The sequence below is a fragment of the Neoarius graeffei genome, chromosome 17, assembly GCF_027579695.1.
Source record: "Neoarius graeffei isolate fNeoGra1 chromosome 17, fNeoGra1.pri, whole genome shotgun sequence".
NCBI classification, from domain to species: domain Eukaryota; kingdom Metazoa; phylum Chordata; class Actinopteri; order Siluriformes; family Ariidae; genus Neoarius; species Neoarius graeffei.
This window is the reverse complement of record NC_083585.1, coordinates 31,737,134-31,985,962: the sequence shown is the minus strand read 5'-3', so window position 1 is coordinate 31,985,962 and position 248,829 is coordinate 31,737,134. Positions and strand designations below refer to the sequence as shown.

Sequence of the window (248,829 nt, the reverse complement as noted above, 5' to 3'; positions counted from 1 at the left end):
AGTACAATAAAAATGCAATATACCAGATTGATACAATATAATTGGAAACATGAGAAAGTATTACAAAACAAAGTCAAAGTGAAGTGACAGTAGATGTGGAATGGATATAGGTGTAGCAGGTGGAATTACCTCTTACTCCGCAGTTTCCTTGAGGTCTGGCTGCATTGGGAGGGGCCGGTCCAATTAATCAATGGCGTGCGTCACGAGCCTATTTATGGTAGAGTGATTTTGAGCTCTGGAGGCGTGACGACCCCCTTGCTGTTTCCTGTCACACCCTTTCCCGTTTACCTGTGGCCGGTAAGCACGCTTGTTTGGAACTCTGTTACTCTGGCTAACTTTCGTTTGGTTTATTTGTGACCGGCTCTGGTTGCTTTTCAGTGTATCCACTGTTTGGCTTTCCCCCGGTCTTGTCCAGCTGTGCATTTTGTGTGTAGGGACTTCCGAATGTTCTCTTGGCATCTGTATTAAGTGCAGATGACCCATGGAATTCTGCACTGTAAAAAATGATTTGTTTTAACTTAGTTAGTGCAAGGGTTGCCTTAAGGGCTGCCTTAAAATTGAGTTCACTGAAATTAATATAGTAAGTTCACAACAATTTAACTTACTATGTGAATTCCAGTGAACTCAAAATTTTAAGTCAGCCCTTGCACTAACTTTTTTAAGTTAAAACAACATATATATATATATATATATATATATATATATATATATATATATATATATATATATATATAATATTTATTTATTTTTTTTTTTTACAGTGTGTGAGCCTCGCTGGGATTAGGCGAGAAGTTTTGGATCGTGTGGTATGTGCCCCTCCCCCTTGAATTCCTACTACTCCGAGTTTATTAAGCGTGGCGTTAATTGAGTATTTTGCGTGTGTTTTTTAGGTGTTGCCGGTTTTGGTCCGGGTTTGCTGCTGTTCTTGCCAGCGCGTTTCTACTAAGTGCTGTTTTCTCTGATTGGTGCAGCTGCCTGCATGAGGAGGGCTGCGAAACCACCACAGCCCTTTAACACTAGTTTTAACTTTTGTAGGGTGTGTGTGAGACTGTGTGCCTGATCATCATTCATTTATAATCAGTGTGTGTGGTATGAGGGATATTTTCTTTTCTGTTAAATTGGGTTTATTTGTTTTAGTCCTGCTCAGGCTTCACCTGCTGGCAGGAGGCTCTTTTTCTATAGCTGTGGATAGCCAGTGGGCTATCTTATTGGGCCTGATTTGTTAATGCCTTTTTTATTTATTTTGTTTATTTGGGTTAATGCTCATGAGAGCTTATTTTGTGAATTTGTGTGTGGCTAGTAACCACGTCTGCCAACCTTTTTCTGCTGTGGCAAGCAGCCTTGGTTGCCAATTGTATGTCAGTACTGGTGGGAGGCTATTGCAAGCTGTGGATCATTAGTGGTCCACGTAGTTCCCCTCCATTAGTTTACATCGTGTGTGGTTGTGCATTTTAATTGGTTAGTTGATGATTTAGCTGTGTTATTTCTTTGTTTGATTTTCTCTCTTCATACCTTTTTTCTGTTTATTTACTTTTCAGGTACTGTGTGCCCAAGGCGGGGTGGCAGCTGATTCCTTAGGTGGTGGTGGTTCCTATTGTCCGTGTGTGTTCACGTGTGCCTGTGTGAAATTCTCCTTATGTCTTTGATTTTATTTGATTTATTTTGATTTGGTTTGTAGTGAGTGTGACACGTGGGCTTGCATGGTGTGCCTCTTTGCATCTCTTCTCCGTCTCCTGGTATCTTGCCCCCTGCTGGTAGGCCTCGGCCCTGTTAATATTGATTTTTCCCTTACCCTTGCCCCACATGCAGGTTAGTTAGTCCTTTTGGAGTGTGAATGAAAGTGATTGTGAAGGAAAGAATTATTTTGTAAATATTGTAACAAAATAAAATAGCCTTATTGTATTTTCATAACTTTGGTCTCTGGTGTCTTTAGTCAAACGAACCTTGCGTGTCAACATAGTGAAGTGTTTTCTGGTTAATATTCCTGGGGTGAAAGTCCCCTGGTGGCGTAGTCAGTAATTGCTCTTTGGCTCTGTTTAAGGTCCAATTTAGTCAACGCGTCGCTTTGCTGCCCAAGGCCACATAGGCTATACGGTATAATAGGCTATAATAATGCTTGGTTTATAACTGTTAGGACTGGGACTGTTTTGGCCTCTAGAGGCTGCTATTTCCTTTTCTGGTCATGTTTGTTTTGGCCTCTAGAGGTCATCACTGTTCTGTTTTTTGTTTCTTATTGCCTGTTTCCTGCCCCGCCCTGTCCTTAATTAGTTTGTGTATTTATACCCCTGAGTTCAGTCCTCTTGTCACGGAGTCTTTGTGCTGTTATGTTTAGCTCCAGTTTCCTCTGTACCATGTTCCTTGCCTTTGTCTTTTTGGTTTTGCACTTTGCTTTACTTTTTGGACCTAGTATTTACTGTTTTTGGATCTTCTGAGTTGGTATTTTTGCCTTTTCTTTTGTTTTTTTGCTTTTGTTTAGACTTGTACTTTGGATATTTCTTATTTTTCCCTTCATCTTCTGAGCATTTTGGATTATTTCTTTTGGACTGTATATATTGTAAATAAACCTTTTGATACTTTTTCTACTTACGCCTCTGCATTTGAGTGATCCCCCTGGTGGCCTAGTGGGGGTTTGCTGGATTATCACACCAGCGAACCAGGTTCGAATCCCAGCAAAACCCTAACAATAGCAAATCCTTATTTCAGGAATATAGATTCATAGACTGCTGACTGTAGTATTTTCCATTAAAGCTATAGGAGGTAATTTTAGAGAAACCAGCAAGAGTAAGCTAGATTTTGAAAGTATGCAACCAAAAATCTGATCCTCTCCCTTCAGCTGTCCCTCGAAAGCCACGTCTCCAAAACACATGAATGCGCACTGCCCGACTATTGCTGGAAGACAAGTTGACAACAAAGGGCATTGGGTGGAGGAGCGTCGTGCATTGTCATGTCCAACTACCTCATGTCTCGTTCATATGTATGAAGACATCTAACATTATCATAGTGAATGTAAACAACGATCATGGCTATTGTTAGTACTCACAGTTGTCGACTAGCTCGCTAGATTTAGCAATATGTCTGCCTAGCATTGTTGATGACGACACCATGAATGCACAGGCAGAGTGTGGCAAGCTACACTGTCAGAAACAGGGGTACAAGAGTTAATTTCTGTCCCCCAAGGTACAATCTACACTAATGTACAGAGGTGGACAAAGTACCCAACTTCATTACTTAAGTCAAAGTACAGATTCCACTGGTCAAATGTTACTCTGAAAATTGTACAGTCAATTTTTTTACTTAAGTTAAAGTACTTGCTTTTAAAAATACTCAAGTATTAAAAGTACACTTTCTGTCAACACATTGTTGTATTATTGCCACAATGCTTACAAAACCTAATGCCGTTACCAAAGACAAACATGAATTCACAATGAATACATGCTGTGCATCATGGTGGTTTAAGGTTAAGTTAGCTAGTCAGTGAAGCTCCACCTGACATGCTAGCAAACTCTTTTTAAACTCAAAATCATACTGGGTAGCTAATGTTACTAGAAAAGAGATTTCTACATTCTGTTTATTTGGCAAGATTATGCTAAAACATATTTCTGAAAGGACTTCAGATAAGTTATTCATCTTAGTGTAACTGTTTTTACATGCTGTGTCCACATTAACTAGCTGTGTGCTAACATTAGCCGTGGACAAGGCGATGGCAACTTGGTGGGCAAATCCATAGAAAGTCATTTGACTAACCAGACTGCATAGCTATTGCAACATTGCTAGCTCTAAAAGCACACACAACTTCACTGCAAGCTTTCTCTTGGAATAAAACGTTTATATCCCTCAATATGCTTCCGCAAGTTGGACGGTGAGTTTTCATTCAAGAAGGTCCGGGTTCGAGCCCCGTGGCCGGCGAGGGCCTTTCTGTGCGGAGTTTGCATGTTCTTCCTGTGTCCACGTGGGTTTCCTCTGGGTGCTCCGGTTTCCCCCACAGTCCAAAGACATGCAGGTTAGGTTAACTGGTGACTCTAAATTGACTGTAGGTGTGAGTGTGAATGGTTGTGTCAGCCCTGTGATGATCTGGTGACTTGTCCAGGGTGTACCCCGCCTTTCACCCGTAGTCAGCTGGGATAGGCTCCAGCTTGCCTGCGACCCTGTAGAACAGGATAAAGCGGCTACAGATGAGACCCTCTCTAGATGAGTGCCACCTAGTGTTGAAATTGTAAAATTAGTAAGTGATGAACGAGAACATGTAAAAATCCTAAATTTTGTCTTTTTGACATTTAGTACTAGTCTCAAATTAACTAGGGAACTTTGTAGCAGGCTAAAGGCAGACTGTAATGCATCTATCACCGTCTGTTATGATGATGCTGTGGTGTAGACAATTGTATCATCAGCATAGAGGTCTACCTTTGCTAGGTCTAAACCTACACCAAGGTTATTTATATACAGTAGATGGTGAATAAGACAGGCCCCAGGATTGATCCCTGTGGCACACCTGCCTTCGCTTCTAGTGGTGCAGAATCATAATTATCTACAGATACATATTGAGTTCTCCCAGATAAATCTTTTTAAAAACCAATTTAGTGTAGTATCACTAAAACCAATACACTGTAGACGTTGTAACAGAAGGCAATGGTCAACAGAAAAGCTTTATAAATCAATAAAGAGAACAGCGCAGGATTTCTTATTATCTAAAACAGTAATGATGTAATTTATGACAGATGTAACAGCCGTTATTGTACTGTGGCCTTGCCTAAATCCTGATTGTGTGGGAGTTAAAATCAGGGCTTTGAACCAGGATTTTTTTCCTATTGGTTCGTTCCGAACAGAAACGGAATTTTAACGTTTCCGGTTTTGGGTTCCACCATTAAATAGACGTTCCCGAACCGGTTAGAACAAAAATTTCGTTCCCGGAATGGTTAATTATGTTCCCTGTCAGCTGTTTAACAAATGGCTATAAAATTATGTCTCCGTCTCATCCAGCTTAAGCCAAATGTAGGCTAATTCTATTAAAACCTTCATTAAATAAGACAAGAAATAATTCAAAACAATTATTTCAAATGTTGGCGATTTGGATTCTCAGTATGTCTTCCCATCCACACAAACAGAAAAAGTGCCAAAAATGAAAGAGAATTCGTTTAGTGTGTTACCAAAGGCTAGTCAGGCCCTATGCATTGATGGGCTAACAGAGGTTAACGTCATTTAATGCTCGCGAGCCTCTCATTAACGTGGACAAATATATTGATATCGTGTTTGAAATTGACGTTTTTGAATAACGATAGACTGCAATATTTACCTCTTATTTAAGATGTGGAGATGTGATAGTAGTCCACCCTCCCGATCTCTCCATTCAGTCAGTGAACGTCACACAGGAAGTGAACCCCAGCGGGTCATAGAAACTTGCGCAGGAGAAGAATGACTTTTTTATTTGTAGGCTACGGAAACTTTGAGGAATGAAATAAAAACCGGTATTAACCGGTTACCATTATTTTTAATAAGCGTTTCTGTTCCGGAACATAAAAAATAAAGTTTCTGGTTTCGTTTCTGTTCCATGTAAAATAGAAAAAGTTCCCGGTTTTCGTTCCTTGAACCGGTTCAAAGCCCTGGTTAAAATATTATCTGATAAGTAATGTTTAATCTATTAATTTACTAGGGATTCAAATACTTTAGCCGTTACTGACAGTCTAGAAATGGGGAGATAATTGTCTGGAATAGAAGGATCGGCACCTTTCAGCAATGGGAGAACCATTGCTGACTTCCAGGAGCTAGGGATTTGCCCACTGGAGAGGCTAAGGTTAAAAATAGAAGCAATAGGGCCAGCAATCAAACTTGCTGCTGTCTTCAGAAAAAAGGGGTCAATCTGATCTGGACCAGTGGATTTTTTATGATCCAGTTCCAACAGGGCTTTATAAACTTGGGAAGGAGTAATAGTGGAGAAATTAAAGCAGTTTGAGCAACTTGATATTAGAGGTGTTATAGCACTATCAGAAACTGGAAGATGAGATGTAATCAAGCCTGCTGCCTTGATAAAATGATCAATAAATGCATTGGCTATATTGTCTTTCAATCTCACACTGATTTATTTTTAACAAGTCAGGGAGAGTTAATGTTATCATAGTCCCCTCTGTTGATTTCACTAACTTCCAAAATTTACTGGGGTCATTTAGATTTTGATTTATTAGATTAAGGTAATGGTCACTTTTAGCGGCTTTAACGAACTTGGTACATTTGTTTCGTAATGCCCTGTAATTACTCCAAGACCTAGGTACATTTTTTGTAATGCCCTGTAATTACTCCAAGACCTAGGATCATTGTTTCGCTTTGCCATGGACCATGCACTGTCCCTCTGTCTGATAAGAGTTGCAATGGTTTCATTAAACCACGGGTTGTCTTTACCACTGACTCTATATCTTCTCAGAGGGGCATGCTTATTAATAAAATGAATAAAAGTGGCTTTAAAAAAGTCCCAGGCTAGTTCAACATCCACCGTTTCACAGACAAGGTATAAATCACCAGAGGTGGACAAAGTACCCAACTTCATAACTTAAGTCAAAGTACAGATCCCACTGGTCAAATGTTACTCCGATACAAGTGAAAGTTGTCCAGTCAAATTTTTACGTAAGTTAAAGTACTGAAGTACTTGCTTTTAAAAATACTTAAGTATTAAAAGTACATTTTCTGTCAACGCATTGTTGTATTATTGCCACAACGCTTACAAAACCTAATGCCGTTACCAAAGACAGAATGCATGCTGTGCCATCATGGTGGTTTAACGTTAAGCTAGCTAGTCAGTGAAGCCCCAACTGACATGCTAGCAAACTCTTTTCAAACTTGAAATCATATTGAGTAGCTAACGCTACTAGAAAAACATTTCTACATTCTGTTTATTTGGCAAGACTATGCTAAAACACATCTCTGAAAGGACTTCAAATAAGTTAGCATTATTCATGTTAGCATAACTCTGTTTTTATATGCTAACTGTGTCCAAGTTAACTAGCTATGTGTAAACAAGGCGATGGCAACTTGGTGGGCAAATCCATAGAAAGTCATTTGACTAACCAGACTGCATAGCTATTGCAACATTATCGCTAGCTCTAAAAGCACAGACAACTTTGTTGCAAGCTTTTTCTTGGAATAAAATATTTATATACCTCAATATGCTTCTGCAGGTTGGACGGTGAGTTTTTGTAGGCTGTGATGTGGTTCATTTTGGGCAAACAAAGCAAACATTTAAAACAAAACGACTCTTTATTCCTTTCAGAAAACTGAAACATGGGTTCTAGGTATGGCCATGGGTGCGTGTGCATTTTCCAGAAGAACCGCCTCCTTCCATTCTGCCATCAACTGATCGTGTTAAATAATGCTGTGGAGAAATCAGTAAACTTGATTTTATACAGTTTATGGACGTGACGTGACCCTAGTGATTACTGATAGTCTGTCTCAGTGTCACCTGTGAAAAAACCAATCACGTTTTATGAAAGAAAAGAAAAAACATCCACTTTCAAAGTTGCTTCATAGTAATGAGCAATGAGGACCTTGATAGAAATGTAGTGGAGTGAAAAGTATGACATTTAGAAGAAGCCTTTGTCACATGCACACTCAAATTCATCCTCTGCATAACCCATCTGAAGCAATGAACAAACACGCACACACAAGTGAGCACACGCACATACCCAGAGCAGTGGGCAGCCATACTACAGCGCCTGGGGAGTAGCTAGGGGTTAGGTACCTTGCCCAAGGGCACTTCAGCCCAAGGCCGCTCCATGTTAACCTAATTGCATGTCTTTGAACTGTGGGGGAAACCGGAGCACCCGGAGGAAACCCACGCAGACATGGGGAGCTGGGCTTGAACCCAGAACCTTCTTGCTGTGAGACAACAATGCTAACCACTACACCACCATGCCACCCATATATTTGTCTTTCAAATTTAGTGAAGTTAAAGTCATAAGTTTCCAAAAAAAAAAGAAAGTACAGATACTCAGTGTACTTAAGTAAATGTACTTCGTTACTGTCCACCTCTGTAAATCACTGTAATAAATGTCAAGTCAAGTTTATTTGTATAGCGCTTTTAACAATAAACATTGTCGCAAAGCAGCTTTACAGAATTTGAATGACTTAAAATATGAGCTAATTTTATCCCTAATCTATCCCCAGTGAGCACGCCTGTAGCGACGGTGGCAAGGAAAAACTCCCTCAGAAAAACTCCCTCCATCAAGAGTCAATGACAAGCAGAAAGCACAATGGAAGCAATACCCAGCTGTTAAACTGCTAAAGAGAGAATGTAGGAAGACTGAAAGAAAATGGCGCAAATCTAAACTTCACATCCATTATCAAATCCATAAAGAGATGCTTTGTAAATATAATTATGAAATTGGTAAAGCAAGACAGTCTTTCTTCTCCAACATCAACAGGAATATGAACAATGCCCATGTGCTATTTTCAACAGTAGAGAAGCTAACTAATCCCCCACCACAATTAGCACCTGAACTTCTCTCAGTTAATAAATGCAATGAGTTTGCATCCTTCTTCAAAGGTAAAATTGATAAAATATGGTAGAATATTGCTCATAATATATCTCAGTTGCAAATAACTGAAAAGCTGCAATCACCAGTGACACAGACAGACAATTTCAACACAATGTCAGAATTTTGTTTGATTGATTATGAGACTCTTGAAAAAACTGTACAAAATCTCAGTTCCTCAACATCTGAATTGGACATTCTGCCCACCAACTTTTTTAAGTCTGTTCTTCACCTCATAATTACAGATGTGCTTTAGATCATAAATACATCCCTAGAGACTGGCATTTTTCCTGTGTCCCTGAAAAAAGCCGTTGTAAAGCCCCTACTTAAAAAGAATAATCTGGATGCTTCAGTATTGAACAACTAGAGGCTAATATCAAATCTACCATTCATCGGGAAAATCCTTGAAAAAATTGTCTTCAATCAATTAACTGCCTTCTTGATATCAAACAGCTGTTTTGATAACTTTCAATCAGGATTTCGTGCCAATCACAGCACTGAAACAGCGCTGATTAAAGTTATAAATGACATGCGTCTTAATACTGATGCAGGCAAAACATCGGTCCTGGTGTTACTGGACCTCAGTGCAGCTTTTGATACTGTTGATCACAACATGCTGCTATATCGACTTGAACACTGGGTTGGGTTGACTGGTAAAGTTATCAATTGGTTAAAATCATACTTAAAAGATAGAAGCTTCTTTGTTACCATGGGAAATTGTACCTCAACATCAATGTCCTTGACCTGTGGTGTCCCCCAGGGGTCAATCCTTGGACCATTACTATTCAACCTTTATATGCTCCCACTTGGAGAAATTATCAAGAACAACTCAATTTTGTATCACTGCTATGCAGATGACACCCAAATTTATTTTGCTCTATCACCTAATGATTATGCCCCCCTTGAATGTCTCTACCAGTGTATCGACCAAATCAACAACTGGATGTCACAAAATTTTCTTCAGCTGAACACAGATAAAACAGAAGTAATTCTATTTGGGGAAAAAAGATGAAAGACTCAGGATTACCACTATTCTTGACACAAAGGGGATTAAAACAAAAGATATGGTTAAAAATCTTGGTGTTTTCATTGACAGCGAGCTAAACTTTGACAGTCACATGAAAGCAATCACTAAATCGGCATTTTATCACCTAAAAACATTTCCAAACTAAGAGGACTTATGTCAAAAAATGATCTGGAAAAACTTATACATGCCTTCATCTCTAGTAGGGTTGACTACTGTAATGGCCTTTTCACAGGCCTGCCAAAAAAGACCATCAAACGACTTCAGGTGATTCAAAATGCAGCGGCTACGGTTCTCACACGAACCTCTCTGATATGTTGCAGTGGCCTAACCCAATCAGATCTACCGGATCGCAGCAGCAAAATTTACTGGTAAAACCTGTTGTTAAAACAAAGTGTGGTGAAGCAGCTTTTAGCTACTATGCAGTACAGCTATGGAACCAACTCCCAGAGGACATTAAAAATGCTCCTGCTGTTGGCAGCTTCAAATCTAGACTAAACACCAAGCTGTTCTCAGATGCTTTCTGCTAACTGATAAATATCATCATCTTTACGTTTTAAACTTCACTTAACTTTTACAGTCTTTGCATGTTTTAAACTTTACTTAACTTTTATTCCATTTTATTCTGCTGTTTTTTACTGAACTTTTACTTCATTTTATTATTTTATTTCTACTATTGTTTAATTCTTATATTATTTTTCTTTTTCTCTCTTCTTCCCCTTTTATTTTATGTAATTTTATTTTCTATTGTTTACTGTTTTGCCTTTACCTCTGTAAAGCACATTGAACTGCCACTGTGTATGAAATGCGCTACATAAATAAACTTGCCTTGCCTTGCCTCAGACGACATGAGGAAGAAACCTCGAGAGGAACCAGACTCAAAAGGGAACCCATCCTCATCTGGGCAACAACAGACAACATGACTATAACATTAACAGTCCTAACAAAGTCAGCTTCGTTGATGCTATAAACCCCCCACCGATGGAAACCTGAGCGCAAAACCGTTTACGACAACCGCAGTCCCAAAGTCAGCAAGTCAACTGCAGTCCCCAGCCACAAAAGCACCACTAGTCCAGAGCGTCCTCCAGGTGCGGCCTCCAACTGTCCACATGGGGCCGCCCTCCACAGGAGCGATGCGATGAGACTCCAACCAGACACAGGGCACCAGGATGGATCAGGCAGGTCCGAGGAACAGAAGAGGTCAGCATCTCGATCCCAGGACCGACATGTAACTCAAAGGGACAGATTTGGGAGAGAGAGAGAGAAAGCACAGGTTGTTAGGTATGCCCAGTATCACCTGAATAAGCAGGAGCAGTATACATATTGCACTGAATACAAGCAGGGACTCCGGCAACTAACTATGACAGCATAACTAAAAGGGGAGAGCCAGAAGGTAACACAGGCATGAGGGAGCCCCGGGACATAAAGCAACAGCCACTACACCGTCAACAAACTCGAGTGAGCAAGCGAGTGGGGACTGACAGCATCCATACATCCCAGTTTACCAAAGCACTCTGTCTGAAGACCCTCCAGATCTACACCTTTACCTCAAACACCATTAACAAAAGGCTTGACTAAACAGATATGTTCTCAGCCGAGACTTAAACACTGAGACTGTGTCTGGAAGGCTGCTCATTAACCTGCTTATAATTTCTTTTAAAAATAAATCGAGGCTTGCAGTTGAGGTCAGATAATGTAGGATATAGGGATATTTTTAGGTTTTTAAATGATATAGGAATTATTAGCAGAATTTAGCACAGCAATGTAATAAACGTTCTGGTTCCCACTCCAGGCCAGGAGGTGGCGGTAATGCACATAAAAGCTGTTTGCCAACCGCCATAAAACAATAAGAAGAAGAACTCTAGCTTTGTTTCCATAGCAGTTTATGTTATCTAGCTAAATAATTACTGCTCGTAGTGATCGTGTAATTTTTTTTAAACGAATTATCTATTTATTGTTTTAGTTTGCTGACGAGTCTTCGCTTGTTAGCTGGCAAGTTAGTTTTGGCAACTAAAAGTTGTAGGTTGGAATTATATTTCTGATTTCCGTGTCAATGAGCACAGTGTATCAGAGAGGATCCTCAGTGAGAGCAGCTGGTGAGATAAATAAGTGCCTGGAGAATGGAGTCTGGGTTAAAAAGGACAGTTTAGACCGGATTCCGAAACCTCAAACACAGGTAAAGCAGAAGTGAGCTCACATTGCTGTTTAAATACTGAGTCTGAAGAAAGTTATGCATTGGGACCAAACAAAATATGTGACAGGTGACATGGAGAGCCATGGAATTTGTCCTTCACCTCTGGATACATTTCAGAGTGTCTTGATTTAGGAAAATGAACTCTGTGTAAAACTTTGACTTGAATGAGTCCAAGACAAGCTCAAGAAGTGGTAGATCGTATCCCCAGAGTTCATCACCGTGGGTGGAATTGTCACCTTACAGCAAGAAGGTTATGGGTTCGAGCCCAGCGGTTGTTCTTCCTGTGGGTTTCCCCCACAGTTCAAAGACCTGCAGTTAGGTTAACATGGGATGGCCTGGGGCACTCATGCATGTAGTTCAAGTTTTATTTCCCATCTCATCTCATCATCTCTAGCCGCTTTATCCTGTTCTACAGGGTCGCAAGCAAGCTGGAGCCTATCCCAGCTGACTACGGGCGAAAGGCGGGGTACACCCTGGACAAGTCGCCAGGTCATCACAGGGCTGACACATAGACACAGACAACCATTCACACTCACATTCACACCTACGGTCAATTTAGAGTCACCGGTTAACCTAACCTGCATGTCTTTGGACTGTGGGGGAAACCGGAGCACCCGGAGGAAACCCACGCGGACACAGGGAGAACATGCAAACTCCACACAGAAAGGCCCTCGCCGGCCACGGGGCTCGAACCCGGACCTTCTTGCTGTGAGGCGACAGCGCTAACCACTACACCACCGTGCCGCCGTCATTGCGAGTATAAAAGTATGTAGAGAAGATAAATTAAAAACAATAGAAATAAAGGGGGGGATCTCATCTCATCATCTCTAGCCGCTTTATCCTGTTCTACAGGGTCGCAGGCAAGCTGGAGCCTATCCCAGCTGACTACGGGCGAAAGGCGGGGTACACCCTGGACAAGTCGCCAGGTCATCACAGGGCTGACACATAGACACAGACAACCATTCACACTCACATTCACACCTACGGTCAATTTAGAGTCACCAGTTAGCCTAACCTGCATGTCTTTGGACTGTGGGGGAAACCGGAGCACCCGGAGGAAACCCACGCGGACACGGGGAGAACATGCAAACTCCACACAGAAAGGCCCTCGCCGGCCACGGGGCTCGAACCCGGACCTTCTTGCTGTGAGGCAACAGCGCTAACCACTACACCACCGTGCCGCCCGGGGGGAAACTCGAGCTATATTAATGAGTGGAAGCATGGCAGAGATGTGATGATTGTGCAGTTACGAGTCCTTAAAGTCCAAAGTGCAGTAGTGCATAGTAGTGTACCTTGTTATCCTTATGAACAGTTCAACAGTCTGATGGCCTGAGGGAAGAAGCTCCTTCTCATTCTCTCAGTGTTGGCCTTCAGCTGTCGGTAACGTCGGGGCGGCACAGTGGTGTAGTGGTTAGCACGGTCGCCTCACAGCAAGAAGATTCTGGGTTTGAACCCAGCAGCCGGCGAGGGCCTTTCTGTGTGGAGTTTGCATGTTCTCCCCATGTTTGCGTGGGTTTCCTCTGGGTGCTCCAGTTTCCCCTACAGTTCAAAGACGTGGTTAGTGAGGCACCTAACTCCCAACTGCTCCCCGGGCGCTGTTAGCATGGCTGCCCACTGTTCTGGGTATGTGCTCGTGTGTGTTCACTGCTTCAGATGGGTTAAATGCAGAGAGGAAATTTCACAAGTGTGTGATGAATAAATTTGTGTTTTCTTCTTTCTTTCGTTCTTTCTTTCTGAATAGCAGCAGGGAGAACAATCTATTATTTGGGTGGCTGGGGTCGCTGGTGATCTTCCTGGCTCTGTCCCTGCAGCGGTTGGAATAAATGTCCTGTAGGTTAGGGAGGGTGGTCCTGATGGTTCTCTCAGCAGAGCGAACCACCCTCCTGAGAGCCAGCTGGTCTCTCCTGGTGGTGCTTCCCATCTAGTTAGTGATGCTCCCACTCAGGACACTCTCAATAGTGCAGGAGTAAAAGTTTCTTAGTACCTTGAGTGGGAGTTTGAAGTCCTTCAGTCTCCTTAAGAAGTAGAGGCGCTGGTGGCCTTTCTTAACCAGAGTGTTGGTATGACAAGACCAAGAGAGGTCCTGTGAGATGTGGACACCCAGGTATTTGAAATTGTCCACTCTCTCTACCTGGGCCCCGTTGATGCAGATGGGTTGGAGGTCCATCTGCTGCTTCCTGCTGAAGTCCACTATCAGCTCCTTCGTTTTGCTGGTGTTGAGTGTGAGGTTGTTCTCCTCACTCCAGTCCGCGAGATATTTAATCTCGGTCCGGTAGGCAGACTCGTCGTTATTGGAGATGAGGCCCACCACAACTGTATCATCAGCAAACTTAATGATGGTGTTGGAGTCTGAAGTGACCATACAGTCATGAGTTCCCCCCAAGGAGGGCTCAGAACGCATCCTTGGGGGGAACCAGTGTTGATGTACGCATGGGCTCTGCTCTCCATGAACTTTAGTTAATCATAGATCCTATGATGAACTAAATTTCGTCGTACATTTGTGTATTGACAATAAAGGCATTCTATTCTCAGTTCATTCTCCAATGCGTTCTTAATTTTGGAACGCAACTGGCATACCAAGGTGTTCCCAGTAGAATTTGGGTGTAGAGGGTTTGTTGCCAAGACTACAACTAGGCTCCTGAACAGAATAGGAGTGAAAGGACAGGCCTTCCAACAAGCAGTGAAATCACTCTCAGAGACTGGAGCGAAGCAGCAGCTGGCTGTGGATCAAGAAGAAGGACTCCAGCTGGGCTGTGAGGTGACCATTGAGGGGTAAAAACAGAGGGGGGCACACCTGGGACGCCAGGTGTCGCCGTTGAGCCCACTGGAGGTGTCGTGGGCCGAAATCAATGAAACATCAAGGAAGGAGGGTGCCCACCTGATGACCCCAATGAAGTTTTACTGCTTTCCCACTCAAGACAACAAGCAAGAAGCAGTGCTGATTTATTCAAGGGATTGCACCATCAAGTCCTACAAGCTCTACTTAATGGATTGCTCAGTGTCAAGAGTCATATATTTTCGAACCCATACCTCTCTGACTAGGAATATTTGAAAGCAAACATTCCCAAGGCTGTTCTGTGGGTACAGAAGGGAAGTTAGGGAAGAGCTTGGAAATAAAATTTCGAATTTGAAAATGGTGAAACAAATCCAGATACCAGGCCTTTCAATTCCATAATTTGGGCTACACCATGTATTTCTGAATTTGGGCTTTTTCCGTCGTGATACAGGATAATTTGTGCTTTTCTGCACGCGCAAAGTGCTGTTTGCTCAGTGCTCTGTGTGTAAACCTGCTGCTGCTGCTTTTTTAGCTACATGGTTATGAATAAATAAATAAATCCTATGAATGTTATTTTTACCTTTATTGCAAAATGTCTACAGCATTAATCCCTTTTGACGTACATAACAAAAATAATTAGAATACAGTTAGTATTTAAAAGATGTGTTGGGGCCTGAGGAGAGCCTGGAGGAAAGGAGCCTGTGAATAAAAAAGCAAGTTCTGCACTGTTGCCATCAAAGAGACAAACCTGTAGCAGACCTGCGACACAAAAGCTTTTTCAGTCACAAGAATTGGCAGCGCAATTCACAGTATGTAGTCGGGTAAAAGATCGTAGTTTAAATGAAAGGCCAGCGTCTAAAACTATCCTCAACAAGAGGACCAAGCTCCAAATCACTGATTCCACCTGCACTTACACAACTGTGTGGATTTAAGATGCAAGCTGACACACAGTTGTGTCCTGAATAGCTCTCGTTTATTCAGTCTTTTACCTGATTTACCTAATGTGGAAATCTCGCTCTGGTCATTGGTACGCGAGTCTCGCTCTTCCACGAGATCATGGCGTGCTGATTGCCGTTGATGGAGAATTCATGCTTTGCATGAGGCTTACGGCTAGTTCGACGAACCCGGAACAACATGGGGATGGTGCAGATTTCGTGTCAATTATAAGAAATACATGCCAATTTCGGTGTTTTTAAAGAAGAAAGTCAAGACATTGGGTTTTATGCAGCCAAGTTTATTTAATCAATGTTTTTTTAACTTTTGGTAGCATATTTTGGGTGCTTGGGCGCCTTTTTAATTTGGGCGCCTACGACATTATTCGTCGCAGGTTTCATGTAATTGAAGGGCTTGGATACAGGGAGGTCATAAGTGGAGGACAAATTAGCAAAACTCGCAAAGACACCATCTACATGTAAATTTTTGAATTGCTTAATGGCCTTATCCTGCCACAGTGAAAATGTAGAATCCAAAAGTGATGGAGGAAAGAAGTGATTTTTGCTTAAAGGACCCAAAGAAGATGCACCCACAAATTTGAAGTGCCGTCTAAATTGATACCAGATCTTAAGTGTATTAAGAACCACTTGATTATTGGTATACAAGGAGGGCTTTATAGGTAGCGAGGAATAAAGTAAAGCAGGTATTGAAGATTCCCTACAGGATGAAAGTTCCAATGTACACCAGGGAGAGCCAGAAGATTTCATCCAATAGCAAAGTTTATGAATGTGAGCAGCCCAGTAATAAAATTGAAAATTGGGCAATGCACGTCCTCCACTAAGTCTACATTTCTGCAATAAAGTCTTGCTTACTCTTGGAGACTTCCCACCCCAAATGAAGGAAGTAATCATTTTGTCCAGTGAATCAAAAATTGTTTTGGCAGAAAAAGAGGAACTGAGTGGAATAAGAAGAGAAATTTCGGCAATATATTCATTTTTACAATATTGATTTTTCCCAATTAATGAAAGGGGGAGGGTGCCTCAATTTTGAATATCAGATTTAACTTTTAAGATGAGAGGAGTGAAATTAGCTGATGCAAGCTGAGATAATTAACGAGTCACATTAATACTCGGGTATTTAAATCCTGATCGACCAAGTAGGAATGGTAGATCTGACTGTTGGAGATAACGCACAGCAGTATTAAGGGGGAAACATGCACTTTTTCTCAAGTTTAACTTGTAACCCGAAAAGGAACTAAAGGTCTCCAGAATACCTAAAACAGCAGGGATAGAAGCAGTAGGATCAGTTACATACAGTAACAAATCATCCGCATATATCAGTAATTTATATTCCACACCATTTCAGACAATTCCTCTAAATAGCGGGGAAGATCTCAGAATGACTGACGGAGGCTCGATAGCAATGGCAAAGAGCAAAGGTGATGAGGGGCAGCCTTGGCGACAACCACGCTCGAGCAAAATATTCAGAATGAACATCATTAGTACGGACACTGGCTCTAGGGGATGTGTAAAGGAGACGACTCCAAGAAATAAATTTATCACCAAATCTGAATTTATTAAAATCTGCAAACAAGTACCCCCACTCAACCCTATCAAACGCTTTTTCAGCATCTAATGAAATAACAATTTCAGGAAGTTCAGCCGAATGTTTAGAATAAATGATATTAAAAAGTGTACAGCTGTTAAAGAACAATTGACGTCTCTTAATAAAACCATTTTGCTTTTTTGATATGATATGAGGGAGTACACTTTCTAAGCGGGATGCATTTACCTTTGCCAATACCTTCACATCTGCATTAAGCTGAGATACCGGTCTGTAAGAACCACAGGAAGATGGATCCTTAGGCTCTTTAAAGCAGATATGCAGAACCTTTATTTTTAAATAAATTTCTGAGTGGATAGTATCTCCACCCTTGATTCTTGGATGCTGTATAAATGGGAATTAAAAATATTTTTTTGAGAGTTAAAATTGACCGCAAAGTTGGCATTGGAGCTGCCCCGCTGAGCCAGCCAGCCCTGAGTGCGTGACATCACAGCAGGAACCGGTTTTAAGGCTGAGGCCTTTTACAGCTATAGACCAAAGTCATATAAATAAACATTTATGGTGAAAGTAAGAAATACTGTTACCCACTTGCTCAACTAAGACTGATTTGACTTCATTGATTGTGGGTTGACTTTCATTAAAACAGGATAGGTGTTATAACTTATGCAGGATATGTATACATGCATGCATTTTCACTGATGGAACATAAAAGGCTAATTAAATAATCAGATGAATTGAGACAATCACATTCTGAAGCAAATTAAATAATTTTATACTGGTAACTTTTAAATACACAATACAAATTACATGTATTAATCTAAATGCAGGTAAACGTGTTGTTTTATATCCAAATGAGAGTCGGAGCTTACCTGTCTGTGTTCTCGCTTCTTGAAGGCCGATCTTGTGGCCGATTTGTTTTGAAACAATCTGATTTTCAGTTGTTCATTCAGTTCTCCGTTCATTTGCTTCTTCAACGTAAGGGCAAGATGGCAGCGATTATCCAGTTTAGAAATAAGACGGCTGGTCCACTCATTCTCCATTTTCTTCATACTGTGTATTCCGCCATTACTGCTCGGCTCAGGCAATTACTAAAACCTGGGACAGAACGGGACGTCACCGGTTTTAGCAACAACTGCGGGGAGGTCACTGCCCGAGCGATCTGTCCCGTCCCGTTCTGTCCTGGGTTTTACCAACAACCCTTGGCTCACACTCCGGGAGAACTGGTGCAACTGAACTTAATTTCCTTTTAAAAAATAAATAAATAAATAAATAAATGCTTTCCTTTTCTTGTAGCTTTATGTAATTGTTGGTACTGCACCCTCTTTCAATATGGGCTTATAGCCAACGCTCCTCAACAGATCGGCAGTCTCGTACGAGTCTTCAGTAAAATGTGCAGAGCAGAGGAGAGACCACTTCACAGGTGCCCAATGTGCCCGTGAACAACTCGCAAAACGCGTCCAAATCTTTGCAGTTTGAACATTCTTGGGCCATGAATGCAACATAAGTCCACCTTCTGTCATGTTGCTGGCACATCTTCGTGGCATGGCAATAAATTAGCTCAAAGTGGAGGATCGGAGTTGCAGTCAGCTGTGTTTTAGTATAGCGGAAATGGCGATGAGGCCGATAGACTGCGTACTGTGATGTTGCGGACGTCAAGGTCATTCACTCAGACCTCTACCTATGTATATAAATCACTTTAATCGTAAAAATTACTATATTAGATTTATTGCTGACGCTTAAAACTATTCCTGTGCCATTCTTGAGGTCTCAAGGCATTTATAAATGAAAGTGACGCCATGGTTCTGCCTATGCTTTAATAAGGAGTGCAGTAGTGGCCTGTGTCAGAGTGGGTGATAATGAACCACGTTCCAAGGACTCACTGAACATGGACAAAAGCAGTGGTGCCAATTTATCAATAAAGGTTTTAAAAAATTCCATCGGAAACTCATCTGGGCCAGGAGCTTTATCGGAATGCATAGCTTTAATAGAAATTCTTATTTCTTCAGGAGTGAGTGGGGAGTCCAACTGCTTGGCAGTGTCGGAATCAATGACAGGGTTACAAAGGCCTTCATTCATTTTAGTATTATCTGTAGGAAATTCAGATTTATACAATGAGTAAAATGATTTAAAGCTAGCATTAATTTTCATGGGATCTGTGGTGGTTATGTTCTGAATATTTTTAATACTAGGTATCAGACGGGGGCGGCACGGTGGTGTAGTGGTTAGCGCTGTCGCCTCACAGCAAGAAGGTCCTGGGTTCGAGCCCCGGGGCCGGCGAGGGCCTTTCTGTGTGGAGTTTGCATGTTCTCCCCGTGTCCGCGTGGGTTTCCTCCGGGTGCTCCGGTTTCCCCCACAGTCCAAAGACATGCAGGTTAGGTTAACTGGTGACTCTAAATTGACCGTAGGTGTGAATGTGAGTGTGAATGGTTGTCTGTGTCTATGTGTCAGCCCTGTGATGACCTGGCGACTTGTCCAGGGTGTACCCCGCCTTTCGCCCGTAGTCAGCTGGGATAGGCTCCAGCTTGCCTGCGACCCTGTAGAAGGATAAAGCGGCTAGAGATAATGAGATGAGGTATCAGACGGGAAGTTGCCTGTCGTCGTAGTTGGCATGCCAATAAACGACTAGGTTTATCACCATGTTCATAATATGAACCACGTGTACGTAGTAACAAGCGCTCTGCTTCTTTAGTTGACTTGAGATCAAATTCTGCTTGTACATCCAAACGCTGCTTAAGCAGTTCTGGAGACGGATTCGGTGTGAGTCTTTGGTCCAGGTTCTGAATTGAAGATGCGAGTTCATCGAGCCTGGCATTACGCCTTATTAGAAAGAGCGGAATAAGATATAATTTGCCCTCTGAGGTAAGATTTAAGTGCCTCCCATAACAATGAATAAGAAACAGAGTCAGTCTGATCAAAAGAAGGGAAGTCATCAAAAGAAGTTGAAATGAAGTTGCAAAAATTGTCAGCTAAAAGGCGAGAGTTAAATCTCCAAAGTGGTGGGCTACGTGTATAGGTAGACAAATGAATATCTAATCGTAGCGGTGCATGGTCAGATATTAAAATTCCCAAATAGTCAGAGAAAACAACGTAAGGATCAAAAGTACTGTCTCTATAAAAATGATCTATCCTTGAATAAGAGAAACTTTTAGAAGAAGGGTTATGAGATCTCCATAGGTCAACAAGCCCATTCTGGCTCATAAATTCCAAAAATCAACAAGTGTGTATTTAAGAAGGGGAGGTTGCTCAGTAATCTGTTAGCAAAATCAACATCGTTAAAATTAGGGGCATAAACATATTTACCAACAAAACTTTTTTTTTGCATTAGGGTACCAGCAACTGTAAGGTATCTTCCATTCACATCAGCAGTAACATGAGTGGATGAAAATGGAGCTCTGTTGCTAATTAAAATGGTAACACCCCTTGCTTTTGAATTAAAATTAGAGTGGAAGACCTGACTTACCCACGAGCAATGCAACCTATGATGATCTTTAATCCGAAGGTGAGTCTCCTGGAAAAATACTATGAGTTCAATCGTTTCAAGTGTATAAAAACCTTAGATCGCTTGACAGGATGCCTCTGATATACCAAGTAATAAATCTTAAAGGTGTGCCTATTCCATTTATATTACTGTTAACCATTTAGATAAAACAAGCAACAAAGAAACGAGTAGCCATTGAGCGCACCCCCCAGAAAAAAAAACCCCAAAACACGCAGAACATATGAAAACACACCCAAAGTCTCCATATAACCAGTGAACAAAGGAGACAGCAGTGTTTCCAACAGTAACCAAAAGTCGTCCACAGTAGTGTGAAAACAACTTGAAGAGTGAGCAACCCCCCCCCCCCCCCCCCAAAAAAAAAAAAGTATGAGAAAAGACTCCTACTGATTTCAAATCTGACTTAACAATATGCACGTAATGACAAATACAATGTTTGGGGAAAAAAAAGTCACATTGCACAGTACTCGGCACAGTGGTGTAGTGGTTAGCGCTGTCACCTCACAGCAAGAAGGTTCCGGGTTCGAACCCAGTGGCTGGCGAGGGCCTTTCTGTGTGGAGTTTGCATGTTCTCCCCGTGTCTGTGTGGGTCTCCTCCGGGTGCTCCGGTTTCCCCCACAGTCCAAAGACATGCGGTTAGGTTGAAAAAAAATTTGTGGGGCGGCCTTGGGCTGAGGTGCCCTTGAGCAAGGTACCTGACCCCTGACTGCTCCCCAGACACTCTGGTGTGGCTGCCCACTGCTCTGGCTGTGTGCGCGTGTGTTTTCCCTGTTTCAGATGGGTTAAAATTCATCCTCTGAAGATTTCACTGTGCTTGAAGTGTGCATGTGACAAAGGTTGGTTTCTTTCTTCTACTCTTTTGTCTGAAAGAGAACACTACAACAAAAACATTGGCAAAATATCCGAAAGGCAAATTGAATTATTAGGAAGAACAGAGAGATGAAATATAGGCACCATAACAGTATATCACATAAGCAGAATACACAACAAATGGCAGTATGCCTATCAAGGGTCAGTAAGATAGTACAAATGGAATATACAGTTAGGTCCACATCTGGTTAAAGGCTTCTAGTCCTTTGAAATACTTCAGATCCTCAGCAATGTGTGGACTTGGTGAAAAAAATCAAGTAGTTGACGACATCTGGGTATGTCACAGCCGGCAGCAATGCATTGTCTTCACTCAGTTCCTCTCCCATTTCGTATGGTTCCAGACCGTCAATTAACTGCAGTTTTTCCAGATAGCGGGCTCTTACACTGGGCTCTAGGCCTTCTACATACTTTCTAGCAGCTTCTGTCTTCTGATTGCAAGTTTCTATGGCCGATGTCATTACGAAAATTGTGAATTTATTATTATTTTTCTCCGTGTGAAATGTAAGCGTTATTTGTTTACGGAAATCAGTGCCTCCAATATGGTGCACATCCGGGACTTTCGTGTTTTGGTGACGTCGGTGAAAACACACTATAGGTGTGACTGAATGTGATGGTGTTCTGTAATGGACTGATGTCCCACCCAGAATGTACTCATTGACTCTGAATCCATGGAGACCTTGAGCTAAATAAACTGGTTTTTGAAAATGAATGAATGTCTCATCTAATTAGCGTACAATGTCTTAGATCTGTTGTCCTGAGTGATAAAAATATTTGTCTGGTATGCCTGAAACTGGTACAGGCGGTCCTGCACTGCTGCTTGTTCTTGAAACTGGTACAGGCGGTCCTGCACTGCTGCTTGTTTTGGTTAAGTTAAATCTTTGAGATTTATTTTCGCTTGCACATTCTGCTCTCTGCTTAATGAAGGTTATGTTGACCAGTAATGTCTTTCTTCTTTTCATAAAACTATGATCCTGACGGGTGCATAATGTCTCTCTTCTTTCCTACAGTAGTGTAGTCTAAGCCAGTGATGTAATGCTTCATCACCCATTTATGTTTTTATATATATATATATATATATATATATATATATATATAATATAACATTACTTAGCTTCGTCAATTAAATAATAATCATCATCCGATCACATAGCTACAACACACTCTTGAAAGTGAATATATATATATACTCATGTTTGTCCTATAGTCATGAAGTTTGAGATTTCATTTGAATGTACACTATATTGCCAAAAGTATTTGCTCACCTGCCTTGACTCACATATGAGCTTAAGTGACATCCCATTCCTAATCCATAGGGTTCAATATGACGTTGGTCCACCCTTTGCAGCTAGAACAGCTTCAACTCTTCTGGGAAGGCTGTCCACAAGGTTTAGGAGTGCGTTTATGGGAATTTTTGACCATTCTTCCAGAAGCACATTTGTGAGGTCATACGCTGATGTTGGACGAGAAGGCCTGGCTCTCAGTCTCCGCTCTAATTCATCCCAAAGGTGTTCTATCGGGTTGAGGTCAGGACTCTGTGCAGGCCAGTCAAGTTCATCCACACCAGACTCTGTCATCCATGTCTTTATGGACCTTGCTTTGTGCACTGGTGCACAGTCATGTTGGAAGAGGAAGGGGCCAGCTCCAAACTGTAAAAACAGTCTGCATGCCTAGGTGCTCGATTTTATACACCTGTGGCCATGGAAGTGATTGGAACACCTGATTCCGATAATTTGGATGGGTGAGCAAATACTTTTGGTAATATAGTGTATGTCAGCTATATGGCTGCATGTCAATAACTCACCCACTTGATTAGACACACAACTGATATGCAAATTGTGTTAATCCTCTTTAGAGGTATGAGTGGAGTATTCCCTCAGGACTTCTGTTGTCTGGATATTTTCAATGGGTGGATTGTCCTCAACAAAGAAGTGAGATGTTTTAAAGAAAAATGAAGCAACACTGCTACACATAACCGTACATACTATATCACGTCAGTGTCACTGATAATCCATCATCCAAAGATCATATCTGCTCAACAGTGGTCTTGGTGGAGTAGAGTAGGGAGGACGAACTATATACAGCAACAGATTGACTACATTCAGTAATTGTATGCATTGCAATATACACCTATATTGTAGGTGTACATGATACAAAATCATGGTGTGCATGTACCTAATAAAATCAGCACTGAGTAAAACTATACACATTGAGATGACTCAGTAATTTAATCAGGCCTTAATTTCCTTTGGGATGAATAAAATGTCTGTCTCTCTCGAAGTGAATCTCATTCCATTATTTTAAAAATGATTGCTCTTTAATAAGAGAAGCTCACACACTTTCTGCCCTTTTCCTCACAGCTTTTGTTTAATCTTGCCTTGCCAACCAATGTCCTGAACCGAGCAACTCGAGTAGGTCCTCCAGGTCCTATTGTGATCGAGAAGCTTGTAGCTCATCAGGACCGACAGGACGCTGGCGAGAGCTGTAGTAGCTCTTTACGCTTTTCCGTTCTCTCTGAGGATCGACTCCAGGCTGCAGTGAGACTTGCCAAAAAAGACTTGCGGAGAAAACGACAGGAATCCATAAATAGTCTATCACACAAGACAAGAGCGAGGTCTCCAAGTCCAGATAAGAATAAACCTGACAGTCAGCAGGTACCGGTCACTTGATAAATGTGAATTAATCTTTGAGGTCAGCACGTAACAATTATGTAATGACCACTAATCCACACTTGGTGTTTCTTGTCCAAATCTAGAATGCAATTTCTTCTAAAACTAGGCAGAAGGCAGGAAGTCCAAAGAGTCAGGCAAAGTCGTGCAGACAGGTGCTTGTATATACTCCTCAGAAAATCTTTCAGTCCTCCAAGGCTGAACAAGGGCAGTCTCCTCCAACCAGAGACCCTGAACTAAAAGCCGTCAGCAGTGAGCCACAGCTTAGCAGAGAGATCCAGAAACTACAGAAAGTGATGGAGACTTGCATCCAAAGAATAGAGCAGCTCGTGAATAAAGGTAAGGCAGGTCACATCTCTTAATATTTTGATTGTGCAGTGTCTGTATGGATAGAAGCAGGTGTCATGAGTGTGCTGTCCTCTGCAGGACAAGTAGTGGAGAGTGTGGAGCCGGAGGAGAAGCGCAGGATTGAGATCCGCCAGCAGGAGCAGGCGGCTCGCTCTGCTCGGATTATCTACGTTTTACAGCAGCAGGTCAGTACATGTAACAAATTTCATTGCTTAATGAATGTTCAGAGTGCCCTTTTGGAATGTTTGTAGGCTTTTTAAACATTTCCTGTTTGTGTGTTTGAGAACCACTGTAGCGCTTTCCCCTTTTTGCTTTCGCACTGTTACGATGCTGGAATGTATTCGAGGGAGATTTGCTGTAAGCGAGTTTTTGGGGTGCAGTGGGTGCATTTGCACCCTTACTGGGAGTCAAATAGATTTTTCAAAAACATTTTCCTCCTTGGTCTCATTTAAATATCAATCAGAACGGGCTAGTAAATCTCAGTTTGCTTAGTTATTTACTACGTACAGTGGAGTAACAGTAGAGTATACAGTATATTAACTTGTGACATTGTGATTTATTGTCGTTCTTTCTGTTTTAGTTGCATTCTTGACACTAAATCACATTAGGCTTTTATTATTTATTTTAGCCTCCATGTGCACATGGCTGTAGTAATGCATTCATTTAGTTAATAAGTCCTTAAATGCAAAAACATTGGTTGTTTGGTGAATGACGCATTTACCTCATTTCGTTGCTAATTTGCATCTTTTTGTTTTTGTCTCCAGCACTATTAGTGATGAAACTGTACAAAATATAAGAAACTTTGGGTCTCAAATTATTCTTCTGGCACTGTAGACTTCTATACAATAATGTGAATTATTCTGTCCACATTCACTGGATATGAACAATCGCATGCTCTGATTGATTGATTGGCTACTCTACTCCTAGGCTATCAGCTAGGAGAGAAAAACAATGTCGGACCGTGTTGTTGAACCAACCGAGGACGAAATAAAAACTCTACTCGGAAACAAAACCCCCCAAAAATTAAAAAATTAAAAAAGTAACAAAATAGGGAATGAAAGTATTTGATGGTAAGATAATTTTTTTTTCCCCCCCAAGAATTATCGCATTTTTCACAAATTGCTACTGGCGTTTTGCTGGTGTGTTTACATTCTAAGCGGAAATGATTTTGTCCAGTGTTTTGTATGAAGTTTTTATTTATCAAATTTGTGAGGGGGGAAAAAAGCGCTCTCTCAAAATCCAGTGAATGTGGATAGAATAAAATAGTTATTCCACTCAATCTCGTCATACATGGCTTATAGCCAACTCAGTGCTATGCGCCTCATCGGCTATCAGCTCATGTACGACTTGATTTCATGGAATAATTGTTAAATATATATATATATATATATATATATATATATATATATATATATATTACTATGCAAAAGTCTTAGGCACCGTATTTTTATCATACAAACTTTGTTATAGATTTCTATTTTATGACTTGTACATTATCGAGTCGGTACAAAAACATTTTAGAGTCCAAACGTTCGTTTTCCAGCACAAAATTAAATGTTACAGGAAAAAGAATGTTTATATCTGAGCAGCATATTGCATAAGAGAGCACTTTTCAGATTTAAAAAAAAACCCAAAAACATAATGAAGGGTACTGGGTTTTGGTACAAAATTAGGAAGCGAGTGTGACAAAGTGCCCAGAAGAACTGCGGCTGGTTCTGTAAGATGCTCAGTAAAACCTACAGCTCATTTTCTTATCAAACTGCACTCACTGTACCTCAGACTACTATTATTATTATTATTATTATTTTTTTTTTTTAAAGCAAAGGGTCGTCTCACACCAAATATTGATTTTGCTTAATTTATTTTGGTTTACTGCTGTGTTTTTTTGTTTTTTTTTTAAATGTTGAAACATTTCGTTTCATTATTTTTAAGCCATTGTTGGTCTACAGCATTTCTTTACATGTGCCTAAGACTTTTGTACAGTACTGTGTTTATATATATATATATATATATATATATATACACACACACACACAGACACACACACACACACGGGGCAAAAAAGTATTTAGTCAGTCACCAATTGTGCAAGTTCTCCCACTTAAAAAGATGAGAGGCCTGTAATTTTCATCATAGGTACACTTCAACTATGAGAGAGAAAATGAGAAAAAAAAATCCAGAAAATCACATTGTCTGATTTTTAAAGAATTTATTTGCAAATTATGGTGGAAAATAAGTATTTGGTCAATAACAAAAGTTCATCTCAGTACTTTGTTATATACCCTTTGTTGGCAATGACAGAGGTCAAACGTTTTCTGTAAGTCTTCACAAGGTTTTCACACACTGCTGGTATTTTGGCCCATTCCTCCATGCAGATCTCCTCTAGAGCAGTGATGTTTTGGGGCTGTCGCTGGGCAACACAGACTTTCAACTCCCTCCAAAGATTTTCTATGGGGTTGAGATCTGGAAACTGGCTAGGCCACTCCAGGACCTTGAAATGCTTCTTACGAAGCCACTCCTTCGTTGCCCGGGCGGTGTGTTTGGGATCATTGTCATGCTGAAAGACCCAGCCACGTTTCATCTTCAATGCCCTTGCTGATGGAAGGAGGTTTTCACTCAAATTCTCACGATACATGGCCCCATTCATTCTTTCCCTTACACGGATCAGTCGTCCTGGTCCCTTTGCAGAAAAACAGCCCCAAAGCATGATGTTTCCACCCCCATGCTTCACAGTAGGTATGGTGTTCTTTGGATGCAACTCAGCATTCTTTCTCCTCCAAACACAAGTTGAGTTTTTACCAAAAAGTTCTATTTTGGTTTCATCTGACCATATGACATTCTCCCAATCCTCTGCTGGATCATCCAAATGCTCTCTAGCAAACTTCAGACGGGCCTGGACATGTACTGACTTAAGCAGGGGGACACGTCTGGCACTGCAGGATTTGAGTCCCTGGCGGCGTAGTGTGTTACTGATGGTAGCCTTTGTTACTTTGGTCCCAGCTCTCTGCAGGTCATTCACTAGGTCCCCCTGTGTGGTTCTGGGATTTTTGCTCACCGTTCTTGTGATCATTTTGACCCCACGGGGTGAGATCTTGCGTGGAGCCCCAGATCGAGGGAGATTATCCGTGGTCTTGTATGTCTTCCATTTTCTAATAATTGCTCCCACAGTTGATTTCTTCACACCAAGCTGCTTACCTATTGCAGATTCAGTCTTCCCAGCCTGGTGCAGGTCTACAATTTTGTTTCTGGTGTCCTTTGACAGCTCTTTGGTCTTGGCCATAGTGGAGTTTGGAGTGTGACTGTTTGAGGTTGTGGACAGGTGTCTTTTATACTGATAACGAGTTCAAACAGGTGCCATTAATACAGGTAACGAGTGGAGGACAGAGGAGCCTCTTAAAGAAGTTGTTACAGGTCTGTGAGAGCCAGAAATCTTGCTTGTTTGTAGGTGACCAAATATTATTTTACTGAGGAATTTACCAATTAATTCATTAAAAATCCTACAATGTGATTTCCTGGATTCTTTCCCCCCATTCTGTCTCTCATAGTAGAGCCCTGCACTCCCACGGGACCCGACGCAAAGCAGTGCGGCGCGGGACAAATTTTGAAAGCTCATTGCGGGTGTGGGCGGGAGGGGGAGTGACAATGCGGGCGGGAGAGGTGATAAGCTGCAGTCCCGCTAACTAAAAACGTGTTTAAAATAAAATTTATAAATTATTAATTTATGTCTATCATATATAATTTGTGCTGGATATTTTATTTTGCATTAATAAAAACATTTTAAGATGCCTAAATTTGCGGATGTGGTCTAATCTCGCGTATGTTTCCGATTCCTTTCCGCACATGTTTTTTCAGAGGGGACAACACACACACACACACACACACACACACACACACACACACACACACACACACAATGCTAATGCACTACTGCCAATGTGCAATTTTAATATTTTTGCCTGTGTGTGCGTGTGCATAAGTGTGTGTGTGTGCGCGTGTGTGTAGTCTTACACTGACACTCTCATTCTCTCTCTTCTCTCTCTCTCTCTCTCACGCACTCATTTTATTTGTTCTTTCGTTTGTTGTTTTTTCTCTTCTTTCTTCAATGTCAGTCTCTCCCTTCCTCCCTCCCTCCCTCCCTCCCTCCCTTCATTCATTCATTCATTCATTCATTCATTTCCTGTGTGTGAGAGAGAGAGAGAATAGCCTCAGTGTAATATGACACTCTGGCCAAACGTTGTCAGGGTTTTGCCCCAAGACTAAGGCCAAGTTTACATTAGACCGTATCTGTCTCGTTTTCTTCGCGGATGCACTGTCCGTTTACATTAAACCGCCGGGAAACGGGAATCCGCCAGCGTCCACGTATTCAATCTAGATCGTGTCTGGTCCGGTGCTGTGTAAACATTGAGAATACGCGGATACACTGTGCTGAGCTCTAGCTGGCGTCGTCATTGGACAACGTCACTGTGACGTCCACCTTCCTGATTCGCTGGCGTTGGTCATGTGACGCGACTGCTGAAAAACGGCGCGGACTTCCGCCTTGTATCACCTTTCATTAAAGAGTATAAAAGTATGAAAATACTGCAAATACTGATGCAAATACTGCCCATTGTGTAGTTATGATTGTCTTTAGGCTTGCCATCCTTTCACTTGCAAGTGGTAAGTGATATGCACTGGGATCACACACACAGCGGTTCAGTCCCGAATCGTGGCTCGTGCACTTCACTCGCACGCTCTGTGAACTGCGCAGGGCCAGAGTGCGCACCCTCCAGAGGGCACCCTCCAGAGGGCACTCGCTGTTCAGGGCGGAGTGATTTGGAGCGCAGGATGCCTGCGGAGCCGAGCGTATCCGTGTATTGGTGTTGCTGTGTGCACGCGAATCGTGTATTGGTGTTGCTGTGTGCACACTAATCGTTTTAAAAACGTTAATCTGATGATCCGCTGATACGGTCTAATGTAAACCCCACCTAATTCTCACCTTTGGATTTGTTTCTCACACACACACAAAACAGGCAGGCAGGCAGGCAGACAGATGTACATGTAAAGCCTCAGCTGCGCATGCCGCGCACCCTTGCTACGTGCGCTAGGTGAAGGATCGGTCAGTGGAGAGCTCAGCTAAGCTCAGCATGTTTAATTCCCCAACCCAATGACAAGAACTTTCGTGAGAAATAACGCGAACGTCTGCATTATGCGGGATTTGCGGGCGGGAGCGGGACAAAATATGGCCGGCGCGGGCGGGAGCGGGACTGAAAATCATAATTCTTTGCGGGCGGGAGCGGGACTGAAAATTCTGTCCCGCGCAGACCTCTATCTGTGTACCTATGATGAAAATTACAGGCCTCTCTCATCTTTTTAAGTGGGAGAACTTGCACAATTGGTGGCTGACTAAATACTTTTTTGCCCCACTGTGTGTATATGTGTGTATGTATGTATATATGTGTGTGTGTGTGTGTGTGTGTGTGTGTATGTATATATATAATATAATATAAAATATTAGTGTGTGTGTGTGTGTATATATAATATAAATTATATATACTATAAATAATCATAATATATAATCTCTAGGTGAAAGAAATCCAGGAGGATTTAGACAGGCTGCATTCTCAGAGTATAAGACCCACCAATAAGGTAAGTGAGGTAATATTTGTGGCATCTGGATGTTTTATCGTGTAAGAATGATCTCTCCTGGGATTGACTTTTATTTATTATCTTTTTCAGTGCAGGGTGGTGAACAGGTTGGCAGCGGTTCATCGTGGGGCAGTCCGTGCCATGCAGGCATTTATTCAACAGCTGTCAGACCCAATAGAAAGAAGAGTACCTGTCCAGTATAAACAGCTGGCTCAGCTCATACGCCAGCTCTCGCTCTGCTCTGCCAAGGTGGAGGTGGGCCAGGGCTCAACTATACCAGAGACCGCACTGGACATCCTGCAGAAGTTAGAAGTAATGATCAACTTTGTGTTGCCATGTTTTTCCTGAATCCATCTTTGGGATGTTTGACTGATATGTCAAATGTGAATGCATGGAAAAGAGTGATGTTAAATTATATTTCTTACAATTCCCACTCAGACACTGGACATGGTGCTGAGTAAGCAAGATAGTCAGCCGGAACCATGTGTGCAGAGTCTCTCTCCTGTAAGAGAGAGGACTTCCAGGGTCAGTGGACGTGGCACGTCCCTTTCTTGGTTTTCCCAGGCCAAGAGTGCTAAAGCCACTCGACGACCAAAGAAATCATCAGCTTCAAAAAAGAGTAAGCTGTCATCTCTTTAAAGAAAATAATAATCATCATCATCTTGCATGTTACTCATGGAATATAACTCGGAGTATTTTCCATAATGTTAAATTGAGTAATGTAAATGTAATCATTTCCAAAACATGGAATAAGAAGTTAGTCAAATACATAATAGTAATATAATAAAATTATTAATTATAATAATGTAATATTTTAATACATTATAAAAGTATTTATAAAGTGAGTATAGTGATTAATGTATAATGGTGATCATGCCAAAGAACTGTTCAAAATACAACGTTAAAGTGAGGCGGCCTTTCAATTTCATAAAATCTGTGAAATTTACTTCCCTCTAAAATTTGGTCATTGTGATATGTTTATTTCTGCAATATCTCCCCAAAAAACCCCAGGCCATTCTGTGGCTGGGAAGTTATTTAATTTGAGGGGATTCCTGAGCAAATAATGTGCATGAAATCGCTCTCTTCGCGCAGTCAAGCAGACAGAGGAAGTCCGTGTGCGCATGCACAGTTTTACCTTCCTCTTCTTTTCCTTCTTCTTTTAGGTTTTATGGCAGCTGGCATCCAGTGTTGCATTACTGCCATCTACAGGTTTACCTTTGACCGTGCACTGATAGTTACATCATTCTGTCGCTAAACGAACAGCTGATCACAATGAGGTGCTCACTGACGACCGATATTTATTAGCTTGGTCCTGCTTTTCCTTTCCTTCGCAACATAACATCTTTTATTTTTTTCGTGGTCTGGTTTCCATCAAATCCTGTGCTCTGATTGGCTGGCGAGCGGGTCCGTATCCTACGGTACGGACCCTGGTTACGGACCTCTGGCGACTCGCTCGTTCACAACAACAAACAACATAGCAGCATTTTTTGTCAACGTTTATCTTTTTTTTTTTTTTTTTTTTTTTATAACATAAGATTATCAAAAATCTTATAAATATTTGCCAGCATTTCTCAGGAGAATAGCATTAATTTTACAGCATGGATAGCGATAACGACAGTGTTCACAGCGAAAGCGAGTTTTACTACCCTGAGGAAGAAGAAATAAAAGAAAACATTTCAGGAGAAAGCTAAAAACCTGTAACTGTTGCTAACGCCGAGCAAAAACATGGCTGAATCCTGAATGACTCAATTTTGTATAAATAGGGGACTACATAGGCGGCAAAATGTAGTTTTCTTCCTGCCATGGAAGTGCACTTGTATACCGAGGAGAAAGCAATTTGCATTACAGCCGTGAATGAGGATTCAAAATAGCATTAATTTTACAGCATGGGATAGCGATAACGACAGTGTTCCCAGCGAAAGCGAGTTTTACTGCCCTGAGGAAGACAAAAAAAAGAAGACATTTCAGGAGAAAGCTAAAAACTTCTAACTTGCTAATGCGAAGCAAAAACATGGCTGAATCCTGAAATGACTCAATTTTGTATAAATAGGGGACTACATAGGCGGCAAAATGTAGTTGTTTTTTTTGTTTGTTTGTTTTTCCTGCCATGGAAGTGCACTTGTATACAGAGGAGGAAGCAATTTGCATTACAGCTGTGAATGAGGATTGAAAATGGCGGCTCGCCTCGGCTTGGTTTTCCCTTTCGGGCGCTCTCGTTTTCTGTTAGAATTTGGTAAAGGAAAAAAATAAATATACACTACCGTTTAAAAGTTTGGGGTCACCCAGACAATTTTGTGTTTTCCATGAAAAGTCACACTTTTATTTACCACCATAAGTTGTGAAATGAATAGAAAATATAGTCAAGACATTTTTCTGGCCATTTTGAGCATTTAATCGACCCCACAAATGTGATGCTCCAGAAACTCAATCTGCTCAAAGGAAGGTCAGTTTTATAACTTCTCTAAAGAGCTAAACTGTTTTCAGCTGTGCTAACATGATTGTACAAGGGTTTTCTAATCATCCATTAGCCTTCTGAGGCAATGAGCAAACACATTGTACCATTAGAACACTGGAGTGACAGTTGCTGGAAATGGGCCTCTATACACCTATGGAGATATTGCACCAAAAACCAGACATTTGCAGCTAGAATAGTCATTTACCACATTAGCAATGTATAGAGTGGATTTCTGATTAGTTTAAAGTGATCTTCATTGAAAAGAACAGTGCTTTTCTTTCAAAAATAAGGACATTTCAAAGTGACCCCAAACTTTTGAACGGTAGTGTATTATTTACCAGCTTAAGGTCGGTCCGTATGATGAAATATCGTGACCTCGGCCTTGAATACTGACCTCGGCCCAGAGGGCCTCGCTCAGTATTTTCAAGACCTCGGTCACGGTATTTCACGATACGGACCTCCCAGCTGGTAAATAACACATTTCTTCTCACTTTCTGTTACTGGAGTTGGTCTTTCACGTTTCATTCACGTCTTCCATTTTTCTCTCCTGTTTCAAATTTGTATCCCCCAATGCCTTGTGTGAACAGGGAAAGCCCACCACGTGATGCATGACGTTGTATTTTGAATTGGGTCATGGTGAAGCAGGAAAAAATAGTGGAGAATTTAGGACTGTGTGGCCCTAAATTCATTAATTGTTCTATTTTAAAAAAATAAATAAAGAAAAACTAATAAAATTGGAAGTCTGTGATTCAAATTCAGTTGCTTTTGGTCCACTAAACAAAAATAATTGGGTGTTGGGGAAAATTCTTTTTATGACCTCCACTTGAAAAATCTGAAAGGCGGTCTACCTGTAATGCAAACTAAACTCATTTTGAGAAATCTTTTTTGAAAGGATAATTTCAGTAAACTTTCTTATTAATGCTGGTTAAAAATTTTTATAGCTGTTGAACCAGGCCTTCCTCAAATTTAATACATGCTGTTTGATTGTACTAATTTATGCATCCTGAAGTGATTCATAATTCTCAATGCTAAATTGCTTAGCACCCAATATTTTGCAACTTTTACGTACATCAAAAACCTCAAAATGGCATATTTGTTAAGGCATGATAAAGCATACTACATTGCTGATGTGAAAGACAAAACCCTGTCTTATCCCTGCTAGAAATTCAGTTTGATTTATCAGCTTTCATACATGCAAACCTTTAATAAATCAGGGCTTGAGTTTTGAGCTGTGCCTCAAAATTGTTTTCAGACGTTCAGCTGGACATGTCATGTTTTGGTAATTACAACCATTTTATCATGCTTCATTCTGTTAACACACTATTAAATAACAAATACGACATATACATCTGAAAAGAGCCTTAAGCAAGCTGCAGTGCCTCCTAAACTGAAAGTGTAGATACATTTAATTATTAAAACAATATATTTGTTGTACTTGATATGGCAAAAAAAAATAATGGAGAGCATAGAAATGGTAAAGGACTGTTCTTAGCACTGTAGCTTTTGTTCTGATTGTTCAGACAGAAGAGCGGCAGGCCGACCTTTAAAAGCAGGACAATTCTTGGATCAAGATCGTAAGGACATTCTGAAGGCTGGGATCCAGAACCTGATGCGCATGAGGGAACTGAGAGAGAGGAAGAGCTGGAGCAGGCCAGACATGGACATCCCTAAATCCCCTAGTGGTTCAACCCATCCAGACAAGAGCAAAGTGAGACTGGGGCTCACCATAACAAAACATGTTCCTGTGAATTTTCAAATCTTTGGTATCTCTGGTTTGCCAGGAAAAAAAAAAAATCCAAAACCCTGATTAGCAGGAAAAGCAGGGTTAATTTAGTAAAATAGAATAAAATGTATATATCAGGTAATAATAAAACAGTTGGTCGTATTTGGGATAATCATGAGCTCAATGTATTAGAATGAAATGATGGATTGACAACATGGAGCTTCATGCTTTAACTAGATGTGTTTTAAGACAAAGTCTGATCTCTTTAATTCCTACAGCTCAGCGTTCATGTTTGTGATGCTGGTTTCCAGCAACCCACTGTTTCATCCAAGCTCAGAGAAAATAATTTACAACAGAAAGAGGCATCCGTGCCCTGGATCCCAACATCTCCTCATTCTCCTGTGAAACAACGGTCAGTCACGAACACATCCCTGGAAAAAGCACACACACTTCACTTCTTATCCTCATGTGCTTTCTGCACGTCACTGCGTGTTGAACTTCAGTGTGTGTGTCTGATTGAATTGCTTAAATTAATTTACGCTTGTCAACGTAAACCTTGTAAAACATTGTTTTTGAGTTATTTTACATGAGCAAACCTTGAAGTGCAAGCCTTGTTGCCAAAATTTTGCCATATTTTTTTTGAGGAACATGGAAATCTGTGTTCGGGTTAAATATGTTATTGCGTCATATAAAATAAGAGTCTTTCATGGTCCAATCTACAAGTGCATCCAAGAAACGTGCAATATCTTATTTTTTCCAGTACAGTTCGGATCTTGTATGGCGGTGTAGATCTTTTATTGTTGGAAGTATAAAGCCACTTAAAAGTGTAGTCATCTTCCGTAGTATAATTTTTCTTTTTGTATTTCTCTTGAAATTTAACACAATATTGAAAATTTATTTTTTTTACAATAAATAGAAGTTATTAATTCTTTAAGTTAATTATCTCCATTTTAGGTTTCTATATTTTATTAATTTCAAATAGACTTACTATTACATTATCTCATATGTCAATTATTTTATTCGTCTTTATTGCAGTCAAGGTTTGTATAGGTTTTAATTAATTAATTTATTTTTTAAAATTTGCTATTCTTAACTTTTATTCAGCATATTTTTTTCTCAAAATGCATCAATAAAACATGTATCCGTTTTAGCAGAGCTGTGTCCAGCAGACCAGAGCCGAAATGTCTCTTCTCCCCAGTAAAGAACAACTCCTCCTCACAGCCCACGAGTGTGCAAGCCAAAAGCCAGAACCAGGGAAAGACCAGCACTGAAAATGTCAGAGATGCCCAAAATGAGGCCCTCAGGTCAGGCACAGTTTCAGTTTACAGTACCAGTCAAAAGTTTGGGGACACCTACTCATTGATAGGTTTTTCTGTATTTTGATTATTTTCTACATTGTAGAGCAATACTGAAGACATCAAAACTATGAAATAACATCTAGAGCATATGTATGTTATTTACCAGCTGGGAGGTCCGTATCGTGAAATGCCGTGACCGAGGTCTTGAAAGTACTGAGCGAGGCCCTCTGGGCCGAGGTCAGTATTCAAGGCCGAGGTCACGGTATTTCACCATACAGATCGACCTTAAGCTGGTAAATAATATATATATATATTTTTTCTTTACCAAATTCTAACAGAAAACGAGAGCGCCCAAAAGGGAAAACCGAGCCTAGACGCCATTTTGAATCCTCATTCATGGCTGTAATGCAAATTGCTTCCTCCTCGGTATACAAGTGCACTTCCATGGCAGGAAAAAACTACTTTTTGCCGCCCATGTAGTCCCCTATTTATACAAAATTGAGTCATTCAGGATTCAGCCATGTTTTTGCTTGGCGTTAGCAACAGTCAGAGGTTTTTAGCTTTCTCCTGAAATGTTTTATTTTATTTCTTCTTCCTCAGGGTAGTAAAACTCGCTTTCGCTGTGAAGACTGTCGTTATCGCTATCCATTCTGTAAAATTAATGTTGTTTTCCTGAGAAATGCTGGCAAAAATCTATAATATTTTTGATAATTTTATAAATAAATTTTATTGATAAAAAGATAAATGTTGACAAAAAATGCTACTATGTTATTATTGTGAACGAGCGAGTCGCCAGAGGTCTGTAACTGGGGTCAGTACCGTAGGATACGGACCCGCTCGCCAGCCAATCAGAGCGCAGGATTTGATGGAAACCGCACCGCGAAAAAAATAAATGAAATTATGTGGTAAATAAGAGTGTTCAATATGTTTCTCATGTTTTAGATTCTTCAAAGTCAAGTCTGTTTTTGTATAGCGCTTTTAACAAGAGACGTTGTTACGGAAAAATATTTTAAAGATTAAAAAGATTTTAAACATGAACTAATAAATATATCCCTAATGAGCAAGCCTGAGGTGACGGTGATGAGGAAGAACTCCTGAGATGACATGAGGAAGAAACCTTGAGAGGAACTAGACTCCATAGGGAACCCATCCTCATCTGGGTGACAACAGATAACAGGATTTTATAAATAACTAATTTCTATATGGTCAAAAAGTGCAACTGTACTGTATAACTGGGAAATTCATTATAATTTTGACATTTTATTGAAGATCTCAATTATTCATTGATGGAGACTTGAGTGTTAAACTGTTTGATGATTACAGTCCTAAAGTTATCATGGCAATTGCAGTCCAAAGCCATTACAGTAAAACTGTTTTGTATTAAGTCGTCATCTAAATCTGTCTTTAGACTGTCCATATATGGGGCCATCCTCCACAGGAGGGCAGCAATCAGAACCTCGGCCAGAAGTAGCCACTGTTTACAGCTTTGCACACACTTAGCATTATCTTAACCAGTTTCATGAGGTTCAAAATTCAAAAAATAAAAATTTCAAAGCTCAAAAAGTTTGTTATACTGTATATACAAAGTACAGTGCAATTCTTACTTAAATGCTTTTCCACAGACCAGGCAATTAGTGTTGGAGCAGTGCAACATTACAGTGAGCAAATACTAAGTACAAAATCCATAGAGGATATTACACGGTTGCCGTCGAGTGGTGAATATATTCACGAGTGAGTGGCGTGAATGAGTGAAAATATTTTCAACAAAAGAAGATAAACTTGGGGCGGCACGGTGGTGTAGTGGTTAGCGCTGTCGCCTCACAGCAAGAAGGTCCGGGTTCGAGCCCCGTGGCCGGCGAGGGCCTTTCTGTGTGGAGTTTGCATGTTCTCCCCGTGTCCGCGTGGGTTTCCTCCGGGTGCTCCGGTTTCCCCCACAGTCCAAAGACATGCAGGTTAGGTTAACTGGTGACTCTAAATTGAGCGTAGGTGTGAATGTGAGTGTGAATGGTTGTCTGTGTCTATGTGTCAGCCCTGTGATGACCTGGAGACTTGTCCAGGGTGTACCCCGCCTTTCGCCCGTAGTCAGCTGGGATAGGCTCCAGCTTGCCTGCGACCCTGTAGAACAGGATAAAGCGGCTACAGATAATGAGATGAGATGAGAAGATAAACTTCATATCTTCGTGCAACCGTGTGATGTTCTTTGTTATATGGACACAGCCACCAAAAAACCCCAAAACAAAAAAACTGCAAGTTAATCAAAAGAATTTTAATTTGGAACCGGTTCGCCATTTTTACAATGCGAGTCTAGTCAGTGGGAAAACACTGGAAGTGATGTCATCGGAGTGAGGATATTGGAAAATATGTCACTCAGATCTGTGATGTATTTTGTATGAAAAATTTAAGGTTTTTAATACGAAGATAAACCTCATATCTTCAAATTAATGTGTGATGCTCTTTTTATTATATAGGCACAGTCACAAACAAAAAGTACCCAAACTCATCACTGAGATCCTCATGAGTTACATAAATCTGTATATGTCATGGTTTTGGATCTCCGTGTCCTGGATGTAGCACATTTATGAAAAATACAAATGGTGTATTTCCCAGTAAAACACTCGCGTCCATATAATAAACTACTATGAGAGAGCTAACAATGTCTAACTACATATAACACAATGTTCAACATTTTAAAATTTAACATGACGTAGTAAAGTGTTGTGACAGAACAAAGTAGCATATAGAGTGTCACAGTGGGTAGTATATGGGGATTGCAATATAGAGAAGGTTGAAGCAATCTAACAGAATTAGTAATTAACAAATAAATTGACAGTGCAGTGATAAGCATGGAGAAATCAGTATAAATGATGACCTGCCAAATGACAGTGCAAAGTTTTGTATTGATATTACACGTTAGTGAGGGAAGCCATGGTCTAATGCTTAGAGAAGCAGCTTTGGGACCAAAAGATCACCAGTTCGATTCCCTGGACCAGCAGGAAGGGCTGAAGTGCCCTTGAGCAAGGCACCTAAACCCCAACTGCTCCCCAGGCTACTCTGGGTATGTTGTATGTCGCTCTGGATAAGTGCGTCTGTTAAATGCCATTAATATCTCATCTCATTATCTCTAGCCGCTTTATCCTGTTCTACAGGGTCGCAGGCAAGCTGGAGCCTATCCCAGCTGACTACGGGCGAAAGGCGGGGTACACCCTGGACAAGTCGCCAGGTCATCACAGGGCTGACACATAGACACAGACAACCATTCACACTCACATTCACACCTACGGTCAATTTAGAGTCACCAGTTAACCTAACCTGCATGTACTTGGACTGTGGGGGAAACCGGAGCACCCGGAGGAAACCCACGCGGACACGGGGAGAACATGCAAACTCCACACAGAAAGGCCCTCGCCGGCCACGGGGCTCGAACCCGGACCTTCTTGCTGTGAGGCGACAGCGCTAACCACTACACCACCGTGCCGCCACTGCCATTAATATAATGTCATGTAATGTAGCGCGTGCTGAACAGTCTTATAGCATTGGGGTAGACGCTCTCACAGGTTTGCCTCGTCAAAAGTTAAGTATTGGAGTTTCTTGCCTTCGTAATGTGTCTGAGATCATCAAATAGTAAAGAATAGAAATGCAATAAATAACCCAATTATACAACTGTAGTAATCTATATTATGTCAAAAATAAAGACAAACCATTAAATTAGGTGTGTCTAAACTTTTGACTGCTACTGTACATACATCACAGCTTTATATTTACAGGAACATGTACAGAAACTCTTGAGGCACAAGTGTGTAGACTATAATGAGCAGGTGGCAGTTTTATACGCACTGTATTAAGCTCTTGTTTTTACACTGTAAAGTTTGTGGTTTTGCATCAGAGACATTTCCTTCAATTTCTGGGCATTTTGAGGTTTCTGTGAACCCTTACACCTCTGTTTACCACTATTCCAAATCAAAGAGCTATAATTTTAAGAGATGTTGTTGCACGTTTGGCTTTGATGACGCCAACACCACCTATTCCTTTTCTACTGCAAAATTGACCTGTTGCTATTATTATCCTGCACTTGTGATGTCTTGGACTGTGCAGAGGACAAGAAAAATAAATTACCTTGACCATTCCTGTGGGAAGTACAGATTATATTAGTTTAGGTAATTAAAATGATTGATTAATTTCCTACTGTAGTTGAAAGCAACAAGCTAAGCTTTTGAGTCTAATTACACATGAGACCTTGACCTAAATTACTTGTAGATGTCTGCTGGAATTAATTTTAGTCTGGAGCAATTAAGTTTTTTTTTTTTTTCTCTCTAATGTAAATTTCCATTGACTGATAATTTCAGTGTAGTCCATAAGTAGTTCGGTAATGGCAGGTTGAGTAAATATAATTTTGATAAAGTCCCATGATCCATAACCATGCATGTATTATATTTTGATTTTATTAGTATCTGTGTATGCAATGCAGGCAAGCCTGGCTGAATACAATAACAGAACATAGACAGAAATTACTGAATCAACTCCATAAAGAGGAAATGGGGGATGATCACAGGCCACTTGTCTACGTGGTAACTTTTGTCTGTGTGTGAAGGAGAGCGTGTGCTTGGGTTTACCTGTACTTCATTGTATTTGTGTAATAGGGCTGAAGTGGGAGCAGAGCAAGTAACTCGAGAAAAACTCCAACCTCTGCTGGATTGTGTGCAGGTAACTGGTTGTTATTGAAAGAAATGATTGTAAAGTACTGTCATCACCATTTTCGAGCCTTTTTACAATATGAAATCACTGCCATAACAGACTGGGCCCAAAACTGCTTGTGTACAAGACTGTCCAATTGATATAAATTGGGACAAGTGCATAAAACCAAACCCAAAGCAAAGAACGCTTAAAGCAGTGGTCCCCAAATGGCGGCCCGCGGGCCAGATCCGGCCCGGGCACGGCAAATTTTTGGCCCGCCACATCACATCTGAACAAAGGTAAACAGCGCCATCTATGGCCATGCATGATTAGCGATCTCCCCACTTCAGTGGGAGATATCTCTGCTAGTCATCAAGAGTGAGTGAAATCTAAGCTTATGACAGTCGTGACAGCAGACCATGGCAAGTACAAAAAACGTAAAGTCGATAGCGAAAATCGTTAGTTTAAACCCGACTGGACGGATCAGTTTTGTTTTATTTTACCTGAGCATCCAAATGCTAAGCCAACATGCCTGATATGCATGCAGACTGTAGTCGTCTGCAAGGCTGACAGTATCAAGAGGCACTTCACTACTATGCATGCCGCTAGTTTTAATTCGAATTATCCTGAAAACTCAGATAACTGCAGACAAAAAATAGCCAACATGCATTCGTCATTCAGGCGCTCTGTTTTTACCATGGAGAAATCTACCACAGCACAACAAAGGGCTAGCACAGCCTCTTTATGTGTTTCCTGGAATCTTGGGAGAGCAAAGAAACCCTTCACTGATGCTGTATTGGTAAAACAGTGTGCAATTGATATGGTTGAAGAGGTTGTATATCACGACGAGAAAAACAAGCAAAATATCGTGGAGCTACTAAAGCAGGTGCCATTGTTGGCCAACACCACAACAAGAAGAGTGGAAGTTTTAGCCAAGGATTGTTCATCCAGACTAAACACTGATCTGATTAAAACAGAGGCCATGTCACTGGCAATAGATTCTTCTTGTGACCGAACTGATATGGAACAGCTATCTGTGTTCGTCAGATTTTTTTGATGGAAATACATTTCGGGAAGAGCTACTTTGTTTGCTACCTCTGCCTGGGCGCACAACTGGGGAGATCCTATTTAATGAGCTGACACATTTCTTTGCAAAGACTGGCTTGGATGTGAACAAAGTCGTCGCTGTCGTTACCGATGGAGCCCCATCTATGGTGGGACATCGCAAGGGCTTGGTGAGCAGGCTTTCCTCAATTAACCCAGGGCTTTTGACATTTCATTGTATTATTCACCAATCAGTGCTGTGCACTAAACTTGACAAGGAAATGAAAGAGATCATGGGTTCGGTGACAAGACTGGTACATTTTGTTCGGGAGAATTCAAGTCTGCAACACCGCGTTTTCAGAACATTGTTGGAGGAAATGTCAGCGGAACACACAGACCTTCTGCTACATAATGATGTTCGCTGGCTTAGCAAAGGCTGTGTGTTGGAGCGGGTGTGCGACCTGCACAGTGAGCTTGTGTCCTTTCGCTCCAGCCTGAAGAGCCAAAAAGCGCACGAATTCCAGGTGTTTTTAAGTGACAACAAGGCGATGGCATGTGTGGTTTTTTTGAGTGACATCATGTCTCATCTGAATCACCTTAACCTTCAATTACAAGGCAAGAATCACACTGTTGCAGACATATACGTGGCTATCGAAGCATTCCAGGCAAAGCTGAGCCTTTTGGAGAGAGACATTTGCAGGAGAAAGTTGCACTTTCCTCGTTTGCGGCAGCACTGTGAGAAGAACGATATGCAGGAGAATCCAGCAATGACGCATTTTGTGACCAATTTGGCAGAAAACTTCAAGAAACGATTTGAAAACTGCCATAAACTGTCACGTGACATCCTTCTCTTTCTGAGACAGCCGTTCTCTGTGTCATCTGATGGCCAGTGGACATCAGAGGCCAAAAAGCTGCTGCCTTCTGTAGATGAACCAACACTTCAGATGGAGGTCTTGGAAATGAAAACATCTGATGTGCTTAAAGCACAACACAAGGAAACAGGGTTGACTGCATTTTGGATCAATGTTGACCAAGATCGATTCAAAAACACCAGATCAGTTGCCATGCTCCTTCTAACAATATTCACCTCCACATATATATGTGAATCCTCTTTTTCTGCAATGAACTGTCTAAAAAACCAAGCAAGAAACAAACTTTCAGATGCACACCTTGGCCAGTGTTTGAAGATTGCTACAACTGGATACACACCTGACTTCAGGAAGACGGCCTTGTCCAGTCACTGTCATTTCTCACCCTGATTGGGGAGTGAAACAATTCACACATAGCTCACATAGAAATATTGATATCTTGTCTCATTATTTGACACCCCCCCCCCCCCCCCCCCCCTCTCTCTGTCTCTCTTCAGTGACTGATGTGGCTGATACTGTTGTGTGGAGAGCAGTTTGAACACATTTGTTTTCAGTTTTTTTGCACTCTATCTCTCTCGCTCTCTCTGGTTTAATTGTCCACAGTTTGCTTCTGCACAGTTTGCCTCTGCTAACACTTGGCACTTACATGTGTGGCAGCTGATAATGTTTAAAGTGGTAGGAAGTTGCATTATGCAAATTTGTACAATATTTTGCTATTAAGAGTAATAATAAATACTGTTATTTTTTGAACCCACTGTATACCTTTTTTTTTGGGGGGGGGGTCGTGGATTCGTTGGCCCTCAGCCTCACTTGCTTTACATAATTTGGCCCTTGGGGAAAAATAATTGGGGACCACTGGCTTAAAGCATTATGATTTGGGATTTTAGCTTGTTAGGATTTCTAGTTGTTAGAATCACAGCAGGTGTATGATGCATGCAGTTCTATGTTATGACGTATGATTTGATATTCTCTCTAGCAGATTGGTGAGGATTGGGGCAAAAACAGTTCTCCTACACAGCAGATGTTGGAGCAGGCTGCTAATAAGGTGTGGCTCTCCCTTCCTGTGTTACTCTCTCACTCTACAACACACACATTGTCCTTAAAACTGTCATTTAATGACTCATTTTTAAAGCAAGTTACCATATTTGTTTGTTTCTTTATTTTATTTTATTTTTTTACATTGCTCCAAATGTAATTCGCCACCAACATATAAAGTTAAATCACATACTTCGATATAAATAAAAAACACAGTTGTCATGGTGACCAGAAATGACCATGTTGACAAAGTGTTAGGAGATTTCCGGGTTGATTTAGGATAGAACATTGTGAGAACTGACTTTCACGTAATGTAGTGACGTAGCTTGTAAACTGAGGTTAATTGCAAAAATGAACAAGCGTGATCATTTCCCAAAGATGCTCTACAGTGTCTCCTATACCCTGCAATTTGGTGTTAACATCCAAATGAAAACCTGCTGAATAACGTTGTTACATAGCAAAGGTTTGAACAGTGACTTATTACAATAATAATGATAATAATATTGGGGTGGGGGAAGCCGTGGCCTAATGATTAGAGAAGCAACTTTGGGACCAAAAGGTTGCTAGTTCGATTCCCTGGACCAGCAGGACTAGCTGAAGTGCCCTTGAGCAAGGCACCTAACTCCCAATTGCTCCAGCAAGAGTGGTGGTGTACCTTGTGTCTAATTAGCCAAAGAAAAGCTGATGATGTGATCACCAGTTTGGGTGGTGCCTGACCGAAATGAATTATTACAATGCACCCACAGTTACTTTTGTTTTTGCCCTTAAGTAAAACAAGTTTCATATTTTTTGCTTTTTAGAATTGTTAAGCAAATTCATGTGTACACTACATGGGCAAAAGCTTGTGGACACCTGACAATTACACCCATATGTGGTTTTTCCCCAAACTATTGCTGCAAAGTTGGAAGCAGACAATTGTATAGATTGTCTGTCTTTTTTTGTATATTTTAATACTGCAATTTCCCTTCACTGGAACTAAGAGGCCCAGACCTGTTCCAGCATGACAGTATCCCCGTGCACAAAGTGAGGGTTATAAAGACATTGTTTGCCAAGGTCGGAGTGGAAGATCTCAAGTGGCCTGTACAGAGCCCTGACCTCAACCCCACTGAACACCTTTGGGATGATTTGGAGTGCTGACTGCACCCCAGACCTTCTCACTCAGCATGAGTGTCTGACCTCACTAATAAACATTCTTGTGGCTGAATGAAAAATTCTCACAGCCACGCTCCAAATTCTAGTGGAAAGCCTTCTCAGAAGAGTGGAGATTATATGACAACAAAGGGGGAGTAAATCTGAAATGGGATGTTCAACAAGCACACATGGGATTGGGAGTGATGGTAAGGTGTCCACAAACTTCTGGTCATATAGTGTAACTATGACGATCCAATGACTCTATGATGACATACCTGTGTATATTTCCTCTTATCTTGGATTGACATGTTTAACATGACACGTAATGAATATTAAACACGATTGTCATTGACGTTTCTTGACTCCGGCATAAGCCCGTTGTTAAAAAAAAAAAAGTTAAAAGTAGTGATTCATAGACAAGTGATGTCAGTTGGAATAAGCCTTCATGAATGAACAAAAATTGTGCAAGTTTATTTAATTTGCCATCAAAGGATCAAGGTGTTGTCATATACCCTTATGAAGACTGCCCTTAATTTTTTAGTGTCTATGCTATGTAATGACCTCATTATCAGGATGGATATACAGACAAATAGAGTTTTTCAGAGATATATTTAACAGTAATGTTTAGATTTAGAACACCATACCAAGGGGTCAGTTTCATCAATAGGCACCATGAAATGAGGGACAGAAAAGTTAATTAAACTAAACCAGTAGGGGTCTCTGAAGTTCCATTTGTGAGACAGCTAAACAATGACATCAGATACAAATGACTTGTATGTAGAAGTGACAAAAATACAGATTTTGATTGATAAAACTCAGGAGTAATTGATTGGAAAATATCAGGATGAGGAAATGAGCAAATGGACAGAAATGAGCCATTTATCCTTCCTTTCTTTTCTTTCTTGTGTAAGGATCTGAGTGACTTTGATAAGGGTCAAATTGTGATGGCTAGATGACTGGGTCTGAGCATCTCCAAAATGGCACATGTTGTGGGGCGTTCCCAGTATGCGGTGGTTAGTACCTACCGAATGTGGTCCAAAGAAAGACAACCAGTGAACTGATGACAGGGTCATGGGTGTCGAAGGCTTATTGATTCGCATGGGGCACGAAGGGCTACTGTAGCTCGAAACTGCTGAAAAAATTAATGCTGGCTGAAACAGAAAGGTGTCGGCCAGCTTTAACTTTTTCAGCAGTTTGTGCTACAGTAGCTCTTCTGTGGGATTGGACCATATGGGCTAGCCTTTGTGCCCTGTGCGAATCAATGACCCTTCGACACCCATGACCCTGTCGCCGGTTCCCTGGTTGTCCTTCCTTGGACCACTTTTGGTTGGTACTAACCACTGCATACTGGGAACACCTCACAAGATGTGCCATTTTGGAGATGCTCAGACCCAGTCATCTAGCCATCACAATTTCACTGTTGTCAAAGTCACTCAGGTCCTTACACTTGCCCATTTTTCCTGCTTCCAACACATCAACTTTGAGAACTGACTGTTTTCTTACTTACTAATATCCCACCCCTTTGACATGTGCCATTGTAATATGAGAATCAGCGTTCTTCACCTCTCAGTGGTCATAATGTTATGGCTGATCGGTGTGTGTACTACTCTTATGCTGTGCTTTTGCATTTTTGTGTAATCAGACTGCAGTGAGTACAGATGTGGAGGCCCCAGTTGGTGCTGTGCAGAGGGTGGACGGGGAGCATGACGCACTACTGCAGGACCCCATGCTGGACAATATGCTACTCCGTATGGAGGAGATAGAGGTCAGCACTCAGATCTTGCTCCTTGCGATTATATGAATACTTAATTTATAGCTTAATATTTGAATGTATTCACTGTACTGTTTAGAAGGAGTAGCTGCAAGCTGCTTTTTTTTATTTTTATTTATTTATTTTTTTAAACCAATTCTCATTTTTTCCTACATCATAAATTAAACTGTTAAAGTGTGTGGGTTAAGCAAGGTCTTTGCTTTGCAACGTAACTATTGACCTTATTATAACTGTCACACAGAGCTGAGAGCTTTGTATTAATTAAAGTGAAATCACTGTCTGAATGTACATTTTGCCTTTAGAAAGACGAAGAGGAAGTGCGGCGGCGTTTTGCTATGATCTCCTACTCTGACCCTCTTCTCTGGGACATAGACACAGGTAAAAAGGAAAGATGAACGATTCAGCGTTGTGTTTTAGAGATCTTCAGCTAGAAAAGCACAGACCTACAAATAGTAGTGTCTTTGTCTAATTGATGACTGGTGAGTTTCTCACATGGTCACGGTGTATTTTCCTACAGCAGGATGTACATTTTAGACTTTCATTAACACCTATTAGGTCTTCACTTTATGCACAATAAGGATTTATTTATTTTTTTTGCACATCCTCACAGGTTACTCGACTTTGTTTGCACACCTTGCATAACTCTTCATACTTGACAAAAATCATGCAGGCTTGTGAAATACAGGCTCCGTTATACTGATTTCATGAGGATTGCTTACACAATCTGCAAAATATATCAGCTTGAATACATGGATATACAGTATTTATGAAATCCGAGTATTGTTTAGATTGTTTACATTTGTTACTATTTTTGTAGCATGCTACATCCTGTCCCATTATACAAGCACCGCATATGAACAAAAGAAATTCCTTGTACAAGGAAGTGTACTTGGCCACCACCAATAATAATAATAATACGTTACATTTATATAGTGCTTTTCAAAATCCCAAGGTTGTTTTACATGGAGGGAAAAAAATGAAGCAGATTAAACAGGAAGGGAGGAAGAGAAAAGTCTTTAATTCAGATTTGAAGGTATAGTAAGAAGGGTAGTCACATAGAGATTGAGGAAGAGAACTCCAGAGTTTGGAGGCCATGATACTGAAGAACCTGTCTCCCAAAATGGAAAGTCTGGCGCATTTGACAGCGAGTAGATTATTGCTCGAAGACCTGAGAGAGCGAGAGGGAGAATAAGGGGTCAAGAGTTTACTACGGTAGAGAGGAACAAGGTTATGCAGGGCTTTGAAGGTGAGAAGCAAGATTTTGAACTTGATTTGGGAATGAGCTGGTAACCAGTGTAGCTGAGAGAGGATGGGGCTGATGTGAGCAGAATGCTTTGTATGGGTGAGCACCCTAGCTGCAGAGTTCTGAATATAATGTGGCTTTTGTAAAGATTTTGCAGTGAGTCCAATGAAGAGGGGATTGCAGTAGTCAATACGAGACACAAAGCATGAAATCATGCACCAAAGTTTGCACAGGATTACTCGTCAGAAACAGACGAAGATGAGCAGTGTTACAGAAGTGAAAGATTGCAATTTTGATGATACGTAGATCAAAATTAAGTGATCGGTCAAATAGTACAAGTTTTCTGACAACACGAGCAGGCTTAGCAAGCACAACATTCAAGATTCAAAGTGTGTGTCATATGCACAGTAAGGAACATGTCCTCCTGCACAATGGAATTCTTAGTTTGCCGTCCACCATGAATGCCAAATTACAACAATAAATAGGTGGAAGAAATAATACAAAGGAAAAGCAATATGGTGCAAAATAAAAGCAGTAGAATACAAAATAAAGGTAAAATAGGCAGTATAATACAAAAATAAGGCAATGATAGAACGTAGCAGCAAAAAAGGGCAGTAGTGTGCAAATGTAAACAGTCAAGGACAGTTTCCAAGGAGGTAGTCCATGGTTATAGACTCCTGTCAGCTGTTCAGGAGTCTAATGGCGGTGAGAAAGAAAGAGTTCTTTAATCTGGCAGTCCTTTATTTCACACTTCTATACCTCCGGCCTGAGGGTAGAAGTGTGAACAGTCCGTGCTGGGGGTGGGTGGGGTCCTTGAGCATGGATGCAGCTCTCCTGTGGACTCCGCGGTGGTAGATGCTCTGCAGAGAGGGCAGTGGCGTTCTGGTGATCCTCTCAGCAGTCTTCACCACCCTCTGCAGGCATTTATGGTCCATAGCCATAGTGCTACCGTACCACACAGTGACGCAGCTGGTCAGGATGCTCTCAATTGCGCAGCTGTAGAAGTTGTTGAGGATCTTGGGTGACATACCAAACTTCCTCAGCCTCCTCAGAAAGTACAGCCGCTGTTGAGCCTTCCTAACCAGCTGTGTGGTGTTAGGTGTCCACGTGAGGTCCTCACTGATGTGAACACCCAGATATTTGAAGCTGCTCACCCTCTCCACCTGAAGCTCCCAGATGAACAGTGGCCAATGAGGTCTCTTCTCCTTCCTCATGTCCACCATCATCTCCTTTGTCTTGTCCATTTCAATACTAACATAAAAAAGAGGATTTAGATAGTAAGTATTTGGGGCTGACCATTTAAAACTTCAGTTTTATCACTGTTTAGTTTGAGAAAGTTATCCTGCATATAAAGCCTTAAATCTGTGATATAATCTGTTTAGTGTATTGGGAGGGGAGTCTGTGAGGGAGTATGTACTGAGATATAACTGGATATCAAATAAATAGCAGTGAAAGTTAAGGCCGTGGCTAGGAATAATCTGACCAAGGAATAGGATTATTCATAACCATGGCATTAACTTTCACTGCTTTGTGAAAATACCAAAATAGATTGTATATTTTTGCAAGCAGTTTTATAAAGAGGCTTACTATTTCCAATTTATTTGATGATATTGTCCAGCAGGTGGCACCATTGTTGACGTAATTGTTGTTCTGATGTTTGTGACTTAGGAACCCGGAGAAAACCAAATAGCTCCAGGCCTGCATCTCCACAACCCATAATACTGACCAAACCAGTCCAGAGACTCGCCACTACAGGAGACATTGTCCTACAAAGGCCAGTGGAGACTGGGTAAGTAACCTGTGAACGTCTGAGACGCCGGACATGACACACCGAAGGACTCTGACTGCTCAAGTTGAAACACAGGCTTTCTCTCAGCATTTGATTATGAACAGTAGCTGTTATAGACATTTTAACTTTGAGAAATTTTTTAACATTTGGAAAGCATCTGTCTGGAGAAGATTTGAATGAAGGATAATGCATTCAAAGGAGAGATCAGTGATTTTAGATGATTATACGGTAGGTGTCCTCAAATTGAGTGTATGACACACAATGCACCATTAAACCCATCATACAAATAACATATTAGACCAACCTAATGTATTATAAAGCCAACAAGCAAAATCCCTTGAGTAATTTGCAGTAATCAGTAAGGCAAAGAAATAGTGTGTTAGCAGGTTCTGTTTATGCACTATAATGTTTGTTGAAGGGGAAAAACAGCAGCAAGAAAATTTATTCCCTAATATAACCAATGTATTTACCCAGCCAGCTTTCAGAATTTCAACAAAAAGTGAAAAAGCAGAAGACGGATTTGTGTCTCGGCCAGGGTTCTGGTTGCAGCTGGTGCTGCTTCACATATTTTGGACTCTTAAACAACATCGAATGAGCAAAAGGGAGAGTTAGACACACTGTGGGTTTAAGTGAGACTGGCATTTGAGCAAGATTTTAGTGGACAACATTTAACAGTATCATTAAAGTGCTCCTTTCCTTAGAACCCAAACCAGTCAAAGCTGTAAAGATAAACAATTTTATGCTAACTTTGTGACTCAGTACATGGTTTTATATAGCTCTCAGTAGTGTCTTATTTATTTATTTATTTATTTATTTACTTATTTACGCTTTAAAATTTTTAAGAAAGCGCTCTTTGCTGAGTGCAGCAGCATCTGTTTGCTTCACAAAAAACAGATGCTTTGTGCCAAGTTGCAGAAGGGCATTTAAACTCACACCCTGGTGTTTCTGAATGTTCCATTTTCCACTGCTATGACCCGCTGTAGTAAATATTGTCATGGTTGTTGAGCCCTTACTCCTGTACCCAGTGTTGGATGTGATGGTGCCTTTTGTGGTGTTCTCTGTATGAATGGATGCGTATCCTTTGTCTGTTGGGTCTGGATCAACAGCCTGTACACAGCCAATGGGCTTCTATGATTGGCTTTGCCCCCTCCGTTATACTTTTTCACTAAAATGACAAGGAACGTCAATATTCCAGTCATTCTGTTTTAGAAAACATTTGCAACAATGTCAGTGTGACGGGCAACTAACTGAGACGGACCTCCCCCCCCAATTTGCTTGTATTGAAGGAAATTTGAATAAGATGTACTGTATTTCAAGTGTCTATATAGTGTGGTTAAAATGTACTCGATGAAATAGTCAACCAACAACATCCATATACTTGATCAAAATCCAGACAGCTTGAATTCAAAATCTTTCCTGGTGGCTGTTGTACAAATATTGATGCTCAGTGGGAAGACCAGTGAGAGAGGATTATTTATTCCTTTATACTGTTGCCAGGCCAGGAAAAAAGCAGTGGCAGCTCTGATGGAATTGATTAGGATACCCGCAGAACAAACACCATTGCAATTGTGCACATAAATACTACATTCAGCCAGCAGATATACAGGAAATGATAGGACTAATCTGTGTTTTTTGTTCTGTACAAAATAGTAAGTAGAATAGGTAATGGAAATGGAAGAACAGACAAGTGACAAAATAAAAGTAAACCAGTAGCTCTGTGTGTGTGGGACATTTCGCTGGAATGATTTGGGTCCCCTTTCCCCTTATGAAGGAAGTCATTCCTAATCAGTACAGAGTAATTCTGACTGATCACATTGACTGAATGGGGAAACATATAGATCATGGTAGAAGTGATCTCTTCCAGGATGATCATCTCATCTCATTATCTGTAGCCGCTTTATCCTGTTCTACAGGGTTGCAGGCAAGCTGGAGCCTATCCCAGCTGACTACGGGCGAAAGGCGGGGTACACCCTGGACAAGTCGCCAGGTCATCACAGGGCTGACACATAGACACAGACAACCATTCACACTCACATTCACACCTACACTCAATTTAGAGTCACCAGTTAACCTAACCTGCATGTCTTTGGACTGTGGGGGAAACCGGAGCACCCGGAGGAAACCCACGCGGACACGGGGAGAACATGCAAACTCCACACAGAAAGGCCCTTGCCGGCCACGGGGCTCGAACCCGGACCTTCTTGCTGTGAGGCGACAGCGCTAACCACTACACCACCGTGCCGCCAGGATGATCATGTTTTTGGGATATGCAGAAAGGCTATCCAAAGTCAGTATGTGGAATAGATCGTGGTCCAAGCTGCTGTTTTGTGATCAGAAATCATTTAAAATGATGTGGCAGAATTACGCAAATATGCACAAATGTTTGTGGGCAACTCACCATCACAGACCTGTCCCATTCCAGATTTATTCCTCCCTTTGCTGTTATAATAACCTCCACACATCTAGGAAAGCTTTCCACCAGTTTTTGGAGCATGGCTGTGGGGATTTTTATTCATTCAGCCACAAGAGCGTTAATGAGATCAGATACTGATCTTGAGTGAGAAGTCCTGGGGTGCAGTCAGCTTTCCAATTCATCCCAAAGATATTGAGTGGGGTTAAGGTCAGAGCTCTATGCAGGCCACTTGAGATTTTCCATTTCAACCTTGGCAAACCATGTATTCATGGGTATCACTTTGTGCACAGGGGCATTGCCATGCTACAACAGCTTTGGGCCTCTTGATTCCAGTGAAAGGAAATTGTAATACTAAGCATACAAAGATATCCTATACAATGTTTTGCTTCCAACTTTATGGCAACAGTTTGGGGAAGATCCATACATGGGCGTGATGGTTAAGTGTCCATAAAGTTTTGGCTATGTAGTGTATAATGTAGCACAACAGATTACCATTATAGGCCAAGTTTACATTAGACCGTATCTTTCTCGTTTTCTTCGCGGATGCATTGTCCGTTCACATTGAAACGCCGGGAAACGGGAATCCACCAGGGCCCACGTATTCAACCCAGTTCGTGTCTGGTCCGGTGCTGTGTAAACATTGAGGATACGCGGATACGCTGTGCTGAGCTCTAGCTGATGTCGTCATTGGACAACGTCACTGTGACATCCACCTTCCTGATTCGCTGGCGTTGGTCATGTGACGCGACTGCTGAAAAATGGTGCGGACTTCCGCCTTGTATCACCTTTCATTAAAGAGTATAAAAGTATGAAAATACTGCAAATACTGATGCAAATACTGCCCATTGTGTAGTTATGATTGTCTTTAGGCTTGCCATCCTTCCGCTTGCAAGTGGTAAGTGACTTGCGCATGCCCGATATGCACTGGGATCACACACACAGCGGCTCAGTCCCGAATCACTGCTCGTGCGCTTCACTCGCGCGCTCTGTGAGCTACGCAGGGCCGGGGAGTGCACACCCTCCAGAGGGCACTCGCTGTTCAGGGCGGAGTGATTTGGAGCGCAGGATGCCTGCGGAGCGGAGCCGCTGAGGAGAAATTTACACATTACACATTTCAACTTAGGTGCCATCTAATTAGTCATGTGATTAGTGTATCCGTGTATTGGCGTTGCGGTGTGCACGCTAATCGTTTTTAAAAACGTTAATCTGATGATCCGCTGATACGGTCTAATGTAAACCCCACTATAGAGTGGTTTTTTTTTTTTTTTTTGCAGTCTGTTTAAGAGCATGGGAAACTTTGGCAGATATTACACTAGCCTCCTACTGAAGATTTTTGTGCCTGTAGAGAAACAATTCCAGACAAACACATTAATCAGAGCGATTCTGTGACGACTGTATTAGACCAATCAATAGTCTGCAATATTTTTAGTCCAGGCTCAGCTTGCATAGTACCTGGGTAAGAAGGGCAACCAAATCCAGCAGGGATACTTAAATTCAGCTCACGTGGAGATGGAAATAGCTGCAATGTAACGTGTGAATGGAGCTGCATGTCCAGTAGAAAAGCAGTTAGATGAGGTATTTTATTGGATGATGGACTGTTTTTTCCTTGCTAAGAAAAATAAGCCAGTGATCCTCTCGAAGCAAACTGTGTTGGGTTTCCCAAAAGCCTCTTAATGCTAAGAGCATCTTAACTAGGAGAGAGAGTGTTAATTGTGCTGCTTACTTTACCATTTAACGATGATCTTTGTGCTGCGATGCTTTTGGGAAACTCAGCAATGTACATCTTTAGACTGCTCTGAGTGAGTGGGGTGGCGCATGCTGAGAAGGAGAGTGGATTGATTCCGGAGAGAAACATGGTGACTGATTATTACTTTATTATAATATGTGCAAAGTAGCAGAAACTCACCTGAGCAGATCAGTGGAGAGCCTGCGGCACTGCTTTATAGTAGTGTGAGATTTTCAGGCACTGTTCTTTTCTCTGGTTTATTTTGAATATGATCCTCACAGACTGAGGTCCGTCTCCCATGCATGGTGCACTCCTGTGAAGTAGGTTATAATCTTGCTCCTGGCCATGACTCTGAAGATTTTTTTTTTTAAAGCATACCCTCTCTACACCATCTTCAAACCCAGTGGCTAGTGAAACCTGAAATGGTTTCTGGTGTGTCCTGTATTTTGAGTGTTCAGACTCCATTAGGAGGGTCTTTTTTTTTTGTTTGTTTTGTGCATTTTCTTGATCTCCATTCTTATAACCATGGCCCTCTGCTGCTCCTGTTTCCTACCTTGTAACTCAGTTCTTAGCTTTAAATGGTCATCTGCTGCACTGCCAAACTTCACATCTGTACCCCATTTCTTACAAGAAACCGCCCTATCTGTCTTATATAACACATAAAAGAATGCTAAGCCTGCTTAAGGCTCCAAAATGAATACATCTGCATGACCATTCAGAATGATTTTCAGCTTCTGACTGAATGAAACCATTAAAGGAGGGAATTGAATTTACTAATTTGTGTGAAATTTTCAGCTGCTTGATTCCGTAAGACTTCTCTTTCCTGCAAGTGTCTTTCCCACAGTGCTATAGCAAGCCCAGATGACTTCAGGTAGCTATTAATGCTGGCTATTATAATTGCCATTGCTGGTGAAGGTTCTAAATTTGGGTGGTGAAGGTTCTAAATTTGGATAGCGAAAGTGCTCCTGCTTCTATATGACTAATTTGGGCACAGTGAGAACTGTAATCCAGCCTTGCCTAGAAGGGCTCTAACATGCATCTACACTCCCTTCACGTGAACAGCGTGCCAGGCCACTGGCTGTGAGCCTTCCTAAAGTGCTCACGCATTTGTAGCTCAATTTGGAGCAATTATCATACGAAAATGATCTTATTCAATTTGTCTTCACTTTATCGATGTATGCATTTTGGTTCCATTTCTAAAAAGTTGAGTTAATTAATGGTCTTTGCTCTATTGTGGCAACAAACCTATGATCGTGGCTCAGGTGGATAAGGCGCCATACCATAAATCCGGGGACCCGGGTTCGATTCCGACCCAAGGTCATTTCCCGATCCCTTCCCGTCTCTCTCTCCCGCTCATTTCCTGTCTCTACACTGTCCTATCCAATAAAGGTGAAAAAGCCCAAAAAAAATCTTGAAAAAAAAAAAACCTATGATCAGTTTTATTTTAAACTATGAAATGTACAGAGTAACCAGTGTCTTGTGTTTGCATCTTTAGTGTTGGGTCAGAAAGCTCCATGCTGGATGAGGAACCACCTGATGCTGTTCCCGGCTGTCCGTCTACAGACCAAGCACAAAAGAAAGGAGCGATTCAGCTGAAGGTCCCCTGCAGCATTCAGAAGAACGTCCAGAGGTATAGGGAGGAGTATGATTCCTACCTGCGCCTGGTTTCTCATGCAGCAGTGGGCAGTTTTAACCCCTTGGCTATAGCTGAAAGGTAAGACCCTGACATATTAAAGCATCTGTTGAAATGTACAAGCATATATTCCAACAGCAGAAGGATTTTGTATGGCAAAAATATATTTAAGTTTCAGTCATATCTCTGAAAGTGTTTGTGGCCAGAGCGGAGCCACGGATTACACATTGCTTGTGCTGCTGTTCTCTAGTGCCACAACTAATAAAACTTTATTTACAGCCTGGACGCCTAAAAAGAACCTGAAACATTGTGCCGTTTTATTTATTAATACTAACTTCGCTGTATTCAGGCTGTTGGTGGTATATGATCTCTGTGCATAAATGTCTATAAAACTATTCTCTCAAGGACACCCACCACATCATTAGCATTTGTAAACAGAATTTTTCAGTTGGTGCAATGCTGCAAAGATTTGCAAAGCTCAGCAGAGAGCCCTCAATTTTAACACGCTCTCAATTTAACTCTCACTCCCAAGCTGCATTAATAAAATATACACAGATGTGCTTAGAGCATTCGCACTGCACTGTGGCTGACGCTATTAACTGTTACTAGTAATTTAAAAACGTAGTTTATTATTCATCTTTTCAATAGATAAATCAAAAACTAATTCAGAACATCACAATTTTTAATATACAGGACTGTGCAAAAGTCTTAGGCACATGCAAAGAAGTGCTGTCGACCAAAAATAGCTTAAAAAATAATGAAATGAAATGTTTCAACATAAAAAAATACTGTAAACAGCAGTAAGCCATAATAAATGAAACAAAGTCAATATTCAGTGTGAGAGGACCCTTTGCTTTAAAAAAAAAAAAAAGGTAATCTCAGGTACAATGAGTGCAGTTTTACAGTTGTGCTCATAAGTTTACATACCCTGGCAGAATCTATGATTCTTTGACCATTTTTCAGAGAATATGAATGATAACACAAAAACATCTTTTCCACTCATGCTTAGTGGTTGGGTGAAACCATTTATTGTCAAACGACTGTGTTTTCTCTTTTTAAATCATAATGACTACAGAAACTACCCAAATGACCCTGATCAAAAGTTCACATACCCTGGTGATTTTGGCCTGATAACATGCACAGAAGTTGACACAAATGGGTTTGAATGGCTACGAAAGGTAACATCCTCACCTGTGATCTGTTTGCTTGTAATCAGTGTGTGCGCATAAAAGCTGAATGAGTTTCTGGGATCCAGACAGACTTTTGCATCTTTCATCCAGCCACTGACGTTTCTGGATTCTGAGTCATGGGGAAAGCAAAAGAATTGTCAACGGATCTACGGGAAAAAGTAGTTGAACTGTATGAAACAGGAAAGGGATACAAAAAGATATCCAAGGAATTGATAATGCCAGTCAGCAGTGTTCAAACTGTGATTAACAAATGGAAAATCAGGGGCTCTGTTAAAACCAAGCAAATGCCACAAAGTATCTTGCCTACAATACGCCAAACAGCACGGAGACAAGCCTCAAAACTTCTGGAACAAGGTAATTTGGAGTGATGAGACCAAAACTGAACTTTTTGGCCACAACCATAAACGTTACATTTGGAGAGGTGTCAACAAGGCCTATGATGAAAGGAACACCATTCCTACTGTAAAGCACGGAGGTGGATCGCTGATGTTTTGGGGATGTGTGAGCTACAAAGGCACAGGAAACTTGGTCAAAGTTGAAGGAAAGATGAATGCAGCATGATATCAGCAAATACTGGAGGCAAATTTGCACTCATCAGCCCGGAAGCTGCACATGGGACGTACTTGGACGTTCCAACATGACAACGATCCAAAACACAAGGCCAAGTCGACCTGTCATTGGCTACAGCAGAACAAAGTGAAGGTTCTGGAGTGGCCATCTCAGTCTCCTGACCTCAATATCATTGAGCCACTCTGGGGAGATCTCAAGCGTGCAGTTCATGCAAGACAGCCCAGGAATTTACAGGAACTGGAGGCTTTTTGCCAAGAAGAATGGGCAGCTTTACCATCTGAGAAAATAAAGAGCCTCATCCACAACTACCACAAAAGACTTCAGGCTGTCATTGATGTTAGAGGGGGCAATACACGGTATTAAGAACTGGGGTATGTAAACTTTTTTGATCAGGGTCATTTGGATATTTTTTGTTGTCATTATGATTTAAAAATAGAAAACAGTTGTTTATCAATAAATGGCTTCACCCAACCACTAACCATGAGTGGGGAAAAAAGTTTGTGTTATCATTCATATTCTCTGAAAAAAGGCCAAGAAAGCAAAAATTCTGCCAGGGTATGTAAACTTATGAGCACAACTATATAAGGAAGTGCTCTCTTATTGAATATGCTTATTCTTATTGAAAAGTGCTCTCTTATTGAATATGCTGCTCAGATACAAACTTTTTGTTTTCTATAACATTTAATTTTGTGCTGGAAAACGAGCGTTTGGAACTCTAAAATATTTTTGTACTGACCCGATAATGTAGAAGTCATAAAATAGAAATCTATAAAAATTTGTATGAAAAAGAGTGCCTACGATTTTTGCACAGTACTGTATACACTTAGACACAGCCTAAAAGCATAGCTCCCGATGAGTGTAAAATGTGTTAGTAAGTAATCCCACGTTATTTTTTTTTTAAAGTAAATGCAAAATAAGCACTGGATTAAAAACCTATATATCTTATGTAAATAAAGATACAAAGTTCATTGTCTAGAGGTCAAGTGTTTGAGATGTTGCCTTGCACTTATGATCAGGCACTCTGTGGTGGTACATCGTCTGTTCGGTTGCAAAAGCCATCAAAAATCAGGTTGATGTATTACCATATTCTCTTAAGTATGGCATGTCACTCCGTGTACTTAGAGTAGTACAAATGCTATACGTTTTACTTGTACACAGGCTTAAATTTTCTAGCTTCAATGCTTTTTTTTTTTTTTTAAAAGCTATGTACACTCAAAAAAATGTCCACTATCCAAATTATGAGTAGCATATTTTACTATTTAAGGACATACCAATTCTTAAAATGCACTTTTGTGGATGCTCTGGTTGCTCAGCTGAAATAGTTGATTCTGGGACTGAAAATATGCAGTGCAGAAGCTGATCAACAGAGCCCTGCTTATACATTGCCTTCCTTCACTAGTGGATGCTGTGCCTACAGCAGCTTCTCGTAAGCTTTTCTTGTTATGTTCAGCGCTGAGCTCTGTGATATCTGAAACCTAGTCTGGATCAGCGTCTGGAAGGTGGTATGCACCATGGTTCAGCTTGAAAATAGCTGAGTGGGATTGGATAGTGATGTGTAGGGGATGGACAGAATACTCCATATCACAGAACAATAGTCATGATGGAATTCACTACGCCACAGTGCGAATGGGCAGGTTTGGGATTAAGAAAACAGTCCCACACTTGACCATAAAAGTGATATGTTCCATCCATTCATCCATCATCTGTAGCTGCCTATCCTGTGCAGGGTCACGGGCAAGCTGGAGTCTATCCCAGCTGACTATGGGCAAGGGTCGGGGTACAACCTGGACAAGTCACCAGGTCATCACAGGGCTGACACATAGAGACAAACAACAATGCGCACACTCTTTCACACCTACGGGCAATTTAGAGCCATCAGTTAGCTTAACCTGCATGTCTTTTGGACTGTGGGGGGAAACCAGAGCACCCGGAGGAAACCCACGCAGACACGGGGAGAACATGCAAACTCCACACAGAAAGGCCCCCGCCGGCCACTGGGCTCAAACCCAGAACCTTCTTGCTGTGAGGCGAGAGTGCTAACCACTACACCACTATGCCGCCATGATGTGTTCCATTAAAGCAAAATTTAAAAAGCCATTTCTCTGCACTGTCTTTGACAGTGTACAGTTTACTGTAGATTAAGCTTAACCCTAGTCTGTAATATTTTCACGCTATCAAAGTGCATTTAGCTGCTTTCTTTACCATCTGCCTCATTGTTTTGTCCACTACCGAACTTGCCTTCAGCTCCCCATAGTGGTGAATAATGAATGTATTAGTCAACTAGTCTATGTACAAAAGTCCTTCCCACGCCAAGTGGCGCATAGGGCGGCGCCGATCTCCGTTTCCGTAGCCCTTGGCCTCTCGCCTATTACATAGCTAGGGTTACAGTGGGGGGCGGGTCCTCTGGTAACCATGAGAGTTTGACTCCCCACTCACATCTGTATTGCAGTGTGCCTTGCCAGACGGCAGTAGGTACCATTTTTATGATGGTCTTTGGTATGACCCGACCGTGAGTCAAACTCGCGATCTCCCGATTGAGAGGTGGACACGCTAACCACTAGGCCACTCGCCGGTAATCTATGTACAGTATTAGTGATACTATGTATTAGTCTATCTCTCAAGGGAAGATGAGTCACCATTGACAGTACTGGAAATTTAGTTATAGAAGGTGGAAAAAAGTCTGTTTGTGAAGAAAATTTGGAGAAAAGGCATATAGAAAAAAGCATTTAAAAAAGCATATATATTGAGACAAAACGTAAGGTTTTTCTAAGATTTGAAATGATTCTTGGTTGTTTATAATATTGAATAGTGAACAAACAGTCCTCTGATGTGGAATAAAGTATCTGAGCAAACTGTAGCCTAATGTAAACAAAGAAGAGAGCTCATGTTTATTTTGTTCTGCCTGTTCTCTCTCAGTTTGGCTGAGGAGCTGATGATGGAGGCTTTGGGTGACGTGGCAGCAGAGTTCCAGGATGTTTGTGAAGAGTGTGCAGATGCTATCTTCACCTCAGAGTTTCTCCAGCCGATTCAGTCTCCTTCTCAATCTGTGTCGTAGCAGTGTGAACAATAAAACATATTGAACTTTTCATAATGGGTGCTTTTTTTCCCCTTAGTGCTTTAGATAGTGGATCTCAGGAACACACAGAGTTTCAGCATGGAGGTAATGAATGTGAATCATGCTCGTCTGTCCCACTTTTTATTGGATCATAAAGTTATCATAAATTTCCTCTTCCATATAGAACTCGAACTAGACCACTACATTTTTCGTACACAAATGAATCAGTGGCCAGGCTCAAGGATACTGGGGCTGTGTGGGTTTGATTTTTATATTATTATTTCCAATATTGATTTGCATACCCTGAACTTGAGGGGCCCTGGGTCCTCCCTGCCACCATTCCTGTTCCCATTGACTTGATGTTTTATTGTCGTGATTTTTATGGTATAATTAAGTTGTAAGTTGTTATACTGTGTTTAAATTCATTAATATGGGAGACAAGGTGGAAGAGGGAAGCAAGCTTGTCATACTGTAGGTGATAAGTACAGTAATTGAAAGAATTAGCCCTTATTATAGAATGTGTGTATAAATGTGTGCTATCTTGTCTATAAAATGTGAGAATGTTTCATTCAAAGGCTTCATTTCTGGTGCCATGCCATGCTCATTTTAAATGAGTTAGTGCTTTAATAAAAATGTATGAAGTAAATAAACTAATTCGTAGCCTAACTTAATGAATGAATGAATGAAAAAAAAGTTGATTTTTCTCACCTTCCAACACGACAGTGTTTCTTGGTAGCTGTTCTTACAGTACAAGAATCTCTATGGTGACTGCATTTCTTGGTGGACTTTCTGCCTGATACTAATCATCTCAATCTCTCAAGGAGTATGGTAATGTCGTGTGGTCTGTTGACAGAGATTGCAAGAGGACAGCTGGCCCTTTTGATTCTATCTGTATTCATTTAGAGGTACCTGTGTACAGAATAAATTTGATTGCTGATGTGGCCTTGTGTTTGATGAGCACAAGTTCTTTTTGGTGTTCAACTGATAACGCATGTAAATATTTGATGAAATATTTATTTTCATTTTTTTTAATGGACAGTCACAAATACAGATTTACAGATTTTATTGACTGTATAAAACATTGGTCATGAAATATTCATTAGAAGCACTACAGCCTCAAATTGATGTTAATAAGAAAATATCTCCCAAGTTATTTCTGCACAATAGCACTGATTTCATATTCATGGTTTTATTTAATAGACAGTACTTAAGTATTTCATTAAATAAGTGATTTATTTGATATGTTGATTACTCAAGGCCTATCCTATTGAATTATGATTTAGTATAAATACAGAGGTGATTGTAGGAAATCATGTGGTTGAGAGATTTGGATTATTTCTCGATAATCGCCTCGAGCAACTCGGCAAAATGGCGGCCAATCGCTTTGTCACCGTAAGTGAAGAATTACAAATTATGAAAGAAAATGCTGCTCCTGAAAGCATTACGATGCTACAAAGTTTTTGGTCTAAAACTATTCAAAGGCAAGGTCAAATTGTGATTTATTTTATCTATTACAAAACAAGTATTTTATGTGACTTGGCATAGATAAGTGACAAGTTTGCATGCCGCTTTTGAAGTCTGAAATATATATTTTTAAATACAGTTTTTATTTTTTTTAATAATCACTTGTGTATTTATATTTTATATAGAACTCAGTGGTCTGTGTGCTCCACATAAAATTCCACTTCCTAGTTTGAAACGGTTACTCCGCTAGTATTAGCATCATCATCAATGGACATGGCAAATTATACTTTACAGGAATATGACTTGTGACTTTTTGAAAACTCGTCAGATGAAGATGAAAAGGAAGAAGGGACACCAATTTTACTGGAAGCACCTTTAACGGGAATGTAACATCAGTGTAAACTAGCTAACCAGCTAGCCATCATGCTATAAATTAAGCGTAACTTCTTAGGGATTTGTTTCTGCTAGCAGAGCAAAAATAAACAGAACATTTGGCATATTATGTTCAAAATGTCACTTACTTGATATTAATTTATTGTACACAGAGCTGTTGTATGAAGGCAATATCACACTCAGAGTCCTGTTGTTGTACTGAATATCAACTCCGCTGTGATAAGTTACAGCACTTGACCTCCTATTTCTTATCTTAGCAATGTTTCTGAGATGAAAGAAAGCTATCCGGGTAATATCAATGTGAGTTTCAAATAAAAGACTGGGGTCAATAATCACTCTGAGGTCTTTTACTGCTGCACGTGAAGAAACAGAAAGGCCATCCAGAGTTACTGTGTAATCAGAAAACTTACTTCTAGCTGTATGTGGTCCTAGTACAAGTACTTCAGTCTTGTCAGAGTTAAGCAGAAGGAAATTAATAAGCATCCAGTGTCTAATGTTCTTTACACATTCCTCAATTCTATTAAGCTGGTGTCTCTCATCAGGTTTTGCAGAAACATACAACTGTGTGTCATCAGCATAACAGTGGAAACTAATACAATGTTTATGAATAATATCACCAAGAGGTAGCATCTCATTATCTCTAGCCGCTTTATCCTGTTCTACAGGGTCGCAGGCAAGCTGGAGCCTATCCCAGCTGACTACGGGCAAAAGGCAGGGTACACCCTGGACAAGTCGCCAGGTCATCACAGGGCTGACACATACACAACCATGTTAACCTAACCTGCATGGCTTTGGACTGTGGGGGAAACCAGAGCACCCGGAGGAAACCCACACAGACAGAACATGCAAACTCCGGACAGAAAGGCCCTCGCCGGCCACGGGGCTCAAACCCAGACCTTCTTGCTGTGAGGTGACAACGCTAACCACTACACCACCGTCCCGCTCAAGAGGTAACATATATAAAGAAAAAAGCAGTGGATCCAAGACAGAACCTTGTGGAACACCAAACTTTACCTCAGTACGTCTAGAAATATCACCATTTATATCAACATACTGATAGTGATCAGTTAAATACGACCTAAGCCAGGAGAGGGCCGTTCCCTTAACTCCCACAACATTTTCTAGTCTATCCACAAGAATGGAATGATCAATGGTATCAAATGCTGCACTAAGGTCAAGCAACACAAGCAGTGAGACACAGCCCTGATCAGATGCCAACAGTAGGTCATTTACTACTTTAACCAGAGCTGTCTCTGTGCTATGATGAGGTCTAAATCCTGACTGATACATTTCATGGATGTTATTCCTATGTAAATATAAGCATAACTGCTGTGCCACAGCTTTTTCAAGGATCTTGGAGATAAAGGGGAGGTTTGATATTGGCTGATAATTGGACAGCTGACAGGAATATCAGGGGTTTGATAACTGCTAGTTTAAAGGATTTGGGTACATAGCCAATTGTAAGAGAAGAATTTATTATTTTTAGAAGCGGTTCAGTTACTTCAGGTATTATCTGTTTGAATAGACGTGAAGGTAAGGGATCTAGTACGCAAGTTGAGGCTTTTGATGCCGAAATTAATGAAAGTAATTCAGTTTCTTTTAGGGGAGTAAAACATTCTAATTGATGATCTGATACAGTTATATTGTTAACTACAGGGTCACTTACATTGTCTGACCTTAAATTAGTAGTTTGAATTTTTTGTTGGATATTCTCAATTTTGTCATTAAAAAAAATTCATGAAATTGTTGCTACTACATACTACAGGTTTGCATGTGTCTATAGTGGACTTATTCCTGGTTAATTTTGCTACAGTATTAAATAGGAATCTAGGATTATTGGGTGGCACGGTGGTGTAGTGGTTAGCAACGTCGCCTCACAGCAAGAAGGTCCGGGTTCGAGCCCCGTGGCTGGCGAGGGCCTTTCTGTGCAGAGTTTGCATGTTGTCCATGTGGGTTTGCTCCGGTTTCCCCCACAGTCCAAAGACATGCAGGTTAGGTTAACTGGTGATTCTAAATTGAGTGTGAATGGTTGTCTATGTGTTGGCCCTGTGATAACCTGGCGACTTGTCCAGGGTGTACCCCGCCTTTTGCCTGTAGTCAGCTAGGATAGGCTCCAGCTTGCCTGCAACCCTGTAGAACAGGATAAAGCGGCTAGAGATAATGAGATGAGATTATTTTTGTTTTCTTCTATTAGGGAGGAGAGATATGTTGATCTCGCAGCACTAAGAGCTTTTCTATACTTCAGGAAGCTCTCCTTCCATGCTAATTTGAACGTTACCAATTTTGTTTGATGCCATTTACATTCCAATTTTCGAGTGGTCTGTTTTAAAGTGCGAGTGTCATCATTATACCAGGGTGCAAATTTTTTTGTCTTTGATCATTTTCCTTTTAAGAGGAGCTACATTATCTAAGGTATGGCGGAATGTTGACTCTAAGCATTCAGTTGCCTGATCAAGTTCTGCAGGGGCTGACAGTGACCCAGTCAAAGTTGATAACTCTGGGAGATCATTTATAAAGCTCTGTGTAGTAGTTGACGTGAATATACGTTTAATACAGTAGTGTGGTGAGGTGCATATATTATTACTCAGACTAGACCCCGAAGCCGTTTGTTTTCAGGATAATGGCTGGCTGACTCAGCCAAAACCTTAATGGCTGCTGCAGCCACCAAAATGTTTATGGCTACAAATGGCTGATACTGGACGTCACTGTGTGGCATATATCCGGGCGAACGGATCAAACAAATGGGGGGAATAAATAGCAAATTACCACAGGTCCCCTGGTCTCTTACTTCATTGTAAATATAAATCTAGCAAGATTGTAGTTCAATGCTAATAATAAGCTAATCTGGATTGTTCGAGGAAGGCATCTAGCTATCTACTCTCATTAGCAATGACCAGTGAAGGACTGGCAGCTATCTTACTATGATGAAAGTAGAGTGGTGGAGTACTTTTTTTTTTATCAATCTCGAAGTATGTGAAACAAACAAACAAACAAAAAAAAATACCTTTACACTTTCCCTCAGCAGCGGCAAAGAATGCAGCCATCTCGTCGATATCGGAGTCGATTGATGCTCTGGGTGGGTTCCCGGGTTCCCCAGTGTATCGTGGTAACGGTGTGAGGGGCGGGAAGCCAGACAGGTAGTCACAACGGCAAGCTTGTGGTGGCTCTCTGTGCTGTGATATCAGTTCTAAATCTCTACAGTGTATGCCTATACGTCTCTATTGTGTTACTACTAGTGTGTACAGTTGATCATGTTTGTGTCACTTTTCTTGTAGCTCATGATGTGGATAAACCCATTATTTGATGTACACAATTCTTAGTGGCTCAGCCAAATTTTATTAGATAGCGGCTCAAATTGGCTTACAAAATTATTGGCTGGCGGCGGCTCAAATTCTAAATGGCGGTTTTAGCGGCGCCTGGCGGCAGCTTCGGGGTCTAGCTCAGACATATTTTAAATGAGATGAAATAATGATCTGAGAACTTCAGACTGTGGAAGTATGACTATATTTTCTACATTTAACCCAAATGTTAGTATTAGATCGAGGGTGTGACCACAATTATGGGTCGGTCCTATGACATTCTGATTAATCCCTACTGAATCTAAAATGGACACAAACACCGTTTTCAAAGGGTCTTCTGGGTTATTGAAGTGAATATTAAAATCTCCGACAACTAAAGCTTTGTCTAAGGAAATAACCAGATCTGAGATAAAATCTGCAAATTCAGAAAGAAACTCAGAATATGGCCCCGGGGGCCTGTAAATAATAAGTAACAGAATTAACTGAGTAGACTTATTTTTCGAGGCTACATACATTATATGAGTATGAAGAACTTCAAATGTATTAAATTTATAACCAGGTTTTTGTGTTACACCTAGATAATCATTATAAATAACCGCGATGCCTCCTCCTCTGCCAGTTAGACGAGGCTGGTGTATATACGGTAACTGTATCCAGGAGGACTCGCTTCATTTAATGCTATATCTTCATTTAACTTAATCCATGTGTCAGTTAAACAAAGTACATTAAACTCCTGATCAATAATGAGTTCATTAACCATTAGTGCTTTAGATGTAAGAGATCTAATATTTAATAGCCCCACCTTTAGATCAAAGGTGCTGGCAGCAGCTGTACAGTCAATATGATCTAATTTTATATTGATTAGGTTACTGGAACAAACTCTCTGAATATTTCTACCTTTTTGTTTAGTGCGGGGAACAGACACAGTCTCGATGTCGTGGACCCTGAATGACGACTCTGTGCAGCTAGCAGACAGTTTAGCCTGTTCATCTGCTCCCTGGCCTTGGCTCTGGATTGTCAGAAATTAACTAGGCCTGTTCTGAGACTATGACCTATGCTGCAGGAAATGAGAGCAGCACCTTCCCGAGTGGGATGGATACCGTCCCGCCCTAACAGGCCAGCAGTGCCCTCAAAATTAGCCCAATTATCTATAAAGCCCACACTATTTTCAGAGCACCACCCGAACAACCAGCAGTTCAGCGACCATAACCTGCTGTAAGCTACATCGCCATGCCACATTGGGATGGGGCCAGAGCATACTACAGCATCAGACATCGCCTTCGCCACTGTGGGTGGTAAAAGAGAGCAACTGGACTTGATTGAAGATTCTTGAAGATGTTTCACCTCTAATCCGAAAGGCTTCTTCAGTTCTGTCTGACTAGTAGGGAGTATCAGGTATTTATCCTCTCATGGATGAAAAGCTCATCTAAGGTGTCGTTGAGTCATCCTGTTGGTGTGGGTCAATGGGGGCTGGATGTGAACAGCCTCGAGAGTCGTTAGGGTGATCAATGGAATGCTGATTCTCTCTGTCCTCTTGTGAGTCACTGAAAACAGCTGGGTTTTGGTGTGCATTCAGTTGTCTGGGAAGTGTGCCAAGGACTGCATTGTAGGTGGCTGATAAATGATGTCTTAGACCCCCACCTCTGTTCAGTGATGGCCGTTCCAGGTTGACAAAAATGGCTTCTTTAACTCCTCGCTCATACCAACGATCCTCTCTGGCTAAAATGCGTACGTTGCAATCCTGAAATGAGTATCCTTTGTTGTTAAAATGAAGGTAGACAGCAGAGTCCTGGCCTGAGGAACTGGCTCTCCTGTGTTGAGCCATACGCCTGTGAAGTGGTTGTTTTGTTTCCCCAATATATGAGTCCATGCATTCCTCACTGCACTGAATTGCATACACTACGTTGTCCTGTTTGTGTCTGGCTATTCTGTCCTTAGGGTGGACCAGTTTCTGCTTCAGGGTGTTACTGGGTCTGAAATGTACCAGAATGTTGTGTTTGTAGAAGATCCTCCTGAGTTTCTCAGATAGACCAGAAATGTAGGGAATGACAATGTTCTTGCGTTTGTTCCTGTTATCCTCCTTGTCCGTTATGTTCCTTTTTCTGGTCTTGAAGAAAGACCAGTTGGGATACCTGCAGTTCTGAAATGCTTTCTTGATGTGATTCTGCTCCTTCTCTTTTCCCTCTACCATTGTAGGGATGTTCTGAGCCCTGTGTTGCAAGGTCCTAATGACCCCCAATTTGTGTTCCAGTGGGTGGTGAGAGTCGAAGAGTAGGTACTGGTCTGTGTGTGTGGGTTTCCGGTAGACCTCGATGCTAAGGCTTCTGTCTTGTCTAATGTGTACATCACAATCCAAGAAGGTGAGATTATTCCCACTGATGTCCTCCCGAGTGAAATTGATGTTGATATCCACTGCATTGATGTGCTTAGAGAAGGCTTCCACTTCATGGGTTTTGATTTTAACCCAGGTGTTATCCACATATCTGAACCAGTGGCTGGGAGCAACTCCTGAAAAAGTGGTCAAAGCTTTATGTTCCACTTCCTCCATATAAAGATTGGCCACAATATGGGACACCGGTGAGCCCATGGCGCATCCATGCTTCTGTCTGTAGAAACTTTCATTAAACTGGAAATAAGTGGTAGTCAGGCAGAGGTCAAGCAGGGTGCAAATCTGGTCTGTGGTGAGGTTCGTTCTATCCAGTAAGGTGTTGTCTTGAAGGAGTTGTTTTCTAACAGATTCAACTGCTTCTGTGGTGGGAATGCAGGTGAAAAGAGAAGTGACATCATAAGAAACCATGGTTTCATCTAAGTCTAGTTTGAGGTCTGCAACTTTGGTAGCAAAATCTTGGGAGTTTTTGACGTGATGTAGCGTATTCCCAGCAAGAGGAGCCAGGATGGTGGCTAGGTGTTTGGCAATGTTATAGGTGACAGAGTTTATACTGCTGATGATAGGTCTGAGTGGAGCTCCTTCCTTGTGAATCTTGGGGAGTCCGTATATGAGAGGAACGGCTTCCCCAGGGTACAATCTGTAGTACAGAGATCGGTTGATGGCTTGGTCCTTTTCTAGTTGTTGCAGGCAGCTAACAACTTTCTTTTTGTAACAACTGGTGGGATCCCGCCTTAAGGTTTCATAGGTGGTTGTGTCGGTGAGGAGACTGGTCATCTTTGGGTGGTAGTCCGCTGTGTTTAGCACCACTGTGCATCTCCCTTTGTCAGCAGGAAGGATGGTGATGTCCCGGTCTCTTTGAAGCAATGTAAGAGCCCTCCTTTCTTGGCTGGTGAGGTTGGAGGGGGGTGCTTTTGCACTGGACAGAGCAGCTGATATCTTCAGTCTCTGCGAAATCAGAGATTTGGAATCAGTGATTTGGAATGTGGCATGATTGTTTGTATCAGACGGACTGGTTTGATTATCTCTATAACTGCTTATCTCCAGGGATTTTCATTTTCACAGTCTGTAGCATTAACTCAGAATAGTGTGGAAACAACTCTTAACCCCCCCCCAAATACTGTAAATAAATAAAAATCAAACATTGCTTTGTTTGAATCATATGGAAAACCACTTCATGCGAGCGTACAAACTTTTTTTGCAATACACACACACACAGTGGTGCTTGAAAGTTTGTGAACCCTTTAGAATTTTCTATATTTCTGCATAAATATGACCTAAAACATCATCAGATTTTCACACAAGTCCTAAAAGTAGATAAAGAGAACCCAGTTAAACAAATGAGACAAAAATATTATACTTGGTCATTTATTTATTAAGGAAAATGATCCACTATTACATACTGTATCTGTGAGTGGTAAAAGTATGTGAACCTCTGCTTTCAGTATCTGGTGTGACCCCCTTGTGCAGCAATAACTGCAACTAAACGTTTCTGGTAACTGTTGATCAGTCCTGCACACCGGCTTGGAGGAATTTTAGCCCATTCCTCCATACAGAACAGCTTCAACTCTGGGATGTTGGTGGGTTTCCTCACATGAACTGCTCACTTCAGGTCTTTCCACAACATTTCGATTGGATTAAGGTCAGGACTTTGACTTGGCCATTCCAAAACATTAACTTTATTTATCTTTAACCATTCTTTGGTAGAACGACTTGTGTACTTAGGGTCGTTGTCTTGCTGCATGACCCACCTTCTCTTGAGATTCAGTTCATGGACAGATGTCCTGACATTTTCCTTTAGAATTCGCTGGTATAATTCAGAATTCATTGTTCCATCAATGATGGCAAGCCGTCCTGGCCCAGATGCAGCAAAACAGGCCCAAACCATGATACTACCACCACCATGTTTCACAGATGGGATAAGGTTCTTGTGCTGGAATGCAGTGTTTTCCTTTCTTCAAACATAACACTTCTCATTTAAACCAAAAAGTTCTATTTTGGTCTTATCCATCCACAAAACATTTTTCCAATAGCCTTCTGGCTTGTCCACGTGATCTTTAGCAAACTGCAGACGAGCAGCAATGTTCTTTTTGGAGAGCAGTGGCTTTCTCCTTGCAACCCTGCCATGCACACCATTGTTGTTCAGTGTTCTCCTGATAGTGGACTCATGAACATTAACATTAGCCAATGTGAGAGAGGCCTTCAGTTGCTTAGAAGTTACCCTGGGGTGACCTCACTAACTATTACACGCCTTGCTCTTGGTGTGATCTTTGTTGGTCACCCACTCCTGGGGAGGATAATAATGGTCTTGAATTTCCTCCATTTGTACATAATCTGTCTGACTGTGGATTGGTGGAGTCCAAACTCTTTAGAGATGGTTTTGTAACTTTTTCCAGCCTGATGAGCATCAACAATACTTTTTCTGAGGTCCTCAGAAATCTCCTTTGTTTGTGCCTGTGAAGGAAATTTAGTGAATGAATATTCCTATTCTCTGTGTTTCTGTGTGTTGAGCTCAAGTGGCCTAGTGTACTGAGAAAAGTTGTTTTTTCCACATGCTGTAATCGCCTTTCTGTGCCCTTGGCTGGTGATAAGCAGGGTGTCTGAGTTCTCCCTAACCACGCATCTGCCTGCACATCCCAGAGCACGCCAGGTGCACGCTTTAACAAAGCTTCATAGAAAGCCTCGAGCCAATCGCGTACAGACACGAACAGTAGGCAAATGCCTTTAGAGTATAATAGATAACAGCTACTAAGACACAACTCAGAGTGCGCACTCCTGGCATCACTTGAAGTGGTGTCTTCTTCGTTTCCTGTTTTATATCTCTGTTTATGTAATCTACTATAATAAATAACTGAAAACACAACTGCTAAGCATTCTGAAGTGTTTATTAGAAGTTTCCATTACAGTGCCATGATACACTTCTACAAACATGTGTTGTGAAGATCAGACTTTGATAGATCCCTGTTCTTTAAATAAAACAGGGTGCCCACTCATACCTGATTGTCATCCCACTGATTAAAAACACCTGACTCTAATTTCACCTTCAAATTAACTGCTAATCTTAGAGGTTCACATACTTTTGCCACTCACAGATATGTAATATTGGATCAGTTTCCTCAATAAACAAATGACCAAGTATACTATTTTTGTCTCATTTGTTTAACTGGGTTCTCGTTATCTACTTTTAGGACTTGTGTGAAAATCTGATGTTTTAGGTCCTATTTATGCAGAAATATAGAAAATTCTAAAGGGTTCACAAACTCTCAAGCACCACTGTAGATAGTTATAATGCTCTGTTTTTTGGTCTTCCTAAATGTTTAGTCAACAAACTTCAGACTATCCAGAACGCTGCAGCCCAGGTTATTTACATGAAGGGCAAATATGATCATATAACGCCTGTCTTACAGGAGCTGCATTGGCTGCCAGTTGAACTTAGAATTTTGTTCAAGATTAATCTACTTACTTTTAAAGGTCTGAATGGTCTTGTGCCTACCTACAAGAGCTTTTGACAGTGTATAAACCTAGTAGAAACTTACGTTCCTCTACTTCTGCTATCCGGCTTGTCCCAGTCTCCTACAGACTGAACAGTTATGGTTTTAGGTCTTTTTCTTCACATGCTCCGTTTCTTTGGAATAAATTACCTGACCATGTGCACATTTCTGAGAACATTAATGTTTTCAAAGCCAGACTTAAGACACATTTTTTAGGCTTGCTTTTAATCTATAGGATTTTTTTTTTAGTTATTGAATTATTATTTACTAGTTTGTGATTGTAAAGCACTTAGAGCATATTTGTATAGGTGCTAAATAAATAGCATATTATTATTATTATTATTATTATTATTATTATTATTGCTACAGTTAACACTCTCATATACTCCATGTAGATTTGTTGAATTAGGACTCCAGACTTGACTTGGACTCTAATACCAGGATCAGCCTACACAAATTTATCCTAATTTTGACATGATTTTGTTGTAGCTGACAAATTTCCAGCGTTAGACCTGATTATGAACTTTAGGAATGACGAACGGACCTTGTAGTGTGACATAATTGAAGAACAGCGATGTGGCCATGACACTTTGATGAAAAGTCTAATCTTTCAGATTTTTTTGTATTTCCTCACCTAGTTTGACAACTCCTATGATGTGTTCTTTTATAGCCATGATCGACAATTTCTTGACTCCCCTTCCTGATGACACGCAAGGATATGAATGATGATTGGTCGGGGTCAAACTTGTGTTGCCAGACTCCCAACCAAAGTGTGGCAAGAATTTATAGCACTATTATTGCCTAATCTGACATGGTGACCATCGTGAAAGACAAAAATATTCAGTAGTCTGATAAGGTAAAGACACAAGACTTGACTTGGTATTTTATTACTTGTGAACATCTCTGGTAGTTCAGAGTGTCTTTCCCCCCACATGCCACAGCTGTGACCCAAAATAAAAAATAAAATTATTTTTGCTAACCTTTCCAAAACGTGATTTTTAAAGGGTTATAGTGTTGGAATCCAATGGATTACATTTAGATGAAATAATTCAAAACATTTCACTTTTGTAGACTCAACTTTCCTAAGTCTCGTTATCAGATTTCACCCTAAAAGCAGCCCATGTGGGCAAATTACATCAAAGTAATGTTACAGTGAGAAGACTGTATTTTTGATTTGACACAATATTAATTTTCAAGGTGTTACAAAGAATAGAAATGAATAACTCTGCTTCTTGTGTGCTGAAGCAGTTAAACATCACATGTTATCCACACCCTGGGAGGATCTGTGTGAAGTCTGAACATGTAGGCCTGTTGCAACCTGTGTGTGTGTGTGTGTGTGTGTGTGTGTGTGTGTAGTTCAACAGAAGCCATGGTTTAACCCTTCATGACTCTCGCTCCATACAGTCAGAAAAACACATTGGACATCCTGAAGCTGCCTCTCTGCTGCACTGAGACGTGCTAACGTCCAAACTATCTGACACTGACGGCGGTGAAAACACACACACACTTGCGGAATGGCTAATCACATGAATGGAAAAGGTGAGTGACAGTCTGGTCTGTTTTCAAGAAGAAAGGGTCAGTGTTGTTATTTCTGAAGGTTGAGAGAAAGAATGACTGACATTACTGGTAAGGCAAGGCAAGGCAAGTTTATTTATATAGCACATTTCATACACAATGGCAGTTCAATGTGCTTTACAGAAGTAAAAACAAAAACAGTAAACAATAGAGAAATAAAATTACATAAAATAATTTTATCTTTATTCTAAAATAATTAATTAAAAGAATTAAAAGAAAATAATAAGAATTAAACAATAGTAGAAATAAAATATTAAAATGTGAAATGTGCATGCAGTCAATACACTGAAATTAGAAAAATGTATTTTTAAGTCACATACTTCAGGGAATTAACTGCCTAATCTGACATAGTAACCATGGAGAAATATTAAAAGATATCATGTAGTCTGATCCAGGCATAAATAACATTTGTTTGCTGTGTAGCAAGCTTCAATTCAATATCATTAGCTAACGGTAGCTGAAACAAACTTGAGAAATACACATAATGACTAGGATGAATGGACGAACCTGTCAGTAACCTAGTTTTACCCGATGGTAAATAAATATGAACTTTTGAAAAAAAATTATAGGTAATTTAGGGAATGTCTGAAGAATTAAAGTGTGCAAATTAAAGTTGCGCAGATGTGTGTGCAGCCACAGCCTCGTTGGACAGTATTCTCGGTTTTGTTTTCTCTTCTCTTCCTATCGAGGAATTTCACCTGACATCACAGGGTCACGTGACGCCCCGGTGTCCGCCATTTTGAAGGTCAAGCTAGCTAATGTCAACAACATAGTAGTTAGTATGTTACTGTAGCAATGTTTACGTTCAGTCATTTGGATGACTATTAAAACCTTTCAGTCTCAAGTTTTTCCTTTACTGGATTTACTAGTTTACTGTAATTATGATCCGGCAGCTATTTACACCGGATCCAGTGTAAATAGCTGCCGGAGCGCGTTCCAGCTTGCTCCCCCTCAAATTAAGCAGCGCGCTCCGGCTTGCTCCCGGAGTGCTCCGGCCGAGGTTCCGGAGCATGCTCCGGCTTGCTCCCCCTCAAATTAAGCAGCGCGTTCCGGCTTGCTCCCGGAGTGCTCCGGCCGAGGTTCCGGAGCATGCTCCGGCTTGCTCCCCCTCAAATTAAGCAGCGCGCTGCGGCTTGCTCCCGGAGTGCTCCGGCCGAGGTTCCGGACCATGCTCCGGCTTGCTCCCCCTCAAATTAAGCAGCGCGCTCCGGCTTGCTCCCGGAGTGCTCCGGCCGAGGTTCCGGAGCGCGCTCCGGCAGCTATTTACACTGGATCCGGTGTAAATAGCTGCCGGATCATAATTATAGTAAACTAGTAAATACAGTAAAGGAAAAACTTGAGACTGAAAGGTTTTAACAGTCATCCAAATGACTGAACGTAAACATTGCTACAGTAACATACTAGCTACTATGTTGTTGACATTAGCTAGTGCTAACAGCTAGCTGCTAGTACACTGCTACAACACAGACACCGACCCTAATAATACAGTTCTTGGTCATTGCCTGGTAACAGCAAATTTATAACGGGCCATGTCTCAACAGACTAAGAGTTATTTCAATGACATTTAATAACATTTTGTTTATCCTGAGGACCGAAAGTAAATGAAAATGTGAACAAACCTTAGCTGTAATAAGATGGCAACCACCGGCTCCAGGGACGACCCGCTGATGTAGGCATGTTACCCAGCCTGACACAAAATATTTGTAGGCATCCAAACTCTTATACGCTTTCAGATCAATACCTGTGTATGGCGATGGGTTTTTAACGACATAGGTATACAGATCATGTGGGCCGAAGTCAGGTAAAGATGAGGGCTTCATGTACTTCCGTATGTCAGTGAACAATCCTGGTGGAAGCAGGTAAATGTCGTTTTCTAAGCCTGCTAAACTCAATTTTTGCAAATACCTCTCCCTTTGCTCGCCCTGTAAATGCCCTACGTCGCTGGATAGTGAAGGTGTTTTCTGTATCTCGCTCCTTTTTCTTTTATGTTTTTCGTTTGTCGCCTTCCTCGCATTCAAACTGATTCGAGTCGTGACGTCCAAAATGGCAGTCTAACGATGCATCACATGACTTGGTCACGTGGGTGAAAAACCTCAATTTATGACGGTGGAACTCTTGACTGGATATTTTCTAGAATTGCAGCAACAAATGGTAGTTGCCCACTGCTGCAAACTTATGTGGGCATGTGTTAATTAGATGGTGAGATGCACTATTTATCTGGCACTATTCTGAATTTGGAGCTACTGTGGTTTGGCTGTGTGTGGGGTGGGGTGGGAGGTTGATGTTTTGCATTATACTAGAGACAATGCGATTAAAGATACTTGGCACACTGCAGTCACAACAGAGCACTATGGAAATTTTATTCATAGTGATTTCATGTATTTAATGACTGCAGGTGTGAAGCCGTACCTTTTACAGTGGGTTGGTCATGATAGACCCAAAGACATTGTCGGGTTGGAAATCTTGAGTAGGCCAATATACTAATCAGCATCTGTAGAAAATTACGTAATGTGGCTATTCCTATCTACCTATGGTGTGAGTAGTCACTCACTTATTGCTTGGATTAGACTACACAAATTCAGCCTGATTTTGACACGATTTTGTTGTGGATGACAAATTTCCAGCATTGGGCCTGAATATAACTATCAGGAAGGACAAACAGCCCTTATAGTAATTGAAGAACAGCAGTGTGGCATCTGGGATGCCCCATGACACCTTGATGAAATGTCTAGTCTGTGAGAATTTTTTTGTACTTTCTCGCCTAATTGGACAACTCCTATGACATGTTCCTTGATATCCACTGAATTTCTTGACCCTCCTTCCCAATGACACACAAGGATGTGAACGATGATTGGTCAGAGTCAAACTTGTAGTGTTGCTGATCTCCTGACCAAGACACAGCAAGAATTTATGGCACTATGATGGCCTAATCTGACATGGTGATCATTGTGAAAGACATGTAGCCTGATCTGGGCATAAGTAGCATTTATTTGTTGTGTATCAATCTTCAATTCAATATCATTAGCTAACAGTAGTTGAAACAAACTTAAGAAATGCAATGTTATTCCTCTGAATAAGGAATATTGTTTGCACTCTTTGCTCACCTGTTAGTTTTTTTGTGGTTAGTGGGGCCAAAGAACAGTTTGCTTTTGTGCTAGCTTGCTAAACTTGCTTGTTCCTATACAGCACTGACACTCCTCACTGTTGGGCAGTAAAGCAAATTTTACAGAGTTTACAATTTCCCAGAGATGACATAGTTGGAGTTCTGTTATTCAAACTAGCCCTCATCATCCATAACCGCTTATCCTGTGCAGGGTCATGGGCAAGCTGGAGCCTATCCCAGCTGACTATGGGCGAGGTGGGGTACACCCTGGACAAGTCACCAGATCTTCGCAGGGCTTACACATAGAGACAAACAACCATTCATACCTAAAGTCAATTTAGAGCCACCAATTAGTAGTCTGGTTAACACCAGACCATATCACAAGTGAAATATGGTCTGGAATCCGCCTATTGAATTTCTCGTAGGGGAGGTGTGGTTTACGATTGTCAATGGCCGTTTATTGGACGTTGCGAATGTCTATCATTTGGCGTATACGTAGCCCATGGCCAATCATGGCAGTTGTACCCGGTGACGTAGTTAGAGCGACGAAGAAGACGAAGAGGCGAAGAAGAGAAGGAAAGAGAAAGAGAAGGCAAAACAAAAATAGGAAAACAATGGCACTGAACGATTACTGCCGTTTGTGCAAGACAAATATGAGAGAAGCTGGTTTGGTTAGTTTGGTTCGTATCGCTCGCCGCCATGTTAAATGTGATCCATAAACAGTCCCAAATAAACTACAAGCTTCCGTTTGTCGAGTAGTACGCGTCACCGTCTTTCCACCCCCCCCCACTCTCTGATTGGCTCCCTAACTCAGGCGAGCCTTTAGACCATAGTTTCTATGCTGTCTTTTCAGATCGGAACGATTGTGCAAAGCAGCATGGGATTTCCCAGGCTAACCAATTAGCCAAACCTGCATGGCTTTGGGATGTGGGGGAAACTGGAGCACCCGAAGGAAACTGGAGCACCTGGAGGAAACCCATGCAGACACGGGGAGAACATGCAAACTCTACACAGAAAGGCCCCCATCGGCCACTGGGCTTGAACCCAGAACTTTCTTGCTGTGAGGCGACAGTGCTAACCATTACATCACCGTGCTGCCTCAAACTAGCCTATCACAGTAGAATTTACCAAGTCATTCAGTAGCACATGATATTACACTGGTAACTGCATTGACTACTACTGCTATTACTAGCCATTCCATTTCATTATCAGTGCTTTCCTCATTTTACGCCCTATATTTCCCCTCACCAAAAGGGTAATGGAGCAAATGTGTCATTTAACAGGGCAATGTGGTATCTTTTAAATTATATCAGACCGGGCGAGTAGCCAATAGACGCTAGGTTTTTGTTTTTCATTCATGAGGGTAGTAAGATGATTCTCAATAACTGAATCAGAGCGGTTGTTACTCTGTCAGTCATGTTTTTGTCTTAATACACGGAGGTGTTAGCCTTGTATAAAAAAATGTGTTGCCTTGGACACATGGGTGAGTGTACATCAATATGGCTTAGAAATGATGTTTTCTAACTGAAATTGTGACTTGTGATTTTTACTTGGACTGTTCTCACAATTCACTGAGCTCATGTTGATCCTTTTGCTGTGTAAGCATCCAATCATAAGTCTGTGAAACTGTTGAACAGTAATATATACCACTCAGATTCTTAAAAAAAAAAAAAAAAGCACTGTAGGGGTCCAAAGACATGCAGGTTAAGCTAATTGGTGGCTCTAAATTGACTGAATGTGGGTATGAATGGTTGTTTGTGTCTGTGTCAGCCCTTGTGATGACCTGGTGACTTGTCCAGGGTGTACCCCGCTTCTCACCCATAGTCAGATGGGATAGGCTCCAGCTTGCCTGCGACCCTGCACAGGATAAGCCGCTACAGATAAACGGACTGCAATTCAAATCCAATTGCAGTCTTTGCCATTTGTTACAGGATCTAATATACTTTCACGGATATCCAAACCACCATTTCTTTGCTGTTATTGGCCGAATACTTATACTAGGTATTGAAATGGTGCCACTATGTATGTCATACTATTGCACTATAATACATTCACATTGCACATTTATACATACTGTAAATATCATATTATACCATTCCATACCCTGTAATTCCTGTACATTTATATATTACACTTATTATGGGTGGTGAGAAGGATCCAAGAGCAGAACACAGACCGGTAAATCCAATAATAAAGACTTAATTGGAGTAAAAAATAAACCAAAAATAATCCAGAAAAAGCTAGGGACAAAAAAACGAGGTAGGCAAGGACAAAAAACGCTAGCATAAAAAAAACCAGTCCAGACAAAACACTTGAGACAAAAACATAGCACAACAAACGTGAAAAAAGACAAAAACGTAGTGCAAAAACTGTGACAAGAAACAGGCAAAACAGAGAGCAAATCCAAGAAGCAATAATGGCGCAGACACAACATGAAAAACCAACGAGACGTTCTGGCAAAGTCCCTGTCTGAGAACGGCCTTTATATTGAGGTATTTCACCTGACGTCACAGGGTCACGTGACGCCCCGGTGTCCGCCATTTTGGACGGCAAGCTAGCTAATGTCAACAACAGTAGCTGGTATGTTACTGTAGCAATGTTTACGTTCAGTCATTTGGATGACTGTTAAAACCTTTCAGTCTCAAGTTTTTCCTTTACTGGATTTACTAGTTTACTGAGCCAGCCAGCCCCGGAGCGCTAGCCAGCTAGCGCCAGCCAGCCAGCCAGCCAGCCCCGGAGCGCTCGCTAGCCAGCCAGCCAGCCCCGGAGCGCTCGCTAGCCAGCCAGCCCCGGAGCGCTCGCTCGCCAGCCAGCCCTGGAGCGCTAGCCAGCCAGCCCTGGAGCGCTCGTTAGCCAGCCAGCCCCGGAGCGCTCGCTAGCCAGCCAGCCCCGGAGCACTCGCTAGCCAGCCAGCGCCAGCCAGCCCCGGAGCGCTCGCCAGCCAGCCAGCCCCGGAGCACTCGCCAGCCAGCCAGCCCCGGAGCGCTCGCCAGCCAGCCAGCCCCGGAGCGCTAGCTAGCCAGCCAGCCCCGGAGCGCTAGCTAGCCAGCCAGCCCCAGCTAGCCAGCCAGCCCCGGAGCGCTAGCTAGTCAGCCAGCCCCGGAGCGCTCGCTAGCCAGCCAGCCCCGGAGCGTTCGCCATCCAGCCAGCCCCGGAGCGCTCGCCAGCCAGCCAGCCCCGGAGCGCTAGCCAGCCAGCCAGCCCCGGAGTGCTAGCCAGCCAGCCAGCCCTGGAGCGCTAGCTAGCTAGCGCCAGCCAGCCAGCCCCGGAGCGCGCTCAGTAAACTAGTAAATACAGTAAAGGAAAAACTTATAATGGGCCATGTCTCAACAGACTAAGAAGTTATTTCAATGACATTTAATAACATTTTGTTTATCCTGAGGACCGAATGAAAATGTGAACAAACCTTAGCTGTCAGTGAACAATCCTGGTGGAAGCAGGTAAATGTCGTTCTCTAAGCCTGCTAAACTCAATTTTTGCAAATACCTCTCCCTCTGCTCACCCTGTAAATGCCCTACGTCGCTGGATAGTGAAGGTGTTTTCTGCATCTCGCTCCTTTTTCTTTTATGTTTTTCGTTTGTCGCCTTCCTCGCATTCAAACTGATTCGAGCCGTGCCGTCCAAAATGGCAGCGTCACATGACTTGGTCACGTGAGTGAAATACCTCAATACACAGCAGAGCAAACCAGGAAGTGAATGCCAGCAAGATGGAAGTCCCATCCCGGATCTGGAATAGTGCTGAACTGGGAGATAATAAATATCTGGAGTGGAAGTCCGGGGCGGAGCATGACACTTATGTTATTTACTGCTATGCACTTCTGGTTAGATTCAATTTGCATTTCGTTGCCTTGTACCTGTGACATGTGCAATAACAATAAAGTTGAATCTAATCTAATCTAATCTAATCTAATCTAATCTAATCTAATCTAATCTAATCTAATCTAAAGTACACAAATGCATTGTACATGAAATACACATGACATGATTTCATTTATCACTGGTGGGCAATCCCAGAACACTGTGCAGAGGATGTAATTACAGAAATAAATCTATACAAAATAATGGTATTACATTTGTATACACACATGCTGTGAGGAGAAATATTGTACTTCTGTCACAGTCCGGTCCAGTCCATCCATGCCTTAGATTGTGGGACTTCCATGCCGGCTCCAGGACAGGAATTCAGTTCTGCCTTGCTGAAGGCCATTTCCTGAAGCGGCACTCCCACACCTGCTACCATTCCTCTCCCATCAGCCAGGGCTTTTTAAGAACTGTTTGGAGCTACTCCATTTGCCAGACTGTCTCTTGTAGACTTTCCTCGCCTCGCTACAACTCATTGGTATTGTGTCCTCTTGATTCCCGCTGACTACCGCCTTTTGCCTGAGCCCTATCATACCTTTGCCTTTCTGCCATCTACTTCATTAAAGAAGTTTTCTCTTTACACTGCCTGTTTTCTGAGTCTGCTCTTGGGTCCTCACTTCACCTTAGCTCGCCACTTCTGACAGCACAGTCTGGCCAACATGGACCCAGCAGATTTCACCCAGCTAAGAACAGTGGTGCGGAAACAGGGAGCTCTCTTTGGGATCCACCAACAGGACATCCAACAGGTGAATCAAAACCTTGTCGCCATCTCTGACACACTCAATCTTCTTGCCACTCAGCTACAACAAGCTTCAAATAACGTCTGCTCCTACACAACCCCCTCTACCTACCACTCCTCCAGCTCCTGCTCCAACTCTCTTCAGAGAGCCGAGACTTCCCACCCCACAGCCATACAACGGAGAACCAGGTACCTGCAGATCATTTTTATTTCAATGCTCGCTAACCCTTGAGCTTCAACCACTGGCCTTCCCTACAGAGCATTCCCGAGTGGCCGACACCATCACTCTCCTCACTGGCAAAGCTAGGGAGTGGGGAACAGCTATGTGGGACGCCAATGCACCATGCTGTGCCAGCTTCAAGGATTTCACAGAGGAGATAAGGTGAACCTTTGATCGCTCTCTGTGTGGCAGAGAGGCAGCAAGAGAAATCATGGGGCTGCGGCAGGGTGCCCGGTCCACTTTTGACTATGCGATTGAGTTTCGCACTTTGGCAGCATCTTGTGGCTGGAAATGAGTGCCTTGTTTGATGCATTTTTGAATGGGCTGTCAGACTCCATCAAGGATGAACTAGTCTCACGAGAACTGCCACCTGATCTCCCCGGTCTTATGGACCTCGCCAGTTGTATTGACTCCCGGATCAGATAGTGGGTGAAAGAGAGAACTCGGACTAGTTTTGCTCCCCTTCAGCCTCTCATTCCTTCTGCTGAGCCAATGCAGGTAGACCGAGTCTGCATCTCACCTGAGGAACGATAGTGCCATCAGGATATGAGGGCATGTTTTTATTGCGGACAGCTGGGGCACTTCTGCCAATCTTGCCCTTTAAAAGGAAGAGCCCACCAGTGAGTTTAGGGGCCCTGGTGGGCAATGTCCAGAATCAGCCCCCTACAGATCAACTGCTACTCCCAGTGGTCATTATCCATGGCAATCAGCCCCACGACCTCCAGGCGCTCATTGATTCAGGGGCTGATAGAAACCTCATCTGCTCGACCACCGCCAAGTGCCTGGGGATTCCACTACTGGCTCTGAACCCGTCCCTCACTGTCCTGACCCTCAACGGTACTGGTCTGACCACCATCACTGATAGAACAGCCCCGGTCACCTTAAGAATTTCTGGCAACCACTCTGAATCCATCCAGTTTTTTGTCATGAGTAATCCCCATGTGCCTATAGTTCTTGGTCTGCCCTGGCTAACTCTACATAACCCCCATGTCAACTGGACTAACAACACCATATTAGGATGGAGTCAATTCTGTTTACTGTCATGCCTGAGATCTGCCCTCCCTCATGCCGAGCTGCTCCAGTCCACCATTGGTGAATATCCTGACCTCTCTAATGTGCCTCCTGAGTATAATGACTTAAAACCTGTGTTCAGCAAGTCTCAAGCTGTTTCCTTTCCTCCCCATAGGCCCTATGACTGTGGAATTGACCTTCTCTCTGGGACTGCACCACCTAAGGGGCGACTTTACTCTCTCTCTCTCTCTTCTTCTGAAAGGCAAGCCATGGATAAATACATCACCGAGTCCTTAGCAGCTGGAATTATTCATCCCTCCTCTTCTCCTGCAGGGGCAGGATTCTTTTTTTGTGGAGAAGGAGGACAAATCCTTGCACCCTTGCATTGATTACCGTGGGCTAAATGACATCACCATCAAAAACCGTTACACCCTACCTCTCATGTCTACGGCATTTGAGTTACTCCAGGGAGCCTAGATCTTCACCAAGCTAGACCTGCGTAATGCTTACCACCTCGTGAGGATCAGGGAAGGGGACAAATGGAAGACAGCATTTAACACCCCCACGGGCTACTACGAATATCTCGTGGTTCCGTTCGGCCTGACTAATGCTCCCGCAGTTTTCCAGGCCCTCGTTAATGCTGTCCTGAGGAACTACCTTGATGTTTTTTGTAGGTGCATTTGATAATTATTAAGTGATCGCATTAAATCAGTCTCATTAAATTTGAAGGTTAATAATTAAAATGAATCAATCTCATTTGAATCGTTTGAAGTGAATCACTCAAGTGAATTGAATCAGTGAATCATTCAAAGTGAATCATACCATTAATCCTGGTGCTTAATAATAAATTACCAAACAGCTAAATTATGGTATATTCCAAATTATTATTGATCACTTACCATATTACATAACTTATATGCACCTTTTTGAATTCTTTGAGAGATTGGGTGACTTCAAGGATATTTTTGCACAACAATAAAGACACAGTTTGTTTAATAAATGAATTTATTATAACAAAGATAAAAATTGGATAATCAATATATACAAGCAGTGAGGTGTGTAGGTGTGTGTGTGTGTGTGAGAGGAGGCCTAGCTTGGTTGCTAGCTGAGACAAAGGAATTTTATCTAAGTAGAACAAAGGATTAGCTCTGTTGCTAATGTGTGCTTGTGTGTGTGGTCTGTGTGTGTGGAAGGCCTTAGATTAGGCCCGTGTGGCTAAGCTAAGAAGGGTGTGTTTGTGAGTGGGGGAGGGACTGCCATGTGTGGAGACAAAAGGCTAGCTCTGTGTAGCTAACCAAGGTGTGTTTGAGCACGTGGTAGGCCTAGATTAGCTTTGTGGAACAAAAGGATTAGCTTTGGACGCTAATGAGCCAAAAGAAATTAACCATAGGCTAATTTCACTCACTTATAACAGTATTGAATCCACTGAAACCTTGATAAGGTCAAAATGTGTGATAAGGAAATTAAAGTATTAGTCAGAGAGGAGCATGCACAGCCTATCTATTAAACAATTGAGAGAACATAGAACCAAAATAAATCAACATGCTGCGTGTTTAACAGTGTAACAGATAAACCTGGGTTTAAATTCACACTATTTCAATAAAAGCTAAATTCCTAAGACTGATCTTTATTATGCCCAAATGCCAAAGTCTTACTTAATATTCTTTAGCAAGATATGAAGAGATATTCGCTGTTGTAGAGCACGTGAGTCGATTCCGTGAGTCGATTCCGTGGGCAGAGAACTTCTCTTGATCCGACGCGTCGTGGCTCGTGATGAGAAAAAAAGTCTCTGATTAAAATTAATGTGCACAGCGCTTCAATCAGGAGGAATTATGGTCGCTCCTAATTACAAATTAAAACTGTGTTTGGGCAGCAGTCATGACGTCACTTCTAATACGAATAAACCGGTTGTAACTCAGGTTGAGTTTAAAGATCGCGCGACTCTGGAGTTTACCTTGGGCAAGGGTAAGAAAGAAATTGCGCTAAATCGTGGATCTTGCAAGAAAGAAAAAGACATCTTTATCTGGTTTTCTGGTGGAGGGTCTCTCTTTTCTGCGTCCAGATGGCTTGGATCCAGACACCAGAGAGGAGGAGCTAGGAGTTCGCAGGTTGTTTTATGCTTTCATGGCGGACACTGTAGATGATTCCGCCCCGGCGTGACACAGGTCAACGTGGAAGTGGGCTGATGGGAAATGTAGTTTCTTAGTGGAATGTACCTACAGTCCCCCTTTTGGTCTCAGGGGTATGATGGAGTCGTAGCACTGAGAGCACAGTACCGTATAGTCCACATGTCTGTAGTCCTTGAGGTAGCCTTGCTCTGCACAGTCCATGGTGTCCTGAGAAAATTGTGTAAACTCATGAGTTCCAGTAAGACAGTTGGAGGCAGAGGCATTTTGGGCATGTACTCACTATAGGCATTTTGGGCATATAATCACTCTAGCTAACTAGGTCAAAATCATATCAAAAAAAAAATTAAACAGTAAACATGAAACATGTAGTGTTTAATTTCCTATGCATAAAAAAACAAGAAAAGAGAAGATATGTTTTTTGGAAGGAAAGAAGTATTAGTGTTTGGGGTTGGTGCAGAAGTGGGCTGATGGGAACTGTAGTTTCTTAATGATATTGATGATATTGATTTTTTTTTCCCCGCTCCCTTGATGAACACCGCATCCACATCAGGCAGGCCCTTCAGTGATTCCTGGAAAATAAACTTTGTTAAGGCAGAGAAATGTGAGTTCCATAGAAGTTCTGTCTCCTTCCTGGGTTTCATTATCTCCCCCACACAGATTCAGATGGACCCTCTGAAACTCAAGGCAGTTGCTGACTGGCCCACCCTGTTCTCTCGGCTACAACTCCAGCAGTTTCTTGTGTTTGAGAATTTCTACAGGCGATTCATTAGGAACTTTAGTACAGTGGCTGGGTCCCTCATGGCTCTAACTTCCACCAAGGTCCCTTTCAGCTGGGAGGAAGGGGCTGAGAAGGTGTTCGAGCTCAAATGAAGGTTCACGTCAGCACCTATACTCATCATTCCAGATCCGTCCCGGCAGTTTGTGGTGGAGGTTGATGCACAGCAAAATCCCCAGTGTTGAATTAACACTCAGAGTGTTTATATAGGTCCAATTGGACCCAAATTAACTCTGAAAGTGTTAATTCAACACTGAGGAATTTGCTATGTGCTTTGGAGTCAGGGGTGGGGGCCATATTGTTCCAAAGATCGGCTAGTGACAACAAGCTTCATCCTTGCTCCTTCTTCTCTCATGGGCTTTCCCCCTCTGAGAGAAACTATGACGTTGGCAATAGGGAACTGTTGGCCATTAAACTGGCCTTGGAAGAATGGAGACATTGGTTAGAGGGGTCAGACCTTCCCTTCATCGTATGGACAGATCACAAGAACCTTGAATGCCTCAGGACTGCCAAGCACCTCAATTCTTGTCAGGCTCAATGGTCTCTTCTTTTCTCGCTTCAAGTTCACACTTTCCTTCTGCCCAGGCTCTAAGAATGGTAAGCCCGATGCCTTGTCCAGAATGTTTTCTCCCCTCCAGGAGGAATTGACCTCCCCTGAGACCATTCTTCCTCCATGGTGCCTGGTGGGGGCTGCTCTGTTAGAGGTGGAAACCCTGGTCCAGAAGGCCCATGAGCAGGACCCAGGGCCCAGTAATGCACCTCCTAACCATCTTTTTGTTCCTGTTTCTGTGTGGACACAGGTGTTGCAGTAGGGTCATGGCTCCAGAATGGCATGCCACCCAGGAGCAGCCTGGACTCTGGCACTCATCCAACAACATTTTTGGTGGCCATCCATCAAGGAGGATGTCCAGAGGTTTGTGGCAGCTTGCAACATCTGCACCAGGAACAAGACTGGCAACAGACCCCCTGCCAGCCTGCTGAGACCCCTTCCTGTTCTCCACCAGCCCTGGTCACACATAGCCCTGGATTTTGTCACAGGACTCCCCAATTCAGGTGGCAATACTTGTATCCTCACTGTTGACCATTTTTCTAAAGCTGTTCATTTTATCCCTCTGCCCAAGCTTCCCACCGCCAAGGAGACTGCCAAATTGCTGATACTCCATGTTTTCTGTCTACACGGACTCCCCTCAGACATCATATCAGACCATAGACCCCAGTTCTCTGCCCAATTCTGGAAGGCTTTCTGTAAACTCATTGGTGCTTCTCACAGTCTGTCTTCAGGTTTTCACCCTCAGACCAATGGACAGATGGAACGGGCCAACCAGGAGCTGGAAGTGGCTTTCAGGTGCATGGTGTCCAAGGATGCTGCCTCCTGGAGCAAGACCCTTCCTTGGATAGAGTACGCTCACAACTCCTTACCCACCTCTGCTACAGGTCTTTCCCCCTTCCAGTGCTCTTTGGGTTACCAGCCACCACTCTTCCCCATCCAAGAAGAAGTCGCCATGCCCTCTGCCCAGATGTTTGTGCACTGCTGCAGGAGAATGTGGGCATTAACCAGGAAAAAGCTCCTACATTCTGTCAAGATGTTTAAAGAGTAAGCCGACAAACACCACTTGGCAGCTCCCACCTATTGGGTGGGGCAGCGGGTAATGCTCTCCACTCACCACTTGCCCCTCAAGATGGTCTCCCGCAAATTGGCTCCCAGGTTCATAGGACCTTTGCCCGTCTCCAAGGTAATTAATCATTGCTCTGTAAGACTGTCTCTGCCCATAACCATGCACTGTATTCACCCAACTTTCCATATCTCCCAAGTCAAATCCCTTGTCTCCAGTTCCCTGTCCCCACCCTCCAAACCCCCTCCTCCTCCCAGGTTCATAGATGGTGGTGAGGTCTTCACTGTCAGGAGGTTGCTGAAGGTATGACGCCGAGGCAGAGGACTCCAGTACCTGGTTGATTGGGAGGGGTATGGTCCTGAGCAGAGGAGATGGGTTCCTGCCAGGTTCATCATGGATCCCCGCCTCATCACAGACTTCCACCAACAACACCCTGAGGCACTTTCTAAGGCGCCTGGAGGCACCCATTGAAGGGCAGGGGGTACTGTCACAGTCTGGTCCAGTCCATCCATGCCTTAGATTGTGGGACTTCCATGCCGGATCCAGGCTGGATCCAGGACAGGAATTCAGTCCTGCCTTGCTGAAGGCCATTTCCTGAAGCGGCACTCCCACACCTGCTACCACTCATCTCCCATCAGCCAGGGCTTTTTAAGAACTGTTTGGAGCTACTCCATTTGCCAGACTGTCTCTTGTAGACTTTCCTCGCCTCGCTACAGCTCATTGGTATTGTCTTCTTGATTCCCCCTGACTACCGCCTTTTGCCTGAGCCCTACTGTACCTTTGCCTTTCTGCCATCTACTTCATTAAAAAAGTTTTCTCTTTACATTTGTCTGTTTTCTGAGTCTGCTCTTGGGTCCTCACTTCACCTCAGCTCGCCACTTCTGACAACTTCAGGAACCAACGTGCAACATACAACCCTGAACTACATGTGGTGCAAAGAATCGTGACAAGATACAATAAAATCTACAGCTCCAGCAAAAACACTGAGTACACCACAATATAATAAATACTTGATACATTTCAGTAAATGACAAAGAATGCAGTATCTACACAGCACATTGGGAGAATCATGAGGCAGTATTAAAGATCCAATCATCTAGAGAATGGAGAAGAATGCTTTAACAGTGAGATGTTAAAAAAAAAAAACAAAGCTTAAAATGTAAGTGAAGAAATGAAAAAAGAACACAACTTGCATCTCAAATTAACTGCATGAATCAGAGGGACATGTTGTGCAGTAGGTTGTTGTTACATGGGAGAGCATCCTGGTTACAATAGTGTCAAAATATTTGATCCTCCTCAAAATAATTCAACAGCTCATTCCTTCCATTTGTGATCCAATAAGACATTATAGTTCCATGAGGTATTATGACATTTATGGAAATCATATAAAATGTTGATTTTTATCAAAGATGATTCGTTTGTTGATACCAGACATTAACATTCCACCCACCTTGAGGTGAGCTATATTTTGGACAAATCATATTGTTGAACTTGCTAAAGTGTTAATAATTTAGATATGTGCTCTGCCCTAGCACATTTTCTGCCTTTGTTATATATATTATTTTTCTAATATGCAGAAAAGACAACTATAATAGGGGGTGAAATTGTCTGTCATATTAGTTACCTCTGTTTCCAAGTGTAAATTGTAGTTCGTGACCAAGCATCATGTATTTTTAAATAAGTAATTTGTATTTTGATGTGTTTCTCATGCTTCATTTGTTTTGAATTGGGTAAATATTCTATAAATGATTTTTAAAAGACATTTACATTTAACATGATTGCGATTTTCGCTGAATAAATTTAATTACAGATTTAATTAATTAATTTACAGATTTAAGTATGCTAGAGCATCAGGGGCATTTGGTGTATGTATATAATGGTCAGAGTTTGAACCACTATACTGAAGCTCTGTCAGTACTTGAGGAACATACAGTGAAATTAGTATGTACCTAATGGCAACTTTAATCTACATTATCATTATTATGCCATATCTGATTACTTAATCATACAGTGTTTATTAATTTAACTGACACTTTTTCTCTGTCTCTTTGTCATCTCTCTCTGCAGTGTCTTTCCTCAAGCACAATGCTTCAGACTTCCAGACAGAACATATCTCCCAAGAATGCATGGACAGCTCCGATGATGAGTTTTTTGATGCCCAAGGTTAGTGTCACTTTTATTCCACTGGTGTCCAGAATTAATTTCTCAAACATGTCTCTCTCTGTATGTGCATTTCCAGCTCTCACATACATGGGCATCAATTGCTGGCTCTATTTTAATGAGAACATTATTTGAAAGATAGTCAGGCTTAGTCAGACCAAATTGCCATGCTCAGTATAGTCAAAGGAGTACTGCAGATAATGCAGTTAATAAAGCTTTTGAAACACATCCTGTCTGTTCACTTTGTGTCCTGGTAGATGTTCGATACCTTGTATATAAAAACTGTCATACTCCACTTGTGTTGTATTACGTCGCTGTCTAATCTGAATCAGCATCTGTGTTTCAGGGTTGTTATTGATAACTGAGATGAATGTATGGCTTAGCAGAACAGAGATACTGGCAATACTATATTTTAGGTGATATGAAATGCTGCAAACACTAATGCAAGAATGTATTCTGTCCTCAAAAGATCCCCAGTCTGGATTATATAACTATTGGTAGGAAACATTTATGAGATTCAGGAACCTCACCTGAATCTCATAAATGAGCTGAGGCTGGATGTCTGCTGGTATAGAGACAGTAAATAGAAGTTAGTACTGTATGTGGCCAGTAAAAGCAGACTTGCTGAAGCTGTAATATCCATTTAAGTCATTCATCTTCAGTAAATGTTTCTGGTCAAAGTCTTGGTGGATTTGGAGCCTATCTTGGGAAAAGTATATGAAGTGGCAATACACCCTGGATGAGATGTTAGAGCAGTGGCAGGACACAATTTATATACACATTTACACACTCTTTCACAACTAGGGGCAGTTTAGAGTCACAATCCACCTAGGCATGCCTGTAGGAGGTGGGAGGAAAGTAGAGAAACCCACATGGACATGGGGAGCACATGCCATAACTCACACAGATAGTAACATATTCTCAGGATTGAATTGGGAACCCCGGAGCTTTGAAGCGGTGCTACTTGCTGCAGATCCACCTGTTGATCCAGAAGCAGATACGTGTAAACTCAGTACTGACCACATTAGAGACTTATTTCTATTGCTGTGTGGAAGTCTCAGACAAAATACCTGTCTATGGCTTACTGCAGTAAAAAGATTGATACTCCATTAGTCATGCAGTAAGTGCCTACAGCAGTTTCTGAGGTTGCTATGGAACTCGTACAAGTTGCACACTTTGGTAAATGCAAGGGCATGATTTTAAGTATGAAATTTAGAAAAGAATTAGTGTAAAACTGTATTAGTGCTTTATATATACAGTGAATTCATTGGATTCGTTCACTTTGAACATTTTCATGTTTTATACCATTGCAATCTGAAAATGAAATGGACATCTTTGGAATTTTCTACCATTTAATTTATATAATACAGGGTGTTTCAAAAATTTTTTATATTATTTGAGATGTAAATATCCCAGAAACTACATACTCTAGGCAAACGAAACTGAACAGGCTTAATGTTGAGCAATATAATATTTATTCCTCAAAATTTGAATGAGAAATTCAAAGGTATGTGGAGTCCATGAACGATTTCACAAATTTTCAATATGCATGCCACCTGAGACACGGCACACGTCAAGTCGGTAGTCCAGCTCCTGCGAAACACACTGCAGCATGTCTTTAGTAACAGTGCATTTTTAGAGAATTCTCTCATAAATGCACACTGCACAGTCTTGTTCGACTGTGTTCGAGCGTACTCTAACAGACAAAACGCCTTTTCTTTTCCAGTGAATGGCATTTCTATATCTAAAAAGAAAAAAAAAACATTAAACATAAAATTTTGATGGGGTGGCGTAGTGGTTAGCACTGTCGCCTCACAGTAAAAAGGTCCTGGGTTTGACCCCAGCAGCTGGCGAGGGCCTTTCTGTGTGGAGTTTGCATGTTCTCCCCATGTCTGCGTGGGTTTCCTCCGGGTGCTCCGGTTTCCCCCACAGACATGCAGGTTAGGTTAACTGGAGGATCTAAATTGACCGTAGGTGTGAATGGATGTTTGTCTCTGTGTATCACCCCTGCGATGACCTGGCAACTTGTCCAGGGTGTACCCCGCCTCTCGCTGGATAGGCTCCAGCTTGTCTGCGACCCTGTAGAACAGGATAAATGGCTACGGATAATGGATGGATAAAATTTTGACCTGTTTCCATACATGCTGTTAAAATTTGGGGTCAACTGAACAAGAATTGGCAAAGTTATTAGATTGTGAAATGATATCAAATTTTTTGAAACACCCTGTATATTGAACATTTAAAGGTACAATATACATTTTTTTTTAAATTGTGACAAATGTTAAACAAAAAAGCAGACATTTTGATTGCACAAGTATTCACATGCCTGGGTCAGTACATAGCAGAAGCCATGTTTGTCTGCAATTATAGCTGCAGGTATTCTCAGATATGTCTCTATCCTGATATTTTTACTTATATGTCTGGGCAAATTTGCTTAAGCTCTGTCAAAACTACAAAATGTGGACAAGTTCAAGAGGGGTCAATATTTATGCATAGTACTATAATATTATTTGAGTGTATAAATATTCCATTATTGTCCAATTTGTTGTGTGACCAATCCAGACTGCCCTTACCTGCCTCACTATTAAATTTTGCCGTGTGTGCGTGTGTGTGCGTGAGAGACTCTACACTTTATTCATTGCCTCAGCGATGCTGCATGGAGTTAAATGTGAGGTCAGTTATGTAATATAGTAATAATTAGTGAGGAAGTTATAGACTGTCTTTCTTTTTCCAGGAACGATATAGAGCTACACAAATTCCTGGACACTTCCAGCTTACACTACTGATTCGATAGCAATATTTGTGTCCATGCGTTGCTTTGTCATACACTTTTTAATTTTGGTTTTCATGACTAGAGTTGGGCGGCACGGTGGTGTAGTGGTTAGCACTGTCGCCTCACAGCAAGAAGGTCCTGGGTTCGAGCCCCGGGGCTGGTGAGGGCCTTTCTGTGTGGAGTTTGCATGTTCTCCCCGTGTCCGCATGGGTTTCCTCCGGGTGCTCCGGTTTCCCCCACAGTCCAAAGACATGCAGGTTAGGTTAACTGGTGACTCTAAATTGACCGTAGGTGTGAATGTGAGTGTGAATGGTTGTCTGTGTCTATGTGTCAGCCCTGTGATGACCTGGTGACTTGTCCAGGGTGTACCCCGCCTTTCGCCCGTAGTCAGCTGGGATAGGCTCCAGCTTGCCTGCGACCCTGTAGAAGGATAAAGCGGCTAGAGATAATGAGATGAGATGACTAGAGTTTATTCTGTGCTTGTTTATCATGAAAACTTTACTATTTCCATTGTCTGTAATGACATCTTGACAAATGTTAATGGTAGATTTATTTTATTGATACACACTCATAAGTAATGAAAGAAGTTTTGATGGAGTTTGCCTAACCGTGTTTGCAATTAATTATCAGCTCAGGCACGTGATTTAAATCCATTATGAATTGCTCCTTCAGGCAGGTTGCTTCCTTCATTTTACGTTGCTACTGCAGCCATTTGTCATGCTGTCATAATTAATTCATACAACACAATATCATGCTACATAGCACCATTCGAATTTATCAACACGGTTTTTCATATTGATTATGTGGCAGCTGCTGTAGCTCAGAGGCTGACTGAGTGTTAGGTCTTTTATATCACTATAAACCACCATTAATTAGACTCACCAAAATCTACTTGGAAAGGTCTTTTGTGATTTCTGTAGGAATAAAGGGCACTGTCAAATGTCTTCACCATTCATTTATAATGCTAGTGTCCTGGCCTTTGTGTGGGAAAATAGGGCAGTTTGTCATATTGTGTATGTTGTTTGGTTTGGATTATCAAATGTAAGGTTGTGATATGCAGATTACAGTCAATCTCCTCATACATAGCAGATGCTGTGAGTAAGCAGACGGTCTAATCACGATCTCTGAATGTGTTCACAGAACAGAGTGTGAACAGTAACATTGTGTTTGGTTGAATGGTTGTCACAGAAATCATTGTAGATCAGTCAGCTGACATGATGTTTTTTTCCCCCCCAAATTTGACCAGGTAGGTTGGTCAGCAGGCACATGAGCCTGGATGGATGGATGGATGCATCCATCCATCCATTATCTGCAGCCGCTTATCCTGCGCAGGGTCACAGGCAAGCTGGAGCCTATTTCAGCTGACTATGGGCGAGAGGCAGGGTACACCCTGGACAAGTCGCCAGGTCATCACAGGGCTGACACATAGAGACAAACAACCATTCACACTCACACCTATGGTCATTTTAGAACCACCAATTAGCCTAACCTGCACGTATTTGGACTGTGGGGGAAACCGGAGCACCCGGAGGAAACCCACGCAGACATGGGGAGAACATGCAAACTCCACACAGAAAGGCCCTTGTCGGCTAATGGGCTTGAACCCAGGACCTTCTTGCTGTGAGGCAACAGTGCTAACCACTACACCACCATGCTGGCACATGAGTATATTGAATCTTAATAAGACAATGTTAAATGTTGTGTGGACTGAATATAGTGATACCATTGTGCAGTTGAATGTTCTGGTGGTCAGAAGGGTGTTGGGAAGGTATCGGGAAGTGCTGAGAAGGTTTCAGAATGTGTTTATATTAAATTTACTTGTTTTAGTATGTTATTGTTTCTATAGAAACATGTATGGTGGATGCTCCAAATAATGGTTGTTGTGGTGTTGATATGGTGAAGCTTTCTGTTACCCCCTTTCCACCAACTCGGACTAGTTACTAGTTCAGGGCCAGTGCTAATACTGTTTTGGAGTTACTTCAACTTGCAAACCTTCTAATAACCAGTTTGCTTTTCCACGAGCTAGAGAGCCACCACAGAACCACATCATTACTTTAGTGATTACGTCTTTTTATGTCTTCGCTTTCTCAGCAACGCTATCACCAAGTACAACAACAATAGCAATGGACTACTGGTTACTCAGACTAGATGCTACACTAGCTCTATTTTTTTAATGGTGATTATAAAGTTTTAGTTGGCCTTGTTGGCCCCAGCCCTTAACATAAGCAATTCTTCGTTTTAAACCAGCAAAGTGTAGATGCCACTCTCGAACCAGTTTTCCTGGCCGAGAGCCGGTTCTTTGGCTATTGAAACTGGTTTGAAATTTGGCACCAGCACCGAACCAGCCCTTGAACTGCCTTGGTAGAAAAGAGGTGCGTGAGGAGACGTGTCAGTGTTTGTAACATTAAGTCTGACATGGAAAGTATTCAGGACAGAGTAACATGACTTCAGCAAAGAGAAAATAATTAAAGCTGGTGAGGGAATGGTTGTTTATGGCTATTATAAATGTATATGATAACAGGAAATAACTTGCATCATATTCCATAACATTAAACATAACTATGAAATGAAAAAAGGATGGCGTATTGTTCTTTAATTAATAAATATATTTGCATGTTGGCAAATTGTTATGGTGTAAGAGGAGTAATTTTGGATTTTGTATGTGCTGTTATTAGCAAATAATTCAAGATTCAAATATTTTTATTGTCAATTCACTATATATCCAGGACATAGGGGAGAATCAAAATGCCGTTTCTCCCTCACCTTACTTGTAAAATCAGATACAAATATTTATATTAAAAAAGAAAAATATATATATATAAAATATAGATAATATAGGTAAAAATACACTCTAAAATCAAACATTACAAAATAGCAGTAGTGCAAATACAGTACAATAACCATAACGGAGAAGATGCTTAGAAGAGTAGTTTATGAGGTGTACACGAACAGTAATGCAAATGACCAATAGCAGCAGATACAACAGTAATGAAAATGATTGTGGTGTGATGTGCAAATGGATGAGAGAGTTCTTGTGTAAATGAATGTGTTACAGTCCAGGGGCAGGGGGGCGGTAGGTAGTGGACAGAGTTCAGCATCCTGACAGCCTGGAGTCCAGGGGCAGGGGGTAATCAACTTTTGGGTGGTAATACTAACTCTGCTTTGCATCAAATCACCCTGTAATTTATTATTTTCCCATAACAGCATGCCCTGTTGTGTTTTATTCCTTACATATTGTATAACCACTTGATTGGTCACTGTACCCCCCAATGATTATTGAGACTTTTATTAGTTTATTACACTGAATATCATCTTACCTGTGAATTCAGAAGTCACTATCTCCTTGCACTAGCATTTAGGTGTCTTGGCCTGTGTTCTGATGGTGAGGTTTTGGAGGGAACATTAAAAGAAGGGACTGTATTATAGCTTTAAGAGATCCTTAAGTTGTTTATGTGGCTGTCCTGATGTATCTTATTGCTGTTTTGTGTCATTTTCCTTTCACAATTCTACTTTAGAAATGTTATATTTAGGAAACTAAAAGAGGTATACACTACTGCATGCTGACAGACTATGTTATGAAGCATTAATTATTCATGTATTCATGGCGATTTGTGTGTATCATCTATTGAAATCCAAAATTACAGCCAGAAACACTGCAGGGGGAAAAATGACACATCTAGCAGCTTATTGTAATTTTCTAGTCTCAGTTAGATCATTCTTTTGCACCACAAGTCGTTTTAATTTTGTGCTATTAATTTTTCATTTTCTTAGTATACTCTCAATTTTTGTCTAGTTAAATATTGTGTTCCTTTTCCAGAGATAACAGCCCTGTATTTATATAATTTCAGAATTTAGTTGGTGGAACTCAGGCACTTGGAGTCTGCAAACAAATTCTTTACTACTGTAAACATACGAATAAGGGATGCTGATCATTACTTCTAGATTCTATCATCCATACATGCAGACAGGAGGCTTTTAGCTAACTGCATATCGATGATATCTTTTGCAGTGCTTTCTGTTCATAGGCATGAGTAGGCCTTTGCACCCTGCCTCATATTAAAACAGAAAACCCATCTTCCTTCCTTTTTTAGTTTGTTTGCTTTTACAGAAGGCCTTGCTTTTATCCTTTTGGTAGGACAATAGAAATCTCTTACTCTGGCGAATTTTTTTGTGGGTTTTATTTATTCACCCCCCCCCCCCCCCCCCCCCCTTCCTTTCGGAATATGGTCAGCTAAATTTTCACATTTCACACCACATAAAATCTCTCTCTCTCTCTCTCTCTCTCTCTCTCTCTCTCTCGCCATGATTTCACTGTCCCATTATCTTCCCCTATGTAATATTGATCCATTTTTTTTCTCGATGGCTTAAGTTTTCAGCATTCAGTTAGCTCTTTTCTTTTAGCACCCAGACATAGCAACCCTGTAGAGGTTTCAGTGTTTCTGTCCATCCTTGTCTGTTCATCTGTCAAAAGCAAAGGACAAGATGGAGGATGAGTCAGATTGACAAAATGGCTTCAAAGTTCCTTGACATACTTTTTATTTAATTCATTAAAATTTATTGAACAATATTTATGGAATAAAACTCAATGCTGCATGGAAATAATCAGTGAAGGGGTGGTGTAATATAACAATGCAAAACTGTGTTATCGTTACCACCCCAAAGGTGATTATTTTCCTATAACAGCATTAATGTACGACACATTATGCATTTAACTGCTTGTAGTTACACATACGTTAGAGCACAGTGAAATTCTTTCTCTGCATTTAATCCATCTGAAGCAGTGAACACACAGACCCAGAGGGGAACAGTTGGGGGTTAAGTGCACTTCAGCTATAGATATAGGAAGAGAGGGAAAGTACTGTTCATTCACTCCCGCTCGCTCCTGCTGGTCCAACAAATCGAACCGGTGACCTTTTGGTCCCAAAGCTGCTTCTCTAACCTTTAGGCCATGGCTGCTTCCACAGTCTCATGATATTCATTCATTTTCTACACCACTTATCCACTGTGGGTAGCAGGTGAGCTGGAGACATTCCGAGCTGACACTGGGAGAGAGGCAGGGTGCATCATCAGTCTACTAGTGCATCTCAAACAATTAGAATATAGTGGAAAAGTTCAATATTTTCCATCAGTTATGTATGAAAGTGAAAATTTAATATATTCTAGACTCATTACATGTAAAGTAAAATGTTTCAAGTATTTTCTATTTTAATTTTGATAATTATGGCCTATAGTGGGCGGCACAGTGGTGTAGTGGTTAGCGCTGTCGCCTCACAGTAAGAAGGTCCTGGGTTCGAGCCCCGGGGCCGGCGAGGGCCTTTCTGTGTGGAGTTTGCATGTTGTCCGCGTGGGTTTCCTCCGGGTGCTCCGGTTTCCCCCACAGTCCAAAGACATGCAAGTTAGGTTAACTGGTGACTCTAAATTGACCGTAGGTGTGAGTGTGAATGGTTGTCTGTGTCTATGTGTCAACCCTGTGATGACCTGGTGACTTGTCCAGGGTGTACCCCGCCTTTCGCCCGTAGTCAGCTGGGATAGGCTCCAGCTTGCCTGCGACCCTGTAGAAGGATAAAGCGGCTAGAGATAATGAGATGAGATGGCCTATAGCACAAAAACAAAACATTTCTTAAAATATTAGAGCATTTCATTTCGAGTTTAAGTAAAACAGTATAAATACTGTGTATCTCTTGGTCTAGTTCAGTACACGCAACCACAATTATTGGGAAGACTGCTGACTTGACAGTCCAGAATATATATATGACGTAGTTCTGTGGTGGGTCTATCCATCGATCCACCCACCCATCATCCATAATTGCTTATCTTGTGCAGGGTTGTGGGCAAGCTGGAGCCTATCCCAGCTGACTGTGGGTGAGAGGTAGGGTACACCCTGGCACCCTGGACAAGTTGCCAGGTCATCACAGGGCTGACACAAAGAGACACATAACTATTCACACTCACATTCACACCTATGGTCAGTTTAGAGCCACTAATTAGCCTAACCTGCATGTCTTTGGGGGAAACCGGAGCACCCGGAGGAAACCCACACAGACACAGGGAGAACATGCAAACTCCACACAGAAAGGCCCCTGTTGGCCACTGGGCTCGAACCCAGAACCTTCTTGCTGTGAGGTGACAGTGCTAACCACTATACCACAGTGTCGCCCCTGGTTCTAGTCAGCAAACTGGTTCTTAGAAGGTTTGCAATTTGATCCAACATGTTTGTGGGAAGGGGGAGACCTGATTTACAGTACATTAACATGTCAAAAACTTTATAACTTACCAAACTGCCAAAATGCTGAGGCTGTGATCTTCTGTGGTACAGAATACTAGGTAAAATGCTAGTTTAATCCCATATATTCTCATTAAGGTTATAATAATAATAATAATAATAATAATAATAATAATAATAATAATAATAATAATAATATTGACTTGATGCCCATTAATACTCCATACTAAAACACTGACTATAATAGAAAATGTGCAGTAAAAGGGCTTCCATGCATATATTTTATTTGTTATTATCTCTTATTTATTATAAATATCTTTTCTAATATTCTAATTCTTATTTAAGCAATAGAATAGTTATTCCTACCACATGATTCAATACTGTAATTCATTTCAACAGAAGACATTAGCTATTGCAAAATAAAGGCATGCCATGCACAAGGGAATCAGTGTTGGAGTGGGTGTTTGGATTTGGTGATCATAATCTTAACAAGAATCAGTTTCTTCATGTTCCATTTCATTATGTTAGGTAATATAACATGTAAAGACTAGCTGAAGGTATGAGTCTCAAATGCTTTTCCCACCAAGAGTAAAATGTAAGAGACATTTTCCTGAAAACATAAACAACTAAATGAGAAGAGAAGTACATTAAGAAAAAAAAAACATGTAGAAATATATGACTACATGCTTGTTCCATAAATAGCTTTTCAGTTCATGCTGCTGGCTAATCATTTAAATTAAGCAGGTACATTAGGTTTAGCATGAGCAATGATGTATGCCTCTATAACACTGCGTGATTAATAATCAACTGTCAGGATTGCTTATGTGAACAAAATTAAAGCTTCCAGGGGAGTTAAACTGAGTGTACTGTACAAAATGGAGCTTGTTTTGTAAATGTATTTTTTTGGTCCTCATTTTACTTGGATCAGGTGCCCACTTGTGTGTTGTGTTTGCTGATTGCTGTTAGCACTTTGGCAGTGTAAAGAATGAGATGTCCATAATGCTAACCAGGACAAACCCATTCTTTCTCTTCTCAGTAATCCCTATTCAAGTGACAAAATTATGGAGATTTTCCTTCAAAAATGTTCTAGTTGTGCGACTGGAAATACAGAATAATTTGATCAGAAAAGCAAACTAATATTTTAGTGCTTTCTTCTATTTAAGCTGATGTGCAACTTGAACTAAATTTAGATGACATTTTCCTATTAAATACACAATATCTCATCTCATCTCATTATCTCTAGCCGCTTTATCCTTCTACAGGGTCGCAGGCAAGCTGGAGCCTATCCCAGCTGACTACGGGTGAAAGGCGGGGTACACCCTGGACAAGTCGCCAGGTCATCACAGGGCTGACACATAGACACAGACAACCATTCACACTCACATTCACACCTACGGTCAATTTAGAGTCACCAGTTAACCTAACCTGCATGTCTTTGGACTGTGGGGGAAACCGGAGCACCTGGAGGAAACCCACGCGGACACGGGGAGAACATGCAAACTCCACACAGAAAGGCCCTCGCCGGCCCCGGGGCTCGAACCCAGGACCTTCTTGCTGTGAGGCGACAGCGCTAACCACTACACCACCGTGCCGCCCTAAATACACAATATTAGAAAACTAATTATTCCAGAAGGCTTTTTAGAAAAGAATAGGCTCTTCCTCTGTTTCCAGGCATTACCACAGATTTTATCTGCTCTGGCTATAATCTGTGTTCTGGCTGCAACTGACTGACTTTTGGCTCTGTTGGTCTCTCTCTCACGCAAATCTATCTTTGTGTGGACACGCAAAATGCATTCCCTAGCTCCTTACCTAAACCTAATTCCAACCTGATCCCTAAAACTTAGTCTTAATCCTCAAACAGCCCTCTGGAGAAGTGAGGACCAGCCAAAATATCCTCACTTCTCGAAAATTGCCTCACACATATGTAAAAAACATATTCCAGTCCTCAATACATAGCATGTACACACACACACACACACACACACACACACACACACACACACACACACACACACACACACACACACACACCTCATTTGTATTCTCCCCTACACCATCTCCCACCAAGTCTCTTTTCTCATAAACAGCAGACGTGATCTCCTTGACGTGCTAATTCTCATTTAATTGCATTTTCCTCATTTCTTTTGCCTCTTTCACCATGATAATGCATCATGTCTCCAAAGGAAACAAGACAAAAATAGGATGACTGACGGCAAGAGGGTTTTAAAAATAAACAAAAAAAACCCTCTTTATCTTATTGTATTTGGTTGTGTATATATTTGTGCTAAAGGAAGCTTTTATGCAGTATTGGGCCATTTTTTCCACTCCTGAGTGCATGGTGATGTAATGGAAAGCAAACAGATATAGAACTTAAACAAAATTCTTTTTGTGTCTGAATGAAGGAAAAATCATAAGCCTTATTTGGTGATGTGGATATAGTAAGTAGAAATAAGTGTATTTGTACAGTTTTCTGTTGTGTGGAACAGTGAAAGCAGTCGTGTGTGTCTATATAATGAGAGCGTGAAGGTGGTGTTCACACAAACAAAAGCTCTGCCAGTGACGCACTGCTGGAAAGCAGATGATCCCAGGCCTGAAGTCATCAACCCTACAGCGAGACTGTCAAAGCATGTCTGCTCACAGCACACAAACCCAAGGATTTGCATCAATCACTCATCTGCCCCTTTTCTCTCTGGCTCTCCCTTTCTTACGCTCTCTCTTTCTCTCTGTAGTGTACATAATGTTCAAGCATCTGGCATATTTTGGAGATGTGTCTGTACCTGTATCTGTGTGCTTCTTTTTGCAGAAAAAAAACCCACGATATTTTTAAATTCCACCTTAACACTGCATAGATACATTATGTTTCAACAAACCAAAGCTTCATGGTCATGATCAAAAACAATTTGACAGTCCTTTAATTAAGAAATAATATATGCGCAAGAGTGCAGTTATACAGAATATTGGCGTAGCTGTGATTCAACTTGGCTAATCATAGCCTCACCGATATTCAGTAACCGCATGATTGTGAGTGCAGTCTTGATATTATACAGTGATATTGCTATTATCTTGTTCTATAAACGACAAATTAATATCAAGTAACTGACATTTCAGAAACGATACGGTCAAATGTTCTGTATATTTTTGCACTGCTTCGGAAATAGATCCTAAAGAAGCTACACTCACTTTATGTTTAGCTAACCCAGGTTTATTTGTACAGTTCTGTTAAAGGTGCTTCCTGTGAAACTGGCTTCCCTTCTTCTTTTTCACGTGCATCTGACGAGCTTTTAAGCCAGAAGTTATATTCACGAAAAATGTATTGTTTGCCATGTCTACTGATGATTTTCCTAACACTACTGTAGAAACTCTTTTGAACTAGGAAGTGTCAAGTGGAGTGATACACATGGTGAAACATCCCAGTGCAGTTATATTAAATAGGAGCACTCTTGTAATGGTGCTCAACTAATCAGATTGCTGGATCAAAACTAACTGTTGTATAATTAACAGTTATTTCATGAAATCAAGTCGTACATGAGCTGATGAGGCGTGTAGCACCGAGTTGGCTATAAGCCATGTATGATGAGATTGAGTGGAATAACTGTTTTATTCTATCCACATTCACTGGATTTTGAGAAACGGAGCATTTTTATTTTTGGCAAATTTGATAAATAAAAACTTTATACAAAATGTCTGACAAAATCATTTCCACCTTGAATGTAAACAAACGGTGAAATGACAGTAACAATTTGTGAAAAATGCTATAATGATAATTTTTGAAAAATAAAAAAAAGTCTTACCATCAAATACTTCTATTCCATATTTTGTTGCTTTTTTGTGTATTTTTGGGGTTTTGTTTTTGAGTAGAGTTTTTATTTCATCCTCGGTTGGTTCAGCAATACACTCCGCCATTTTGTTTTTTTCTACACACGGTATATGAGCTGATAGCCTGGTAGTAGAGTAGCCAATCAGAGTGTGTGATTGCTCATATCCAGTGAATGTGGATAGAATAATTTCATTTCTACCTCAGTGCTGTTGAGCGCTTGCTTCTGATTGACACCTTCTGACCAATTAGCAGTTCCGACTGAAAGGCAAATCTCTCATCTCATCTCATCTCATTATCTGTAGCCACTTTATCCTGTTCTACAGGGTCGCAGGCAAGCTGGAGCCTATCCCAGCTGACTTTGGGCGAAAGGCGGGGTACACCCTGGATAAGTCGCCAGGTCATCACAGGGCTGACACATACGGTAGACACAGACAACCATTCACACTCACATTCACACCTACGGTCAATTTAGAGTCACCAGTTAACCTAACCTGCATGTCTTTGGACTGTGGGGGAAACCGGAGCACCCGGAGGAAACCCACGTGGACACGGGGAGAACATGCAAACTCCCCACAGAAAGGCCCTCGCCAGCCCCGGGGCTCGAACCCGGACCTTGTTGCTGTGAGGCGACAGCGCTAACCACTGCACCACCGTGCCGGAAAGGCAAATCACATCTTTATATTATTTTGCTTGTTCTAATACATTATGCTTTCTAGTAGCATCTCATTTACAGGAACACATAATCTAAGACTAATAAACAGATTTTTAAAAAGTGTGCTGTTTTTTAACAGAGAAATATGTGGCAATGCTTTCTGTAAGGAGACATCTGTTTAACATTTATGGAAGGAATTTCAGGTGTCAGTGATTTTTAAAGGTCATTAAGTTTTCTGACACATGAGACTTATTTTGTTGTAATAACTTCAAGAATGACTGAGTGACTGTTTTATAACATCAAACTTTGGAAATGTGAGCATATCGACATTATCAATGCTAATTGGCACTAATGATGAAAATACTGAGTTGACGAGACCACCTGGCAAAAGCATTGCCATCAACCTGAGTTTTATCATTTGCATCTTAAAGTTAATTTTTTTTTCTCCACTCATCCTCCAACGATGAGTCAAAGACAAGCTTGGATACTGTATATTAAAACAAAATGTTAAAACAGCCTGAAGCTGTTTCAGATTCAGACACACACATGTTAACATTATTATTATATCAAGTAATATCCAAGTAATATACAGCTGCAGCCAAACCAAAACTTAATCTCAGCCATATAAGCCATCATAGGCACTTTCACTGCACATTTAGCATTTTCCAAGTCCACTGAGCTCATCATACGGTACCTCTACAGTGGATTGGTGATGGATTTGCAGTTAGAATAAAGTGCTGCTAAAACAGCATGCATCATTTATTTTTTTTATGCATCAAGTAATTATACTGCTGGGTAGTTAGATGCCTTTTACCTAAAACACAAGCAAGACAGGAATATGTTTCAAAACTGGCCTCAAAGTTAAACAAAAGAAAAACAAGAATGTATAGATGATGATTAATAGAAATGCATTTTAGTGTGTAATTTAAAAGTCAGTGGTGCAGTAACCATCAGATGGTACAGAGATGCTATCTGTGAAATTGTTTCTAACTGTGACATATCAAGACAAACCATGCAGTTGTGCACAGATGTTGTGTGCTTGCGGCCTGAGTGTGCTAATGGTGAGAGTCTAACCTGGACAGGTGGCAGTCAAATCGGAATTAGTATCAGTCACTTTTTTTTTTTTTTTGCATGAATCACTGTGACTTCCTGCAACTTACTTACAGTCCCATGCACCAGACTATCCACCTTGGGAGGCAGGTCCTTCAGTGCCATGGCCCCCAAGCTCTGAAATTGTCTCCCTCAATCTCTCCATGACTGCTGTTCTTTCTCAACCTTCAAATCTGATTGAAAGACTTTTCTTTCCATGGATACTTCTCTTTCTCCTCCTTTGTTTAGTCTAGCAATTTTTCCCCTATAAAGCAACCTTGGGTCTGTGAAAGGCACTATATAAGTTAAACTTATTATTTTATTATTACCTGCTGAGGGTCATTCCACTCAACTGAACAACAGAATTGAATCGGACTCAGATCATTTATAATGGTTAGAATTAAGACTGAGGTCTCCAGCTCCAATATAATACAATACAGTTTAATATGTAGCTCATTAGCTTAGAAATCAATTAAAAGTTAACTAAAATATGAAGTTAATTTCTCCAATTGACTCAATATTTCAAATCAGTAAATGCTGTAATCATATGGAGATTATTATTATTATTTCAGTTGATTGTGGTAAGAAGTCTGGATGGGTGTGCCAGGCATTTTTCTGGATGATGGTAATTATCTGTCACACTTGATTTTTTTGCTTAACAGTGGTAAGAAAAATCATATTTTATTGACTTGAATTGAATCTGTGTGTGGTTTAATCTCATCTCACAAATGAGAAAACCAACTTGCTTGGTCATTTCGTCTGTATCTCATCATCTTTAATTGTTGACCATCTGCATAAAACTGATAAATGATTTGTGATTGTTTCATTGTTAATTCAGTATAATTGGCATACACATAAATTCCTCTCTCTCTCTTTTTCTCTCCCCATCTTGCATGTTTAGTGTGAAGGACATAAATAGCTGGTAGCATTAGACCCACATGTCACAAGACACATCACGCCTCTTTCTCACCTCATTGCTAATTACTTTTGAGTGTCATTATTAAGCTTGCATGTGTGAGACCGTTATGAACCCTGGAGAATTTTACCATGTCCATGTATGCCTTATTCAGTGCATACCCATATACCCCAAGTAAACCTGCATCTCTTTCCCTTTATTTCTCTTGCTTTCTCGTTTGTGTTCCTTTCTTTATTCACTCTGCTTGCTGGTTTGTGGGAGATGAAAATGGAAAGTGGGATTTGAGACACTGATTGCTTGTGATGTACAGAAAATGGGATACACATCAAAAGGCTTTCACTTTTTAACACAGATTAGTTGAAGTTACATTCTAGTGGGATGATATATTAAAACTGGGACAATGGACAGCAAAGCTTTCAACAGGGGATCAGAAGATGTAGAAGAACTTAGATTTAAAATTGACTTCAGGCATATAAAGTACACATACATATAGATTAGGGATAAAATTAGCTCATGTTTTAAGTCGTTCAAATTCTGTAAAGCTGCTTTGCGACAATGTTTATTGTTAAAAGGGCTGTACAAATAAACTTGACTTGACTTGAAACTTGACATACATATAGAACGTTAAGGAAGGAGAAGCAGCCTGACATCTGGCATTTGACAGTTTTAAGTGCTTCTATGTTGGGCTGACTGACATTTGCTTATTGTATGGAGTGTTAAGAGCTAAACAGCTCTAATCCTAGGGTCATGAATGGAAGTGTGCAGCTGGGCCGCTTGCAACCGAAACCCTCGAAAGCAGGCAAAGCTGATTTTTTTGAACTTGAGGCTTTCATTCAGCACAATCATTCCCCAGAGAGCTGTCGATTTAGAAAAGCATGTCTTATTTAAAGGCCAGCCACAATCTCTGTCTGGCTTTCATATAATCAGTCAGCCTTGGACTGTCATAACATCCACAGTATAACACTTGCAACCTGGCAGTGCAATGCTTTGTTTAACTGACAGCACAGATGAATTAATATCTATTTTCTGTTTGTTTGCACAAGAGATTATGTTCTGTTTCTAAACAAGGTGCGGTATATAATTACAATTTGAATCATTGCTGCAGGTGTATGGATTGCAGAATGACTCATAATGAATGCTCATTCGCATGAATATGCATTTACTGGAATTTTTAGCATTCCACCACAGCAGTCTGCTCTGATTGCTAGTCTGCAGGAGAAGCTCATGTTTTGCGTGTGCAGCACTTACTAGCTGACTTTCACAGGCATGAATGAAGGTTATTTTTTAAAACTTTTTATTTTGTAGCTCTGCATATGGGCTGCATTCTGTGACTTAACTTGCTAATTAACCTTAAACCTTTCTATTCACTCCCTCTTGCATACCGATGCTTTCTTTTCAAGACATATATTTAGGTATGAGGATGGTGTCCAGGCTTGGTGTTGTACAGGAATCACTGTAGCAGTCAGAAGGTGAATAAGACGTGTTACAAGAGCTATGTTAACACCTTAAATGAGAACCAGCTTGAGAAACAGCCATGGAAACTGAGAAATCAACAGTGTCAGAATGAGTGAAACTACAGTTGAACAGATACAGTAGGAGAAGGTGGGGTGTATTTACTTTGATTGGCAGCACTTGAAAGCAAAATAGATGGAGAAATAGATTATATCCTGAGTCTCGTTTTTCACCTGGGTTTTTGTAATGTTGAGTTTTTACTTAGTGCAAAATAGCTGATGGGGCGGCACGGTGGTGTAGTGGTTAGCGCTGTCGCCTCACAGCAAGAAGGTCCTGGGTTCGAGCCCCGTGGCCGGCGAGGGCCTTTCTGTGCGGAGTTTGCATGTTCTCCCCGTGTCCGCGTGGGTTTCCTCCGGGTGCTCCGTTTTCCCCCACAGTCCAAAGACATGCAGGTTAGGTTAACTGGTGACTCTAAATTGACCGTAGGTGTGAATGGTTGTCTGTGTCTATGTGTCAGCCCTGTGATGACCTGGCGACTTGTCCAGGGTGTACCCCGCCTTTCGCCCGTAGTCAGCTGGGATAGGCTCCAGCTTGCCTGCGACCCTGTAGAACAGGATAAAGCGGCTAGAGATAATGAGATGAGAAAATAGCTGATGGGAGAACTTGAGAGTTTGATAAGTGATAGTTATAGTATGTCTTTTGCATTGACTTTTTTTTTTAAATGCATAATGTAATATAGTTATTTAACTGAGCAGCACCACTTGGTTAGCCATTTTTATAATGATGGAAAAAAAAGAAACAAAAAATTATTATTTTTTCTGTTTTAGAGGTACTGAAGAAAACAGATCATTATCAGTTACACCCTGATCCTACAGCACTCCTGAGAAAATATCAGCTATATCAGATATTACGACTATTTCTCACCTTATTAACAGTAACCTTGTCTCTGATATTGTGGCAGCAGATCTAAAAATAGCTGCTGTCACCACAATTCTATAATTCTAGCAATATGCCAAGCACATTCAGTCTCTAACAATTTACACAAGCCATTCTAATCTGGATTCTTATTGTTCCATAACACAGACACTGCCCTCATGGGAGTTGTTGGTGACCACCTCCTGTCTGCAGATTCGAGGACCCTTAATGTTCTTCTGCCTTTTGATCTGAATGCTACATTTACCACACAACATTGTTCACCTCTCAGCTGTTGGCATCACAGGTTTCGCCCTCTCCTGCTTTACCTCATTTAACAGTCGGCATCATTTTATTACCATCAACAAACATGAATCCTCTTCTGTTTCTGTTAACTGAAGTGTTGCTCAGGACTGTGTACTTCATCCACTACTTTTCATAGTCCACATTCTTCCCTTTGGCCATATTAATCACAGTCACTGCCCTAGTTTTCACTGTTGTGTGGATGACGTGCAGCTCTGTAACAACACCATATCTAGCAGAGTCTTTGCACGACTGTTTTATTAGCCTGCATATATGATCTCAAGCATCGGATGCAAACTAATTAGCTTAAACTCTTCTAATTGGTGCCAAAGCTTTAATATCTAAGCATTTATGCCTGTGCTTTGATATTGATGTTATTATTCGACTGTCTGAAATTGCTTGGAACCATGGCCTAATGTTTGATTCATCATTTATCTTTGAATCCCATGTTAGGTCTCTCAAGACTGCATTCTTTCACCTCCACAATATTGCACGACTACAATCTATCCTGTTCCTGCCAGACTACTTGCCGGATTTTAATATATCCAAAATTCAGCTGCGAGTGTGCTCAGATACACCAATGTTTATGCCCACATCGCACTCACCCTTTTAAATTACACTCTATTTAGGTTACCCATCTCTGACCATATTCCTGGTTCTCACATCCTCTAGTTCCAGTTCACTTGTAATCCCCAGATTTAGACTTTCATGGGTGGGAAGTGTTTCAGTATTGTCACACCCAAGCATTAGCATTCACTTCCACCAAGCCTCCTTGAAGTCTCCTCTCTCATTTTATTTTAAGCACAGCTCAAAATCGGTCTCTTTTCTCACTGTTAGACGTCTTTTGTCAGTAACTCATCAGTAACTAAGCAGTTTCTCTTCTTCTATACAGTACTTCTTTCTGTTTTCTGACTTTGCAGCATACCTTATTGCGACTGCTCTTGTCTTCATTATGTGTTGTTGCATGAGATGTTTGTATGTGATGACTAAATATTTGTCATGTGTTACTTGGACTTTGTAAAGTGACTGAGTTTGAGAAAGATGCTACATAAACCCTAAGTAATAATCATTCCTCCATCCAGCCATCCATCCATCTATCAACTATACTGCTTATCCATCAGGGTTGGAGGGGAAGCTAGAGCCAATTCCATACAATAGCTAGAAGGGCACTTGTTAGAGTGCATACATCTTCCAAGCCACATATTTGGATTTACATCAAAATCTAACCAATTATTCCTTGCCCGATGGCCCACCTTTCCTCAAAATTTCATCAAAATCTGTTCACTACTTTTTGAATTACAATGGGAACAGACAAACAAACAAACGGAGGCAAAAATATAAGAAAGAAGAAACCTTTATTTGTCACATGCACACTTCAAGTACAGTGAAATTCATCCTCTGCATTTAACCCATCTGAAGTAGTGAACACATGCACACACATACCCAGAGCAGTGGGTAGCCACACTAGAGCACCCAGGGAGTAGTCAGGGGTTAGGTACCTTGCTCAAGAGCACCTCAGCCCAAGGCTGCCCCACGTTAACCTAACTGCATGTCTTTGGACTGTGGGGGAAAACCAGAGCACCTGGAGGAAACCCACACAGAAAGGCCCTCACCGGCCACTGGGTTCGAACCTAGAACCTTCTTGCTGTGAGGCAACCATGCTAATCACTACACCACCATGCCACCCCACAACAAAACTGGCGGAGTTAATAATAATAATAATAATAATCTTCTTCCTTCTTCTTATTTATTTACAGTATTTATTGTCTGTATTGTCTGTGTGAAGAGCCCTGTCTAATTTCTCTTGCTCGCTCTTATTTTCTGTCTGTTTTTCTCTCTGTCATGCCATTCAGAGAGCCTGTATCATAATAGTAAGCCCAGCTGTATCCCTCAGAGTGGCACTGAAGGCCGAGAGGATAGTAGGGTAAGGTCTTTCAGTTTAACCTGAGAATTTACTCCCATGAAGCTTTGTCTTTATCAATAGTCTTAAATGCCTTTACACTTTAGTTGAATTATATTTTCTGCTCTCTCCTCAAACACCATTTCATTCTGTATTATGGTTTCTTCTTACATTTGTTAATATAAGCTTACTTGTTTTTCCCCTTTTCTTCCAGACAAAGTGTAAGACCCAGGTGCTAATATTGGTGGTGCACGGAGGGAACATTCTGGATCTAGCCAGTGGTGACCTGGGGGCAAAGGCGGCAGATGTGGCCACTCTGTCCTCGGTGCTGGAGAAAGTGGCACAGGCGCACTTTGAGGCTGTCACACACCACATACTAATCAAGTTGGTACCCTGTCCTGCTGTGTGTGCAGAGGCCTTTTCCCTGGTTTCCAAGTGAGTCACTGAGATTGATGTGGTGTTATAAAGTCAGCTTTCATGTTTGAGAAGTTGAGTTAAGTGGGTACATTTACAAATCACTTTATTGTGAGCAGGTCTTACGCAGTTGTATATTTAGAGTTGGGTTCCTTATAGAGATTTTGGCTAAGACACTTTAGTCTGAGACACAATTTGATATAATGTTTTATATCAATAAAGACAAAAAATTTCATACACAAAGGCATGAACCTTTCTTTTATATACTGCGACCACTTTATTGTAATAAAATCCCTGATTCTAGCAGTAAAGGTGCTCTATCTTCCAATGTTAAAACATTTTTAAATATTTCTAAAGTGTATATGAAATGCAGTTTAAAATGACCATATATATTTTTTTAAATAAATTGTTGTAGCGATGGGAGCAGGACAGTGGTATAGTGGTAAGAATTGTCGCCTTACAGTAAGAAGGTTCTGGGTTCAAGCCTAGTGGCCGATGGGGGCCTATCTGTGTGGAGTTTGCATGTTCTCCCCGTGTCCACGTGGGTTTCCTCCGGGTGCTCCGGTTTCCCCCACAGTCCAAAGACATGCAGGTTAGGTTAACTGGTGACTCTAAATTGACCGTAGGTGTGAATGTGAGTGTGAATGGTTGTCTATGTGTCAGCCCTGTGATAACCTGGCGACTTGTCCAGGGTGTACCCTGCCTTTCGCCCGTAGTCAGCTGGGATAGGCTCCAGCTTGCCTGCGACCCTGTAGAACAGGATAAAGCAGCTAGAGATAATGAGATGAGATGAGATGAATTGCTGTAGCGATGGGAGCAGCACAGTGGTGTAGTGGTTAGCATTGTCGCCTCACAGTAAGAAGGTTCTGGGTTCAAGCCTAGTGGCTGATGGGGGCCTTTCTGTGTGGAGTTTGCATGTTCTCCCCATGGCTGTGTGGGTTTCCTCTGGGTGCTCCTGTTTCCCCCACAGTCCAAAGACATGCAGGTTAGGTTAATTGGCGGCTCTAAATTGACCATGAGTGTGAATGGTTGTTTGTCTGTATGTGTCAGTCCCGTGATGATCTGGTGACTTGTCCAGGGTGTACCCCACCTCTCGCCCATAGTCAGCTGGGATAGGCTCCAGCTTACCTGCAACCCTGCACAGGATAACCAGTAATGGATGGATGGATGCTATAGAGACCATTCATCTGCTTCTTGCTCAGTTTTCCCTGACACTAATCACTAATAAAGCAGGCTCTCAATATAATATTCTAAGCAAATGTCTTTGAAATCAATCATTTTTATCCCCGTGTCTGGTTTAGCAAGAAATATACTGATTCATTATTTAGTGTCATGAAGGCAAATTTACATTTACTCACTTGGCATATGTTTTTATCCAAAGCAACTTGCAGTTAAATGGAACAGTTGAGGATTAAGGGACTTGCTCAAGGCCCCAACAGTGGTAGCTTGATGATGCCAGGATTCAAACTCATAACCTTCTGATCAGTAATATAGAGCACTACTCAAATGAGCCACCACTTCCATAGGGTTACTCTTTGGAGTTAAACTCACTTGTGTTTACAATATCCTAAGAAATGTAGCATTAGAAGAGCAGTTTAATTAGCTGCATATGAAGATTATTGAGAGATTCAAGAGAATTGCGTTTGAGAACCACAAAGAGATTTACAGTATGTGCACCTCTGCAGCAGGATTAGGAGAGGTACTGTTCTAAGCTCTTTCAGTCATCAGTTTGAGTCTTGCATGCACTAACTAGAGAGAGATGTATATTAGTGGAGCCCCATAGGCATAGAGTGTGGATACATAAAGAAACCCATCAAGTTGTTTTGTGATGGTTTAGGTCCTGTGCGTGCGTGCCTGCCACCACAGGAAACCCAACAGCTAGTGAAGTGTGAAGTAGAGTAGTAGTCGGGACAGTATAGTCGTGAGTAACTTGTCATTGTTGTCGTCCGACGTTTTGTACAACATATAGAAACAGTATAGTAACTATAACAGTAAAGAAATAAAACAAAAGAGGCTGGCTATGATATAAGAAAATACTACAACCCAGAAACAGATAGGAGCTCCGCTTTTAGGCAGTGCCTAAATCTATATGTTATTGCATCGTAACATTAAAGAGTATGTTAATGTAGTGCTTTTGGATGCTTGCGGAAAAGAGTATTTGATCCACATGACCTCACTATATTGACCAAAGTCAAAGTCTACAATCAATGTTTGATGCCACTGTTGCTGTATGGAAATGAAACATGGACCTTATACCAGCATGAAGTCAGACAACTACAGTACGTACCATCCAACAACGTCACCATCTTATTATGAATATCAAATGGGACCAGTACGTGAGCAATGAGGAAGTCCTAACACGTGCAGGTGCTGAAGACATAGAACTGAAGTTGATTAGAAATCGCCTTTGCTGGTTCAGCCATGTTTGCAGGATGCATGATGACAGACCTGTAAAAGCACTTCTATATGGCGAACTCTCTCAGGGAACTCAGCACCTCGGCCGACCAAAATTGAGGTTTAAAGACACTTGCAAAAATGCCTTGAAGGGTGCTCATGTATTAAATCAATCAATGGAAAGCTGCTGTAGAGAACAGACAAAGATGGAGAGAGCTGGTGTGAGTCATGTGTGACAGTCACAATAACGAGAGGATAGAACTTTATGAGAAAAGGAGAAAGAAAAGAGAGGAGAACAGGCTGTGCTATAACCATTTGCGGTTCAAAAGGCGCTTATTTGTTTATTAGTGTGCTGCCACTTTATATAGACATAGAATGATGTGCTGTTTGGAACCCTTTTCTCCCATGCTGTGTGCAGAATGTCAATCAGAGACACTGAGGAGATATGGTGTGACACACTCAGCAAGCTCATTATAAAGACTGTTATAATCTGTCTGGACTGCTGTTGTTTTATAAGGTCTATAATACTGTAAGTAAGCAGTGGAGGAAACGGCTCAAAGTAGCCAAGTAATGATAATACTCATTAAGAAGAGATGCTCCAGTAATAAATTCTCTCAAAGCCCTGAAAATGGATTTGTCAGTGTGGGAACTGAGAAGGTAACTACTGAGATACAAAATCCATTCCTTACCTGACTAATAGTGAAAACCCTGTGCAGTGCAGAGGCAAGTGAAATCAAAGGGGCTACTATGATCATATGACCACTGTCACATGTTTTCTTGTGTCACTGCGTTTGTGTTTGACTTCAGTTGCTCTTGAAACAGACAGAGGGAGAAGAATAAATGTGCAGTGATGAGGTTCATGGGTTCAGAAGATTGATTTCTGCTTGCCTGCATCCATCCAGCATCCAGGCATCAAATATTCTCAGAATAACAAAATAACATTCATTCTTGAAATGAGTTGTCATATCCTTCATTTATACAACACCTACATGTCTACTTTAATGAAATTCATTGTGCTGCACACTAATCAAGGCATGGATAGGTGGATCTTTTTGTGCACAGTCAATCCGCAGGCCATTTTAAACCAAAATGACTCTGGTGAGACAGCTGGATTGTGAGAGACCAATTTAATATCCTTATGAAATCTCACAGTCTGCTGGTGGGAAGGGCACAAATGGATTTTGCCATGCCTGCATAATAGATTTTGTCATGTCTGCATAGGATGAAAACGCATAAATAAATGCACAGATAAATAGAAAAGTTAAAGGCATCTGAATGCAAGCTTTTGAACTTTTACCCTCTTTTGTAGGAAAATGTTATTCTAAAACCTTTTGTAGCATTAGTTGCAAGTGCCAATTCAATAAACGTTCAGAGACCATTCAAAGCTGCGTCCCAAACTGTATAATGCATGCTTGATAGTATGCCTGAATTGTAATGAAACCAGTGGTGTAGTAACATACTATCTAGTCTCGTACTATTAAGCTTGGGATGCTGCTGAATATTTACAACTATACTTGCATTTCTAGACAACTGACATTTCAAAGCAAAGTAACTTACATTGATATTTGCTACAACTGAGCATCTGCAAGTGGCAGCTGGGATTTGAGCTCACAACATTCCAAGCAGAAGTCCAATGTCTTATCCACTGAGCTACCACTGCCCCGTGTAATTAGTGCATTTAGTAAAACTTATGCAGTGTACATCTGGAGTATGCAACATAGATCTAAATATAAAGATAGTTCAGATGGTTTATCCATCCATTATCCATAACCGCTTACCCTGTGCAGGGTCGCAGGCAAGCTGGAGCCTATCCCAGCTGACTATGGGCAAGAGGTGGGGTACATCCTGGACAAGTCACCAGGTCATCGCAGGGCTGACACATAGAGACAAACAACCATTCACCACTCATGGTCAATTTAGAGCCACCGATTAGCCTAACTTGCATATGTTTGGACTGTGGGGGAAACCCATGCAGACACAGGGAGAACATGCAAACTCCACACAGAAAGGCCCCCATCGGCCACTGGGCTCAAATCCAGAACCTTCTTGCTGTGAGGTAACAGTGCTAACCACTACGCTGCACGGATGTTTTATATCGTATTTAGTTAGGGATGGGGGTGGAGGAGAAACCAGTAAATGTTACATAATATACTTTAATTTCTCGTGCATAGTAGTTTCTCCTCAGAGTATCTACCTCACATTTTTCCATCATAGGAAGTATTCTGGATACTGCAGTGTTTTAAACTGTATTTTGTGAAGTTATCTTGGTGGAAGGACTGGACGTAGTGGGAGGGCAATGGACTGGGTAATATGGATGGTTGGGGGAAAGTTAAGGAATGACTATAATTCAAAAAGTTACTTTGTATTTAGCCCTCAAAACACATATATAACCTCAATCAGCATCAAATACACTTTACCCAGTACATTAGATTTTTGTCTTTTCTTCTTGCTATTTGTTTTGAGTTACTACTGCTCTGCTTTTTTGCCCCAGCCCTTGTATCAGGCTCAGATGCGTCATCCATGGCTCACAGAGGCTCACAGTAATGTTTTGTACACTTTTCTGGCCACTAGCTTCAAGATCTTGAAAACAGAGACAGTTCTGTGTGCTGATTTTCAGCTGTAAAACAAACTTTTGAATAACACAAGTTTTCTAGAGCAAGATATGGCCTCATCTTGTATGTTAATCAGATCCCATCTTTCAGTGAAAGCAGGCATTTCCTGGCCATGTTTATTGACAAAATGTACCACACTGCTGTGCTTAAATCTGGCTTGTAAGACTACAAGAGCTCTGACTTGAACTTGTGAAATGGGTCAAAAACTAAACCTATGTGTAGAAAAAAAGTGTACTGGTGTTTTATTAATGTGCACTAATTATTCTTTCTCGATTATTTTTTAAATCATCTTCAGTGCTGTACATCATTCTGTACACATCACATCAAAAACATCTACAATTATTTATTGTTTTGATTTTATACTTTTGAAGTCCAGTGTAATGTGGATCATTTGGATAAGAATGGTACTTAACTGGAACCTACCGTAGCATTCATTATTTCACACTGAGTCAATGGATGGAGGCGCTAAGATATTGATTATTTTTCAAAGCTACATTTTGTTTAGCTGGAAAGCTGAGTAGGATATAATTACGGTATTATCAGGTTTATCTTTAATCAATCTACTGGCTGCCCTAACAGTGGGATGAAGTCTTATTCACAGTAGATAGCGAAATCCATCCATCCAACACAGCGTAACACCCAAGTAGGTTCTGAAAAGAAGTGAGGACACAAGAGGCAGATTTTGGAGAGTGGATTGATCATTTCAATTATTATTTGTTTTAACTGGAGCCCTTTTTAACACTTTGCTCATCAACTCCAAAAGTAAAACAAATACACTTTTGTGCTTGGGTGTCATTCAGCTCGATTCAGCTCTGCTTGGCCTCAACTGAAACGCTCTTTATCTGGCAGCTCGCTCCTTAAAGTCGGTCTTTTCAGTGGGTTTTTAATCATGAAAAGGTGTAACTGATTGAACATCTATGCACTTGAGTATTTTGAGACCTGGCCGACTGCATTTCTATAGTCAAACTTAGAATTTTTTTATCTTTAAAAGCAAAGGATGCATTACATCCACATGCCCAGGTATGAGTCATACGAAGCTGTGCATGAGAGTGAGAGAGATGGACAGAGAAAGTAAATGAAACCCAATAGCATGGCTACCTTGTTAAGGCATGTGCTCACTGTCATGGTTCTGTCATTCCTTTCCACTCATGCTGCTTTTCATGGGTTATAAAGCTATAGCCTTAATATAATGATGTCCTTCAGGAAAAAGAAAAAAAAATGAAGGACATTCTTTATTGCACCATATAACTGATATAACCTTGTGAGTTTTGTCTTTTGTATTGAACTCTAGAATGATTAATTACACAATGAGTTCTACACATTTTCTACTTTGTGAAATTCAGCTCCACTGCTAACTCTCCCAGCCAATTATCATCATCTCATCTTTTCCAGCAAAGTAAAACAGTGCCAGGGTGCCACAGTAACAGCATCACCAGCTGCTTGCATAATACATTAATTACTGATACAATTCTACAAATAAATGAATCCTAGAAAGACTAAGAGACTTAGAGATGCTATATGCAACTTGCTGCTTAAGTAGATGGAGTAATATAAATATAATTAGGAGTATAATTTATTTGTTTCCTGGCCTTGTTATGGTAATGGCTATGGTCGTGCCAGGAAACCTCATGTAAACATGACAGGAGCAATTGTGGGCACAGAGTCACACAGCACAGGTCATGCTCTCTGCAGGGTGAGCTGCACACTGGGAGCATAGACAAGGACTCAAAGCACCATCTGTGTTTGGAAGAGAAGGAAAAGCAAATGAAGGATATAGAGAATGAGGGAGAGAGTGATTAAACAAGCCACAAGAACATTACATTCCAAAAGCAAAGAGCTAAACACACACACACACACACAGAGTAATACATCAAGGGAGAAAATATATTGATTTTACAGAACCAGCCCAAGTTTAATATTTATACTTCACAAAAAAAAAAATTGATACACCAAGTGTGACATTTTTAATGATTCTAGTCTTTTCAAACATTTATAAGCTGTAATGCTTCTGTGCAAATATTAGATTTTTTTTGGTCAGAGATTAGATTAACCAGGAACAGATGTAAATAAGATAAAAATACAAAAGGATGAATGAAAAGGAAAATGGTGGTCACTTGTGGAGTAGGTTTCTGTTAAAAAAAAGTCCAATGCCATCACATGACAGACTGCAAAGTTGCAATGAGTTTTGAAGCATGAGACACCAATTTCTTGACATTTCCAGATATTCCAGAGAGAGAGGCGAAGAGAGTATATAATGAGTTTGCTGTCTTTTCTAACGAGTTCAGTGTTCATCCTGAAAAGGAAAGAATCCTACATCAGTGGCTGTAAATTATACAGCATACAGATGATTATAGAGTATACAGGGTGATTTGATTAACCTTTGTGGTCTCAACTAATTTTAAAAATGACCCTGCACTGAAATATACAGCAACATACTGGCAGGTTCAATTCATTGCAACAGAGTTTTTCTGTTGTAATATTTTTTTTCTCTAGGAATTATAAGGATACATTTTTGCCAATCATGAAAATATATATAAAAAAAGCAACCCCTCTGAAATATCACAGTATGTATGTGTATTCTTTATATATTCTCCTTAATGTAGGTATATCAGGTGAAAATTCAAATTCAATCCAAATTGCTTGAAACTACTCTCACTGAATTCAGAATTGAATGCAGAACATACTTTTTACACAATTAAAATGTTTATCCGTTCTTGAGATATTACAAATCAAAGATTGAAAAAACTGCTTAATTCTTAGAAAACTGCTCTAATATTATGTATGAGGATAACATGGTCCAAAATGGGCCTCATTAATGAAAGAGATCAAATGTTTTTTCTTAATCACTTTATTTTTCAAGATATTTATATGGAAATTGGCATAGATTAGATTAGATAGAACTTTATTGATCCCTTTGGTTGTATACTAACTACAAAGTTTGAAAAATTAGTAAAAACAAATGTTGCAAATTAGTATTTAATTAGTATTAATTATGCTAATTAGGTAAAAAATTAATCGGCACACTCTCTTCTTCAAAGTTTCACCAAATGGCTTTATTAAGCTGATCTTAACTCTCATTTACACATCACAAAGAAGGAGAAGTCAGTGTTAATTATAAAATATGCATAAATAAGCACTGAATGTCATTCACATCTACCATTCTCAATCAAAATAAAAAGTAATAAAAGATTACTTCTAATACCCTCTTTGTGCTCTGTAGGCCTTTGTATTTCTAAGTAGGGCCTACTAGTGTTTACATGAAAGAATATAAATGATTATTTTGATTAATATTCACAGCTTTCAAGGCTAACCTCGAAAAACTGTGTGAACCACATCCAATAAACAATTCCAATTAATTGAACTGAAATTGACACTTGCATTTCCGACTTCGGTTTTTTTTAATTCCAGCCACTAAGATCTCAATCTTTTTCATCAAAACTACAGTTACATTCAAAAACAGTTATTTATTTACATGAATCAGTTTGATCTGAAAAAATAAGTAGGTAAAGCTATGAAAACTCACTTCAAAGTCTCCTGTGAAGCATAACATCAAAATTAGCTGATGGGAAAATTTTGCTGAATACTTCATCAGAAACAGTGAGAGTGAGAGAACATCCTTATAAAAGTGATCTGATTAATATTCACAAGTAATCCAGTCAGAAACTGATCAGAAGAGAGAGAGCCTGATCGCTTTCCTGTGACTCAAAAAGCAACGGCAGTTTCCCGACGTCACATGAGCAGAGTTTTTACTCTGTTATATCAAATTCAACCTGTTGTTACTCCCAAAGTACTGAACAGATCTTAAGGACATACATTTCTTTGGAAAGCAGAAATTATAAGCTTTTTAAATGATAGTATTCATGATATAAAATATTCAAGAGTTAAACAGTGACAGATTTGGAAATACAGACGAGCATCTGCATGCAAAATTTTCACAGCACGACCAGCGAGCATCTGATATGCCTAGTTAATGTAGATGAGAGTATAAACAGCATTTTATTTAAAATGTAAAAATGTATTAAAATGAGAAACTGTAGTACCTGCACCTATAAATCTTTATAGCTCAGCCCGGTCATACATGGAAGAATGGCATATTACCATCTTAGCATTACTGTGTTGTGGTAAATGATAAAGACACGAGGAGAAAAACATGAAGGATGAAGAGAAAAACAGAGGAAATAAAGAACATGCTTTAGGCAGTCCCTGATAGACATGTCTTTACAGACCAAAAAGAATCTGCGTTTAAAGTAACACACACGTCTTCTGTGTGACCAGTGCCCTGATCCTGACACTGCAGCTAAATCAGGGCCAGAGAAACATCGTGCCCCTAATCTCTTAGCCTGAATTATAGGTATAAGGTTGGTACAGGAGTAAGACAATCCTTTAATTTTCTTGCAATTGATTTATGCATTCATTACCTTTCTTGCATTTAGACACATAATTGCAAGGTCATTAATCTGAACCTGCTTTGTAAATCTCTTACATTTTCCTTATCTATTGGTCTTATGTCAAGCTAAGAAACCATAACTATTTAGCTGTTACACACACTCATGGGAAAAAGAAAATACACCCTCTTTCAGGCATTACTAATGAAATGCAGAAGATGAGTTAATCATCAAGAAGTGTGACTACTTCTATAAAAGCAGAACTTTTGGCAGTTTGGAGTTTTGGAGTCAGGTGTGTGTCTACATCATGCTGAGAAGAAAAGATACTGTATCACCCATGACCTTAGAGAAGCAATTGTTGCTGCTCATCAATCTGGGCAGGGTTACAAGGCCATCGCCAAACAATTTGAACTTCCCCATTCTGCAATGAGAAGGATTGTTTACAAATGGAGAAGTGTCAAGTCTGACAATCTTTCCAAGGAGTGCATGTCCTAGCAAATTCAATCCATGTTCAGACCACTTAATGTCTCATCTCATCCCATTATCTCTAGCCGCTTTATCCTTCTACAGGGTCGCAGGCAAGCTGGAGCCTATCCCAGCTGACTATGGGCGAAAGGCGGGGCACACCCTGGACAAGTCGCCAGGTCATCACAGGGCTGACACATAGACACAGACAACCATTCACACTCACATTCACACCTACGGCCAATTTAGAGTCACCAGTTAACCTAACCTGCATGTCTTTGGACTGTGGGGGAAACCGGAGCACCCGGAGGAAACCCACGCGGACACGGGGAGAACATGCAAACTCCGCACAGAAAGGCCCTCGCCGGCCCCAGGGCTCGAACCCAGGACCTTCTTGCCATGTGAGGCGACAGCGCTAACCACTACACCACCGTACCGCCCACCACTTAATGTACAGAGATATAATAATAACCTCATCCGTCAATTCGATGAAGACCACTTAATGTCATCCATCATTTGGTTGTGTGGGTTGAGTCCGCTCATGTGTCCTCAGGTGGCTGTACAGTCCTATTCTTGCACGGAACTGCCGGTTACAGTGTGGGCAGGGAAGTTGAGCAGTGTTCAATGGAGGGTTTGCTGCACGTTCCTTCCTAGCATGCCTTTTCTGCTGGGCGACAGTTTTGCGTGACTCCTCATAGGCAACTGCACCTTCTCGGACTGTGTGTTGCCACTGTGGTCGGTCACTAGCAATTTGCTCCCATGAGTCAGTCTGTATGTCAAACGCTTTCAGAGATGCTTTCAAGGAGTCCTTGTATTGCTTTTTCTGGCCACCGCACAATCATGTACCTTCTCGGACTGTGCGTTGCCACTGTGGTCGGTCACTAGCAATTTGCTCCCATGAGTCAGTCTGCATGTCAAACGCTTTCAGAGATGCTTTCAAGGAGTCCTTGTATCGCTTTTTCTGGCCACCGCACAATCGTGTACCTTCTTCAAGCTCACCATAGAATAGCCTCTTGGGCAGTCGATGGTCTGGCATATGGACTAAATGTCCTGACCATCTGAGCTGGGACTGCATTAGAATGGTGTAGATACTTGGCATACCAGCATGGATCAGTACCTCTGTGTCAGGTATTCTGTCTTGCCATTTGATGTTGAGAAGCTTCCTGAGATGGACTGTGTGGAAATGATTGAGTCTCTTGGCATGGCGTCGGTAGACTGTCCATGTTTCACATGCATACAGGAGTGTAGGAAGTACAATGGCTTTGTACACCTTTAGTTTTGTCTCCAGACAAATGCCTCTTCTGTTCCAGACACTGTCATGAAGTCTGCCAAATGTAGCACTCACTTTTGCAATCCTGGCATTAACTTCATCATCAATGTTAGCATTCTGGTTAAGGGTGCTACCAAGGTAGGTGAATCTGCTAACAACATTGAGATTTTTATTGTTTACAGTGATGATGGGCTCCACATAGGGTTTTTCTGGAGCTGGTAGGTAGAGCACTTCTGTTTTCTTTGTGCTGATTGTCAAGCCAAAGTTTCTGCATCCGTTCAAGAACTTGTCAACACTGCACTGCATGTCAGATTTGGAGCTGGCGTTTAGTGCACAGTCGTCTGCAAACAAAAAGTCTCTGACAATATCTGTTTGCACTTTTGTTTTGGCTTGTAGCCTTCTTAAGTTGAATACTTTTCCCTCCATTCTGTATCTGATGCCAATTCCAACATCCCCTTCACTGAAGGCGTCTGTTAGCATCACAGTAAACATGATGCTGAACAATGGTGTGCCCTGCTTCACACCATTTGTGACAGGGACTGGATCAGACAATGCATCATTGCACATGGGCCTGCATGCCATCATGGAATTGTTGTACCAGAGTGATGAACTTCTGGGGGCATCCATATTTTGCCATAATCTTCCAGAGACCTTCCCTGCACACGGAATCAAATGCTTTGGTCAGGTCAACATATGTAGAGAAAAAGTCAGAGTTCTGCTCCTGACATTTGTCTTGCAGCTGTCTGGCAGCAAAGATCATGTCAATACTTCCTCTGTCTTTCCTGAAGCCACATTGGCTCTCTGGAAGTAATTCTTGTTCAAGATGTACCAGTAGGCGATTAAGGAGAATCCTAGCAAGTATTTTACCTGCTACAGCGAGGAGAGATATGCCTCTATAGTTGTCACAGACTTGCCGGTTGCCTTTGCGCTTGTACAGGTGAATGATTGTTGCATCTTTAAAGTCCTGAGGGATTGACTCTTGTTCCCATATGATGGTAAACAGTTGCTGAAGCTTGTCAATCACAGCTGTACCACCTTCCTTGTAGATTTCAGCAGAGATGGAATCTCGGCCTGGTGCTTTCCCACACGAGAGCTGACTTATGGCTTTTTGCGTCTCTGACAAGGTTGGAGGGTCTGCAAGTGCCTCGTTTATGGGCACTTGAGGAAGACGATCTATTGCTTCTTCGTTGATTGATGAGGGGCGATTTAGTACATTGTTAAAGTGTTCTGCCCATTGCTTCAGAATATCTTCCTTGTCTGTGATCAATGTATTTCCATCCCCAGTGAGCAGAGGGGACAGACCTATTGATGAGGGTCTGTAGATTTCTTTCAAGCCGTCATAAAATTTCTTCAGATCATGCTTATCTGCATAGCCCTGGATTTCCTCTGCTTTGTTATTCGGCCATGTGTCGCGCATCTTTCGCAGCATTCCCTGAACTGTATTTCATATAGTGGTATAAGCATCTTTCTTGGATGTATCCTTGGTGTCACTGAGATGTGCTCTGTGCAGTCTATGTTTCTCATGTTGTTAGGACTTGGACTGTTTTGGCCTCTAGAGGCCGCTGTTATTTCCTTTTCGTGTCATATTTATTTTGGCCTCTAGAGGCCGCCACTGTTCCTGTGTTTTGTGTTTTTTTTTGTTAATTGCCTGTTAGTCCTAATTATCTTCACCTGTGTCCTTAATTAGTTTGTGTATTTATACCCCTGAGTTCAGTCCTCTTGTCACGGAGTCTTTGTGCTGTTATGTTTATCTCCAGTTTCCTTTGTACTGTGTTTTGTGGATCTTCTGAGCTTTTACATTTTTGCCTTTTTCTTTTTGAATTATACTCTTTGTTTTTGTTTTTTTTGTTTTGCCTTGGATTGTATATAGTGTACATAGTATAAATAAACCTTTTGTTACTTTTTCTACTTCCGCCTCATGCCTCTGCATTTGAGTCATTCCCCTGGTGGCCTAGTGGGGGTTTGCTGGATCATCACACCAACGAACCAGGTTCGAATCCCAGCAAAACCCTAACAGAAAGACTCCGTCATGACCGACTCAGCAGAGGCTGCTTCAACTGTCTACCCGGCCAACCTTCAGGGAATTATGGCAGCTTTGACACGCTTCGGAGCGACCATGGACGCTCATGGACGTACGCTCACCAGCCAACGTGAGGTCCTTGCTCGCCACGAGGAACTGCTTCAGCAAATTGGGAAAACCCTGGCACAGCTGACATCTCTGCCTGCATCTCCTGCTCCTGATCCAGTTCCTGCTCCTGATCCAGCTCCCACTCCTGCTCCAGTGCCTCCTGCCATGCTGCCTTCTTCACCTCGCGAACCCAGCCTTCCTGCACCACAGAGGTATGACGGCAAGCACAGTGAGTGCCGAGAGTTCCTTACCCAGTGTCAACTCACCTTTGAGCTTCAGCCTACCACCTACACTACGGATCGCCGCAAGATTGCCTTTGTGATCACCTTATTAGCTGGTAAGGCGCGAGCCTGGGCTACTGCTATCTGGCAAAGACAGGGACCTGAGTGCTTTGATTTCCAGCTGTTTTCTGAAGAGATGCTTCGGGTCTTCGATCAGGCAGACATCAGTACCGACGCAGCCCGAAAGCTCATGTCCATCCGGCAAGGAGGAAGCGTCGCAGATTACGCCATCTCGTTCCGAACACTCGCAGCAGTAAGTGGATGGAACGAGACTGCCCTGGTGTCAGCCTTCCACCATGGTCTGTCTGACCCCATCAAGGACGGTCTGGCCTCTATTGGATGCCCAAGTGACCTCGAAACCCTCATCTCACATGCTATTCGTCTGGACAACAGGATGAGAGAACGCCACCAAGCCTTGAGCCCCCCCAGCCTCCCTACCTCTACCTGGAGACCGTCTACCTCCTTCAGTGACTGTCCAGAACCCATGCAAGTGGGTCGTACTCGCCTCTCCGCATCTGAGAGGGAGCGCAGAAGGAGGGACAAGTGCTGCATCTACTGTGGCAAGCCTGGTCACTTCCGAGCATCATGTCCCGAACTCTTGGGAAAAGGACCACCCCGTCCAGCCGAGGGAGGGTTGTGACGGGGCCTACCCTCTCTCCCGGACTCCCTGGCCAAGGAATCTACATCCCGGTCTCCATCTCCTGGGGTGAGTCTGTCCACTCTTGTCAAGCTTTGATAGACTCAGGGGCGGCTGGGAACTTTATGGATATTCACTTCGCCCAAAGCATCAATATACCTACTGCACCTCTTGAAGTCCCTCTGTCTGTGTCTGCCCTCGATGGCCAAGCGTTAGGTGATGGAAGAGTCACTCAAGTTACTTCTCCAGTCTTCCTCCAGTCTCAAGGTCACAAGGAAGAAATATCCCTGCACCTGATTCCTTCACCTGAGTTCCCAGTTATTCTAGGCCTTCCTTGGCTTACTCGCCATAACCCTCGCATAGACTGGGTAACAAGCCAGGTTGTGGAATGGGGCCCTGCATGCCATGCCTCTTGTCTGCTCTCTAGCTCTCCTGTGTCTCCTGCCGAGCCCCCTGATCTCACCGAGTTATCTCAAGTTCCCACAGAGTACTGGGATCTCAAGGAGGTATTCAGCAAGAGCAGGGCCGCCGTTCTTCCTCCGCACCGGGCCTACGACTGTGCCATCGACTTGCTCCCTGGGACTACCCCTCCTCGTGGCAGACTGTTTTCCCTCTCTCAGCCAGAACGCAAGGCCATGGAGGAATACCTCAAAGACGCCCTGGTCTCTGGGTTCATTCGACCCTCCACCTCCCCTGCTGGTGCCGGCTTCTTCTTTGTCGGCAAGAAGGATGGGGGGCTCCGACCATGTATTGACTACAGGGGCCTGAACAAGATCACTGTGCGCAACCGATATCCCCTCCCGCTGATGTCCACTGCTTTCGACCTGCTCCAAGGCGCCACCGTCTTCACCAAGTTGGACCTACGGAACGCATACCACCTCATCCGTATCCGACAGGGAGACGAGTGGAAGACTGCCTTTAACACCCCGTCTGGGCACTACGAATACCAGGTGATGCCCTTCGGACTCACCAACGCACCAGCTGTTTTTCAGGCCCTAATCAACGACGTCTTAAGGGACATGATTAACCTGTACGTTTTTGTCTACCTCGACGACATCCTTATCTTCTCCAAGACCATGCAGGAGCACCGCCACCATGTCCGCCAGGTTCTCCAGAGGCTGCTACAGAACAATCTGTTCGCCAAGGCCCAGAAATGCGAATTTCATGTTCCCGAGGTCTCCTTTCTGGGATTTATTGTACGGACAGGCCAACTCCAAATGGACCCTGCCAAGACCCTGGCCGTCCGGGATTGGCCTACTCCCAAGTCCGTTAAGGAGGTTCAGCGGTTCTTAGGATTCGCTAACTTCTACCGCAAGTTCATCAGGAACTTCAGTTCTGTGGCAGCACCCATGTCAGACCTCACCAAAGGGACAGGTGGATCTTATGTCTGGTCTCCTCAGGCGGAAAAGGCGTTCAGAGACCTCAAGGACCGCTTCTGCACGGCACCCATTCTGGTCCTCCCGGACACCTCCCAACCATTCATCGTGGAGGTGGACGCCTCGGACAGTGGTGTCGGCGCGGTGCTCTCTCAACGTTCAGAAGGAAAGCTGCACCCCTGCGCTTACTTCTCCCACCGCCTGAGTCCTGCGGAGTCCCGGTACGATGTGGGGGATCGAGAACTGCTAGCGGTCAAACTGGCCCTTGAGGAGTGGAGGCACTGGCTGGAGGGAGCGCAACATCCATTCCTGGTTTGGACTGACCACAAGAACCTGGAGTACCTCCAGCAAGCCAAGAGACTGAACCCTCGACAGGCTAGGTGGGCCCTGTTTTTCAGTCGGTTTGACTTCACCCTCTCGTACCGCCCCGGCTCCAAGAACACCAAACCTGACGCACTGTCCAGGCTGTTCTCTGCCACTAACAGGGAGAATGAAGTCGGGCCTATTATCCCTGTGTCCCGGATTGTGGCCCCTGTCCGCTGGGGTATTGAGGAGGCTGTTCGACGAGCCCAACGCCAGGACCCCGGTCCTGGGACGGGGCCACCGGGCCTCTTGTACGTCCCACATCAAGCCCGGGCCAAGGTTCTCCAGTGGGGTCACTCTTCCCCTCTCACCGCCCACCCGGGAGCTCGGAGGACCCTGGACTTCCTGAAAAGACGCTTCTGGTGGCCTAACATGGAGCAGGAAGTAAGGTCATTTGTCCTGTCCTGTGAGGTTTGCACCAGAACCAAGAACCCACGACAGCGTCCCCAGGGTCTCCTGCATCCTCTGACCATTCCCCGGCGTCCCTGGTCCCACGTGGCAGTCGACTTCATCACGGGTCTCCCTGAGTCACAAGGTAACATGGTCATTTTGGTCATTGTTGACAGATTCTCCAAGGCCTGCCGCTTCATACCTCTGTGCAAACTCCCCTCTGCTCTTGAAGCAGCGAAACTTATATTTAATCATGTCTTCCGAGTCTTTGGTCTTCCACAGGACATCGTCTCAGACCGAGGGCCCCAGTTCTCCTCCCGAGTGTGGCACGGGTTCTGCAAGGTCATCGGAGCCACTGCCAGCCTCTCCTCTGGGTTTCACCCACAGTCCAATGGTCAGACGGAGAGGCTCAACCAGGACCTGGAAACCACCCTGCGAGGCCTGGCTATGGATAACCCGACATCGTGGAGCACCTGGCTGCCATGGGCAGAGTACGCCCACAACACCCTGCAGTCATCGGCCGCCAAGCTGTCGCCATTCCAGTGCCAATTCGGGTTCCACCCACCTCTGTTCCCGGACCAGGAGGAGGACGTGGGGGTGCCCTCGGTCAACCAATATGTGAGACGGTGTCGCAAGACCTGGAGCAAGGTCAGGAAGACCCTCATACAGACCTCCAGAACCAACCAGACTCAGGCCAACCGCCATAGAAGACCTGCACACACTTTCCGCCCTGGGCAGCGGGTTTGGCTGTCCACTAAGGACCTTCCGCTGCGGGTGGAGAACTGCAAGCTTGCTCCTCGCTACATTGGCCCCTTCAAGGTGGTGCGCAGGGTGAACCCTGTCTCCTACCGGCTCCAGTTGCCCCGGACTCTGAGGATCAACCCCACTTTCCATGTTTCCCTGTTGCGGCCTGTACTGACGTCTACGTATGCCCCTGCCCCTAGGAACCCCCCACCCCCCCGCATCTTCCAGGGGCAGACTGTGTTCACTGTGCATCGCCTGCTTGACTCCCGCCGGGTCCGCGGCGGGTTGCAATATCTGGTGGACTGGGAGGGCTATGGTCCTGAGGAGCGCTGCTGGGTTCCTGCTCGGGATGTCCTGGATAAAGAACTGTGTCGGGACTTCCATTCGGCCCATCCGGATCGCCCTGGGAACGTCAGGAGACGCTCCTAGAGGGGGGGGTCCTGTTAGGACTTGGACTGTTTTGGCCTCTAGAGGCCGCTGTTATTTCCTTTTCGTGTCATATTTATTTTGGCCTCTAGAGGCCGCCACTGTTCCTGTGTTTTGTGTTTTTTTTTGTTAATTGCCTGTTAGTCCTAATTATCTTCACCTGTGTCCTTAATTAGTTTGTGTATTTATACCCCTGAGTTCAGTCCTCTTGTCACGGAGTCTTTGTGCTGTTATGTTTATCTCCAGTTTCCTTTGTACTGTGTTTTGTGGATCTTCTGAGCTTTTACATTTTTGCCTTTTTCTTTTTGAATTATACTCTTTGTTTTTGTTTTTTTTGTTTTGCCTTGGATTGTATATAGTGTACATAGTATAAATAAACCTTTTGTTACTTTTTCTACTTCCGCCTCACGCCTCTGCATTTGAGTCATTCCCCTGGTGGCCTAGTGGGGGTTTGCTGGATCATCACACCAACGAACCAGGTTCGAATCCCAGCAAAACCCTAACACATGTAACAGTTGTTGGATCTCATCACAGTTGTCATCAAACCAATCCTTGTGGTTTCTGCATGTTGATCCCAAGGTTTCCAGAGCAGCCCTATGTATGACATCTCTAAGGTTTTCCCAGCTGGTTTCTATGTTTTGGTCATCCGGTGAGACAGACTCTAGGTTCTCTCTCAGCACATCCACAAATAGTTGATTTGTTTCAACATTCTTCAGTTTATTGGTATTCAGTCGTCTTGGGGGTTTTGTCTCTTGCGGGCGCCTCTTAGGTTGGATATGGATGTTCAGCTTAGTGATTATGAGGCGATGATCAGTCCAACATTCAGCACCACACATAGACTTGGTAATCCGGACATCTTGTCTATCTCTCTTTCTGACAATGATATAATCGATCAAGTGCCAGTGCTTAGATCTTGGATGCATCCACGATGTTCTATTTCTGGTTGGAAGTTGGAAGATGGTGTTGGTTATAGTTAACTCATGTTCAGCACAAGTCTGGAGAAGTAAGAGACCATTGCTGTTACACTGACCTATTCCATGCTTGCCGATGACACCCTCCCAGGAAGTACTGTCGGTGCCTACTCTAGCATTGAAATCACCAAGCATGATAAGCTTATCAGCTTTTGGAACAGCAGTGATTATGGAGTAGAGATCATCATAAAACTCGTCTTTCACCGCATCTGGGTTAGTCATGGTTGGGGCATAGGCACTGACAATGGTGAGGTGCATTACTTCCTGAAGCCACATTGGCTCTCTGGAAGTAATCCTTGTTCAAGATGTACCAGTAGGTGATTAAGGAGAATCCTAGCAAGTATTTTACCTGCTACAGCGAGGAGAGATATGCCTCTATAGTTGTCACAGACTTGCCGGTTGCCTTTGCGCTTGTACAGGTGAATGATTGTTGCATCTTTAAAGTCCTGAGGGATTGACTCTTGTTCCCATATGATGGTAAACAGTTGCTGAGCAGGGAAGGTCTCTGGAAGATTATGGCAAAATATGGATGCCCCCAGAAGTTCATCACTCTGGTACAGCTGTACCACCTTCCTTGTAGATTTCAGCAGAGATGAAATCTCGACCTGGTGCTTTCCCACACGAGAGTTGACTTATGGCTTTTTGCGTCTCTGACAAGGTTGGAGGGTCTGCAAGTGCCTCGTTTATGGGCACTTGAGGAAGACGATCTATTGCTTCTTCGTTGATTGATGAGGGGCGATTTAGTACATTGTTAAAGTATTCTGCCCATCGCTTCAGAATATCTTCCTTGTCTGTGATCAATGTATTTCCATCCCCAGTGAGCAGAGGGGACAGACCTATTGATGAGGGTCTGTAGATTTCTTTCAAGCCATCATAAAATTTCTTCAGATCATGCTTATCTGCATAGCCCTGGATTTCCTCTGCTTTGTTATTCAGCCACATGTCGCACATCTTTCGCAGCTTTCCCTGAACTGTATTTCATATAGTGGTATAAGCATCTTTCTTGGATGTATCCTTGGTGTCACTGAGATGTGCTCTGTGTAGTCTATGTTTCTCATGTAACAGTTGTTGGATCTCATCACAGTTGTCATCAAACCAATCCTTGTGGTTTCTGCATGTTGATCCCAAGGTTTCCAGAGCAGCCCTATGTATGACATCTCTAAGGTTTTCCCAGCTGGTTTCTATGTTTTGGTCATCCGGTGAGACAGACTCTAGGTTCTCTCTCAGCACATCCACAAATAGTTGATTTGTTTCAACATTCTTCAGTTTATTGGTATTCAGTCGTCTTGGGGGTTTTGTCCCTTGCGGGCACCTCTTAGGTTGGATATGGATGTTCAGCTTAGTGATTATGAGGCGATGATCAGTCCAACATTCAGCACCACACATAGACTTGGTAATCCGGACATCTTGTCTATCTCTCTTTCTGACAATGATATAATCGATCAAGTGCCAGTGCTTAGATCTTGGATGCATCCACGATGTTCTATTTCTGGTTGGAAGTTGGAAGATGGTGTTGGTTATAGTTAACTCATGTTCAGCACAAGTCTGGAGAAGTAAGAGACTGTTGCTGTTACACTGACCTATTTCATGCTTGCCGATGACACCCTCCCAGGAAGTACTGTCAGTGCCTACTCTAGTGTTGAAATCACCAAGCATGATAAGCTTATCAGCTTTTGGAACAGCAGTGATTATGGAGTGGAGATTATCGTAAAACTCGTCTTTCACCGCATCTGGGTTAGTCATGGTTGGGGCATAGGCACTGACAATGGTGAGGTGCTTCTTTCCAGATAGCAGGGGGAGTTTCATTGTCATTAGCCTATCATTTACACCTTTTGGGAGCCCTACTAGCTTTCCTACCAATGAAGATTTCACAGCAAAGCCAACTCCTGCCTCATGACGCTCTTCACTCCCTCTTCCGCTCCAGAAGAAGGTGTAGCCACAGCCCATTTCACAAAGCTCTCCTTCTCCTGCTAGCCGGGTCTCACTGAGAGCTGCTATGTCAATGCCATAACGAGCAAGTTCATTTCCCATGAGGGCTGTTCTTCTTTGGGGTCTGTCTGAGTTCTCTTTATCCTGTAGGGTACGTACATTCCATGCACCAAGAATGAGCGGAACAATCCTTGTTTTCTTCTTCGTTGTGTTACAACCGCTAGGATAGGGTTCCCTCCAGCCGCGGTCTGCTGGTTGGGGAAGTATGGAGCAGGCAAATTTTAGGGCACCTTTTCTAGCCCCTTCCCCATTCCTTGGGGGTGAGCAGTGCTATCCTGAAAAGGACTGCTTGGACACCCAGACGACTGCCGAATTCCATGTCTGCTCCAGTTCTGTGGAAAGCGACCATATAGCCTGGGCTGCCCGTGTGCAGGTCTGCTTCTACGGCTTCCAGTGCACCCACACCTGCCACTTCGCGCTCGCCCATCGCCACGGGTACTTGAGTAAACGTCAAAACAGTTGGAGGACAAAGCCACTTGTGCAAGAGGAACTTGGTTTATAGTGTGGAGGAGTTGCACACATCGTCGACCACACTCTCTTGTCCGAAAACCATCTTGTTCCAGTAGCAAGACAATGTCAAGACGGCTGGAGACGGAGTCGGATGCAGTGGATGACCATGATTCCCTTGTGTGTCTCATCACGCCCTAATCAGTGGGGTGTCAGGGAGGAACAGAGCCTCTGCATGGGGGGACTGCCATGCCCTGTAGGGTAGCAACATCAGCCCTTAGGGTAGCTCATCCTACTTTGGCTCCCACCTGGTACTCAGCTCTCACCTGTGGCTCCTAGTAGCTGTAGCATGTGCAGCAGCCACACTCCGGGCAACCACTTTGGCAGGTGGGCTAAACCAGGTGAGGGTAGCCGGGTTGGTCACAAACCTCCCGGTGAATCAGGGATATGTCTGTCCCAGCATGTGAAGTCTGGATCTCGGCAGAATGTGCGGACGAAGTCATAAGCAGACTCAACGGACAGGAAGGCGAGATTCAGCAATGCACTGTGGATAGAGATATAAAGAAAAACCCAAGCACTACATCATGGGACCTACAGGCGTCTGGAAGCACATTAAATGGTTATGTTCATGAAAACACAATCAGAAAAATACTGAACAAGTAAAAATTTCATGGAAAGGCGACTAGGAAAAAGCCCCTTCTCTCCAAGATGAATATGGCAGCACAACTTAGTTTTGCAAAATTACATCTGAACAAAACACACAAGTTCTGGAACAATATTCTTTGTATTGGTGAGACCAAGGTGGAGATGTTTGTTCATCATGCACATTGTCATGTTTGGTGAAAACTAAACACAGCAGATCACTACAAACACCCCATTCAAACTTTCAAGCCTCATAGTGGAGGGGTGATGATTTGGGATTGTTTTGCAGCCACAGGACCTGGGAAACTTGCAGTCATTGAGACAAAAAATGAACTGCACTTTATGCCAGAATATTTCTGAGACAAAAGTGAAGCCATCTGTTCACCAGCTTAAACTATGCTGAAATGGGGTCATGTAACAGACCATTGAGCCCAAGCAGACCTGCAAATTGATATCTGAATGGCTAAAGAAGAAAGAATCAAGGTGTTGGAATGGCCAAGTCAAAGTTCATACCTCAACTCCATTGAGGTGCTGTGGCAGGAGCTTAAGAGAGTTGTGCATGAACTAATGCCCTCAAACATGAATGAACTCAAGCAATGTTGTAAAGATAAGCAGTCCAAAATTTCTCCAAGATGATGTGAGAGACTGATAAACTCCTACAGGTATACTTAATACATTATACACTCTCTCCATTAAGTTTTATATACAATATGTACATGAAAAAAGGAAAAATGGGATTAATTGGATAATTACAGCTTGCATAGCAATCACAGTGCTAATATGATTAAAATTATGTAATTGACCATCAACAAAATGTATACAACATAAGTATTGTGGATTTAAGATTTAAAATATGATGTAGTGACTTTTAATACTTAAAACTGAAAGTTTAGGATTATGCCCAACACCAGTACAGGTCATATCCAATCCATATCCATCCATCCATTATCTGTAGCCGCTTATCCTGTTCTACAGGGTCGCAGGCAAGCTGGAGCCGATCCCAGCTGACTATGGGCGAGAGGCGGGGTACACCCTGGACAAGTCACCAGGCTATCACAGGGCTGACACAGACAAACAACCACTCACATTCACACCTATGGTCAATTTAGAGCCACCAATTAACCTAGCCTGCATGTCTTTGGACTGTGGGGGAAACAGGAGCACCTGGAGAAAACCCACGCAGACATGGGGAGAACATGCAAACTCCACACAGAAAGGCCCCCACCGGCCGCTGGGCTCGAACCCAGAACCTTCTTGCTGTGAGGCGATAGTACTAACCACTATGCCGCCCCAATCCATATCCAAATTTTACAACCCCGATTCCAAAAAAGTTGGGACAAAGTACAAATTGTAAATAAAAATGGAATGCAATAATTTACAAATCTCAAAAACTGATATTGTATTCACAATAGAACATAGACAACATATCAAATGTCGAAAGTGAGACATTTTGAAATGTCATGCTAAATATTGGCTCATTTGAAATTTCATGACAGCAACACATCTCAAAAAAGTTGGGACAGGGGCAATAAGAGGCTGGAAAAGTTAAAGGTACAAAAAAGGAACAGCTGGAGGACCAAATTGCAACTCATTAGGTCAATTGGCAATAGGTCATTAACATGACTGGGTATAAAAAGAGCATCTTGGAGTGGCAGCGGCTCTCAGAAGTAAAGATGGGAAGAGGATCACCAATCCCCCTAATTCTGCGCCGACAAATAGTGGAGCAATATCAGAAAGGAGTTCGACAGTGTAAAATTGCAAAGAGTTTGAACATATCATCATCTACAGTGCATAATATCATCAAAAGATTCAGAGAATCTGGAAGAATCTCTGTGCGTAAGGGTCAAGGCCGGAAAACCATACCGGGTGCCCGTGATCTTCGGGCCCTTAGACGGCACTGCATCACATACAGGCATGTTTTTGTATTGGAAATCACAAAATGGGCTCAGGAATATTTCCAGAGAACATTATCTGTGAACACAATGCACCGTGCCATCCGCCGTTGCCAGCTAAAACTCTATAGTTCAAAGAAGAAGCCGTATCTAAACATGATCCAGAAGCGCAGACGTTTTCTCTGGGCCAAGGCTCATTTAAAATGAACTGTGGCAAAGTGGAAAACTGTTCTGTGGTCAGATTAATCAAAATTTGAAGTTCTTTATGGAAATCAGGGACGCCGTGTCATTCGGACTAAAGAGGAGAAGGACGACCCAAGTTGCTATCAGCGCTCAGTTCAGAAGCCTGCATCTCTGATGGTATGGGGTTGCATTAGTGCGTGTGGCATGGGCAGCTTACACATCTGGAAAGACACCATCAATGCTGAAAGGTATATCCAGGTTCTAGAGCAACATATGCTCCCATCCAGACGACGTCTCTTTCAGGGAAGACCTTGCATTTTCCAACATGACAATGCCAAACCACATAGTGCATCAATTACAGCATCATGGCTGCGTAGAAGAAGGGTCCGGATACTGAACTGGCCAGCCTGCAGTCCAGATCTTTCACCCATAGAAAACATTTGGCGCATCATAAAACGGAAGATACGACAAAAAAGACCTAAGACAGTTGAGCAACTAGAATCCTACATTAGACAAGAATGGGTTAACATTCCTATCCCTAAACTTGAGCAACTTGTCTCCTCAGTCCCCAGACGTTTACAGACTGTTGTAAAGAGAAAAGGGGATGTCTCACAGTGGGAAACATGGCCTTGTCCCAACTTTTTTGAGAGGTGTTGTTGTCATGAAATTTAAAAATCACCTAATTTTTCTCTTTAAATGATATATTTTCTCAGTTTAAACATTTGATATGTCATCTATGTTCTATTCTGAATAAAATATGGAATTTTGAAACTTCCACATCATTGCATTCCATTTTTATTTACAATTTGTACTTTGTCCCAACTTTTTTGGAATCGGGGTTATATATTCAGATATATATAAAAATAATGGATACTTTTGTGTAACTATAACTCACTTGAAGAGAGCCAAGCAAATTGGTATGGAATATGACTAACAGCAGAGTTAAAAAAAGGACTTGCAAGAGATGCATTTTCAATTTTCTGTCCAAGAGAGATGATAGAGAAACTGCAGACAATGTTACTACTGATGAAGTGCTTTGTTTACTTCCTCGCCTGATTTGGTCTGGACAAGATATTAAACAAATTTAAGCTGTGCCAGATCAAGGCTGGCACTGTCTCAGAGTTAGATTTGGACCAATTTGCTTTGTAGTGTTTCTGTATTAACATGGCTTTGTTTTCTGTGTCTCTTAGTCTGAACCCCTGTAGCTATGATAAGAGCTGTGTGTTGAACAATGTGGACCACCTTCCACTGGCAGCACTCCCCCTTCTTGCTATTGCATCACCGCGATACCAGGACTCTGTGGCAAGCATCATCTCTCGAGCCAATGAGGTCTACCACAGCTTCTTACAGTCTCCCGATGGACAAGGCTTCACTGGTCAGGTTGGTCTGTTGTTACCTAATAGCTTTGGGTAAGAAAGCATAGCAGTTGAAATGCTTTAGAATAAGTCTTCAATCGCTAATCTGAGAATAGGTTTCCCTTTTTTTTGTAGTAACTTAGTTTCAGTTTGGGGATTAAGAGACTGGTTATGGAACAGCACTAATATTGAATTTCACAGATCTTTCAGCATAATTTACAGATTGAAAAGTCACGCATAATGGTTTGAAGAAAAAAATGTTATGGGGATTTTTTTTTTAAACACTGATCATGATAGGAACAATCTATAACTCTTTCTACATTTTGTCTGTTTAGTTTGTTATCCATACTACCACTGAAGTGACACATTCATTACATAACATTACATATGTTTAACATTTCTAATGTTAATGTTTTACATTTCTAATGTTAATAATGCTAAAAGGGTGTTAAATCTGTGAAACCCGTTTTGTTTGGATGCTTTCTGGTAACAATTTAATGTTCCCTTAACAAGCATCATTTACTGCATTAATGAAAATACAACGTTGGACTTCTGTAATAATAAGCCATAAATAATGTTAACAAACTAAAAATTTTAATACATACTATATACTAATTACAAATAAGTTTGCTTAATTGTAAATAAAACACACCTGCACTGTTTATTGAAACCATGGAAATTAAATCCATATACAGTAAATGAGCAGAAAATTGGTCATTATGGAGTTTTATTTGTAAGTGGTAAGAAGTTGCCATTGACTTAACATCGACTTAGTTGAAGGTTAATTCAGCAATTGATTACATGACTTATTTTGGTTTATTATGAAAAAAATCATACAAGTGTTTGTTGTATATGATACATATGATAAACTCATTAATGCTGAGATTTATGGTTTTGAGGTTTGATCATTTAACGTTTTAAATAATGTCAAAGCATTATCCTGATTTTACTTATGAACTCTATATGTACTGTACCTCTCATGCAGGTACCTCACTTTGTTAGGTATGTTTTAGGGGCTTTGGAAGACTGGTTCCATTGTCTAAATATACATCAAGACCTAAGCTGTCAAGTTGACTGACTGTTTCTCTAAAACTGTGCATTTTCAGTCAAAACAATGGGTGGATTTTCCCTTGAAAGAGCAATTTCTGCCAGAACAGTAGTGGGTATCATACCCTGGGCATGAGTCATTCCTGATGAGTCATTCCAAACAACAGTAGATATGTCTCTACTCTTCCTGCTTCCTAATCTGGCATAATAAATCCAATAATACACTCATCAGTTTGTGAGTCAGCTTGTGTTTGGACCAGGACATTGAGATGCAGCGTGAGTAACGTAACCCCTGATCTTTGAAAAACTGTGCATCTATGATAAGGGTTAGAGTTATCGACTTATTTGGACAGGGAAAGACAGTCTCTTACATTTGGCTTTGAACTTTATTTCTGTTTAAATAAGCTAAATCAAGGGTTGTGAGTGAGTTTTTAATTTATTTTTAATCTCCAAGTGAAGGTAGAGTTCACCAGACTAACAAATGCCTGCATTTCATCACTGCTCTTGTAAACATTACTGTCCTTTCGGTTTAAGTAGATATGTGAGCATATCCATCATCACTTATAGCAAATAATTAAGAATCCCCAACAATTGTTTTGTTTCTGTAATTAAGAACGTTATTGAAGTTACTGAGAGTCTTAATGAACGGTAGCCACTGAAACTTCCTACTGTGGAGTCCTGGTTGAAACGGTATGCTTTCAGTAGTTTCTGACTTGTGTATACTGTTTTCCAGGTGTGTCTGTTGGGTGACTGTGTGGGTGGAGTGCTGTGTTTTGATGCCCTCTGTTTCAGCAACAGCCCACAACATGACAGTCCTAGTCACAGAGAGGAACCAAACAGTATGGAGAGCCTAAAGGTTAGTATTTTAACGCTAAAAATCACCAGACTCACTTTCCTTTCATCTAGCTATTGATTCAGTCTGTTTTTTTTTTTTATTTAGTTTGAATATCGCTTCCATTTCAGTCAACTTTAGTGCCTTAAAAACTCTTAAAAGCATTTTGGTACCGTTGGCACCATCTCCTAATATTTCAGGGTCTGTTTGTCACTGTGCTCTAGTGCGCTCTGATACCTCATGCTATATACAGTACATATATCAGGAATATTTCACATTTTTGTAATAGTGACTCTTTTAACCTTTCTGTGTCCTACATGTCCATATCATACAGGATAACCCTGGATTTCTGGGAGCAGACAACTGCAGCCTGAACTCCAGCAAGCACCTAAGCAAGAGCAACATTGACATTTCTTGTACCACTGACTCCTCCGACAGCCAGCATCCATTACATAGCAGGTATTTTTTGCATATGGAACACACACACACTGGCTTTTTAGTGCAGTACTGCGTACCAGTAGTCAGCAGCCTGACACTACAGGAATAAGGTAAAGCAGTCCAAATTAGCCTCCTGGTTAAGGCACATCTTATCTGGGTACAGCACCAAAGTATCAACTATATGTGGGAAACACTGCAACAGGAACAGAATAAAAAATGAACTGAGAGGCAAAGTCATTTGGAATGTCTGAGGTAGTGTTGTAGTCAAGACCACCTTAACCAAGACCAAGTCATGACCAAGACCAAAGAGTATCGAGACCAAGACAAGACCAAAACTTTCAGGGGTTGAGGTTAAGTCAAGATCAAGACCAAGGTAGGGTGAGACGGCATCAAGACCAGGACCAGATCAGAGTGTGTGAAGGGGGGCAGGGAGGGGTGACAGCCGTTAACAGGAAGAAAAATTTCAAATTAGCAATGAGTCATGTTATTGGTCGCATTTGAAGCAGGAAATTTGATATCAAAATCACAGTAATGCTGTTAACAAATAAATCAGACAATGCATAAGGAATTTAGTGACATCCCTGCAGTTGTGGTCTTGGCCAGTCAGTCATACATTATCCGTAACCACTTATCCTATGCAGGGTTGCAGGCAAGCTGGAACCTATCCCAGCTGACTATGGGCGAGAGGTGGGGTACACCCTGGACAAGTCACCATATCATTGCAGGGCTGATACATAGAGACAAACAACCATTCACACCTATGGTCAATTTAGAGCCTCCAATTAGCCTAACCTGCATGTCTTTGGACTGTGGGGGAAACCACCCCAGAGGAAACCCACGCAGATGCAGGGAGAACATGCAAACCCCATACAGAAAGGCCCCCATCGGCCACTGGGCTTGAACCCAGAACCTTCTTGCTGTGAGGCGACAGTACTAACCACTACACCACCATGCCACCCCGGTCTTGACCGGTCTTGAAATAAAATCCTGAGTCCTCTAAGACCGAGACAAGACCACGTAAAAATGTGCTTGATTTCAAGACAAGACGAGGCCAAGACCTTCCAAAAGTAGTCTTGAGACTGATCTGAAGAACAAGACCATTCTCAAGTACCACAACACTAGTCTGAGGTGCTCTCTTTCCTTCATCCACAAGACATTTGTGTGTGTAAGACTTCAAAGAACCCACTAAAAATGCTCGTGTGGTTAAAGAGCTGTGTAAAGGGGTAATTAGCATTCATTAATGCCTTAGAGATGCTGTGTATTGCTTAAAGACAACCTTTATTGTCATATATTCATGGAGAGTACAGTGAGATTCTTTCCTTCACTTATCCTAGTCTAAGAAGCTGGAATCGGTTTCCAAAGCAATAATACCAAAACAAGGGGAAAAAAAGCCTATATATTTCAAATGGGAATATATTGTGCAAATGTCATTTCTCATCTTATTACTCCAAACATTATGTCAGATACCGGTATAACGATGTATGGCAGTTATAAATTCCTGTTGTAGATGACTAAATGAAATGTGGTCACCGATGTTTACAAAAGCAGAAGTTATGCGGAATTTGTGAAGAAGTCGATTTCCAAAGTAATGCATAAAATATTAACCTTATTATGACAATATGAATGAGTGTTTCACAGCATGTAAAAGATCTCTTTTGTAAACATCAGAAACAGCCCAACTACAGGCACTGAATGGGGCCCTGCATCAGAGACTGGAAGAAGAGAAAGATAAGATAATGAGTGTAGATGATAATTTTCTACAGTTTCTTTTCAGTTACTGAGATACACCTGTGTCTGTTTATCTCTGTATGGATTCTTTACTTGTTGTCAGACACTTAAAATAACATTATGAGCCTGTCAGTGGTGAAAACCAGCTGTTTACTTTAATATGGATGTTTACCTGATAGGATTACACTGTATAGCCATTTTACAGTTGCCGGTTATAGCTTTCTAAGTCAATACTGGACATATTTCAATTGTTGTTGTCCCTAGTAATTATTTAGACCTAAAGTGATGGGAAAATAGAGCCCAGGTCAAAAAATCCTGGAGTTTTCCTTTAACTAGTATATTCATTATATAATGTCTCATTATATCTTTCTTCTTAAGGAAGATGACCACCTCAGAGTAAATCAAGCAGGCTTTAGGTCAGAGAGGTCATGTATTGACCAAAGCTTTGCACTGTGACCGATAATTGAAAAGAGTCTTGAAATGCAACTTCCAGTGAACATAAACTGTCAATTTTAAAGCTGCTTTCAACAGTAGTCATAGAGATGCACTATGGAAAATAATGAAAGCATAGGGTCTACCAGAGATTATAAGAATAATAAAGAAAACGTACAGTGGTGCTTGAAAGTTTGTGAGTCCTTTAGAATTTTCTATATTTCTGCATAAATGACCTCAAACTTCATCAGATTTTTCACACAAGTCCTAAAAGTAGAGAAAGAGAACCCAGTTAAACAAATGAGACAAAAATATTATACTTTCTCATTTATTTATTGAGGAAAATGATTCAATATTACATATATGTGAGTGGCAAAAGTATATGAACCTCTAGGATTAGCAGTTAATTTGAAGGTGAAATTAGAGTCAGGTGTTTTCAATCAGTGGGATGACAATCAGGTGTGAGTGGGCACCCTGTTTTATTTAAAGAACAGGGATCTATCAAAGTCTGATCTTCACAACACATGTTTGTGGAAGTGTATCATGGCACGAACAAAGGAGGTTTCTGAGGACCTCAGAAAAAGCATTGTTGATGCTCATCAGGCTGGAAAAGGTTACAAAACCATCTCTAAAGAGTTTGGACTCCACCAATCCACAGTCAGACAGATTGTGTACAAATGGAGGAAATTCAAGACCATTGTTACCCTCCCCAGGAGTGGTCGACCAACAAAGATCACTCCAAAAGCAAGGCGTGTAATAGTCGGCAACGTCACAAAGGACCCCAGGGTAACTTCTAAACAACTGAAGGCCTCTCTCACATTGGCTAATGTTAATGTTCATGAGTCCACCATCGGGAGAACATTGATCAACAATGGTGTGTATGGAAGGGTTGCAAGGAGAAAGCCACTGCTCTCCAAAAAGAACATTGCTGCTCGTCTGCAGTTTGCTAAAGATCACATGGACAAGCCAGAAGACTATCGGAAAAATGTTTTATGGATGGATGAGACCAAAATAGAACTTTTTGGTTGAAATGAGAAGCGTTATGTTTGGAGAAAGGAAAACTCTGCATTCCAGCATAAGAACCTTATCCCATCTGTGAAACATGGTGGTGGTAGTATCATGGTTTGGGCCTGTTTTGCTGCATCTGGGCCAGGACGGCTTGTCATCATTGATGGAACAATTAATTCTGAATTATACCAGCGAATTCTAAAGGAAAATGTCAGGACATCTGTCCATGAACTGAATCTCAAGAGAAGGTGGGTCATGCAGCAAGACAATGACCCTAAGCACACAAGTCGTTCTACCAAAGAATGGTTAAAGAAGAATAAAGTTAATGTTTTGGAATGGCCAAGTCAAAGTCCTGACCTTAATCCAATCGAAATGTTGTGGAAGGACCTGAAGCGAGCAGTTCATGTGAGGAAACCCACCAACATCCCAGAGTTGAAGCTGTTCTGTATGGAGGAATGGGTTAAAATTCCTCCAAGCCGGTGTGCAGGACTGATCAACAGTTACTGGAAACATTTAGTTGCAGTTATTGCTGCACAAGGGGGTCACACCAGATACTGAAAGCAAAGGTTCGCATACTTTTGCCACTCACAGATATGTAATATTGGATCATTTTCCTCAATAAATACATGACCAAGTATAATATTTTTGTCTCATTTGTTTAACTGGGTTCTCTTTATCTACTTTTAGGATTTGTGTGAAAATCTGATGTTGTTTTAGGTCATATTTATGCAGAAATATAGAAAATTCTAAAGGGTTCACAAACTTTCAAGCACCACTGTACATGGGATCAGAATGTTGCATCAAGGTTGACGGAGCAATGACTAGCTGGTTTCCTGTAACAACAGGAGTAAGGCAAGGCTGTATATGGTCCTCTCTGCTATTTGGAATAATCATTGATTGGGTATTACGGGAGGCCCTGAAGAAGAATGGTTTGGCTATCATAACTGAAAGATGAAAGCACTCAAGGTACCAACAGAAATGACTCTCTGATCTTGACTATGCTGATGATCTTGTCCTCCTCAAGGAAGCTGAAACTAGATTACAGTTTGCAACATCGCAATTAGAAGAAAAAGCAAGCACGGTGGGTCTGATTGTAAATGCAAAGAAGAGTAAGGTGATGTCAGTCACAAGAAAGCCAATAATGCTTACCATCACACTGGGACACAATGAGATACTAGAAAATGTCAGTGAGTTTACTTATCTTGGAAGTACTGTGACTGTAAATGGAGAACTCGCTCAAAAGATAGATAATAGAATTGGAAAGGCAGCTGGCGCTTTTAACAAAATATTACTGTAGTAAACCCTGGTGTGGGTGGAGCACAGAAGCATGGCAGGCGAGAGTTTGTGTTTACACACACGCACTTTATTTGGCTTTTCAGCTTTTTCTTTCTTTCTTTCTTACTCACTCACTCACTCACTCACTCACTCACTCACTCACTCACTCACTCACTCATACACAAGTGTTGTGGTCGGGGAGAGCCTCTTCTCTCCTCTCCCCCTCCCTTTATACTCCATCCCTGCAACAAAACACACACACACACACACACACACACACACACACACACACACACACACACACACACACACAAATTGACATCAGGTGTAATGACCTAGCCACTTACCTTCCCTGATCCCACCCTCCATTCACAGACTGCTGCTTGGACACGCCCCCGCTGCCACATACCCCCACCGCCCGACTCAGGCCGGAGAGCCGTCCGGCCTGAAGCTGACTCCCCCCCCCGATGGGACAGGTAGTCTGCCACCACCATCTGCGCCCCCGGCCTGTGGATCACCTTGAACTTAAATGGCTGGAGCGCGAGATACCAACAGGTGATCCGTGCAATGGCATCCTTCATGTGGTGGAGCCACTGGAGGGGCACGTGGTCCGAACAGAGAGTGAAAGGGCGCCCCAGCAGGTAGTATCAGAGGGCGAGGACCACCCACTTGATGGCGAGACACTCCTTTTCAATTGTGCTGTACTTGCTCTCGCGCATCAACAGCTTCTGGCTGATGTACAGCACTGGGCGCTCCTCACCCTCCACCTCCTGGGACAAAACGGCCCCCAGCCCCCTGTCCGATACATCAGTCTGCAAAATAAAGGGGAGGGAGAAGTCAGGGGAGTGTAAAAGTGGCCCCCCACATAGTGCAGCTTTTACCTCCGAGAAGGCCTGTTGGCATTGCTCCGTCCACTGGACCGGATCTGGAGCCCCCTTTTTAGTGAGGTCGGTTAGCGGGCTGGTGACGTCCAAATAGTTAGGTATAAACCTACGATAATAGCCAGCCAGCCCCAAGAACCGCCTCACCTCCTTTTTGGTCTCGGGCCTCGGGCAGGCCGCAATTGCTGCAGTCTTGTTAATTTGGGGACGCACCTGCCCATGACCCAAGTGGAACCCCAGATACCGTACTTCCACCCGCCCAATCGCACACTTTTTCGGGTTAGCTGTGAGGCCCGCTCGCCTCAGCGACTTTAGAACAGCCCTCAGGTGTTCCAAGTGCCGCGGCCAATCATGACTGTAGATTATTATGTTGTCTAGATAGGCGGCCGCGTAGGCAGCACGAGGGTGGAGGACCCTGTCCATAAGCCGCTGGAACGTAGTGGGCGCCCCAAATAACCCAAAGGGGAGCGTGACAAATTGGTGTAAACCAAATGATGTGGAAAAGGCCGTTTTCTTTCGGGATAGAGGAGTCAAGGGGATCTGCCAATATCCCTTGGTTAGATCCAGTGTCGAATAAAAGCGAGCAGTGCCTAACCGATCAAGCAACTCATCAATGCGAGGCATTGGGTACGCGTCAAATTTAGACACCGCGTTGACCTTTCTATAGTCCACACAGAACCGGACCGACCCATCAGTCTTGGGAACCAGGACCACTGGGCTGCTCCAGTCACTGTGGGACTCCTCGATTATGCCCATTTCGAGCATGGCCTTGAGTTTATCCCGAACCACCTTTTTCTTGTGTTCGGGCAAGCGGTAAGGGCGGCTACGCACTACCACCCCCGGGGGCATTTCAATGTGGTGTTCTATAAGGTGGGTACGACCCGGAAGGGGCGAGAACACGAAGGAAAATTCCTTCTGCAACCTGGCTACCTCCGTGAGTTGGGTCGGTGAGAGGTGGTCTCCACAAGGGACCGGAGTGGTCTGGGATGTTATCTTTTTTACCTCCGGCCCCAGCTCCACCTTCTCTGGGACGACCGATGCCAACGCCACGGGGACCCCCTCATTCCAGCGTTTTAAAAGGTTGAGGTGGTATACTTGCAGTGCCCCGCCCCTATCCGTTCGCTTTACCTCATAGTCGACGTCCCCGACTCGCCGTGTGACCTCAAAGGGCCCTTGCCACTTGGCGACTAATTTAGAACTCGACGTGGGCAATAATACGAGTACTTTTTCTCCCGGGTTTCGGCACCACTGTAGTAAACCCCAGTGTGGGTGGAGCACAGAAGCACGGCAGGCGAGAGTTTGTGTTTACACACACGCATTTTATTCGGCTTTTCAGCTCTTTCTTTCTTTCTTTCTTTCTTTCTTTCTTTCTTTCTTTCTTTCTTTCTTTCTCTCTCACTCACTCACTCACTCACTCACTCACTCACTCACTCACTCACTCACTCACTCACTCACACATACACAAGTGTTGTGGTTGGGGAGAGCCTCTTCTCTCCTCTTCCCCTCCCTTTATACTCCATCCCTGCAACAAAACACACACACACACAAATTGACATCAGGTGTAATGACCTAGCCACTTACCTTCCCTGACCCCGCCCTCCATTCACAGACTGCTGCTTGGCCACGCCCCCGCTGCCACAATTACGAATAATGAAGCACAAATTGACAAATTTAACCACAAAGTTGAAAAATTTCCAAGCAGTCATTACCACCACTCTTCTATATGGTTCAGAAACCTGGAACTCAATCATCAAGGAAGAACAACATCTTTTGTCCTTTTATAATTGTTTTCTTAGAAGAATTCTCAATATCAGTTGGATGGACCACATCTCAAATAAGGAATTATACAAATGCACTTACCAACCTCCAGTGATAAACATACTATCAGAGAAACGACTAACATGGTTTACCCATGTAGTTAGGATGGTACCTTCCCAAATTACCCATAGACTCCTCTTTTGGAACCCATCAGGAACATGAAGGCCTGGTTGACAAAGAATGAGATGGAGAGACAATGTTATCAGAGACCTCAAAGGACATTCCATCACATTTGAAGAAGCGGTAGTGATTACCAATGACAGAAAGGAATGGTCAAGGCTTGTAAAGGAGCTATGTGACAGTCACAAAGGCACAAGATGATTTTATCCTTCACTCTTGCTTGCCTTAAAAGCACCATGTACATTAGGTTCAGAATTGATAGATTTGGTTACGTTCATTCATTCATGCATTAATGATGTGAGTGTCTTTGTTTGTATGTGTGTATAGTCAGGTCCAGGATGGAATAGATCCAAGCTCAAGAAGAAGCATTCCAAGGTGGAATCCAGGTCATTTTGACTTTGATGTGTCTGAATGCTTTCTGCTAGGCTGCCCACTTGGACTAGTGTTAGCCATGAGATGCACTGTTCTTCCTTCAGTCAAAGGTCGGTCTCACACTAAAGTACCACACGCACCCACAAGCAAACAGAACTTTAGTTTAATTTGTCCCCTGCACATTGTCCTCTGTATGCGCTATTAGCTTACACTTGACATATAGTCTAATTATTTCAATATCCAGCAGAGTGAAGTGCAGAGCTGTCACCATATTACAGTGGCTAGCCTTCAATCACTCAGTTTCTATCTCTTACCTTTAGAAAGATAATTATTATGAAGAACATACTATGCTCTGTGTCTATACTCAGACTCCCTTTCTCACTTATGGTTTTTTTTCACACCTCTTTGTTGCAGTGACTCAGCTGCAGCCTGCTTGTTCTCAGATCTTCAACCTGTTTTACCTCTCTGACCCATCAGCCTCTAGACTGGAGCCCCTCCTGCATTCTTGCTTTCACCAGCTGCCTCCATTCCCTGTTCCACGATATCATTGCTACCCTCTAGGAGATGGCTGCTCTACCCTCATTGGTGAGGGTGAAATGATCCTTTATCCCAGTTATTGGTTATTTAAAACTTCATCTATTATTACTTGGGTAAAACACTGTCATCAAATTTATTTTAACACAATATACTTCTTATGTGCAGCACATGTTACTACTTATATAAAATTTTGACTCAAGTCAAGACAAGCCGAATTCTACAAACATATGCACAAAATGTATCTCCCTGCTGTGTAATGCAAAACACTGCCAAAACACAGTAGGCAACTTTCCAAATGCATGAATGACACTTTCCAAATGCATGAATGACTGAACAACATGTGCAGGTAATTTCCTGGTTACATCTAAACAGTTAGAGGAAAAGTAACTCTCTCTGCAAGACCCACATTTTAAATGTAATTGCAGATCACCTCTATTGTCCTCCTGTCTCCTCTATTCTCCCTCAGGATCACCCAAGCACTTGTGCTCCTAGCACTTTCTCTCTATTGTCAATCGAGCCGCAATCCCCAGTACTGCATTACTGTATAAGCTAGTTTGAAAAGAGAACATTATAGCCTACTTTTGGGGCACATATTTATTAACTAATCTTTTGTTACTTTGGCCCATTTCTTTTATAAAAGTAGGCTGCTTAACACAGCTATCACACATTTTGTGTGCTATCACACATTTTTAAGAAGAAGAAACCTTTATTTGTCACATGCACACTTCAAGCACAGTGAAATTCATCCTCTGCATTTAGCCCATCTGAAGCAGTGAACACATGCACACACACTCAGAGCAGTGGGCAGCCACACTACAGCACCCAGGAAGCAGTCAGGGGTTAGGTACCTTGCTCAAGGGCACTTCAGCCCAAGGCCGCCCCACGTTAACTTAACTGCATGTCTTTGGATTGTGGGGGAAACCGGAGCACCCGGAGGAAACCCATGCAGACACGGGCGGAATGCGCAAACTCCACACAGAAAGGCCCCTGCCGGCCACTGGGCTTGAACCCAGAATCTTCTTGCTGTGAGGCGACAGTGCTAACCACTACACCACCATTTTGTAGACCTTGAATATGTAGTGCAAAACATGGTGTGTGATATGCATTGGTTTATTAAAGAAGAAAAACTGCAACCTGTTTGCCAAACATTAAAACAAAGAATATAGCATTATAATATTTTTATATATCTATATGATACAATAGACTGCAAATTGGCCTAGTGGTTAGCGTGTCCGCCTCTTGACCGGAAGATTGCGAGTTCTACTCGTGGTTGGATCATACCAAAGACCATCATTAAAAAAAAAAAAAAAAGGTACCTACTACCATCTAGTAAGGCACGTTGCAATAACGATGCGAGTGGGAAAGTCAAACTCTCGCCATCACCAGAGGACTAGCCCCCCACTGTAACCCTAGCTATATAGGCAAGAGGCCGAGGGCTATCAAAACGGAGATCGGCACTGCACCCATACACCTTAAAGAGCTGGTTAGTACTGGGACAGGAGACTGCCTAGGAAGACCAGATTCTGGCATGAGAGGGACTTTGACTTGATATGATACAGTAAGTGTCATTATCAGAAAGCTCTGACATTAATATTAATGTAGCTCCTGTATGTGGAACTTGAGCCTAATTAAAACTGTAATCTTGCATCACAGCAGTAATGAGCCATAGACAGATAAATGACTTACAGCCTCAGAGAAATATAATACAAACTAAGTGAGGAGACTGAAGAATCACTCTTTACCACAAACAACGCTTTTAAAAGTATTTTAAAAAGCAACAAACACATGCTCTGGTAATTTAATTTTATAGCCACATGAAGCATCTCTGAAGTCACCCCTGTGGGAAACATAGTTCCATCATAGTCACCACTGATCCACATGGCAGGTCTTTGAATGTGATTATTGTCTTTAATATCCAGGAATAGCTAGTCTGTTTCCTTGTTTATAATTATCTGGGTGTTCACAATGACTTCATTTGTAAGCTGATTCAAAGGAAAATTGCAGCAAGAGGATAAAAGGCTGGTGTTATGGGCTTATTTTGCATCATTATTCTTAGGAACTATCAAAGACCTTTAAAGAACTTTCGTCCTTTATTTTCCACAAATTTTATTAGTTATTATGAGCATGGAACTTGCAAGTCTCCAAGTTTTATGTTACCCCTCTCCTATCTGCCAGAGGTCTTGTAGTTTATGTTGAGTTGTATGGTGGAAATGTCTGTGCCTTAGTATGTCTATACTGTATCTTCATAAAGATCTGTCTCATGATTCTCTTCTCCACACACACACACACACACACACACACACACACACACACACACACACACACACATATTCAGTATGCAACAAGTGTACACCGAACAAAATTTCGTTGCAATTTGGCTCAGCACAGAAATAAATATGAAGTGTATTAAATTATGCAGCAGCAAAATTATTATAAAGTGCAATAGTATAAAGTGACCTGTGGAATTTGAAATGTTCAAGTTATAAATAGAAGTTTAGAGTTTGGGTTTGGAGTTCAGCAGTCTGGTGACCTAGGGGAAAAAGCTGTTACAGAACCTGGTGGTCCTGCACCTAATGCTACAGAACCTCCTTCCAGAGGCCAGAGGGGAGAACAGTCCATAATGAGGGTGTGAGGGGTCACTGATGATGTTTCTGGCTCGAGACATGCAATGCCTTGGTGCAATGTCCTGAATGGAGGGAAGAGAAGTCCCAATGATTTTCTCTGCTGTCCTCACCACTCTCCTCACATTCTTCCAGTCAGAGGCACTGCAGCCTCCACACCACACAGAAATGCAGCTGGTTAGAATGCACTCTATGGTGCTTCTGTAGAACGTGTTGAGGATGGCACGAACAAAGGAGATTTCTGAGGACCTCAGAAAAGCATTGTTGATACTTGTCAGGCTGGAAAAGGTTACAAAACCATCTCTAAACAGTTTGGACTCCACCAATCCACAGTCAGACAGATTGTGTACAAATGGAGGAAATTCAAGACCACTGTTACCCTCCCCAGGAGTGGTCGACCAACAAAGATCACTCCAAGAGCAAGGCGTGTAATAGTTGGCGAGGTCACAAAGGACCCCAGGGTAACTTCTAAGCAACTGAAGGCCTCTCTCACATTGGCTAATGTTCATGAGTCCACCATCAGGAGAACACTGAACAACAAGGGTGTTCATGGCAGGGTTGCAAGGAGAAAGCCACTGCTCTCCAAAAAGAACAATGCTGCTCATCTGCAGTTTGCTAAATATCATGTGGACAAGCCAGAAGGCTATTGGAAAAATGTGTTGTGGATGGATGAAACCAAAGTAGAACTTTTTGGTTTAAATGAGAAGCATTATGTTTGGAGAAAGGAAAACACTGCATTCCAGCATAAGAACCTTATCCCATCTGTGAAACATGGTGGTGGTAGTATCATGGTTTGGGTCTGTTTTGCTGCATCTGGGCCAGGACGGCTTGCCATCATTGATGGAACAATGAATTCTGAATTATACCAGCGAATTCTAAAGGAAACTGTCAGGATGTCTGTCCATGAACTTAATCTCAAGAGAAGATGGGTCATGCAGCAAGACAACGACCCTAAGCACACAAGTCGTTCTACCAAAGAATGGTTAAAGAAGAATAAAGTGAATGTTTTGGAATGGCCAAGTCAAAGTCCTGACCTTAATCCAATCGAAATGTTGTGGAAGGACCTGAAGCGAGCAGTTCATGTGAGGAAACCCACCAACATCCCAGAGTTGCAGCTGTTCTGTACGGAGGAATGGGCTAAAATTCCTCCAAGCCAGTGTGTAGGACTGATCAACAGTTACCGTAAACGTTTAGTTGCAGTTATTGCTGCACGGGGGGGTCGCACCAGATACTGAAAGCAAAGGTTCACATACTTTTGGCACTCATAGATATGTAATATTGGATCATTTTCCTCAATAAATAAATGACCAAGTATAATATTTTTGTCTCATTTGTTTAACTGGGTTCTCTTTATCTACTTTTAGGACTTGTGTGAAAATCTGATGATGTTTTAAGTCATATTTATGCAGAAATATAGAAAATTCTAAAGGGTTCACAAACTTTCAAGCACCGCTGTACGTCCAGTATTCTAAAAAAGTAGCACCCTTCTGGTCGTGACTTGATACCATAGTCTTTCTATGTTTATCTCTATCCTTGTCCTTTCTTGCCTGTTTTATCTCCCTTTGTCTGCATCGTTCATTGTTTCAGAGAAAGTGTATTGGGTTAAATCAAAGATAAACTACTTAGGAGTGTATTTTGATAAATGAGTGTGGGCTACTTGTTTTTTTTCTATGTGCATATATTAGTTTGCTGATTTAATTCGGTCATGTTAGATTTTAGTCATGGTGTTTGACTCACCAGTGCTGCCTGCTTCTTGCTGCTGTTCACAGATAGGAACAGAGCTGGAACTGGGTGCCTTTGTCAAACTGCTCTGATAACGCTTACCCTGTTTAAAATTCACACCTACAGCCATCTGCTCTCTACATCTCCTCCATCTTTCATGCTATATGAACCTCACCTCCCTATCACTGCTCTCAAGTTTTTCATAATGGAAATTCCTCCATCCCTCTCCTCTGTCACCTGCTCTAAACAGCTCTTCTTATAAGCATCCAGGCTTTCGCTGTCCACAAACGCACTGGGCTGGTAAATGAGAAATGGCAAAAGAGCCAATTGTTGAAAGGGCATAGGACTGGAAAGGTGAACCTCTGCCATTTGTAGTCACTGTGATTGACTGCACACATGAATACATAGTGACTGTAACTAAGCCTTGCCTATTGGGATACTATGCTAAGGACCTTAATATAATGAAACCACATATTGGTTGGCTCCATTATACCATATGGAGAAGGCATACATATAGAGGCAGAAGTTAAAGAGATGGCTCACACTCAGAAAACAAAATGTTTATCTTGGATAAGAAGAAAAATTGAGCTTCACAGATCCAGCAAGATGTTGCAGTTATATTGGTAATAAGTGGATCAAAACATTTTCTATTTCTGATTGAGTGAAGGGTTTCATCATGCACCATTCCCTCAAAACATGCAGCTACTGTATATTTTTTTCTGTTAATTTGGTCATACATGTGTTAATGCAAAACACAACCAACCTGCAAATAATAAAATTTTTAAAATGCTAAATTCATTCTATACAATTAGCACCACTGCCATAATATTGTTAAAATGTGCTACTATGGTGTGAATAAGCATGTAATCTTTAAATTGTATCTGCAGTTCTGAAACATAATGTTAAAAAAAAAGTGTCAAAAGAAAAAATGCTAAATTACAGCAATTTGCCTTGTTGAAATTTGACAGAAACTGTAAAATATTATAATAATTAACTTTCTGTGAAAACAGAAATAAATAAAGCAGTATTCCTGTAAGGGCTCTAGTACAAGGAGCCATATCCCTTAAAAATTCATGCATAAGAAGATAAAAATATAATACAAACAGTGTAATAAAACAAATGTACAAAGGATTTAATGGCTTAAAGCAACAAGACAAATATAGTTGATAAAAATGGTTGCGTGAGAAAGAGAGCAATGAAAACATGCAGTGAACCTGAACACAAAGTGGAAATATATTCATATTAAATACGAATAAACTAATATATAAACTAAAAATAGAAGCACATGGAATTTGAACTGTGGCAGAGTGGAGTGTCGAAGCGATATCATAGTGCATGTCTGCATTACATATTAGCATTACACTGCTAAGGTTACATTTGTCTCCATCGAAGTTTTGCCAAATTTGCAATGAGCAAAAGAACCTTTGGATTCAGAGCAGACTGTTTCCTTGTCATGTTTTTCCTTTGTCAGTGTTAATGTGGAAATATCTGTTGAACAGACTTTAAAAAAAAAAAATCATAGTAGCACAATGAAGTCAAGATCACGTTTTGTTCAGTGTAAGCACATTGCACAATACCAAAGTTTAGACAGTTACGGTAGGTTCCAAGTTGCTGTATATAACTTAGATTCATAAATAAGAAATTGCGAATATGTAGCCTCAAATTTAATCTTGATCATCATTTGGATTTAGAAAATTTAGACTCAAACCAATTACAACAGAATGTTATATGAAAGTATGAAAGTGAATGCTGGAAAAACAAGAAGAAAACAGGCCTCTATTGTCATGATTCTCAAATTGGGGTTTGCAATTTTTAATTCTGTTACAGTGGTGTAAAGAAAAAATCAAATCACAACAATTTATTACTGAGTACTTACATGTATATTTATTAACCTGTTTCACTGGTCACTTGAATTCCATCCATTATCTGTAACCGCTTATCCTGTGCAGGGTCACAGGCAAGCTAGAGCCTATCCCAGCTGACTTTGGGCGAGAGGTGGGGTATACCCTGGACAAGCCACCAGGTCATCGCATGGCTGACACATAGAGACACACAACCATTCACACTCACATTTGACCTACGGTCAATTTAGAACCACCAATTAGCCTAACCTGCATGTCTTTGGACCATGGGGGAAACCGGAGCACCCGGAGGAAACCCACACAGACATGGGGAGAACATGCAAACTCCACACAGAAAGACCCCCCATCAGCCACTGGGCTCGAACCCAGAACCTTCTTGCTGTGAGGTGACAGTGCTAACCACTACACCACCGTGCCGCCCATCACTTAAATTGAATACATTTAATCCTAATCCAAAAACTTAAAAAGAAGTAGGCTTGTAAATAACATGAACTTAAATCAAATGATTTCAATAAAGATATAATCTGTAAGGGAATTTTTTTTTAATTAAAGGGATTCCTGGCTATAAAAAGTTTGAGAACCCCTGCTCTACAGAATGTGGCTCATGCACTGTATATCTACTGATGTAATCAAAGCACAATGATCTGGAAGAAGTGCACATTGATATATGGCAAATGGTCTGTAATAATATGCCTTGACACTGTTGTGTATCGTCAGCTAACGAATATATTCTACTGTAAATGAACAAATGCTCTAAAATGGAGCATATGGGCCATAAGGGACAAACTAACTAAGTCATCCGTTATCTGTTTACATGTAATAAATGAGCTCAAGTGGAGGCAGTTCAAAGAGCAGTACAGGGTAAACATGTAGATTAGAGCACTGGTTTAAAAAAAAAAAAAAGTCCATCGGTGTTGACAATTACTTCATGGACTACCACCATATATGATGAGTGCACAAAAAGGGATGGTGCTGTGGAACAAGCCTCAGTCAACACAACAAGTATTGTTATTTGCTGACGAGTTTAGCCCAACAATGTTATTGTAGCTTGTTACTTTAGATAGTGTTTTGTGAACAAATTAACTACAGAGAAGGAAAATTACTCCAAACAAAGCAATCAGAGAGAAACAATCAACTTGTTTTGTGGAAGTGAATTTTGTGGCTGGCAGAGCTTGTGATAACCAATTCAAAACACCACCATTATTTTTTTTCCATTATTAATATAACGGTTTTAAAACCAAATTACTGTAATGTACATTTCATGATTCTTAAGGGATATATATTTCTTAAAAGCACAGTTAAACAATTTAAACTATTTTAGACAGTTTTGTTAAATAAATGTTATTATATCCATGTGCACGTCTGTTTTTAATACCATTTTTATTTTAAATGATCAAAAAATGATGTAAATGTACACCTCAGAAATTTCATTTACTGATAATTGCCACTACTTTAAAAGATAAATGTTATTTGGACAGTTTTCAATATCATTTTTCTACCACAAAACTGTTTCTTTGAAAGACAGTAAAACGCAACTTACAGATTCACTTACAGTGCACTTTTTGTTTCCTTTCAGTTGATGAGATCCATAGCCACCCTGATGTGTTCCTGGATGGAGGCCCTGCTCCAGGTGGTGCTATATTCTCCTCTTGTGTGGATGAAGCAGAGAAGGCAATGAAGCAGGAGGTTGATGTTGACAGTGAACCCTCTGGCTGCAGAGAGAACAAGCTGAGCCTCACCATTGCCAACAGTGAGTGTGTAGGCAGGTGCACTCTATTAATCAATCGAAACCCCTCCACACCCACTCAGAACTGCTGTGTTTTTTCATGCCAGGCATACAATGACATTTAAAGCGGATTTGGTGATTAATGATCATTCTTCATAGTCAGGTTGAATTTGAGCTGCATCAGCTGTGGTTTGACATGTGAGGGTGGGCAGCGTTGCTTGATTAATTGCCCAAACAATCTTTTTTTTTAATGTTTTAATTTTTCTGTGTCTTTCTCCCCAATTTGGCCATCTGTCAATTCCCACCCACCATCTAGCTCTCTTATACTGTACGTAGCTATCATATGACAACTACCAACCAGGGCGGGTAAAGGCTAACACATGATTCCTCTGGATTGTGAAGCTAGTCAACTGTATCTCATAGACACAGATAAATTGGCCAGTGTCGTGGGAGTATGCCATCATCTCCACCTAGAGAACACGGCCAATTTTGCTCTCTTGGCCCCCACCACAGATGGCTGTGGCATCATTGGGATTCGAGCTTGCAATCTGGACATAAAATGAACGCTTTTCTGTTGTCCTACTTGTGAGCTACACAAAATTATTGATAAAGTTGTCAGATGACTGGATACTGAACATTTGTGATTTTCCAGCATGGTGGACCAGCAGGTAGTGTTGGGTTCTCACAGTTCCAGTCCTGAGCTGACTCGCTATGTCCACATCATCTCCCAAACACATGCTGTGATCATAAAATTGCTCGTAGGTGTGAAGGAGTGATATTATACAGGCTTTAGATCCACTCTCATCCTGATAAACATTTAAATAAAGCATTTTATTGCAGATGAAAGAATAAATGAAATCTTTGGTCAGCCAGTTGGAGCCTGAGCGGTCTCACAGACTGATTGCAAAAGGTCATGAACTGAAATTAGTGCATTTGCACATGGCAACAATAATTACAAATGTCACAGAATGGTGCAAAGAAATCACATCAGCCAGGTTGATTGAGCAGCGGCAACAAGGCACTGTCATTCTCCTAACCTCGAGCTGAGCCTGAGTAACAGCTTCGCACTGATAAGCGGTGCTTACTATATGCACTCTGACAGATCCACCAAGGCAGAGAGATAAAAATGTATTTTCAGAACCAAAATTGTCAGTGTATAGAACGGTGTGAATAGATTGTTTTTCATTCATAGTGCAAGTATTTACTTTATAACATATCAGTCAATCCAGTTATTTTTGTACAGTGTGATTGTATAGGGTTTCAGACTGAGTGATTAAAATGTGCATTGTGAGCTGTCATCAATAAGCATGATTTTATAAGGCATACACTGTGTGTCTGGCTTAAATCCTATTCTTTCATAGGTCATATTCTTTCATTTGTCCATTGTACATTTCCACGTAGCTGGTTTATTGTGCTGGAAGGTTTAATGCCACAGTGATTAGCCCTATGTAGAACAGTTTTAATGAGACATTTGTGGCTTCTATTTAGTGATATAATCAAATGCTTCTTGGGCATAATTGTGTATTAACAACGATTCTTCAGTGTGAGACAAGACCATAGCAGTATTGTAGTCGAGTCACTAAACCTCGAGTCTGAGTCCAGTCTCGAGTCCCTAGTGTTCGAGTCAAGTCTAAGTCATTAAATTTTTTTCAAGTTGAGTCTACCATTGATCTGAGTTGAGTCTGCTATTGATCCGAGTTGAGTCTGCTATTGATCCGAGTCGAGTCTGAGTTGAGTCCGAGAACAAGACTCCAACCGCACCATTTGACGGTGGCTGTTTTAGCACCATTAACATTAGTTTGTTCCTGAACATGACGTATGAACAGGTGAATGTGCTTCTCTTTGTCAGGGAGTGTGAAGTATTCTGTCAGAGATGGTTGGGAGACGGATGCAAGTGCAGAAGGTGTGTTTATTAATACAAGTGAAGACGGTAAACAATCCAGAACAGCAGGCAAAATCGTAAAACAGTGAAACAGGCAATAGGTCGAGCGAAGCACAAACAGGCTATCGTAGACTCGGCAGAATCAAAGACAAGAAACAGGAAATCAGGGATCAGGAAACCAAACGAAGAAATAAGGCTCAGTAATGTGTCAGCAATGCAGCTCAATACTTCGCAAAGTAAGTGTGTTTTCACAGTTTTTATATAGGCGTGCTGACTGCGCCTTAATCCTGTACAGGTGCGAGTTGTTTATGGCACGTGCATGAGAGTCCGCTTGGCGCATGCACTGTCCGGAGCGCGCCCGAGAGTCTATCTGATGCACGCGCCAAGGCACGCAGGTGTGACACTCTTGCATGAAATTAGTAAAAAAATTAACGTAGATATAAATATCTTATGCCAAATTATTATGACGTTACAAAAAATGAAGAAAAAATCTGAGTCCTCTTCTCCAATTTATGAATCTGAATGCAGTTAATATGCGAGTCCAAATCCAAGTCATCAGTGTTCAAGTCAAGTCATGAGTTGTTAAAATTAGGGCACGAGTCAGACTTGAGTCCGAGTCCTGGATTCGAGTACTACAAGCCTGGACCATAGTGTCGACTTATTGCGTGCATGTGTGTGTTTCAGTCTCCAGTAGCTGGTGGGGCTCTAAACGGCTGGACTATGCACTTTATTGTCCTGATATGTTGACTGCATTCCCCACTGTGGCTTTGCCTCAACTATTCCATGCATCTTACTGGGAATCTACTGATGTAGTGGCCTTTCTACTCAGACAGGTAATACATAAATCTAAGAGTTTTTCTTTGTGTATTATAGAGGAAATATGCTTCTATAACACACACATACATCAGCTCACATTAGTTCAAAGAGGCAAAATCTCTCTCAAGCCAGTTAAATGAGATTTAAAGATCTTTGTACAATGGCGAGGCAAATGAAAACCTTATTTTTTCTGTATTGTTTATTCTAAATAGGTGTCACAACAGTATGCCAGATTTAAGGTACCAGTAGATTATTAAGAACAATGGGCGGTAGTACATTTTTATTTTTGCAACTACAAATTTTATATACCATTTCTCACATTTATGACACACTATTAAGGTTTTCATTTGACACACCCTTGGACATTACAGGCTTAAGATGTAAAGTAATGGGAAAAAAAGCTTCTCACTGCTGCAATGTAGCAGTTCAAGCCTTCATACAGTGTGGCACTCTGTCTGCAAATACTTTTATGGATTATCACATTGTGAATTGTTTCATTAAATCTAAATTCTACATTCAGGCGTCAATACCTTTCATTTCTTTTTATATGGTTGATGTATCACTTATTTCTTATTTGGCACTACATAGGGTAGATTGATGTGAAAATAAATCTGAGAAGAAGAGTTGATCCTTCTCAAAAATTCATATAATCAGGCAAAGCACTTCATGCTGTATTACCCTGACTGTGAACAGAAGCAATGAAGCAAGTGTCGATTTGGTGAATAGACTAGTAAAATAGTGAAACAGTTCGCTTTTGTGCCAAGTGATTGTCAACTGTCTGAAAAAGGCAGTAGTTATTTTTGGTGACATTGTTTGAGACACTCAGAAAATAGAATACTTTTGCATTGCATTAAAAAAAAACCCTTCCTGTAGAGCAGGTGCTGAGACCAGATTCCCATCTTGTGAAGGAAATGTGCTTATTGGTTGCCAATGTGTGTTTGTGTGATTGACAGGTGATGCAGTATGACTGTGTGAAGGCTCAGGAGGCAGACAGCTTAGACTCCTACTTTTCCCCTTCCAACCCCAGAGAGAAATGGCTCCGAAGACGCACACATGTTAAGTTAAGGGTTAGTGATGCACAGCATACACATACAGCATATGTACAGTGCCTTGCAAAAGTATTCATACCCCTTGAACTTTTTCACATTTTTCCACCTTACAACCACGAACTTAAAAGTTTTTTATTGAGATTTTATGTGATAGACCAACACAGAGTAGCACATAATTGTGAAGTGAAACGAAAATGATAAATGGCCTTCAAAATTTTAAACAAATAAAAATCTGAAAAATGTGATGTGCATTAGTATTCAGCCCTTCTGCATCAATACTTTATAGAGCCACCTTTTGCTGCAATTACAGCTGCAAGTCTTTTGTGGTATGTCTCTACCAGCTTTGCACATCTAGACACTGAAATTTTTGCCCATTCTTTTTTGCAAAATAGCTCAAGCTCAGCCAGATTGGATGGGGAGTGTCTGTGAACAGCAGTTTTCAAGTCTTGCCACAGATGCTCAATGGGATTTAGGTCTGGACTTTGACTGGGCCATGCTAACACATGAATATTCTTTGATCTAAACCATTCCATTGTAGCTCTGGCTGTATGTTTAGGGTCATTGTCTTGCTGGAAGGTGAATCTCCTTCCCAGTCTCAAGTCTTTTGCAGCCTCCAACAGGTTTTCTTCCAGGATTGCCCTGTATTTAGCTCCATCCATCTTCCCATCAACTCTGACCAGCTTCCCTGTCCCTGCTGAAGAAAAGCATCCCCATAGCATGATGCTGCCACCACCACGTTTCACAGTGGGGATGGTGTGTGCAGGGTGATGAGCAGTGCTAGTTTTCTGCCACACATAGCGCTTTGCATTTAGGCCAAAAAGTTCAACTTTGGTCTCATCTGACCAAAGCACCTTCTTCCACATGTTTGCTGTGTCCCCTACATGGCTTCTTATGCCTGTTTTTCAACAATGGCTTTCTTTTTGCCACTCTTTCAAAAAGGCCAGATTTGTGGAGTGTACGACTTATAGTTGTCCTGTGCACAGATTCTCCCACCTGAGCTGTGGATTTCTGCAGCTCCTCCAGAGTGATCATGGGCCTCTTGGCTGCTTCTCTGACCAGTGCTCTCCTTGCTCGCTCTGTCAGTTTAGGTGGACGGCCATGTCTTGGTAGGTTTGCAGTTGTGCCATACTTTTTCCATTTTTGAATTATGGATTGAACAGTGCTTCTTGAGATGTTCAGAGCTTGGGATATTTTTTTTATAACCTAACCCTGCTTTAAACTTCTCCAGAACTTTATCCCTGACCTGTCTGGTGAGTTCTTTGGTCTTCATGATGCTGTTTGTTCTTCAGTGTTTTCTAACAAACCACTGAGGCCTTCACAGAACAAGTGTATTTATGTTGAGAGTAAATTACACACAGTAGGACTCTATTAACTAATTAGATGACTTCTGAAGGCAATTGATTGCACTGGATTGTATTTAGAGGTATCAGAGGACAGGGGGCTGAATACTAATGCACACCACATTTTTCAGATTTTTATTTGTTTAAAATTTTGAAGACCATTTATCATTTTCGTTTCACTTCACAATTATGTGCTACTCTGTGTTGGTCTATCACATAAAATCTCAATAAAAAAAACTTTTAAGTTTGTGGTTATAAGGTGGAAAAATGTGAAAAAGTTCAAGGGGTATGAATACTTTTGCAAGGCACTGTACTGCATGGTCATCGCACATGCTCTTGCTATAGCTTACTGATGGATTGATTAAAAACAATTACAACTGGACACATACTATATAGTGTGTGTGTGTGTGAGAGAGTGAGAGTGTGAGTTCCAAATGCATGTCTCTGTGCACAAATATGACTTCTGGCTGGAGTCTCATCACTTCGCTCCTGTGGACAGCTCTGTATACACAGTTGAAAGATATGCTTAGAAGTTGGCTCTGGGCACTTACAATTTTGCTACGATGGTTTAGGACTACAATTGCCATGATAACTTTAGGACTGCAGTTTTCATAAACAGTTTTGCACTCAAGTCTCTATCAATGAACAGTTGATATCTTCAACAAAATAGACTTCATGTTAAAACTATAATGAATTTCCTGGTTATACAGTTGTACTTTGACTATATACGACAGTTATAGAAGTGAGTTATTTATAATCATGCTATCTGTTATCACCCAGATGAGAATAGGTTCCCTTTTGAGTCTGGTTCCTCTCAAGGTTTCTTCATGTCGTCTGAAGTAGTTTCTCCTTGCTACCATCACCTCAGGCTCGCTCATTAGGGATAAATAAATTTATTCAGGATAAAATTAGCTCATATCTTTAAAGTCTTTATTTTTCTGTAAAGCTGCTTTGTGACAGTGTCTATTGATAAAAGCACTATACAAATAAACTGAATTGACTTTTACAGTTTTAAGCCATTTATGTGGCATGTTTTTACAGTCTGCTGATCATTAGGTATTGAATGAGTTAATTAATGCAATTCCCTGAAAGTCTGAAAATGTTTAACTGCCAAATTAAAAACAAATCTACTCGATCAGGCCCAATGAATCTTGAGGGTGAATGATTGATAGAGCAGCTAACAATGAGAATGAGTCCATTCAATGCTGTCATTTTAACATTAATCTCAGTAAAGTTAAACAAAATCCAAAAATAAACACAGTTTGCCAACCACGGTAAGTGTCCTGATGTGCCCTCTGCACATTTAAAAACAACAACAACAACAACAACAGCAAAACTTTAGAGCAGTAATTTATCCATTTTAAAAGTTACAATATTGCTAAAAATAGGCTTACATGGCCGCAACCATTTGCACTGAAACCAGATATTGGGGCATGACGTTAACGCACCCTAGAACGCTGTTTACCTTTATTACACAGAGCCATCAAATAAAGCCTTCTAATTCTAAAAAAAAAATCCCCAGGTGCCACTGCTCTCTCTCTCTCTCTCTGTGTATACGCATGTGCATTTTCACTGCTTCAGATGGGTTAAATGCAGAGAAAGAATTTCACTGTACTGTAATGCATATACGGCAATTACAGGCTTCTAATTCTAAAAATCTAATCAGAAAGTTTCTGTAACCATGTGATTTTTACTGGCAACAAAATCCACGAATCAACAGACTTCTCTTTTATGAAGTTTAAATCTCACTGGGCTAGATAACGCATATGCGGTACTGACACAGATACTAATAAACAATCCAGTTGCCATAGCAACATGATTCTTGCCATCAAAAAAGATTGCTTTTCTCAGTGAATAAAACCAAGCAAAAGCATGTCACATAAAATGATCAATGACCAAGCTTATTTTTACACCCAAATGCTTGACATTCAGGCATCTTTAGGATTGTTTCAACAATTTAGAAATAATATATCCACTAAATCCTCTAGCCTTGGTAAGTCACGTAGCATGTAGGTGATGTCATGATTTGCACTCGGAGTGCAATATTTGAACCTCGGAGTGAGTAAGACGTCAGCACCCAGGGACATTGTTTTTCTTTTAAAATAAAATCTGTACACAGTGTACAGGTACAAATATGTTTATTTTAAACGTTGTTTGTTGCTGAAGGTACAATGGAGTTATTTCATTTAATTCTCAAAGGTTAGTTATAAGAAAATGTATACATTAGTTAAAACTAGTAGATCAGATAAAACCAGTGTTATGAACACCATTTTTTGATATAATAACTATATTTCTGACATAAGATACAGTATATCTTTAGTCCTTTTTTACAAACCTAATTTAAATGCTTCTTGCTAATACCATTTTAATATCATACAGTAGCAGTTCTAGATCATTTCAGTACGCAGAGTCCATATGAAAAGGACTAACAGAAGTCATTCTTCACCACAAACCTGATGGTACTGTGCTTGTGGACATGCATAGCTTTTATGTCTGTCTTACACTCCGCTTCTACATCACCCTCAGCTGACACCTGACACTTCAATCCTGCTTTAGCTCTTGTGGCTCATTGGCTCTCTCCCCACATGAATCATCTGGCTCTGTCTGACTTTCTGCATGACTGCAATTTTTTTTTTGAGTGTGTTACCACTGCCACAATGTGCTTTCTGTTCTAGCTTAGATAATGTTATTCAAAACATTATTCAGAATACATCATTTGTATATTGTTACAGTACATGACTATGTTAGAATTACACAACTAAATTATTATACTGGGAAAGACATGGTAATTTTTCAGACGTTTTGCTCATCTTTATATTTTTCCCACTCACAGTCTTACTTTATTTGTTTATTTTTAGTGCCATTTGCGCCTTGTACCACTTCTTTCTAACTTATCTAAGTGAAAATAGCTGAATTATGATCCAGAGTGGAACTTAGTCTACTGACTAAACGGACCTGACTTTGCCACTATATGACCACAAAAATTAATCGGTCATATAGGTAATAATTATAGCAGAGTCGACTCACTCTGCATGTAGGGAGGCTGCAGGGGGAGCCATGTTTATTGTCACAGGGACATTGACCCTCTGCCTCTCTCATTGTTCTGGTTGCTTTAATATAGTAGGCTGCCTGCCTCAGCAAAGATTGTGGGATTAAAGGTCTACAAACCCACAGTGCAGTGAAAAGAACATATGAGGAAAGGACTATTCATATGGAAAACTGAATGGAGACAAGACACCCACTTTTGGATTGCATATTTAAGCATCAGTCTAAAAGCATCTTGTTCCGCTGCACTATTGTCACAAATTCTGTAGTTTAAAAAAAGAATAATGAAAGCTCTAAACAGTGTTTTTGTATCATTAGAATCTTACTGCCAACCACAGAGTAAATGATGTCATTGCGACTGAGGAAGGGCCACAGACTCTGGTTGGTCGCTTTATGTATGGACCTCTGGACATGGTGACTCTGACAGGAGAGAAGGTATGAGATTGATGTCTATTAGCTCAAACTACTGAAATCACTTCTGAGATTTGGGTATAGTTTTCTTCAGTTTAATACAGTGGGGCAAAAAAGTATTTAGTCAGCCACCAATTGTGCAAGTTCTCCCACTTAAAAAGATGAGAGAGGCCTGTAATTTTCATCATAGGTACACTTCAACTATGAGAGACAGAATGGGGGAAAGAATCCAGGAAATCACATTGTAGGATTTTTAATGAATTAATTGGTAAATTCCTCAGTAAAATAATATTTGGTCACCTACAAACAAGCAACATTTCTGGCTCTCACAGACCTGTAACTTCTTCTTTAAGAGGCTCCTCTGTCCTATATAATCTGTCCACCTGTTTGAACTCATTATCAGTATAAAAGACACCTGTCCACAACCTCAAACAGTCACACTCCAAACTCCACTATGGCCAAGACCAAAGAGCTGTCAAAGGACACCAGAAACAAAATTGTAGACCTGCACCAGGCTGGGAAGACTGAATCTGCAATAGGTAAGCAGCTTGGTGTGAAGAAATCAACTGTGGGAGCAATTATTAGAAAATGGAAGACATACAAGACCACTGATAATCTCCCTCAATCTGGGGCTCCACGCAAGATCTCACCCCGTGGGGTCAAAATGATCACAAGAACGGTGAGCAAAAATCCCAGAACCACACGGGGGACCTAGTGAATGACCTGCAGAGAGCTGGGACCAAAGTAACAAAGGCTACCATCAGTAACACACTACGCCACCAGGGACTCAAATCCTGCAGTGCCAGACGTGTCCCCCTGCTTAAGCCAGTACATGTCCAGGCCCGTCTGAAGTTTGCTAGAGAGCATTTGGATGATCCAGAAGAGGATTGGGAGAATGTCATATGGTCAGATGAAACCAAAATAGAACTTTTAGGTAAAAACTCAACTTGTCGTGTTTGGAGGAGAAAGAATGCTGAGTTGCATCCAAAGAGCATCATACCTACTGTGAAGCATGGGGGTGGAAATATCATGCTTTGGGGCTGTTTTTCTGCAAAGGGACCAGGACGACTGATCCATGTAAAGGAAAGAATGAATGGGGCCATGTATCGTGAGATTTTGAGTGAAAACCTCCTTCCATCAGCAAGGGCATTGAAGATGAAACATGGCTGGGTCTTTCAGCATGACAATGATCCCAAACACACCGCCCGGGCAACGAAGGAGTGGCTTCGTAAGAAGCATTTCAAGGTCCTGGAGTGGCCTAGCCAGTCTCCAGAGCTCAACCCCATAGAAAATCTTTGGAGGGAGTTGAAAGTCCGTGTTGCCCAGCGACAGCCCCAAAACATCACTGCTCTAGAGGAGATCTGCATGGAGGAATGGGCCAAAATACCAGCAACAGTGTGTGAAAACCTTGTGAAGACTTACAGAAAATGTTTGACCTCTGTCATTGCCAACAAAGGGTATATAACAAAGTATTGAGATGAACTTTTGTTATTGACCAAATACTTATTTTCCACCATAATTTGCAAATAAATTCTTTAAAAATCAGACAATGTGATTTTCTGGATTTATTTTTCTCATTTTGTCTCTCATAGTTGAGGTATACCTATGATGAAAATTACAGGCCTCTCTCATCTTTTTAAGTGGGAGAACTTGCACAATTGGTGACTGACTAAATACTTTTTTGCCCTACTGTATCTCTATCTTTCTGTCCCTCAGGTGGATGTGTATGTGATGACTGAACCACACTCAGGATGTTGGGTGTACTTTGACACCAAAATCACTAACAGCAGTGGCAGAGTGTCCTACACTATCCCTGACAACAAAAAATTCCCTGTGGGAGTTCATCCTATTAAAATGGTGGTTAGGTACAGTATGTCAAATCCAAGTGTCTATTTTCCCAAGTACCCTGAAGATGATTTCGGACATCAGTTCCTGATGATTAATTCTTGATTTACTTTTGTTCACTTATTCACATTGAATCCTGTAGCAAATTAGGAGCATTCCTTTAAGACTGTCTGTGTAAGCTTTGGCTTCAATAAATGAATTTCTAAAGTCTTTACTTCAGGGTAGCTGCAAAATAACTGTCCAATATATGGTATATTAGTTTTTATGGCCCTTGACACAATGTGTACTAAAAATCAAGGACAGTTTTTCCTCTCACCTTTTCTTTCCTACCTCTATAACTTGCTCTACAGAGGAGACCAGACAAGTGCAGAAGCTTTCCTGACTGTGCTACGAGAGGGAATGGAGTGTGTAGTATTTAGCATTGATGGGTCTTTTGCTGCTAGCGTTTCCATCATGGGCAGTGACCCTAAAATGCGGGCAGGTGCTGTGGATGTGGTCAGGTGAGAAATTCATGTGAGACTGAGGTATAAAGGCAAAAGACAGATCAAATGGACAGCATGTAGTGATTTCAGTACTGACTAAATTCAGATTATAATGATACTATAAATCAATATTAATGGAATGAGCACAAGGAAAGTGAATGTTGATTCTTTATACTGTATTTAGACACTGGCAGGATCTGGGATATCTGATCATCTACATCACTGGGCGTCCAGACATGCAGAAACAGAGAGTGGTGTCATGGCTTTCCCAGCACAACTTCCCACAGGGAATGATCTTTTTCTCCGAGGGGTTGGTGCATGACCCACTGCGCCAGAAAACCATCTTTCTTCGGAATCTCATTCAGGAGGTAGAAAGCATCTTCGAAGTTGAAAAAATGGTTCAAATGTGTTTTCTTCTATGCAACAAAATAATCTTTGCTGTTCTTTATATCTTGAGTTGAATTGGGGCATCATTGTAGATTGTCATACTCAGCAGCCAATCAGATTGTGTTATTTGTACATTGTATTTGTTATGGGATGTTCAGTGTATTGTAGCCTTGAATTATGCCATCATACAGAAATTAAGTCCATGAATATAGCCAGCTATGTTAGCATATGTGTCAGGTAAAGGTGAGGCGGTAGGCAGATGTAAGTGCAGGAAGAGTGTGTTTATTATAAAACACTAGTCAAGCATACAAATCCAAAATATAAGGACGCGAGTGAAAGTTCGAGGCACGTCATGTGCTAACACATACAGATGTGACAATATGTCTCTTAAAACAATTATATGTATGAAGGCACTGCAATGGTAGAAGGAAGTCATCCATATTTGGTTGAAGATTTGCATTTGATGCCATTTGGAGAAGGGGTTTTAATGAAAGAATGGCCATTACTAGCCATTAATTACTAATAACTACGTATTTCTTGTCATTGTTTGTATTAGAACTGAGCCATTGGTGAATCTGTGTTGTTGTTTTTTTTTAATTAGTGGCGAATGATTTACCATTAGTTTTAAATAGTCCTATTTACTGATGGGTTCAGTGATTTTTATGTCAGAGCATTTTTGGTGGTCAGTGAAATATTCTCTCAGAGAACTATTTGACATTTGGAGATCAACCAGGATCAGTCAAGATGCTTGTCAGTTTAGAAACCTGCTGGGCTTCCACTAACAACTTACTATTACTATTATAAAACATATTATTCTAGGCAGCATGTGTGCATATGCTTTAGGGGAGTGACCTTAGATGAAACAGGGCTGTATTAAATAGATTGTGAGTTAAAATATCTAGCTTTAGTTAGCTTTTGCTAACACTGGGTATACTTTCTTTTAGCAATAGGTATTAGTTATCTGGCTGGCTAGTGATGCTTTTGGCTCAATTGTAATGGACATGATAATGTGTTTTTGTTCGTATTTATTTGTTCATAGTTGAAAGCTAATGTCCCCTTTCTATTCTTTCTATTTATTTGATTTTAAATTGTTTTCTTAGTGGCATAGCTTTGAGGCCAAAGGCACAGCCTACCTCTTCTTTGTCCTGCCCTTTTATATTCTTACCCACCAATACAAATACACTGACTTTGTCACTTTATTAGAAACATTAATACACCTTCGTGCCGTTTTCTAATCAATAATTATGTGGCAGCAGTGCAATGCATAAAAGAGCTTCAGAATGGGGGAAAATGTGCTTTCAGTGACTTTGACTATGGCATTGCTGGTGTCAGACAAGCTGGTTTGAGTATTTTAGAAACTGCTGATCTCTTGGGATTTTCATGTGTTTCTTCAACAGAATGGTGCAAAAAAAAAAAAAAAATCCAGTGTGCTGCAGTTTTGTGAGTGGAAACACTGATGAGAGAGGTCAGAGGAGAATGGCCAGACTAGGTTGAGCTGACAGGAAGGATACTGTAACTCAAATAACATCTCAGAATACACAACATGTCAAACCATGAGGCAGTGGGGCTACAATAACAGACAACAGAAAGAATAACAAGAACCTGAAGCTACAGGGGGCACATGTTCACTGTATATGGATAGTTGAAGTAAAGACTGTGCAGCATTTTTCCAATCATCAGCTTTTCAGTTTCTGTGAAATTCATTAAAAACCCCAGGAGATCAGCAGTTTCTGAAATACTTAAAACAGCATGTCTGACACCAACAACTAGACCATGGTCACTGAGATCTCATCTCATTATCTCTAGCCGTTTTATCCTTCTACAGGGTCGCAGGCAAGCTGGAGCCTATCCCAGCTGACTACGGGCGAAAGGCGGGGTACACCCTGGACAAGTCGCCAGGTCATCACAGGGCTGACACATAGACACAGACAACCATTCACACTCACACCTACGGTCAATTTAGAGTCACCAGTTAACCTAACCTGCATGTCTTTGGACTGTGGGGGAAACTGGAGCACCCGGAGGAAACCCACGCAGACACAGGGAGAACATGCAAACTCCACACAGAAAGGCCCTCGCCAGCCCCTGGGCTCGAACCCAGGACCTTCTTGCTGTGAGGCGACAGCGCTAACCACTACACCACCGTGCCGCCCCACTGAGATCTCATCACTGAAATCACATGTATTCCCCATTCTAATGGTTGATGTGAACAAACATATCTGAAAGATATTATGTATTGTGCTGTTGCCACATGATTGGTGTTCCTAATAAAGTGGCCATTGAGTGCATATCACATATCTACCAAAATTTGCATACTTCCAGTGCCTGAAATTCTCTAACAGAAACTCACCGTCTACCTTCTGTTGTTGTTGTTGTTGTTGTTAGTGTCATGTTAATATCAACTCAGCCTACGGCTCCATGAAGGACATCTCCGTCTACAGCATGCTGGGTCTCAGCCCCAACCAGATATATACAGTGGGCAGACCATCCAAGAAATACCAAAACCAGTGCCAGGTGAGCTAACCCCCTACACTCCTGATGCTTAGAGGGAAACAAATCAATACATATCTAGATTTCATGAATAGGTCATGACATCATGACATGTCCTTAAAATGTGGTTAGTTTGCCACAGCAAATATTTTATCTACAGGCATGATGATTACTGAAACACATGCTTTAATTTCATTTAATAAATACATGAATATGTTCATAAACCAATAATCTCCATGGCTTCATACTGCACATCAAGATACAACCCCAATTCCAAAAAAGTTGGGACACTGTGCAAAACATAAAAACAGAATGTGAAAATTTGCAAATCATGGAAACCCTATATTTCATTGAAATTAGTACAAAGACAACATATCAAATGTTGAAACCAAGAAATTTTTGGGGTTTTTTGAAAAATACATGCTCATTTTGAATTTTATGTCAGCAACATATTTCAAAAGTTGGGACGGGGCAACAAAAGACTGAAAAAGTTGTGGAATGCTAACCCCCCCCAAAAAACTAATTTAGTTAATTGGCAACAGGTCAGTAACATGATTGGGTATAAAAAGAGCATCCCAGAGAGGCAGAGTCTCTCAGAAGTAAAGATGGGGAGGGGTTCACCGCTCTGTGAAAGACTGCGTGGGCAAACAGTGCAACAATTTAAGAATAACATTCCTCAAAGACTTGGTACTGTCATTAAAAATCATGGAGGCCATACAAAGTACTAGATGCAGCAGTTTTTGTTGTGGGGTGTACTCATTTTTGCACCACCCTAATTTGAGTAAAACTGAAAAATGTGTAATCTAAGTTATATTATTAACCTTACTTTCACGTTATAAGTTAAACAGATGTTATATTAAACTTTGTCTTTTCAACATTTTGGAAATTGTTTGTGTTCATTGAGATATTGTTTAAAATGTTACTTTTCAAAGGGGGTGTACTCATTTACGCTGAGCACTGTATATTAATTGTCAGAAACAATGTAAGTTCTACTTATTATATACTGATAATGCTTCTTATGTACAAAAATACATAATTGTTGCATTTGAATATCTTGTTGAAATATGTTGCTATTGCATTTCCATGCTTTATTTTTTCCTTCCTCATATTCACTGATACCCTCTTTTTTCTACTCTCATGCAGTTCCTCAGTGAGGGTTATGCCACACATCTTTCTTCACTACAGTTTGGACAACAGGTCCGATCCCAGAAGACTGCATCAATGTGCACGATGATGCGTAATAGCTCTTTTGGCCTCTCAGCAAAGCCAGACTTTCTTCCCAAGCACACACACTTGCGACGTACCATGTCTGCACAGCAGGCTGAGCTGCCTAAGACACTGATTCCTAAACCAGAGCGCTCCCAAAGCCAGCCTGGGTCTGATAAAGACCACAAGTTTGAAGGAGGAATAGGCCACAGTATGTTTATGCTGGGGGGCATGCATCAAAGTAACACCACTCCCTGACCACAGAGAGAAAAAGGGAGAGAAGGAGGGAAAAGAGGCAAGAACAATGTCCAGGTAAGCCACTTCTCTTACTTTGCTAAATAAGCACTGTAATATCCTGTAGAATAGTTACAAAGCTTTATCTTGCACTGTAATTACCGCTTGCATTTTTTTTTCAACATTTGTCACCAGTGGAATCATTGGGACAATTGTAAATATTGATTTGTTGGCACAGCTCTGGTCTTTGTAGAGCTTGTGTATTTGTCACACATTTTAAATAATTGTGTTCTTTGCTTACTTCCACTGACCCACCTCAGCACTAATAAGTGGTCCATGTACCATTTTGGAGCCATCAATTTTTTTCTTTTAACCCTGCAAAATAGTCAAACCCTTTCAGTTTATATTTAGCATACATCACAAATGCACTCACTGTGGACTGGAAATGGGTTTATATTTTACATTTTATTTTCAAGAGTCTTAAAATTCAAATAGCAAATTAGTCATTTCTGAAAATGTATTCATTCATTCACTCATTTTCTATACCGCATATCTGTTGCAGGTGAGCTGGAGCCAGTCCCAGCTGACATTGGGTGGGAAGTGGGGTACACCCTGGACAGGTCACCAGTCTATCACAGGGCTAACACAGAGAGGCAGACAGCCATTCACACTCACACCTATGGGCAAGCACACACAGGCACAAGGAGAACATGCAAACTTTGCACAGAAAGGCCCCGGTGATTAACAGGTTCAAACCAAGAACCTGCTTGTTGTGAGGTGGCAGTGCTAACCACTGCACCACCAGTGTTGCATACATACAGTAGCTTGGCATTTGTGAGCAGACTTGTGCATAATCTGCAGCATGCTCACTATACTGCATCATCAAAACATGCTAACTTTAGATTAATTGTAAGTCTGAAAGCTATTTATGAGACTATTTTTTAAATTATTTTTCTGTATGTAGTTCTGAAAAAGACAGAAGACCCACCCTTGTCAGAGTGTCACAGCACTGTGCAGTATTTAAGCCCAGTGTGACAATATTGTGAAATTGCATATAAATATGGAACATGATGTTTCGTGCTTAACTTATAAGTCAAGTCAACTTTATTGTCAAATATGCTATACATGCTCGACATACAGCACAGATGAAATTTCAGTCCTCTCTGACCCACGGTGCAAACAGGCAATGCAATAAATAAAAATAAAAATAGAATAATTGAAAAAACAAACAATATAACCAGTATAAACACTATAAACACTCTAGATAGGAACTAGACATAGACTAAAGAACTCAGACAAACAATATAAGCAGTATAAATAAACAGTATAAACACTAGATAAGAAGAACTAGACATAGACTAAACACTCAGACAATATAAACAGTGTAAACACTAGACAAGAACTAGACAAAGACTAAACACTCAAACAGACAATAGATAGTTTTCACATGACGTCACAGAGTCGGGGATTCCCTAGTGGCGGCCATCTTGCGGGTCAAGCTTACCGTACGGGTCACTGAGCACACATTGTAACGCACGAGTACAAAGTCTTCAAAAGAACCCAAGCAGGCTATTTAAAGCTAGCAATGGTGCACACCTGTTGTATTCACGGCTGTCGTAATAGGTCAAATGATGAAGTCAAGCGGAGCTTTTATGGAATTCCCACTGTACGGGAGCACGAAGGCGAGCAAACAAAGAAACTCAGCATACAAAGGAGAAATCTATGGCTTGCAAGAATCAACCGCAAGGATTATCAGCCTTCCAAACACAGCAAAGTCTGCTCCGATCATTTTATAAGTGGTAAGTTGTTTAAATAAACAATCAATTGTGTTTAAGTTTGTTTTTGGAAACCAAAACATGTGAACAATCTCTGGAGAATGCGTAACTGGAACCGCTGAGTGTACGTTTGCATTGTAATGTACACTTAATATCGCTCGTTTGTCACTATAGTAATTTCCCTGTGGGTGGGTGGAGCACAGAGGACGGCAGGACAGAGATCAGGTGTAAACAAGGCTTTTATTGCCACACATTTCAGTCTAACAATGTACATCGGACGCACAGAGACACACACATCAGCGTCTCGTCCAGGGATGAGCTCCTTCCGCTCTCGCTCTCCCTCCTGATATAGGGCGCGGTCACTGGGAAGACACACAAACACAGGTTAATTGCTCTCAGGTGTAGTGATTCTGCCACTTACCTTCCCTGACTCCGCCCTCCTGTCACAGACCGGCGCTTGACCACGCCCCCACTGCCACATACCCCCACCGCTCGACTCAGGCCAGGCGGCCGTCCGGCCTGCACCTGACTCCCCCCCCGACGAGAGAGGAAGTCCGCCACGACCATCTGTGCCCCCGGCCTGTGGACCACCTTGAAATTAAAGGGTTGGAGCACCAGATACCAACGGGTGATCCGCGCGTTGGCATCTTTCATGCGGTGGAGCCACTGGAGGGGCGCGTGGTCCGAACAGAGGGTGAAAGGGCGCCCCAGCAGGTAGTACCGGAGGGCGAGAACCGCCCACTTGATGGCCAAACACTCTTTCTCTATGGTGCTGTAGCGCCCCTCACGCACCGACAGCTTCCTGCTGATGTACAGGACAGGGCGGTCCTCCCCCTCCACCTCCTGGGACAAAACCGCCCCCAGCCCTCTGTCCGACGCATCGGTCTGCAACATAAAGGGGAGAGAAAAGTCAGGGGAGTGTAGAAGTGGCCCCCCACACAGTGCAGCCTTTACCTCTGAGAAAGCCCGCTGGCACTGCTCCGTCCACTGGACCGGATCTGGTGCCCCCTTTTTAGTGAGATCGGTCAGAGGGCTGGTGACGTCTGAATAATTAGGTATAAACCTACGATAATAGCCAGCCAGCCCCAGGAACTGTCTCACCCCCTTTTTGGTCTTGGGCCTCGGGCAGGCCGCAATTGCTGCCGTCTTATTAATTTGGGGACGCACCTGCCCGTTGCCCAAGTGGAAGCCCAGATACCGTACTTCCACCCGCCCAATCGCACACTTCTTTGGGTTGGCTGTGAGCCCCGCCCGCCTCAGCGACCTAAGGACGGCCCTCAGATGTTCGAGGTGCCGCTGCCAGTCATTACTATAGATGATGATGTCATCTAAATACGCTGCCACATAAGTGGCGTGAGGGCGGAGGACTCTGTCCATCAGCCGCTGAAACGTCGCGGGCGCCCCAAACAGCCCAAACGGAAGGGTGACGAATTGGTGTAAACCAAACGGTGTGGAAAAGGCCGTTTTTTCTTGGGATAGTGGAGTCAAGGGGATCTGCCAATATCCCTTCGTCAAATCCAGCGTCGAATAAAAGCGAGCAGTGCCGAGTCGATCGAGCAACTCATCAATACGAGGCATTGGGTACGCGTCGAATTTAGACACCGCGTTGACTTTTCTATAGTCCACACAGAACCGGACCGACCCGTCGGCCTTGGGTACCAAGACCACCGGGCTGCTCCAGTCACTGTGGGACTCCTCGACGATGCCCATTTCGAGCATGGTCTGAAGTTCTTCCCGAACCACCTTTTTTTTGTGTTCGGGTAGCCTGTAAGGGCGGCTACGCACTACCACCCCCAGGGGTGTCTCTATGTGGTGCTCTATGAGGTTAGTGCGACCGGGCAGGGGCGAGAACACATCCGAAAACTCGGTCTGCAACTGGGCAACCTCCGTGAGTTGGGTCGGGGAGAGGTGGTCTCCACAGGGGACCGGAGAGGTAAGTGATGACAATGTCCCTTTTTGAACCTCCGGCCCCAGCTCCGCCTTCTCCGGAACCACCGACACCAACGCCACGGGGACCTCCTCATTCCAGAGTTTAAGCAGATTGAGGTGGTAAATCTGTAGCGCCCCACCCCTGTCCGTTCGCCTCACCTCATATTCGACGTCCCCGACTCGCCGTGTGACCTCAAAGGGTCCTTGCCACTTGGCGATCAATTTGGAGCTCGACGTGGGCAACAGTACGAGTACCTTATCTCCCGGTGTGAACTCTCTAAGGCGCGTACCCTTGTTGTACAGGCGGGCTTGCCGTTCTTGGGCCTGCCGCAAATTCTCCTGAGTTAGGTGGGTGAGCGTGTGGAGTTTTGCGCGCAGGTCCATAACGTACTGAATTTCGTTCTTACTTTGTGAAGGTCCCTCCTCCCAATTTTCCCGCAGCACATCCAGGATGCCGCGCGGCTTACGCCCATATAATAATTCGAATGGGGAGAACCCCGTGGAGGCTTGGGGGACCTCTCGCACTGAGAACAGCAAGGGTTCGAGCCACTTATCCCAATTACGTGCATCCTCACTTACGAATTTCTTAATAATATTTTTGAGGGTGCGGTTGAATCGTTCCACTAAACCGTCCGTTTGTGGGTGATACACGCTGGTGCGGATTGGCTTAATCCCCAATAACCCATACAGTTCGCGCAGTGTTCGTGACATAAACGTAGTGCCTTGATCAGTCAGAATCTCTTTCGGGATTCCAACTCGGGAGATGACGCGGAAGAGTGCCTCTGCGATACTGCGTGCTGAGATATTGCGCAGAGGCACTGCTTCCGGGTATCGCGTTGCATAGTCCACCAGAACTAATATAAAGCGGTACCCTCGTGCTGACCGATCTAGTGGCCCGACGAGATCCATCCCAATTCTCTCAAACGGGGTCTCGATTAACGGTAGAGGGCGCAAAGGTGCTTTTGGAATGGCCGCTGGGTTTACTAACTGGCATTCGCGGCATGCCGTATACCACCTACGGACATCGCTGCGAATCCCCGGCCAATAGAATTGGGCCATTATTCGGGCTAGTGTTTTATCCTGCCCCAAGTGTCCAGCCATGGGATTAAAGTGAGCCGCCTGGAATACCAATTCCCGGCGGCTCTTCGGAATTAAAAGCTGCGTGACTCGCTCTTTAGTTTGAGTGTCCTGCGTCACTCGGTATAATCTATCCTTCCTAATCGCGAAGTAGGGGAAGGCCGGGGTGGCGTTCGGCTGGAGCGTTTGACCATCGATTACTCTCACTTGGTCAAACGCATGCCGCAGAGTCTCGTCTCGCGGCTGCTCTAATGGGAAATCCGCGAGGGATTCCCCAATAGAGAGAGGAGGAGCCGGCGGCTCCTCACTCTGACGCGGAGATGACGTAGACGGCTCTGTGACAGCTGCTCCCGCCAAAGCGACACCGGGACCTCCCCCTGTCAAATGGCAGGACCCACTCTCTACTAGGCGTGTCATTAAACCCCGAAATCCCGGCCAATCAGTCCCCAAAATTAAAGAGTGGGTAAGGCGAGGATTAACCGCCACCTTCACTATAAATTTTTCCCCTTGGAAAATAATGTGGACCGACACCAAAGGGTAGCGGTGAACATCCCCATGCACACACAACACCTTCACCCCTTGTGCTCCCCCCAATGCCTCATTTTGAACCAGGCTTTGGCGAATTGAGGTCTGATTACAACCAGAATCCACCAACGCCTGATATGTAGCCCCTTGGATACTCACCGGTATGCGATACGCTCCGGCCCGATCGAGGGTGGCTTCTGGTGTGTCGGGGATCCGAACCACCGCACCCACTTCCATTGCTGTGCACTGCTGTTGAAGGTGGCCCGGCTCCCTGCAGCGCCAGCAGACCGGCCCGGGCTTTCCCTCTGCACCGGTGATCTGGGGCTCACTCACCTGAGGTGGGGGAGAGACAGACACAGAAGGGAGAAACGGGAGGGCACCGCAGGTGCGGCGGGCCGGCTGGGGTGGTGCCGGCCCCTGCCTCTGCGGTGGGGGAATGGGGTGAGGACGGGACACAGGAGGAGGGGGAGAAAGAAAGAGAGAAGAGGAGAGAAGAGAAGATGCCATCTGCTGTCCTGCCGTCGGGACAGCCGCCAGCTCGACTGCCTGATCCAGCGACGCCGGGCGGTGGCACTGGACCCACTCCGCGGTTCCGGCTGGTAAGCAGGCAATGAACTGTTCCAGTACCACCTGGTCGACGATTCCCTCGGCGTCGCGATTGTTGGCCCTCAACCACCGCCAGCAGGCGTCCCGGAGCTGCTGGCCGAACGCGAATGGCCGGCCGACTTCCTCCAATCGCAGCGCGCGGAAGCGCTGGCGCTGTTGTTCCGGTGTGTGCCCCACGCGCTGGAGGACGGCCCGGCGGAGGTCCACGTAGGCCAGCTGGGGGTCGGCGGGGAGCTGTAGCGTGGCCAGCTGTGCCTCTCCCGTTAGCAGAGGGAGGAGGCGCGCCGCGCGCTGCTCCATCGGCCACCCCGAGGCTTCGGCGACCTGTTCAAACAACGTGATGAATGCCTCGGGGTCGTCCTGCGGGCCCATCTTGGTGACAGTGAGGGGAGACGGGCCCGCGGCCGGAGCGCTGGTGGACCCCGCCGACGCGAGGAGATGCCGGAATGCCTTGCGATCTTCCTGCTGGGCCAGCACCAGGGCTTCGAAGCGCCGCTCTTGTTCCTTTCGGAGTGTGATGAGCGCCTGGTGCTGGCTTTGCTGAGCCGTGGCAAGGGCGTGGACCAGGTCGGTGAACGGGGAGGATTCCATGGGGCTGCTGGTTTGGTGCTCCACTGTCCCGGGTTTCGGCACCACTGTAGTAATTTCCCTGTGGGTGGGTGGAGCACAGAGGACGGCAGGACAGAGATCAGGTGTAAACAAGGCTTTTATTGCCACACATTTCAGTCTAACAATGTACATCGGACGCACAGAGACACACACACATCAGCGTCTCGTCCAGGGATGAGCTCCTTCTGCTCTCGCTCTCCCTCCTGATATAGGGCGCGGTCACTGGGAAGACACACAAACACAGGTTAATTGCTCTCAGGTGTAGTGATTCTGCCACTTACCTTCCCTGACTCCGCCCTCCTGTCACAGACCGGCGCTTGACCACGCCCCCACTGCCACAGTCACGTTTCTATTTGAAACTTGTCACTTCACTCACGCAAGGGTCATTTTTGAAAAACATTTTAGGTCTATCCCGTATGATTTGGTTTGTGTTTGGGATGCAAACAGCGCGCCTTTTGGCGGATGCCGCCTGAATCAGGAAACAGGAAGTATAAGGATGAGAAAAAAACAGTTTAAATTGCAAAGCTGCGCACATTTGCGCAGCCCGAGCGGTGTGCAGGACTGCGCAAATGTGCGCAGCTTTACGATTTAAACAGTTTTTTTTCTCATCCTTATACTTCCTGTTTCATGGACTGTAACAGATTTGCTTATTTAGTAATTTTAATACAGAATTTACTTTGAAATTATAATCAGACACTCCAACGCCCCCCCTAAAAAAAAAAAATGGATCTGCGTGATTCAGCCGTGAAAAAGGCGGCATCCGCCAAAAGGCGCGCTGTGAATATATAAAGTTGTATATATCAGACAGCCTTTAAAGTTTGAAGTCAGTTTCAGGCTTTGGAGCAGGCTTTGGCAGTTTCAGGCTTTGGCAGCCCTGCATAGTCACTTGAAAATGCATCTTTGTCCACTTCGTAGGGGTCAATTCCCCCAATCAAGGCCAGTTTGGCTGTATACCGTTGTCGTGAGGTGTCGTCTAATGTATTTATATACTTCTGTTTGCTTGATTTTGCTGACATTGATATTTATTTTAGAAAACTGACTATATAACTTCATAAATTAATCCGAGATAACATAGCCGGTAATGGCGATGGTCCGTTTTGTTTGCCCCACAAGATGGCGGCTGGAGGGCGTTCCCCAGAATGCCGTGACATCAGTGAAAACTATCTATATAAACACTCTAGATTTGAACTAGACATAGACTAAACCCTCATATATATATATATATATATATATATATATATATATATATATATATATGCACACACACACACACACACACATAAATTGGTTCAAATAACTTGGTGTACTTTACACCACCAAGCATGCACATTCACACACACTGATAAAGGCTTAGTGTTTTGTATCATACATACTATTTTTATATGTTTGTGGGCAGGAGTTTGAAGCTTCAAAAAAACTGAATAGTAATTTTACCTGAAATGCCCATCGCTACACTGAATACACTGCATTACACATGACAGGGTTTTGTCCAAGCATAAGTATAGCTCATTAGAGCCTGTAGGGAAGGAGCTGACATCTTCCTGTTTTACTCTGTTCAGCAGAGCTTGTTTCCATACAGAACAACCTCATTGGTATTCACAGACAAACTCAGGGAGAGCTATTATTAGGAGCATGTATTCTGTAGTCCGAGCTCATTGTGCTTCCTACTCTGTAAACAGAAATCCGAATGCAAATGTCCAGTAGAGCTGAATGCGGTGTCTGGTGATCTTAACAGATTGTTCAGCCATTTTCCAAATCCAGCAATTACTTAAAAGGAAATTAATTTTGTTTCATGAGCTGTAAGGGATCACAGATTGTATTATTCTGTACAAAATAGTGCTGATGATCTTTTACTCAAACAAAATCTATACTCAGATGGGATTTTATGTGAATGTGCCCTTCAGTGCCCTATTCTTTCTCTGCAGCATGATAATCATGGGTGTGGGACAGGCGGGGGTGCCAGGACTACATGCAGTCAACAGAGACTACAGTTAGCATTGTGCAGTTAATGTTTGTTTATTCAGAACATGTAATAGCGGATATGCTAATGTTAATGGGTTTGTTAGTCACACTGCCACTGTACAGTTAGTGTTTGATTCGGCTATTTGTTTCAGTCAATGTGTATGCATGCATGTTGAATCTAATATGTTATTACTGCTAGCCTATACCATGCTACGGAATGATATCATTCAAGGCGCTGGCTCATCCTTCCCAGAAGCCTCTGCTCCAAGTAGTAAGTCACCATTTTTGCATCCATGGATATTCCACTGTTTGAAAAACAATCAACAGCAATACGATGACATCCTAAGCCATAGATCATAAACTGAAGATATTTTGTCAAAGTGGCTATATTTTATATTATTTTGACTAGTCTGTTTCATTTCCATATGGTTATTCCATTGTAATGGACCAGATCCAGCCTCAGCCATCTTATGGGCAGCCATGAAGGAAAGAAAATATCAGGCATGTTCTCCTCATAATTTCCACATATCTTCACATAGATGAAGAAAAGGTTCAAGATAAATTTCGAAGTAAGTCTGTGAAGGTTCTCAGTCATCCAGGTCATAATAAACTTTAAGTGTTAAAAAAGGCAACTGGACTTGCTTGAAATTCTTGAAGATGTTTCACCTCTCATCCGAAAGGCTTCTTCAGTTCTGTCTGACTAGTGAAAACGTCCCAGAAAACTGAATACACATCCACATCAAAACTCAGCTGACTTCACTGACTCACATGATGGCAGAGAGAGTCAACAACCCACAGATAACCCTAACAACTCTCTAGGCTGCTAACACCGTTCACACATGGCCCCCAGTGACCTACATCTACAGGATGACTCAATGACCCATGTGACCTCAACGACTCACCTTAGGGTTGGTTTTGATCCACTAGAGGATAAATACCTGGAACTCCCCACTAGTCAGACAGAACTAAAGAAGCCTTTCGGATGAGAGGTGAAATGCCTTCAAGAATTTCAAGCAAGTCTAGTCACCTTTTTTAACACTTACCGTACAATGGATTTTGAAGGGATCAATACCAGTAATTTTCCAGAGGTTTTTCTGCATAGAAAGCTATCAGAGTTGCAGTCATGTGATTTCAAAACAAAAACAATGAACTGGATTCTGGGAAGGGTGAGTCAGCTCCTTTAAAATCCAGTGAAAAGTGCTTAACTTGGCTACACTGTATTGCTTGGAGACATTTTCTAACAGGAAATAATACACCTTTTGTATACTATGGCTGTGTAGATTGATCTGGAATGATATGACCTGATGTTACATGTAAACAAGCTATAGAGCCCATACACTGAGCCACAAAACCAATTACACCTTCCTGCATGCCTGGCCGTAACCTTTTTTTCACCCTAATACCTTGCACACCTTGCCTCTTCATTAAACTTGCTCTGCTTCCATCTTGGTTTGACCCATCATATACGGAGCTCATGATGCCTGAGCTCTTCTTTTTGAATTTGGTGGAGTTGGTAGTTATCAACTCTGACTTTTTCTTACGTGTCAAAGTCAGTGTTTCTTTTCAAAAGAACTTAAACCAAACAGATTTTGGTTATGTCTGCAGGTCTCTCTCTCTACATAACATTACATTCTAAAAGCAAAGAGCTAAACACACACACACACACACACACACACACACACACACACACACACACACACACACAAATAATAATAAAGCATATACAGCACGTTATGTGTTATTTTCTGATGATTGCTTTCCAGAAATGAAAGCTTTTCAATTAGTAATGCAACCTATAAGTTTGATAATAGCTTTTAAACTGGTTCGCAACCAGGTATTTCTAAGGTCACCATTCCCACTGCAATGATCTGCTGCTATAACATTCCAATTATTGGAATATTATGAAAATCAGTCATGTTTCTTGAGCCTTTTTACTCCTGTATCCTGCATTAAATTGCAATTGTGTCTCTTGTGTGTTTCTCATACTATTTGAATGACAAGGAATGTCTATATAATCTTCTACTGATTGTCTTTAAATTCGTCCTGTCAGTTTTTCTAAATAGATTTCAAACATCTATCACTATTATTGGCAACAATACAGATACCTGTACCTCTCCTTGCAGTCAAAAGTCATATCATATATACTGTATATTAAAGCTCATCCAAAGTATTTAGTGCAATTAATATTTTTACTTATTTACTGTAATTGAATACATCTACCCTCTCAAATAAGCAGAGTTCAGAATAAGAGCCAAAGCTTGCAATCTTTGCTTAGTTAGTTGCTTGTGGCCAAAGAACAAATATAGATTCTCAGTTGTTATCCCACTGAGTGAGGACTCAATAATGTTGCTAGGCTGGAGAACAAGCAGTGGCATGAAAGATTAGAGTAAGTGCCACTGTGACTGTAGTTATGCACTGTATTGACCACTGGGATTGCTTGAGTATCTTTATTAAATTAGTACCTTGAAAGAAAGAGAGACAATAAATTGCATTTTTCCCACTAATACCTTTTTGTCCATTTCTCACACTCTATATTCAACTCAAAGTGAAAACATTAACCAGGCCTGACATAATCTTTTTTAAATGCTGCATTAACATAATTGTACTCAATTAAGCTTCCTTGTAATTCTTTTTCCATTGGGCCGTGAAAAAAACTGGTAGAATATTGTATCTGATCCACATCAGCTCGTGTGTTCATGGTTTGCAGTTCTACAGGGAGAGGTGACATTTGACATTGTGGACTAACCTGTTTCATGACCTGATGTCCCATTGACTGCTCTGCAGGCTTCACATGTCAGTTATAATACAGTATGATACATTGCTGTAATATGCTCACAGTGGTTGGAGTTTAAGACATTTTATGACACGATTGCTAAAACATTTTGAGCTACTGCTGCTGAGTCTGGCACCTTGGAAAATGTACAACTATTTATTGGATCCTGTCATTATGTTTAATGAGGGCTGAATCTTCTCCCTCTCTGTGTACTCCAGAGCTCACAGAGCCATGCCAATGGCAGGCAAAAGTTCCTTCCTTCTAGGTCACATTCGACCATTTTCGGCATGTTTTAATTGGTTTTTCAGTCATTCCACAGTTCCTAAAGATTGCAGGTGGCTCCATGCAGTCTCTGCTTTACTCCGTGCAGTCTCTGCTTTATCCCCAAGTCTCCTGAATTCACACTGCATGCACTGGATCAAGCTGAACATAAAGATTTTATAACACATGAAGCATTTCTGTGTGTACTACTGGCAGGAGAATGAGCAACAGAGCACTTTGATTTCAGTCTATTTGGCAACTCCAGGTAAATTTCTGCCATTTTTGTTTCGTGAGATTGTTTTTAAGGAAATAATGAATGGAAATAGCGGAATTTGAGACATGGATACCTAGATTTAAATTTATCTTGACAATTATTGGACTCAAATATTAATGAACATTACTGTTGAAGAGGGTTGGCTTTTATAAGTAGCTTTGGAACACATTTATTCAGATTTGAACTTGGAGCTGTTAGGTGGTTGTGCTGTGCCACTACATCATGGACATGAGAAACAAGCTTAGAACAGCACTACATATGGTCTCAGATTTGATGTGCCTCTGATAGAGCTAGTGTGGATTGAAGTGCTATTTAAACTGGAAGTATAATTGCCATTGTGAAAAAATACAATCTGATAGTTGGCATTTAATCCGACTTTTACTCCGACAAAAGGTGACATCCTCTGCACATCAGCTGTCCCCACAGGATGTTACTATATCCTGTGCTGTGTTTGCGTCTTGTAAAAATGTTTACTAGGACCAGCGTGTAGCTGTACCTCCTCGAGAACTGTTGGACAGTTGTCTCCCTTCATTATGCATGTGATAAACAGTCATTTGTGCAATAAATGTCCTTTAAGCAAAGGTACTGTATATCTTTCTTGTATTCCTGCTGTGTCCCCGAGAGTTAATTTAAGTGTCTGTTTTCCCAGCTGAGCATATGATATATGGTGTACACCCTTCAGCAACAAACATGTGGGTGAGCTCTGTTCAAGATGATCTTGTTGAAACCGGTTATATGTTCAAAATGCTTTAGTGCCTAGTAAGATGTCAAGCACATGAATCAGACTTTTTCAGCAGATTGCACCACCTGTACATCAGATGCAATTTCACTTGATGTACCTGCAATAAGACCACAAACAGAGTATTATTTGTAGCTACAATTTCAACCCATGCAGGCCATGTGTGGTGTTTTTCAAAGCATGAGCTCTACTTAAACTCTTGGAAGTGAACACACGTGTCTTAAATGGTTTGCTTTCCAGTCAACATTATATAGACTTCACTACAGTTTTCAATTAAATTTAACTTTAATGGTATGAACACAGATCCATATTGTATTACTTACATTTTGTGTTAGGCAGATGCTCTTCCCCCTTCAGAAATGTGTTATCCATAAATGCCAATTTCAATCCTTTTGCATCATTAAGAGAAACAGTTCATCCAGCAGATGAAAATACTCGTCTATTGCAGAAGCAAGTCATCTGTGTAACAAAGTAAAACAGAGGAGAGGGAGTACAGGGACATTCTAGTGGTGTTCCAGGTGAACCTCAATGTCCTCAAAAAGAAATTATTTTTATTTACAATCCCAATTCCAGTAGTAAGTCACCATTTTCGCATCCATGGATATTCCACTGTTTGAAAAACAGTCAACAGTAATACGATGACATCCTAAGCCATAGATCATAAACTGAAGATATTTTGCCATCAACAATCCATAATATCAACAAAAGATTCAGAGAATACAAAGAAATCTCTGCATGTAAGGGCCAAGGGCGAAAACCAACATTGAATCCCCATGACATTTGATCCCTCAAGTGGCACTGCATTAAAAACTGACATGATTATATAAAGGACATTACTACATAGGCTTGGGAACATTCCAGAAAACTGTTGCTGGTAAACACAGTTTATCGCTGCATCTACCATGCAAAGTGAATGCCATATATCAACAATATCCAGAAATGCTGCAGAATTCTCTGGGTCCGAGCTCATCTGAGATGGACTAACGCAAAGTGGAAAAGTGTGCTGTGGTCTGATGAGTGCACATTTCAAATTGATTTTGGAAATTTTTGTGTCCTCTGACTAAAGAGGAAAAGGACCATCCAGATTGTTACCATCACACAGTTAAAAGTCAGCACTTGTGATGGTATGGGGGTGTATTAGTGCCCATGGTATGGGTAACTTGCAGATCTGTGAAGGCTCCATTAATGCTGAAAGGTATATACAGGTTTTGGAGCAACATATGCTGCCATCCAGACAATGTCTTTTTGAGGAACGTCCCTGCTTATCTGAGTAAGACAATGCCAAGCCACATTCTGCATGTGTTACAACAGTGTGACTTCATAGTGAAAGAGTGTGGGTGCTAAACTGGTCTGCCTGCCTCCCATTGAAAATGTGTAGTGCATTATGAAGTGCAAAATATGACAATGGAGGCCCCAGAATGTTGAGCAAATGAAGTTGTATATCAGGCAAAAATGGGAAAGACTTTCATAATCAAAATTTCAACAATTAGTGTCCTCAGTTCCCAAATGCTTACCGAGTGTTATTAGAGAAAAGGTGATATAACACAGTGGTAAACATGCCCCTGTACCAACTTTTTTGAAATGTGTTGCAGGCATCAAATTCAGAATGTGTGTATATTTACAAAAAACAATAAAGTTTATCAGTTTGAGCATTAAACATTTTGTCTTTGTATTGTATTCAATTGAGTACAGGTCGAAAAGATTTTGCAAATCATTGTATTCTGTTTTTATTTACATTTAACATAGCATCCCAACTTTTTTGGAATGGGATTTCTATAATATCTCTGCAGATCAGCTGTGCCAACATTTTGAGGACGTATTGCACAGTTATGTTTACCATAACTCCAAATCTCATTATACCCCAGATTATGCAAAGCAAGGAGCGAGACCAAATTATACTTCCTGTTGTTTTTAACGTTGAAAACAGATTGAGCTGCTAAATTTGCCTCAATTGGAATGTGAGGAAATTCTTTTTGCCCCAACATATTGTTTGCATAATATATCAAATCACAATGTTTTCTCATGAACCATGAAATGAAACGTTCTCAGATGTTGTGAGAGAACCATCATGGATCATTGGAGCACTGCTACTCACAGGTTGAAAACCACTGGCTTATATTATGTCTTGTTTCTGGTGTTGACTGCCTGATTGTTAAAAAAATAACTCTTTAATATTGCTAAATTTGCCTCAATTGGACTGTGAGGAAATTCTTTTTGCCCCAACATATTGTTTGCATAATATATCCAATCACAATGTTTTCTGAAATCACAAAAAGCATAAATTATTTGCTTGCAGAAAGTCCCTTGGCTGAAATTAGTGCCACTTTCTCAAAGTGCCAGCACATGTTTGAAAAGTTTAAGGTGGCTGTCAGTGCTGAAACTACCACTGCTGCCCTGTTGTAGGCTCTAAATTGTCCTGTGTGAGTACTTAAGCTTTTGTATAGTTGATTTGGGCATAGTATAATCCACATTTGCCCAATAGGGTCCCAACCTGCATCTGCACTCTAAATGATCAGAATGATTGACAGGCTATGAGGATTCCCACAGAGCTCCCAGAATGTACTTGCTCTTTGAAATGGAATCACATTGAAATGGTGTCTGTTTTAATTGCAGTCATGGCACCAAGGTGATGATTTCATTATCAGTCTTTAGTAGTCATGCACACTATATTGATTATGCTCTTATTTCAAAGACATGTAGATTAGGTACAATGGGGCGACTGTAATTGGTGCAAGCTGTTGTGGTTTCCCAGCCATAAAGTATGTACATATATATCTTGCGATGGCAAAAGCTAATAAATGAATCCATCCATTATCCATAACCGCTTATCCTGTGCAGGGTCGTGGGCAAGCTGGAGCCTATCCCAGCTGACTATGGGTGAGAGGTGGGGTACACCCTGGACCAGTTGCCAGATTATGGTAGGGCTGACAGAGAGACAAACAATCATTCACATTCACACCTACGGTCAATTCAGAGCCACAATTAGCTTAACCTGCATATCTTTGGACTGTGGAGGAAACCGGAGCACCCGGAGGAGACCCATGCAGACACGAGGAGAACATGCAAACTCCACACAGAAAGGCCCCCATTGGCCACTGGGTTCGAACTCAGAACCTTCTTGCTGTGAGGCAACAGTGCTAACCACTACACCATCGTGCTGCCGCTAATAAATTTAAAATTATAAATGAATGCGATGTCTCTTTCAGGGTTACTAAGGTTTAGTCTTAATTTTGAATGTAAATGTGGAAGTTACTGAAATTATATATTTTTATTAACTGGTATCTTATATCCACATTTTCAGAATACTGTGACAGGATACTGTATGCTGGAAGAGGAACCACCTGAAGCTGTTCCCAGCTGTCTATCCATGGACACAGAGCACAAAAAGAAAGAGGGGTTCCAAAGAAATACAGTATGTGCATGAAGAACCATAGTTACCTGTGTCTGGTTGCCCCACAAGGATTTGATCAGCTTCAGATCTGGGACTGTATTTTAGCTTCAGATCCCAGACTGAAAGGTAAGACTCTGACAAGTAGATCTATCAGTCATTAAGACTTGATTCTTCAATCACTTGATTCATTTAACCAGTCCCCGTCTCAGGCCATTGTCCCATCCTGCCTTAAGTCCTCAACCATTGTAACACTGCCAAAAAAACCTAACATCAACACCCTGAATGACTACCGCCCAGTGGCACTTACACCTGTCATCATGAAGTGCTTTGAAAAACTGGTGCAGAGTCATATCCTTGCCTGCCTGCTGAGCTGGACCCTCTTCAATTTGCTTACAAAGCAAAGAGATCCACGGAGGATGCTGTATCCACAGCACTTCATGCTGCACTGACCCACTTGGAGCAGCAGGAGAGCTACGTCAGAATGCTCTTTCTGGACTTCAGCTCGGCGTTTAACACCATCCTCCCACAACGACTGGTGTCCAAGCTGGCGGACCTTGGGCTTCCACCACTCACCTGCAGCTGGATATTGGACTTTCTGTCAGGTCGCTCCCAGAGGGTCAGGCTGGGTTCCCACACCTCCACTGCTCTCAGCCTGAACACCGGCTCGCCACAGGGTTGTGTACTTAGCCCACTCCTTTACACCCTCTACATGTATGACTGTGTCTCCACCCGCCTCAGCAACAAGATTGTAAAGTTTGCAGATGAAATCCACGCGGACAACATGCAAACTCTGCACAGAAAGGCCCTCACCTGCCACAGGGCTCGAACCCGGACCCTCTTGCTGTGAGGCAACAGCGCTAACCACCACTACACCACCATGTCACATAGTGGTGCTTGAAAGTTTGTGAACCCTTTAGAATTTTCTATATTTCTGCATAAATATGAACTAAAACATCATCAGACTTTCACACAAGTCCTAAAAGTAGATAAAGAGAACCCAGTTAAACAAATGAGATAAAAATATTATACTTGGTCATTTATTTATTGAGGAAAATGATCCAATATTACATATCTTTGAGTGGCAAAAGTATGTGAACCTCTAGGTTTAGCAGTTAACTTGAAGGTGAAATTAGAGTCAGGTGTTTTCAGTCAATGGGATGACAATCAGATGTGAGTGGGCACCCTGTTTTATTTAAAGAACAGGGATCTATCAAAGTCTGATCTTCACAACACATGTTTGTGGAAATGTTTCATGGCATAAACAAAGGAGATTTCTGAGGACCTCAAAAAAGCGTTGTTGATACTCATCAGGCTGGAAAAGGTTATAAAACCATCTCTAAAGAGTTTGGACTCCACCAATCCACAGTCAGACAGATTTGGCCCTTTTCCACTACCCTTTTTCAGCTCACTTCAGCTCACTTCAGCCCGACACGGCTCGCGTTTCGACTACCAAAAAACAGCACGACTCAGCTCGCTTCAGCCCTGCTTAGCCCCTAAAACTTGCACCGTTTTGGAGTGGGGCTGAAGCGAGCCAAAGTGAGCTGAGTGAGGCTAGGGGCGTGAGCAGACACTCCCCTGTGCACTGATTGGTGAGGAGGAGTGTCCTCACATGCCCACACACGCCCCGCGAGCACGCTGGGATCTGTAAACACCGTAAACCCGGAAGGAGAAGAATTACGAATTACGAGAATTTCTGAAGCCTTATGCGCCTCGCCTCATCTATACGCTCTTGCCAGTATCTGTTCGTGTTGTCGGTGACAACAAGCCACAGCACCAAGACCAGCAACACTAACGACTCCATGTCCTCCATGTTTATTGTTTACTATTCGGGTCGTGAGACTACCGCTTAAAAGCTCACTGATGTCACTGTTTGCGCTGCTTAACGACATCACCTGACGTCCACCCACTTTCGCTAACTCCACCCAATGTGTCCACCCACTTCCAGCCAGCACGGTTCAGCGTGGTTGTAGTCGAAATGCAACTTCAATAGCCCCGCTCAGCTCGACTCAGCCCAACTCAGCACGGCACGGCTCAGCCGCGTTTGTAGTGGAAAAGCGGCATTTGTGTACAAATGGAGGAAATTCGAGGCCATTGTTACCCTCCCCAGGAGTGGTTGACCAACAAAGATCACTCCAAGAGAAAGGCGTGTAATAGTCGGCGAGGTCACAAAGGACCCCAGGGTAACTTCGAAGCAACTGAAGGCCTCTCTCACATTGTTTAATGCTAATGTTCATGAGGCCTCCATCAGGAGAACACTGAACAACAATGGTGTGCATGGCAGGGTTGCAAGGAGAAAGCCACTGCTCTCCAAAAAGAACATTGCTGCTCGTCTGCAGTTTCCTAAAGATCACGTGGACAATCCAGAAGGCTCTTGGAAAAATGTTTTGTGGATGGATGAGACCAAAATAGAACTTTTTGGTTTAAGTGAGAAGCGTTATGTTTGGAGAAAGGAAAACACTGCATTCCAGCATAAGAACCTTATCCCATCTGTGAAACATGGTGGTGGTAGTATCATGGTTTGGGCCTGTTTTGCTGCATCTGGGCCAGGAAGGCTTGCCATAATTGATGGAATGATGAATTCTGAATTATACCAGTGAATTCTAAAGGAAAATGTCAGGACATCTGTCCATGAACTGAATCTCAAGAGAAGGTGGGTCATGCAGCAAGACAACGACCCTAAGCACACAAGTTGTTCTACCAAAGAATGGTTAAAGAAGAATAACGTTAATTTTTTGGAATGGCCAAGTCAAAGTCCTGACCTTAATCCAATCGAAATTTTGTGGAAGGACCTGAAGCAAGCAGTTCATGTGAGGAAACCCACCAACATCCCAGAGTTGAAGCTGTTCTGTACGGAGGAATGGACTAAAATTCTTCCAAGCCGGGACTGATCAACAGTTACTGGAAACGTTTAGTTGCAGTTTTTGCTGCACAAGGGGGTCACACCAGATACTGAAAGCAAAGGTTCACATACTTTTGCCACTTACAGATATGTAATATTGGATCATTTTCCTCAATAAATAAATGACCAAGTCTAATATTTTTGTCTCATTTGTTTAAATGGGTTCTCGTTATCTACTTTTAGGAAAATCTGATGATGTTTTTGGTCACATTTATGCAGAAATATAGGAAATTCTAAAGGGTTCACAAACTTTCAAGCACCACTGTGTGTGTGTGTGTATATATATATATATATATATATATATATATATATATATATATATATATATATATAATCATGTAATGTGGACATTGAAATTCTGCAGTCACAAAGAAAAATGCAGAATATCTGAGAACTCTTTAAAAAAGGCTTTTTTCCAAACAGATTTTCAAGTGTGCTTCTTTTGGTTCAGTGGAGAGAAGTTCTAATGAGTGGAGGTGTATATATTGAATGGGGGTAGAAAGCAACAAATGTGAGCAAAAACATGACAGTTGTCAGAGTGCATGCAAGAAATTATGGCTATTATTCACAGAGAATGAGCTTTCATCCATCCCTCCATTATCTGTAGCCACTTATCCTGTACAGGGTCTAGCTTTCAGTAGACAAAAATTGACAGCTGTAGTGACCTGCTGTATGTGAAGTTTATTTTATTTGTATTCACTCATTTAATTGTATGGCCTTTTTGGGCTTAACCCTACATTATATGGACAAAAGATTGTGGACACCCGACCATCACATGCATGTGTGATTTATTTATTTATTTATTTTAACATCCCATTCCAGTTTTAGATTAATAACGTTCATTCCAGCAATCTCCTCTTCTGGAAGGTATTTCCACTAGATTTTGGAGCATGGCTGTGGGGATCTGTCCATTCCCCAACAAGAACATTAGTGAGGTCAGGTACTGATGTCAGGCAAGAAAGGTCCAGGGATGCAGCCAGTGTTCCAATTCATCCCAATGGTGTTCAGTGGGGTTGAGATCAGGGCTCTGTGCAGGCCACTTGAGCTCACCAACCTTGGCAAACAGGGACCTTGCTTTGCACACAGGGCATTGTCATACTAGAACATGTTTTGGCGTCGTAGACCCTTTTCAGTCACGTGACCTTCGTAAACGCGACCACCATTTTGGACATGTAGCGGACTTTGGCTCGAATTGGTTTGAATGCGAGGAAGGCGACAAACGGAGAACATACAAGAAAAAGGAGCGAGATGCAGAAAACACCTTCGCTATCCAGCGACGTAGGGCATTTACAGGGCGAGCAGAGGGAGAAATAACAACAGTAACGACACGTTAGCAACGCCGTACAGAAATAACGGTTTATGGCATAGACCCTTTCGGTTCTCGCTCATCTAGCTGCTACAGTGACTGCTTAGACTGCAACAATAATACCTAACACACATTTAAGTATCCGTCGTAAAGACGTGAAACTCATCGAGTGACGAGTGTGTTCATTGATAAGCTAACACAATCTAAAAGTAGACATAAAATCACACTGCCCTGGCGCTGTGTACAGTTTACCTTCTATGGTTTGTGCACTCACTAGTTGCCATTACTTTTTCCAACCGTTGTTACAGATTACAGGGAACGGCCTGGATTTAAGAGACAAATACATGTTCCTCTTATTTTGAACACTTATTTGTAGGCAGTGCTTAATTTGTAAAGTGGGAGGTCCCGGAGCGCAGAGGATGAGCGGCTCTGGAGCGGAAAAAAAGAGGAGAGGAGAGAGAAGGGGGCGCGGCGCTGCGCTTCTGGGCATGTTTTGTAATAACACTGCAAATTAAGTTCATCTGCAGATATTTTGTGGATGTCGTTTCATGAGAGAAATCATCAACAAGACAGATATCAAAATCAGACATTAACACTAAATAAACTTGCATTTTTTAATTTAATTATTATTATTATTTTTTTGTTACATAGTCAAAAGAGGTGTCGGATCACCGGATCCAGTGTAAATAGCTGCCGGAGCCAACGCCTGAGGTTCCGGAGCGCGCTCCGGCTTGCTCCCCCTCAAATTAAGCGCTGTTTGTAGGACACTGCCTCTGATCTGTCCTACAGTCTACCAACAGCAAAGGAACACAACGCTAACTAATAGCTACTACAGAAGAACAAAGAGGTTACAATGGGTTATTTTAGCCTATTTGGTTACACACTCGCCGCCACAGAATGTTAACAGCAATGTAATGCCTTTTCTGGCTAATTTTATTCGTCTTACCTCCAACAAAGTGGTCACTACACAAGCGTTGGTATGCTGCTATCCATCTTCTCCGTCGGTCAGCATCTACCGGGATCCGATAAAATGATAACCCTTGCCTTGTTTGTTGATGGTTACTACATCCAGGTGCACAACAATATAGTGGCATGATGGAAGTCTTGCTGAAAATAAACACTTTCTTTGCTGCCGTTCCTCAATGTTGGCTGTGGTAAACTACTAGTAGTACATGTCCAAAATGGCGGCCGCGTTTGTCGTGACGTCACGTGAAAAGGGTCCTATACAGTTATTTACTTGCAGAAAAGCTTGTGGAAGATCCACTTTTTTTTAGTAAATATTTTTTAAAAAGAGATTTTCAGTTTTTCAGTGATTTTCAGTTTGATGAGCAAACTGATAGATTAAGTACAGTAGTACCGCAAATCTTTCATTACCAAAATTGAAGTAAAGGGAAAATAAGTGTTAAACTAATTTAATTATTTTTTCATTCATCTTGAGTAATTATCCTGGTCATGGAGCATAGACACCAATCCATTGCAGACAAGTGCAGTACAAGTGCAGTCATTGTTATCTAGCTTGCTGTCTTGCCTGGCCGTAGAAGATACTTCTCTGTAGATACTCCTCCAGGAATCTCAGTGACTATAGCAACAAGTGTTTTATCTTTGGATGTCCTGTGTCATACCACAATCCTTGCTGGTTCAAGGGTATTTGTAATGCAGCATGACCAGTAGACGGTGTAAGAAATTCAGCAGTTGATAATTTTGCAGACACAGCTGGTTCATGGTCCTTCATTGTTAAGGAATCGCAATAATAAGAGAAGTGCTGAACCTCGGATCTTTGCAATATAATTTTGGGTGCTTGTAAGAATTTTTAGCGAAAAGTATTTTTAGATCTGGTGGGATCTGGTGTTTGAAAGGTCTACACCACTGTTAGCACGTCATTTAATCTGCTCTTCAACAAAATCAAATCAATTCTAGAGCTGCAATAATGTTTACATAATACAGTTTGGTTTGGTGGTATTTAAAATATGGTCTTTTCTTTTTGTTAAACACACGTTTTCACAGTTGTTCCAATGAAAAATATTCAAACCTGAAAATATTTGAGTGTCATTATAATTAAATGCATGTTGGTACAATCATAAATCCATATTTAATGATTTGTAAACTGTGTGCCTATTTATACTGGTACAAAATATTGTTTATAAAAAGTTTAGCAGCTGAGCCTTAGTTAATTACATATCCTTACTTGTCATGATTAAAGGCTCAATTTGGCATCAATAACTAAAGACCTTTCATCTACTACTGTGCAGTAATGTTGATTTTTTTTAAATGTAAAAATATAATGATGTTAATATGTTCAAAAGGGTCATATAAATTATTTTCATACAAAGTGTGTTAGCAATAGATTTTTAATATGCTTTCATGTTATCATATGTACTTATTAAATTTCCATATGCTATCATATGTAGTGATGAAATTTTAAAGTTATGTACTTATATCATATGTACTCATAAATACTTGACCTGAAGTGTCTAATATACAAATGCTTAACCACCAAAATTTGTGAAAATAAAAGTATAAAAATGAATTTTTTAATGTGTTCAGTCCTATTTTCATATTTGCTTGTGTCAGTGCTCATTTTTGTCTGCATTCAGTATCTTCAAAAATAATGCCAGTACTTTTAACTGTTTGAAATGATTGTAAACATGGGCAGGGAATGATATGTCTGAATGGGAAGGAGTGTTTGTTTTTCATTTATGAGAGTTGTAATAAAATTTCTAATCATTGAATAAGAGCCCTTGTTTGTCTGTAAGTCATCCTTTATTGCTTCTTTTCTGTGTGGTGAAGTATCAGTTACCCAGAGAAGAATGTATTGAACTAGAGTGCACATCATTAGAAATTATTATTATTGTTTCCTAACTGAAACGGTCACATATTTATTTTATTTGGGCTGTTCTCAGAATTTATTGTGCTCATGCTGTCTGTAAAATGTGCAAGCGTAAGGTCATCAAACAGTTACATTGCTTTATAAGGGATAATGTATGGCTTAGGTTTGTAAAAAAGAGCCTAGCTGTATTAGTAGACCTTTGTGTGGGTTATGGAGTGGATGTCATGAAATAATTTGATCTATTTTTCCTGTTGATCAATATCAGCAATGCAATAGAACTCTAGTGCATTCATTTTGCTCTGAAAGGTTTGTGAATCCATGACAAAATTGATTTCCAGACCAATTTCACTATGCAAAATCAATAAAAAATAAATATAATTCAATAAAAATAAATACAAATGTTAATGAGTATTGCATATTTAATTTAATTCCTGCTCACCACCATTCAGCAGGATCTTAAGGTTCCATGCAGCTGGAACTTTAACCCGAGCACAGAGAAGGCCCTGTAGCGTCTGTACTTTCTACCAAACTAAATAAATATAAACTGCCATAGAAGCTGTTCATCCTATTCTACACATCCTCCACTGACTCAATCACCACATCTTCTATATGTGGCCAGTTCATCCCTGCAACTTCACACTTCAAGAACATTTTGTGTGAAGTGTAGAGAAAATCATTTGGCTGCCAGACCCCCCCCCCCCCCCCCCCCCCCCCCCCACACACACACACACACACAGACCAATCACCCTCCATTCCAGTGTTTTCCTTCACAGCGGAAACCAAAATTAAGCACCAGCTGACATCTTCACTGCTTTCTCCTAACCAAGGACCCCACATTCATCATCTTTAATAAGTTGCAAATGTGCATTATAGTGTATATGGCAATATCAGTCTCAGTATAACTGCACTCACTGAAGCATTTGGCGCCATGATATTTAACTGTACTTTTACCCCCCCAATAATGCAGATTTTAATTGTATAATTCACGACTATTCACCACTTATAAGATATAATGGCCACTACATCATCAGCACATGGGCAGTATTTATAAGGGATACTGTATACACCATTTTCCACTGTTTTGTATTGTAATAATTACTGTAGTTTTATATTGTATTATACTGTTGTGTTTAATTAATGTTACACCACACAAAAATAGTTTAATTGAATTAAGCTTAACTTTGGGGTCACTTAAGATGCGGATAAGATCGTTAGTAACTGTTAGTACTAACAAACCGTTACAAACCATAATATTTTAAAAATAGTAATTAAAATAATTAAAACTAAAATGAATTACTGTAGTTCTACTACATGTTCTGTATATTAAAAGGTAAACATATCATAAACATACAATACATAAAAAACGTTAAACATACTTCAGTTTCACTAACTGAGGCTATTTAGAGCACCACTTAAGCCCAGCAGGGTTTAGCCCTGTGTGTAGATCAGTTGCACAAGTTCTATTTTTGTCTTATCTCACTAGAAACACTACAAAATACAATATTCATACTATATGCCTTCATTCAGCTATATTGCCTGAACTAGATAAGCTGCAGTGCTACGCATAAGCCCGGTCCTCTCGTTAGTGCTTGCAGTTGCATTCTTTTAAGCAGTTCTCTTATTCATTAAATTGCCTTCTCTTATTCATTAAATCATCACTAAATGTGTAAGGACCCATATGTAAATGTGATTTGTTAATACAGTATATGTGTAGTTTTTTCCCCATCTTTGTCCTTACTACATTTCTTCAGACTGTATTTGTCTGTCTGTCTGTCTGTCTGTCTGTCTGTCTGATTATCATGCTGTTTCTTTCATTCTCTTATGAGGTTTCTTTCACATATCATACCTACACACTAATACTGTTGTAGCTTTGCACATAATAGCTTGGTAAGGTCAAAAACGAATTTTGCAGACTGATTTTTATTCTTTGTGACAGTCATTTTTTCTGATATGTAATTGTAGCTATGACTAAATGTAATTGTAGATGATCCTAGGGAGTGATTTCTGTGTTCCAGTTTTAATGAAACTGTTATTGACAGATTATCTTAACAATCATTGTTGTCGTCACTGCTGAACCCAATCCAGGCTTGAGGCGAACCAGGTTTGGTTGACTTGGCCAGAATTGCAGCAAGGTGGTCAGTTCCTTTCTGCACACTCACACACACAGTCACACCTATGGGCAATTTAGAGTAGCCAGTTAACCTAACTGCATGTCTTTGGACTGTGGGGGAGACCAGAGCACCCAGAGGAAACTCATGCAGACACAGGGAGAACATGCAAACTCCACTCAGAAAGGCCCCTGTTGGCCATTGGGCTTGAACCCAGAACTTTCTTGCTGTGAGGTGACAGGGTGAGCCACTGCACCACCATGCCACCCCTGTCTTAATGACAGCCTTATTTAATAAATAGTTGATGTCAGACAAACTATATTACAGTGTTCAGTGTAGCCAATGGCATGCTTAATGTAATATAGTCAATAAAGCTCTCTAAAAACACATTTTGTATATTAAAAAAAAGCTATGCTGGATATGTGCCAGTATTTTATCACCCGAGTGTCTGTGCTATTTTATTACAATTCTTCTTCTTCTTCTTTTGGCTGCTCCCGATTAGGGGTCGCCACAGCGGATCTTTCATCTCCATTGCTCCCTGTCTTCTGCATCCTTCTCTACCACACCTGCCACTTTCATGTCCTCTCTCACCACATCCATGTATCTCCTCTTTGGCCTCCCTCATTTTTGTTTGCCTGGCAGCTCCATCCTCAACATTCTCCTTCCAACATGCTCTGCATCTCTTCTCAGGATGTGCCCATACCATCTCAGTCTCATCTCTCTTAGCTTAATTCCCAAGCTCTCCGCATGTGCTGTCCCTCTGATGTGCTCGTTCCTTATCCTGTCCAACCTTGTTACTCCCATCGCAAACCTTAACATCCTCAACTCCGCCACCTCCAACTTTGCCTCCTGTCTCTTCGTTAAGGGTACGGTCTCCAATCCATACATCACAGCTGGTCTCACTCCGGTCTTATACATCTTACCTTTCACTTTTGCTGGGACTTTCCTATCACAAATGACTCCCTAAATCCTTCTCCAACTGCTCCACCCTGCCTGCACTCTCTTTCTCACCTCATTATTGCACTCCCCATTTTGCTGCACAGTTGACCCCAGGTACTTGAATTCACCAACTTTCTTTACGTCTACTCCTTGCATCTTCACTACACTCTCACCCCCATTCTCATTGATGCACATGTATTCTGTTTTGCTACTGCTCACCTTCATTCCTCTTTGTTCCAATGCATACCTCCATCTTTCCAAACCCAGCTCAATCTCCTTTCTACTTTCACCACATATCACAATATCATCTGCAAACATCATGTTCCATGGTGACTCTTGCCTCACTTCATCCGTCAAGCTATCCATCACTATGGCAAACAAAAAAGGACTCAAAGCAGATCCTTGATGGAGTCCTACCTTCACCCTGAACCATTCAGTTGTTCCAACTGTACACCTCACTGCTGTTTCACTGTTCTCATACATGTCTTGCACCACTCTAATACTGTATACTTCTCATTCACTCCACTCTTTCTCATACAATACCATAACTCATCTCTCGGCACTCTATCGTATGCCTTCTCCAGGTCTACAAACACACAATGTAGCTTTCTCTGGCCTTTCCTGTACTTCTCCATTAGCATTCTTAAAGCAAAAATTGCATCCGACGTGCTCTTCCTTGGCATAAACCCATACTGCTGTTCACAGATTGCTACCTCTCTTCTCAATCTCGCCTCCAATACCCTTTCCCATAGCTTCATGGTGTGGCTCATCAATTTTATTCCTCTGTAATTACTGCAGCTCTGTACATCTCCCTCATTCTTGTGTATTGGGACTAGCACACTCTCCATTCATTTGGCATTTTCTCATTCTCTCGGATCTTATTAAACAATCTCGTTAGGAACTCCACAGCCGTCTCACCCAAACATCTCCAAGCCTTAATCGGGATACCATCTGGTCCAACTGCTTTCCCAGTCTTCATTCTTTTCATGGCTGCCCTCACCTCATCCTTGCTAACCAACTCTGCTTCCTGATTTGCTGTCTCCAATGAATCTGACCTTTTCTCTCTTGGAGTCTCCTCATTTAATAAATCCTCAAAGTACTCTTTCCACCTTCTTAATACACTCTTTGTTTGTCAGCACATTTCCATTTACATCTTTCATCACTCTTACCTGCTGTACATCCCTCGCTTCCCTGTTTTTCTGCCTAGCTAGTCTGTACAGGTCTTTCTCTCCTTCTTTGGTCTCCAGTCTTTCATACAACTCCTGGTATGCATCTGCTTTCGCCTTCGCTACTGCTCTTTTTACCTTCTGTCTCGTCTCTCTGTATAACCACCTGCTTTCCTCGTCTCTCTGATCGTCCCAATTCTTCTTTGCTAGCCTCTTCTCTTTTATAATTTCCTGCACTTCTTTGTTCCACCACCATGTCTCCATGCTATTTTATTACAATTAAAACCCATATTGTTGTACCCCATATGTAACTCACTAATATAAGACTAAAGCCTGTCACCCTGAATTGTAATCAAAATCTCTCATTAAAGACATCTCTCAAAGATGATGTTTGATGTTTAACATCCCTGAGCAAAACTGTGTAAAAGATTTTTGGAGAAGAAGGGCATAGTACTGTCTTTAGTTGAATGGAATTTATCAAACCTTCAATAATTCTTCCTGCTCTGGGAGAAGAACACAGCAATGTTAATAATCAGTACAAAGCACCCTAAGAGTTTAAACGCAGCATAGTTACCCCAGAAAGCGAGTACTTGAGTTCTCATGATCAAGCCTACAAGCAAAGCCACCCAAGTCCTTCAATAAGAAGTTACAGGTGTATTTCAGTTGCTATTTCCCAAAGTGTGAAAGTATGAAAAATGGCTGGATTTGTTCTTGGGTGTCACTTCCCATGCCACAAAGCCCTGGCTATTCCTTCTAGTGGGCAAAAAATGTCAAGACACTATCATGTTTAATAAGCAAAGGCAGATTCACTAAGCTTCTCATATAAAACATGTGCTGTCCTCAGCATATACAGTGTGTGAAAGCATGGGTATGTGTATATTATTTGTTGGACAGTCATGCAGTAATAAACTCTAAACATAGACTCCCTTCTGGAGCTTGGAGGGAGTCCCATGAAAAAGCACAATACATCTATTATCCATAACCGCTTATCCTGTGCAGGGTTGCAGGTAAGCTGGAGCCTATCCCAGCTGACTATAGACTGTTTGCACATGACATCACATGTCTCATGACCCTCTCTGATTTAGTTGTGTCCACCATCTTTATGGAATAACACATACAGTGGTGCTTGAAAGTTTGTGACCTAAAACATCATCAGATTTTCACACAAGTCCTAAAAGTAGATAAAGAGAACCCAGTTAAACAAATGAGACAAAAATATTATACTTGGTCATTTATTTATTGAGGAAAATGATCCAATATTACATATCTGTGAGTAGCAAAAGTATGTGAACCTTTGCTTTCAGTATCTGGTGTGACCCCTTTGTGCAGCAATAACTGCAACTAAACATTTCCGGTAACTGTTGATCAGTCCTGCACACCGGCTTGGAGGAATTTTAGCCCATTCCTCCATACAGAACAGCTTCAACTCTGGGATGTTGGTGGGTTTCCTCACATGAACTGCTCGCTTCAGGTCCTTCCACAACATTTCGATTGGATTAAGGTCAGGACTTTGACTTGGCCATTCCAAAACATTAACTTTATTCTTCTTTAACCATTCTTTGGTAGAATGACTTGTGTGCTTAGGGTCATTGTCTTGCTGCATGACCCACCTTCTCTTGAGATTCAGTTCATGGACAGATGTCCTGACATTTCCCTTTAGAATTCGCTTATATAATTCAGAATTCATTGTTCCATCAATGATGGCAAGCCATCCTGGCCCAGATGCAGCAAAACAGGCCCAAACCATGATACTACCACCACCATGTTTCACAGATGGCATAAGGTTCTTATGCTGGAATGCAATGTTTTCCTTTCTCCAAACATAACGCTTCTCATTTAAACCAAAAAGTTCTATTTTGGTCTCATCTGTCCACAAAACATTTTTCCAATAGCCTTCTGGCTTGTCCACGTTATCGTTAGCAAACTGCAGATGAGCAGCAATGTTCTTTTTGGAGAGCAGTGGCTTTCTCCTTGCAACCCTGCCATGCACACCCTTGTTGTTCAGTGTTCTCCTGATGGTGGACTCATGAACATGAACATTAGCCAATGTGAGAGAGGCCTTCAGTTGCTTAGAAGTTACCCCGGGGTCCTTTGTGATCTCACCGACTATTACATGCCTTGCTCATGGAGTGATCTTTGTTGGTCAACCACTCCTGGGCAGGGTAACAATGGTCTTGAATTTCTTCCATTTGTCCACAATCTGTCTGACTGTGGATGGGTGGAGTCCAAACTCTTTAGAGATGGTTTTGTAATCTTTTCCAGCCTGATGAGCATCAACAACGCTTTTTCTGAGGTCCTCAGAAATCTCCTTTGTTCGTGCCATGATACACTTCCACAAACATGTGTTGTGAAGATCAGACTTTGATAGATCCCTGTTCTTTAAATAAAACAGGGTGCCCACTCACACCTGATTGTCATCCCACTGATTGAAAACACCTGACTCTAATTTCACCTTCAAATTAACTGCTAATCCTAGAGGTTCACATACTTTTGCCACTCACAGATATGTAATATTGGTTCATTTCAATAAATAAATGACCAATTATAATATTTTTGTCTCATTTGTTTAACTGGGTTCTCTATCTACTTTTAGGACTTGTGTGAAAATCTGATGATGTTTTAGGTCCTATTTATGCAGAAATATAGAAAATTCTAAAGGGTTCACAAACTTTCAAGCACCACTGTACGTAGCAACAAGTACCTTAATACGAAATACCGTAAATTCACACAGTTATCGGCTGCTCAAACAATTCTCCTAAGGCTGGAGTCAGATTATTTAGTTTACCCACTGTTAAAATGCGAGAAAGACCCCAAATGTCAGATCTAACCTGTAGACAATAGAGACAGTGACTTGCAAATCTGAACAGATCGGACATAAAAGAGACCAGCTACAAATATGTATGAGTACGTGCAGATCATTTCATCAAGGGTAAGTTTATATTTCAACCGTTTATGTGAACCATAGACAAAATATGTATAAAGATGCGACATACTGTAAGATATATAAAGACAAAATATATATAAAAATGCGACATACTCCAATTTATACTGCAGTTACAAATGCATAGCACAGAGCCCCAGTAAGATGTTGCCTTAGAAGACGTCAATAATTAGGTTGGGGTTTTTTTGTTTGTGTTTTGTGTAACATTTGCCCACATCAGGAACTTACTAGATTCTTACAGCAAACTTGAGCTAAACTTTTGTATGCTTTCATCTGCTTCCCAGTGATGAAGCTAGTAGTTAACACCAGGTAATTCACAATGTCTGTGTAATTCACACTCGGCCACATCCGTACATCATCTTCATACTCTACAACACTGCTGTACGGATCCACCCCAAACATTCTTTTATCTTTTCCCTGTATCTGACCTTGTCACTATTACTCAATTTGTGATTGTAGCAGTTCGATAGGGGTGAGTGGAGCACAGAGGACGGCAGGACAGAGAGCAGGTTTGCAAAGGGCTTTATTGCCACACTTTTCAGTCTAACAACTTTCTGAATGCACAGACACATATCAACACAACCAGCGTCTAGTTCGGGGATCAGCTCCTCTGCCCTCGCTCTCCCTCCTTAAATAGGGCGCGGTCACTGGGAATACACAGACAAACACAGGTTAATTGCCGTCAGGTGTAGTGATTCTGCCACTTACCTTCCCTGACTCTGCCCTCCTGTCACAGACTGGCGCTTGACCACGCCCCCGCTGCCACTCGGTCTGCAACTGGGCGACCTCCGTGAGTTGGGTCGGGGAGAGGTGGTCTCCACAGGGGACCGGAGAGGTACGTGATGTCAATGCCCCTTTTTGAACCTCCAGCCCCAGCTCCGCCTCCTCCGGAACCACCGACACCAACGCCACGGGGACCTCCTCATTCCAGAGTTTAAGCAGATTGAGGTGGTAAATCTGTAGCGCCCCACCCCTGTCCGTTCGCCTTACCTCATAGTCGACGTCCCCGACTCGCCGTGTGACCTCAAAGGGTCCTTGCCACTTGGCGATCAATTTGGAGCTCGACGTGGGCAACAGTACGAGTACCTTATCTTCCGGTGTGAACTCTCTAAGGCGCGTACCCTTGTTGTACAGGCGGGCTTGCCGTTCTTGGGCCTGCCGCAAATTCTCCTGGGTTAGGTGGGTGAGCGTGTGGAGTTTTGCGCGCAGGTCCATAACGTATTGAATTTCATTCTTACTTTGTGAAGGTCCCTCCTTCCAATTTTCCCGCAGCATGTCTAGAATGCCGCGCGGCTTACGCCCATATAATAATTCAAACAGGGAGAACCCCGTGGAGGCTTGGGGAACCTCTCGCACTGAAAACAACAAGGGCTCGAGCCACTTATCCCAATTACGTGCGTCCTCACTTACGAATTTTTTAATGATGTTTTTGAGGGTGCGGTTGAACCGTTCCACTAAACCGTCCATTTGTGGGTGATACACGCTGGTGCGGATCGGCTTAATCCCCAATAACCCATACAGTTCGCGCAGTGTCCGTGACATAAATGTGGTGCCTTGATCAGTTAGAATCTCTTTCGGGATTCCAACTCGGGAGATAACGCAGAAGAGCGCCTCTGCAATACTGTGTGCTGAGATATTGTGCAGAGGCACTGCTTCCAGGTATCACGTTGCATAGTCCACCAGAACTAATATAAAGCGGTACCCTCGTGCTGACCGATCTAATGGCCCGACGAGATCCATCCCAATCCTTTCGAACGGGGTCTCGATTAATGGTAGGGGGCGCAAAGGCACTTTTGGAATGGCCGCTGGATTTACTAACTGCCATTCGCGGCACGCTGTACACCACCTACGAACATCGCCACGAATCCCCGGCCAATAGAATCAGGCCATTATTCGGGCTAGTGTCTTATCCTGCCCTAAGTGTCCAGCCATAGGATTAAAGTGAGCCGCCTGGAATACCAATTCCCGGCGGCTCCTTGGAATTAAAAGTTGCGTGACTTGCTCTTTAGTTTGAGTGTCCTGCATCACTCGGTATAACCTATCCCTTCATAATCGCGAAGTAGGGGAAGGACGGGGTGGCGTTCGGCTGGAGCGTTTGACCATTGATTACTCTCACTTGGTCAAACGCATGTTGCAGAGTCTCGTCTCGTGATTGTTCTAATGGGAAATCTGTGAGGGATTCCCCAATAGAGAGAGGAGGAGCCGGCGGCTCCTCACTCTGACGCGGAGATGACGTGGATGGCTCTGTGACAGCTGCTCCTGCCAAAGCGACACCGGGACCTCCCCCCGTTAAATGGCAGGACCCACTCTTTACTAAGCGTGTCATTAAATCCCGAAATCCCGGCCAATCAGTCCCCAAAATTACAGAGTGGGTAAGGCGAGGATTAACTGCCGCCTTCACTATAAATTTTTCCCCTCGGAAAAAAATGTGGACCGACACCAAAGGGTAGCTGTGAACGTCCCCGTGCACACACAAGACCTTCACCCCCTGTGCACCCCCCAATGCCTCGTGTTGCACCAGGCTTTGGTGAATTGAGGTCTGGTTACAACCAGAATCCACCAACGCCTGATATGTATCCCCTTGGATACTCACCGGTATGCGATATGCTCTGGCCCGATCGAGGGCAGCCTCTGGCGCGTCGGGGATCCGAACCACTGCGCCCACCTCCATCGCCGTGCACTGCTGTTGAAGGTGGCCCAGCTCCCCGCAGCGCCAGCAGACCGGCCCGGGCTTTCCCTCTGTACCGGTGTTCTGGGGCTCACTCACCTGAGGTGGGGGAGAGACAGACACAGAAGGGAGAAACGGGAGGGCACCGCGGGTGCAGCGGGCCGGCTGGGGAGGTGCCGGCCCCCGCCTCTGCGGTGGGGGAATGGGGCAAGGACGGGACACAAGAGGAGGGGGAGAGAGAGAGAGAGAAGAGAAGATGCCATCTGCTGTCCTGCCGCTGGGACAGCCGCCAAATGGTCCTCCGCCAGCTCGACTGCCTGATCCAGCGATGCCGGGCGGTGGCACTGGACCCACTCCGCGGTTCCTGCTGGCAAGCGAGCGATGAACTGTTCCAGCACCACCTGGTCGATGATTCCCTCGGCGTCGCGGCTGTCGGGCCTCAACCACCGCCAGCAGGCGTCCCGGAGCTGCTGGCCAAACTCGAACAGCCGGCCGACTTTCTCCAAGCGCAACGCGTGGAAGCGCTGGCGCTGCTGTTCTGGGGTGTGCCCCATGCGCTGGAGGATGGCCCGGTGGAGGTCTGCGCAGGCCAGCCGGCGGTCGGCGGGGAGCTGTAGCGCGGCCAGCTGTGCCTCTCCCGTTAGCAGGGGGAAGAGGCGCGCCGCGCGCTGCTCCATCGGCCACCCCGAGGCTTCGGCAACTTGCTCAAAGAGCGTGATGAACGCCTCAGGGTCGTCCTGCGGGCCCATCTTGGTGACGGTGGGGGGAGATGGGCCCGCGGTAGGAGCGCTGGTGGACCCCGCCGACGTGAGGAGGTGCCGGAACGCCTCTCGATCTTCTTGTTGGGCCAGCACCAGGGCCTCGAAGCGTCGCTCTTGCTCCTTCCGGAGGGTGATGAGCGCCTGGTGCTGGCTTTGCTGAGCCGTGGCGAGGGCATGGACCAGGTCGGTGAACGGGGAGGACTCCATGGGGCTGCTCGGCTGGTGCTCCACTTTTTCCTGGGTTTCAGCACCACTGTAGCAGTTCGATAGGGGTGAGTGGAGCACAGAGGACGGCAGGACAGAGAGCAGGTTTGCAAAGGGCTTTATTGCCACACTTTTCAGTCTAACAACTTTCCGAATGCACAGACACACATCAAAACAACCAGCGTCTAGTTCGGGGATCAACTCCTCTGCCCTCGCTCTCCCTCCTTAAATAGGGCGCAGTCACTGGGAAGACACAGACAAACACAGGTTAATTGCCATCAGGTGTAGTGATTCTGCCACTTACCTTCCCTGACTCCGCCCTCCTGTCACAGACCAGCGCTTGACCATGCCCCCGCTGCCACAGTGATATATTTGCGAAAAATTACAGTTCGCCAATGTACTCTCCTCGGTCGCCATGGATGCTATACTACAAAGACGGCAGACACCAAAATCGGAGAACATCATGGGAGATTCATGACGTAAGCGCAAAAAGTCTATGGGCGAAAGGCAGGGTACACCCTGGACAAGTCGCCAGATAATCACAGGGCTGACACAAACAATAATTCACACCTACAGTGGTGCTTGAAAGTTTGTGAATCCTTTAGAATTTTCTATATTTCTGCTAAAACATCATCAGATTTTCACACAAGTCCTAAAAGTAGATAAAGAGAACCCAGTTAAACAAATGAGACAAAAATATAATACTTGGTCATTTATTTATTGAGGAAAATGATCCAATATTACATATCTGTGAGTGGCAAAAGTATGTGAACCTCTAGGATTAGCAGTTAATTTGAAGGTGAAATTAGAGTCAGGTGTTTTCAATCAAAGGGATGACAATCAGGTATGAGTGGGCACCCTGTTTTATTTAAAGAACAGGGATCTAACAAAGTCTGATCTTCACAACACGTTTGTGGAAGTGGATCATGGCACGAACAAAGGAGATTTCTGAGGACCTCAGAAAAAGCGTTGTTGATGCTCATCAGGCTGGAAAAGATTACAAAACCATCTCTAAACAGTTTGGTGAAGCAGCTTTTAGCTACTATGCAGTACAGCTATGGAACCAACTGCCAGAGGACATTAAAAATGCTCCTGCTGTTGGCAGTTTTAAATCTAGGTTAAAGACCAAGCTGTTTTCAGATGCTTTCTGTTAAATAATTAATATTGTCTTTTTTTAATATAATTTTTACTTTCTCTGCATGTTTTAAATTTACTTTAATTTTAACTTTATTCTATTTTATTCTTTCTTCTATTTTTTTCTCCTCCTATTTCTACTTTATTTTATTATTTTATTTCTACTATTGTTTAATTCTTATTATTTTCTTTTAATTCTTTTAATTGTTTTAGAATAAATATAAAATTATTTTGTGTAATTTTATTTCTCTATTGTTTACCGTTTTTGTTTTTACTTCTGTAAAGCACATTGAACTGCCATTGTGTATGAAATGTGCTATATAAATAAACTTGCCTTGCCTTGGACTCAACCAATCCACAGTCAGACAGATTGTGTACAAATGGAGGAAATTCAAAACCATTGTTACCCTCCCCAGGAGTGGTCGACCAACAAAGATCACTCCAAGAGCAAGGCGTGTAATAGTTGGCGAGGTCACAAAGGCACTTGTGAGGCAACAGTGTTAACCGCTACACCACCGTGCTACCCCAGCACAATACATGGCCTACTTGTTTGAAAGAGGTGTAATTAAAATAATCCTCTAATGATTCTCCATGAGAAGTAAAAATGGCTCTATAGCTTGTCTTGGGGTTTCCAGAGCAAACCACTACTCACACATTTTACTCAGTGCAAGCAAGGATTTGCTTTTGATTACAGACTTATTTGATGATAACACTGTTGCATATTATTCATTTATGCACTTAATGATTTAATCAGGGGCGGCACGGTGGTGTAGTGGTTAGCGCTGTCGCCTCACAGCAAGGTCTGGGTTCGAGCCCCGTGGCCGGCGAGGGCCTTTCTGTGTGGAGTTTGCATGTTCTCCCCGTGTCCACGTGGGTTTCCTCCGGGTGCTCCGGTTTCCCCCACAGTCCAAAGACATGCAGGTTAGGTTAACTGGTGACTCTAAATTGACCATAGGTGTGAGTGTGAATGGTTGTCTGTGTCTATGTGTCAGCCCTGTGATGACCTGGCGACTTGTCCAGGGTGTACCCCACCTTTCGCCCGTAGTCAGCTGGGACAGGCTCCAGCTTGCCTGCGACCCTGTAGAACAGGATAAAGCGGCTAGAGATAATTAATGATGAATGATTTAATCAGTTAAATATTGTTATGTGTTCGGATTTCATTTTTTGGGCTTTAACAAGTACTGTACTAAAAAAGAGAGTAATTACTTCATCCTGGTCTGTGGAGCAGTGGATCCAGATCCTGAGTGTCGGGAGGGTACACCTTGGAGAAAAAAAAAACACAGAGGGAACCCATGAGATCAAACAGAAAAACTCCACACAAATAGCTACCTAAGCACAGGATCAAACCAGGGACCTGTAGCTGTTGAACACTACCTGTTGCACTACCATGCTCCCCACCTAGAGAGTGTGTAGGTATTATTTCTCTGGGCTCATGAACCTTCAGGACATTTATAGATATCCCTGTGATTGATACTATTGCCTGCTCTCCTAGAAAAAGTCCTGATAAAATATTATACTGTCAAAAATCATCTTTACCAGGGCACTGCTGAAGACATAAGTCTACACTACAGGTTCAGACTCTTAATACAGGCTCAGTCAATATGTCTGATTATTGGTTCACTGGGCATTTTCACAAGTTGGCTTTAGCACTGCCCTCTGTTGCTCATGGTGCAGTGATCTGACAATAACATGCAGAGCAAAGGACATAATTGCATCCTACATTGGCCTTTTTCCCCCTCACCAGAAGAAGAGCACATTTTAAAACAGAAGTTTGTATTTAATATTAATTCAAGGTCATGACAACATTGTACATCAAGTCAAGTCAACTTTATTGTCAAATATGCTATACATGCTCGACATACAGCACAGATGAAATGTCAGTTCTCTCTGACCCACGGTGCAAACAGGCAATGCAATAAATAAAAAATAGAATAATTGAAATAAACAATATAAACAGTATAAACACACTAGATAAGAAATAGATATAGACTAAACACTCATATATATATATATATATATATATATATATATATATATATATATATATATATATATATATATATATATATAAAATTGGAGCAAAAGGACAAAATAAACAGTCAAGGGCACTTGAGGTATAGCAGGTAAACATGAAATAACCAGTATAAACAATAAACTAATAGCTGTTAAGGTGAGGTAGTGTGGAATAATGCAAATGAGCGAGGTAAAGTGAAATGTGCAGTCCCTGAGTTCAGTGTGCAAATGAATGTTGAGAGTGTGTGTGTGTGTGTGTGTGTGTGTGTGTTGTGGGGGGGGGACTGTAAGGGTGACATGATGTCAGATGCTGAAGGGAGGGCAGGGGGGGTGGGCAGAATTTGTGGCAGAGGGGGGAGGAGGGGCAGAACAGGGAGGGAGTTGAGCCTCCTGACCGCCTGGTGAAAGAAACTGTCCTTGAGCCTGCTGGTTTTGGCCCGGAGACTCCGCAGTCTCCTCCCCGATGGCAGCAGGCTGAAGAGGCTGTGAGATGGGTGGGTGGGGTCACCTGCAATCCTGATGGCTTTGCGGGTGAGGCGGGAGTTATAGATTTCCATAAGAGAAGGGAGAGAGACACCAATGATCCTCTCAGCTGCTCTCACGATGCGCTGCAGAGTCTTGCAGCAGGACACGGTGCAGGCGCCGTACCACATGGTGATGCAGCTGGTCAGGATGTTCTCGATGGTGCCTCTGTAGAATGTGTGCATGATGGGGACCGGGGCTCTTACTCTCCTCAGTTTGCGGAGGAAGTACAGACGCTGTTGGGCTTTTTGGCCAGTGATGCGGTGTTGTTGCTCCAGGACAGGTCTTCAGAGATGTGCACACCCAGAAACTTGGTGCTGCTCACCCTCTCCACTGCAGCACTGTTGATAGTTAGTGGAGCATGCTGGATGTGCGCTCTCCTGAAGTTCACAACAATCTCCTTCGTCTTCTCCATGTTCAGGTGGAGATTGTTGTCCTTGCACCACATGGCCAAGCGGCTCACCTCACTCCTGTAGATTGTCTCATCGCCGTTGTTGATGAGACCCACCACAGTCGTGTCATCTGCAAACTTAATGAAGAGGTTGGAGCTGGATGTTGGTGTGCAGTCGTGGGTCAGCAGAGTGAAGAGGAGGGGGCTCAGCACACATCCTTGGGGGGGCCCCCGTGTTCAATGTGATGGTGCTGGAGGAGTTGCTGCCGACCCGTACAGACTGTGGTCTCCCTGTCAGGAAGTCCAGCAGCCAGTTGCACAGGGAGGTGTTGAGTCCCAGCTGGTCCAGTTTATGAATGAGCTGCTGAGGAATGATTGTGTTGAATGCTGAGCTAAAGTCTATGAACAGCATTCTGACGTATGAGTCTTTTGTCTCAAAGTGGGTGAGGGCTGAGTGGAAGGCAGTGGAGATGGCGTCATCGGTCGAACGGTTGGACTGATATGCAAACTGGAAAGGGTCCAGGGCGGGGGGGAGGGCAGACTTGATATGCCGCATGACTAGCCACTCGAAGCACTTCATGAGGATGGGAGTGAGTGCAACCGGGCGATAGTCATTGAAGCAGGAGGGAGACGGTTTCTTCGGGATCGGGATGATGGTGGTGGCTTTGAGGCACGTGGGGACAACAGCCTGGCTCAACAAGATGTTGAAGATGTCTGTAAAGACATCTGTGAGCTCCTCGGCACAGTCTCTCAGGACACGACCAGGAATGTTATCAGGACCCGGGGCTTTCCGTGCATTTGTCATCCTGAGAGCTCTCCTCACGCTGTCTGGGGACAGCATCAACACCTGGTTGCCAGGAGGTGGTGGGGTCTTCTGTGCCGTGGTGCTGTTGTCTGCCTCAAAGTGAGCGAAGAAGTCGTTCAACTGATTCAGCAGAGAGGTGGAGTTATCACAGGTCTGTGGCAAGGGCTTGTAGTGATGGTCTGAATCCCCCGCCACAGGTTCCTGGTGTCTCTGCTGTCATTGAAGTAGACAGCAATGTTCCTGGAATACTGTCTCTTGGCCACCCTGATGCCTCATGACAGGTTGGCCCTAGCTGTCCTCAGGCCCACCTCGTCCCCAGCTTTGAAGGCGGCGTTCTGAGCCCTCAGGAGCCTGTGGACTTCCCCTGTCAGCCATGGCTTCTGATTTGCCCGAATGGAGATGGCTCTGGTGACTGTAACGTCATCCATGCACTTCCTCATGTAGGCAGTGATGGTCTCCGTGTACTCCTGGAGATCTGTAGTGTTGTTGTAGGTGGCCGCCTGTCTGAACATGCTCCAGTCAGTGGTGGAAAAACAGTCCTGGAGTGCCTCTGAGGACCCCTCTGGCCACACACGTACCAGTGGCGGCTGCTGGTTTTTAAAACAGGGGAAGCCCATTTTACGCATTCATCGTAAAACCTGTAGACCGGATATCAAAGCATAGAAAGGTGTGCCCCATTAGCATAGTGAACTAGACAACCCCACCTAGTGGCAGAAAGTATTTTTGCTTGTACATTTCATGTTATAGTCTGGCTTGCCAGGCTAGTGCCTCATATCCTTAATCAAAAATATCAAACATCCAAAAATCACTGGCTATTCAACGAAGAGCCTTGAACATTATACCCTGATATGCAACACAGAGTCTTTAACACAACACCCAGCTGTGCAACACATCCTTGAACATCTTCTGCAACACAGTCTGGAAATTCATAACCAGGTAGGCTATGCAACACACAGAACCTTGAATATTATACCCAGGTATAACCTATAACACAGAGCCCACCATTCTCTTAACATTACTGAACAATATACACACTTCATATTCATGAACATTATATGATGCACACTATTTATACACAAATTCTGCCCTCCGCTCCTTTTCCAGAAAATGGTCTGTGACCCTGTCATACCAGCTGGTTGTGCTTATACGAGCACCTTCATCGATGGCATGTTCCACCCTGACCCTCCCCAGATAGCTAAGTCTTGCACATGAAGTGACATGCTCATTGCTCGTTTCATGCCTTTTGCAAGCCCTTTTGAAATTCACCAGGTCCCCAAACCCATTTTTTGACCAAACTAAATTTCCCTGAGAGGGCTTCATCAAAAGACATGGCCAACAGTACATTTTATTAGTCACAGGAGACCCAGTCAAGCAGTTCACATTTTCATACCAAGACACCTGAAAATACCTGTTATGACCTGCTGATTTTTGAATGAGATTAAGCTTGGGCTTTGGTCTGCCTTGCGCTTTAATTCTCACTTTCTCCTCATATGGCAGAGCGTCAAAACGTTTTGACAAAAGCATGTCCACGACGTTTGCCATTATAGCAGATAGATACCAGCTGTTAGCAGCTAGCACTGCAGATCCCAATAAGGCTCAAGCTAGCCTACAACCACGTTGATTGAACTACAAATGAAATAAACGAGTGAATTCACGAATGATCAAACTGATAGAATGGATGAAAGTTAACGGAGCACAACGAGTAATATTTACATTTATTTACAGAGTAATGTACAGAGACATCAATGAGAAGAAACGTTTATATGAAAAGAAATTCGGACAGCACTTTGGCACACGACTACACTTTCTCGACATCCGCTAGGGACTGACTGATCATGCTTACCGTGTTCCTCGCTGATGCCGAAGTACAGCGACCGCCCTCCTCATGTCTTTCAAACACCACCTCCAATAATCCTTTATCAGCCCGGCTTCTTGGCCCTCCCATGTCCCGTTTACCCCCAGAGATACCCGGCTTCCCTGGAAGTGACGATTTTGTCAATTTTAACCAATAACAACTAGCCGAAATTGGCTGTTCAGAGCCATCTTGTAGACTGCAACGGATACCCGGCTGCCAGCAAAGGTGATTCTCGTAGCGAACTGCAAGTTCGTCAGACATCACTCAAATAAGTTACAGGATGACATAGGGATAGTTATGAACGTAAATACAATCTTGGGCATATATTATGTTATGCAAGTTATTGTTTTAATGAGAATTCAACGTCGTAGACGCCGCAGTTTGGGGAGAGAATTTTAGGGTAAGTTCGGCTTCCCTTGTTGTCTCTGAGAAATCGCCCCTGACACGTACCAACTTTGTAGCTGGTTTGGTGACTTTAACCAGCAGCCTGTATGCTGGCATTAGCATAACAGTGGAGTGATCTGAGGCCCCAAGGTGGGGGAGGGGTAGGGCTTTGTAGGCACCTTTGTGCATGGTGTAAACATTGTCCAGAGTATTGTTTCCACATGTGGGAAAGTTGATATGTCCATAGAGTTTTGGAAACATGCTCTTGGGGTTTGCATGGTTGAAATCCCCAGCCAGGATGAGGAAAGCATCTGGGTGGGCTGTCTGCTGCTCACTGATGTGCTGATAGAGTTCATTCAGTGCTTCACTCCTGTTGTTATTGGAGCCGGGAGGGATGAATATTGCTACCAGCAATATGGCTGTAAATACATAGTGTCTTATTGAAATCTTGGCATACTTCTGTATTGGTTGATTTAAAGCAATCATAAGTTTTGAGACGTGGCACGGTGATGTAGTGGTTAGCACCGTTGCCTCATAGCAAGAAGGTTCTGGGTTTGAGCCCAGCGGCCAACAGGGGCCTTTCTGTGTGGAGTTTGCATGTTCTCCCGGTGTCTGTGTGGGTTTCCCCCACAGTCCAAAGACATGCAGGTTAGGCTAATGGGTGGCTCTAAACTGACCGTGAGTGTGAAGGGTTGTTTGTCTTTATGTGTCAGCCCTGCGATGACCTAGTGACTGGTCCAGGGTGTACCCTGCCTCTTGCCCATTGTCAGCTGGGATAGGCTCCAGCTTGCCTGCGACCCTGCACAGGATAAGCAGTTACAGATAATGGATGGAACAGAATAGATAAGTTGCTAGATGTAGCAGATTCTTTTTTCCATCTGTAATTTCTATAGCATAACCAGACCTGTTATTATGGTTTAGAATACTATCACAATTTATCCATAAAATAAATACTACACTACTGGGTTAGAGCATTCATGACCTTTGGCGATGTTTTACTCCATCCATCCATTATCTGTAGCCACTTATCCTGTGTAGGGTCGCAGGCAAGCTGGAGCCTATCCCAGCTGACTATGGGCAAGAGGTGGGTTACACCCTGGATAAGTCGTCAGGTCATTGCAGGGCTGACACATAGACACAAACAACCATTCACACTCACACCTACGGTCAATTTAGAGCCACCAATTAGCCTAACCTAGCCAGTCTTTGGACTGTAGGGAAAACCGGTGCACCTGGAGGAAACCCACGCAGACACGGGGAGAACATGCAAACTCCACACAGAAAGGCCCCCGTTGGCCACTGGGCTCTAACCCAGGACCTTCTTGCTGTGAGGAGACAGTGCTAACCACTACACCACTGTGCCACCCGATGTTTTACTCATCTCATCTCATTATCTCTAGCCGCTTTATCCTTCTACAGGGTCGCAGGCAAGCTGGAGCCTATCCCAGCTGACTATGGGCGAAAGGCGGGGTACACCCTGGACAAGTCGCCAGGTCATCACAGGGCTGACACATAGACAACCATTCACACTCACATTCACACCTACAGTCAATTTAGAGTCACCAGTTAACCTAACCTGCATGTCTTTGGACTGTGGGGGAAACCGGAGCACCCGAGGGAAACCCACGTGGACACGGGGAGAACATGCAAACTCCGCACAGAAAGGCCCTCGCCGGCCCGGGGCTCGAACCCAGGACCTTCTTGCTGTGAGGCGACAGCGCTAACCACTACACCACCATGCCGCCCCTGATGTTTTACTCAATTATGGAAAAAAAAATTAATTTTACACTACCATTCAAAAGTTTGGGGTCACTTTGAAATTTCCTTTTTTTTTAAAAAGAAAAACACTGTTCTTTTCAATGAAGATCACTTTAAACTAATCAGAAATCCACTCTATACATTGCTAATGTGGTAAATGACTATTCTAGCTGCAAATGTCTGGTTTTTGGTGCACTATCTACATAGGTGTATAGAGGCCCATTTCCAGCAACTATCACTCCAGTATTGTAATGGTACAATGTGTTTGCTCATTGCCTCAGAAGACTAATGGATGATTAGAAAACCCTTGTACAATCATGTTAGCACAGCTGAAAACAGTTTAGCTCTTTAGAGAAGATATAAAACTGACCTTCCTTTGAGCAGATTGAGTTTCTGGAGCATCACATTTGTGGGGTCGATTAAATGCTCAAAATGGCCAGAAAAATGTCTTGACTATATTTTCTATTCATTTTACAACTTATGGTGGTAAATAAAAATGTGACTTTTCATGGAAAACATAAAATTGTCCGGGTGACCCCAAACTTTTGAACGGTAGTGTATGTGGTGAACAGGGCTATGCAATATTGCTTTACAGTTTGACCAAAATAAGTCAAGTCAAAGTCCCTCCTGTACCAGGATCTGGTCTTCTCAGGCAGTCTCCCATCCCAGTACTAACCAGTCTTTTGAGGTGCATTGGGCAGCACCGATCTCCATTTCTATAGCCCTCAGCCTCTGGCCTATTACTGTATATAGCTAGGGTTACAGTGGGGGGCTAGTCCTCTGGTAATTGACCAAAATAAAGCACCGTAGAAAATGTGAGCAGTGTTCTGGCTACAAAAACAATTTTGTGTGCACTTAATATGGTAATAAGGTACTGAATATTGGCACATGATTATTGTTCCATGCGTTTGTGGTATGTCTCTGATGTGTGCGTGTTCTTTGTAGTGTCTTTATAACACGGAATGTTTGATCTTGATGCACGAGGTAAGGTGCTAGTAAAATGTGTTGTGATCTGCTGCTGCTCTATCTCTAGGGTATTTTTTTTTCAATAATGAAAACACTTAGATGTTTGTGACTGGTGTGTTAAGTAACTGTATAATATTCTGTGTAATCAGTCTCAGTTCTTATGGACTAAAAGAACATGATGGCATTCTTGTGCTTTACCTGTTTTGTATTCATTCACTGTTTTGGTACATTTCTCTGTCTGTACTCCACAGATTGGTTCTAGTGAATGGTGGTTGCTCATTGTATAAGTGGTTTTGGTTTTTGGTTTTCTCAAGGACATCCATTTTAACAAACCTGGGGTACATTCCAAAACTCTAACTGATGCCTCCTTTTTAATTCCTTGATCCTATGTCCTTCAGAAATCAATAAAAGCTCGTCATTTTTAGAATGTGCCAATTCTTAAAAGGCACTCAAAGAAATCAGTGAATGAGGAAAAAAGGAGACTTCTTGATCAATGATACACAAATGCTTCATATGCAGAAGGTTTTTTATTTTAAATTTTGCATTTGACATAAGCCTATGATATTCTGTAATATCATATCTCTTCCATAACCCCAATTCTGTTAAATGATACAAATAAATATGTCAAACAGGAAAATATGTCTTACTTTATGAGCCATATGAGAAGTCACGTGATGAAAAGAATCTTGTTTTAGGCTAAAACATCAAAATTTAAGTGTAATATACACATGTAATTATATTTTCATTAAGGTTAATTCAGGGTGTAGGTCTAATTACTGTTCTGTATAGACAGAGCTGTTTTATAGTTAATACCGGTGAGCGGCATGTCGCATTAATGTGATGCATCAATGAGCAAGTCTCATTTGGTAAATACATGTGTTTGTCCTCAATTCCTCTTGTCCTCGTTTCCTTTCCTAGCATCGTTTACTCTGTTCCTTTGGGGAAGGAGCTAAGATGTGAGGAAGGGAAGCAAGGTAAGGAATCAAGGAGGTGCAGTGTAAGAAGTGAGATGAACCCTTTGTATACAGTAAACAGGATATGCTGACAGACAAGGTTTTGAAACATAAGTTATTCTGGTGAATCATCTGCTGCAAACTCTCAGTAAACACACTGAGGGAAAAATAATTACAGCAGCAGTCTGAAGCTTTTTTAATTTTTATTTCAACCCTACATTTGATTTGCATCAGAAGCAGCCACCACTGGTGTTTAATTTATTTTTAAAAATGTGTAGGGAAAAAAACGACTGAATCAAAATTGGGTAGAAGGGGACATACACATCCCTGAGGTCTTGATTTCTCTCTCTCTCTCTCTCTGTCTGTCTCACACACACACACACACACACACACACACACACACACACACACACACAAAGAAAAAAAAAAGCCTATTCAATTTTTTACCCTGCGCTCAGACTACTCCATTTCCCCCCTTCTTTTGGGATAAATAATACTCAGGGCTGGGTTGCATTTTTCTCTTTGTCTCCCCCCCCCCACACACACACACACTATCATCTTCCCTCTCTAACCATTTCCACAGTCTCTCTCTTAGCCATATGAAACAAATCCATTCCCTCTTTCTTCATTCAATAGTTATAGCATTTGGTTTATATCTTAAAAGTCTTCCAGCTACAGGATCTGTGATTAGACAAGCATTTACGTGTACCTTGTGATCAGTGTATTCTTAAAGCTGTTGGAAGCACATTTAGGACTTAGCTTCAGCTCTGTTGCATGGATTGATGGTTATCCCAGTGCACTCAGCATTATAAAGTAAACTTATATTTGCCTCAGTGAGAACGGTTACCCAGTTTTATGACTACATTGCTTTATCTGTGCTTATCTCAATGACTCAACTGTTGCTACACCCCAGATAGCACACCTACGTTGGCCCACCGTCGGCACAGCCAACAGTCCATCAGAGGTATGACCAGTGGGCCGTTGTCAGGCCGACGTCGGCAAGCCGATAAAGGAAAAAAAAAGGATGCAGATATTCACTTTAACTGTTCTCATTTTTTTTATTCTAAAGATTATCCAATTATAACAACAGCAGCATATTATTGTAACTTTTTATTTTCAGAATCTGCAGAATATTTTCAGAATCCGGCGGCCCGCTAGCGACAGTGAGCGGCAAACACATCTGGTGGGCCATTATCGGACCACCAGTAGCTCGCGGGTGGCAGGACATGTGAGAGTAACAAGATCTCGTTTTCCCCCCCTTTATCGGCTTGGCGACGTCGGCCCGATGAAGGCCCGCTGGTCATACTTCTGATGGACCGTCAGCACAGTCGATGGTGGGCCAACGTTGGGCTGACGTAGGTGTGCTATCTGGGACTAAGGCTACATCCACACGACAACGGCAACGAGATTTAAAAAAAAAATATCGCGTCCACATGGGCAACGGATCAGTAAAATATCAGGTACATATGGCAATGCAACGCTTGCTGAAAACGATGCAATACACATGCCACACCTCTAGGTGCGCTGTAAGACAGTCCCATCGGAGACACCAGAACAATAGAAGAAGTAAGGATGCATGCGCATAAACTATTATGCGCGAGACTTCATATTAGCCACAAAGTCAGAAAAATCTGTTCGTAAAATTACGTTATAATGACCAAATACAATGAAAAGTATTTTTCCAGTCTCACCTGTGAAAGGTAATCCCATGTGATCTCGTTTGGCCGGCAAACCTGTTGGTACAGTTAAATGCAGCACATGAATGAGGCATCTTTATTCTCCGCTTTGCCCCATCCAATATGGCGGCGAGGATGACGTATGATTCTACGCGGAAGGCGGCGTCTTTAATGGTCCGAAATAAATTGAATGCTACACGTTGATGGATTAATTTGTTCTTCTACGCCCTTTTTGAGGAATGTATTGTAGGACTTAAACCAACATCTGAAGAGGTGAGATCGCTCCTTTTTTTCCCTATTTTTGCTGGCGGGATTGACTCTGCCCTAAGGGCTATTCTCTCACTCACACTCTCTCTCACTTTGCACCATTACACAATAAATATTCACAGTGAAAATATTTTGTAAGCACGTTTCATGAACCAAGTTATAGGATTTGTTGACAATTCGCATCGAGTTCGTTACACTTCTACCCGGCGTGAAGCACATGTGGTTATGACGTCATCGTAAACAAATCCGTTCTACTCATCCAGACGACTTCGCAACGGCGCTGTTGCCAGATTTTTCCACTCTGGAACCCGTTCTCAAAAGATTTCGTTTTGGGGCACCCAAAACGCCGGTGCCGTGTGGACGCCAGGCCGAAACGATAAACAATTTTATCAGATTCACCTGAATCCGTTGCCGTGTGGACAGGGCCTCAGTGCATTGCACTATGAGGCACATTTAAATAAATTAAGCATGTCAAAAGGAATGCAAACTTTGTGGCTTGATAATAAAGATAAAATGTTACTAAATTGCTGTATGCATGCCGCATTGTTATGAGTTTTCAATTAGAAGTAGCCACTAAGTTAAACAGGCCATTTATATTCATTTTGCCACCTAGAACCCAAGGCAGTTGCACAACAGCAGCGTGAAGACTTTGGCAAAGTAATGAGCAATATATACAACCAATTACCCTTGGTTGCACAAGAGAAAGTAAATGATAATTATTTGAGAACAGCATTGGTTCTGAGTATGACCTGTGGTCAGTGTGAGGTTGTCTTACTATTCTATTCTGTTACTCTATAATATTTAGTTTGAGAAGAAGCCTTATTCTTGTAAGAGCTCATTTATACAGGGAAAAAAAAGGAAGGCACAATAAGGGAGGTAATTTTAGCAAGAATAGCACACTTAAACAGGAATGTAACATTCATTGCTTCATGCTGCCACAAAGTTCTTCACTGAATGACTAACAATAATTAGTATTTTCAAGGTGAAGTGCTATTGTTATGTGAGTCTGCATCATGCCTTTATTGGGAAGAATACAGAAATCATAATCGTTGCTCATAAGCAGAAGTAAAAACACAGACAAGCAAAGTAGTACAAGCAACTCCATGATCAAAACCTCAAGAATAACAGGCATGGTTCAAAGCTTGTAAAATCCATACATAAAACAAGGAACTGCAACACAGAAAATCAATGGGTGCCATTTGCTTGTTGTACCACTCCCAAATTAAACTTAATTTGTTATATCTTTTCAACACCGATTATAATAACACACACATTTAACTATTCAAAATGTGTATTGGTCAACCTCAGGCTACGTTACAAGGTTTGGAAGTCAAAGATGGCTGCATTTTTTTCAGTCCTGTTACCAAAACTCTGAAAGTAACAGGACTGAGTTTTTAGCCTAGGATTAGCTAATACATGGAATTAAGCCACATGGCGTCATCGCTAATAGCATGACCACACTTAGCACATTCTAGTGATTTACCAAAAATCTGTATTTTTAAAATAAGCAAATATCATCTAAGAAATAATTTAAGTAAAAGGACAGTATGTTGACATTGACCTTATCAGTCAAAGTTAAAAAATCATCAAATATACAGAAAAGTAAATGAGAAAACTAACTTTTGGTCTTCCCATGGCCTTCAGAAGACACAACTGATGTAACTTACTGTTGAGCATGTGATTTATGGAATGTTCCAAATTTGTCAGATGGGGTAATTATGTTTGGGTAACAGGACTGAGTGAAAACCCAGGGACACGACTAAAATGTGTATTTTAACTAAGATATTGTGGATTTCTTATGAAAAAAATATATTTAAACCATGGATAAGATATGGAGTCCCACAACAGTGCAAAAGAAATACTGTTTCTGAAGGATTTTAATCATAATATTTCATAGTTAAGTATAAAGTTAGAGTGCGGGGACAGGTAACACATGCTATTTTTCAGTGTTTTAGGTAGTTTTTATTAATCCTTATAATTATATATCTTAAATTTGAAATCAGATCAATGTGCAGGACATTCTGCATAATAAGGAAATGTATTTTAAAGTACATTTTCATGTGCATTTATACATATAATTTTCTAGGGACGGAAATGGTACTGATTCGGTGGAATGGCTCTAAGACAGACAGTATCATGCATTGCTTCTTGCTGCATTAGAGTCCATGACCAAATGAGCTAATGGTTATTTGTATTTGTGTGTGAGACTGAGTAGGGCAAAGTTAGAAGCTTATCAAATTCACCACTTATCAATTCACTAAGAATCCTAATGGAGACAGGAGGTATTATTAATGGATAAACAAACAATAAGAAGAAAGTACATGCTTACAATATAACATCACCTTTAGATCTTTATTTTGACCATTTAACCAATGTGTCTCAAATCCTAGCTCACTGTGCTCCTGGTTACTTTGTACAATGGATTTTTGCCCCTAAAAGTGTGTCATGGATTTAATTTCCTCTTGCCTCAACTGAACCGTGTTGTGACCTGGCATTCATTGCCTGTGGGGAAAACAAACAGGGAGCTCAGGGTACTGTATGTGTGAGAAGTGATCCTCCATATATGGGTATGTGTGTGCATGAGTATGAGAGAAGAGAACAGGGAAAATCAATTCAGCAATATAATGTTCCCTTCAAATAATTCAGTCATAATTCCCACAGCACTATTGTCACGATGTACACCCCAATTCCATAAATTTGGGACACTGTGTAAAACATAAATAAAAACAGAATTTGCAAATCATGGAAACCCTATATTTCATTGAAAATGGTACAAAGACAGCATATCAAATGTTGAAACAGAAATTTTATTGTTTTTTGAAAAATATATGCTTGTTTTGAATTTGATGTCAGCAACACGTTTCAAAAAAGTTGGGACAGGGGCATGTTTACCACTGTGTTGCATCACCTCTACTTTTAACAATACTCTGTAAATGTTTGGGAACTGAGAAGACCAACTGCTGTAGTTTTGGAAGAGGAATGTTGTCCCATTCTTGCCTGAGAGACAATTTCAGTTGCTCAACAGTTCAGGGTCTCCTTTGTCGTATTTTGCACTTCATAATGCACCAAATGTTTTAAATTGGAGACGGGTCTGGACTGCCGGCAGGCCAGTTTAGCACCTGGACTCTTTTAGTATGGAGCCATGAAATTTTAATATGTGCAGAAAGTGATTTGACATTGTCTTGCTGAAAGAAGGAAGGCATTCCCTGAAAAAGATTTTGCCTGGATTGCAGCATATTGCTCTGAAACATATATACGTCATTTGAGCATTAATGATGCCTTCCCAGATGTACAAGCTATACATGCCATGTGCACTAGTGCACCCTCATACTGTACCATCACAGATGCTGGCTTTTGAAATGTGCACTGATAACAAGCTGGATGTTCCCTCTCCTCTTTAGCCTGGAAGACGTGGTATCCATGATTTCTAAAAATAATTTCTACTTTTGATTCATCAGACCTTGGGACAATTTTTCATTTCGTCTCAGTCCCTCATAAATGAGCTTGGGCCCAGAGAAGGTCGTGGTGTTTCTGGATATTGTTTATATATAGTTTTAACTTGCATTTATGGATGCAGTAATGAACTCAGAATCACAGACAATGGTTTTCTGAAGTGTTCCTGAGTCCATACAGTGATTTCCACTACAGACATGCGTCTTCTTTTAATGCAGTGTTGCTTGAGGGCCTGAAGCTCACAGGCATCCAATGTCAGTTTTCAGCCTTGTCTCTTGCATACAGAGATTTATCCAGATTCTCTGAATCTTTTATTGATATTATATACCATAGATGATATGATCCCCAATTTTTTTTTTTGCAGTTTTACAGGAACATTATTCTTTAATTGTTGCACTGTTTGCCCACGCAGTCTTTCACAGAGCAGTGAACCCCTCCCCATCTTTACTTCTGAGAGACTCCGCCTCTCTGGGATGCTCTTTTTATACCCAATCATGTTAAGGACTTGTTGCCAATTAACCAAATTAGGGGTTTTCTTTTCTTTTCTTTTTTTTAGCATTACACAACTTTTTCAGTCTTTTGTTGCCCCTGTCCCAACTTTTCTGAAATGTGTTGCTGACATCAAATTCAAAATGAGCATATATTTTTCAAAAAACAATAAAAATTTCTTCGTTTTAATATTTGATATGTTATCTTTGTACTATTTTCAATGAAATATAGGGTTTCCAAGATTTGCAAATCATCATATTCTGTTTTTTATTTATGTTTTACACAGTGTTCCAAATTTATGGAATTGGGGTTATATTTGTTTCAGTCCATCAATAATAAGCTAGTCTTGTGTTCTCAATATGCCATGCGGAAATCTAGTCTAATTTATCAAAACTAATCTGTGTTCTATCCATAGTTATGACTTGTCCCTGTTATCCAGTTGTTGCTTTCCAAATGTAGTGAAGGACAGCAGGTTTCAAGCAGAGATGAGAACTTAGAAATCTGATGCACACATTCAGAAGATGAATAGGTGTCATTTAAGCCTCTTCATCATAATGTAATTGATCTCAAGTAAATTCTGCCACTTCTGCCAATCTGATAATTTCATCTTCTCCAAGAAAGTAAAACAGGGTCAGAGAGCCATGGTACCAGCAACATCAGCTGTTTGCATTTAGACAGGAACCTAGAACAGGAAAAGAAATAGAGAGCATAACAGACAGTGAAAAGCATTAGACATGCTCTGTCAAACAGATGCCCAGGAAAAAAGTACAGTAATAGATTTTCTGAACCATATTCATTCAGCTATCATTGGTGTTTTTATTTCCCATTTGTATTGCTGTTAGAAATGTGGATAGTTGTCTCTTCATTAGACCTTGGACTACCTGCCACTGACAACATTCCTGCTTACTTGCTATTACTTCTTACTAGCCGGATACAGCTAGATTGTCATTTCCCAAGCCAGTTAGGTCTTCCACAGCTTCCTGCAGTGCCCTGAGAGACAAGGGTTCAGTGACCTGGTTGCTCTAGTACCTGCCCACTACTGTGGACATCTGTAGAGTAATGAAAATGTCCTGCATTACTAATGAGATTAGCGTTATCATATATCTCAAAACCATAGGCTTATCTTCGAACATCATTCCAGTTTGTATGAGAATTAATAGGTATCATAGCAGCTATGACTTGTCTGATTGAATGCACACGTTTCAATTTATAATGCACAAGAGAAACAAAGAAAATGGCCTTTGTATACAATCATGAGTGGACCAGTACATTGGCAAGGCAGCATGAGTAGCATTTTAACCATCTTATCATGAAGATGCTAATAAATTTTGGATTGCTCATCCAATGTGTTTGTATCATGTTAATATTTGTGGCAGATGGGATACAAAATGTGAAAACTATTCATTCAAACAATTAATAAATCATAGAATAACCATAATTTTTCTGTTGTAATTGAGACATTTAGTGAAAGGCACAGTGAGCAGTATATTGAGCCACCACTTCCAGACCTTCCACTATTGAGCTTTGACTGGCAGCTTTGAGTACTCTCAGGAGGTTCTTTTGACATAGGAACGGACACAACAGTATGTCGAGGTATTGATTCATCACTAAAACAAATTGTAGCTTGAGCCTCAGCCCTGGCCTTCAGTGACTTGGATTGCTTCCAAACCTATTTCCTAGAACCACTCCAAAGTCATCTTGCTGCCCTCTTATCCCTTCTTTTGATTCCATATTTGCTACTTTTCACTTTCACGTACTTTACCACCTACAACAGTAGTTCAGACACTTTGCTTTCAGTCATGGCAATTACTCTATCCTTATATTTCTATCCGTTGCTGTGTTTAAGTGCTCTCAGATATCGCTCACTAAAGAAAATGACTGGTATTTTTTTAACAGTTCTATGTAATGGTAATTTGTCTGACCATGTCTAGTGTATGCTTCTGAGAAAAGTCATTTCTCAACCATCAACACTGAATGACTGTCAGTTTTCTTTCTTGCTGCCTTCATCAATATTTCATAAAAGACAATGTTATCCTGTCTGCCTCCTGCAGCCTTCTGTACAGTATATTGTCTGTGCCAGTGTGTGCATGCAGAAGAAAAAGAAGGAATTTTTTTCTTCTCTGTTGGTTTGAATCATATAGCCAAAAGTTTGTGGACACCTGACCATCACAGCCATATGGCATAGTTGCCAGTAAAGTATATTATATTTAAAGTAAATAACTGTAAAACATTTACAGCACTATCATATCTTAACAGATACTCCCAGGTTATTTATTTATTTTGCTGTTTGTTTCCAGTAATATACAGTAAAGTTTGCAAGTACTTGCAACTATAATTATAGTACAAAATTAAAACATAATCTTGCAGATTTGGCTGATGCAGGATATAACTGAGATGAAGGTTAAGGGGCTTGCTCAAGGACCCAACCATGGCAGCACTGGGATTTGAACACATGACCTCATACTCCGTAACTCAACCACTGAGCCACCACAACTTGCTCACACTGATACAAGTGTTTGCTAGCATATAAAGTTAAACCAAATGTTCACACAAGGATTTTTTAAACCATTCTCACCCCTGCTAAAAACCCACCATGCACTGCATTTTCTAGTATTTTACCATAAACAAACTAACTGCCTAATCATTTATACAGTAGTACAATCTTATAAAATAATAAGATAGTATTTTGCTGTAAAATAAATACTGTAAATTTACAGCATCTTGTGTGTTTTTTTTTTTTTAAACATCCCATTCCTAATTGAGTCCCCCTTTTGCTGTTATAATAAGCTCCATTCTTTTGGGAAGGCTTTTGACTAGATTTTGGAGCATGGCTGTGGGGATTTGCCCATTTAACCACAAGAGCATTAGTGAGGTCAAGCACTGATGTCAGGCGAGGAGGTCTGGGGTGCATTCAGTATTTCAATTCATCCCAGAAATTCAGTTTGTTTGAGGTCAGGGCTCTGTGCATGCCACTTGAATTCTTCCTCTCCAACCTTGGCAAAAAAAAAATTCTTCATGAACTTCACTTTGTGCACAAGAGAATTATCATGCTGGAACATGTTTAGGTCACTTCCACTGAGGGTGAATTTTAATGCTACTGCATACAAAGACATTCCTTATTATTGTGTGCTTGTAACTTTGTGGCCACAGTTTATGCAAAATCCACATATAGGTGTGATGGTCAGGTGTCCACAAATATTTGCCATATACTAGTGCATCTCAAAAAATTAGAATATCGTGAAAAAGCTCAATATTTTCCATCAGTTATTTAAGAAAGTGAAAATTTAACATATTCTAGACTCATTACACATAAACTAAAATGTTTCAACCATATTCTATTTTAATTTTGATAATTATTATAGTGGTTAGCACTGTTGCCTCACAGCAAGAAGGTTCTAGGTTTGAGCCCAGTGGCTGACGGGCCTTTCTGTGTGAAGTTTGCATGTTCTCCTGGTATCTGCATGGGATTCCTCTAGGTGCTTCAGTTTCCCCCACAGTCCAAAGATATGCAGGTTAGGCTAATTGGTGGCTTTAAATTGACTGTAGGTGTGAATGGTTATTTGTCTCTATGTGTCAGCCCTGCGATGATCTGGTGACTTGTCCAGGGTGTACCCTGCCTCTCATCCATAGTCAGCTGGGATAGGCTCCAGCTTGGCTGTGACCCTGCATAGGATAAGTGGTTATGGATAATTATGACCTACAGTGCAAAAAAACCCTCCATCTCAAAATATGAGAATATTTTGTTTGAGTGAAACAGTATAAATACTGTGTCTCTCTCGGTCTAGTTCAGTACACACAATCATGGGAAAGACTGCTGACTTGAGAGTTGTCCAGAAGATGATCACTGACACCTTCTACAAGGAGGGTAAGCCACAAAAGGTCATTGCTGAAAAGGCTGGCTGGAAAAGATGCACAGACAAAAGGGATGACTGCAGTCTTGAGAGGACTGTCAAAAAAAGTCAATTCAAGAACTTGGGAAAGCTTGACAAGGAGTGGACTGAGGCTGGGGTCAGTGCATCAAGAGTCACCATGCACAGACATCTTCAGGAAACGGGCTACAACTGTCATATTCCTAATATCAAGCTACTTCTGAACCAGAGACAATGCCAGAAGCATCTTACCTGGGCTAGGGAGAGAAAGAACTGGACTGTTGCTCAGTGGTCCAAAGTCCTCTTTTTAGATGAAAGTAAATTTTGTATTTCATTTGGAAATCAAGGTCCCAGAGTCTAGAGGAAGAGTGGAAAGGCAGAGAATCCAAGGTGTTTGAAGTTTCTGTAGTCTGTGATGATTTGGGGTGCCATGTAATCTGCTGGTGTTGGTTCACTGTGCTTTATTAAGTTCAAAGTCAACGCAGCCATCTACCAGGAGATTTTAGAGCACTGCATGCTCCCACCTGCTGACAAGCTTTATGGAGATGCCAATTTCCTTTTCCAGTTGGACTTAGCACCTGCCCACAGTGCCAAAACTACTGCCAAATGGTTTGCTGACCATGATATTACTGTGCTTGGTGACCAGCCAACTTGCCTGATCTGAACCCCATAGATTCTTGACAGGTACTGTCAAGAGGAAGATGGGGAAACAGTTCAGATGCTTCAGTACCTTCTGCCAGATGGCAGGGGAGAGAACAGCGCATGTGATTGGTGGGACTTGTCCTGCACTATGCAGAACAGAGCTTTTTGGATATACATTCAAAAAAGAACATTACAGCAAAATTATTTCTCTGCACGGATGTGCACACACACACACAAAGCAGCAGGCAGCTGTGCTACAACACTTGGGGAGCAAATGGGGTTAGGTGCCTTGCTCAAGGGCACTTCAGCCATGAAAACACTGTTCATTCACTTCCCCCACCCATGCTTTTTTTCCCTGCTGGTCCAGAGAATCAAACTGGCAACCTTTTGGTCCCAGACCTGCTTCTCTAACATTTAGGCCTGCTTGCAGGGCCGCCCTGCTTGCTGTGCCCACTGCTGCCATCGCGGTCTAAATTTATAATATGGAGAACATAGTGAACAGTCAAAGACACACAAAAAAAGATAAGACAATGTGAGAAAAAGTTGTTAAAACTGTACAGAGATCAGTGGCATTTGTTCACCAAACAATGCTGCTTCTGGCAAGGAGAAAATGCCATTTTACAGGGCTTCTGCTATACACACTTGCTTCTATGAGTTTCGTTTGTTGACTCACCAGGTCAGAACTGCTTTCAGCTGTAGATAAGCAAAGAAAATCCTAGTCTTCTCACAAATGACATATGCTGCTCCAGTGAGTAATGTCTTTTTTTTGTCCACAGATTGAAGCATTGTTTTTGGAAGTGACCCACTACACCACAATACAAATACCATCCTACTGTATGGTCTTCCCCCTCTATATACAGCAGGTGACATTTTACCATCTGTATAAGCCCCTGCTTGTGTAAGGCTGGAGCATTATTGATGAGTGGCAGTATAGACCTTCTGTTGGAGGTCGTAGAAAAGGCTTCCCCCTGCCACAGTCACAAAACTTCTATCAGGATCACATGGTTCAATGAGTCTCCCCAGGGCACTACACCACTCTAGAAGCAGGTTACCTAGAAGTCTAAGAACAGCGATAAACATGTTGATAAAGGCATTTTTGCCATTTGTTTACTCTGTGCACAGAAGTTGGAGCATTAATTACTGTCCAGTACACAGAATACAAGAATAACGATAGCAACTAAGGGAGGAAGAGAAAAAATTGAAACAAAGCAGGAGTTTTTGCATTTGTAAGATCCAACTTTTTTCCTCATCAGTCCTTACTATGTGTGTAAGGCTGCAGTGCAAACACTAGACAGTCATGTACCAATTCTCTCTATGAAATTGCTTTGTTACATTTGATCACCCAGATATATATATATATATATATATATATATATATATATATATATATATATATATATATATTGCCCACGGGGCCCGGCCGGGCTCAGCCCGAAGCGGTGATGTGGGCCCGACCTCCTGTGGGTTTTACCACCCACAGAGGTAGCCATAGGGGGCTGGTGCAGTGTGGATTGGGCGGCAGTCGAAGGCAGGGGCCTCGACGACCTGATCCCCGAACACAGCGGCTAGCTGTTGGGACATGGAATGTCACTTCGCTGGGGGGGGAACAGCCTGAGCTTGGGCGGGAGGTTGAGAGGTACCAGCTAGAGATAGTCGGGCTCACCTCCACGCACAGCTTGGGCTCTGGAACCCAGCTCCTCGAGAAGGGCTGGACTCTCCACTTCTCTGGAGTTGCCCATGGTGAACGGCGGCGGGCTGGTGTGGGGTTGCTTATAGCTCCCCAGCTCAGCTGCCATGTGTTGGAGTTTACCCCAGTGAACGAGAGGGTCGCCTCTCTGCGCCTTAGGATCGGAGAGAGGGCTCTTGCTGTTGTTTGTGCCTACGGGCTGAATAGCAGTATAGAGTATCCGGCCTTCTTGGAGTCCCTGGGAGAGGTACTGAGAGGTGCTCAGACTGGGGACTCCATTGTTCTACTGGGGGACTTCAACGGTTACGTGGGCGACGACAGTGACACCTGGAGGGGCGTGATTGGGAGGAACGGCCTCCCCGATCTGAACCCGAGTGGTGTTTTGTTATTGGACTTCTGTGCTAGTCACGGTTTGTCCATAACAAACACCATGTTCCAGCATAGGGGTGTCCATAAGTGCACGTGGCACCAGGACACCTTAGGTCGGAGATTGATGATCGACTTTGTTGTCGTTTCATCGGATCTCCGGCCCTATGTCTTGGACACTCAGGTGAAGAGAGGGGCTGAGCTGTCAACTGATCACCACCTGGTGGTGAGTTGGATCCGCTGGCGGAGGAGGAAGCTGGACAGACCTGGCAGGCCCAAACATATGGTGAGGGTCTGCTGGGAACATCTGGCCGAGCACTCTGTCGGGGAGGTCTTTAACTCCCACCTCCGGGAGAGCTTCTCCCAGCTTCTGAGGGAGGCGGGGGACATTGAGTCTGAGTGGACCATGTTCTCTGCCACCATTGTCGACACGGCTGTTCGGAGCTGTGGCGGCAAGGTCTCCGGTGCCTGTCGTGGTGGCAATCCCCGAACCCGGTGGTGGACACCGGAAGTAAGGGATGCTGTCATGCTGAAGAAGGAGTCCTATTGGGCCATGTTGGCCTCCGGGACTCCTGAGGCAGCTGACGGGTATCGGCAGGCCAGGCGTGCCGCAGCTCGGGCAGTTGCGGAAGCAAAAACTTGGAACTGGGAGGAGTTCGGTGAGGCCATGGAGGAGGACTATCGGTCGGCCTCGAAGAAATTCTGGCAAACCGTCCGGTGCCTCAGGAGGGGGAAGCAGTACTCTGCCAACACTGTTTACAGTGTGGGTGGGGAGCTGTTGACCTTGACTGGGGACATTGTTGGGCAGTGGAAGGAATACTTCGAGGATCTCCTCAATCCCACTGTCACGTCTTCCATTGAGGAAGCGGAGGCTGATGACTCAGAGGTGGACTCGTCCATTACCCAAGCCGAAGTCACTGAGGTGGTTAGCAAGCTCCTCGGTGGCAAGGCACCGGGGGTGGATGAGATCCGCCCCAAGTATCTCAAGTCTCTGGATGTTGTGGGGCTGTCTTGGCTGACATGCCTCTGCAGCATCGCGTGGCGGTTGGGGACAGTGCCTCTGGAGTGGCAGACTGGGGTGGTGGTCCCTCTTTTTAAGAAAGGGGACCGGAGCGTGTGCTCGAATTATAGGGGAATCACACTTCTCAGCCTCCCAGGGAAGGTTTACTCCAGGGTACTGGAGAGGAGAATTTGGCCAATAGTCGAACCTTGGATCCAGGAGGAACAATGTGGTTTTCATTCTGGTCGCGGAACACTGGACCAGCTCTATACCCTTCATAGGGTGCTCGAGGGTTCATGGGAGTTTGCCCAACCAGTCCACATGTGCTTTGTGGATTTGGAGAAGGCATTCAACCATGTCCCTCATGGTATTCTGTGGGGAGTGCTTCGGGAGTATGGGGTTCAGGGCCCTTTGCTAAGGGCTGTCCGGTCCCTGTATGAACAGAGCAGGAGTCTGGTTCGCATTGCCGTCAGTAAGTCAGACCTGTTCCCAGTGCATGCTGGACTCTGGCAGGGCTGCCCTTTGTCACCGGTTCTGTTCATAATCTTTATGGACAGAATTTCTAGACTCAGCCAGGGGCCTGAAGGAATCCTGTTTGGGAACCACAGGATTTCATCTCTGCTTTTCGCAGATGATGTTGTCCTGTTGGCTTCTTCAAACCGGGACCTTCAGCATGCACTGGGGCGGTTTGCAGTCAAGTGTGAAGCGGCTGGGATGAGAATCAGCACCTCCAAGTCAGAGGCCATGGTTCTCGACCGGAAAAGGGTGGCTTGCCCTCTCCAGGTTGGTGGAGAAGTCCTGCCTCAAGTGGAGGAGTTTAAATATCTCAGGATCTTGTTCACGAGTGAGGGAAGGATAGAGAGTGAGATCGACAGGCGGATCGGTGTGGCCTCCGCAGTGATGCGGTCGCTTTACCGGTCCGTCGTGGTGAAGAAGGAGCTGAGCCAAAAGGTGAAGCTCTCAATTTACCGGTCGATCTACGTTCCGACTTTCACCTATGGTCATGAGCTTTGGAAAATGACCGAAAGAACAAGATCGCGGATACAAGCGGCCAAAATGAGTTTCCTTCGCAGGGTGGCTGGGCGCTCCCTTAGAGATAGGGTGAGAAGCACAGTCACTCAGGAGGAGCTCGGAGTAGAGCCGCTGCTCCTCCACATCAAGAGGAATCAGCTGAGGTGGCTCGGGCATCTCTTTCGGATGCCTCCTGGACGCCTCCCTGGGGAGGTGTTCCAGGCATGTCCCCCCGGGAGGAGGCCCCGGGGAAGACCCAGGACACGCTGGAGGGACTATGTCTCTCAGCTGGCCTGGGAACGCCTCGGTGTTCTTCCCGAGGAGCTGGCCGAGCTGCTGCCTCCGCGACCCGGCCCCGGATAAGCGGAAGAAGATGAGACTATATATATATATATATATATATATATATATATATATATATATATATATATATATATATATATATATATATATATATAAATGAAAGCCAATTAAATGTTTGACTAATAAAATATATTGGATTTTCTGGAAAGGCTTTTTAAAAGTATAAATTGTATAAATGTACATGCTGATACCTGCCACATCAAAAATGTGCCAGTATTCTCTTTTTAGATGAAAAGGTCTAAGATCTCATTTCTACAGATCTTTTTTCCAAGATTGATTGTTAAGGCTGTTCAGCGTTGATTTCTTGCACTGGCTTGTGCAACCCCAGTGGCTGGTTTATTTTACCTAATCTGCACATCTTTAGACTGTAGGAGGAAACCAGAGCATCTGTTTGAAATAGATGGCTTTTGTCAGATAATTGGCGGTAGACAGATGTAAGTGCTGGAAGAGTTTATTGGAAAAACAACAATCAGGCATATAATCCAAATTGGCAGGCAGAATCAGCAACAGTAGATAGGCAAAGGTCGAGAGAGGCACAAACAGGCTATAGAAGGCAGGGACAAAAGGCAGAATGCAAAACACAAACAAGAGTCGACAACCAGGAAGACAATATCAACTAAGGCTTGGTAAGGATAGACACAAGGTACTGAGCACATTACTTTTCACTGTCTGTTAGAGCTCAGTGTCCTTATATATGCATCATATGCATCTGGCTTGGATGGAGGGAAATAAATAAATAATCCTAGAAGTTAAAAAGTTAATGGTGGCTAAAACAGGAAAGTGGCAGCATTAACTTTTTCAGCAGTTTGCACTACAGTAGCTCTTCTGTGGGACTGGACTATATGGCCTAGCCTTTGTGCCCCATGAGAATCAATGAGCATTCGACACCCATGACCCTGTCACCGATTCACCAGTTGTCCTTCCTTGGACCACTTTTGGTAGGTACTAACCACTGCATATTGGGAACACCTTACAAGATGTGCCATTTTGGAGATGCTCAAACCCAGTCATCTAGCCATCACAATTTGGCCCTTGCCGAAGTCACCCAGATCCTTACACTTGCCCATTTATCCTGCTTCCAACCCATCAACATCAAGAACTGACTGTTCTCCTGCTGCCGAATATATCCCACTCCTTTACAGGTGCCATTGTAATGAGATAATCAATGTTACTCACATCACCTGTCAGTGGTCATAATGTTATGGCTGAATGGTGTGTGTGTGTGTGTGTGTGTGATCATTGTTTAATTTTTCCTTGATATATTCTGGCAATGCTTCTTGTGTCTTTTATTATGATACATTTTTCTATGCAGAATTGTACATTAGCTGCATAAAAGCTTCTATCTCTCTCTCTTTATTTACTTCACTCACAAAAGAGCCTAGTTCTACAAACATATGCAAAAAGGTTTTCTTTCCAGACCTTTCTTGTTAGAAGATGCTAAAAAAGAGACTGTCAAGACCCAGCACACACTTTTGCCAGACACACACTGTGTGTGTACATATTCCATGCTGTTCCCACTTGAGCAGCCACAGAGAAAGTCACTATTTCTCTGAATCTTGCATTTTGAATGTAATTATGGTTCACACTCCTTTTGTCTCTCCTTTTCCCCTGAGCGCCTACAGCTCATGTGCAAAACTGCCATTCATTCTAGCTTTGAATTAGTTAACAGCCTGTAGGCAGAGCTTTTCAAAAATGTCTTGAGAGGCAGCACTATTTAATTGCTGAAAAATTTGTATTTTTGCATTTTATCAAAAGAATATTTAGATTACCAGGTTGATAGACTTCCTGGGTAAGAAAGAGAGACAACTGATTATGGAATGCACATGCAAGATGTTTTGCTAGTACATAAGCATGTTTCACAAATTTCTGTGCAAATGAAGTTTATGTGGAGGTTTCTGTGGACCTGTTCAAATGTTTATGGTATTTACAATGAATGCATTAGCTACACTTAAATACAGTCTAAAAAGCAGATTTGATATGATTTGTTAACAATAATATGTAGTTCAACCGAAAATTGTAGATCAAAAACTTTAAACACCTAAATTGTCATAAAGGTACAGGCATAAACGAAATGAAGTGAATCCCAGTCTAAAATTGGTGGTATACACATTCATCCATCCATTATCTGTAGCTGCTTATCCTGTTCTACAGGGTCACAGGTAAGCTGGAGCCTATCCCAGCTGACTATGGGCGAGAGGCAGGGTACACCCTGGACAAGTCACCAGGTTATCGCAGGGCTGACAGAGACAACCATTCACACTCACAGTCAATTTAGAGCCACCAATTAACCTAACCTGCATGCCTTTGGGAAAAACCAGAGCACCCGGAGGAAACCCACACAGACATGGGGAGAACATGCAAACTCCACACAGAAACGCCCTCACCGGCCACTGGGCTCGAACCCAGGACCTTCTTGCTGTGAGGCAACAGTGCTAACCACTACACCACCATATACACATTCATTAACCATTAAATGTAAACATTTTGAAGCTGCTAACAGTGGGTTCTTAGTATACATTATGTGCATGTGACTATGTATCACAAGGCCAACAGCATTTGCAACTGGTTCTGTGAAGAAATAGCATTAATACATCTTCTTTCAAAAGATTTAAAAAGGAGTGAAAGGATTGATAGAGTGTGGGATGTGCTTAGGGCCTGAAAATGGGAAAAATGTTGAACTAATTAGCTACACCCTGACTCAAAGCCTATTTTTGTAAAGGTAACTTTGACAATAAAACCTCCCATGTGCAAATTTAATATTCAAATTTAAATGTCACATCCATGTCCGTGGAAATCTTCAATGGATTGCAGAGTTTAGGGTATTATATACTGTATATACTATATTTACGGTATGTGCCCTAAACTCTGCAATCCATTGAAGGTTTTCATATACATACATTTGTATTCATCTCGTCTCGTCTCGTCTTCTTCCGCTTATCCAGGACCGGGTCGCGGAGGCAGCAGTCTAAGCATGGAAGCCCAAACTTCCCTTTCCCCAGACACCTCGGCCAGCTCCTCGGGAAGAACACCGAGGCGTTCCCAGGCCAGCCGAGAGACATAGTCCCTCCAGCGTGTCCTGGGTCTTCCCCGGGGCCTCCTCCCGGGGGGACATGCCTGGAACACCTCCCCAGGGAGGCGTCCAGGAGGCATCCGAAAAAGATGCCCGAGCCACCTCAGCTGGTTCCTCTCGATGTGGAGGAGCAGCGGCTCTACTCCGAGCTCCTCCTGAGTGACTGTGCTTCTCACCCTATCTCTAAGGGAGCGCCCAGCCACCCTGCGAAGGAAACTCATTTCGGCCGCTTGTATCCGCGATCTTGTTCTTTCTGTCATTACCCAAAGCTCATGACCATAGGTGAGAGTCGGAACGTAGATCGACCGGTAAATTGAGAGCTTCGCCTTTTGGCTCAGCTCCTTCTTCACCACGACGGACCGGTAAAGCGACCGCATCACTGCGGAGGCTGCACCGATCCGCCTGTTGATCTCACGCTCCATCCTTCCCTCACTCGTGAACAAGATCCCGAGATACTTAAACTCCTCCACTTGAGGCAGGACTTCTCCACCAACCTGGAGAGGGCAAGCCACCCTTTTCCGGTCGAGAACCATGGCCTCGGACTTGGAGGTGCTGATTCTCATCCCAGCCGCTTCACACTCGACTGCAAACCGCCCCAGTGCATGCTGAAGGTCCTGGTTTGAAGAAGCCAACAGGACAACATCATCCGCAAAAAGCAGAGATGAAATCCTGTGGTTCCCAAACAGGATTCCTTCCGGCCCCTGGCTGCGCCTAGAAATTCTGTCCATAAAAATTATGAACAGAACCGGTGACAAAGGGCAGCCCTGACGGAGTCCAACATGCACTGGGAACAGGTCTGACTTACTGCCGGCAATGCGAACCAGACTCCTGCTCCGTTCGTACAGGGACCGGACAGCCCTTAGCAAAGAGCCCCGAACCCCATACTCCCGAAGCACCCCCCACAGAATACCACGGGGGACACGGTCGAATGCCTTCTCCAGATCCACAAAGCACATGTGGACTGGTTGGGCAAACTCCCATGAACCCTCGAGCACCCTATGAAGGGTATAGAGCTGGTCCAGTGTTCCGCGACCAGGACGAAAACCGCATTGTTCCTCCTGGATCCGAGGTTCGACTATTGGTCGAATTCTCCTCTCCAGTACCCTGGAGTAAACTTTCCCTGGGAGGCTGAGAAGTGTGATTCCCCTATAATTGGAGCACACTCTCCGGTCCCCTTTCTTAAAAAGAGGGACCACCACCCCAGTCTGCCACTCCAGAGGCACTGTCCCCGACCGCCACGCGATGTTGCAGAGGCATGTCAACCAAGACAGCCCCACAACATCCAGAGACTTGAGATACTCAGGGCGGATCTCATCCACCCCCGGTGCCTTGCCACCGAGGAGCTTGCAAACCACCTCAGTGACTTCGGCTTGGGTAATGGACGAGTCCACCTCTGAGTCATCAGCCTCAGTCTCCTCAGTGGAAGACATGATGGTGGGATTGAGGAGATCCTCAAAGTATTCCTTCCACCGCCCGACAATGTCCCCAGTCGAGGTCAACAGCTCCCCACCCGCACTGTAAACAGTGTTGGCAGAGTACTGCTTCCCCCTCCTGAGGCGCCGGACGGTTTGCCAGAATTTCTTCGAGGCCGACCGATAGTCCTTCTCCATGGCCTCCCCGAACTCCTCCCAGTTCCGGGTTTTTGCCTCCGCAACTGCCCGAGCTGCAGCACGCCTGGCCTGCCGATACCCGTCGGCTGCCTCAGGAGTCCCGGAGGTCAACATGGCCCGATAGGACTCCTTCTTCAGCTTGACGGCATCCCTTACTTCCGGTGTCCACCACCGGGTTCGGGGATTGCCGCCACGACAGGCACCGGAGACCTTGCGGCCACAGCTCCGAACAGCTGCATCCACAATGGAGGTAGAGAACATGGTCCACTCAGACTCAATGTCCCCCGCCTCCCTCGGAAGCTGGGAGAAGCTCTCCCGGAGGTGGGAGTTAAAGACCTCCCCAACAGAGTGCTCGGCCAGACGTTCCCAGCAGACCCTCACCATACGTTTGGGCCTGCCAGGTCTGTCCAGCTTCCTCCTCCGCCAGCGGATCCAACTCACCACCAGGTGGTGATCAGTTGACAACTCAGCCCCTCTCTTCACCCGAGTGTCCAAGACATAGGGTCGGAGATCAGATGACACGACTACAAAGTCGATCATCGACCTCCGACCTAAGGTGTCCTGGTGCCACGTGCACTTATGGACACCCCTATGCTCGAACATGGTGTTCGTTATGGACAAACTGTGACTAGCACAGAAGTCCAATAACAAAACACCACTCGGGTTCAGATCGGGGAGGCCGTTCCTCCCAACCACGCCCCTCCAGGTGTCACTGTCATCGCCCACGTGAGCATTGAAGTCCCCCAGTAGCACAATGGAGTCCCCAGTCTGAGCACCCCTCAGTACCTCTCCCAGGGACTCCAAGAAGGCCGGATACTCTATACTGCTATTTGGCCCGTAGGCACAAACAACAGCAAGAGCCCTCTCCCCAATCCGGAGGCGCAGAGAGGCGACCCTCTCGTTCACTGGGGTAAACTCCAACACATGGCGGCTGAGCTGGGGAGCTATAAGGAAGCCCACACCAGCCCGCCGCCGCTCACCACGGGCGACTCCAGAGAAGTGGAAAGTCCAGCCCCTCTCGAGGAGCTGGGTTCCAGAGCCCAAGCTGTGCGTGGAGGTGAGCCCGACTATCTCTAGCCGGTACCTCTCAACCTCCCGCACAAGCTCAGGCTCCTTCCCCCCCCAGCGAAGTGACATTCCATGTCCCAACAGCCAGCCGCTGTGTCCGGGGATCAGGTCGTCGAGGCCCCTGCCTTCGACTGCCACCCAATCCACACTGCACCAAACCCCTACTGCTACCTCTGTGGGTGGTGAACCCACAGGAGGTCGGGCCCACGTCACCTCTTCGGGCTGAGCCCGGCCGGGCCCCATGGGCAAAGGCCCGGCCACCAAGCGCTCGCATACGAGCCCCAACCCCGGGCCTGGCTCCAGGGTGGGGCCCCGGCTGCGTCCTACCGGGCGACGTCACGGTCCTGGATTTTTTCTCCATAGGGGTTTTTTGGTGAACTGCTCTTGGTCTGGCCTGTCACCTAGGACCTGTCTGCCTTGGGAAACCCTAACAGGGGCATAATGCCCCCGACAACATAGCTCCTAGGATCATTCAAGCACACAAACCCCTCCACCACAATAAGGTGGCAGTTCTAGGAGGGGTTTTTTAAATAATTTGTATTCATCCACTACCACAAACATGTTATCTGGTCTGATCTCAGAAATGAATTAATTTAGACAAAATTCTTTGTATGTAAATATAACCATCAAAAAGGCTCAATACAGTATATGGATTTCAGCATGAAGATGGACACCATGGTTACCTGACCAGTAATGAAGATGAGTTCTTTCTGTATTCTTTTTGTGAACATTTCCAGACTCCTACTTTTATTTTGTTAAATAACAGGATTGATGGGCTTGTAGCCCAAGGGAATTTGAGCTTATGTCCTCCCTGTCAGACAGAACTCTAGCAGACTGGATTCAGCTGTGTTGTGGGAAATCTGTATTTAACTTCATTTCTGCAAATAGAGTTTGTCAAAGTCTGATACTCCTCGATGTAGACCATGCATGAGTAGATAGTGTCCTTATGTCATATTGGATCTGACATGTCATTTGGTTCTTATAAGCTCTGAGGTTTGTTTACTGAGTCAGGTTATTTAATGAACAGAAACAATCTGTTTTTCCTCTTCTCTCACTTATCTCTCTCCTGTGTTAAAACAGAGGACAACTGGTCCTGTCTTCCTTACAGCTGGCTAGCAGTGTTCCTCTGCCACAATCTGTCTGTCTTTCTTTTTCTTTCCCATGTCATCTTTTCTTCTTTATTGACTGTTAATATATTGTATTGGATAACCTGTTTCACAGACAGTGTTTCAAAGACAAGCACAAAACAAAATACTTTTTTGGGGGGTCCTTTGCCCACTGTATTTTCCTTTTGGATTTGCTGGTGTTTGATATTAGACCCTGGTGATTGATTCCTCATCACACACCTGAAGGATGTTACAGTGCATTTGTATTCTACTGCTGACTTCAGTATCTGTCATAACATGAGAAATTAGACAGGGCAGAATAATAGGTCAGGCTCAGACAGCAGAGAGATTTTCCCAGCAAAATGTACACAGTGAGGAAAATGTTTTGCAGATATAAGCCATATAGTGGTTCTAGAGATCAGAACAGAGCACGCCTGCTCATGCATCTTCCTACTGTGCAGAAATAACAAGCAGAAGGAAGGTGTTTGGGTATATGAAGTCACTAAGGCTACGTTTACACTAGACCGTATCTGTCTCGTTTTCTTCGCGGATGCACTGTCCGTTTACATTAACCCCCCTGAAAAAGCGGGGAAACGGGAATCCGCCAGCGTCCACGTATTCAATCTAGATCGTATCAGCTCCGGTGCTGTGTAAACATTGAGAATACGCGAATACGCTGTGCTGAGCTCTAGCTGGCGTCTCATTGGACAACGTCACTGTGACATCCACCTTCCTGATTCGCTGGCGTTGGTCATGTGACGCGACTGCTGAAAAACGGCGCAGACTTCCGCCTTGTATCACCTTTCATTAAAGAGTATAAAAGTATGAAAATACTGCAAATACTGATGCAAATACTGCCCATTGTGTAGTTATGATTGTCTTTAGGCTTGCCATCCTTCCACTTGCAAGTAATAAGTGATATGCGCTGGGATCTCACACACAGCGGCTCAGTCCCGAATCGTGGCTTGTTCACTTCACTCGCGCGCTCTGTGAGCTGCGCAGGGCCGGAGTGCACACCCTCCAGAGGGCACTCGCTGTTCAGGGCGGAGTGATTTGGAGCGCAGGATGCCTGCGGAGCCAAGCGTATCCGCGTATTGGTGTTGCTGTGTGCACGGCTAACGGTTTTAGTGTAAACGCGAATCGTTTTAAGAACGTTAATCTGATGATCCGCTGATTCGACGTAATGTAAACGTAGCCTAATATTGGTCGTTGAATGGGTCAGTGCACACTTGAACACACAAGATGTGCCTCAACCTGTTATGTAGCCTTGGCTAATGGTATGTTATGTTTTCATACAGACGCCTGGTATAATAAGAATGCTTTAAGATGGCAAAGTGCTTGACTTAGTATATTTGGAAGCATTTAACCACAGACACAGCAAGATACCACAATTGTATTGGAAATAAGTGGCAGGCAATCTTGGTCTCACAATATCCTAAGTAGTATTAAAACCTTAAATCATTGTATCTTGAGCCATAGAGATAATACATTCTCTTTCTGAGTTAGCCACTGACCAAATGTTTCAGTAACACATCATCCTACAACATTGAATAAGTAGATGAATAAATGACTACATAGAAAAGCAGGTCATTTGAATGACCTTGAATGACCTTCTTATGTTTCTTTACTCATTTAGTTGCGACAGACCCTGTGCTATAAGGGAGAACAATTATTATGGGATTAATAAGTGCGAATGTGTGTGCATTTCAGTCTCCATTATCTGGACTATGCACTGCATTGTCCTGATGAATTGAACACCTCCACCCCCGTGGCTTTCCTTTATCTCTTTCATGCCTCCTGTGGGGAATCAACTAGCATGTGGCATTTCTGATCAGACAGCTAACACATGAGATTCTCTCTGGGTATTATAGTTAGTTAGTTAGTCAGTAAATAATTGAGTAATTAAGTAAGCGAGCAAACAATTTTTTATTTATATAGCTAGGTTCAATCCTTTATAAGACAATAAATATAACAACGGTTTACACTAATAAAATAAAGGCAGAACACTGTAAATGTGACTGTACATGTATGGGTACTTTTATTTTAATGCCATAAACATTTGGTTTAATGTGAAATATAACAATCCTTACCAGAGATGGTAAGCAGAATTAATCCTTATCAAACATTTACACAATTAAGAAACACTTTGCTGTATAAGAAGGTAAACCAAAGAAGTGTGTATTGCCTTTGTTTTTGAAGTGGATGGGTTTCTGAGCCCAGTCGTTTTGTTGGATGTCTGAAAGCAAACACATCATTTAAAACCACAACAACAACAACTCACATTTATTTTATTGTCAGATGTTCAGAGACAATCTATATGAAGGGGACTCATAATGTATCATGCAATATTTAAATAATATTGGCTGGCGTTGAGCGGTATAAAAGATATATTCCATTCAGCTAGCATGATATTGAACGAGTCGAAGATGAGTTCAATATCATGCTAGCTGAATGGAATACATCTGATACACTGCAAAAAAAGCCAGCCAATATTATTATTATACAGACACTTTCTTTTCAGGTGTTCAATGCGTCTTTCTCTTTCAACATTCTCTCAAAATCTTACGTATTTAACAAAGCAAACCCGGCGGCCATGTTTGTTTACAAATTGTCACAGTCGCTTGCTAGTGTGGAAGTTTTACATCTTCAACGTATCTCTTTTCCAGTTTTTCAATGCCTGTTAGTATGTTTTTCTCTTGTAAATATGCATGAAGAATATCTAATGAAGTTTTGGTAGCCTTTTGGGTGTTCAACGAACAATGAATTGCTTCTCTTTGGATAGTCGCATCAGCTCTGACGTGTGACATCATGCTGTCTTGACAACCATGCAATATCATAAACCATATTCAATGCTCATTCTCCATCAGGTAGTGTGACGTAATATATATAGGATAAGCGATACGCTAACAATATTGCATGCTATCAAACCAAATGAATGAAACCCGCTAGAAGGGAACAGAATACATGTTTTTATTCCATTGAAAATGTGTCCTGTATGTATAATAATATAATATAGTGTTAAGATGTTTCTGTTTTAGTCTACAGGGACTGTTACTTCTTATGTTTCTTGGGGAACTGGGAAGTGTAATAAACAGGTGATGTGTAGTGACTTTGCAAAGGCTCAGGAGGCAGACAGCTCAAACTCCTCTCTTTTCCTTTTCAAGCTGGTCATCAGGATGCATATCATAATGCCAACAAGCTAATATTGCACTGTACACCCAAGTATATTCTTGCCTCACTCATCCATTCTCCCTTAGGAATGCATCATCTGATCTCGTAATTTCAAAATAATACTTCTTGTAATGTTTCATTTCAATTCCTCACCCTAATCTGGGTGCTGTGTTGAGAGGGTTTGTCAACTCTTCTATTAAAAATATGCACAATAAATTCCCAGTGTAATTATCCGTAACACTTCGTAGCAGATCTGCCGAATAATGATCTTATTTATTTCTCAGTTTGAAGCAAGAAAGAGCAGCCCGGTGTTAAACTGCCTTCACACACACACACACACACACACACACACACACACACACACACACACACACACACACACACACATCACTCAAGTAGAATAATAGTAGACAGTAGAGCCCTGACATGGTGGAAGAAGGGCTAAAAATACCCTCAAGGCTTTATGCGCCTTTATAGCTATATACCAAGGTGTTATGCTCCTGAAATATTGGCTTTCTGTTCTTAATCAGAGATTTTATACCCAACAGAATAACCTAAGGATGCCTGGCCTTCCCTCACAGAATGCTACTGTAATCTGACAATTCAGTCCTTCTATTATACAAGATATTTCTTGAAGAAACCACTGCCATTCAGCCATTTTTAACTTTTCATTTGGGTGAAATAAAGAAGGCAGGAATATTTCACTGCTCTCAATATACCTGTATGTGTATATACATACTATTTTTTATACTGTACAATACTGAAGATATCAAAGCTATGAAATAACGTATGGAACATGTATGCAATTTTGTGGTAAATATAAACGCATTAGGGCGGCATGGTGGTGTAGTGGTTAGCGCTGTCGCCTCACAGCAAGAAGGTCCGGGTTCGAGCCCTGTGGCCGGTGAGGGCCTTTCTGTGGGGAGTTTGCATGTTCTCCGCGTGGGTTTCCTCCGGGTGCTCCGGTTTCCCCCACAGTCCAAAGACATGCAGGTTAGGTTAACTGGTGACTCTAAGGGCCTCTGCATGCTCTTGTGACAAGGCTTTCGCAGATAGCTTTTCACAGACAGTTGTAATTTATCGTTGAGCGGGGAGTAATAGGCGTGCGCGATGTTATTCACTGCCACAACGCAAGGGGGCGCGAAATCGCTAGGAGTAGTTGGTGGGTGTGGTTAGTGGAGTGTTTATCCTCTGGTTACTTATAATGACTAGAACTGGAGTCGTATAGATGTATGTACTTCCTCACTTCCTCGATCAACCGCTCTTCGTGCTGCTCCATCTTCGCTCGTGTTTTTAAAAATGGCGGTCGTGAAAACAAACCAAACCGGGAAAGTAGGGAAGCGGAAGTGCGTGTACAGCGGATATAGAGTGGACCAATCAGAGCCCTCTTGTCTGCGATGCTGTCTGCGAGGCTTTTGCAGTGGTCACAATTTTTGGGAGGTGCACGCAGAGCATCTGCGAAGGGGGGGGCTACGCAGACGCCATCTTCGATGCCATCTGCGAGGACTGGGTTGTCAGCATAAATTGGTCTTAAATTGACCATAGGTGTGAATGTGAGTGTGAATGGTTGTCTGTGTCTATGTGTCAGCCCTGTGATGACCTGGCGACTTGTCCAGGGTGTACCCCGCCTTTCGCCCGTAGTCAGCTGGGATAGGCTCCAGCTTGCCTGCAACCCTGTAGAACAGGATAAAGCGGCTAGAGATAATGAGATGAGATGAGATATAAAAGCATTAGGGCGGCACGGTGGTGTAGTAGTTAGCGCTGTCGCCTCACAGCAAGAAGGTCCGGGTTCGAGCCCCATGGCCAGCGAGGGCCTTTCTGTGTGGAGTTTGCATGTTCTCCCTGTGTCCACGTGGGTTTCCTCCGGGTGCTCCAGTTTCCCCCACAGTCCAAAGACATGCAGGTTAGGTTAACTGGTGACTCTAAATTGACCGTAGGTGTGAATGGTTGTCTGTGTCTATGTGTCAGCCCTGTGATGACCTGGTGCTTTGTCCAGGGTGTACCCTGCCTTTCACCCGTAGTCAGCTGGGATAGGCTCCAGCTTGCCTGCGACCCTGTAGAACAGGATAAAGCGGCTAGAGATAATGAGATGAGATGAGATAATGAGATGAGATGAGATAATGAGATGAGATAAAAGCATTAAAAAACAAAAATATGTTTTATATTTTAGATTCTGCCAAGTAGCCACCGTTTCCCTTGATGACGCTTTGGACACTATTGGCATTATCTTAACCAGCTTCATGAGGTAGTCACCTGGAACGCTTTTCAATTAACAGGTCTGCCTCGTCAAATGTTACTTAGTGCAATTTCTTGCCTTCTTAATGCGTTTGAGATCAAACAGTAAATAGTAAATAATAAAAATACAGTAAATAGCCCTATTCCACAACTGTATCAATCCATATTATGTCAAGAACTGTTCAATTAAGTAAAGAGAAACAACATCCATCATTACTTTAAGACATGAAGTGTCTTTTAATTAATAAAGATAAAGGAAAACAATTTAATTAGAAAGTGTCTCCAAACTTTTGACTGGTACCACATACATACATACAATCACCAGCCACTTTAATATGAACTTGTTCTTGATTCTAAGATTCCTGTTCTTGGCTGCAGGACTGGAACCCAGTGTGGTCTTCTGCTGTTGCATACTGAGATGCTTTTCTGCTCACCGTGGTTGTAAAGAGTTGCTATGAGTTACTATATCCTTTCTGACAGCTTGAACTAATCTGGCCATTTTCCTCTGACCTCTCTTATCAACAAGGTGTTTCTAACCACAGAACTGTCGCCCACTCAGTGTTTTTTTTGTTTTTCACAACATTCTGTGTAAATGCTACTGTTGTATGTGAAAACCCCAGGAGATCAGCAGTTTCTGAAATACTCAAACCAGTTCATCTGGCTCAAACCAACACCCATGCCACAGTGAAAGTCACAGAAATAACAATTTTTCCCATTCTGATGTTTGAAGTGAATGTTAACTGAAGCTCTTGATTTGTATCTGCATGATTTTATGCATTGTGCTTCTGTCAAGGGATTGGCCAAGTAGAGAACTGCATCAAACAGCAGGTGGATGGGTGTACCTAATAAACTGACCGGTGAGTGTACATAAATACTAATAGCATTATTTAGTTACAGTATTACAAATCATTGGAAATATTCCACAAACATAGAATTATGCACATGTGTAATTCTATCTGTGGGTATATCTGTATGTGGGTACATCTGTGCATATATTTATTGATATTTAAGATAATCATATGGTGTGCTACCATCAGCTCTGGTGAGAATGTATTATTGAGCAGCGCAATTAATATGCAAATTCCTTAAAAATCGGAAACTGTTTAACTGCCTCATTAAAATCTCCTCAGCTGAGCTCATTAGACACTTTAGGTTAATGACTAAGCACTTTAATCCATGTAGTGCTGTCATTTTAACAATAATGTCCCATAAATCACTCTGGTCAATGTGGTCAGTTTTGTGTAACTAAAATACTACTGTCACATTCTGCACATGCCAGTTTCCTGGATGGCATCAGTAAAGAAAATGGGAATTACATCCTGCAAATTATATATTCTCCCATTGAAGGTTCATCCATCCACCCATTATCTGTAGCCGCTTATCCTGTCCTACAGGATCGCAGGCAAGCTGGAGCCTATCCCAGCTAACTATGGGCGAGAGGCAGGGTACACCCTGGACAAGTCGCCAGGTCATCACAGGGCTGACACGTAGACACAGACAACCATTCACACTCACATTCACACCCACGGTCAATTTAGAGCCACCAATTAGCCTAACCTGCATGTCTTTGGACTGTGGGGGAAACCGGAGCACCCAGAGGAAACCGACACAGACAGAACATGCAAACTCCACACATAAAGGCCCTCGTTGGCCACTGGGCTCGAACCCAGGACCTTCTTGCTGTGAGGCGACAGTGCTAACCACTACACCACCATGCCGCCTCATTGAAGGTCCCAATATTTAAAATGTTTCTTTATATATTAAGAATTTCTTGGAGTAAAGGTTGGTTTCATAAGTACAAATGTAATAAATCCATGCACATTTCAGAACTACAGATTCATGTCCAGATTTATCTCTCTTCCTAAGTATGAACATCAACAGGCTTTTTAAAAATCAGGTCAACATTAGCAGTGTCTGCCATTTCATGCCAAAAAGCAGCTACACTGCTATATGAAGAAGGAACTAAACTTGTACAACGAAGATGGCACTCTTCCATAAGCATTGAGATGTATTTTTCTGTGCAAATGCTCCCAGGGGATTCAAAATGATGTGTTAAAAGCCTGTTTTCCAGTGAGCATTAATCTTTCATCCCATTAAAACATTGTGTACTTGAATCTGTAATAAACACTCAGAGACACACAGACTTCAGTGAGTGTCTATCAGCACTGTGTTGGGGCTTTAACCCTTTGATGCAAAACATATGCACACCCCTTCTAATGCACAACATGGGTCAAAAATGACCTGCATTCATTTTCCAGGTTATTTCATGCTGACTGAGTTTTTCTTTGCTCTATCTTTTGAAATCAATTTATTTTATGATTGAATATGTCAAATATTCTTTAAATATCTTGTTTTTAATTACCACAAATCATTAATTTAATTTTTTCTTTCCTACTTTATGAACAAAAATACTTTTTATATTACTACACATGGGTCATCCAAGTGTGATTTAAAATTAAATATCTTAATAATATAATAATTTCTTTCAAGTAATTACTTTAGCAGTGAATGGGGCCAGTTATTTATTTATTAACTATGTAGTTAGCTAAGCCAACTACAATAAAATTAGCTAACTAAAGTAGAATATCTCAACAGCTGGGTAGCTAATAGTAATTACTTGTAATTTTCTGACAAGTAATCTACTCACTCTCAACGTAACCTAAACATAATAAATTTTTTTCTAAGGTAATGTTAGAACAATTGAAAAACATTACTTCCATGTATTAGATGGGCAAAGGGCGCTGTGCTGAGCTGTGAAATGTCTGACACAAGCACAATTCACAGTTCCCACCAAACGCTGTAGTAAATGCATGCGGGTCGTTTCTGACCCATGTGTGTAAACTTGATGTAGAATTACAAAAGCTGTGCTTGTTCATAACTTAAGAAAGGAAAAATAAAAATGATGATTTGTGCTAAACAAAAGCAAGATATTTACTGCATATTTGGAAAAGTAAATGACAAAATGAATTTATTTCAAAAGTATATCATAGAAACACTCAGCCATACATGAAATAACCTGGAAAATGAATGCAGGTCGTTTTTGACCCATGTTGTGCATTAGAAAGGTAGTGATACAAAAAGGGTTTTTATTCAAAAAGTAAGAAAGGAAAAAATAAAATAAGGATGTATGATGATCAAAAACAAGTTAATTGAGGAATACCTTGAATATTAAATGATGGAATTAATTTATTGCAAAGATATAGAAGATAAAAACTCAGCCGGGTCACTTTTGACCCATGTTTTGCATCAAAGGGTAAATTTTAATGCAGGCTGCGTTGTCTGCTGTAAACAGTTTGAGTTAAATAAACAAATTCACAAAAACATCTAGAATTCCACCAAGACTGATGAATAATATAGACTTTATTATTATTTATTTATTTTTTATCATTGCCTCATTTTAATTACATTTTAGGGGAAGCTGAGCTTCCCATGTAGTCCCAAAACAACTGCTTACGGTGGAGCCTAGTTTTTGCAATTTGCTCCAAGTTATAAGCTCTTATGTTGTTTTTACATTTCACATAAAATCACGTCACTAAAAGAATAATGTCACTATGTCAGCCATATTTTATATTTAGTCTCATGCATCCCAAACTTGTTAATGAGACATACCCCAGATCCCCCTTTTCCACTTTATCAAATCAGAAAACAATAATTTTATCCTCTACTTGATCTGCTTTTTCAGACAGTCACTTTAGTGCATAAAGGAGGGCAGTGGCATCTATTCTCAGTAAGCTGTTCTAGTTATATTCTTGAGCCTATGGTAGGGCTCTGAAAATCATACTTCACTACTAGAAGTAGTTTTGGAAGGGGAGTGGATTATCTACAGAGAAGGAAAGAGCGTTTGATTTTATGTGACTGTAGCTTATACAAAGTGGTAGAAGATGACGAGTCTGTCTTTGTGCTTGATTTTAAAACTGTCATTTTGTACATTTTTCTTCTCGGATATTGTTCTTGTGATCTCTCTTGCATTCCCTATAGTCTCTCACACACTGTACTCTCAGTGAAAGTAGGCTACAATTTTGCTTCTGGCCATAGCTCTCAAAAAGAACAGAACCTTCCCAGTTCTTTCACAAGTCTTTTTCCAGTATACCCGCACTACACAATCCTGTTACAACCCATCAGTTTGGTGAAAATCAGAAAGTGCCCCAGTACTGTATGTCATATCTTGTGACTTTGGGTTCAGTAAACAGACCCTTTTGTTATTCCTGTTCATCCTGCTAGCGTGAGATTCATCTATACTCCTGCTGCATGCCTGTTGGTTCTTAAATCCTCTGTAGCATAGTAGAATCACATGCACAGCAATGACTACTGGAGCTTGTTTGGTAAAGAAAGAGAGAAACAGAAGAAGGCAGAAAGTTATTTTCAGCTCTCGGCTCTATTCTGTCAATAGCATTTAGGTCACCTGTGTTAGGCTTTGCTAAAACATGACAGTCTGTGTGTTTTCATGGTTTTGTACGTACAAACCCCATTTCCAGAAAAGTTGGGATATTTTCCAAAATGTAATAAAACCAAAAATCTGTGATTTGTTAATTCACGTGAACCTTTACTTAACTGACAAAAGTGCAAAGAAAAGATTTTCAATAGTTTTACTGACCAACTTAATTGTATTTTGCAAATATAAACAAAGTTAGAATTTGATGCCTGCAACACACTCAAAAAAGTTGGGACAGAGGTATTATTACCCTTGTGTTACATCACCTTTCCTTTTAATAACACTTTTTAATCGTATAGGAACCGAGGATACTATACGATTCATTGTTGCAGTTTTGCAAATGGAATTCTTGTCCATTCTTGCTTGATACAAGACTTCAAATGCTCAACAGTCTGTGTTCACTGTTGTCTGATTCTCCTCTTCATGATGCACCATACATTCTCAAAAGGAGACAGATCTGGACTAGCAACAGGCCAGTCAAGTACACGCACTCTATGAAGCCATGATGTTGTAGCAGTGCAGGATGAGGCCTGGCATTGTCCTAATCTGCATGTCTTTGAACTGTAGGAGGAAACTGGAGCACCCAGAGGCACAGGCAGAACATGCAAACTCCACACAGAAAGGCCCCATTCGACCACAAGGTTCCAACCCAGAATGTTCTGCTGTGAGGCGACAGTGCTAACCACTGGACCAACACCCCCCCGAGTTGAAGGGGAATTGTAATGCTACATATGGCAACAATTTGGTGAAGGTCCACATACGGGTTTGATCGTCAGGTTTCCTCATAACCAGCATTGTGAACAGAATCTAATGCAATAGGCAAGACTATTGTTTTGGCAGTCCACTGAGAATAATTGAGTTTGATTAAATTTTAACACGCTTTTCCAGTTTGTAAAAGCAATCTCACATATCAGCTTGAAGCAATCACAGAGGAGAATTTGTCCACTCTTCCTATATATTGTGTGAGAGGAGAATTATAAAATAATCTTGACTGTATTTAGATTTTCCTCTTTCACTGCTTTGGTTAAAGGACAAATATACTGATGATTTTTCTCACACACACACACACACACACACACACACACACACACACACACACACACACACACACACACAGAGCTAATCCCTTTTCACTGCTGAATGGAGTAGGGGTTAAATGTCTGCTACAAACTGTTGGGGAATGTTTACAAAATGCATTTAATACTGTATTGTATATGGTAGGTTTACCTGAATAAAGGTCCAAATGAGATTATATTTGAAATATTAACTACATTTTTATGTATGCACTTGAGTTATATGACTTAGATGACTTACTGCAATGTACGTATTATCTTAATCTGAAGTTATGAAAATAAAAGTTTAATATTTTATACAATTATTTTTAATTGTTCAGGATGTTTGGCAGGCTGTCATCCCTTCCACAGTGAATACCTATCTCTTGTCCAGTGTTCCCTGGATAGGTTCTGTCATGTCTGCATCTGCACAGAGTGGCCTCTAAACATGGCCACCACAGACTACAACAACCATCATGCATCTCACCATCTCCTGAGTTCTAATCACAAACGTCTGTTCACAATCACAGCCGTATCACTACACAGTTTAAAACATTTAGTGCACTCATACTTGACCTTACCAAGCTTTCTGATTATTGTGCTGTTTCCTGGTTTTGACTTAGTTTGTGTTTTTGGACTTTGCCTGTTGAGCTTGCCTTTGATATCCTGTTTGTGCCTCGCCTGACCATTGCCTGTTTCATGACTCTGCCTTTGATTACTGATTTGGATTTGTCTGCCAGCTTTGCTGCAATAAACTCTTTATTGCATTTGCATCTGTCTGTCAGGTATGCAGGTGATAGATGGATGTAAACACAGTAAAGAGTTTATTGCAGCAAAGCTGGCAGACAAATCCAAATCGGTAATCAAAGTCGTGAAACAGACAATGGTCAGGCAAGGCACAAATAGGATGTCAATAGGCAAAGTCAAAACCAGGATAACAGCACAATAATCAGAAGGCTTGGTAAATTCAGTAATGAGTGCATTGACTGGTTGTATGGAGAGTCTTTTTAAATTGTGTAGTGATGAGGCTGTGATTGTGAACAGGTGTTTGTGATTAGTACTCAGGAGACTGGGAACAGTGAGTGACGGTTGTTGTAGTCCACGGCAGCCATGTTTGGAGGCCGCTGGGAACTCTGAGAAGGTGCAGACTCGACAGGTTCAGGATCCACTGCGGCCCTAAACAGGGAAAAAAAAGCAGTTATTTAAAATGAGAAATTATTATTTATTACTATTTAGTGCAAATTCTTTGGTAACATAATGGCATTGGACAGTGATGGAAGAAAGGGAGTCATGCATTTTTTTAAGTCTGTAGTCTTCAGAATGATGTTTGGGAAGTGCAAAAAGATCCCAGCAGGAGGATTTTGGCAGACCACAGCTACTGTTCCTTTATAGCACCAGCGTACAAGCCATCATGCTGTTATCAGCTCACAAGCCAATGTGATATTTGGTGTACCAGAGTTATATAAAACATGAGGGCATGGCACAGCAGTGTGTAGGCTATAACTGCCTCTCCAAATAATCCAAAACTTGCTTTACCAACTTGAATCCTGGTAAAAGCAGCAGAAAACATTCATTCCTCATTCAACTTTAGTAAGCTGCTTTATTCTAAGCAGCATCATAATGGACCTGGAGATGACACTCGTTCGCATCAAGGGGCAAACTAGCATAACCAATCTGCCTACCTACATGTTGCTGTTTGAATCATGTTTTTCATTTTCATGTTTGAAGATTTATCTTTTCCATGAACATTTCTCGTTCTCTCTTACTGCTTAGTCTTTTTCCCCTCCTTCCTGTAAAGTGACTTTGGGATTGTGAAATGTGCTATAGAAATTTAACTTATTATTATTGCTATTATTTCTGGACAGTTGGAGGAAACCCACACGATCACAGGGAGAACATGTGAAACTGCACAGACAGTAACCCAAATACAATGTTGAACCCAGTCAATGCTACCCACCTGATTCCACCTACTGCAGAAATGAGTATAGTATACCGTACATTTCCTACTTATCCGTGCTCTTTGACCATCATGCCAAGGCTATAACCACCTCTCCAATAATGCCAAACTAGCTTTATCAACTTGAATCGAGGTAAATGCAGCAGAAAACAATAACATTGTGTACATTTCATGCTTGTCCATGCTCTAGGGTCTCTGTTGGACATCACAGGACTGCCATTCATGGACGCCGCAGTGTTGATTCTTCCTGCTGTCCAGACACTTAAGCTAATGACCCTAACCCATAACTACGTCATCGCTTGTTTACCTCAATGGGCAATACCTGGGGTCAGCTCCGCTGTATTGTTTACTTTTGCTTTTGTTAAACACTGCATTGTTCTGTCGAACTGGTTTTAACCATGCCTAAAGTGAACTGCTGTGTGCCTAAAGGCCAATTTATGCTGACAACCCAGTCCTCGCAGACGGCGTCGCAGACGGCATCTGCGTAGCCCCCCCACCTTCACAGACGCTCTGTGCAGACTTCCCAAAAATTGTGACCACCGCAGAAGCCTCGCAGACGGCGTTGCAGACAAGAGGGCTCTGATTGGTCCACTCTACATCCGCTGTACACGCACTTCCGCTTCCCTACTTTCCCGGTTTGGTTTGTTTTCACGACCGCCATTTTTAAAAACATGAGCGAAGATGGAGCAGCACGAAGAGCGGTTGATCGAGGAAGTGAGGAAGTACGTACATCTATACGACTCCAGTTCTAGTCATTATAAGTAACCGGAGGATAAACACTCCACTAACCACACCCACCAACTACTCCTAGCGATTTCGCGACTTCGTGCCCCCTTGCGTTGTGGCGGTGAATAACATCGCGCACGCCTATTACTCCCCGCTCAACGATAAATTACAACTGTCTGCGAAAAGCTATCTGCGAAAGCCTTGTCGCAAGAGCATGCAGAGGCCCTTACTGTGTCTCCACAACAAAAAGAACACCTAATTTGAGCTTTTATCAGCTGCCAGTCGAGAAGAAGAGAAGAAAGAAATGGATAAGTTTAATCTGCAACGAAAACCTTTGAACTGAATCAAAATGGACAAGTGTTTGTAGCTTACATTTCTCTGGTGGGAAAAAGACGTACTTAAACTGTGACCCAGCAGTATTTCCATGGTCTGTGGAATGACCTTCGGTTATAGAAGATTATAACAATCAACACTGTTCATTGTCTGAAACTAGCAATATTCTAAAGCCTGTAAAACAAAGAAGCATTCTTCGGCCTTTGCCTCTCAACGTGCCGAAGCGCTCAGCAGCCGAAGGAACCTGTCGGACCGATAAAACTTCCAAACCACGAAGGGTTCTCTTTCGGGTATGTATGATGCTCAGTGTACCTCACTAGCAGCATTTGTTGAAGAAAACACATTTATACTGAACAGGACGCAGCAGATCAGCGGGTTTTCAAAGGTTTTTTTTGGTAAGGTTTCCTGATATCAAGTTTTATTTAACTAATCACTCATTTATAAATATTTTGATGCTGTTCATCTGGGCCTGGGATCACGAAGCAATCTTAGACTTAATGTAACTTTGCCATGAACACTAGATTTCACAGCCAAATTCAGAGAGGCTACATACAATTCGCGATATTCAGATAAATTTGTTTCCTCGATAAAGTTTAGCTGGTGCAATATTCGTCCTCAGAAATAAGGACGCTCTCCATCCATTATCCATAACCGCTTATCCTGTGCAGGGTTGCAGGCAAGCTGGAGCCTATCCCAGCTGACTACGGGCGAAAGGCAGGGTACACCCTGGACAAGTCACCAGATCATCACAGGGCTGACACATAGAGACAAACAACCATTCACGCTCACATTCACACCTACGGTCAATTTAGAGTCACCAATTAGCCTAACCTGCATGTCTTTGGACTGTGGGGGAAACCAGAGCACCCGGAAGAAACCTACACAGACACGGGGAGAACATGCAAACTCCACACAGAAAGGCCCCTGTCGGCTGCTGGGCTTGAACCCAGGACCTTCTTGATGTGAGGCGACAGTGCTAACCACTACACAATCGTGCTGCCACAAGGATGCTCTCCATCCATCCATTATCTGTAGCTGCTTATCCTGTTCTACAGCGTCACAGGCAAGCTGAAGCCTATCCCAGCTGACTATGGGTGAGAGGAGGGGTACACCCTGGACAAGTCGCCAGGCTATCACAGGGCCGACACATAGACACAAACAACCATTCACACTCACATTCACACCTACGGTCAATTTAGAGTCACCAATTAACCTAACCTGCATGCCTTTGGACTGTGGGGGAAACCGGAGCACCCGGAGGAAACCCATGCGGACACGGGGAGAACATGCAAACTCCACACAGAAAGGCCCCTGTCGGCTGCTGGGCTCGAACCCAGGACCTTCTTGCTGTGAGGCGACACTGCTAACCACTACACAATCGTGCCGCCACAAGGACGCTCTCCATCCATCCATCCATCCATCCATCCATCCATCCATCCATCCATCCATCATCTCTAGCTGCTTATCCTGTTCTACAGGGTCGCAGGCAAGCTGGAGCCTATCCCAGCTGACTACGGGCGAAAGGCGGGGTACACCCTGGACAAGTCACCAGGTCATCGCAGGGCTGATACATAGACACAAACAACCATTCACGCTCACATTCACACCTACGGTCAATTTAGAGCCACCAATTAACCTAACCTGCATGTCTTTGGACTGTGGGGGAAACCGGCGCACCCGGAGGAAACCCACGCGGACACGGGGAGAACATGCAAACTCCACACAGAAAGGCCCTGTCGAACCCAGGACCTTCTTGCTGTGAGGCGACAGTGCTAACCACTCACGTAACATTAATCTGACATCTGTCATATCGCTCAATTACCGACCCCGGCTATCCCCCACAATGCACTGTGGTAAACAAGTGATCACATAG

General features: G+C 42.3%; 2 protein-coding genes across 11 annotated transcripts; both read left to right on the top strand.

The window, feature by feature from the left end:
- The first annotated feature begins 11,402 nt into the window (after positions 1–11,402).
- kiaa0753 (KIAA0753 ortholog) lies at positions 11,403–60,564 on the top strand. Of its 3 annotated transcripts, none has more exons than XM_060944016.1 (17): positions 11,403–11,716; positions 23,730–24,023; positions 24,125–24,377; positions 24,465–24,571; positions 29,949–30,011; positions 30,102–30,323; positions 30,450–30,630; positions 33,987–34,174; positions 34,468–34,601; positions 35,344–35,493; positions 40,125–40,188; positions 43,048–43,116; positions 45,880–46,002; positions 46,311–46,386; positions 48,920–49,040; positions 54,675–54,893; positions 59,489–60,564. In XM_060944016.1, the coding sequence occupies exons 1-17, from the start codon at positions 11,594–11,596 to the stop codon at positions 59,625–59,627; spliced, it is 2,526 nt and encodes an 841-aa protein (XP_060799999.1). In that variant the 5' UTR covers positions 11,403–11,593; the 3' UTR covers positions 59,628–60,564. The 3 variants fall into 3 exon arrangements, with proteins under 3 accessions (XP_060799999.1, XP_060800000.1, XP_060799998.1); XM_060944017.1 differs by having other exon boundaries at positions 35,341–35,493; positions 43,051–43,116; XM_060944015.1 differs by having other exon boundaries at positions 35,341–35,493.
- An 11,468-nt stretch (positions 60,565–72,032) lies between these two features.
- LOC132901549 (membrane-associated phosphatidylinositol transfer protein 3-like) lies at positions 72,033–183,750 on the top strand. Of its 8 annotated transcripts, none has more exons than XM_060944010.1 (20): positions 72,033–72,199; positions 87,753–87,848; positions 107,836–107,906; positions 108,097–108,317; positions 133,082–133,271; positions 135,027–135,149; positions 135,460–135,584; positions 143,153–143,307; positions 143,612–143,782; positions 151,516–151,689; positions 154,232–154,380; positions 155,317–155,430; positions 160,116–160,232; positions 161,925–162,073; positions 162,404–162,553; positions 162,720–162,903; positions 165,308–165,436; positions 166,556–166,930; positions 175,299–175,606; positions 182,684–183,750. In XM_060944010.1, exons 1-18 carry the CDS (start codon positions 72,175–72,177, stop codon positions 166,874–166,876), a joined length of 2,664 nt encoding a protein of 887 aa, XP_060799993.1. In that variant the 5' UTR covers positions 72,033–72,174; the 3' UTR covers positions 166,877–166,930; positions 175,299–175,606; positions 182,684–183,750. The 8 variants fall into 8 exon arrangements, with proteins under 8 accessions (XP_060799993.1, XP_060799996.1, XP_060799995.1 ...); XM_060944013.1 differs by lacking the exon at positions 175,299–175,606 and adding an exon at positions 84,873–85,805 and having other exon boundaries at positions 182,684–183,748; XM_060944012.1 differs by lacking the exon at positions 182,684–183,750 and adding an exon at positions 175,787–175,967 and having other exon boundaries at positions 175,535–175,606.
- Positions 183,751–248,829: the final 65,079 nt, after the last annotated feature.

Bases quoted from the DNA above. Each gene is read 5' to 3' on its own strand.
- LOC132901549 (XM_060944010.1), top strand. From the start codon at position 72,175: ATGGCTAATCACATGAATGGAAAAG. The intron at 162,074-162,403 runs GTACAGTATGTC...CTTGCTCTACAG, and splicing joins CCTATTAAAATGGTGGTTAG to AGGAGACCAGACAAGTGCAG. The intron at 162,904-165,307 runs GTAGAAAGCATC...TGTTGTTGTTAG, and splicing joins TTCGGAATCTCATTCAGGAG to TGTCATGTTAATATCAACTC.
- kiaa0753 (XM_060944015.1), top strand. From the start codon at position 11,594: ATGAGCACAGTGTATCAGAGAGGATCCTCAGTGAGAGCAGCTGGTGAG. The intron at 34,175-34,467 runs GTGAGACTGGGG...TAATTCCTACAG, and splicing joins CCCATCCAGACAAGAGCAAA to CTCAGCGTTCATGTTTGTGA. The intron at 46,387-48,919 runs GTAAAAAGGAAA...TTTGTGACTTAG, and splicing joins TCTCTGGGACATAGACACAG to GAACCCGGAGAAAACCAAAT.